General features: G+C 34.0%; 22 protein-coding genes and 1 pseudogene across 33 annotated transcripts; 15 read left to right on the forward strand and 8 right to left on the reverse strand.

Annotated features, from left to right (window-relative positions):
* The first annotated feature begins 2,747 nt into the window (after positions 1-2,747).
* On the forward strand, positions 2,748-7,170 carry LOC133291902 (glucan endo-1,3-beta-glucosidase 5-like). Its single transcript, XM_061490258.1, has 2 exons — positions 2,748-2,807; positions 6,065-7,170. The coding sequence occupies exon 2, from the start codon at positions 6,279-6,281 to the stop codon at positions 7,167-7,169; it is 891 nt and encodes a 296-aa protein (XP_061346242.1). The 5' UTR covers positions 2,748-2,807; positions 6,065-6,278; the 3' UTR covers position 7,170.
* On the forward strand, positions 3,294-4,140 carry LOC133291924 (glucan endo-1,3-beta-glucosidase 5-like). Its single transcript, XM_061490283.1, has 2 exons — positions 3,294-3,634; positions 4,098-4,140. Exons 1-2 carry the CDS (start codon positions 3,294-3,296, stop codon positions 4,138-4,140), a joined length of 384 nt encoding a protein of 127 aa, XP_061346267.1.
* A 1,062-nt stretch (positions 7,171-8,232) lies between the features above and the next one.
* LOC133291859 (DDB1- and CUL4-associated factor homolog 1-like) lies at positions 8,233-17,929 on the forward strand. 3 transcript variants are annotated; one of them, XM_061490185.1, is made up of 16 exons: positions 8,233-8,558; positions 8,873-8,954; positions 9,098-9,214; positions 10,161-10,339; positions 10,522-11,389; positions 11,515-11,612; positions 11,719-11,752; positions 11,783-12,142; positions 12,284-12,886; positions 12,961-13,143; positions 13,286-13,424; positions 13,539-13,852; positions 14,091-14,201; positions 14,611-14,729; positions 14,849-16,427; positions 16,946-17,929. In XM_061490185.1, the coding sequence occupies exons 1-16, from the start codon at positions 8,371-8,373 to the stop codon at positions 17,639-17,641; spliced, it is 5,670 nt and encodes a 1,889-aa protein (XP_061346169.1). In that variant the 5' UTR covers positions 8,233-8,370; the 3' UTR covers positions 17,642-17,929. The 3 variants fall into 3 exon arrangements, with proteins under 3 accessions (XP_061346169.1, XP_061346168.1, XP_061346170.1); XM_061490184.1 differs by having other exon boundaries at positions 11,719-12,142; positions 13,286-13,852; XM_061490186.1 differs by lacking the exons at positions 8,233-8,558; positions 8,873-8,954; positions 9,098-9,214; positions 10,161-10,339 and having other exon boundaries at positions 11,005-11,389; positions 11,493-11,612; positions 11,719-12,142; positions 13,286-13,852.
* Positions 17,930-21,555: 3,626 nt separating this feature from the next.
* LOC133291888 (acetylglutamate kinase, chloroplastic-like) lies at positions 21,556-22,999 on the forward strand. Its single transcript, XM_061490241.1, has one exon. It carries the CDS (start codon positions 21,759-21,761, stop codon positions 22,800-22,802), a length of 1,044 nt encoding a protein of 347 aa, XP_061346225.1. The 5' UTR covers positions 21,556-21,758; the 3' UTR covers positions 22,803-22,999.
* A 92-nt stretch (positions 23,000-23,091) lies between these two features.
* On the reverse strand, positions 23,092-27,755 carry LOC133291925 (DDT domain-containing protein DDR4). The gene is made up of 12 exons (XM_061490284.1): positions 27,627-27,755; positions 27,311-27,421; positions 26,906-26,983; positions 26,338-26,424; positions 26,201-26,238; positions 26,042-26,123; positions 25,726-25,832; positions 25,473-25,635; positions 25,294-25,386; positions 25,066-25,189; positions 24,125-24,167; positions 23,092-23,720 (listed from the first exon to the last, which is right to left on the reverse strand). Exons 1-12 carry the CDS (start codon positions 27,753-27,755, stop codon positions 23,297-23,299), a joined length of 1,479 nt encoding a protein of 492 aa, XP_061346268.1. The 3' UTR covers positions 23,092-23,296.
* A 10,210-nt stretch (positions 27,756-37,965) lies between these two features.
* LOC133291865 (cationic peroxidase 1-like) lies at positions 37,966-40,567 on the reverse strand. Its single transcript, XM_061490191.1, has 4 exons — positions 40,334-40,567; positions 38,948-39,139; positions 38,625-38,790; positions 37,966-38,360 (listed from the first exon to the last, which is right to left on the reverse strand). The coding sequence occupies exons 1-4, from the start codon at positions 40,565-40,567 to the stop codon at positions 37,966-37,968; spliced, it is 987 nt and encodes a 328-aa protein (XP_061346175.1).
* Positions 40,568-57,828: 17,261 nt separating this feature from the next.
* LOC133291864 (uncharacterized) lies at positions 57,829-113,198 on the forward strand. The gene is made up of 37 exons (XM_061490190.1): positions 57,829-58,710; positions 59,582-59,726; positions 60,716-60,994; positions 61,139-61,306; positions 61,399-61,614; positions 63,866-63,960; positions 67,513-67,687; positions 76,039-76,457; positions 76,908-77,031; positions 83,870-83,944; positions 84,053-84,124; positions 85,908-86,045; positions 88,489-88,642; positions 88,819-89,186; positions 89,835-90,298; positions 91,138-91,476; positions 92,537-92,761; positions 93,147-93,237; positions 94,024-94,101; positions 94,329-94,619; positions 94,745-94,942; positions 95,154-95,642; positions 100,966-101,127; positions 101,281-101,610; positions 101,703-101,785; positions 101,922-102,026; positions 102,581-102,809; positions 103,723-104,085; positions 106,308-106,409; positions 107,575-107,718; positions 108,872-108,960; positions 109,434-109,516; positions 109,633-109,748; positions 110,436-110,521; positions 110,874-110,973; positions 112,478-112,834; positions 112,915-113,198. The coding sequence occupies exons 1-36, from the start codon at positions 57,911-57,913 to the stop codon at positions 112,541-112,543; spliced, it is 7,461 nt and encodes a 2,486-aa protein (XP_061346174.1). The 5' UTR covers positions 57,829-57,910; the 3' UTR covers positions 112,544-112,834; positions 112,915-113,198.
* Positions 113,199-115,691: 2,493 nt separating this feature from the next.
* LOC133291860 (uncharacterized) lies at positions 115,692-116,434 on the reverse strand. Its single transcript, XM_061490187.1, has 3 exons — positions 116,316-116,434; positions 116,002-116,053; positions 115,692-115,858 (listed from the first exon to the last, which is right to left on the reverse strand). Exons 1-3 carry the CDS (start codon positions 116,386-116,388, stop codon positions 115,711-115,713), a joined length of 273 nt encoding a protein of 90 aa, XP_061346171.1. The 5' UTR covers positions 116,389-116,434; the 3' UTR covers positions 115,692-115,710.
* Positions 116,435-135,105: 18,671 nt separating this feature from the next.
* On the forward strand, positions 135,106-137,515 carry LOC133291879 (FCS-Like Zinc finger 10-like). Of its 2 annotated transcripts, none has more exons than XM_061490224.1 (3): positions 135,106-135,286; positions 135,783-136,895; positions 136,982-137,515. In XM_061490224.1, exons 2-3 carry the CDS (start codon positions 135,799-135,801, stop codon positions 137,130-137,132), a joined length of 1,248 nt encoding a protein of 415 aa, XP_061346208.1. In that variant the 5' UTR covers positions 135,106-135,286; positions 135,783-135,798; the 3' UTR covers positions 137,133-137,515. The 2 variants fall into 2 exon arrangements, with proteins under 2 accessions (XP_061346208.1, XP_061346207.1); XM_061490223.1 differs by having other exon boundaries at positions 135,786-136,895.
* Positions 137,516-138,681: 1,166 nt separating this feature from the next.
* On the reverse strand, positions 138,682-145,197 carry LOC133291880 (probable E3 ubiquitin-protein ligase RZFP34). The gene is made up of 11 exons (XM_061490225.1): positions 142,321-145,197; positions 142,149-142,236; positions 141,522-141,581; positions 141,375-141,407; positions 140,930-141,007; positions 140,636-140,679; positions 140,410-140,450; positions 140,231-140,313; positions 140,044-140,135; positions 139,827-139,938; positions 138,682-139,286 (listed from the first exon to the last, which is right to left on the reverse strand). Exons 1-11 carry the CDS (start codon positions 142,506-142,508, stop codon positions 139,176-139,178), a joined length of 930 nt encoding a protein of 309 aa, XP_061346209.1. The 5' UTR covers positions 142,509-145,197; the 3' UTR covers positions 138,682-139,175.
* A 900-nt stretch (positions 145,198-146,097) lies between these two features.
* Positions 146,098-151,780, reverse strand: LOC133291878 (uncharacterized). Of its 3 annotated transcripts, none has more exons than XM_061490220.1 (9): positions 151,651-151,780; positions 151,173-151,444; positions 149,687-150,347; positions 149,151-149,350; positions 148,804-149,048; positions 147,629-148,505; positions 147,329-147,526; positions 147,071-147,140; positions 146,098-146,786 (listed from the first exon to the last, which is right to left on the reverse strand). In XM_061490220.1, exons 2-6 carry the CDS (start codon positions 151,442-151,444, stop codon positions 147,814-147,816), a joined length of 2,070 nt encoding a protein of 689 aa, XP_061346204.1. In that variant the 5' UTR covers positions 151,651-151,780; the 3' UTR covers positions 146,098-146,786; positions 147,071-147,140; positions 147,329-147,526; positions 147,629-147,813. The 3 variants fall into 3 exon arrangements, with proteins under 3 accessions (XP_061346204.1, XP_061346205.1, XP_061346206.1); XM_061490221.1 differs by having other exon boundaries at positions 147,615-148,505; XM_061490222.1 differs by lacking the exons at positions 151,173-151,444; positions 151,651-151,780 and adding an exon at positions 150,871-151,119.
* A 6,362-nt stretch (positions 151,781-158,142) lies between these two features.
* Positions 158,143-159,843, forward strand: LOC133291910 (molybdate transporter 1-like). The gene has a single exon (XM_061490266.1). The coding sequence runs from the start codon at positions 158,156-158,158 to the stop codon at positions 159,590-159,592; it is 1,437 nt and encodes a 478-aa protein (XP_061346250.1). The 5' UTR covers positions 158,143-158,155; the 3' UTR covers positions 159,593-159,843.
* An 8,763-nt stretch (positions 159,844-168,606) lies between these two features.
* Positions 168,607-175,433, reverse strand: LOC133291873 (uncharacterized). 2 transcript variants are annotated; one of them, XM_061490207.1, is made up of 5 exons: positions 175,238-175,433; positions 172,562-175,087; positions 170,667-172,400; positions 169,738-169,993; positions 168,607-169,650 (listed from the first exon to the last, which is right to left on the reverse strand). In XM_061490207.1, the coding sequence occupies exons 2-5, from the start codon at positions 175,010-175,012 to the stop codon at positions 169,073-169,075; spliced, it is 5,019 nt and encodes a 1,672-aa protein (XP_061346191.1). In that variant the 5' UTR covers positions 175,013-175,087; positions 175,238-175,433; the 3' UTR covers positions 168,607-169,072. The 2 variants fall into 2 exon arrangements, with proteins under 2 accessions (XP_061346191.1, XP_061346192.1); XM_061490208.1 differs by having other exon boundaries at positions 169,504-169,646.
* A 4,418-nt stretch (positions 175,434-179,851) lies between these two features.
* Positions 179,852-191,431, forward strand: LOC133291926 (syntaxin-32-like). Its single transcript, XM_061490285.1, is given in 9 exon segments — positions 179,852-179,860; positions 183,687-183,759; positions 183,851-183,905; positions 184,255-184,257; positions 188,220-188,412; positions 188,500-188,631; positions 188,634-188,677; positions 190,184-190,372; positions 191,152-191,431. Coding segments are annotated over 9 exon segments (858 nt in total). The 3' UTR covers positions 191,312-191,431.
* An 11,884-nt stretch (positions 191,432-203,315) lies between these two features.
* LOC133291863 (syntaxin-32-like) lies at positions 203,316-209,282 on the forward strand. The gene is made up of 5 exons (XM_061490189.1): positions 203,316-203,852; positions 203,950-204,200; positions 204,301-204,479; positions 205,331-205,519; positions 208,926-209,282. The coding sequence occupies exons 1-5, from the start codon at positions 203,609-203,611 to the stop codon at positions 209,083-209,085; spliced, it is 1,023 nt and encodes a 340-aa protein (XP_061346173.1). The 5' UTR covers positions 203,316-203,608; the 3' UTR covers positions 209,086-209,282.
* An 8,516-nt stretch (positions 209,283-217,798) lies between these two features.
* Positions 217,799-220,741, forward strand: LOC133291928 (syntaxin-32-like). The gene is made up of 4 exons (XM_061490286.1): positions 217,799-217,873; positions 217,967-218,145; positions 218,954-219,142; positions 220,582-220,741. Exons 1-4 carry the CDS (start codon positions 217,799-217,801, stop codon positions 220,739-220,741), a joined length of 603 nt encoding a protein of 200 aa, XP_061346270.1.
* Positions 220,742-221,269: 528 nt separating this feature from the next.
* Positions 221,270-224,913, forward strand: LOC133291862 (syntaxin-32-like). Its single transcript, XM_061490188.1, has 5 exons — positions 221,270-221,714; positions 221,807-222,057; positions 222,152-222,330; positions 223,461-223,658; positions 224,443-224,913. The coding sequence occupies exons 1-5, from the start codon at positions 221,474-221,476 to the stop codon at positions 224,600-224,602; spliced, it is 1,029 nt and encodes a 342-aa protein (XP_061346172.1). The 5' UTR covers positions 221,270-221,473; the 3' UTR covers positions 224,603-224,913.
* A 1,548-nt stretch (positions 224,914-226,461) lies between these two features.
* Positions 226,462-228,481, reverse strand: LOC133291916 (F-box/kelch-repeat protein At3g23880-like). The gene is made up of 2 exons (XM_061490272.1): positions 227,198-228,481; positions 226,462-226,770 (listed from the first exon to the last, which is right to left on the reverse strand). The coding sequence occupies exon 1, from the start codon at positions 228,384-228,386 to the stop codon at positions 227,220-227,222; it is 1,167 nt and encodes a 388-aa protein (XP_061346256.1). The 5' UTR covers positions 228,387-228,481; the 3' UTR covers positions 226,462-226,770; positions 227,198-227,219.
* Positions 228,482-238,223: 9,742 nt separating this feature from the next.
* Positions 238,224-241,653, forward strand: LOC133291929 (syntaxin-32-like; annotated as a pseudogene).
* Positions 241,654-242,322: 669 nt separating this feature from the next.
* On the forward strand, positions 242,323-245,813 carry LOC133291889 (uncharacterized). 2 transcript variants are annotated; one of them, XM_061490243.1, is made up of 3 exons: positions 242,323-243,011; positions 244,367-244,630; positions 244,979-245,813. In XM_061490243.1, the coding sequence occupies exons 1-3, from the start codon at positions 242,700-242,702 to the stop codon at positions 245,324-245,326; spliced, it is 924 nt and encodes a 307-aa protein (XP_061346227.1). In that variant the 5' UTR covers positions 242,323-242,699; the 3' UTR covers positions 245,327-245,813. The 2 variants fall into 2 exon arrangements, with proteins under 2 accessions (XP_061346227.1, XP_061346226.1); XM_061490242.1 differs by having other exon boundaries at positions 244,367-244,622; positions 244,968-245,806.
* Positions 245,814-252,962: 7,149 nt separating this feature from the next.
* Positions 252,963-276,631, forward strand: LOC133291930 (protein TIC236, chloroplastic-like). The gene is made up of 23 exons (XM_061490287.1): positions 252,963-254,866; positions 255,496-255,694; positions 255,804-255,863; positions 256,867-256,971; positions 261,507-261,647; positions 262,507-262,569; positions 263,050-263,280; positions 263,386-263,469; positions 264,056-264,213; positions 264,939-265,461; positions 266,645-266,815; positions 266,923-266,982; positions 268,248-268,370; positions 268,897-269,172; positions 270,362-270,427; positions 270,607-270,738; positions 270,824-271,645; positions 271,728-272,008; positions 272,180-272,453; positions 273,991-274,224; positions 274,358-274,549; positions 275,417-275,686; positions 276,244-276,631. Exons 1-23 carry the CDS (start codon positions 252,963-252,965, stop codon positions 276,388-276,390), a joined length of 6,516 nt encoding a protein of 2,171 aa, XP_061346271.1. The 3' UTR covers positions 276,391-276,631.
* Positions 276,632-277,439: 808 nt separating this feature from the next.
* On the reverse strand, positions 277,440-282,059 carry LOC133291891 (psbP domain-containing protein 5, chloroplastic). Its single transcript, XM_061490245.1, has 11 exons — positions 281,919-282,059; positions 281,659-281,825; positions 281,301-281,409; positions 280,957-281,006; positions 280,635-280,702; positions 280,455-280,553; positions 279,589-279,648; positions 279,229-279,288; positions 279,088-279,142; positions 278,684-278,733; positions 277,440-277,814 (listed from the first exon to the last, which is right to left on the reverse strand). The coding sequence occupies exons 1-11, from the start codon at positions 281,978-281,980 to the stop codon at positions 277,716-277,718; spliced, it is 879 nt and encodes a 292-aa protein (XP_061346229.1). The 5' UTR covers positions 281,981-282,059; the 3' UTR covers positions 277,440-277,715.
* Positions 282,060-285,971: 3,912 nt separating this feature from the next.
* Positions 285,972-288,189, forward strand: LOC133291875 (uncharacterized). 5 transcript variants are annotated; one of them, XM_061490214.1, is made up of 4 exons: positions 285,972-286,329; positions 287,177-287,355; positions 287,725-287,808; positions 287,926-288,189. In XM_061490214.1, exons 1-4 carry the CDS (start codon positions 286,165-286,167, stop codon positions 288,161-288,163), a joined length of 666 nt encoding a protein of 221 aa, XP_061346198.1. In that variant the 5' UTR covers positions 285,972-286,164; the 3' UTR covers positions 288,164-288,189. The 5 variants fall into 5 exon arrangements, with proteins under 5 accessions (XP_061346198.1, XP_061346194.1, XP_061346193.1 ...); XM_061490210.1 differs by having other exon boundaries at positions 287,159-287,559; positions 287,725-288,189; XM_061490209.1 differs by having other exon boundaries at positions 287,177-287,559; positions 287,725-288,189.
* Positions 288,190-288,358: the final 169 nt, after the last annotated feature.

Genomic DNA, 288,358 nt, shown 5'->3' on the forward strand with positions numbered 1-288,358 from the left:
CAGTGTAATTGATTGCATTAGTTAAGTATAATATTTAAAAATAACATTGATTTGACAATTTCTTTTTAATCGCAATTATTAAAAATTTTCCCTCTCAAATCACTAAGGAAAGAAGTATGTAACAAAAATATATTAAGAAAATTTTAAGAAAACATTATAATTTATGATGCATTATATAAAAATATATGTGAACTGAAAATATAAATACATCACTAGTATTTATCTCATATACAGCTTATTTTTTTTTAAAATAAATATTATAGATTCCCCTTGAAAAATATAAAAAATTATTTTTTAATAAATTAATCTAAACGCATAATTATTTTCTTCCTCTCTACCACAATTGCATTGGTTTCACAAACTATAAATCTGTCTTCTGGCTTTAATTGTTAATTTGCACGGAAGGATAGTAATTTTGTTTCCAAGTCATTGAACCCAATTCATCATTGTGTCTCATTCTCGCTTACATTTTGAAATTTCTTTTGCATAGTTATTTAGAGAGTTAGGAGTGGAGGACCTAGCTCAAAAATTTAGATAGTGCCAAATTAAATTATTAAAATATCTACGGTAATTACACAAATTTATTAGAAAATTTTTTATTATGAATTCTAGCATAATTATCTAAATTATGTATTAAATAATATCACGTAATATTAAAAATTAAAATGAACAATTGTCAATAATTATATATCAAAGCAAATATATAAAAAAATACTAATATTTTCGATAATCATTTCAAACATAAGAATTTCACTTTCCTCCGATAACATAATAAGTTGATTATTTGTTTGCATTTAGATAGTCTGTTGTCACTTTGTATTGAGTATTTGATTTTCAGGTGATGCCAAATTATAATTTTAACCTTGATTAATTATAATAATTATATAATTATATATAATAAATAATTTTTTTGCAAGTGAATCTGTTGACGTGAACGTGGCTACGCTACCAAGAGTTAGTCGATCCAAGCCTAACTTAAAAGTAGAAAAAATAAAAAGGATTAACAATACGGAATTTTATGAACTACATCTCAATTAAAGTAAATCAGTTACATTAATTTTGATTAACTTTAATTGGCTCGATCAAATTTAATCAACTAAATCATTTTGGACAGCATTTTGTACATGATCATTTATTGACGAATCGTTTTAGAAAAAAGAATAGGAAAACAAATTTTGGAGAACTTATATGATTTGTTTTACGGTAAATGTTATACTTATTATTAATTTTTTATTATCTCTTATTATTAAATTTTAACAGTTGATTTTTGTCAATCTAACGGTTATAATTTAATAAAAATTAATTAACTAATAAAAATTAATTAACTAATAAGTATTATTCAATAAATCATAACCGTTAGATTAACGGAAATCAATGATTAAAATTTAATAATAAAAAATAGTAAAAAAAAAAATAATAAATATAATTTCCCTTATTTTACAATTACTCGAATATACGTGGGTCAAAACATAAATAACATAACCGACTATGCACAAAAATATCAAAAGTTATGATTTATAAAAAAAGAAGAAGAAAACATTAGTGCAATTTTGACCGCTAGGTGCACCTAAAAAAGGCTCAAGACGGAAGGTAATAAAGGCAACATTTATAGCACTCTGAGTCATCCATCACTGGTTTTGCTGGAAAGTGAAAAGCTAAAACCCCACCCTATCATCATGTTTGGATTAGAACAACAACACAGACATTTTGTTTTATATTTCTATTTTGGGTTTCAATTTTCTAGTGTAGTAGACTATGTTACATTATGGGACATTAGATATAACACGTTATGCTCACACATTATTTCTAAAAAATGACATATTATATAATCTATATTTAATACATATAACAGTCCATAATAAGTCGTATAAACAATCAAATATTCAATTTTCATAACATAAATATAAAGTAGAAGTAATTTTTGATATATTGTTAATTTTTTATATCAAATTCCATAACAAAAAAAAAATGACTTATAAATTAATTTTTCATTTTTAGTTAATAAAATAAAATTTAGACTTAAAAAAATAAAAATACATCAGATGCGTGTTGAAACGTTGATCGTGTGTCCCAAAATAATGACCGCGTATTAAACATATCGGACACCGACACACAATTTTTTAAAAAAATCATGTGTCGATGCTTTCTAGGTAGTAGAAGAATTTTTATTCACATTATAAATATATCTTATGTGGGTTCATATATATTATAAAAACAAAAAATATAAAAACATATATATTATAAAAACAAAAAATAAAAAAATATTATATGAGAATCGAAGTGCCACTAATAATAGAAAATAATTTTCCTACGATATAAAAAATATTCTTCATTTTATTTTTTATGAATAGAATTAGGACAATCAGAGTTAGGCAATAAAGAGCAAACAACTGCCTTAACATTAAGGTTAAGGTGACGGGTCACCTAGACTTAACTACCTTCTGGAAACTATCTAGCTTTCTATCTTCAAGACTCTTCTCTTATTCTCTGTTACTATACTCCATGCTCTAAGTTTTATCTTTTATTGCAAAAATATAATTTAATAAATAAATAAATAAAACGAAAAATATTTCTCTTTTCAGTAAGACACACATATTTATTGTGTATGTAAAATAATATATTCTTGTCACGTGACATGAATATATTCGTCAGGGGAGTTTGAACTCGTATATTCGTCAGGGGTTAGTGCAAATGTTATCTAGCAAATGGCATGATCACGTCACACAACTCACAAGGCTAGGGAATGAAGGAAGGTACATCTCTGGGACCGTCGACACGACAACAAGCACTGGTTACATCCTTTGTCGGTAATGTGAATTTTTGTTTCATGAGAATAAAAATATAAAACTCATTTATTATTTATATGTAACGTAACCATGTGATTATCGAGATTTTTTGGAAACAGTTTGGTTCCACTCTGCTGTGTATGCTAGCTACTTACTAATCTAGTTAAGTTCACCCCATCCCCACAAAAGAAAAAAAGAAAAAGATTCTCCCCCACACGACTTCTTTTTCATTCCCTCACTCATTCCTACAGTGTCTTCGTTTCTCTGTTGTTTTCACTCAGAAAGAAGCTTAACTAAAAAGCAGATTCAACAAGTTCAGCTATCCAAAGGGATCTGGTCTGTACATAAACCTATCTATCTATATTTTTCTTCAGCTTCTTGTTTTTTGGTTTCGAGGGCTATTTGCAGAATAGATAAAAAAAAAAACTTGAAGAAATGAAAAAGCAGCTTTGAGCTTCAGATTTAGCATTGTGGCTTTTTTTGTGTGTTTTGGTTCGGCGTTTTATAATGGGAGGTGAAAAGTTAAGTAGTTGGGTTGTTCTCTTGTTCTTTAACTTGCTGTTAGTGTGTTCAGTGAGTGGAATTGGTGTTAACTGGGGTACACAGTGTACACACCCTTTGTCACCGTCTACAGTGGTGAAAATGCTGAAAGACAATGGGATTCAGAAGGTTAAGCTTTTTGACGCTGATTCAAGTATCTTAGATGCTCTCAAGAAGTCTGGTTTGCAGGTTATGGTGGGTATTCCGAATGACATGCTTTATACGCTGGCTAACAGTGTGCAAGCAGCTGAAAAATGGGTTTCCAAGAATGTTTCAGCTCATGTCTCTTCTGGTGGAGTAGACATCAGGTACACCCTTTTTTTCTATGTAGAGAGATTCAACCAACCGTTGGTTTATGCAGGGTCATAGACTCATAGCTTTGGGTACTGTTTAGATTGCAGCTCCTTGTAATTACTGTATGCGGCGCTAAAGGTTGCTCTTTGTGACCTCATCACATGTTTGAGTCTGTAAAATAGTCTCTTTGCAAAAATACAAGAGTAAGACTACTTACAATCATCATCACCTTTATCCTCGCAAGTTTGGAGCTTTGTGCACCAGGATTTGTGTTTATCACTGACCTTGTTGCTTAACGGATGAAGTTTCTTTAGAGATATGAATGAAAAGCATTCTAGTAACCAACTCTACCAACTAGGAATTACGGTGTAGTTGAGAATGCTAAGTAATATTAGGCTTGATGGTACTTATTTTAATTGTGTAATGAAAATCCAAATTTCTGATTGTCTATTAAATTTGTACATTATTCCTAATTAGAAGAGATGCAAACTTGGAAATTCCAGATAGCTTGGGTTGTTGAAGTCCAAAAAAAGAATATACTGTTTACGAAGTTCTGGTACAATGAAAATGGCCATGATATCTTACTCAGCTTGCATTATGTTGCCACTACTGCATGATGTTCTGGTGCTTCTGCCGTTGCGTGATTCTCTAACTTAAACATTAGTTCTTTTCTTCTTCTTTGGTGTATTCTTGGTATCCCTAAGTTTTTGTGCCTTAACAATTGCAGTGTTCATCTATTATCATGGAAGATATACATGCCTAATTGTTATACAAGCCCACAACTCCACATATGATCATTGGCTCTTTATCTACTTTAAATTAGCTAAAGGGAAGAACAAAACATTGATATATAGGATGTGGAATTCGATATATTTGTATACTCTGCCTGAAGTAATTACATTTAATACTATCACTGCTTGTTTCTTATGCTATGAAAATACCTGGTTTCTCTTTGCTAAGCAATGTTTGGCTGATCTTAATTGTTTGTTACATAATTCTTTTGGTTTAGATATTTCTCCTGGACATTAAAGGACTCTGTTATCTGATACAATGCTTTTTATCAGTTGTGGTACTGTACAATGTTAGAAGAATAAATCGCAACCACAACGGAAGAGACCTACAATGAATGGAATTTATGTGTCTTTCCTAGATGTATTTGTAGTTGAATATGCAATGAAATGTATTAGTTTTAGGGGTTCTCCTTGTGACCTGTCATGGTCCAATGAATCTGCCTTCTTTTTACTCATTCTTTTAGAAGATTGTTTGAATGTCCTATCATCCACTACCTAATATCTCTTGATTCTCATATATGTTGATCTGGGAAAGCTCCAGTCATAGATAATGTACTCAAAATGAAATTATGTCCCTTGTTTGTGGTTTTTTTTAATTGCCCCATCTCCTTAAGTGATTAAGTGATTCTAAATTCATATATCAGAAAAATGTGCACTCTTAGCTGACAAAATGATCAGGCCATAAAGCTTCCAAAAGATGAAACGCCAATTATATTATATTTTGTTATTCTATGCAATCCTTGTTGTTCTCTTATGCAATTGATGTTACCCCAACATTGAAAGTTATGCTTCTCTTCTTTCATCCAATACTTTGGATTCGGAAAGTTATGTTTGGTGCATCTATCAAGCTTGCCAATAAAAGAAATGATATCCTTATAGCTCTCAAATTTCCTTTCCTTGTATTCTCATCACTCAATGCCAAAGCACATGTATGATTATTTTTCTTTAATGTGGTTACTGTTTCATCCTTAATTGAAGGAAAATTTGTTTTTACTGACTTTATCATGCTTGTTTTTTGTTGTCTGGCTTGCTGATGACATGCTAGAGTCAATCTCTGCAAAATGTTGAGCTTACGCTTGTTTCTTCATCATTTACCAAACAATTTTTCTGTAAATAGATCATGCAATTTAAAGATTTAGAGTGGGTGTTCAACTACTACTTGTTTGGTAACATATGATTCTCTGCAGTAGTCACAACTCTTTTGTCGTAAGAATAAGTGGTTTCCCTTCTAGATGATCAAAATTGTGTATGCTAGTGCCGAAGCCTTTCTTTCTTCTAAAAACTAAGTTTATTAATGCAGTTGTGGTCACTTTAGTAGAGTTCAATGGTGTCAATTGATCCATGTAGCAGGTCCCACATAGTGGCACGAGACTTAATCGTTATTTGTGTAAACTGCTGTTGATCACCTGCACTGAATTGAGTATAGCCACACATGGGTGGGATTCTGATAGCTAAATTCTTGTTCATTTGTATTAAGCTGTTTTATATTTCTCAAATACGCTCTCTCACACAAGAATTTATTGGGCTTGAAAACTCATATCTGTGCTAAGAAACTTCATAATATTCAATTTAACCCAAAAACTTAACTCTTAAATGAGTGACTTTTTAATGGTTTTTATATTTCTCTAACACATTATTTATGGATTTTGCAAGGTACGTAGCAGTGGGGAATGAACCATTCTTGTCAACATACAATGGTACCTTTGAAGCCACTACTCTTCCAGCTCTTCAAAATATCCAAGCAGCTCTGACAAAATCCGGTTTGAGCAATCGGGTTAAAGTTACTGTCCCTTTAAATGCAGATGTATATCAAAGCTCATCAGAGAAGCCATCAGATGGTAATTTCAGGCCAGACATCAATAATCTCATGCTACAGATTGTCAAGTTCTTAAACGACAATGGAGCTCCATTCACTGTGAACATCTATCCTTTTATCAGCCTCTATGCAGATCCCAATTTTCCTGTTGACTATGCTTTTTTTAATGGCTATCAGCCTGCTATAAACGACAACGGAAAGGCCTATGACAATGTCTTTGATGCTAACCACGATACTCTACTATGGGCACTGCAGAAGAATGGTTTTGGAAACTTGCCTATAATTGTGGGAGAAATTGGGTGGCCTACAGATGGAGACAGAAATGCAAATCTTCAATATGCACAACGTTTTAACCAAGGTTTTATGTCTCGCTATGTTGCTGGAAAGGGTACTCCAATGAGGCCTGGTCCTATAGATGCTTACTTGTTTAGCTTCATAGACGAAGATAATAAAAGCATTCAGCCAGGGAACTTTGAACGTCATTGGGGTTTGTTTTACTTTGATGGTCAACCCAAATACCAACTTAACCTTGGTTCAACCCGAGGCAATGGCTTGGTAGCAGCTAGTGGTGTTGATCATTTGGCCAAAAAGTGGTGTGTTTTGAAACCCTCAGCAAACCTTAATGATGACCAATTAGCACCAAGTGTGGCCTATGCTTGTCAAAATGCTGATTGCACTAGTCTTGGGTATGGGACTTCATGTGGCAATTTAGATGTTCATGGGAATATATCTTATGCATTTAATAGCTACTACCAGATAAATGACCAGATGGATAGTGCTTGCAAATTCCCTGGCCTCTCCATGATCACTGACAGAGACCCTTCCAGTGGAGATTGCAAATTCAAAATCATGATCCAAACAGATTCTGCAGTGCTAAATGGGAGAATTGGGTCTCTAAGAACAGTGCTTTGGGTTTTTGTTTTTTTACTGTTCTGTATGTAATCTTTCATTTTTATTTGCTTGCTTTTTAATTTATTTTTGGATGATGTAAACTTTGTACTTCAAAAGCAAGTTTAAGATCAAGAAGTTTGTAGTTAGTTATTGTCATCAACTTTTTTTAACGATGTAGTAAGTGTATCAAAGTTAGATTAGTACACTAGAGTAATGATTATTATTGGGTTTAATGTTCTCATGTTATAGAAAAGATAATTTTATTTTATTTTTTTGTAAAAAAAAAAGATAAATTTATCTTCTACATATACATAAAAATATGTGGGGTTTATATTTATTTTTCTTGTTCTTCTCTTCACATGGTCTCAAAATGTGTGTAAGAAATAAATTTATCTCCTACAATATAAGAAATATTAAACTTATTATTATTATACTATTAATAGGAATTTTACTAAATTAATCTATAAAATATTTTTGCTGAAATAAATTAAGAAAAAATATTTTTGTTTTTGTTGAAGAAAAATTTATTTTGTCACGCTCACTTAAAAATGAGTGGGTTGCGTTATAAAGAGAGAGAAAAAATGTAAATACCTCATAAAGATCAAACCCAATTAATTATTCTTTAAATTAATCTGTCCATGCCTTTTAATGTTTTTAAAATCGCTTCAAAAATGCTTCCAAAAAAATAATAAAAAAAGTCGCTTCAAAATAATATATCGGAAAATATTTTTTCATATTGTAGACTTGTAAGAGATTTATTTTCTCTTAACAGTGACCTTTAGATTTTTATTCAATATTTTTTTTTTTTTTTTTGTTTTTTTAGTAAATATAGACCCCATACAAAATGTGTGAGAAAATTAAAACTTATAATATAAATATAAGAGCATTCAAAAACGTGTATTATTGCGCTTTTTTTTTTTGTATTTTTGTAATTTTGGGTCAGCTACTGTTGGGCCCTTGTGGGATCACGGTTAAGAAAACGGGTCGGGTATCTCCGGAAGCTTCCGATCCATTCTCGCGTTGGTGTTGGTGTTGGTGTTGTTGTGCCCTTTCTCGCGTTCTTTTTCTTTCTTTCTTTTTTTGTTAATTTGTGCTTGCATCTCTTTCACTCTCACCTGTGCAACTTCATACGCTCATATCTCATATCTGTAATCTGTAGTAAATATATATATATAGATATTCAAATTAATCAAAATACATCTCATATATTATATTATACGATTGTTGTGTCTTTGTGTCGCTGAGATAATACATGGAGGATCAAGGGAATCAAAGCCAAGCTCCACCGCGACGCGATGAAGCGGAGGCTCCTAAGAACGAAGAAGAAGTGTTGATTGAAAATGTTAACAAGCTCATGGGATATATTACTTCGGCCCCTGATAACCCTAAACCCACCGTCCTCCATGCCCTTGCCTCTCTTCTCGAAACCCAAGAGTTACGGTAATGTTCTCTTTATTTCGCCACTCCAGTGAAATTCCTGCGGTTTCTCTCTTTCTAACGGTTATAGACGCTCTTTCTTTTTCTTTTCTTTTTTTAATTTATTTTGGAATAATTTCTTAGGTGTTGATATATGTTTGTATCTGTGAATTCAATTGTGTGTATGAATTTTAATTTTATTGTTTATATCATCTACATGCCCTGTTTTCGGTTTCAACTCTGAATACTGAACGTACTAGATTTTTTTTTTCTTTTTTAATTTAATATTGATCCTATTTCATTATTGTTTCCGTTAATGATTTATTTTTGCAATATAGATATATGGAAGAAAATGGTCATTATTCCTCCAGTAATGCCCGTGCTGCCCATAACATTGGCCGTCTTGGGGGTGTAATCCGGGTATTTTCATGTCATTATTATTATTATTATTATTACTACTGCTACTACTACTATTATTATTATTATGGTGTTGAGCTTTTCTTTAAGCTAATTTCTCAAATTAAATTATTGAGATGGTTATTTGGCTCTTCCATTCGCTACAGGAAAACGATGAGTTCTTTGAGTTAATATCTTCAAAGTTTCTGTCGGAAACTAGATACTCTACTTCTGTTCAAGCTGCTGCTTGCAGACTTCTCCTATGCTGTTCCCTGACTTGGATTGTAAGATTTCCTTTCCACTTATCCCAGCTTACTTTGTTATTATAATTGTTATTATACTTTGCAAAAAAAGGGTAGAGAGATTGATGAGGATGTAAATCATAGAATTAGAGCAGGGTGGATGAAATGATATAGTGCATTAGTGTTTTTGTGTGATTGCAAGATTATGTTGAGGCTAAAAGGAAAGTTCTATAGAATTGTAGTAAGGCCTATGTTATGTGGAGCCGAATGTTGGCCAGCATATAAGGAACACGAGCATAAAATGAGAGTAGCAAAAATGAGGATGTTAAGGTGGATTTATGGTTATACAATGATGAATAATATAAGAAATGAAGATATTCGATGAAAGTTCGGAGTAGTATCCGTGGTTAAAAAGATGGGAGAACATAAATAAGTGGTTTGAGCGCATAATGTGAAGACTCCTAGATGCTTCCGTAAGAACAAAAATTTGTTACCAAGAGTTTGAGACCAAGAGAGTAAGAGGTCAGCCGAAACTTACTTGGGTCTTGGGGTAAGATAGTAAAACAAGATTTAATGGAGTGAAATGTAGATTGGCAGACGGTTTATCTTAGACTGAATTGGAGGAAAGCTACGAGCTTCTTGGAGGGTTGTTTTTCTCATGTACAAGATGATTGTTTTTTAGTCCTTTTCCCCTATATCTCCCTTTCTTTCTTTCTTTATCTGTCCTTTTCCCCCTCTTTATTTCTATTCTCTTATTTATTTTTACTTTCTTTTTTTCTTTTCTTTTTCCTCTTATGTATTTTTCTCTCTTATTTATCTTTATTTTCACGTTATTTTATTTTTCTTTTTAATTGTTTATTGCTTCTTCTTTTTTTCAATTTCTACCTTTTTTTTCTTCAATTCAATCTCTTTGTGCTTTTCATTTAGGTTTATAAGATAAAGGTGTTGTTGATTATATTTTCACCATCCATGCTTTGTAAATGGACAGTATCCTCATGTTTTTGAAGAATCCGTCATGGAAAACTTCAAAGATTGGGCGATGGATGATAACGCGAAAATGTCTGCTGAAGAGCAAAATCTGAAGCATACTCCAGGCACAAGAGAGGCCACAGATTCCGAGATGTTGAAAACCTATTCTACTGGACTCCTTGCCGTGTGTTTGGTCGGGTATGCTATGCTGCTCAATTCATAGGCTTCTTTTTTTTTACATTCTTGATCAGAAGTTTAGCTTAGTTTACCGGTTTAATGTTTGCTTCTTGTTGATGCTGCTCATTATGTTGCTTATCAGTTATCATTATTTGTTTTGCTCTTATTTTGTCTATTTTCTTTTTCAATTGGAATGATCTCAGCGGAGGTAAACTAGTGGAAGATGTATTGACATCAGGCTTGTCAGCTAAGCTTATGCGTTATCTTCGTTTGCGTGTGCTGGGAGAGACAAGTAGCAACCAGAAAGATATTATTCATTTAACAGAGAGTAGGCATGCATCTGGGAATGCTTCAGTGAGGGGTAGAGATGATGGTCGTGGCAGATTTCGCCAGCTCCTTGAATCAAGTCATTTAGATGATACAAGGATGATTGATGAGAGGTCCTTAGATGACCTAACTCTTAACTGGGGTCCAGATAGAAGCATTACTGGACAAACTTGCCAAGAAGATTCTTGGATAGATGGTGAACCACCTGATGGGCTAGGTGAAGGTGTTGATATCTGTGATGTAGATTCTGACGGGGAGGATAGATGGCGCTCTAGAGATATTCGTGATGGAAGGATAAAATATGGTGAGCATGACGACAATGCTAGAGGTGACTCTCCAAGGCGGCGTTCGAACCGTGGATGGGGAAGATCCAGAGGGAAAGGAAGGGTCAATGAAGGGAATGTAGAAAGTGAACCCATTTTGTCATCTCCAGGTTCTGGTAGTCGATTAGGACAAGGGCGGAGTGTCAGAGATAGGAGCATATTAAGAAATGCTGATGTTAGGAGGGTGCCTGATTCTAAGAAGACTCTTGCCAGGACCACTTCTGAGGCTTATGCTTTCGAAAGAGAGGATAATGATGATTGTTTCCAAGAGTGCCGTATTGGAAGTAAAGATATTTCTGATCTTGTCTGGAAAGCAGTCCGAGCTGCTGAAGCAGAAGCTAGATCAGCCAATGCACCTGAAGAAGCTGTCAAAGCAGCTGGCGATGCTGCTGCTGACCTTGTTAAAACTGCAGCTTCGGAGGTATGCTAGGATTCATTTCTTTTTCCAAAACCAAAAGTTATATATTGTGCGTATGTGTGTATGTAGTTTATAATTTAATCTCAGTAATTAAATGGTAAAATAGTTTATTTTGCATATATATTCAGGAATATGAATCCACCAATGATGAAGCAGCAGCTGTTTTGGCTGCTTCAAGAGCTGCATCAACTGTTATTGATGCTGCATCTGCAGTTGAAGTTTCAAGGTATGTCAGAATATATATTTACAAGCATCATCTGAGTGCTAGACAAACAATTGACACAATAGTTCTTTTAGCCTTGCTAATAATGTTATTCTTGGGTTGGTGGCAGGAACTCTGCCTGCATCAATACTGAGGCAGAGAATGTGAGTGGCAGCGAAACAGAATCTGGTGAGGGTGTTGAATATTACTACATTCCAGACATTCAATCACTTGCACGGTTGAGGGAAAAATATTGCATTCAGTGTCTTGAGTTACTTGGAGAATATGTAGAAGTTCTTGGCCCTGTGTTGCATGAGAAGGGGGTAGATGTGTGTCTTTCACTTCTGCAGCAGAATTCTAAACATCGGGAGGCATCCGAGGTTGCTTTGCTGTTGCCTGATGTCATGAAGCTAATTTGTGCTTTGGCGGCACATAGGAAATTCGCTGCTTTATTTGTGGACCGTGGAGGAATGCAAAAGCTGCTCGCTGTCCCTAGAATGGCTCAAACTTTCTTTGGCCTTTCTTCTTGTCTATTTACTATTGGTTCTCTTCAGGTATTCATGTTTTTTAATAGTCATAATTGTGAAGTGACATGCCTAATAATGTTAATATTCCAAACCTCTATAAATTCCTTACTTGTTATTAATCTTTCTATAAGGCTATTACAGTTTCATGACTCTAGATGATTATCTCAGGGGATAATGGAACGGGTTTGTGCTCTTCCGTCAGATGTTGTTTATCATGTGGTTGAGCTGGCTCTCCAACTCCTTGAGTGCAACCAAGACCAAGCCCGGAAGAATGCAGCATTGTTTTTTGCTGCTGCATTTGTTTTTCGAGCAGTTCTTGATGCTTTTGATTCCCAGGATGGATTACAGAAATTGCTGGGCCTTCTAAATGATGCTGCTTCGGTAAGGTCTGGAGTAAATTCTGGTGCCTTGGGTTTATCTAACTCAGCATCACTTCGAAATGATAGATCATCAGCAGAAGTGCTGACATCATCTGAGAAGCAGATAGCCTACCACACTTGTGTTGCTTTGCGGCAATATTTCAGAGCACATCTCCTTTTATTAATGGATTCCATTCGTCCAAACAAAAGCAATCGTAGTGCTGCTAGAAATATTCCAAGTGTAAGGGCTGTGTACAAGCCGCTGGATATTAGTAATGAGGCAATGGATGCAGTATTCCTACAATTACAAAAAGATCGGAAGCTAGGTCCTGCATTTGTGAGAGCACGTTGGCCACCAGTTGAGAAGTTCTTGTCATCTAATGGGCATATTATTATGTTGGAGTTGTGTCAGGTATGGCATGTTTAGTTTGTGCACTCCCTATATCTTGCAATTTATTTATTTATTGTTCATTTGGTTGTTTGTAGGCCCCACCCGTGGAGCGATATCTGCATGATCTGCTTCAGTATGCATTGGGTGTTCTCCACATTGTTACATTGGTACCTAGCAGTCGTAAGATGATTGTAAATGCAACATTAAGCAATAATCGTGTTGGTATAGCGGTAATTCTGGATGCAGCAAATATTGCTAGTAATCATGTGGACCCTGAGGTAAGTGTCTTGTGGTAGCAATTGTAGTGTTTACTGTCCTAATTTCTGCAGGTGGTAAAACGAAGTCCTTTAGACTTTTGACATGCTGATTATCCCAATTTATGGTATCTTATTTTTGTAAGCATACACTTCTGCATTTCAGATAATTCAGCCGGCATTAAATGTTTTAGTCAACCTTGTCTGCCCTCCTCCTTCAATCAGCAATAAACCACCTGTAGTTACACAAGGTCAGCAGTTTGCTTCTTCCCAAACCTTAAATGGTCCTCCCTCAGAGACTAAAGATAGAACTGCCGAACGTAATATCTCAGATCGAGCTGCTCACATTACCAGCCAGATTGATCCTAGGGAGAGGAATGGGGAGTCCAGTGCTGTAGATCGAGGCAGTGCTGCAGTACTTAGTACACAATCTGTTAATAGCAATCTGCAAACTCCTGTTCCCGCTGCAACTTCAGGATTGGTTGGCGACCGAAGAATATCCCTGGGTGCAGGAGCTGGTTGTGCTGGACTCGCAGCACAACTGGAACAAGGATATCGTCAAGCAAGAGAGGCTGTCCGCTCTAATAATGGTATAAAGGTTCTTCTGCATCTCCTCCAACCGCGCATATATTCATCTCCTGCTGCTCTGGACTGTCTTCGTGCTCTAGCATGTCGAGTCCTGCTTGGATTGGCCAGAGATGATACTATTGCACACATATTGACAAAGCTTCAGGTGAACAACTATAACTGACTTTCATTGAAATTAGTCTTCCCCAAACTGTACTCTATCCATGATTTCCTGGTTAAATTGGATTGAACTAGTCAGTATCAAGCTTGGAAATTGAGATAACTCTGCTCCAACTTTTTACAATATAAGTTTGAATTCTGTTCTGATGATGGCTTTAGAAACAAATGACAAAATTATTGTCAAATATTGTTGAAATTTAATATCCTGATTTTGTGTGTTCTAGGTTGGGAAAAAGCTGTCAGAACTGATTCGGGATTCAGGCAGCCAGACACTTGGAACAGAGCAGGGTAGGTGGCAAGCTGAACTTTCCCAGGCTGCAATTGAGCTAATTGGGGTGAGCATCTCCACTTACTGGCGAAGCTGAATTTTATGTTTCAGCATATCGTGTGTTGGTTTGAGTAAACTTGTTCTGGAGCTAAGCGTTGTTTGCATCACTGTTTTTCATGTTGCATCGATTTTATTGAGATTATGTTGTTTAAAATCAAGTGTCAATTATGTTGTTTGGTATTCAATAGTCTTGCTTAAACTAAGATGCACAGATATAATATGTGTGCTTTATGAAGTTTGTTGCTTTGAAAGGCTGGTTTGAAATATAATGAAGTTTCTTTCTGAAAACCAAGAAAATCAGGTGTCAATTATGTTGCTCAGTATAAAATAGTCTTGCTTAAACTAAAATAGACATATATAATATTTGTGCTTTATGAAGGCTGGTATTGATACTTATGTTGAAATTGTATTTGTAGATTGTGACTAATTCAGGGCGTGCTAGTACATTAGCTGCTACTGATGCAGCTACTCCTACATTAAGGCGCATAGAAAGAGCAGCTATAGCTGCTGCCACTCCTATTACTTATCATTCAAGGTATTCAGTGTTTATTTTCAATATAAAATTGATGGTTCAGGATTTCATATACATGTTCGGCCCCCCTTTTTCTCTGGTGCCACTTCTGATGGCTCTTTATGTTATATTTTCTTATTCAGGGAACTCTTGCTCCTGATTCATGAACACCTACAGGCATCTGGGTTGACACAAACTGCTTCTGCGTTGCTTAAAGAGGCTCAGCTGACTCCTTTACCATCATTGGTTGCTCCGTCTTCTCTTGCACAACAGCCCACCACACAGGAAGCTTCAACACAAATTCAGTGGCCCTCTGGTCGTACTCCTTGTGGATTTCTCACTAACAAATTAAAGTTTAATGCAAAGGATGAGGATGCCGGCTTGAAAAGTGATGCTGTCTCTGCAAAGAAAAAATCACTGGCTTTCTCATCATCTTTTGGTTCACATTCAAGGCATCAAACTGTTGAGACTCAGCAGTCATCAGTCAGAAAATGGTTAAATTCTGGTAAAGAGTCTTCAGAAACAAGTATAGTAGAGTCTCTATCCGAGTCTTCAGTGAAACATAACATTGATGCTGGATCTGTGTGTAAGACTCCGATGCTATTGCCAACAAAACGAAAGTCATCTGATTTAAAGGATATAGTAATGTTTTCATCATCTGGAAAGCGACAAAATGTTGGGGATCAAGGACTTCGCACTCCTATTTGTTCAAGTGCAAGTCGTAAAAGCAGCCTGCAAACTGATGCTGTTGGGCTTTATTCACCAACCTGTAACCTGAGAAGTCAACAAGGCCGCTGTACAGCTGACTATGGGGATGACAATCAGTGTACTACCTCAAATCCAGGTCAGATATCCTCCCAAGTATTAAATGACCTTCAGTCCAACAATCCTGAGCGTGTATCATTAGATTCTCTAGTTGTTCAGTATTTGAAGCATCAGCATCGCCAATGCCCAGCTCCCATTACCACTCTTCCTCCGCTATCCCTTCTACACCCGCATGTTTGTCCTGAACCTAAGCGAAGCCTTGATGCCCCGTCAAATGTGACAGCTCGGCTTGGGACACGTGAATTTAAATTTATATATGGTGGAGTGCATGGGAATCGCAGGGATCGTCAATTTGTTTACAGCCGGTTTAGGCCATGGCGCACTTGTCGAGACGATGCTGGTGCCTTATTAACATGCATTACATTTGTTGGTGACTCTTCTCATATTGCTGTTGGGAGCCACAATGGAGAGCTTAAATTTTTTGACTCCAACAACAACAATGTGGTGGAGAGCTTCACAGGTCACCAGTATCCTTTGACACTTGTTCAGTCTTTTGTTTCTGGTGAGACCCAGCTGTTGCTTTCTTCAAGCTGCCAAGATGTTAGGCTCTGGGATGCAACATCGATTTTAGGTGGTCCTAGCCATTCATTTGAAGGGTGCAAGGCTGCCAGGTTTAGCAATTCTGGGAACATTTTTGCTGCCTTGTCATCAGAATCTGCACGACGGGAAATACTTTTGTATGATGTCCAAAAATGTCAGTTAGAGTCAAAGTTGTCAGATACATTTGCAACTTCTACAGGGCGGGGTCATGTTTATTCTTTAATCCACTTTAGCCCATCTGACTCGATGCTGCTTTGGAATGGTGTCTTATGGGATCGCCGGGGCTCTGGGCCTGTTCATCGCTTTGATCAGTTCACGGACTATGGGGGTGGAGGCTTTCATCCTGCTGGCAATGAGGTATGCAGAATCTTGCATCTGTCTGAATAATAGAACTTCAAATTGTAGGAAGATTATCTTAACTGGCTGCAGGATCAACTTGCATCTGAGTAAAAATAATGGGCAAGATCAACTTATATTGTCAATCTTAACCATTGATCTACTTACATGTAATAATGCCTTTAATTTATAATCGTTTGAGCCATTAGATGTTAGTGAGATTAATGATTAAGTTTGAGAATGTGAATTTATACCCTATAAAATATAGGTGTACTGCTTGTAAGTCTCTATGGAAATGGATGAAGAGATGTTTAAAGGGCTCAAATATCAAACCTCAATATCTATTATATCGTAGTGACTGGAGTTGGAAATTGTGGAGGAAGGGGTTTGTATTTCATATTCAAAATTCTAGGATTATTTTTTGACACCAGGACATCATTAGTGAGCGCAATTTTTCAAATTATTAATTAGTAATTATTTTGTCTGCGATGTGGTATTTCTGACCATTCTGTGTGTAAAAAAATTTGCTTTTGAACCAGGTTATTGTAAACTCTGAAGTCTGGGATCTGCGCAAGTTCAGACTGCTACGTAGTGTACCTTCATTAGATCAAACAGCCATAACATTCAATGCACGTGGTGATGTTATATATGCAATCTTAAGGAGAAATCTTGAGGATGTGATGTCAGCCGTCCACACACGTCGAGCCAAGCATCCTCTCTTTGCAGCTTTCCGCACAGTGGATGCAATCAATTATTCTGACATTGCTACTATCCCTGTGGATCGCTGTGTTCTTGATTTTGCAACTGAGCCAACAGATTCATTTGTTGGGTTGATTACTATGGATGATCAAGAAGAGATGTATGCATCAGCCAGAATTTATGAAATTGGTCGTCGGAGGCCAACTGATGATGATTCTGATCCTGATGATGCTGAAAGTGAGGAAGAAGACGAGGATGACGATGATGCTGATGTAGATCCTCTTTTAGGTCCTGGTCTTGGTGGCGAAAGTGGGAGTGATGCTGATGATATGAGCAATGATGACGACGATGATGATAGTGTAAGTGACCCCGATGATGATGAAGATGGAGATTTCATTTTAGATGATGCAGACTTTGATGGGGGAACTGGCTTATTGGAGATTGTGACAGGTGATGAGGATGATGATGACAGTCAACTACTTGAATCTTTAAGTAGTGACGAAGAGGGTTTTGTGGGTAATGGCTTTGGTTATTAACTGTTAATCGAAGAGCTGTAATTATTATTTCTTTCTTCATTATATTAATTTTTGGGCGAAAGGTGTATTTTTTGGCTCAAAATTTTGCTGTTGCCTTTTACATTTATGCCCCCTGCTAACTAATTATTATGGTAGAAGGTCCAGAAGCACAATTGTACATATTTCAAAACAACAGTTTTCCTGAGAGCTACCACGTGGCTTTATTTTTTTTCTGTGTCGGATGTTTGAAACAGAGATGTCCATGCTCGTGGTAATAACGTATTATTGAGAAAGACGAGAGTCCCAAAACAGGCTTATATTATATTTACGTTTATAATCCTTTTTTCCCCCTTCAAATGTATATGGAGCAAGCATTCTTCAAAATAATATTAAGTACAATATTTGACTTATGCGATAATTTGAGGTTACAACTCAATCAACCATTCCATTAGTTTATCATTCCAATAACGAACACAAGTCAAACAAGATTTTCAGCTGTGAATTGTGACTTACGAATAGAATACACATAATGTTCGTCAAGTAAACCACTTCCAGTAGTCATTCCCAAGTAACTAGATACAAAGCTGAAATCTTTACACACTCAAACAGGTTTATAAGAATATATTCAGGACTGGTGATTCAAATAATATATTCAGGATTCACAAAAATCTTACTCAACACTCGGCTCACTGTATAGTAAGATATAATAAAATCATGATGAAATCCCAAGTGTGACATCCGTAAAAAGTGTGTTTTGGGAATATAATTTTTTTTTTTTTTTTGTAAATTTTGGGAATATAATTTAGGCCACGCAAGAACATTACTACACGCTCTATAGCAGAAAAAGAATTTCACCATTTTTTCTCTCTTCATTTGCTCTCAGCAGAGACAAAGTCGGCATCGGGTTCTGTCAAGGCAGCAAGAGTTACACAACTGTATAGCCTTCATTGAGGGGCCGAATGACCTCAACATTGAAACTTATCAAAAAGTATTTCGATACCTTACGGTTAACTCTGTAAAGTTCATTAATTTTGGATTTCTATAACTATTTTACCCGTGCTAGGGAAGTCAAATGCACAATATTACTCTTATGTTATGCAGCATTAGCTCTAACCAAGAAAAGGGTGTCCAAATGGACTAATTTAAATATATAACTAATTTAACCAGCTCCATTGGCAGTTGGCACATCATTATGCCACCTATGTCGTCACCTAAGGAACAAGAAATGCAGCAGAAGTTCTAACAATCTGACAGTCACAAACCCCATTGGGAATACGAATATCTTGAGAAGCATTACTTACAGAGATAATGAGCTACTGTATGTTAGGCCTTGTATAAAAAATAGCTTATTTCTTACCTCGAATAAAGATATCGAACGAGTTACTGTATGCTGAATTGTCACATCCAAAGGAACCGATGAATAATGTAGAACCCAATGTCGCACCAGGGTACCTAAACAAATTACATTCAACTTAAATTATTCAAAAATAAAAATAATAAATAACATTAGAAGCATCATTTACAAACTACATAGCAAACAAACTAAACACAACTGTCAACATAACAATCAACAAATCAATTAAACAACATAATTAGGACAACTGTCACAATATTATGAATGATGACACAGTAAATGGTAAAAGTTTCAAATGGGTACTGCTATTACTTCTCACAATTCTGGTTCAAACTGCCAAATTTTGCGACAAATGATCTTCAACAATATCCATAACCTGCTCCAAACTCAAATCCAGCATATTTGGTTACCCCCTTCAATAATTTCAAAAGCAAATGCATAACACATACCAACGAGCAAAATATACCTCAAAGTAAGTGTCTCAGTATGTTTTTCATTCAATATATTTAGTAACATTGCAAAGGATCTTGAGTGCAGACGACTTCGATTCAAAAAATACATAAATAAAACTCAATTATGATGCTTCACATTTTGACTTGAGCCTAAATGCAGAAGATTCCTTGATTAGCACGTGTTCCCACTACAAGCATGAACTCTAAAATTTTAAACTAAGTAAAAGAAAAAAACCACTCTCCGTTAAACCCGACTAGCGAGTGTGGAGTGGAGAAAATCCTTGTACGCACTACGCAGCCTTACCCTTACATAATTGCAAAGAGACTGTTTTTTGAATTCGAACCCATAACCTTTCAGTCATGAAGGAACAGTTTTACCACTACTTCGGTTCGCTACCTTAAAATTTTAAACCAAGTATTGTGATTAATATGATCAAATTGTTCCCCAGCCTGCACCCATTTAAAAACACCATTAATATGCATTTTAATAGAGGGGAGATTAACATGATTTGCAAGTAAATAATCAATTAAAGGACATGAACGGAAATTGAAATAATACTCAAATAGCACCGCCAAATAAATTGCTTCAAACTAAGTTGTAACAAACAGGGATATTGAACGACCTCATGCACATATGAAAAGCCTGCTCAATTTCAGCTTCACTTCAAGCAAGATCCTCAAGATTAATAGGAAGATTTGGTACAGCCCTGCTTACGCAATGTATCTTTGTGAGGAACAGTTGGAAAAAAAAAACACTAAAATATCACGCCAACAACAGTAAATTTTGTCAAAATGTCACGTGGCATATTTTGCTACACTATGTAGCGAAAAATGTGTGCAAATAATTCGCTACACGGTGTAGCGAAATATGCCGCGTCAGAATGCACAGAATCAAAAATGTCATGTGTCAGACAGGGAGAATTTCGCTACATTGTGTAGCGAAATTCTCCCTGTTTGACACGTGGCATTTTTGGTTCTGACGTAGCATATTTCACTACACAGTGTAGCGAAATATGCCACGTGGTATTTTGACAAAATTTACTGTTGACGTAGCATTTTAGTGTGTTTTTTTTCCAACAGTGACACTTTGGCCAGTGTCCCTATTTGTGACGTGAACTTCTACCCAAATGAACATTGCATGATATAATCCTCAACAATATGTTCGAAAAGTAAAAACTTGATTTGCGTAAGGACATAAACAAAAACTATAGCCTTAGACTATGTTGAATGGAATGATATTAGTTGCCATTGTTTGTATTGCTAAAAACAGATGGAATGGAATAGAATTTGGATTTTACCAACAACATTTCGTTCAAGAGATAAAAGAATTTCTTCTGGTCTCGAATTTGAACCCTACAAATGAAGAAAATGATCTTAAGATAATCGCCTTAGTCGGATAATCGATGGAATGTGGAATGTATTTTATTCTATTAATCCAATACCTGCATTTTTGTTCCATCCCCCCAATTTGAAGGGTATAGAATGGAATCACTGTATATAACAATAATTGTCCACTTCCCAAATAAGGAAACATGTAAATAAGAAGAAGAAGAAAAAAGGATAAGAAATTATGGATCATGAAGCTTTTTAAATTCTAAAATTTTTGTTTTCAACCTCTCCTTCTGTCCTTCGTAGCAAAAGTAATGTCAAATATAATCGTGGAGCAATTAGAATAGCTGCGAACAGACCCTTTGTGCACATAGAATGGCTTTGGACATTTGATTAATCTGCTTGTTAATTCTTCCATCTCTGTTACAAAACGACACATGACTCTTTGATATAGATAGACAAAATTTAAATCTAACTAACAAGTTGGATCAATTAAATTTTACTAGTCCAATAATATATTTTAATAAAATTGATCTTATCTCCGAAAAATAAAAATTTGAACTTGTTGAGTAATTACCAAATTCTTTAATAAAATACTCTTACCAGTAACTCTCCATCGTTTTTGATTAAAAAAATGATTATAGATTACTTTCTGGCATGAATTCGAGCATGGATATAAGAAATTGAAAGAGAAAAAGTGGATCGTTTTTATTTTATATTTTTTTTCTTTTGAATATTTTCCTCTGGGGGCGTTTGCTACAAGAAAAATATTTTTTTAACTGAGAATCTCAATTTTTAAAAATATAATTTTTAAATTCAGTTTACGATAATGTCCGTAAATTTAAAATTTAAAAAAATTCAGTTTACAGGAATTTCACGTACCAAACGCCCCTCTAATAAAATAAATAAATAAATGGTTTCGCTGAAAGAAGAATCACAGTCTCAAACCTGAAATCTTCTGCAACTCTCACTTCACAGACACACACACACTGTACCTGAGACAATGTTGGGAGGGTCAGCCAAAAGCGTCACAAATTTCTGTTCATCTTTTCCATTCATCTCCAAAACCAAAACCCCAACTTCAACTCCTTCTAAATTGGCTTTCCCTTCCAATCGCTGTCGATGTACGAAATACCCCACAATTTCAGCAGTGGCTAACCCTGTTCAGATTCCACCCACCACCGAGTCTCTCTCACCGGGTCAGTTCCGAGTCGACATCCTCTCGGAATCCCTCCCCTTCATCCAGAAATTCCGAGGCAAGATCATCGTCGTCAAGTACGGAGGCGCCGCCATGAAATCCCCTGCGCTACAAGCCTCAGTCATCAACGACCTCGTCCTCCTCTCCTGCGTCGGTCTCCGCCCCGTTATGGTTCACGGCGGAGGCCCGGAGATCAACAACTGGCTCGGCCGCCTCAACATTCAGGCCGTCTTCCGCGACGGCCTCCGAGTCACCGACGCTGAGACCATGGAGATCGTTTCCATGGTCCTCGTCGGCAAGGTCAACAAGACCCTGGTGTCTCTCATCAACAAAGCAGGGGCCACCGCAGTCGGCCTCTCCGGCATGGACGGCCGCCTCCTGATGGCTCGACCTAGCCCTAAAGCCGCCGACCTAGGGTTCGTGGGCGAGGTGGCGCAGGTGGATCCGACTGTTCTTCGATCGCTGATCGATAACAGCCATATTCCGGTGGTGACGTCTGTGGCGGCGGATGAGTTCGGACAGCCGTACAACATAAATGCGGATACGGTGGCCGGAGAATTGGCAGCGGCGCTAGGGGCAGAGAAATTGATATTGTTGACTGATGTGGCGGGCGTATTGGAGGATCGGAATGACCCGAATAGCTTGGTGAAGAAGATTGATATAAAAGGGGTGAAGAGTATGATGGAGGATGGCAAGGTTGGTGGTGGCATGATTCCAAAGGTGAATTGTTGCGTGCGATCCCTTGCACAAGGTGTCAAAACGGCTAGTATTATTGATGGCAGGGTCCCACACTCTTTGTTGCTCGAGATTTTGACTGATGAAGGTGCTGGAACTATGATAACTGGATGATAACTTCATTATCTTCTTCTATTTATAGTTAAAGGCCATTCAAATGTATCAACAACAACAACAAAAAAGGTCATTCAAGATCTTTCTTGTTATTCTGTGTTTCTTGGCAATCCTGTACCTTCGAGTTGAAACACTTGTTTTTGTTAGATTCATGATTGGTTATCTTCATCATATATGAATGAAAACCTCAGACAAAAGCAATGGTAGAAAGAGTATATTTTTTTTATTTTTGCCATATTTATATCGAATATTTAGGAAATTTATCGAAATCATACCACATAGGAAAAGTATTGGTTCTTGGACTCCGAGACAAAATTTGGAGAAGCAATAAATATGTACAATCCTACAAGGAGGATTTTTTTTTTTTTTTTTTTCCCAATTCCCTCAAATTTAGATGGCGAAACACTATATATCACTACTAAACTTGCTTACTTCACCAAAATGTAAATTAATATCAGGCCTAAGTGTATTCCAAAAAAATATATATATCAGGACTAAATGGACTCCGATAAATCTGTCTTCCCTTCATGTGCTTCATCATCCTCTGAATCCGGTACAATAGATTCTATGGCAGAATTGCGTGTGGGTCTTTGTCTCAATCTTTGCTTTGTAGTCAAGCCTATGCTTTCTGGAACAGTATGCCTAGAGACTCCAGCTAACCGCTTACTACAGCGAATCCCCTTGGGATAAGAAACTGCACGGCTTGAGTGTGCTTCCGAATTGCCCGCCTCACTATCAATATCACCATCCTCCTCACTGTTACTGTGATTCTCAATTTCGTAACCAGTGTCATCACTATCAGATATCTGGAGCACATCCCCTTTGGAATCACTGTCTGTTGAAGCATCTTCTATGTTGGATTTATCTTCTGATCCTCTGTTTTTATCTTGATCAGTGTCCGGAGACCTTTTCCTTTTACTGAAATGAAAAAAGTGAAAAGAATAATAGCTGTGAGATACAGAAATGAACACACCTAATAGAGATTTGAAATTATAAAACGAAAATCTTAGCATGTTATACTTCTGCAGCACATAAATCGTTTAGTAACCAATGATAAAACAACCGAAGTTATTATTCTCAGGAACATCCCTTCATATTGGTGTCACAAAAAAATGGTACAAAAGCAGCAAAGTATTGGCTGAAAGAAAAATTTTACTTCACTTCTTTTTTTTTGGGAGGGGGGGTTTAATCTTGAGTCTTGACCCAACAAGACCTGAACATTTAATAATCAGAAAAATTATCAACCATTCTACAAGGACAATACAGCATGGGAAAGCAGAAAGAACATGAACTAATAAGATACAATATCACATAAAACATACTTTGTTAACTGTATTGCCTCCTTCATTGTTCGATCATAAGCTTCTGCAATATTTCCCAAAAAGAACTTGATTAATGTCTAGAAATCCAACTGATATCTTAAAGAGGCAGAAAGAAGAACTAATTGAAACAGCTTATACTCAACTCATAATTTACGACACATTTAAAGGAATGGGACGGGAAACCAATCCAACAATGAGAAGCATCAAGCAGTGTGTAATTATTTACCACATCAAATGTGTTTAGCCGCTAATAAAGCACTCAATCTAATTCACATTAGCATACTGAATCGACAGCTATTTGGAAAATAGGGGTGGGGATAGAACCTAGAAATGCAATTCCTAACATTGAAATAGCTTTAATGAGAATAGATTGACAATACCGACATGCATATGCACGGACATCCTCGCATGCTCAATTGACAAGACCCACCCACACTAACAATGCAAGTACAAATCACGAAAAAGTCAACAACTCTGTAAATATGCAGGATAACAATTGTCCAATGCCTCAGAATTTCATATAAACTTGGGGAGACCGAGTTCCTAAAGGTACAAGGAAGGTAAGATAGAGCGAAAGAGAAGAGTTCTCTGTTATATTGCAGTATCTTGTGTGAAGGAGCAGGGGTGAGCCCTTTTCCAACAGAGTAACGCACTCAGTTACACAGTATTTCCAAAAGATACCACACCCCCACCCACCCCAAAAAAAAAAAAAAATCTGCTATTTATTCACCTAATTGCTTAATGTCATCACTGCCAAACTGCCATCCTAACTAACTGTCTTCCTGACTTCTCTAACTAACCTGACAATTTTCTTTATTCTTTCAGCATACAGTCTCCATGCTCTTCTCCCAACACTTTTCAGTCCCTTCCCTAAAGAATTTGTAAGTGCTAAAATACAAAAGGCATATGCCACATAAATGAACATTTAATACACATCTTACCAAATGTGTAACTGATATGCCTTCGAGTGCGACAAGAACGTGCATTTCCAGAACAAAAAGAATTCTGAGAATCTTTTAAGAGCATGTCCTGCCTCTGCTTTTGTTTTACTGCTCTTTCTTTCTTCTGCATTGATATTGCTTTAAAGTTTATATCAATATCTCAAACAACGATAAGGGTGTTCCCTAGAATAGACACCTATCAAACACTTAACAAAAGGAGATTCATACCTTCCGCATCTTTTCAAGAATAGGAATAGCATCACTTTGAAGCTTCTTGCCAATAGCAACTTCAGCAGCAGACTGGCTGAATGAGAATTTCTCCTGCATTAACAGTCAAAGACAAAGTTAATTAAAGTTTCAAATCCAGGGAAGCAAAGGAAGACAAAAGGCAGTTAACTTGATCTTACAGCTACTTCTGAAAATTCTTCAAGATTGGAGGCAAGTGTTTCCCATTGAAAGTTGATGGTGGGAAGTGATAAACATCCTTTGACCTTAACCTTTGGATTTGAATCTGATGTGATTATTCCCTTGTACAATCTGTGACTTTGACCTTTTGCATTTGCATCATACCTACAATAGACATTGTAAAAAAAAAAAACAGTAATGAGGATTTTAAGGTTTTGAGGATCTTAAAAAGATTGGAACATGTACAAAAATTACCAATAGGATGTGCCAATTCCATCTCTTCCTAAGGCATCCTTGCGAAAAAAAGTAATTTGGGTTCCTTCTTTTAAAGCTTCATTAATGTATGACACTGCATCGTGTTGCTGAACATAAACAAACACCCAAACAAATTAATTACTTCTGAAAAAAATTAAATTGGCAAAAGGAATTAAATTTTTTCAAAAAGAAGAAGAGGAAACACCACCAATGAGCAGTAACAGACTAGGAGGATTATCTGATCTTGAGAATGCAAAAGTATCATATATATTAACAAAACAAAAACTTGAAGAAACAAAACAGAAGATAATAATACATCAGCTCTAACTTCACAAAGCGCTTTTAGCAGCAGTAATCGATCTGATGGATCAAGTTCCCTGTACTTGGATATCTCCTCTCTACACAAGCAATAATGAAATCAGTTATTTTATAAGTCATAGCAAAATAAAAGTACATGATTGGTGCAACTTAGTACCCTTTAGATGGTATTAGTGGAATTTTCCCCTCAGCAACCTGTAGCAAAGAACCAACCAGCACATATAAATAGTAAATCCAATCAGCAATGGGAAGGAAAAAGAACAAGCAAACTCAAGCAATCAGTCTGTGACTCACCCATGGCCACCACATAGTCAGTTTCTTACACAGTGCAGTCACCCATTTATCAGAATCATTCAGTGTTTTACTCACAGGTGGTGTTCCCTGGCAAGAATACAAATGAAATTTAAATCTACAAAGAAACTAAGGATGGACCAATATCTGAATAATAATAAGATAGTAATCCATCAACAGAAAATTACAAACCACGCGAAAAAGGAAGACTCGTTGGTTTTATTGGAGGAAGTTAGCCAATTTACAGAATAGTATATCCAACCTCCTTGCTAATGCATTAATCTTACATATTTTGGGATTTAGTCATAATTTCATGTGCAAAATATAAAATGCTTCTTTCCCTATGTCACCATTGAACTTGAGGTACTTTGGACCACAATCTACAGCATTTTGGGAATAGATATTAAAAATCCAATAATGCGGTTCATGAGAACTTTACTTCAGCTCATAACTGATATATGTTTCTGATAAATAAGATGTGAAAATGAAGTCATTGGACTAGAGTCACAAGTAAAAGCTTGTAACAATATAATTAGTTCAACTGAGTAATGTTCACCCTTCATTATCTTACCTCACCAGATATTGCATGCAACTTAATGGAAAAAAATATGACCACTTTCCATTCCCTTTTCACGTAGCAGAATTTAAACTACAAACATACAATACGGTCCAAAAGTGGTAAAATTTACATTTACACGAAGCATCTCTACCAATAGTCTCAAATAATATTACATAAATACATCGACATATAAGTCAAGAACTCCTCTAATTGTCCTAGCAAATAAAAAAATTTATAACACCCGAAATATCTCGATAGGAATGTACACATTACATTTGTTCAGTTTTAATATACAAACAATCCACAAAAAGTAAGTACTCGATTGATGGATAGCCAGCCAGAAGAATAGCAACAAACAAAAAAAGAGCAAAACAAAACAAAACACGCACACTTGCATAACTATGGAGAATAAGGTACCTTCAAAAGTTGAATATGAAGTCGAGCAAGTGAAGCGTCAGGCTTTATAAGCCCGATTTCTATTTCTTCAGCTGACAGCTTCATATCTTTACCAAGTATTGGACAAAACACCTAAATCACGCCATTACAATATAAATCACCAAAAATATTATGCAACTGTTGTGTTACTCGACTCTCAATGAAAATTTTATCTCAAAAAAAATAAATTCCGATAGACTCCGTAACCTAAAAATAGCGATAAACATAAATTCCTTTGCTCGCCAACAAACAAGGAAATTTCACGTCGAATTTCAACGAGAGAGTTGAGAGATCTTACATCCAAGAAATTCAAAACAGAAGCAAGTTCCCATTGTCTACGCAGCTTCAAAATCTCCGACTCCAAAGGATTTACCGCGACGCGTGCGTTTTGCTCCTCGCCGCCGCTACCTTCTTCTACGGTCTGCATTGTCCCTCCCTCGCGTAACAACCAGTGAACAAAGCGAAAGAGTGATTGAATTAAAGAAGAGGAGAAGTTATGTGTGGGAATACGAGGCACTTTTCCCGCCCAACTCCCTTTTTTTTTTTTTACTTTTTACCTGTTGAGATTGATAATAGCATTGTTCCGTTCAAGTTATATTTTTCTAGGGTTAATTTCAGGATCGCGCCTTTTCCATTTTCATTCCCTCGCGACCCTAAACGCACCGTCTAATGAACAATTTGCAGGGCTAATGGCTGCAGCAAAATGCGATCATTTTGGATCTTAAAAGGATGAGATGTCTTTTTCACAAATACTAAAATTGAATTGAAAGTTCTTTTATTTTTAGAAAAAATTTCAAAAATCCCCGTACATGTTTTCTCAAAATCTCTTAACCCTCTCTCCGAAATTTTTAATCATTTGCCCCCTGATTTAAATTTTTTTTATCACTTACCACCCTAATTTGATTTTTCATCCAAAATTTTGTTAACAGAGTTGATTTTTTTAAAAAATACCAAAATTACCCTTAATAGAAAAAAGAAAAACATAATTTCTTCACCAACACAATTTTAGACGAACTCACGGAATATTTTCTTTAAGGTAGCCTTGTTAAAATTAGTAATTATTAAAATTATTTCCTACAAATAAACCTGGTGGGATGATGCCTCTTTAATCATTTTATTTGAACAACGACATCAACAATTGTGAATACGGTGTTTAATAGAAATGGAATTTGTAGAAAATAATTTTAATAATTACTTAAAGAAAACATTCCGTGAGTTTGTCTAAAATTGTGTTGGTGAAGAAATTATGTTTTTCTTTTTTCTATTAAGGGTAATTTTGGTATTTTTTCAAAAATTTAACTCTAGCTGTTAATAAAATTTTGGATGAAAAATCAAATTAGGAGGGTAAGTGATAAAAAAAAAATTTTTTTTTTTGGTACATTGTCCGGAAGTATCCCCATTCAACCTTCTCCGGGCACCATGCCCTCGGGGTACGGCCCGTTTGGGCTAGCCCCTCATTGTAACAGTGGGTGCACTAAGCTTCGCAACCGGAGAAAGGACGAGACTAATCCCCCAACCGAAGATTTTTTGGCTTATCCTCTGGCCCCCAAAGATTTTCCAAGAAACTGCTTGAGGCAGGGTTTGATCCCTGCACCAAGCAATCCCTTGGGAGCTCAGCTGCCAACTGAGCTACCCTTGGGGGTTGTGATAAAAAAAAAAAATTAAGTACGGGGTAAATGATAAAAATTTCGAGGAGGGAGTTAAGTGATTTTGAGGAAAATTGTAGGGAGGTTTTTGAAGTTTTTCCTTATTTTTATAAAGAGTAAACACCCTTTTTGGTCCCTGGCAATATCTACGAAATCATTTTTAGTCCCTTGCAATAAAAAATGACCAAATTGGTCCCTAAAATTATGAAAAAATGGGTACATTAGTCCTTATGTCAACTCTTCCGTCACTAACGTGGCCCTTTTTTCATACTGTTAGGGACCAATTTGGTCATTTTTTATTGCCAGGGACTAAAATTTTTTTTGTATATATTGCCAGGGACCAAAAAGGGTGTTTACTCTTTTATAAATAAATCTTCTAGCATATTGTCTAAATATAGAGTATAATTTAATAATTTATTTACTTAGTAAAATATACAAAATTTGTTACTGTATAAAAAATAGGAATAAGTTATATTTACTATTTTTTTTTACTATATCTTGATGTCAGTTTATCAAAATCAAATCAACGTTTACAAAATAATATCAAGTAAGAGTCGTTGGTTTTATTTTGATACAACAATAATAAAATCGACAGTAAAAAATAATAAGAAAAATTATAATAAATATAATTTCTCTCTTACAAATATTTGTAGATATAAATCAACTTGGCACGGACCGACGTCATACGGTTTAGCCATAAACTTTGTAAGTCATTCAGGGCATGTTTGATGCATAGTATAGAATAAGGCCTGATAATATAAGACCTGATTAAATTTTAATACTATCCAGCATTTGATATAGTATTGTATAAGATAATATCCCCTAATGTTTGGTAATGCACTGTAAATACTAAATAGGATAAAAATAAATATTTTAAAGAAAAATACTCTTGAATAAAGAATTTATATAATTCTTCCAAATATGTCATATAATATTAATTTTTACAAAAATCTACTGATCAGTGTGTCCAAAAAATATATTAATTTTTATAAAAATAAAAAATTCAATATTTAAAATTTAATATATTAAAAAATTAATTTTTATTTTAATATATTAATATTGAAATGATATACTAATTCTTGAGAATTGTACTTGTGAGCAATATTAATACATCAACCCCTTATTAGGCCTAATCTCACCCACTTGGGACTGATTAAGTTATATATCATTTTGATGTATTAAGGAGTTCTGTTGTATTAGCTTATACTATACGAGGGTCACACCAAATAACTGAAAATGTCATAACGTATAGTATAAGCTTATACTATAAAGCCTTATATATCACACCAAACAAGCCTTTAGTTATACATTCTGACAATTATTAGAATTTAATATATGGGAAATGCTTTTCTCCTTTCACATGAGACAATATTTTATTCCTTAAGGAGAAAAGTACTCCCCTTAATATATTGAGTTTATTATTTATCGCATTGTTTATCTCCTATTTACACATAAAAATGTGTGAGGTCTATATTGTTTTTTCTTCTCACATGGCCCATATGGGCCGCCACACATTTTTATGTATATGTAGAAAATAAAATTATCTCTTATAACATAAAAAATATTAATTCTTTTAATATGTATTTGAGATAAGTTTTCTTATGATTGTGCAAACACACACACATATATGACATATATATATATATATATACATATATATATGTATATAGGGACAGGATATTGTGACAACCAAGTAAAGTTACTACCAATCAATCTCACCGTTAGATTGGTAGTAGCGATCCCACGGTCCTCATTGATCTCTTAAATGGCACCTCTTTATTCGTTTCTCTCTCCCCCTTCTCTCCTCCCTTCTCTCTCACTATACACTCTGCCGCCGCCGCCGCCCATAGCCTCTGTCCCAACGGCGCCGCCTGCCTCCCCGCCGCCAAGCCTCCGTCGCGCCACCGTCGCTGCATTTTGAACAAACAAAGCCTACCCTTCAACTCTAAAGCACTCCTTTTTAAATACGGAACCACTCTCCATATACATCGATGTATCTTTCTGCCTTTGCCTTTTGGAAATGGAGGGTTTTACTTCTCTTTTAACTTAACTCGCTTCATCACTCATTGACAGATCCATCTTAAAGATGTTGCAGACACCGTGAATGGAGAGATGAATTTTTAAATCATTGTGTATCAAATTTTTAAAAATTAGAGAGATGAGTAAAAAAAATTTAAAACTTGATACACAGTGAATAGATAGCTTCTTTATATTTTTCACAATTTTTAAATTTTTGGTAAAGAAGAGACAGACACACGCAAGAGCTCGAATTTGGTAAATCGAATCTCGAATCTTAAACCGCGATAATATTCAAGCTCTCCGCTGGATGCAGGTGGGGGCGCGACAGAGGCTCGGCGGCTGCGCGATGGAGGAAGGCGGCGGCGCGACGGAGGCAGGCGGTGCCGTCGGGACAGAGGCTATGGGCAGTGGCGGCGGCGACAAGAGTGTATAGTGAGAGAGAGAAGAGAAGAGAGAGAAGGGGGAGAGAGAAACAAATAGATAAGGGCTATTTAAGAGACGGACCGTGGGATCGCTACTACCAATCTAACGGTGAGATTGATTGGTAGTAACATTGATTGGTTGTAACTTTATTTGGTTGTCACAATATCCTATCCTATATATATATATATGGTTGATCCGTTTGTATCCAATTATTCACATATAAAGAAATTAGAATCCTATGTACCAAAAAAAAAATTAGAATCCTCACAATTTGTATGGTAATTATAGAGACAACAAGTATTTGTCCATAATTTATCACGGCGAGAATGCAGCAAGTATACAATAGCTTTTGCTGGTCTTTCGAACCTCTGTTACTGCCATTTGAAAATGGGGCGTACGTAGGGTGATTGGCATATGCAAACTATGTTAAGAGAATAATATAAATCATTAAAAAGACCCTTACTTAACACTCAAGAGTTCGATCCTCACCGCTCCTACTTTCTAGTGGAATTAAAATAAACACAAGATAAATAAAAAAAAATAAAAATTAGACCTGTATAATATCCACGTTCAAGCCCAAATAGCTCTTGTGTAAGAGGGTGTGTTAGAGAATAATATAAATCATTAAAAAATCCAGGTTATAATATTGAGATAAATATATGTTATAAAAAATGAATATAAATATGGTAAAAATTATTTGCCTTGCTGATTCGTGAGACAAAGAACGGTTCTTTTGATTGTACTAAACAAAAGGATAAAAAAGAGAGTATTAAAGATAATTATGATAGTGAAAACGTCAAGAAATATATTACCTTTAGTACCTATACTTGTTAGCAACGAACTTTGAAAATACCCTACAAGCTGATTTGTTCCTTCAAGATATTAGTCTGCAGGAAAGCTAAGAAAATCTCTTTTTCCCAAGAATAAAGCCCAGGAGGAACCTGAAGTAAAATAAACAGCCAAGAAACACCAAATTAATTCATGATGTTTGCATTGAACTTTGATATTAACCACCCTAATATATGGTTTTCCATAATAGTCCCTAGCATGCCAATTCAGTGAAGAAAAACAAAACTGTCTTCCACATTTTAAAATAATTGTAAGTGCTTATCACATGGTCAATATGAATCTTGATTAACAACACCATCTTCTAAATATTTTCTTTCATTATTTCTTTCGAGGTTTAAAGATTTGGAAGCTGAATCAAACTGCAGGCTTGATTAATTATTTCAAAAAATGTACTAGAGCTGAATAACTTTACTAACAGAAAACTTGCACCCAATAACAGATATATATAAACTTACCAGAGGGTCAAGCCCAAACAGGGATTCTCCCTCTAAAATCTAAATGACATAAAAAATGTTTGATCATAATGATCTGAGCTTGTTTATAACAACAATTTTCCGTAAAGAATGCAATAACAATTTGTTTAAAGCATCAAATATGCAAATTAAATCAGAATGCATATGAAGTTTCCAACCTACACCACCTTCTTCCTTACCATTTCGATCATCTCCTCTAATTAATATGTTCCTCTCAAGTCTCAAAATTTTGAAAATGGACATAATAATCACCACTGTTCTGCACCTTAATTTGTCTCTAGAAGCTAGGGTGTGGACAACCAGAAACCATAAATTAATCAAAAGTTCCAAACAAATGAATTTGAGATTTTAAGTATTGCAGGGCACAGCTACAAACAACTTGAGGTGAATGTGAAAAATGTTAGACCGAATACCAGTCCAACAAATTACCATAAGATGTAATAATTGAACTTTAAAGCCCTTGTCTACAATTAATGAACAAAAACTTAATAGAAGTGACTACGATGTAAAATTTAAAAGTCTTACTTTTTATTTTAATTATTGATTTTCGTTTATCTAATGATTATAATTTATTGAGTTATACTAATTGAGATGTATAACAATCGTTACGAAAATCAACAATTGAGATGAATAGTAATACTTTTTAAGTCTTAAATAAAAATAATAACTGAGGTCCATGGAATAAAAAAATCTAAAAATCTGTAAAATGTCAACATGTTGAAAAATGAAAGAAAAAACAGGACTATTCGTGTAGCACTAACGACATAGGGCCGACCCACTTCAAACTCACTGCGTGAGTGTTTGGGAAAGGGCAAATACGAGTCAAGCCTTACCCATGCTTTGCAAGGAGGCCGAGTCGAACCCAGGACTTTGGACACCACGGCAAACAAACTTACCGCTGAGTGAAGCCGGCCCTTCACTAACTACATAAGCATGAAGTACTAATTACCTATGCTCTGAGGATCAGCGGCACCTTGGCTACTTGAAATCGTATGCAAAGCATAAGTATCATCCACGGAACCTGATTTTTTCTAAGAGGAAATTGAGACTAGAAATCGTAGTTGCATTTAGCGATGGAGAATCTTACGCGCAGTGAACGGTGGTTGCCAGAGAATGAGCGACGGTGATGCTGGTGGTTACTGGACGAGTGAGGGCGGCAATGTGGTTTGGTGAAGTGCGAACCGCAAGACGACGGTGGAGCGAAGTCTCAACCCAGTTTTCCGGTGGTTAAGACCTTTACGGTGGAAGAGACGCTGAGGTGACCATGCAATGGGTGTGAGTCAAAAAAATTTATTTTTTGGAAACAGTCAAAAAATATTTAAGAAAGACTATGCGGGTAAAAAGTGTTCATAAAGCAATACTGACACATTAAATAAAGGAAAATACACATGTTATGTAACATAATATAAAATTAATTTTTTACCCAAACAAACTTTGGTGGGATCAATCATGAAAAAAAAATAAAAACAAAAGAAATGTTGACACAATATTTAATGTGTGAGTAAGAATGCTTTTCTATATCATGTTACATGATAGAAATATTATCCTTAAATAAAACAAGCATGTTTCTCGTCAATTTTATTTTATGGAACATATCACAAAGTAAGTGATTAACTATTAATATATGTGTAAGATAAAATTATCTCATATAATACGAGAGATATATTTCTCTTAAATAAAAGGCTTTTGAGTTCATACCATTGAAGGATTTTTTAAAAATAAAATAAAAGATTTTTAGGGTTATGGTTAAAAAATTTAAAATTTATATTAAATATAGTCAATTTTCTAAAAAAATTGTGGCCAATTTATTAATCATTTTATATAAAATTAAGAAAGACGTAACATTGAGCATGTCTGTCAAGTGGAATTCATTTATTATTTTATGTAGCGGAAAACGTTAACTTTAAACATGTTCGTAACGTGGTAGTCTTTAATATTTTGAAATAAATTGAATTTAAAAAAAAAAAGGTTTTGAATAATCTGGATGAATCGGTGAAGAATTTTTTTAAAAAAACAAAAAAGAAAATACTTTTGAGGATTATGGTTAAAAAATTCAAAATTTATATTAAATATGGCTAATTTATTTATCATTTTATATAAAAGAAATACGTTAACCTTGAGCATGTCTGTCAAGTGGAACTCATTTATCATTTTATGCAGCGAAAAGATGTTAACTTTAAGCATGTTTGTCACATAGTAGTCTTTAACATTTTGATATACATTGAATTTTAAAAATTAAAAAAGGGTTTTTGAATAATCTGGATGAAAAGGTGAAGAAATTTTAAAAAGAAAAGAACTTTGAGGGTTATGGTTAACTTTTTAAAAATTTATATTAAGTATGGCCAATTTATTTATCATTTTATATAAAAGAAATACGTTAACCTTGACCGCGCATATCTGCCAAGCGGTACTCATTAATCATTTTATGTAGCGAAAAGACGTTGACTTAGATCTGAATCCTCTCATGTGAAAATTCACATAATCATGTCATATGAGAAATCATAATCATACAAGGGTGGATCAATGATAAAAAAAGAGAAGAGAAAAAAAATGATAAAATAGGTAATTACGAAATCATAATCGTTGATTTACCTTTGTATGGTTGTGATCTTCCCACATTACCATATCATGTTTTTTTGGCACATTAAAGGATCCATTTCCAAGCATGTTTGTCACGTCGTATTCTTTAATATTTTGAAATACATTGAATTTTAAAAAATTGAAAAAATGTTTTTGAATAATATGGATGAAATGGCGAAGAAATTTTAAAAAGAAATTGATGGGGTGTTTGGTAGGAGAGTTTTTTTTTGGATGCCTATGAAAGTTGAGATGAGTTTTCTAGTTAACCATGTTTGGTAGGAGGTTTTAAAAAATTTGCGCTTCGTTCGAACTTGCATGACAATCTCAGTTTGTATGTAAAATTAAAATTTTTTGCCATGTGGTATTCTCATTACCCCATCAAACCAAAATGTAGGAAAAAAAGTAATAGACACAAATATCTCTTCTCAACAAAAAATGCCAAAAAAAAAGTTGGAGATAGAGGCTTCCTTGTATTTAGCCATGGATTAGTTTGGTAATTTCATCTCATTTTTCTATCAATATTTTATCTTCAACCAAACATAGACTCATAAAATTTACCCTAATTTTTCCGATAATATTTTTCGACCTAACAAATAACCAAACTCATTTTCCCACCATATTCATAGTAATTGTATTTCCCTGATAAAAAAAACTTATTGAGGGTTATGGTTAAAATTTATATTAAATATGGTCAATTAATTTAGGGGAAAATATGTGTCATTCTAAATGACACATCTTATGTCCTTTGTCCTTTTAAATGACACAACTTATATCATTTCACTCTTACAAAGAGGTGGGACCCACACCTTTATTTTTTCTGTTCACTCTCTCTCCCCCTCCTTTATCTATCTCTTTCTTTCTCTTAAAATGACATAATTTTTAGGGGTGCTAAACGAACCAGGGGCTTTTGGCTCGGTTCGTAAAGACTTGAACTTACATGTCTAAAATTGATTGTTGGCATCAGGTTTGAACTTATATAAAAGCTCATTTAATAAAAAGACCTTATGCTCTAATTCAAAATCTCAGCCTTGATATATTATTTTTTATTTATATTTTTTATTTTTTATACTACTTGTAATAGCTCTCTCTTTCTCTTCAATTCATTCACCCATTTTTATTGGTTAAACAAACTTTTTTAATGATTTTGTTCTATATTATGTTGTTTTGATATTAAATTTATAAATATTTATGAAATTACTAGTGTTGTTGATTGTATAGTCTGTTTGAACAAATTTTTGTAGTCTTATTTTTTTTTAAACAGGCTAAACCAGACTTTTATTTTTTGTAAATAAGTCTGGCCACAGACCGATAATTATATTTATAACAGGTAACAAGCTTGGTCAGGCTGACACATTTAAACACAGACTTAGCCTTTTAAAACCAAAACTAGACAGCTCGGCTCAATTCGTTAACACTTCTAATAATTTTATATCCTTTGAAATGATACATATTTTTCTCATTTGTCATACGAAAACACGTATAGTAACATATGTCTTATTATTTTATTAAAATTATATTTGCGATTAATCATTAATTGATTCCATATAGCTAAAAAAATCCTTGAATTTGATTTGTTTCCAATGCTAACGGAAATAACTTAATACTTTTTCATTTTATGTTTTACACCTAAAATTATAGGCACGTTTGTATAATTGATGAAATATTAATTACGGATCTTATAGTATAACATGATTATTTATTTTATGCCTTACCCCTGAAATCCGGTTTAAGAGTCAGGACCTTAATCCCCAAATCTTAGACCATCATATGAAAATTATTCATACTCTGGCATTAAATCACTTTATGTTAATAGCTATGTTTATCATCATTGAAACTCAATTGCATTAAATTACCTTTAAAATGAAGAGGCATGTTTTTATGATTCTAGCAATAAATTACTTTTAATTTCATTTCCACTAACATTAATGTCGAATCAAATTCAAATGATTTTTAATTATATGGAGTGAATTAATTATAAATCAAGTCTCGTAAGAAGTAATGGCGCATCCAATAAAAACGTTAGAGGTCTAGCGTTAAGTGTGTTCCCCCTGGACGTGACATCTGATAAACATGTTATGGGGCATTACAACTCAGTACATCACTTGCTACAATTGAATAAAAAATATAAGAAAAAAAACTATTTAACTTTATTTATTTCACCTATCTCGTTATTAGGGTTAATGTTACTGATATTATATTTTTTCTTTTTATTATTTTTTATTAATAAAAATTGTATTTTTTCTTAGTTTTAGTAAAGGAATACTTATTCTTGCAAAGATATGGAATCATTAACTCCTTCTCATTGATTGACAATGAAATTGATGAATATCGATTGATTATATTGAGTTTCGTCGAAAGCATTGACATCGACGGATATTTGATGAATATTGATTGACTTTGTCCGTCGATGATGCTTTTTTAATAATGAATATTATTGGAACTCTCATTGATTACACATGTAATGGTAATATAGTATTTCAATACAAATCAGACACATTTTTATAACAAGTATGGGATTAGATTACAATTGACAATTAATTCGACAACTAATTAAATAGATGAATGAAATTTCATAAACAAAGGCTTTATTTAAAGAATACCCCCTGTAAGTAGCCTACCCATTAATCATTAAACAGTAGTTGATGGATTAATTAACCACCCTGCAGTTTTTCCTGATCTCACCGCCTGAGCCAGTTAAAGGTCTAAGCATGCTCATTTTTATCATTGCGTCTGCAAAGTCTTTTTTGAAACGTCCCATGTTTCTGCTATATGTAACTACTTCAGAGTCTGTGGGTCCTCCTGACCCATTCACGAAGAGTTGTTGGTCCGAGTGTACGAGACCCTTTTTCTTCACCAAGTTCTTGTAGTAAGCATTGTCAAAAATGAATGGAGTGGTGGAATCGAAAGGAGATAAATTGTCATCACCACCTTCGAAGGGACACTTTGCTTGCATTGATGCTGCAAATGAGGGATCTATATTTGTCTCGTTATAAACCCTTGCTCTGAATAGACTGCACCTCACTAGGCCTATTGTGTGAGCTCCTGAACCATGGTTTTCATCAAAAAAATAACAAAAAGATGGTTAGTTTTATGTAATTTCAGTGCCCAAAAGCACTTTAATCCAACCTATATGTAATTTTCATGGCCTCAACTCTTTACGAGAGTACCAATTGTTACGGATCTTGATATCACAATTTCAAAAATTAGTTTAAAAAGTGGGAGTGCCTAAAACATTATAAATCTCACATTAGTTGTATAGAGAACCAATATGAAACTTGTATCACGTAGTAAAGTGCATTTAATTACCTGATAAAGTAACCATTTCTTTGGTTGTGAAATTTTTCTTGGCGAAAGCAGTGATAAGGCCACTAAGATCCAAAAAGGGAGCAGGTAAGTCTGAATTAGATTCATCTAAACTTGCTGTGGTTGAATCTTTTCTGCCTAATTGTACATCCCATCTTTGTCCACCAAGCTGAGAAAAATTAAAGAATTTGACTTACATTATTTACTTTCCATCATAATATATTAATATACACTCACTGTATGGGCAAATGAATCTTAATTTGACCAATTTAATTGGATTGTACATATATATATATGTGTGTGTGTTTTTGGATACTTGTACTTACAGCAGCAACAGAGTCTCTGGCAGCAACGGCTACGATGTCAGCACAAGAGACAACACCGGGGCACGAACTCTCCAATTGAGATTTGATGTTGTCTATGACCTCAAAACCCCTAAGGGAGTTACGGTTTGGAAAAGAACTTTTCTCCCCAGTGAAATTTGCTGTGTCATCTAACAACACTGATCCATCACATCCCTGTAAAAGACAAATTAACGTGAAAATGAACATCAATATTAATTCTTAGAAGAGACACATAAGTTACTTTTCATTATCAATGTCTTCTGAGAAATGCCATCTAGCTACCACATAATTTGAGTGATAAAACCATGATGTACTATTCTGTGAATAATATGATTATATCATCTGTATATACTAAGTATTATTCTGTAACAAAATTCATTTTTAGAATTAGACACATTTAATTGTATCTTTTAGTCAATAAAGAAATCCCCAAATACAATTGGTTCAAGTGGTAGAGTTTGTTCCCCTTAACTAGATAATAGAGAAAATGATCTTAGGAAAGTCGTCTCCTATAATAGATACTACAATGTTTAAATCGCATTAGTTGAGTAATCGATGAATATATATAGGCGTAGAATCCTTTGACACCAGTGTCAAACTAAAATATTTGACACTAAATCCTAATCGTCGATTTCACCAATATGACAATTATAATTTATTGGATCAAACTTAGTAATTAATTAGTAATTCTCAATACAAATTATAACCGTCGATTGCAAAAATCAACAGTTAGGATTTGGTGCCAAACTTCTAAATTTGACATCGGTATTAAAGGATCTTATCTCATATATATGTATTTTTTCATCCTATATAGAATAAAATTATCTCTTACACATGCATAAAAATGTGTGGGGCTTATTTTTTCTTTTTTTTTCTCTTCTCTTTACATGGTTTCACATAGACTCCACACCGTTTTATGTGTGTAGGAGATACTTTTATTTTTATGCAACTTGAAAATTTTTAAACCCATAAAAGAAATCCTCAAATACAAGGATTCTAACATTAAAATATTTATCTTTTCTGTCAAAGGCTGGCAGTGTATAAATCTTGCCTTTGTATATATGAGTATTATCATGAATAATAAAAAAATACATTTTGTTGTGCCCCAACAAAAATAAAATACATTTTGCAAGTTTGTGAGAGACTTTGTTTTACAGCATTAATGCTAGCATATTTTGGTGCATACAATTACTCGTGTGTGTGTGTGTGTATGTGTGTGTGTGAAAGAGCGAGGCTTATATTGTAAATATCTAACAACACAACATTCACATGCTGAATAATATTGAAGTTCATGCATGAATTAGTGAATGCATAAAGCAGGCAACGAAAGTTATGCAAATAAAAGATGGTGAGTGAAATGAGACTTGCTTGAACAAAGCAGTCATGGAAATGGAGTCGAAGCAAGGATGCCCCCATGCGACGCTCTTTGTTCACAGCATCTCCCACTGCTTTATTAATGATGCGAAGGGCTTTTGGGCACTTTTTATCATAGAATTTAGTGGATAACTGAGCTGAAGTTAAACCAATAAGACATGTAATAAAAGTCAACCAAAACTTGAGTTTGAAGCAGGGAAAGGACAGAGAGAGAGAACTTGAAGCCATGGCCAAAAGGTTCTAGCTACAAGTAACAGAAAATAGAGAGGTTTTTAGATTGTGGGGTGGTTATGGCCATGAAATGTTACACTTATATAGAAGGTTCAATTTGCACTATCTTTTTGGTTTATCTCTTGCCCATAATATGATAATACCCTCCGGGTCAACTATGCAAAGTCAAACATCTATGACAGAGTATTTGACTAAATCAATGTAGAATGTGGAGCGTGGATCTGCAAGGCATGCTTCATCGAGATCAAGAAACCGTGTATAATGTTAAGTACGTTAGCTGTATTATGCTTGACAATTTTGACTTTACCAAAATTCTTGAAGATTTGATTTGATTCCAGGACACTGCACTTAGCTTAGCTTAACCTGCAAGGGCGGATGAAGCCAAATGGAAGAAAAATAATAGTTTATGGTCGCTTAATTTCACAAAACTTGGCATGTTAGATTTTTATTTTCAAAAACCATTTTTTAGTTTTTAGAATAAAAAATAAAAACATTTGTTTTACAAACGTTGTTTTGTGAAAATGACTCTCAAAATAATAAGTTCTTTTTAGTTTTTGCAATTAAAATTAGAGAATACTCTAGAGATGTTTTCAAAATTTGTTTTATTTTTTTGGTGACAATTTTATGATTATGAGGATTTATTAATGATATTTTCATAAATAAATCTAATTTTTTTAATTTTACATTCTTTTATGGTAACAAATTTATAATTATGAATATTTATTAATGATATTTTTACAAATAATTTGATTTTTTTCAACTCTAAATATAATTATATTTAAATAATTTTTATTATTTTCTTATTTTTAAAATTAATTTATAAAATTTGTATTGAAGAATAATTTTGAAGAAAAGAAAAAAAATAAAATCAAAAGACCCCCTTGGTTCTCATCTTTATTGTCTTCTGAGCCTTTCTCTCTATCTTTTGGGGGACAAAAAGAAAACTAGAGACTTCTTTGTGTTTCAACGCTTCTGTTCTAATAAACTTTCAGAAACAAGATAGAAGGAAAAAGGTTTCCTTTGCAAACAAATTTAGAAGAGAATACTAGGTTGTCCAATTCTTGTGGATTGAATTCTTTCTTACAATGGTTTTCCATAATAAAAAGCTACTTTTATAATGCAACACATAGATCATCCGTGGGTTACAAATTTTTTTTTTTTTTGTATTCAACAAGAATATATATATATATATATATATATATATATATATATAATAGAAATCATTCTCTCATTTTACGTGAAATAACTATCTCATATTCTTTTCACATAAAATATTGTCTCACCACTATTTCTTTTTCTATTTTTGTAATGGGTGGTGGACTCCACCACATCATGTGTCCATAATATAAGATAGTTATCTCAAATAATATGAGAAAATAAAATTCCTATATATAAAGGAAAAAAAAGTTCTCATGTTTCAGGAAAAGTATCTTCTCCTATCACTCACACTTCATTTTCCGTGTCAATTTTTTTTTACGGGTGGGCCCCACCACAAGTTAATGTCCATAGGAACTTTCAAACTTCTCATGCAACAGGTAAGTTGAAAGCCCGTATATAAAAGGGGAGGTTATTCTTATACCGATGCAAGAATAATGAGTTTCGCATTTAATCTTGATCATTGATCAATTTGTATCCGATGTCTCACATAATTAAAAAATATATAATTGTTAGATATAAATAAGGGTTCAATTTTTCTGTAGTTATTACAGATAAGTTACCTGCAGTAAGCCCAATATGACGTCATTTTGGGACAGAAATCATTATATTTTTGTAATTTTAATTTATTTCAGAGTTATTATAGTCTTTATAATTATAATTTATTAATCTTTTAATCCCAAAACGACGTCGTTTTTTGAGTAAATGCAGATAACTTATCTGCATTAACTGCATAAATATTTTTCTGAAAAAATAATGGACAAGGTTAATAATGTAACTTAATTTGCGGGTCAATACCAATTTACACCGATATAAGTTACACTTTCAATTTTAATTATTGATTCCACTTATATCTACAGTTCTAATTTTTCAATTATATAAGTCATTGAATACAAGTAGATTAATAATTAAGATTGAGTGTATGATTGTTTATTCTTGTATCGATTTAAGAATAATATGCCATTACATCAAAATTTAGCTATTGATTTGTTTGCATGGCTCACATATATAATAAATCAGAGTCATTACATATAAATAGAATTAACGATTAAGATCGTAAGTGTAACTTATAAAGTTGTAAAATGGTTCTCACAATATATATATATATATATATATATATATATATATATATATATATATATAATGGTGATTAGGTTGATTGTAAAGGTGGTAAACATTTTTTGTGGTAAGTATATTCTGCCCATATATGTATATATGAATTTAATGTTTCTCATGGTGTATGAGATAATTTTATTTCCTACACACACATAAAAATGTGTGCGATTCATGTTTACTCTTTCACTTTCTTCTCCTCGGCCCCACACACTTTATGATGTGCATTAGATACCATAACATGAGAAACATTATTTCCTATATCTATATATATATAATAGGTAAAATATTATCTAAAGTTGTTGTACGTGCAGCAATGCAATAACAGGTGTATGGTTATGATTCTCCGCATTAAATACTTTAACATATATATATGGAAAATTTGTCACTGCTTCACGTAAAGCGACTGGAAAATATTAAAAATCATATATAAAATTGGGTTTATTTTTCTGCAGTTACTGCAAAAAAGTTATCTGTAGTAAGCTTAATACGACATCGTTTTGGGATGAAAATCATGATATTTTTGTAATTTTAATTTATTTCAGGGTTATTATAGTCTTTATAATTAGAGTTTTTAATTTTTCAATCCTAAAACGACGTCATTTTGGGAATAAATGCAAATAACTTATCAGCATTAACTGCAAAATATTTTTCTGTATAATATTATAGTTGTTGCGTGATGAAATGTAAGTAAAGCTAGTACTTTCAACACCAATTCACAAATCACAATTTTCTTTTAATTAAATAAATATTTTGGTGAAGTCAAATCTTAATTAATGATATTCCTATTATGCATTACATTTACTTAAAAAATATTTAAAAATTAATAACAAAGGCTGTTGATAAAAAATGTAAATAGTTGATTGAAAGTGCCAATAAACCCTCCTAAAATTGTAAACATACCTAACCAGATAGAGTTAGGGATTATTTTATAAAATAAATAACTTAAGGTTGAAATATTATATAGATCGTTAAGCATAAGCATAACCACTGGCTGGAAAAATTCTAGAGCAATACCTTGTTTACAAAAATTAATAAATCGAATGGGTATTTTACCAAAAAATAAATAAATAAAATAAATAAATCGGATGGGTAACGATATATTATTTTATCTTTTACCAAAATAGTATTTACAGTATACTGCCGTTGAAGGTTATTTTTATATATACTTTTGTTGTGAAAAACAAAGGCCTAGACCTGATTTTTAATAATATTTTGGTACACATTCTATGTAATTTCTTTTAAAAATTATATAGAAGTATTATTTTATTTTATTTTTATTGAAATATATAACTATTGTTTATTGATGCTAATCATCCATTTCGGCAAAAGCACCGTTGTACTAATATATAGAGAAAATATCTCCTGTTCAAAACACACGTGGAAAGTATGACCATACTAGAGCAGTCAGTCGCGTCAAAGTTGTTGCCATATTCAGTCCTGTCAACATACCTGCCAGGACACCTTTCCACGTCACCATTCTGGCAATTTATGTTGAGTCTTGGCAATAAATATGGCAGCACTAGTGTTGGCAACAATTGTGCCAGTACTTGTGCAACCCAATAAATCTCCCCTCGTTCATCCCTAACCCAACACCACGAGTCTCACTCTACCTCTTCGTCGTCTCGCCTCTCGCCATCGTCTCACCTCTCGCCATCGTCTCACCTCTCGTCGTCGCCGGCCTCCGCCGCTCCACCGTTTCTTCCTCCTCCTCTTCCCACTCACATTTCATAGATCGTCAGCCTCCTCCTCTTCCCTGATTTCATCATCTCTAAATTTTTTTATCTCTCTCTAAAATCCCCTCCCCCTCTCTCTAAAATCCCCTTCCCCTCTCTCTAAAAAGCCCGCCTCTTCTTCTCCTCACTGCAGCAGCCGCGCCCAGGTACGGGCACCCATGTTCGCTTTATTTTTTTTATTTTAATTACCAACCCATTTACTAACCACCCAGGTGCTGCTATTCTTCGGTTTAATTGCTCTTACTCGCCAAGTGCAACCTTGTTCATGGTTCAGACATTTCATAGACAACTTGGTCGTAGTACTCTCAACTACTATAGCTTCTTGATGTTCCTTCATACAGTAATGTTTTATGGCCTTGGACATCGCGTTTGGACCCGAACTCTTGTTTCACATACATCTCATCTCCTTTTGTCCATGGACCACGACCTAATCCTTCCACATCCAGTATGTCTTCGTTCGGATAATCACAATTAACAGCCTCATAATGTGGAATGACGTTCCAAAATGGTGTCACATCTGCATATACAGACATAATAGGTATATGCAATAATGTGGTAACTAATAAAAAATTAAAAATTAAAAACGCAACTCACTAACTAACCTGATGGTGGTGGCACAATTGCGATATTGGACATAAGGATACTAGACACGGGTACCACAGGATCAACGTGAACTTCATCACCTGCATCGCTATCATTCTGATCATGGTCATTTGCTAACAAAGTATCTTCATCTTCGTCTACTTCTTCCATATCAGGTTCAACATCTACCATATAGTCGTTTTCTTCTTCATGTGCAATAGTTGATTGTATGGGCTGCGGAACAGACGACAATACGTACTGTGACTGACTATTAAGATCCAGCCCACGAATCGGTATTGATAGATCCTTTGTTGTCTCAATATCGACGTATAACACAAGAAATTGCGACGTATTATTTTCGATGAATGTTGTAAGGAAAACATCTACATCCTCATCATCAGATATTTCAATACCTGCATATTTGCGGTTTCCACAGGGGACTCTACCCGTAACTGATGATATTACCTGATTTTGTTGCAGCATCAATTTCTGACGGATCTTTACATATAGATCCACAACTGACATGCCTCGGATAATATACATTGCTCTTTTTTCCCCTTCAAAGCTTAAACCACCTGCACCTATACTTTTACTACCATTATAGTATACGAATGCATGAAATTGATTCATTGCAATAGTATTTTTATGCAAACAAAAGAGAACTTAAGATGTAAACTCAGAATAAGAAAATAATGAAATGCACACAGAGTAAAAAAAATACAGATGAAACTGGTTGTGGGTTTCGTATATTGCACCAATCTGAAGAATGCAATGGAACTGCGAGGGTATATATATATTGCTAAATGTCGGTTTCCTATGTCTCAATTCAAAATTCACATGTATGTTTACTGTTTTAGCATCACGTTTGTCAGTATAATTATTCTCTTTTTCATTCACGGGTGAACTGGTTTGGATTCGATGTTACTTTTTTCTTCGCGTTTTTCAGACTCCGCGTTTTTCAGAGATTCATTTTTTGACAAGGCGGGGCGCGTCGAATGGCTTCCTGTTGGCACAACGTTTACGAAAACTAGTGCTGGCATATAAGTTGCCAAGACTAGTCCTGTCATATTTGTTGCCAAGACTCAACATAAATTGCCACGTGGCACCGCACCCCCACATTGGTGACGTGGAAAGGAGTCCTGGCAGGTATGTTGACAGGACTGAATATGGCAACAAAGTTGACGCGACTGACTGCTCTAGTATGGTCATACTTTCCACGTGTGCTTTGAACAAGAGATATTTTCTCTATATATTAGTACAACGGTGCTTTTGCCCATCCATTTCCCATGCATTATGGAAATGGCTCAAGCTAGTTCTCGGTAATTAAGTCGGTTTGACTTATATGATATAATTTAATAAAATATATATTAAAATAATGTAATATAATAAATTATTTTTATGGGCTTTTGAAAAAATAACTTTTTATAACTTGCCTTATGATTAAAAGTTAAAGTTATTTTGAATGAATATATAAAAAAAAGGATATGTGAATGATGGTAGTGGCCTAATGAGGAGGAGTATTTGAAGTGGAGTTCGGATAAAATTAAATTTTAAAAAAATTATTTGACTTTTGTCTTATTCAGAGTAGCGGGTAATCTGGAGCAGTGACTATTTTGTTATGCATGGTCAAATTATTTACCAGACTGCCTCGTCAATAGTAAAATTTTTCGAAATGCCACACAGCATAATTCTCTATACTGTGCAGCGAAATATGTTTGCAAATAATTCACTACACAGTGTAGCGAATTATTGCCTGCTTGACATGTGTCATTTTTGCTAACTGTGCAGCCTGACATGGCATAATTCGCTACACTGTGTAGCGAATTATTTGCAAACATATTTCGCTGCACAGTGGAGGGAATTATGCCGCGTGGTATTTCAGAAATTTTTACTGTTGACGTGACAGTCTGGTAAAAAATTTGCTGAAGTGTGACAAAATGGTCACTCGGTAATCCTAACTTCTAAAAAAAGGCACTATTTTTTTTTTTGATTCTACTTTTTTTAAAGTTCGTAGCTAAATGTATGAAATGACCTAAAAGAACTTTAAAAAAAGAAAAAGAAAAAAAGAACGACTTCTTGGAGGAAAAAAGCCCATCCAAATGTATGGACACGTGTGATCGCAATGCTAAATGTTAGTTATATAACATGTTGAGCGTTCTTGTGGATAAAAAGAGACAAAATTTTAGGGATTTGGTTAATTATGAGAGTAAAAATATTAAGTAACGATGACCCATAAATTAAAATGGTAGGAAAAAAGGTTTAATATTATTATAGCACTATGTGCATGACAATCATTCTTTTTTCTAATATTATTTTTTAAAATAAACAATTTTTTTTTTTCTTTGTCTTGGAATAATTTATAAGAAAAAAATTGTGTTTGATAACATGTTCTATTTTTATTCCAAGAATGAGAATTGCGTTTGATAACACAACAAATAATAGAATAGAAAATCATTCTTATTAAGCATAATTTTTTTCTGAATCATGACTTTTCTTTCATATGGTGTGGTAGTAGTGGTTGTGGCTAGAGGTGGCAAAGCGGGCTGCTCGTCCCGCCATAAGCCTGCCAAAAAGCGGGCTGGCCCGCCCCGCCCCGCCCCACCTTTGAAGGTGGGCTAGATATCTCAGCCCGCCCGTCCCGTTTAGGCGGGCTGCCCGCCAAGCCCGTGACATTTTACACACAAAAAAAACAGCCTGGGCGGGCAGCGGGTTTGAAAAACTCAGCCCACCCCGCTCCGTTTTGCGGGCGGGTTGGCGGGTTGGATCCATTTTGCCAGCTCTAGTTGTGGCATGGTGGTGGTGACGCGCGGTAATGGCAGTGGTGACGGACGATAGTGGCTGCGGCGATGTGGTGGTAATGGTAGCGATGGTTGTGGAGGCGGTGGCATGGTCATGGTAGTGGTGGTGGTGGTGGCGACAGTGGTTGCAGCGATGGTGATGGTAATAGTGGCGATGGTTGTGGTGGTGGCGGTGACGGTAATGGTGGTGGTGGAGGCGACGGTGGCAGTGGTAATAGTGATGATGATGGTAGTGGTGGCGAAGGCGTGGTGATGGTAACGACAGTGGGTGCAGCTATGGAGGTGGTGGTGATGATGATGGTAATGGTGAAGAGTGATTGAGATAAATAAGTATTTTTTTCGTACCTGGGAACAAAAAAGCAAAAAAAATTGATTATTTTTTTTGTTTCCCAGCATAAAAATTGAACCGGTACATTCTTGGGAATAAAAAAATTAACTAATTTTCTTAAACACTGTTTTTATCTATTTGTGCTTCCGAGAACAAAATTTTAAAAAAATAATTATGAAAAGGTTGTCATACGCACTCTAAGTGCTCAAGAATGCTCTCGTTTATTTTATAACACATGGAAAAAACAATTCACGTCATATTCTTATATGGTATTTAAATGTTTCTTTTTTAATTGCATTTTATTTCCATAAAATAATTGGTTTTCCATCTTACAACTCCTTTTGTTAAATTTCGGGGTTCATCTTTTAGGTTTTGTCTCGTTCCCGCCTTTTACCTCGCATATCCTCCGTCGGCTTCCTCCTCCACAACAAAACAAGAATTAAGAGACATTGTTTTGCTAGATATAATATGAAAATAATATTCATACTTTCACTTCTTTGTGTTAGATGCTAAGTGAAAAATAATTCTTACTAAATGTTAGGTGGACATCAATTTACTCATAACTCATAAAAAAATTTATACCATGAGCATTTTGAAATATAAATTTTTGAGAGTAAATATTTGCACACTTCTTGAAACTCTAGCTTAGAGATCCATAGTTATAGAGACACTTATTAAATAAAACCTTAAAGTGAATAATATAAAAGATGCTTAGCAATATTTTGGCTAATATGCCACAAGTAAAGTCGATGTTCAGTTTCAAAAATATATCTATTATTAGCATTAACCATTATTTGACACTGATAAAAAATATATATTTTATGTTGCAATCCACCCAATGCTTCAAAAAATGATTAAAATAGCCAAATTATTGATTTTTTTGTCTCACATAGCAAGAAAGAATGACCAAACAATACATTATTTTTATGACGATTTTTGTAACATCCCAAGGGCTGACGAAGACTGTGATCACCGATGCAAAAGAAACGAGGCACAGACAAATAGCAGCTCCTGATAATCTTCTTAGCTAGGGGTATATGAATGAATTGAATCAATACCTGAACGAAAAGAATCTAGAGGTTGCGTAGGTATGAGACTATATGGTTGAGGATGACTTAAAAAATTTAATATGTATTACCTACACTAACAAGATGCAACTACTTTTCGGTAGCCCATAACTTAAGAACTTCATAGTTAAGCATGCTTGACTTGGTGCAATTATGAGATGAGTGACCTCCTGAGAAGTTTATCAAGAAGTGTCTGAGTGATAACGAAGCACGCTGAAAAGTGTCATATTGGTTTGTGGGAACAATCATTGATCTTGTAAGTAGCCGAGAGTTACAATTTACCCCAATGATAGATGCACAATCCATTTTATACTTGTTTATTTGGTAGGTTTTGTAAAAAATGACTACAGATCGAAAAGTTTTGTCCTTGGTATGCCACCTCTTCCAAAAAAAAAACAAATAGTCATGTGATTTTCACAATCAACTTGCATTGCATAAAACAAAAGTAAATCATTTGCTTGAATTTTTTGAAATGAATAGTAGCATTTTGTGCATCTCCTACTTCACGAGAGTTGTTTCTTTTGCTTTTTAAAAAATTGTCATAATCATGTTTTAAAAATTAAACATTTTGGCTTCCTCTCTCAACTTCAACAAAATATCAATACATATTATATGGTTTTATACCAATATTATTCATATCTTCAATCATATTAGGATGTGGTTCATCAACATCTCTTTAGCATCTTAATATAGGCTACACTCATAATTTCATAAGATTGTGATTATGATCTGAAATGAATTTAAAAAAATCCAATTACCCTTCTGAATTTTAAAGCATATCATAGTCGTACAACTAGTTTTTGTTTCTCTTTTATTTACTTTGTTCACTTGTGAAGGATCCTTCAATCTTCATTATATAAATCTTCTCCAAACAAATGTTCTTTAGCTCATGATTCCACCTGCTAATCTTCTACATTGTGATTTTGTCACAATAAACCAACTAATTTGGCATATTCATTAGCTTTAAAAATATTATCTAATTTTTGGCTCATGCATCTTGCTCTCTATTTTCCGTCATTGGCATCTATGATTGTTCACCACCTTATTCACTTTCTAAAGTATTTATTTCACTGTGATGATGATTCAGAATAAAGAATATCCATACCTAACATGAATATTAATTATAAGTGGGAAAACCAAGCTAATATTTCGTGTACACTCAACAATAATAATTATATTCGCATATAGCAACGACATCAATTGTTTCTTGCGCGCCACTTAATAGAAACATCACAATGAATGGAATTATATAACGGTTACTTGATACTAAAAAGATGAAACACAAATAACAATGACAAATTAAGAAAAAAAATTACCAAATAAAAAAACGGGGGAGAGGGGTGGAGAAAAGCTAATCCATAAGACTATGATTGAACTTTTAGATTAAATTTGTTTTTAAAAATAATTATTGTTATTGCATCTTTGTTATCATGCAAGTTGCATTTTATTGTGTCATTTACCCATGTGTAGTTCTTTAATACATGTAGGCCGCTTTTCTTTCAAATAATTTATCTGCAATGTCTATAAGCTTTCATGCTTCTATTCCAGGTCAACTAATGTAAATGCTAAGAATAAAAAGATGCTTGATAAGTCAGAAACTAAAAAGATATTCATTTGCTATAAAAAAATAAGGGTTTTCGTTTTATCCTTTAACATAACACAACAAACTTTTCTACCCTCACAACATTTTGTGGGGCCCACACTTTTTAAAACAAAAAAATAAATAAAAAATTAAGGCACGCAAAACGAATCTCTATAACATTACACAGTCACTTTTCTTACAACATAACTCTTATAAAACCCAAAAAAGAATTATTCACTTTGATAGGTAATAATTTTTTTTGATAATATTCATTTCGAGTCTTGTGCGTGCAGTTGCGTTGAAAATTTGGTAAAGTGAAGAAAAATAAAAAATATTTTTTTTTTTTTAGAAATAGTACTAATGCAACTTATATAGCACGGACACGCTGCTTTTTAGAAATTTTGCGTGTCGGACATGCTCGGAACATGGTCAACATTTGGAGACACGCGATCAACTCTATGACACGTTCCGACATGTTTTTTCGACGCGCAGTTAACTTTTTTCGACACGCGGTCAACATTCGGACACGTTTTTTTTTTTTAAATCTTAATTTTATTTTGTTAACTAAATATAAAAGAAATAAATTATAAATTAATTTTTTTCTGTTATGAAATTTGACATGAAAAATTAATAAAGTACGAAAAATTATTTTTATTTATATTTATGTTATGAAATTTAAATATTTGATTGGTTATATGACTTATTATGGACTCTTATATGTATTAAATATAAATTATATTATATATTAAATTTTATATTTAATATTAAAACGTGTCCCAACGTGTCGAAATATGACATTTTTTAGAATTAACGTGTCAGCGTGTCGTGTCGTCTCCCGTGTCAATCTCCGCCATTAATAATTAAACAAAATTTTAAATAGATTCTTTGCACCTAATCAATGCTTATGCTAGCTTTAGTAATTTAGTTATCTTATATCAACACTTTGACAGGGCCTTGTTATCTGTTCTAGAAATCCAAGCAGACCCTAAACGATTTTCACATGAGGCCTTAAAATTCGTTTATGTAGTTTTAACGATATTAACCTCAAAGTAAGTAAGAAATCGTTAGATTCTTTAATAATTAAAAATGCATAAATTAAAAAAAAATGGCTGAATGACATTGACATATGTTTATAAATTAAAAATTTTGTTAGCAATTCGAAGGCTTTTATTTTAGTTATATTGCAAACATTCTAATAAAACTTTGTTGCACCATTATACGGATTCGTATTTCTAAAACAATGCTCTCAGTTGCGGAGTGTGTATTATGTAGTCAATTAAGAATTTTTTAGTTCGTAATTACATGAGATTCCTATGGTCTTGTAGAATAGAGAATGAAAGAGAGTAAGATAAAAAGTAAAAACAAAAGGAAGAAGATAGAAGGAATGAGAGCGAAATAGCATGGAAGATAAAAGGAGCGAGAGAAATGGCGGGAGTGAAATGTAGGATGTGAAACCAATTTTTTTTCTGACAATAAAAAATAATAAAAAGTTTCAATGCCAAATAAAAATATGACATGTATTATTTTTTTATATTTTGTAAAATGAAAGGGAGCTCGGTGCTATGGTAACATTAAATATTTGTTCAAAATATAGGTAAAATATTTTAAAAAAACTTGTAGGTAAAGTATAAGGGGAGGGTTATATTTACAAACTTTTTGTTTACAAATTCTTACAAATTACACTATGTTCTCCCGAAAGTACATAGTGTAATTTACAAAAATTTGTAAAAAAAAATTATAAACAAAATATTCCCCAAAGTATAATAGTGGATAAAAGTAAGTTATAGTGATAGAAAATATTTAACAAGCATAGAGCGTTGTATGTTATATTTTATATAATTTTTCAAAGTAATACAGTAATATATTTAAGGAAAAAAAATATCTAATGTAACTTTAGATAATTTTGTCTAATGTTCATTGAAACGACGTTGTTTTGAGATTGAAAAATAAAAAAATTAGAATGATAAAGACTATTATAACCCTGAAATAAATTAAAATTACAAAAATACCATGATTTCTGCCCCAAAATGACATTGTTTTGGTGAACATTAGATAAAGTTATCTAAAATAACTTTAGAAAAAACAAACCCTATATTTAATTCTAACAACCGACATAATTCATAATATAAAAATCTGCACTTGAAAATGTCTTTGAACATGATGTAATATTTAAAACAATATCATAAACCCCAAGAGTAGCTCAGTTGGTAACTGAGTTTTCAAGAGTTTTTTTGGATCAGGGTTCAAACTCTAATTTCAAGCAAAATTTTTAGAGTCCATAGGACATGCCTTTTTTTTTTTAAGGGAAAATTAATCTCATCCTTCGAAAAATTCTATTTCTCCTCACACACATATAACAAAATTCTTTAATACACATACATATTAGAGATGAGAGATTAAAATTATAGAGTAAATCAGGGAATTTTTTTCTCATATAGCAAGAAAGTCTATTTCTTCCTTTTTTTTATTTGGGGTAATGAATTTCATATATTATGTTATAATTGTTACCATGTTTTATATTTGTTTTAAAATTTGTCAAAAAATGTAAGATCATAACCGTGCCCGATATATATACATGTCTTACAGACTAACTATCTCTCGAAAGCCTTCATTGGTTCATGATTCGTTGTCTTCACTATTTCACATAATAATAAAAAAAATCGTATAAATAAAAAATTAGAGGTACCAATATGGGTTAAACCGATGGATCAACCCGCCAACCCGTCAAAACAGAGCGGGTTGAGTTACACATCTTAACGCACTAACTCGCCCCGTCGGGTTGTGGGTCAAAACGGGTTGGCGGCGGAAAGGGACGGGTTGGCTCGATGGGTCAATATATATATATATTTTACTATTAGATAGTATTTTATTTGTCTTTAAGCTTTTGCAATATTCATTTTTTTTATCTTAGCACTCCCTAGAAAAAAATAGAGAAGAAAATTTTTATTTATGACAAATGTTATTTATATATGGACAAAATTAAGTTTCTAAAAAATGTTTGATTGAATATTAACATACATTTAGACTTGAGATTGAAAAAAAATAAGAGAAATGTGAAATAAAAATTATTAATATTATAAAATTAATAAAATATTTTTTTTTAATTTTTAATTGTTTTTTATTTTTTAGACGGGTTGACCTGTCAATCTACCATAAAACGGGATGGGTTGAGATTTTCAACCAACATTCAAGCTGCGGGTCGGGGCGGACCAATCCATTTTGGACGAGTTGATGGCAGGCCGACCCGTTTTGTCACCATTATGAAAAATTATAATCATTAATAAAAAATTAACAACGAAGATTATGATAAAATACATGTACATCATATATAATGACATGTACAACCATTAAAATCTAATACATTAATTGTTTAATTAATAGTTTTAAGTTTATATTTTGTCCTGTAAACACAACTAGTGTAAAATTTTGAATCTATTCAGTTAGCGGACAAAAAAACGAATAATGGGTGAGTGAGTCCCAGTGTCCCACATCCCTTTCATACTGACTGTACTTGCAATACGGAAGGGGATCCAAATTGAAGTGCTTAACACGACACGTATCTACATTTATGATTTACATTCTATTTATTTAATTTATGATATATACTACCAATGTCAATAAATACACAGATCGCGCGCGCATATATATATATATATATATATATATAGGATATGATCGTTTGATATCAGTGTCAAATTTCAAATTTGACATCTCATCTGAGAGCTGTCAGATCAAAAAACATCAATGGTGTCACATGCTTGCAAACCAGAGTCGTTGATTTTTTTTTATCTAACGGCTCTCAGATAAGGTGTCAAATGATCCTACCTCTATATATCTATCTATATATATATATATATATATGAGGTAAGATCTTTTGATATTAGTGTCAAATTTAAAGTTTGATATCTCATCTGAGAGACGTTAGATCAAAAGAAGATCAATGGTATCACATGCTTACAAATCAGAGTCGTTAATCTCTTTTGATCTAATGACTCTCATACGAGGTGTCAAATTAAAATTTGATACTGATATCAAAGGATCCTCTATATATATATATATAATTGTGTTAAAAATTTAATAAAGATATATTAATCGATTTGTTACCCCACTCGATCGAATTAATCGATGGATAAACTAAAAACCCTTTTATCCTAGTTACTAATCTAACCATTCCCTTATCATTAAGGCTTGTTTGAAAGTTAATTTTTGGAGAAAAATAAAAGGGAGAAAAATATTTTATTATTCTCTTCTCTTATTTGTTGGAGATTTTCACAAAAATCCTCCAAAACTCTTATTATTTTTAAAATTAAAGTTTTCCCAATTTGGGAGATTTTAACTCCCAAATAAGAGAAGATAATAGCTTTCATTTTCCTTTCCTTCCTTTTCCTCCAAACTCCCTAAGGTAGTGTTTGGTTCGGAAGAAACTTTTTTTTACTAGAGAAATGTAATTGACAGGAAAATAGAAGGAAAGTAAGTTTGGTAGGAAAGTTTAAAAAAAGTTGTTTGGTACCGCAAAATATTGATGAGAAAATTGGGTTAAAAATCCTGATGTGTGTTTGGTTGAAAATAAAAAATAGATGGGAAAAAAAGTTAAAACTACAAAAGTAACCTTTTTTATAAAATTTTAAAATGTTAACATATATTTTTGAGTACACTTCCACATGTGTTAACAAAACTCCATAACCCAGCAACTTGTTTTCAGACGCCCTTTGTCCTCTCTCCACCCAGCAACCGTCAGCGTCACACGGTGAGTGAGCTTCTGGTGTGAATAAGATCGTTCTCAGTTGATTGTTGAGGGATTGGCAGAAGCTCTAAGCTGCTCAAAATAGAGAACCTGTACTACAACTCGAAGTGGAAGGCGTTCATTATGTGCAGCATGCATCGATGCATCCACTGTCAATTTCTTCACATCCATATCACTCCACATATCTTCTTCCTACTTTTAGCTTTTGTCAAACTTGGGTGCTCCTGAAAAATGAAAGACTATATTTAAGAGAAGGGGTAAATTTGTCACATTTTTCATCCCTTTTTCCATTTAGCCGGTTTTCACAACAATACCACCCTGGGAGAAGGCTTCCTAGACAGTGAAATTGATCATTGTTTACACACATATATCAATAGCTGGGGAACTAAGTTTGATGGATAAATTTCAGGTTCTCTTCAACCAAACGTGGAGAAATGGGAAACCCACTTTCACTTCCCTGGGATAATGACCAGAAGTCCCGAACCAAACACTGCCTAAGGAAGCATCAGGTGGTAAGCCACTTTCTTCTTCTTTCATGTGGTTTCATTTGTATATTTATATATCATGAGTGTTCGCTTTTTCTACAGTAAGTCCAATACGACGTCGTTTTGGGGGGAAATCATAGTATTTTTGTAATTTTAATTTATTTCAAGGTTTTGTAGTCTTTACAATTATAATTTTGTAATCTTTCAATCGCAAAATGATACCGTTTTTGGGAGTAAATGCAGATAACTTATATGCAGTAACTACAAAAATATTTTTCTGATATCACACTTACATAATATTATTACAAACAACAATTAATAATATCGTTAAATGCATAAAATAAAATTATTAATAATATATCTTTTGGATCCATATAATGGGTCCAAATATAAAATAGAAAATAATTTTAACTAATGGCCGTTCACCAAATAGTGAGTTAATATACCAAATTAAAGATTATTTCAAATATTGTATTCAAAAAAAAAAAAAAAGATTATTTCAAATATATTCCAAATCATGATGTCAAAGATAATTTATCCCAACTAAATTATAGTCACGTATCATTAAGGAAATATGGATCGTCCACAGTTTCGAACAATTGTAAAAGATCCCAACCACAAAATTGTCTTCTTTTATTTGTTAAATTGACCAAAATTAACGATTCAAATTTTATTATAAGAGTTGATAAGCGAAAATTTTTATAAATATAACTTTCTTCGTAAAACAATTATAAAAATTAAAAAGAAATAAAAACATTTAGATTCATAGACGACATCTGCTCCTTTTTCCAATTTTCTTATATTCTTATTTTTTATTTTTGCAGAAGTTTAAAACTTCAAAAAGAAAAAACAATGAAAATAATTATGAAAGATTATAACAATCACACGATTTATGATAATTTTGAAATTTCGTATAAATACGGAACAAACTAAGATTGTGGAGTGATTCAGAGGCTCGTTTATCACTAAGGCCTCTCGGCTCGTGAAGGCCTGAGCTTACATGTCTAAAATTGATTGTTGGATCCAGGCTTGGACTTGTATAAAAGCTTGTTTAATAAAAATGTCTCATACTCCAATTTAAAAGCTCGGCCTTAGAGCCTCTCAGTCTTGTCTAATATATTTTATTTTTATTTTTTTATATTTTTTATACTACTTGTGATAGTACTCTCTCTTCTTAATTCATTTCATCCCATTTTATTAATTAAATAGACTTTTTGAATGACTTTATTTTATATTATGCTATTTGGATAAAATTTAAATTTATGAATATTTATGAAATTACTAGTGCTGTTGATTGTAGATTTTGTTTGGATAAATTTTTATTGTCTTATTTTTTTAAAACAGGCTAAGAGACTAAACTAGGCTTTTATTTTTTGTAAATGAGTCAGGCCACAAGCTGATATTATATTCGTAACTGGTAACAGGCTAAGGCCAGTCTGACACGTTTGAATATAGACTCGGTCCATTAAGACCAAAGCTCGACTCGGCTCGTTAACACCCCTGTTCAGAAGTAGCCAGTTTTTTCATTATGTTTCCTTCACTTTCCGATTTTTTGTTTGTCAGATATAAAATAATAATTTTAGTGAAATAAAATATCCTTTATTGATTCCTGAACATCTATTAATTTTTCCTTTCTTGGACATTGATCATTTTCTCGCAAACCAAACAGAAAAATCACACTAATACTCCTAGTTCAATCAGGTTCGAATGCAGTGAAAGTGCAAGCACCATCGCCGTTTCTCGCAGCGCAATGGGCAAAGAAACGGAAATCCTCTGTCGCCTTGCCGCGAACCATCTCCACCTAGCTCAATTCGAACCCTTACGAGGCGTTCTCCTTGCCCTCCGAACCCGAAACCGTGACCTAGCTCGCGAAATTCTGCAAACAATCGTTGCTCGATCGGGTCGATTCCGAAACATCGCGTGGTCGCACTCTTGTTCATCTCCCGCTCTCCTCACCTACCTATCAACACTCGAATTGTTGCAATTGGATAACGCTTCCTCGGCATGGAATTTCGACCAAGACACGTTGCGGTTACGCGCCGAGTTCCTGCTACTGGTTCAAGATTTGATCGACCTGGTGTTACAAGGTTCGGAGGAGGAGCAACCGGGTTCGTTAGGAAAGTGTAAAAGAGTTTTGGATGGGGTTTTAGAGTTAGGTGTGAAGAGGCTGAGAGTGGATGAGGATGTGGATGGTGAAATCGAGAGGAGTGAGAATTGGACTACTGCAAGTGTGGCTTCGGTTGAAGAAGGAGAGTTGATGAGTTTGAGGAAGTTGATTTTGGATCATGCGGATATCTTTGATGCACTATGTGTGAATATTCATTTGCAAATTAGGCATTGGGAGGGTGACGATCCGGGTTTAGCAATTGCTGTGAAGGGAGGTGAGGAATTGGAGGAGGATATTAAGGTGCTGTGTGGGACTCAGAGGACTGTTCAGGTTGCTCATCTGGATGCTATGAGGGAGAGTCTCAAAGTGGATGATGCAGAAGGGGCAGTTTCTCATATCCGTTTTCTCCATTTTGATTATGGACTTGATCAATCTGAGTACCGGTATGTTCATTTTTATTCCCTTTTGCAAACTGAAGCAACTCGTGTGAGGGTTGCTTTAAGCATAGAAATTAAGTTTCCCTTTAAACATTTAGTCTTAAAAAAAAAAACATGGAGCTTTGAATGACCGGTTCACACTTAGGAACTTAACGTTTTATCACGAACTTCTCGAAGTCATAATCTATTATGGCAGGGCTATAAAGATTTTGTTTCTAGATTTTATTTGAGCTATGGAAATCTTTAACAGTAGGCAAATAATAATTTCTTAATTCATTCTTATTTAGTTGTATGCTTAGTGCTATGGTCGACCCTTTTCTCAAAATTATTATTGTTTAGATCAAAGAAGAATATGATAATAGAATGAAAGGAGTGAATGTGCATTTGGAGGAGAGGAGGATAAGAAATCTTACTAAAAAGATAAAAGAAAAAGAAAACACTGAGGCAACATGGCTCAATAAAACAGTTAGGAGACGATTCTCTGTGATTTATTGTAATTTATATTCTTGCAAAACTGTCATGAGTAAGCACCCTGGAAGAATCAATTATTCAAGCTTATTCTTCAAATTAGTGGATACATGGACAGATTTAATTGCTACATTATTGCCCGTGAGTTTACAAGGTTCCTGTGTTTTACCTCATTCTTTCACGGCTACCATCAGTATCTGTGCTACCTCTGGATTTGAATGAATAATATGTATCATTCTTTATATAATAATAGTCGAGGACCTGAGGTCGCTTCTTCTTCTTTGTTTATTAACTAATTAATTAAATTTCTTCTTCTTTCTTAATTAATTAATTTGTGTTTTTATGTTTTATTTCAACATTTTTCCTGTCCTAGATGTTCATATCTGCATGTTTCCTAATTCTTTTGTAGCATAGTTTTGAAAGATCTCCTGAAGATCGTTTTATCACGAAGTGAGAAGTTTGGGGACTCTTGGCGTATCATGCGTAATCAATTGCTAAAGATTTATAGCGAAGCTCTTTCATCAAATTGCAGAGATATTGTTCAAATCATTCAGGTATACACTCTCCTTCTTTCTCCAATTTGTTGCTTTCATATAATTATTTCTTGAAGATAATATCTTAACAAAGCCTTCAGTAAGTAGCATACTTTCATTTCTACATGCATCGCTGTAGGATTTCTTTGTCATGTTATATTCTTTTATTGCTCAAGAGTTTTATTTCCTTATCTTGTTCAGATGTAAAGTAATTAACATTCAGGAAGTGCTAAAGTGGCATAGTCACATAGAACATGTGCATGGCAAGACATCACTTCAAAAGGGATGCAAGAAAAAATAATAAGAATTTTAAGAGCTTATAATGTTATAGATATGTAATATAATACCATTCATGTGTCTTCGCCTAACAGTTTAAGCTTTTGGGAAAGTTGGTTTATGACATGATATTAGAGCCTTTATGACCACATGATCTAGTGTTTGATCTTTGCCATTCCCATTCTTTTAATAAAAATGTTGAATTTCACCACAAGGCAAGTGATATTGTGGATTGTCCATGCTTCAAGCCCAAAGGTCACTTGTGTGAGGGGGCAAGTTAGATATGTAATATAAAACAATTCATGTGTCTTCACCTAACAATTTAAGCTTTTAGGAGAGTTGGTTCATGACATTTTAAGACACCTCATTTTAAAGAAAGCAAGCAGGGATTTTTGGGAATGCTTATTTTGTCTTTTAAGAGACATTTTAGCGACCTGTTGAAACATTCTGACTTCTGATCAGTAAGGTCCTTTACAGAATACCATCAATACATTTTCTGTTGTCTCCCTCTTCCTTTCCCCATGAAACCAGCTTTGATAAATTGGCTCCACAATCACTCAACTCGTATCAATTTAGATTGGTCACTTTATCATGGGTTTATTCTCTTCCGCTATTTTGAATAGTGTCTAACAGTGATAAGATGAGCTAACAACATAGCATTTTTTTCCTTAGCCAAATTATGTAAGAATTTTTTGTTTTGCTTAACTATATTAAATATCAATGCCTTTCTTTAGAGCATTCACGATGAGCTATTGTCTGAAGAGATCGAAATGGATAGAGTTCAAACTGACAACTTCATTCCACGTCCTCTTGTACGTCTTCAAAGATATCTGGCAGAACTGAAGCCCGGTAAGAATTTAGATGATAAGGCATTCTTCCTGAATGAGGTAATCAGATCTTGTAAGACAGAGATGTATCAATATGCTCGAGTTTCTGGACTACATGTTCTTGAGTGTATTATGGATACTGCCCTGTCAGCTGTGAAGAGGGAGCAGCTGGAAGAAGCTAGTAATGTATGTGCATTTTTTTTGTTTTTATGTCAATATGCCTGTGTATAAAAATTGGTATTGGAACAATTATTACATGAACTGCCAATTTAACTCTCACCACAAGCTGTACTTTCAAATATAAACTTACGTACTTCTTGTTTGTGGCAGGTCCTCCAATTGTTTCCACAACTTCAGCCTTTGGTAGCTGCCATGGGTTGGGATTTATTGGCCGGTAAAATAGCAGCAAAGAGGAAATTAATGCAACTTCTCTGGGCAAGTAAGTCGCATGTAATTCGGATTGAAGAATCTTCTCTTTATGGTAATAAATTGGATCAGGTATTTTTCGTCTTTCATGTTTCAAAATGTGCTTTGTGGGTACTTAATGAATGAATAGGTAGAACTTTGCTAAAAACTTTATTTTCTGACAGATGTCCTGTGTGGAGCATCTATGCGATACTTTATGTTATCAGCTTGATGTTGCCTCTTTCGTTGCTTGTGTGAATTCTGGCCAGCCTTGGAATTCAAAATTCTCATTAATGCTTTCTGGAAAAGAACACGTGACATTTAGAGAGGAAGATACTTTTTCTGATCCTTTTGTTGAGAACTTCGTGTTAGAACGGCTTTCGGTCCAAAGTCCTCTCCGGGTAATACTTTATGTTAAATGTATTGCATTGTAATCAGTTTGCTTGGAATTCTTGGATCTTTGGAAGGGTTACTGTAATATCTCTGGAAAATAATAGTAATTTATAATACAATAAATTAATAATAGTAATAAATTTTAGTAGTAATAATAATAATGTGTGTGTGTGTATATATATATATATATTATTATGATTTGATGATAAATTGTGATTGTTTGAATTATTACTTGATTGGTCATTTATGCATTAATGTTTGATTGATAATTTTTGATTAGTAATTTGATTAGATATGATGAGTCAGCATTGAGTCAATAATGAGTTAGCGATATTCTGAGCCGTAAGAAATTAAGAATAAAAAGAAAATAGCGTATGAAGCCAATATCTGAGCCAGATACATCAATGAAGAATAAGGAAATAATTGCATGAAACCCATTCAGAGCCCAAAACTTCGACTATAAATAGAGACCTAGCCTAACCAAACCATTTCACTTTCAATCCTTAACATTTCTCCTCTACTCTTCTCCTCTACTTTCTCTCTCTCCTTACTTCAATTTTTTTTTTTACTTATTTATTTATTTTACTTAGGGATCTTTGATCCTCGAGTCAGTATCAAAAGCAAACCCCAAGCCGAACCACAGAGGCTTTGATACCATTTTGTAACACCTCCAAATTTCTAACAATTTTTAAAATAATAAAATATTTTTATAATAGAAAAATTGTCAAAAATAACATTTAATTATTTATTAAGATTACATAAATATTGCTGAAGCTAAATTAAAAATCAATTTGGGAAAATGTTACCGCCGCACCTGTACAGGGACAAGTGCAAGGCTAGCTTTATTACATTCAAATAAAATCAAAGACTATGTTTTTATACATAATATTTAGGATTAGCTAAAATTTCTGAGTTGTTATTCTCACTGCCCACTGCTAGCCCCATTCCTTGCAACCTGATTTACTAAAAATCTGCTCCCCCGAAGTATCATTGCAGTCAAACAAACACAAAAGTCAGCAAAACTGGTAATCCTAATCAAAGCACAATTATATAATTCAAATATAATAATCAAATCAAGAATGTAATCGCATAACAATTTTAATATTCATCATATATATATATATAATTAAATCTATTATTATAAATTATCTTTATTAAATTTCTTTAATGGGAAGAGAACCATGGTAGACCCGGGAAACCCTGCCAGTTACAAATAATCAAATTGGCCATAATCAAAATATCTTTTCCTAGTGTGCACACCTCAAATTTTTTTAATTTAAATACCTTAAGGATTACATATTTGAAATGAAACCATCTTAAAATTTTCTAGGGATTTGGATTACATATACAAAATTTCATATATATATATATATATATATTTATATATATATAAATAACCTAAGGGAACCTAGGAACTCCAAATTTCATATACAAAAATATTTTAAGAGAACATAGGGATTAAGATTACCTGGTCTCCATGTTTGCTATCTTCTAGAATTTGGGGAAGAGAAACGGTTGGTAACCAAACGACGTGGTATGGGTGGTGGAAGGGTGATAATGACAGGGGTAATGGTAGTGATGGCAGGGAGTGGTGGTGGCGACCCGACAGTGGCGCGGGAGGTGGTGGTGGCGGCAGTGATAAAGGTGCGATTGGTTGGGGTTGGGGTTGGTGGCGATGACATCGAGGTGGTGGTGATGATGATGAGGTGTGGTGGGGCGATAGCGGCAATGGTGGAGGAGGTGGTGGCAATGGCAGCGGCAGCGACGACGATGGTGGTGGTGAAAGTGGAGGTGAAATTGGTTTGGGTTGGGGCAAATTTGAATTTTGAAAAAATATTTGACTTTTAACTTCTGATCTTTTTAGAATCCAGAAATTTTAACTTTGATAAAAAAAAAGCAGGTTTTTAAATTTTTGTGTGCAGACATCCAAACACTCATGTGTAACAATAAGGACTTTTTCTTGAAAAATACATCTTTTGGAGGAGAAAAAGCCCAACCAAACGGGCTCAAGGACAATTACTCAGCCTTGAATAGCACATAGCCACTATAGAATTGCAGCCTTTATTTTAAAGGAAAATATATCATAAATTGATAATATATAATTTTCTAATGAAACATTTCAGAATTTATTTTAGATTTATTATGCTTGGTAATTTGAAATTAAATATAATACCATCATCCTCTGTTGTCCTGTCATGACTGGAGAATCTTCTGTTATCATCCTCTGTTGTCCTGTCATGACTGGAGAATCTTCTGTAGGTACTATTTGACGTTGTTCCAGGCATAAAATTCCAGGAAGCCATTGAATTGATCAGTATGCAGCCAATTGCTTCTACTCTGGAAGCCCGGAAGAGGTATGCTTATGATTTTCCTTACCCTCTCAGTGATGATCTTGAGAGTTGTCTTGGTATTAAGACAGATATTACCTGGGTGGCTGGTTGTGCTGAGTTTGTTTGTTAATTAATTAGGCTATAAGAAGACATACTTCGTTACGAGGGTCTATTTTCAGAGAAAATTACGAGAAAAGGAATTCCTGGTAAAAATGTTTCCATTTTAGGAACAATCAACCACTCAATTGGTTAATGGTGTTCAAAGACTGATTAATAAGTAACCTCTTATTTACTTAATTGAACATTTGATTGGTTAATTATTTCTAAACTAAAATATTTTAACAGAGTTCAATTTTTGGTAATCTTTTTTGCCTTGATCTGTACGTGCTTGCTTCCAGTTAATGAGCATCCATTGTGCTCCCTAGATGTTCCATTTATTTTTTTATTTGATAGGAAATGAAGATTTATTAAAGACGTTACGAGAAAAGTACGGACGACAAAATATCCTTCAAAGTCCAAAACATTAAAGGAAAATAAAATCCAGAAAATGAATGAATTTTGAATTCGGTAAGGTTGCCAATATTGTTGCATATATAATTTAACACTTTTATTTTTTCTGTAGAATTTTTTTTGCCACATTCATAAAAAAGTAAGTGGGTCCCATTACTCTCACTTTTATGTGACTGTGTCAGAGAAAAAATTTCTGCAGCAAAAGTAGAAATGTTTTTCTCTATATATATCGTTGAGATATATAAAACCATTACTGTAACATCACTCAACAACTTAAGCTTTTGGGTTGAATTGATTCTTTACATGGTATCAGAGACTCAGGGTGCGCATAACAACCTTCCCAGAATCAATTTTTTTTTTTTAATTTTTGTTCCCGGGAATAGAAATGGATAGAAAACTCGTTTGGTAAAATCGGTTTATTTTTTTGTTTCCGGGATAAACCAGTTTAATTTTTGTGTTGGGGAACAGAAAAAAGAATCAGAAATTTTTTGCTTTTTTGTTCCCAGGCACAAAATGAGAAATACTTATCTCTCTCAATCACTTTTCACCTCTACCATCATCACCACCACCACCACTACCATCATCCCGACACGACCATTGCCACCATCGCCGCCGCCGCCGTTGTACCTTTAGTGTCGTCGTCACCACCCCCACCACCACGATGCCACCGCCACTATCACCACCACCCCCACCCATCACTCCCGCCATGCCACCATCACCACCACCACCACAACTACCACCGCCGCCACCACCAACACCACTATCACCGTCACCGTCACCATCACCATCACCATCATCACTACCGCCATCAACCACCACTGCCATCATCGCAACCACTGCCATCATCGCAACCACTGTCGTCACCGCCACTGTCACCACCACCATCGCCACCGCTACCACCACCACGACGCCACCGCTACCATTACCACCACTGTCACCAACCACCACTACCATCGCAGCCACTACTGTTACCGCCGCCGCCACCAACCACCACCACCGCCGCAGCCACTGCCACCACCACCACCATGCCACCGCTACCATTGTTGCCACCACCAACCACCATCCCTAACACCATTGTCGTAGCCACTGTCGTCACCTCCACCGCCACCATCTCCACCACTACCACTGTCGCCGCCACCATTATCACCGTCATTGCCGCAGCCACTGCCGTCACAACCACCGCCACTATCATCACCACGTCACTGCCACCACCACTACCGTACTGCCGCCCCCGCCACCACCACCACAACCATACCATATGAAAATGAAAGTGATGATCCGAATTTTTTTTATATTTAATAAGAATTATTTTTTATTATATTACTTGTTATGTTATCAAACACAATTCTCATTCTCGGAATAAAAATAGAACATGTTATCAAACACAATTTTTTTCTCAGAAACTATTCCAAGGCACAGAAATAGAAAAGAATTGTTTCTTTTCAAAAACAGTGTTAGAGAATAGAATGGTTGTCATGCACACCCTCAGTGTTACGGGTTCAATTCTCACCGCCTCCACTTTCTCTTGTGAAATTTCTTAGCACAGGTAGGTGGGCCTGTGCATTATCTACCCTTCATGCCTAGTGGGCTCTTGTGTGAGGGGGCATGTTAGAGAAGTATATAAACCATTGATGGGCCTTCACTTAACAGCTTAAGCTTTTGGATGAATTGGTTCTTTACATGGTATCAGTGCCTCGGTATCCTGGGTTCGATTCTCGCCATCCCCCATTTTCTTTATGGAATTTCTTAGCACAGGTAGGCTGGGCCTGATGCATTATCCACCTTTCAAGCCCAATGGGCTTTCATGTGAAGGGGCGTGTTAGAGAATAGTATAAACCATTAAAAAATCTTCACCTATGAGCTTAAGCTTTTGGGTTGAATTGGTTCTTTATATGGTATCAGAGTCTAAGCGTCACGGGTTCGATCCTCATCGCCTCCCACTTTCTCTTGTGGAATTTCTTAGCACAGTTTGGTGGACCCGTGCATTATCCACTCTTTAAGCCCAGTGGGCTCTCGAGTGAGGGGGCGTGTTGAGATATATAAAATCATTTATGTAACATCACACAACAACTTAAGCTTTTGGGTTGAATTGGTTCTTTATATATATATATATATATATATATATATATATAGAATTTGAAAGTTTTTTTTTCCTTAATCAATTCTTTCACTTCTTAATCTATTCACGTCCTTTCATCATTGTAATTATTGGTTATTCCAGTTTGCAGCTACAATGTGTATTTATTTTTGGGTTATATTTATTTCATTTTACATGAGATAACTAAATTTCCTACACACACAAAAGATGGGTGAGTCCCACTTCTTTTTTTCTCTCTTTCCTTTTACCTATGGATCCTGTTGAGATATATAGTCCCACATTGGTTGTATGTGCAACTAATGTGGAGTTTATAAGGCCTTGGGCACTCCCACCCTCTAAGAGCTTTAGTGAAAACATCCGCTAGTTGATCAGAGGAGTTGACGAAAGCAGTCTTGATTTCCCAATCCTAATACAGTCAGAATACAGTCAGACTATTTACGGATAAGACAGAATCTAATCATATCTAATCATATCATATCTAATATTCTAACAGATCCCACTTGTAATCTTGTTTCTACATAAGATAACTATTTTCCTACAACATAAGAAAATTATTTTCCTTTATTTTTTGGGTACAAAATGAGCTGAAATGTGATATTTAATTGTTTGAAATGGGGATTAATAATAGATGAATGTTAATTTTGTGAACCATGTAGTGGATGGATATTCTGATTAAAAAACTTGCTTTTATTATATTCGTTTGTGGCATTTAAAGAGTAATGCCAGCCGCACATCTCTTTTCTTTTCTACACCATTTGATTTGCCTTTGGATTTGTCTCAGTTGCATCAACACTTTTTTGCATATGGACATTTAGTCTGACGGCCCTTGACTGGGTGTAAGCCACACTTGTGTGGCTGACTTTCTTGACATGAAATGTTCAAATACTTAATCTCTTATGATTAACCTGTGATGTCTGTTTTCTTCTTTCAGCCTTCTGTTTATGCCGGTTTTCCTTTTTTTGCCATAGGAAGCAAGATGTAGAACTAATGCATATGCGTTATGCTCTAGAATCAACTGTACTTGCTTTAGGAGCAATGGAAAGGAATATGTTTGATGAAATAGATACTCGTCGAGATGTGCCAATATTTCATTTGAAGGACTTGCAGAGCCATTTGGATGCAATTAGTAATCTTCCACGCAAGGTTATTCCCTTTTCAATGATTTTATCAAATTTATGTTCAATTGCTTCCTTCTTCTCAGGGTGTTAATCATTGTGATATAAGTCAAGTACCCTGAGAAACTGAGAGAAAGTAAGGGAAAGGGAAGGAAAAGCTTAGAGAGTAACTCGGAATTTTCTATTCTATAATTGTAACTGATTTTTATTTTTTATATATATATATATTATTATTATTTTTTCTTATTTGTTATTTATTTTGTTAATATGTTCTTGCTTTTATATGGGTTCATTGACTGCAGACCCAACTACTTTGAGATAAAGATGTTGTTGTTGTAATTGTAACTAGTTGAACTTAATAAGCGTCTAATAAGTTCTGATACATTTATAGCTAGAAATCTCACTCAGATTCCTAACTGAATCCTAACAATTCTAACTATCAGCCAGCTAGGCTGATAGCTGGGCAAACTACACTAAATTACCTGGAATAACAGTATAACAGATACTGCACTACTGAACTGAGTATTACTCTTAACATTCCCCCCTCAAACTCAAGGTGGGTGTAGCAATGAGAATTGATCAAACACCGAGTTTGTTACACAAGACAAGAAGACCTGGTTGGTGATACTTAAGATTGAATAATTGTGTGTCTAATATGAGCACACAGGGAATATATTTATATTAACAAGTACATAAATTAATCTATCATATACAAGATATGAGACTATTCTATTATATACATTATACTACTCCAACACTCCCCCTTAAGCTGGTGCGTATATATTGTGAGCACCCAGCTTAGTACAAATGTATTCAACTCGAGGACCTCTAAGAGCTTTAGTGAAGACATCCACAAGTTGATCCTTGGAGTTGACAAATGCTGTTTTGATTTCTTATGATTGAGTCTTTTCTCGAATGAAGTGACAATCGATCTCTATATGCTTGGTTCTCTTATGAAATACAAGATTAGATTATATATGTAGCACAACTTGATTGTCACAAATGAGTGTCATGGCTGTTTCTGTTCACAAAGATGGAGCTCCCGCATCAACTGCTTTAACCAGATTAGTTCGCAGGTGGCAGCTCCCATTGCACGATACTTGACCTCTGCACTGGATCAGGCAACAATAGTTTGTTTATTACTCTTTCAAGAAATCATGTTTCCTCCAAAGACGATACAATAACATGAAGTAGAACGTCTATCCGAGGGTGATCCTGCTTAATCGGCATCTGAATAACCACAAATTTCTGTATGTCCTTGATCTGAATATAATAAGCCTTTCCCTGGAGCTCTTTTGATGTAGCAGAGGATCCTCACAGCAGCATCCCAATGAGAATCACAAGGGGAGTTAAGGAACTGACTAGCCACACTAACAACAAAAGATATGTCTGACCTAGTCACAGTGAGATAATTGAGCTTTGCAATCAATCTCCAATAACGTTCAGGATCAGATAATGACAGAATGGCTCCCCCTGTCCGGGTAATAATTTGAGGATCCATGGGTGTATCAATTGGTTTACATCCTAACATACCAGTCTCCTCTAAGATATCTAAGGCATATTTCCTTTGGCAGATGGAAATGCCCTATCTATCAAAGCATCGGATTTCTAAATTTTCATATGGCTCGCCAGGAATTCCGGTCGAATCAGAAATCATTCTATTATTTCCGTAGTCGTAATTCAATATACACAGATATATACTACGTATATATCTATTTGATTTGCCCCCCCGCAGACTGTGCCACCTCAATCCCTAAGAAGTAACGAAACTTACCAAGATCCTTTGTCTGAAATTGACTGAACAAATATTGTTTTAATTTGTCAATCCCAGCTTGATCACTTCCAGTGAGAATAATGTCATCGACATAGACTAACAAATAGATGCACTTATTAGGTGATGTGCACTTATAAAACACAGAATGATCAGCCTCGCTATGGATTAAGCCAAAAGCCTGAATGACGGAACTGAAATGACTAAACCACGCCCGCTGAGACTGCTTGAGGTCATATAAAGACTTACGAAGTCTACACACCATCCCAGACTCCTCCTGAGCAACAAAGCCAGGCGGTTGCTCCATGTAAACCATTTCCTGTAAATCACCATGAAGAAAAGCATTTTTAATATCTAGTTGAAGGAGTGGCCAGTGACGAACAGCAGCGAGGTCAAGAAACATGCGGATAAACATCATCTTAGCAATAGGAGAGAACGTGTCACTATAGTCAAGGCCAAAATCTGAGTAAAACCCTTGGCCACTAAGCACTCCTTGAGACGATCAATATGGCCATCAGGTCCAATCTTGACAGTAAAGATCTATCGACTTCCCTGGAGGAGCAGGAACAAGATCCTAAGTGCCATTGGAATGAAGAACAATCATCTCATCAAGCATCGCTTGGCGCCACACTGGATGAGAAAGTGCTTCACCTGTGGTCTTAGGAATAAAAACAGAAGAAAGACTAGAAATACAGGTGAAATGAGGAATAGAAAGACGATCATAGCTCAAAAAGGTATAAAGAAGATAAGAGTTACGAGTAGTACGTATACCTTTTCTTTGGGCAATGGGAAAAGCCTCTGGTGAAGGAGCTAGAGGGGAAGAGTTGACAAGAGAAGGCGATGAATCAACCAAAGTCCGCAGGAGGCACGGTCTGATGATGCTGATAGGTGAGAAAAGGGCGGTCCTCAGGGATGGAGGCAAGATGTCGCTCTTCTGGGATAGAGTCACCTGCAGCTGGTAAAGACAAGTCAAGAAAAGGAGCAAGAATAACCTGATCAACTTGTGACAACTGAGATGGGATAGAATGAAAGTGTTGTTGATCAAGAAAAAATGACATCAGCGGAAAAAATATAACGCTTAAGATAAGGAGAATAACAACGATAACTATTTTGGAGACGAGAATAATCAAGAAAAATACATTTAAAGGCTTTGGATGTTAACTTGTCTTTACTAGGAGAGATCATGAACAAAAGAGGTACAACCAAAGACATGTGGGGATAGATGATAAAAAGGAGCATCTAGAAACAATAGGTTATAGGGAATGTCATTGTTAAGCACAGAGGAAGGCATGCGGTTGATGAGAAAATAAGAGGTTAGTACTGCATCTGCCCAGAAGTAAAGGGGAACATGCATGTGAATAAGAAGAGTTCGGGTAGTTTCAATGATATGTCTGTTTTTACGTTTGGCACCCCATTTTGTTGTGGAGTGTGAGGACAAGTAGTCTAGTCTAAAGTACCTTGTGTGGGCCAAGTAATTAGAAAAGTCAAAAGAAACGTACTCCTTAGCATTATCACTATGTAAAATACGTATAGAGGCACCAAATTAAGTATGAAGCTCAGCAAAATTTTTTTTAGAAATTGGGAATAACGCAAAACAATTTTTCATTAAATAAATCTAGGTACAACATGAATAATCATCAATAAAAGTAACAAAATACCGAAAATCTAAAACAGACAAAGTACGACTTGGACCCCAAATATCTGAATAAATAAGAGAAAAAGGAGCATCAGCTCGTTTTTTGTCTCGATTGGTAAAGGAGGAGCGTGTGTGCTTCCTTTGTTGACAAGACAGACAATCTAAAGACTGAAGACCAGATAAAAGAGGAACCATCTTCTGCATTTTTTAAAGACTTGGATGACCGAGGCGACTGTGTATAAGTTGTGGAGATTCTGTAAGAGAGCATGCCACTGAAGGACAAAGCACAACTAGATAGTAAAGACCCCGTGACTCACGACCCACTCCAATCGTCTTCCCCGTACCCGAATCCTGCACAGAAGTTAGAGAAGGTAATAATGCAAGTAAGGGAGTGGATCAATTTACTAACAGAAATTAAGATGTCATGGTCAAAGAAGAGGTCGAACGAGCTTGTCCAATCCCACGAACAGGGACTTTAGCGCCATTAGCAAGGGTAAAGGAAGGTAAATGATCAGAATAAGTAAGGGATGTAAAGAGTTCCTTTTGACCACAAAGGTGATCGGTAGTACTTGAGTCAAATAACCAAGGACCAAGTGATGTAGAATGAGAAACACAAGCAACAAGATTATTAGTAGCTGGAGTAGAAGGCTGAGACTGAGGAGAAGCTTTCCTGAGAAGTGTCTAGAGTGCTGCATAGTCTGCCGGAGAGAGAGAGAGAGATTGAACCAGATGAAGCAGTATCTGACTGAGCTATATTTGCAGCATGAAAGGGTCGCAGGTGAGGATACTTCGTGTAACAACGCTCCTCATAATGACCAAATTGATGACAATAACTACAACGAGGTCTTTGACCGTGTCTGTCCTGGCCCCGGCCACAACCGCGACCACATCCAGTGTTCTCGTGAGAGTCAGTACGAGAAACAAGAGTAGTGGAATCAACAACAGAAGATGAATCAGGCGTAGACACTAGTTTCTTGTTGAGATTCAAGAGGCACTGGTAAGTCAGTGATAAATTAGGATCCCTACTAGTCAAGATAGTGTCATGGACACTATCATACTCCTCGGGAAGACCAAAAAGAGTGCAACCATAAAGAGGCGCTCTATCTATTTCCTATATGCAGAAGCATCAGTAGGGTAAGGCAACATATCAAAGTACACATACATCAAAGATCGACTTTTGCCAACATATGTCTCCATCTGAATGTCAAATGATTTGCTCAAATCCATGAATTAAGAGATGATAATATAAAGCTGCTGAATATCATTAGTGTAGAGGTTTTTAGCTTCCTCCCACACTTTATAGCATGTCTGAAAAGAATAGAAAATGTCAAGAGTGATTGGATCAATAGACTGCCAAAGAATACTCAGAAGCTGGTTGTCAATACTTTCCCAATCAAATTTTTCTTTCTTAGGAATAGCAGTAGATTGAACTGTGAGATGTCGCCTATGCTTTTGTCCAAAGAACCGGACGCGAACAGAGGTGGACCAATTCTTGTAGTTAACAGAACCCAGCAGTAGATTGGAGGAGGTAACGAGTGCAACATTAGTGGAGATGATACCCGAAGAACTTTTGGCAGGAGGAGAATTGACCTCCGAGTGAACAAGAGACGATGCTGCCATTATGAATGAAATAAAAACTTGTAGAATAGAATCAAACCTATAGCCAAATAAGAAGAAACACACGCCAAACAAGAGTCCCACGAAGAACCAACAAAGAACCAAGAGCAGATTTGGAAGGAGGAGACAAAACCGAGCAGCTCTGTCCTAAAATGACCAAAAAAATGATGCTAGAACAGTATTCCTGGCGATGAATAGTAAATCCTTAAGCAGTGGGCTTGGGGTTTTGGCACTCCTAAGCAGTGGGCTTAGAGTTTTAGCAGAAGCGAAAGTTCCCAGAACAAAGAGCTCTGGTACCAACTTAAGATTGAATAATTGTGTGTCTAATACGAGCTCACAAGAAATATATTTATATTAACAAGTACAGAAACTAATCTATCATATACAAGATATGGGACTATTCTATTATATACATTGTACTACTCTAACAGTGATAAAGCCTTGGAGAGAAGATCGACACAGTGGTCTTGAGCTGGGATGTGACAAGTTGATAGACTCTTAGTGATGACCTTTTCTTGAACAAAAAAAAGGTCCAAGAATAAAGCATAGGGTTGTGAGAGAGAGAATGTGCTAAGTTTGTCGCAATAGATTGTAGACGTGAGAACAAGCACATGTAATTTTCCAAGCAGAGTTTGTATCCACAACAATTGTGTTGCTGTGTCTGCCAAGTTGCTATACTCAACTTTCGTGCTGGACCTGGCCACCAAAGACTGCTCCTTGGACCACTAAGAGACTACATTAGGACCAAAATACACACATGATCCTGAGGTTGATCTGTGGTCATAAGGGTCAGAAGCCTAATCTGCATCACAATAGGCCTGGAGAGTGAAAGGCTGATACAGATTGTCAGGTTGCATCACAATAGACTTGACAGACTTTATTTACTGTGTAACTGATTTTTGGGTGTGTTCAATGTGGCATATTGCAAGGCTCGTACCACTGACTTGTATAGCAATGGTCTTGAATCACTGCCATATTTAGCGAGTATGCATCCGCTAACCTTAGGTAGAGATCCCTTTTGTCTCTTTCATTAGAGCTTTAGGGAGGAGATCCCTAATGTTTTTGCTTTAAGGCAACAATATATGGAGCCGTTTGGAAGATGCTTGACCTCAGTTCCGAAGAAATAGTCAAGGGAACCCAATTGTTTAAGGGCAAAAACTGAGTTGAGCTTTGTGATAAGCTTCTGAATCAATTCTGTAGAGCTAACAGTCACAATTATATCATCTACATAGACTAGAATATAGATACAATGTTTGAGAAGCAGTAAGAACAAACAAGGAGGGATTACACTTGCTGGACTCTCAATAAAATGTTGGCAAAGTGCTCAAAGCAAGCCCTAGGATCTGGTTTCGGCGATAAAGAGCCTTGTGTAGTTCACAAATTGGAAATTTATCCTCCTCTATCTCAAAGCTAGGTGGTTGCTGCATATAGATCTTCTCTTCTAGGAAGCCATTTAGGAATTTTAGTCAGTTAGTATTTAAGCTTTGCTGAGCTGTCCTTAGCTCTAGCTTCCTAAAGAAGCGTTCCCCCCCCCCCCCCCCCCCAAAAAAAAAGAAAAAAGAAAAAAAAAGAAAACATAAATTCAGTAGTTGTAGTCTGCTTCTTTTGAGATAACAAACACAATTCTCCGATTTCTCTCGAGACCTGCCCCCCTTTTCTCTGTTCTCACCTTTCCCTCATTTTCTTGAGGAATGCATTGTTCACATCAAATTGCTAATTAGACCAGTTATGGATGAGTGCTAAGGTAAGGATGAGACGAACTGTGACTTGCTTTCCCGAGGGTGAAAATGTCTCTGTGGCTGTTGATGGAAACCTTTGGCAACTAGTCTTATTAATAGAGATATCTGAATTCTCCTTTATCCAGAAGACCCACTTGCAACCATTGGCCTGTTAATGTGGAGGTAAAAACATTGACGACCAAGTCTTGTTGGCAAGACGTGCCACTGCGGGTGGTCCAATGCTTGTTTGATGGAAGTAGGTGGCTAGTTGCCAAATGAGCTAAAGCCTAAAAGTAAGTTAGGAACTAGGTGGGGTTTATGAATTCATGACTTGGGCCATGGCTTGTTTGATTGAAGTAGTCTCCAAGTGAGCTACAAGTAACGTAGGTATTAGGCAGGTAGGGTTTATGAATTCCTTAGGTCTTGTTTGCATGGGATGGATAGAGGAAGAGGAAGGAACAGAAGAAGAAGGAATATAGTCTGAGGTTGAGGGAGATTTGACAAAGCAACAATTGGCATGAAATTCAAAGTATATGGCATTATCCCTTGCAAACTGACTCACACTAACAAGGTTCTTAGTGATGGAAGGCATACTAAGAAGATTAAGGACCAAAGAGATGTGTGGCTGGTGTGGAGAGTGAAATTTGGAGGGGCCAACTGAGGTGATGGACAAACCTTGGTCATATCCCTTTAGAATTGGATCTGAACCAGTAAGGCAGTAATAATTGGAGGTGGATACAAATTTTTGGAAAGGACTTCGAGGAGTGGAAGACATGGATTCAGGTTCAAATGGAAGCTCTTGATACCATGATAGGGCTAAAAAATCCGTGAGATACTGAGAGAAAGTAAGGGAAAGTGAAGGAAAAGATTAGAGAGAAATAGTGAGATTTTTATATTCTGTATTTGTAACTGAATGAAATTAAGCCTCTAAGAGGTTCTGTTACATTTATAGCTAGGAAGCTCACTCAGATTCCTAACTGAATCCTAAGGATTCTAACTGCCTGCCAGCTAGGCAAACTACACTTCATTACATGGCATAATAGTATAACAGATACTACAGTACTAAACTGAGTTTACTCTAACTCATTATAAGCAATTTTCTCCATATAGTTGTGTATAGCAAGTTCTTTTTCATATATCTTATCCTCCCCAGTCCACACAAGTTTTAATGTTCCTCTTTTCTCTCTGATCAAATTTTTTTTGGATCATTTTTTTCCTTCCTTACATGTAAGATCTGACCGGTAACAATTGCGATGTGTTGTATTTGGATGTATTGTTAATTGCCTTTCTTTATCTCCAATATTACTTCCATTTGTTTAAAATCGAAAAATGTTGTATTTGGATCCTTCTCTTAAATTGATTTTCACAAAATAAATGTAAGAGAAAAGTTTATGTAGGATGTAATATGCCATGTTTCAGTGATTATATGCTGTAAAAATTATCAAGTAGCATCTATGTGGGATGATACACATTATCAAAAAAGATCCATGTGGTATTGTTTTACATTTTTTGTGCTCTTTTGTATTTCTTGGAATTGTAATATTTTATGTGTTGGCCTCCATTGCTCGAAGACTAATGATTTCTTTTTCCAGTTGTTATTACTGTATTTATTTAATACCAATTTTTTGATGATGCAGGTTTTGATGGTCAATGTCATAATTTCGCTACTGCATATGGATAATATGTCTGTTAACTTGATGCATTGCGGATCACCAGGGAGCGATTCTAAATTATCCAATTCGTCGGAAGAAACTTGTCCAACTAGAAGTGAAGTGGGAAATAAAATGGTTATATCTTTCACTAGTTTGCTACTTGATATATTGCGTTGCAATATTCCATCATCTGTGATTGAATTAGAGAATGCACTAGACAATGCTGTAAGCACGGCGAGCAGACAGGCTCTTGAGTGGAGAATCTCAATCCCAAAGCGTTTCATTGAAGAGTGGGAATGGCGTTTGTCAATTTTGCAGCATCTTCTACCATTATCTGACCGCCAATGGAGATGGAAAGAGGCACTGACAGTGTTACGCGCAGCTCCTTCCAAGCTGCTTAACCTGTGAGTTTGATCCTCCTTCTAATGCATAAAACAGCAAATAAAGGTCAATTTCGGTAGATTTTCTCGTTATGATTTACATCTGAAAAGTGCATATGCTTACCATAAGTTGATTAACTTTTTTAGTGAATAAAATTATTTAATGGTAAGCAAACTTTATGGTTCGGTTTGTGATGGGGAGTTTTTGTCTTGCATTGCAGGAAGATTGGTTTACTCTTTGCAGTTGATATATTTCATTTTGTTTATTTCAATTCTGTTTTCTTTTCTTGGTCTTTGGTTCTTATGTAATGGATTTGCTAAGGATTAGATAGTTCTTTGGGCTAATGTTTTGTACAACGTTTTCTTTAATTTGTTGTTTTTGCTGTTCTGAGAAAATTATTGCCCTCCTTCTATTTAGTTATTTGTTTTAATTGATTTATTTTGTCCCAAAATATCTTGTTTCTTCTTCTGCAGTTGCATGCAGAGAGCGAAGTTTGATATTGGAGAAGAAGCGGTTCATCGATTTTCATTATCTGCTGAAGACAAAGCTACCCTTGAGTTGGCCGAATGGGTAGATAGTGCCTGCAAAATAGCATCTGTATGTTCTTTATACGTTGGAATTTCCTCAAACTGTTAATTTTTTTCTAACAGTTGGCGACATGTGTCCAGAACCTAGTTATAGATTTTGCAAATATTTATCTTTTATTTTCCTTAACGAGATGCTATTTCTGTTTCTGAAAAACTCAACAAAGCTTTTCAATATCTCTGCATAGAAGACAGGGAAGCATCCTTAAAAAAAACCCTGGTTCGAACAGCAATGAGATATCCTAAACACACTCCTACCCAATAATATTCGTAAGTGCAAAGAGACACTCTTGCAAATTTGGGCATTCAACATCAACTGCACCTTTAACCCAAGTTAATTGGGGTCGGTGGTAGATGAACCCAATGATAGATAAAAAAAATAAAATAAAAATAAAATAAAATAAATAAAAAATAACTAAATAAATAAAAATAAAAATAAAAATTGGGGAAGGGGGAAATAAGATAAAAGACAAGAAGGGGAAAAGAAAGTGTTAAGAGTGTTAGTGTTAATAGTGTAGAAGTCCCACATTGAGTGTGTCTCTTTGTATTCTTCAATTGGTTTGCTATATAATAGCACCAATGTTGTGTAGTTTAATACAACAAGGATTACTATCATTTCCTCTTGTATCTATAATATTTAACATGGTATCTAGAGCCTAACAAGAGGAATCTTAATCCGTTTAACTTGGTTCTATTTTCCATAATTTCAATATGGTTATAGAGAGATATCACCCTCCTTGAGGGATTCCCGTTGCTATTTCTTTTTCGGGTTTTTCTTAATATGCTCTGTGACTGCAGCTTAGACTGATCTGTCATATCAGAAAAGAATGATCCTTGGGAAGTTGTTGGGTTGACCACCGTTGTCGTTGACCGACCACCGTTGACCGCGTCGTCCACCGTTGACAGCCGTCTCCGGCGACTTTTCCGGTGACTTTTCCGATGACTTTCTGGCGACTTTTTCGACGATCCACCACCGTCTCCGACGACTTTTTCGACGACCCACCGCCGTCTCCGGCGACTTTTTCGATTCCGCGAAGCTTTGTTTTTCTTTAATCTTCTTTCTTCCCAAGATGGAGTATTTATACTATTCATCATCCATCTTGAGGGGGAGCACTGTCCATGTTGCTGATGGTCATTCCAGCACAATTGTCTTTGCCGATGATAATTCCGGCACTGTTTAGAAGTTCCTCTTGAGGGGGAGCACTGTCCATGTTGCTGATGGTCATTCCAGCACAATTGTCTTTGCCGATGATAATTCCGGCACTGTTTAGAAGTTCCTCTTGAGGGGGAGCACTGTCCATGTTGCTGATGGTCATTCCAGCACAAATTGTCTTTGCTGATGATAATTCCGGCACTGTTTAGAAGTTCCTCTTGAGGGGGAGCACCGTCCATGTTGCTGATGGTCATTCCAACAAAATCGTCTTTGCCGATGTTCCATGTTGATGTTCATTTCGACGCCATTTTTAGCACATTGTTGATTTTTGGTTTCTCATTTAGGAGATTTATTTTGATGTTATGTTACTTGGTCTTTCTTGTAATAAGCTTGTAGCATAGTCAAGGGGAAACCACGGCTGCTCACCAACTGTTAAATGAAATGTCTGAGAGGGATCTTGATGCTGATGTCCTGGTCAGCTCAGTTGTCTTTGCCGATGATAATTCCGGCACCATCCATGCTCCGATGTCCATTCCAGCACTGTCTCTTTATCAGCTCTTCAGACTGATGGTCATTCCAGTTGATTTGTTGTACTTAGTCATTTCATTTCGTTGATGTAGCATTGTTGTTTTTGGTTCCTAATGGGAGTATTATTTATGTATCAAGCTTGTAGCATATGATTTATATGCTACAGCTTGAGGGGGAGTGTTAAGAGTGTTAGTGTTAATAGTGTAGAAGTCCCACATTGAGTGTGTCTCTTTGTATTCTTCAATTGGTTTGCTATATAATAGCACCAATGTTGTGTAGTTTAATACAACAAGGATTACTATCATTTCCTCTTGTATCTATAATATTTAACAGAAAGAGAGGGGGGTTGAAGAGGAAAAGGATTAAAAAGGGACCATCTGGAACATAGGAATAACAAAACCTTCCATTCTGCTTATAGCTTTTCTCCATTCCGTCCTAAGACACATTGTCCGCTAATCTATATCCCACTCCATTAAGTCTTGTTTAACTACCTGTCCCCAGGTAAGTTTCGGTCCACCTTTACCTCTCTTTATGTTGAGCTCTTGATAACAAAGTTTTGTTCTTACAGGAGCATCCACGGGCCGTCTCATTACGTGTATGTTCCCTCATCTTTTCAGTTACCGGTACTACTTCTACCTTTCGTCGAATATCTTCATTTCTTATCTTATTCATCTTCATATATCCACACATCCACTTTAACATCCTTATTTCTGCTACTCCCATTTTATGCTCGTGTTGCCTATGTGCTGGCCAACATTCAGCTCCATATAACATTGCAGGTCTTACTGCTGTTCTATAGAATTTTTCTTTTAGCTTAAGGGAAATTTTACAGTCACACAAAAATCCAGATGCACTCCGCCATTTCATCCATCTTGCTCTGATTATATGATTTACATCTTCATCAATCTCACCACCTTTTTGCAAAATTGATCCCAGGTATCTAAAAGTATCTTTCTTGGGTACCTCTTGACCAAGTAGATGCACGGGGTCTTGATCTCCATCTCTTACCAGAGGAAACTCACACTTCATATACTCAGTCTTGCTTTGGCTTAATGTGAAACCTTTAGACTCCAAAGTGCTTCTCCCAATTCAAGTTTCCTATTAACACCGTCTTTGATCTCATCAATAAGCACAATATCATCTGCAAAAAGCATGCACTACGACACTTCCTCTTGAATGTCTTTTGTTAGTTCTTCCATCACTAAGGCAAAGAGATAAGGACTTAGAGCCGAACCTTGGTGTACACCTACTGTAATAGGAAAATAACTTGATGTTCCATTACAAGCTTTCACACATGTAGTAGTCCCATTATACATATCCTTGATTGCATTTACATACTTTGATGGTACTTTTTTCTTCTCAAGAACCGACCATAAAACTTTTCTTAGGACCCTATCGTATGCTTTCTCAAGATCTATGAACACTATATGTAAATCCTTTTTTTTTTCTCGATATCTTTCCATCAATTGACGCATCAAGAAAATAACTTCTGTAAAATTTGGGCATTCTTCCAACCAAATAATCCATGAACTGCATAAATTGCACAGTACTGCCGAGTTTAGGCCTTCTCATTCTTGCTGAATCCTTTGAAATGTATCATGAGAAATTGCTCCTAGGTCAAAGGATCACCTGGTATTTGGCTATTTTCCAAGAGGTCCAATAAGATCATTGCATAAGAAATAGCAGCCTGACATTGACAATATACATGGACAATTGTTTTCAAACTGAACCTGCATTCACTCACATAACTGGAGAAAGGGTGTATGAGGGCTCCGAATCTGCAGCATGACATTCATAGTAATTTCTAGATTTCTTCTGAGTGCTACTGTCCAATCAAAATCCTAACTTTGGTGTTTAGCTTATTGCAAGCGCACGCATCCATGTAATAAATGGGAGTATAATGTCCCAGATTATCGTTCCCAAGGAGAAAGTGATACAAAAATGGGTTAGAGAAGTTGTAAGCAAAATAAAATAACTAAAATAACGAGTAAAGTAAAGCTGTACAGAGAAACAAGGAACTAAATGACAAGGAACGAGCACAATAAACAAGGAACGATCAACAGGAAACAACGAACAAGGTGCAGTAAACGAGGAACGCTTGTGAGTCACAAGGAACAAATGCAATAAACGGGTTCTGCTACTAGATCGGAGTACAACCTCATGTCACTGATAACCTGAACCATATGCTAAATCTTAATCCTTTGGACAAAATGTGTTATTGGTGGCGTTCCTCACTTTTGCAAGGAGGAACGGTTGTATGAGGAACAATTCGAGTACTTGAAAGTTATCAAGTTTTGTGCAGAAAATGTAAAGTGAAAGGCTATAAATATTTTTGGTTTTTATTTTGAAGAACACAGGAACGAATCCAGGAATGCACCCAGGAACAGAACAATAGTAATCTTAATAAAACAGCGAAGATAAGGAACTGAAATAAAGAAAGTAGGAACAGGGTTATTGATTCATGAATGCTGCACCTAAATCTTGGCTTAGTGCCTTATCCAATGGAGTTTTCAGATCACTTATAATTGACAATGCTGATTCCTCAAGCTCTTGGGCTGTTTGGTTTATGGAACCCCGCGTTCCCTTGCGGTTCCGTTCCGAACTTTTATTGCGCTGAACCTATACAGGAACTTGGGTTTTTTTTATTCCTAAGGCAATTAGTGGAAGTGTTTACACGCTTTCACCTTCCAATTGATATTTTGAAGTCTGGAAAAGCTTCTTTTCGAAAGTCAGTTCCTCAAAAAACTTGATTTCCATCAAATTAGATTACTAAAAAATGTACAAAATAGAAGAACTTAATTAAAATTATAAACCAACATTTAGATTACGGCATTTGGGAACTACAACTTTCCCTTTCCTAAAAATAAGTCAGTTCATGCTAAAGGGCATGGCTGAACCACAAATGCAGAAAACAATAAAATTAAAAGGAACATTACAACTGAAACAAAACAAAAAATTACAAAATAAAAAAGAAGAAAAAGTGCAGAAGAAGATTGAAGAAGAAGATGGATGTAGAAAAAGAAAATGATTGGGGTAGCTCAAGGGCATCACCCCTTTCACCCTCCCCTCAAAGAGGGGTTGTAATATCAACATCAACAACACCTTTATCCCAAACTAATTGGGGTCCTTGGTAAATGAACCCAAATGAAAGGTACGAAGGGATAAAAATAAAAATAATATAAATATAAAAAAGGGGTGTAAAAAAAGAAGAAGAAGAAGAAGAAGATGGGGAAGGGGAAAAGAGATAAAGGAAAAGAAGGGGAAAAGAAGAAGAAGATTGGAGATAAAGAGGAAAAAGACTAAAAATAGACCATCTGGAATATAGGAATAACAATGGGTCTAACCCTCCACCATGCTAATAGCTTTTCTCCATTCCATCTTAAGGGACACCGTCCGCCAATCTATATCCCACTCCATTAAGTCTTGTTTTACTACCTTTCTCCAAGTAAGTTTCGGTCTATCTCTACCTTTCTTTGTGTCTAGCTCTTGGTAACAAACTTTTGTTCTTACAGGAGCATCTAGGGGCCTTCTCATAACGTGCCCTAACCACCTCAATCTATGCTCTCTCATTTTTTCAGCTACCGGTAGTACTCCTACCTTACGTCGAAGATGATAGAAGGAGGGTCTGTAACAAAAAGAAAAAAGAAAAATAGAAAGAAGTAGATGATGGTGGGTAGGAGAAAGAAAGAAAGATGAAGGTGATGGTGGTGGTCAAGTAGCTTAGAGGCATCACCCCCTCACCTTTCCCCCACCAAAATGGTGTGTAGCTCTTCGTCTTCTTTCTTTTTGCTTCCTTTTTACAGATCTGAAAAATGACAGCCCTGTCTTCATCAATGGCTCTCATCTTTGCATCTTCATCCAAGGGTGCTTAGTTGTCTAGTTTGTGATTGCCTTCAAGGATGGTGTGATTCCCATTTCTCCTTTGCACGTGGGAAGCTTTTCTCACTTTCTCTATCTTCTAACAGCCATGGTTGCACGATGACGTGATTTGGGTGCTGTAGATAGAGATATTTTCTTGCTAGGTTTCCACTTGTACCCAATCTTTTTGCTTGCTCTTGGGTTTAGCCTTGTTGGGCTTCACTTTTTGATACCTTTAGGTGGGTTTTTTCTTTTTTTCTGCACAAATTTTCTGCATAAAAAGAGAGGAAAGAAAAACTGAGACAAGAAAGAGAAAAGAAAAGTGAGATATAGGGCCATTAGGAAATGCTAGTCTTTTTCATCCATTAGGAATGAGCTTTGCAATATTTTTCTCTTTTCTTTCAAAACAGCCCAATACATTGGTAATTGAGTTTTTTCAAATCTTTTAAACCCAAAACAATGGTGCAAAGAGCTCATTTTTGCCAAGGAACAAGCACAATGGGGGTATAAAATATAGATCCATCACTTATTCTTGGGAAGGCCTATGATTGCAGGAAAGTTTTTGGAGTTTGGTAGGCCGCATACCAGAGATGGCTAAAGCCTTGAAACATTCATGGGCAGACAGAGAAGCTAAAAACTTAATCATATCCCAAAGCAGATTTAAAGGCAAGGAGACACCCTTATGCACACAAAATAAAACTTTTCATTGCCACAGAATTATGGCCTTGTTGTTTCTACCAAAACCATGATAATGATCTAACAAAAATTGCTCCAAGGTAGAAGGACATGCAGTGTTCATAAAAAACTGTAAAGTAGTTGTTCCAAAGAAAGGTGGCTGCAATGGATAAAGTAGTATTTTGTTGTTTCAAAACTGGATTGCACATAACAAAACTTGAGGTGAAAGAGAAGTGTGAGGCCTGATTTTATTCTTTCGGTGGTTGTTAAAATGGTCATAATAAGTTGTAACATTGATTGGCATGAAAACCCCTCTTAGATCCTTGGCTTGTATGGTTTGTCTTCCTGCCCCCACCCTTTTACTTTTTTTAATGATGTATGGAGCAGTTTAATGAATGTAATTCTTTTGGGTTGTATACTTTATCCTAGGATATGTAGATGCTGTTATCATTTTCAATTTACGCGTTCTTTATGTTTTATGTGACAAATATACTTTTTTTTTCAGTATATTACCTGTTGAGTTGGGTAGTCATGGATGCAATCTTTTGTATCTTTTGTATGGACTCCTTGTTTGCATGGCCTTATTGATTTCTGATTGCCTGGCATGAATGATAATATATTTTTTGCATGTATGCAGGTAGATGATGTGGTGTCCCGTGTACATGATCTAGATTTTTCCTCTTTACGCTCTCAGTTGGGTTCCTTGGCTACAGTAAGTGCCTAAAATGATAAGAGAGCAATTTAGACTTTGTCATTTCAACTAATGGGAAAAAGAATGCTTTGTGTATGGTTGGTTCTGAGAATTTGCATTTCTTGCCAGATTCTTCTTTGCATTGACGTTGCTGCAACTTCTGCGAAGTCTGCAAATATGTCTCAACAGCTATTGAGTCAGGTGCTGCTATCTTTTTTTCAATAGATTCCACTCAGCTGATTTTTTCCCCGACACATGAAATTAGATTACGGAGAAGGAAGGAAGAAAGATTAAAAAATTAGGATAGCTTTTTCCTTTGCAGTTGCATAAAAACATAGAGCAGCTGGAAAAGAAAAGGCTCATCAAAACATAAAAGTTTGGCGTGCATACATTTGACAGACAAAAAAAAAAAACATTCTTAGGCCTATACTTTAACAATTTTAGATTTGAAGAGAATTAGTCTTTAACTTGATTTTGGTTGATTGTTCCTGTTAATTGGGAGGGTGAACCCCCCCTTTTGTCTCTCCATTATATTTCAACTAAGATGGTGATAGAACTAGATCAAATAACAGTAAAACAGAGACAAACAACAATGTTTTTGCCCAGAAAAGAATCTGGAATTTTCTATATATTGAAGAAACAGAAAATTACAGAATTCAAATGCAGAAACAGCAAATTACATCAAAATGTAAATACTAAGGTTCAATACATTAGAGAGGTGTTGAGCTCTCCCAAGTCCCAATCCATTTCCATTCTATTCTCTTTCTACGCTAACTACCTGAAATATAACATACTCAACTAACTCCTTCAGTCCATCCCCCCTCTCTCTCCTCCAACTGAATTGCCCTCCACATTTTCATCTATATTCCTTTGCTAAGTCATCCGTGGTTAATCCTCTGAGGCGTTTCCTAGAATAAACCTTTGTAGGCATCTTATCAGATGGTCTTAAACAGATGGGGCTGAGCACTATAGGAAGGCCAGAAAAACAATCCTATCCGATAGCGGGGCCTCAAAGCTGTAATGTTAAAAGTGCGGCACCTTTGCGCTTCTGCCAAATACACCCAATAACAGTATAAGTAGCTCAATGCGATGAAGTTCTTTCCTCCTTAATCTTTTCAATAGCTTTAAAACTAGTTAACGAAAACTGTTCAAATTTAAAGGGAATGCCCAAACTTCATTAAAATTCCAAAAACCTATGTTAGATGTACTGCTGAGTTGTGTATAAACAAATGGGCAGCCATTTCTGAGCTAGAGCCACGAATAATGCATATAGAAGGAAAATAGTATTGTATGGTTTACAAATGTTCAATATATTCATTATAAGCCCTATGAGTACCACAGTCCAAATGCAAGACTTGTCCAGTGGAGGAGCTCTGGATTTCCAAACGGGGCAATCGGAAGCAATTTACTCAGTTTGAAGTGAGTTAGAAACAAAAAAAGAGAGGAAGGACGTATGTAATCAATAGTCCAAAGCCTCCTATCTGAATAAGAAAACAAAATAAAATCAAGCAGCAGCAAAAGAGATTGTCATGACACATCAAATTTAGGACTTGATTTTTTCATTGCTGAAGTTTACAAATTGCAGGTTGATTGAAACGTTTACAAGTTATAGAATGTGTGTTACTCTTCATGCTCACTTCATATTTGTCGTTAGCATATAATCAACATCAATAGGGTGAAATCAATTTTATCATTGGTTTTTCTCTTTCATTTTGTGGAAAATTGGAAGATGTAAACAGGGGAGAGATTGTTAGATTAAAGAAGTAAACTTTGTCATTTAAGATAGGAAGTAGAACTAACCTTTGTACACATTTTAGTTTTTCCAGTAGGTAATTTTTTGCCAAGAATGTTACCCAGTAGGCAAATTTTCTTCTCATAAATGCTATTGAATATGTTAACTTTGATCTGTAGTCCTTCTTTACTCGGACAAGCTTTTGTCCTGTTGACTAGATGTTGTATTCTTTATTATTTGTACCATTTGCAGGCCCAAACTATGTTATCTGAGATATATCCGGGAGGATCTCCTAAAGCTGGCTCCACTTATTGGGATCAGATCCTTGAAGTGGCGGTCATATCTGTGTTACGGCATCTTCTAAAGCACTTACAGGAGATCTTGGAGCAGGTGAGGAATATTACTTATTGGTGTAGGAATCATTTTCAAGAAAATCAGTATGTCCCTTGCAAGCAAGCATATGCTAGAATTGGATAAACATCCACGTCAGTTCAGATTTATCTTTCATTAGAAAAATCCAAATTACACAAGTATAATCATCAATTAACAAAACAAATCGTTTGGCCCTAGAGACATTAGAAATTTTTGTAGGACCCCTAGCATTAGAGTGTGAATAAGAGCAAAAAGTTCATATTTATTATTGAGCTTGAAGAAAAGATACATGGTGATATTTTGCAACTCAGTGAGGAAGCCACCTAATTTCAAGAACTTAAATATTGAGTATAGCATGGTTCGAAAGTTTATTCTACATCACTTCCAGTGCAACACATGCACGCGTATGCGCATTTACATAAATTTCCTCAATAACGTGTACAACATATACATGGTTTTCCATATAAGGAACGCTTAACTTAATACTTTCTATAAAGAAACAATTTTAGTAGGTTCATATTTTCCGATACAAATTTAATATCAATTGATGGCAACTTGGAGGTGGTAAGTCCGTCGCTCCGAAGGTTGTTATTCATGTACCGGAGATACCTTCCCCTCCGTTCGGAGAACATGTTTCCTAGGAGTGATTATCTAGAGTCCCCTGCTCTGGAGATTGTTATTTATACACTGGAGATTCCTTCTTCAGATTCATTCCCAAACCCATATTCATTCACGCACGCATCATAGATCAAATGCATTTATCACATCATGCACATTTCAAAACAAGCTCATCTTGTACCATATGCTATACAAATTATCAAATACAACATAGATTCATTACTTTTCTATACATACTAATTTGATTTTAGCAATGAGGACGGGTCTAAAGTTGTAGTAAAACTGATCCTTTTTGGCCGAAGTTCATGGGTTCAAATATCGGAAACAACCTATTTGCAAAAATGTAAAAGGTAAGGGGACATAAGGATTTCCTTATCCCTACCTTCGCAAACCTGGGTTTCATAGGAGTTGTTTTTTTGTTTACAGATTTGATATTTGCACAATTAATAAAATCTTAATAAAAAACCACCTTCTGGTACTTTACAATAAACATTCATAACACCTATCTCTATATTTTAGTCCAACATTTATCTAAGCAAGCCAACAGTGGATTTGTTCCCAATCTAGTTCATTTTCAAACTTGATTTATGACATACATAATCAATTATTCACGGCAATAATTGATTAGCAGCAAGTTCATTTTCAAACCTGATTTTCGGTATAAAATAATCGATTATTCACCATGATATAATTGATTATTTTTCCTACCAATGAGCAAGGTTGGCTGGCATAGCTCTTGAAAAATAATTGAATATTGGTTTTAATATTCGATTATATGTTTAAAGCACCAATTCAACCTAAGAGCTTAAGATATTAGGTGAAGGCATATTAGTGATTTTATATTATATTTCTCTAATATAATATAAGGGTAAAGGTAAGGCTGCGTACAAGGATTACCTTCACCTTACACTCGATAGTCGGGTTTAACGGGGAGTGATTTTTTTTATTTCTTTTTATATTTCTCTAATACATCCCTTGACATAAGAGCAATAGTGAGCCTTGGAGTAGTGGTAAGGTTGCTTCTTATGATCGGAAGGTCATGGATTCGAGTCTGGAAAATAACCTCTTTGCAAAAAATACAAGGGTAAGGTTGCTACAATCGACTCTCACCCTTACCCTTGCAATTCGGAGAGTCTTGTTCTTCGGTGGTTTGCCTTCTCACATAAGAGCCCATTGTGCTTGAAGGATGGACAATACAGAGACTCACCTACTTGTACTAAGAAATTCTGCAATATTTAATTTTTTATCAATAGAATGGGGAGGTAAGGATTGAACTCTTGGTCACTTGGTCATAGAGGCTCTGATACCATGTAAGGTGCCAATTAAACTCAAAAGGTTAAGTTGTTAGGTGAATGCACATTAATGGTTTCATATTTTATATTATATTTCTCTAACATTACAATTTGAACCAAAATGGGGAGTTCATGATCCAATTGGTTCTAGGATAATCAATTATCCTATTATCAACACGAAAATTGAGCCTCTAGAACCTATAATAATTAATTAAAGGGCATAATAATCTATTATCTCTGTTAAATAAACCTTCAAAATTCCACACCTTGAACCATGAACTAATTTCTGCAATGGCTACATCGATGTTCATCTTTATTGGGTTTGGAGGAGGTGGATGAAGGGGCTGTTTAGCGGGACTTTCTTGTTGTCATGATTGACCCATTAGTGGGTTTTTCATCAAGAATCACAACCGAAGACTCTGCACTCCTTTAACTCTGAAACAAATAGGAAACAATTCTGTCCTAATAACAAAAGAAAATCAATATACAATAATTACATAATTAATCTTTTTTTATTTACAATATGATGTTAATATGATTTTCTCCTCTAGGACAACCCTCCAGCACTTCAGGCAATCCTATCTGGGGAAATTGTCATCACATCATCAAAAGAGTCCCACCGGCAAGAGCAGAGGGAGCGTGCTTTTGCTCTGTTACATCAGATGATTGAAGATGCTCATATTGGCAAGCGACAGTTTTTGAGTGGTACCTCTTTTCTTTTTTCTTTAGGCATTTTAATAGTTTTGTCATTTGCAAAAAAGTGAACATCTTTCTATGGGCATTTTATTCCTTTATTTATTTTTAAAATTCAAACAATGGGGTAGAGTTTATGCCTGTCATGTGCTACTTCTATGATTATAACATTTTTTATACTTCATCAGGTAAGCTTCATAACTTTGCAAGAGCTGTCGCTGATGAAGAAACCGAACCAAGTACTACTAGAGGTGAAGGATTGTATGCTGATCGGGGTGTTAATTCTAACAGTGACAAGGACATTGTACTTGGGTTTGGGTTAAGAGTTGTTAAACAAACACCTTCAAGTTCAACTGGAGGAGAAACTGGTCTGCAGTCTTCTGGTTACAACATTAAAGATTCTGGGAAGATAATATTTGCTCCCTTGAGTGCCAAACCTATGACATACCTGTCACAATTCATTCTTCATGTTGCTGCGATTGGCGACATAGTTGATGGGACTGATACTACTCATGATTTTAACTTTTTCTCTGTCATTTATGAGTGGCCTAAGGATGTAAGGTTCTCAAAATATTTGAATTATTTGACAGTGTTTGATTATAGACAACAATTTCCATGATTATGAGTATCTTAAGCCAGTTTCTGTTGCACATGACAGCTGATCTATTTTCATAATATGAAGATATTGTTCATATATCTCTTTTACCCCTCTGCACTGCAATTGTGGAAACACATAAGAATTTTGCAAAATTTTGGGAAAAGTATATGTTCTTATTTTTTGATAAAGTAAAATCCATGTATTTATTATTGTATGTGTTCAATAGCAACAACATATTTGTATTTACCTCTATGCAACCATTGCATCACACTCACATTTGACAAAGTTTACCACCTATTTTGATAAAAAAATTACATGTTCATTTATTTTTTTTATAGATTTAGTTAGGGTTTTGGAAATGGAGGGCGAGGCATTGCTGCCTTGTGATCTGGTAGTTATGGGTTCTATTTGTGGAAATAGCCTTTCCACCCTCGGGGTAAGACTGCATATCTTTGACTCTTCCCGAACCTCACAATGATGGAGCCTCATGCACTGGATCTCCCTTTTTGCTGCCATTTAGAAATCTTCATGAAGATTGAATGTTTTATGTGATGAGCATATCTTGGTTTCTATTAACCAACTATGTTTTATTGTTCTATTTTGCAGCTTTTGACCCGTCTTGTTTTTGAAAGGGGCAGTACTGATGCAGCTGGGAAGGTAGCTGAAATTTTGTGTGCTGATTTTGTACATGAGGTGATTTCTGCATGTGTGCCTCCTGTTTATCCTCCGCGATCTGGACATGGATGGGCATGCATTCCAGTTGTTCCTACTTTCCCTAAGAGCAGCTCTGAAAATAAAATACTGTCTCCATCATCTAAAGATGCAAAGCCTAATTGCTATTGCCGTTCTTCAGCGACACCTGGAGTCGCTTTATACCCTCTCCAGTTGGATGTGGTGAAACATTTGGCAAAAATATCCCCAGTGAGGGCTGTCTTAGCATGTGTATTCGGGAGTAGTATACTGTACAGCAGCAGTAGCTCTTCAATTTCAAGCTCCTTAAGTGATGGATTACTGCAGGCTCCGGATGCAGATCGGTTGTTTTATGAGTTTGCTCTTGATCAATCTGAAAGGTAGCATACCCTATACATGTGTATTGGTTGGCAATGGCAGTCATAATGTCATATATATGTGTTTCTTTTGAACTGTTTTAAAGGAAACAATATTTAGTCTGTATCTTAATATTATCATAGATATATAAAAAATTTATTCATTTTGATATTATTGACATCTTTCTTTTTTCTATAGATTGGTCATCAATATGTATTTTCTTATGTATACCTTTGTTTTTGACAAATACATGTATAGGTTATTTATATGATGAAGAATGTATGAGTTAGAATATATCGATTAAGAATATTTTAGCAGGTTATCATATAAGCTTTTACTTTTAATGAAGTTTTTCTTTTTCAAGACAATTCTTTCATAAATTTTAAATAGATAAGATTAAAAGTATTTAATATTAAGCTGGAAGCAAGAAAGAAATTGGCATTTTGGAATTAGTTCATGAAGAATGGGTTTTTCCAGCCTCTGGCAAATTCTTCTTCCATTCGTTTTTGAGGCTTTGGTAGAAGGAAAGAATTTATGGTCCTTCACAAATGCCCCCTCTTTGTGAGGTTTTGGTGCTTATTGGTGGTGCATAATGCAAAAATTTTCACCAGACATTTCTTAGTTCAAATCTCATGTTAGCATATGGCTCTTTGCCCTTTATTCTTTTGTTTGGTGGTCGGGGGGAGAGGGTGGTTTCTCTTTGGAATTAGGAAGGGACTTTCATTTTAAGACGATTACTTTCTCTGTACTTCTCATCTTTTCCTTTATAAATTCTTTTACTAACAAAATTAAGCCACCGGGGTTGCATGACATCAGTTAGTATTATTAAATAATTACTTTAACCTTTTCTCCTGATGTACAGGTTCCCAACTTTGAACAGATGGATACAAATGCAAACTAACCTGCATCGAGTTTCAGAATTTGCTATAACTGCTAATCCAACAGCTGATGATGGTAACATTGAAGCAAGAACTTCTGTTAAGAGAGTTCGTGAACATGACACTGAGGCAGAGTCGGATGCTGATGACATTGCTAGTAGCAGTACAATCCCTGTAGCTCTGACAGACCTAAATAGCCAAGGGGTTGAAACCGTAGACTTCTGGCATGAATCCTCAAAATCTGAAGCTGCTCGACTTGACACCACAGTTTTCCTTTCTTTTGATTGGGATAACGAAGAACCATACGAGAAGGCAGTGGAACGGTATTATAGTTCAAATTGTTGTTAAAACTGTAGTTTTTTTTCTCTCATTAAGTTTCGTTGCACTTGCATTAGAATGTGGCCAACTTGGTGTGATCAAAGCAAATAAGATGTACGCATACATTGTTTCATCAATTTTACTTCATATTAGTGATTAATGATTATTTATTTTTGTAATTTAGCTTCACTCATGTTGATCTGAACTTTGAATGGTTTAAACATGGACTTTTTGTTGATTCAGTTACAATGTTATAGGAAGTTGAATGTTGGTAAGCATAGGCAACATGAATATAAAATGGGAGTAGCGAAAATGAGGATATTTAGGTGGATGTGTGGTCATACAGGGATGAACTACATAAGAAATGAATGTATTCGACGTAAGGTATGAGTAGTATTGGTGGCTGAAAAGATGAAAGAATATAGACTAAGATGGTTTGGACATATTGTTCATAAAGAAGTTGGTTACCAAGAGCATGACGTGAAGAGAGGAATAGATCGACCTACACTTACTTGGGGAGAAGTAGTAAAACAAGACATAATGGAGTGAGAAATAAATTGGCAAGTTGTGTGTCTTAGGATGAAGTGGAGGAAAACTATTAGCACTGTGGAAGGATAGACCTGTTTTTTCCTATGTTCCAGACAGTCTATTTTTAGTCATTTTTCCCTATATTTTTTAATTTATTTATCTTCCTATCTAATTTTTTCCCTCTTATTTTTTTTCTCTTTTATCTATTTTTTTTTTATATTATTTTTCTCCTCTTCTTTTCCCTTAATATTTTCTTGCTTTTTATTTGGATTCATCCACAGCCGATCCCAACTATTTTGGGATAAAGATGTTGAAGTTGCAATTGTTAGACCTCTTTTTTAATATGGTGTTGTTTGAGATAGATAACGAGAAGAGTAGCAAACACCCATACTTTTGAATCATGATCTTTGTCTGTACCAGATTTCTTAATATTCTTGTTTTTTCTTTGTTCAATAGTTTTGGAGCCGTAAATAATTGTGAATTGTCTTTCCTTAGCAATTTTCATGTTACAGAGTGTTCTTTCTTCTTCTACTATAGGCTAATTGATGAAGGAAAGCTAATGGATGCTCTTGCACTTTCTGACCGCTTTCTACGTAATGGGGCCTCCGATCAGCTTCTTCAGCTAATCATTGAACGTGCAGAAGAGATCCATCCAAATTCTGCACAACATCAAGGATTTGGAGGGCATAATAATTGGAGCAATAGTTGGCAGTATTGCCTAAGGTTGAAAGACAAAAAGCTGGCAGCTAGACTTGCACTGAGGTTTGCAAATCCTTTCATTTTCATGATTTTGGGGGAAATAAATTTATATAGCTGGTAAATGGTTTATTCTTGTGACTGTCAATTCCTTCTGTTAGAGACATGAAACCACCCCTTAACTTGCAACTAACAGCTTAAGTTTTTGGGAGAGTTAGATTCTTAACATTGTATCTAAGCCTCTATGACCAAATGGTCCGGAATTCAATTCTTGCCACCTCATTTTTCATAGTTAAATTAAATTTCAACACAAGGTGAAGTGGGTCTGTGCAATTTCCATGTTTTTTCTTCATTTGTAGCATGCTTATAATTAAGTTCATTATTATATCGAGATATCCAGCATTTGTCTCAGCCTGTGATGTCACTTTTAAATTTCAAAATTTTATCATAGGTATTTGCACACATGGGAATTAGATGCTGCTTTGGATGTTCTTACAATGTGCAGCTGCCATCTGCCTCAGAATGATTCTATAAGGAAAGAGGTGCTCAAGTTACCACTTTTTCTTCTTTTACTACTCTATTGCTATATCAATATTCCCAGTATGGTATGATGCATGGATACCCTTAAATGGTTGCTGTATCCATGAGTACTTATCCTATATAGGTACTTGTTGGTTAAGCAAGTATACATTTTTGTTCTTTAAATTTCTCTATTAAATACCTTTGGGTACATCTTGGTCATGCATTCCAATGAGTTTGATATCATTCTAGTATAATAATTAATAACAACTCCCAAGATTTGTGTTGCTTAGGAAATATAATAATTAATAACAACTCCCAAGAGTTATATTGCTTTGGAAATACAACAATTATATGTCCAGTTCTAATTAACTTAAGCATTAATGCTTATTCTTTTTACCATCTTTCATAATTGACCCTTAAGGGAGCCAACTAAGCATAATTTGTCCTAAAACAACTTGGAACCCAATTGAAATTGCGCATTGAAGCTGGTACACGAATTTGCATCACTTGGGCTTAACCGCTTAACATTTGATCTCTTCTAATCAAACTTAGTATATTTGCTCCCGCATCACTAAGTTTTCTTTCATTTTCTCTTGGTCTCTATCACTTTCCCGCTGGTTCTTGATTTCTATCACTTTTATCTTTGGTTTTTATATTTCTACATAATATACTATACCATACCTGTACCCTTGGTATATTGTTTTTTTTACTTCATGCCCCTATCTGTATTGGTATGATTACTTGTACCTTTATTGATGCAATGCATATTTTTGTTCTTAAATGACATTATTCATTGTAATGCTTAGGTTTTGCAAATGAAACAAGCTTTGCAGAGGTACAGCCACATATTAAGTGCAGATGATCATTATACGAGCTGGCGAGAGGTTGTATTCTCTTCTGTGAACTGTTACATGTCTAATGCACAAATGCTATGCCAGTTTTATCATTTTTCTCCAGAAGTTTATATTATCTGTGGATACGAGCTTCAATGAAAACGGCATGTAGATGATATATCAGTAATATACTAGCTTATAGAAATATATTTCTCTTTATCAATTTTCCTTTCCCTTTTGATAACTCATGTCTTCCTTAAAAAATCTTTGTATTTCAGGTTGAAGCTGATTGCAAGGAAGATCCAGAGGGGCTGGCACTTAGATTAGCTGGAAAAGGAGCTGTTTCTGCAGCACTAGAAGTGGCAGAAAGTGCAGCATTATCAATTGATTTACGGAGAGAGTTGCAGGGGCGGCAGCTTGTGAAGCTTCTGACAGCTGACCCACTTAGTGGTGGAGGACCGGCTGAAGCCTCACGCTTTCTTTCTTCATTACGGGACACAGATGATGCTTTGCCTGTTGTTATGGGTGCAATGCAGCTTTTGCCCAATTTGCGGTCAAAGCAACTTCTTGTAATCACTCATTTATCTTGCATATATTTTCCCTGTTTAATGATATAAATTGCTTTGAACTGTACTATATGGACTTTTGAAATTCCATCCTCATCTCAATGATGATTACTATGCATTATTTGAAGGTTCACTTCTTCCTGAAGCGGAGAGAAGGGAATCTGTCGGATATCGAGGTTTCTAGGCTTAATTCATGGGCTTTAGGGCTTCGTGTGCTCTCTGTCTTGCCAGTGCCATGGCAGCAAAAGTGTTCTTCCCTGCATGAGCATCCTCATCTGATTTTGGAAGTGCTACTCATGAGGAAACAATTGCAATCTGCTACACTGGTAGTGTAATTTTAACTTTAATTTGATGCTTTCATTAGCATGCATTATTTTCCATTTACTAATTATTTGGAAGTATTGATAGTGAAGCATTAGGGATGCCTTTGTCTCATATATGGCCAGTTTTTCCTATTATTTTTACACATCATTTTCCTTAATCCTCTAGGTTGCTTATTACTCATATACAATGTTATTTTTGCCTTTATTTCTGTAGATATTAAAGGAATTTCCTTCTTTACGAGACAACAATGTAATTACTACATATGCAGCTAAGGCTATTGCTCTCAGTATCAGCTCGCCTCCTAGGGAACATCGCATCTCTGTTTCCGGATCAAGACCAAAGCAGAAGGCACGACCAGGAGCCCCGCCAAGGTTGTCTTTTACGAGCAGTTTAAGTAACTTACAGAAAGAGGCTCGAAGAGCTTTTTCATGGGCTCCAAAAAATACTGTGGACAAAAATGCTCCAAAAGATGTTTATAGGAAAAGAAAAAGTTCTGGATTATCCCCCTCTGATAGAGTTGCTTGGGAAGCAATGGCTGGAATTCAAGAGGACCGTATTTCATCTTTTTCAACAGATGGGCAAGAGCGGCTTCCTTCCGTCTCAATTGCTGAGGAATGGATGCTTACAGGTGACCCACCAAAAGATGAAAGCATTCGTTCATCTCACAGATATGAAAGCGCCCCTGACATTACACTGTTCAAGGTATAGTAATGGGTTGATATTCATATTTAATAATTGTGGTAGGATATTTTATAGAAAATTTAGTGCTATTGCTTTGTTGCTTTAAGGAATATTTCTGCATTTCTAAGCTCTGACAAAATTGAAGCCATTGTAATTGGGACTTGGGAGTCACTGGCTACTGATAACCAAAGTCATTGTAGTTGCTTCGTATTGAAATATAAAAGAATTATTTTTTTCTGAATTGATACTAATGATTTACATTGATAGAGAGATTTATACAAGAGAGAATGAGAAAAAATAGATAAGGATGACTCAGCAATGAGTCATTAGTCTTATCCATTAATTAATAATAAAAAAAGTATCCACTAATTAATAGAAAATAAAAAGAAAATATTCTAATCCTAATTTCCTACATTCCCTCTCAAGTTGGGATGTAAATGTTGATCATTCTCAACTTGCCAATCAAGTCTTCAAAGGTTGGACGGTGTAAGCCCTTGGTGAAGATATCTGCATTCTGTTCTTTGGTAGGAACATACATCATACGCACACTTCCATCATCTAATTTTTCTTTGATGAAGTAGCGATTAATTTCCATGTTCTTTGTTTGATCATGGTGCACAGGATTTTGAGCAATGCTGACAGTTGCCTTGTTGTCACAATATAGTTTTATTGGTAGGGAATATAAGATTTTCAAGTCTTTAAGAAGACTTCTCAACCAGATTCCTTCACAAACTCCATGAGCTAAAGCTCGAAATTCTGCTTCAGCACTACTTCTTGCAACCACTGTTTGCTTTTTTCTTTTCCAAGTAACAAGATTTCCCCACACATAGGTGCAATAACTCGAGGTAGATCTCTTGTCCACTGATGAACCTGCCCAATCTGCATCAGTGTAGATTTCAATTGTCCTATTATACCATTTTCTAAAAAATATTCCTCTGCCTAGAGTGTTCTTGAGGTATCTAAGCACCCTATATAGTGCACTTAGATGTTTCTCCTTGGATGAGTGCATGAATTGACTAATCATATTCACCTCAAAGGCAATGTCTGGTCGCGTGTGGGATATTTAAATTAGTTTGCCAACCAATCTCTAATATTGCTCTTTATCCACCCCGTTCCCATCTTCAATACCTAACTTGGTATTAGGTTCCACAGGTGTCTCGACAGGCTTACACCCTAGCATTCCTGTTTCCAGCAAAAGATCTAGAACATTTTTTTTTTTAGAGTAATGCCCGTTTTGCTCCTAGCAACTTCCATGCCAAAGAAATATTTAATAGTTCCAAGGTCCTTTAGTTCAAACTAAGTTGCTGGATACTTCTTCAAGGAGTTCAATTCCTCACTATCGTCACCTGTAAGAACTATGTCATCCACGTACACAATAAGAATAACAATTTTACCATCCTTAGAGTGTTTGTGGAAGAGAGTATGATCAGACTGTGCTTGAGTGAAGCCTCTTCCTTTGACAGCTTGTGTGGATTTTTCAAACCATTCTCTAGGAGACTGTTTTAACCCTTAGAGAGACTTTTTTAGTTTACACACTGATCCATCTTCCTTTTTAAAGCCAGGTGGAGGATCCATATAGACCTAGCTCATTTTTCAAATCTAACTATCGCGGAGGCCAATCTAGGTTGGCAACAAGTGATAAGAGAACTCGGATGGTATTGACCTTAGCAACTAGAGCAAAAGTATCATGATAATCTATCCCATGAGTCAGGGTGAACCCCTTCGCAACCAATCTTGCCTTGTGTCTGTTGATGCTATTATTTGTATTGAATTTTATTGAAAACACTCATTCGCATTCTACTTTATGTTTTCCCTTTGGTAGGGTCACTATCTCCCAAGTTCCATTTCTTTATAAAGCATTGATTTTTTCAAAGACAGCATCCCTCCATTTTGGATCATTGAGAGCCTCATGTATATTTCTCGGTATCTTTGAACTGTCCAACATAGTATTAAAAGTACGAAACCCTGGGGACAACTTTTTATATGAAATATGATTAGAAATAGGATGAGTAGTACAAGATCGAGTACCTTTTCTGAGAGCAATGGGCAAGTATAGATCATTTTCGTCATGGCACTCAAGTGTCGGGGTGTTGGAACTAGAACTTGGTTCAGAATGCTGGCAGTGTAGAGGCTCTGAGTTATTCACACTTTGAGGAGGCTTTCGCCTGCTATAAACTTGTCTCCACTTTGAGGAGGATCTGATGGTGAGGATTTTGTAGCTCCCCCTGTTTCCAATAGTAGAGGTAATATTGTGGCATCAGTAGGTTCCCATGACTGATCTTCATCTGCTCCTATAGACTCCCCCTGAAGAGAAGTCATGGGAAAGAAAGGTTGAGTCTCAGAAAAGGTGACATCCATAGAGACAAAGACTTTACGAAGAAAGGGTGAATAATATTTATGACCACGTTGAGTAGGAGAATAACCAATGAAGACACACCGGAGAGACTTATTTATGTTCACTATGAGTGTTCCTAAAAACCTCTGATCAAGCTTGGACCATTGATCAGAGGGAATAAGACAAATACGACACAACCAAACAATTTGGGAGGTAGAGAGGAGATGCCTCGGAAGGAAGGGAAGGTGCGAAAAAGGCTAGAAAAAGGAGACTGAAAGTTGAGAGTTTGAGATGACATTCAATTGATAAGGTACGAGGCATTGACAACGACTTCCCCCAAAAGGTATTTAGGAACACTCATAGTGAACATAAGAGCCCAAGCAACTTCAAGGAGATATCAGTTTTTTCTTTCTACAACTCTGTTTTGTTGGAGTGTCAGGACATGAGTTTTGGGAAAGGATGTCATGTTGTGAGAGATATTCTCCAAGAATAGAGTTAAAATACTCTTTGCCTTTAGCTATACGAAGAATTGGTATAGCAACTTAGAATTGAGTTTGAACCATCGCATGGAATTTTTTAAAAAAGGATGCAGCATCTGACTTATCCTTTAGAAGGTATACCCAACAAACTCGGGAGTGGTCATCAATGAAGGTAATGAACTATCGAGCACTTGAAATATTCTTAAAACGGGCTGGACCCCATATGTCGCTATAAACTAAAGAAAATGGGGAAAAGTCATGGTGAACTTTAGAAGGATAATGAACACAAGTATACTTGGCAAGTTGACAAATATCACAAAAAAACAAATTAGGACTTTTATTAATAAATAAGTTTGGTAACAACTTCTGAAAATAGGTAAAATTGGGATGACCTAGCCTATGGTGCCACAGCATAACATCATTACATGAATCAACAGGAAACAGTCTCTTTTTCCACAAAAACAGCTTCATGAGTCACATCCTCCTCAAAGTAGTAAAGTCCACCATCCTCTCTAGCATTGCTAATCATCCTCTCCGAGTCTTGTTCCTGAAAAGCACAACCATGTGGAAAGAATTTAGCAAAACAATGCAACTTAGAAGTTAGTTTGCTAATGGAAATGAGATTGCAAGCCAGAGAAGGAACATGAAGAATTGATGTTAAATTAATCTGCTCAGAAAGTTTAACGGTTCTGTATCCTGCAATCTGGGAGAAATTGGTATCGGCGATCTTGACTCGAGAGGGTTCATAGTGTGGAGTGTCAGAATAAAACAAGGTCGGATTACCTGTCATATGGTCAGAGGCTCTAGAATCAAGGATCCAATGATTTTAACTATCAATATGGAAAGTTGTACCTTGTTAAGCCATATTAATAGTGGCCTTAGGAGGTTGAGTCAGAAGTCTCTGAAGTTGTTCAAATCGAGTCTTGCTGAGAAACACACCATCATAGTCAGAGGATGCACGAGGTTCTTCAACCTTGTCATCAGTAGAAACCTGATATGCACAACCTTTATTATGCCCTTTTGGCTTTCAATTTGCTGGTTTCCCGTGGATTTATTAACGTTTTTCACGGGCATGACCAATTTTATTCCAGTGGGTGCACCATGGACGACCATCCCGTTTTGATTCTCCAGAAGAACGGTCAATGGTATGTTTGGCAGCCAATGCAAACATATCATCAGACTTATCAATTGATTTCTTTTCTCCCAGCATAACTCTCTGTCTACTAGCTTCTCTCCGAACCTCAGCAAATGCATCAGCAAGTAAAGGTAACGGTCTCTGTCCCTATATTTGACCACGAACCTTATCAAGATCTCGGTTGAGGCCAACAAGAAAGTCATAAAGTCGTTCATTCTCCAAGTGTTTTTTAAACTGGTATTAGCTTCCAATCCTTTGAGGTCGGATGCATAATGAAGATCCAGTTCCTGCCATAAATTTATTAGTGCAGTAAAATATTCAGTTATGGTCATATCTCCTTGACGTAAGTCTTTCAACTTATTTTTCAGTTCAAAGACTTGAGAGGTATTTTCTAGATCGGAATAATTTTGTTGAACAACATCCCAAATCTCCTTGGCGGTATCGAGGAACAAATAGGTCCGGCTGATCTGGGGTTCCATGGAATTGGTCAGCTTTTGCCATTACCAAGGAGTTATTAATCTCCCACTTTTCATATTCAGAAGCATCCTCGGCAGATTTTTTAATTTTCCCGTCGAGATAACCCATCTTTCCCATCGCCCGGATGACCAACTTAACATATTGAAACTATTGTAGGAAATTCTTACCGTTCAACCGGTGATTAGTGATCTGCATGGCTAAGTTGTCTCCAGAGGACTGAATATTATGGGCAGATGAGCAAGCGGAAGAACGATCTTAGGATGCCATGAAAGAAGAGAGAGGATTTGACCGTTGACCCAAAAAATCAAGTTGTTCCTTTTGCAGATCTGACCTCTGAAACAGGTAGAGGAGAAGGTGGCGAGTGGTTCTGAGCAGGTCGCGGCAAAAAAGATGCGGGGAAGGTGGCGCATGAGCTACACACGCCGGTGAATGGTCGCGCGTGTGGAGGTGCGTGTGGTGGCTAATGGTGATGGGTGGCGTTCGACTTGTCGGAGCCTTCTGAGTTGAATGGTCGTTGAATGGTCACTCCACCTTCTCAATTGGAGGTATGTAGATATGGTTTCTGGGTTTGGGCAGAAGTTGGGCAATTTTGATGGTGTTTCAGCCTTAAAGATGGCTGATCTAAGGTACTAGGAACGAACCTGCTCTTGATACCATATTGAAATATAAAAGAATTGTGTTTTTCTGAATTGATACTAATGATTTTCACTGTAGGGAGATTTATACAAGAGAGAATGAGAAAAGATAGATAAGGATGACTCAGCAATGAGTCATTAATCCTATCCATTAACTAATAGAAAATAAAAACGGAAATATTTGATCGTAATTTTCTGCACTTAGTGGCTTCATAGGCGTATCTGTACTGTTTTTATAAATATCATTTTGTCTTTGCTGAATGCTTGGGTTTTCCCTTTGTAGGCACTGCTTGCTCTTTGTTCTGATGAATTAGTCTCTGCCAAAGTCGCCCTTGATTTGTGCATTAATCAAATGAAGAATGTCTTGAGCTCTCAGCAGTTGCCTGAGAATGCATCTATGGAGACAATTGGGCGAGCATATCATGCCACAGAAACATTTGTGCAGGTATTTAATGGAAACAGAGTAATTTATTGATTATAGTTATTGTCAGTGGTTAATAATGATGAGTCTTAAGCCATGTGTTTATTTGCTTTAAATTGCCATCATTAGCATTTTTCTTGCAATGAAAAATGTAATAATTCTATGTTGCATTTCCAGGGTCTACTATATGCCAAGTCCCTGCTAAGAAAGCTCACAGGTGGTAGTGAATTGCCAACTAATTCTGAGAGAAATAGAGATGCTGATGACACATCATCTGATGCTGGCAGTTCTAGTATGGGTAGTCAATCGATAGATGAACTATCTGAAATCCTATCACAGGCAGATGTTTGGCTGGGACGTGCAGAGCTTCTCCAAAGCCTTTTGGGATCAGGTATTGCTGCTTCTCTTGATGACATTGCTGATGGAGAGTCATCTGCCCATCTCCGTGATAGGTTGGTTGTGGAAGAACGCTACAGCATGGCTGTGTATACCTGCAAAAAGTGTAAGGTAGGCAAATTACCTGTCAGTCTTTTATTTACTAGAACTGCTACATTTCAGTTAATGTAGGTTTAAAAAAAAAAATATTTCCCTTCTTTTAGATTGATGTCTTCCCTGTGTGGAATGCATGGGGTCATGCATTAATTCGGATGGAGCGCTACGGACAAGCTCGTGTGAAGTTTAAGTATGTGAATTTTATTTTTTTCGGTGATAATTCTTGAGATCAGTTTTTTTAAAGCTTGAAATCATATTTTTTAGTGAAAGGCGGTGGGAGCATGGATTTGAGTCCAATTAAATAATTTATATCTATTTCATTTCAGGCAAGCTCTTCAGTTGCACAAGGGTGATCCTGGACCTGTGATTTTAGAGATTATTAATACTATTGAAGGTGGCCCACCGGTTGATGTTTCAGCTGTTCGTTCTATGTAAGATGTTTTCCATTTATGATAGTTGTCTTTTAGGTTTTTATTGTTATAACTTATAAGGCTATAAGCTAGACCAATTTTGTTCAAGTGTCATAATGTCTAATATTTGAATTAATTATTTGCATTGTTCTTCCTATTCAAATTTATATTGTTTTATCTTTTGGTTAGAGATCTTGCTTTGATATTTGGATAATCAACTTTCTTTGGTGAGACTCGTTAACATTTGTTGTCATGAACAAGATGGTTGAGTAACTGGATATTGCCGGGAGTTCTGCTTCTTTTGTACCTAATCGTGGCTGGCTAGGGTAGATATTTGAGCAGAAGGTTATCTGATGTCTAATCACAGGCTTTCCTGTACTCTACTAAAAACCTAAATATGTTTGTGCTTTGACTTCTGACTGATCAAGCTGGTTAATTTTTTGAAATTGTTGCTTGCAATTTTTTCTGGAATAGCCGGAAAAGGAAAGAAACCAAGGGGAAAAATTAGGAAGTGAAGACACCTTTAGATCTTGGTCATTGCACAGAAACAGCATCTAATTATATTTCTGCTTCAGGTATGAACATCTGGCTAAAAGTGCGCCCACAATCTTGGATGATTCTCTTTCTGCTGATTCATATCTCAACATCTTATACATGCCATCAACATTTCCTCGTTCGGAGAGATCAAGACGATCTCATGTATCTACAAATAATAATTCTGTATATAGTCAAGACTTTGAAGATGGTCCTCGGAGTAACCTGGATAATGTTAGATACACTGAATGTGTTAATTACTTACAAGAGGTGAACATAACTCTACCCTATCTGCAAATAATTGGCTCATGAAAACGTTCATAATTTAACATTTTGCTTAATCTTTTGTCAAATTAATTAGCTACGCATCAGTTTGAAGAGTGTATATCATACAATATTGGGTTTTTATAGCAAGTCTGTATATTTTCTGCATTGCATTTTTTGGTCTTAAAACAAAAAGAAGTTCTAATTCCATTTTAGGTTTTTGTTTTACATATGTTTTTGTAAAGAACCAATTCAACCCAAAAGCTTAAGCTATTGGGTGAGGTTACATTAATAATTTTATATATCTCAACACGCCCCCTCACACGAGAGCTCACTGGGCTCGAAGAGTGGACAATGCACAGGCCCACCTACCTATGCGAAGAAAGAAATTCCACTAGAAAGAAAGTGGGGGGTGGTGAGGATCGAACTTGGTTCACCGAGGCTCTGATACCATGTAAAGAACCAATTCAACCCAAAAGCTTAAGCTATTGGGTGAGGTTACATTAATAATTTTATATATCTCAACAGTTTTGTTATTATGATTTTGGTATATTTTTAGTATAAAGAAAGGAAGAGGTCGACCGAAACATATCAAGGGAAAAATAGTAAAACAAGACTTAATGGAGTGGAAAATAAATTGGCATACGGCTTGTCTTAAGATGGAGTGAAGAAAAACTATTAGCATTGTGGAGGGGTATATTCTTTGTATGTTTTATTTATTTATTTATTATTACTATTACTATATTTTTTCCTTATTATCCATCAATCTGTTGTTGCTTTTATTTGGATTTATCGACTGCTGACCCCAACTAGTTTTTGGATAAAGATGATATTGAAGTTTATGGTTTAAAATGCTTCCTATCTTTTGCAATTTGTTTGTAACCTTTGGATTTCCTAATTCTTGTTTAAAACTTTGCAGTATGCACGTCAGCATTTGCTTGGTTTTATGTTTAGGCATGGTCATTACCGTGATGGTTGCTTATTGTTCTTTCCTCCTGACGCTGTCCCACCACCACCACAGCCATCAACCATGAGTGGAGTGTCATCTTCATCTCCCCAAAGACTAGATTCTTTGGCGACTGATTATGGGACGATCGATGATCTGTGTGAATTGTGTATTTGTTATGGTGCTATTCCTATTTTGGAGGAAGTTATTTCAACTAGAATGTCTTCAGCTAAATCACAGGATGCAGTGGTGAATCACTATACAGCAACAGCCCTTGCCCGTATTTGCCTCTATTGCGAAACTCACAAGCTTTTCAATTATTTATACAGGTTTCAGGTAATTTTTTCTACTTAATGAGTTGTGATAAAATTAGAAGCAGGACTAAAAATTTCTAGGGAGTAACCTTTTTTCTATCTTTGGAGAGCACCGAGTTTGCCCATTTTTTGTTGGAACACAAATAACATTTTAGAGTACTATGCTTGGCTTCTTTGTGGGTCCTACAGCGTTTGTTTTTTCTTATTTTCTTAGTTTTGTATTTCCCTTGTCCCGTTTATTTTGGGTCCTGTAGCAACCTTATCATTTCACAAAGACTCATCCTCTAAGCTACTCCACAAAAATTTATCAAATAAGCAATGATATAGCCCTATGTTCTCCCAAAATGTCTCATTCTGGATGTTAGCGACTGCTGGGCAATGCAAAAACAAATGAATAAAAATTTCAATACTCATGTTATACATAATTAATATATTCCAAGGAAGTGTTTTTTTGTGGCTTTTATTATGCACCAAGCGTTAGTGTTAATCCCTATAGAGAATCATTTACTAGATAAAACTCAATTTTTTAGATGACTTTGGATTTCCAAATGGAGTTTGCAAAATGGAAATGTTATGACCTAGTAGTAAGGTATGGGATTTGGAGTCCCACATCAGAAACAAAAGGTTCTGGTGTGGGGTTTATATGGACTTTGGGCTCTCCTATCTTACAAGCTAGCTTTTAGGATGAGGCTCTCCCAAGGTTCGTATCAATTTGTATCAATGCTTCCACTATGTCTCCCAGTTGCAATTAAGCGAAGCGACTAGTGACTCAGTGTTCACCCAGAGCTAGTAAAAAAGCTAGCACCAAGCTATAGATCACGTGGGAGTTGTGGTTGCGGAGCGTGGTGGGATGTTACGATACAGTTGCGCAAGGTATGGGACTTGGAATCCTAGATCGGAAACATAAGGTTATAATGTGGGGTTTATATGGACTTTGGGCTCTCCTACCTTACAAGCTAGCTTTCGGGGTGAGACTCTCCCAAGTTTCATATCAAAATATCTCTACTGAGAGGGGAAATCTTAGAGAAAGGGAGGTTGCCTAACAAAGATGCATTGTTCAATTTAGCCGCATTTTCCAGTGATCTCGCTCAACCATAGTTGTTAGTATTGCACGATACACGATACTTATCGTGCATTACGATACAAAAGCTGAGCGATATGTATCGGTTGCCTGTATCGGAATTGGTCTTGTATTAAATCATGAATCACAATTTACGATTCTAAAATCAAATCAAGATTTTAAATTTTTAATTCAAAAAATCTGAAAAGTCACTATTAATTAGGGAAAGGAAACAAAGATATGATATGTGATTCAAATTCAAAAATGAATATGAAAGTCACAGTTATTTAGGGAAACAATCAAAAAAAATTTCAAATTAATACAAATCTCTTCGGTCTTGAAAAAAATGTGATATTGAAAAAACAGAGACTTGCGTACACGAAAACAGTCTCTCTTAGAGAAGTTTTCAAAGAGCTATAGTACAGACAAAAGGAGAGAAATTGGAGGCTTAAAATACTTCTTATTTGACATTATATATTTATATTATGTTTGTGAATCTTATGATTCGATACGATTCATGATAAAAAAATAGCCTAATGATACATGTAAATAACCAATTCAACCCAAAAACTTAAGCTATTAGGTGAGGGCTTCTTTAATGATTTATATTATACTCTAACACGACCCCTCACAAAAGAGCTCATTAGACTTGAAAGGTGGATGATGCATCAGGCCAAGCCTACCTGTGCTAAGAAATTCCACAAAGAAAATGGGTGGCGACGAGGATCGAACCCGGGACACCGAAGTTTTGATACCATGTAAAGAACCAATTCAACCCAAAAGCTTAAGCTATTAGGTGAAGGCCTCTTTGATGATTTATATTATACTCTAACAATGCACGATACGCATTGTGATTCAACAACCTTTTCTCAACTCATTCCTGGGAATTGAGTTTAAGGTCATTATTCAACCATTAGGCTTCCCAATATCACTAGTAGTCCTTCTCCTATCAACATCCATATAATTTTAAGTTTGTTATTGTTTTTCTATGTGATCACCACCATTACTTGTTATAATAGCATCAAAATTCTATGGTAAATGATTGTGTAACTTACATTTCCTGCATGGAACAAGATTTTTCATAACCGCAACTGATGGGGCTTGAATATAATGTGTTATGACATTTTCTCTTCAATTTTTCTGTGGCAGATGTTTATGCTTTTCTAATGATCTAAAATATGCAGGTAATTAAAAAGGACCATGTTGCTGCTGGACTCTGTTGTATTCAGTTGTTTGTGAATTCTTCATCGCAAGATGAAGCCGTTGGACATTTGGAACATGCTAAGGTATGCCGATAATTTGATATAGCATGGTAACTTTCGAGTGCCCACAAGACATCAATATGTTTTTTTTTTTAATGATATCACTTATTACTTTTCTGAAGTAACCTTTTTTTTTAATTTGCGTTCTTTTAACTCTAAGAACATTAAATTTGATGTCTGTTTTTCTTCTCTCTTTTGAGCACCTTGTTACAAGAAAGGATATTAAATTTAAAAGAGCAGAAGTGATCAAATATGAACTTAGTGAATTGCCCCGCTTTAGCGCGCTATAGCGGAGTTGCGTTGCGGTGCAACGGCCGGCTGCCACAGACCGCGCCGCTACGGTCAGGCGAAGTGTAGCGGATGTAGCGGCGATATTGCGCCGCTACAGTAGTTTCTGCAAAAATGTTCTCGTCGTAGAAGAAAGAGATTTACAACTTAGATACAAATGAAAGTAAAGATGAAGTTTTGGATGTTCATGATTTCAATTATGATTAGTTCCTTAAGTTCTTTGATTTTGACATTTCACTTAAGTGGCACTTTGAATTTTGACTAATTTTGTCACTTTATTTTGTTGTGTTACATTTAATTCCTTCAATTTGCTTATGATTTGAATTTTAATGTTTGAAATCATTTATGTTTTAGTTTGAGATCCTTCAAATTTGTTTTTTATGTCACATTTTCATATTTTAAGTTTTATATTTGTGGAGTACAATTTAGTGTATCACTTAGGTACACTTTGCACAGTAGCGTTGTAGCGCTACCCGCTATAGCACTATAGCAGTTTGGAGGGTCAGCCGCTACGCGCCGTTATCTGAGATTAATAAGTATGGTTCATATGGATTGAAGTATATTAAATTTATACAGGATCAGATGATGGAATTCTCCAATTTCCTTTACAATAGGGAGTTCTAATATATACAAGTGTTGGGTATCTTAACCTATGATCTTAGGACCCAAATCTGGTACCTGAATAGCATAATAGGATCTGTCAAATTACAGGAAAAAAAAAATAGCCTAGGTAAATAAAGAAAGAATTGCACTCCTAAACCTATCTGTTAAAATATCTTAAAATACAACAAATCATTAAAAGGCATATTTTATTTTTCTTTTCATATATCAATTGTCAAAAGCTTGTTTCACTTACTCTATCTTATGTTAATAATTCTGTGTTTTTTTCTTATTGGTATAGATGCATTTTGATGAAGGATTGTCCGCAAGGCACAAAGGCGGAGAATCTACCAAGCTTGTCACAAAAGGTCTTAAAGGAAAAAGTGCCTCTCAAAAGCTTACCGAAGAAGGTCTGGTCAAATTTTCTGCTCGGGTATCAATCCAGGTAATTGAAAGTACCCAAACCCAATACTGAGATTGTGGTGGTTTAATAATTATTTTATGAAAACAAGCTTGGCAATCCAATTTTGGAACTCAAAATTAATGTCATTAGAGATTTCCCTTGTTTATAAGGACATTATCATGCCTTTGAGAAAGCATGCAAATATGTGTTAGAGATATAATATAATTCATTCATGCATCTTCACCTAAGAGCTTTAGCTTTTGATAAAGTTGGTTCATGACATGATATTAAAGCTTCTATGACCAAGTGATTTAGTGTTCAGTCATTCTTGGCCCTATTCTTGTAATAATAAAAAAAAAAAAAAAACACTCCCCGTTAAACCCGACTAGCAAGTGTGGGGTGGAGGAAATCCTTGTACGCAGCTTTACCCTTGCATAATTGCAAAGAGGCTGTTTCCTGGATTCGAACCCATGACCTTTCAGTCATGAAGGAACAGTTTTACCACTGCTCCAGTTCGCCCCTTTGGCCCTATTCTTGTAATATGAAGTTGAATTTCAGCACATGGTATGTGAGCCTGTGCATTGTCTATGCTTCATACCCAAATGGCTATTGTATGAGGGGTATCTTAGAGATATAATATGAATTTATTCGCGTGTCTTCTCTTAACAACTTAAGTTTTGGGGAGGGTTGGTTTATGACTATATGTGATTTCTTAATTGTAGACATTTTTGTGTTGGGAAGTTTTTATTTGAAATGGCATTCTCTCTCATCATAGTAATTCCCATAGACTGTATGCTTCTTGTTTTTGACTGCTTATAAGTTTCTTTAAATTTTCTGCTGTGTTGAGATATATAAAACAATTAATTAAGGGTTAGGGCGAAAAAAGGGTTGCCGGTATGATGCACGGCGACATAGGGGTTTTATGCGGAAGCGAGGTTTCCCAGAATATTAGCTCTGGTACCAACTTAAAAGTAAGAAGGTATATTGTATTCAATTGTGTATTAATCTAATACAAAGAGTTAAAATATTAGCTCAGAATATTTACAGATAGGAAGTAATCTATTCAAATCTAATCATATCTAATATTTCCTATTCTAACATTTCTAACATGCTATTTTATACATCCTCATAAGAGTTGTTTGTGAAATCCTATGTTTATTCGTCAAGATTTCTGTGGAATTATTGTATTTTGTAGGTTGAAGTTGTTAAAACCTTTAATGACTCAGAAGGACCGCAATGGAAACATTCACTTTTTGGGAATCCAAATGATCCTGAAACTTTTAGGTTTGTTTAATTGTTAAGCTTAATTACTTAGTAATATTTACCATCCATTTCTCTTTCTTGGAGCCAGTTTGTTATCCCCTTGAAATTTTTGGTAAAAGATTTGGGGATGCATATTGTACAATTTTTTTAAAATATACTGAATTTTTCACCCCATTTTTTGGGGACACCAAACTGACCCATGGTGTACAAAAAAGTATTTAGATGGAGGCTTTTCAAACAACTTATAAGCTATATCTGTCGTCTTATTTTTTGATGTTGTACTTTCATATACAACTTTAAAGTATTTTTATTTTGATAATTTTAGGGTCAATTACCATTATAGTCCTCTTAACGACTGCTAAGATTAGCTGTAGTGTGTCATTTGGATTTCTCCACTGTCCTTATTGCGTGCAGTCAAATGTTTTTTCCATTGTGGCATGGCTTTATATTTTGACAATTTATTACAAATGCTCATGATGTTTTTTAAATTTCAGACGAAGGTGTAAAATTGCAGAGATTCTTGTTGAAAAGAATTTTGATTTGGCATTCCAAGTGATCTATGAATTCAATCTTCCTGGTACCATTGATAATTTCCTCTTTACAATCTGGTTTAGCTTTGTTGTTTTTTTAGCTTCACAAAGTGCTGTCAGCAACTCAACAGATTGACCCTGGTCTTTTAATTGTATCATGCAGCTGTTGATATATATGCTGGTGTTGCTGCATCTCTTGCTGACAGAAAAAGAGTCAGCCAATTGACAGAATTCTTTAGAAACATCAAGGGCACAATAGATGACGATGACTGGGACCAGGTAATCTAATTACATTCTCTTTTACTCTTCTACTTGGAATAGAGCTTGTTTTATTTCAGTTGAATGTTTTAATATGGCTCGAAAGTTAAATAACTAGCACTCTTTTAGAGTGTATTTAGTTGGTATAAGCTTATTGAATTGCTGGGAAGACCATGTTGGTTGTAAACTGAAATCCCCGTGCATGGAAAGTACCTTTAACTGCCAAGAACTTAATGCTAGAGACAGTTACTTAATGAAGTTGAGAATGAACTTGGAAGTTTGGGGAAAGAAATCTTGAAAGAGTGTTGCCCCTAGTTTGTAGTTTAATGAGATGCTTCTTAGGCCTGCTGGGAGGACATGCATTTGTGGACTATTACCACCAAACCATATAAGGATAGAAGGTGTTCTCACCACCAGCTTTTTTTTATTTCATTTAATATTGTTTTGTTAATGGTAAAACTTGACTCTGTGAACTAGCATCAAACTGAGGTTGTGGCAAGTATAGACATGGGCTATATAATGTCAAAACAAGTTAGGGAATTATGATGTGATGGGCTACATCATGTGCCTTTTCTAATCACTTGAGTTTGTGGTTTATTTTTAGTGATTCTTGGTCTTGTTACAGCTAAAAAAAAATGTCTTTATTTTATAACAAGTTAACTTATCTTTAAGAAATTTTAAGCAGCTTCTAACACGTGAATGGTGTAGGTCTTGGGCGCTGCAATAAATGTATATGCCAATAAGCATAAAGAACGTCCAGACCGTCTAATAGACATGTTAACTAGTAGCCACAGGTGAGGGCTTTATCTATTTGTCTTCATGCACTTTTTTTTTTTGTGGTATAACTCTTCATGCACTTTCAATTATGTTGTTATTTGGGTTTTTTTTAATATAGAAATTTGTTTTTTGATCATTATTATAAATTATTATTCATTCACCAAAAAGCTTTAGGCACAAATATTTGGATATCTGTTGTTATTTTTGTCATTGTTCAAAAGAGAATCAGATAATTAGACTATCTCTCGTTGTATCTATATATAGCTCAAATGCTCGATACGTGATGCCATGTGCCTTCCCTATAGCTTTTTCTTTGTAATTCAGTAACCACATTAACATGTTTATTTCATTTTTAATTTGGACATGCAGGAAGGTTCTTGCTTGTGTAGTTTGTGGTCGTTTAAAAAGCGCATTTCAAATTGCTTCACGGAGTGGAAGTGTGGCCGATGTTCAATATGTTGCTCATCAGGTTAACTTTCTATCAAATTTAGCCTCCACTTTTGGATTCATTTTATCATAACTTTCCAAATGGAATTAAATAGCCTACTCCATTCAATAAAACTTCCGATTGAGGTTTACACGGAGTCCTAACCTCCAAATGCATAGCAGCATATGATTGAAAGCCCTATATATTGTAAACCCACTTCTTCAAACTAGGGAAATCGTATAGCTTTCTAATGATAATAAATCTGGTATCCTGGCTTGGGTTAATTTTGTATCTGCTGGAAATTGAGTAGTCGGAGGTTATGGTAAACCTAATCTGTGTTGCCTCAAGGCAGGGAATAGCTTGATGCACGCTGCTAGTGTCACATGGATTATCTAACATCTGGCCTTGTTCCCCATCTGTGATTCCCGTGTGTGACAAGGCTCTTCAAATTTGGATTGGCATTGTATATTCAGAGTTAACTTTTGTCAAACTGTGATATACCATTGTGCCCGGATAATAAAAGAAAATTTTCATATCTCAAATTTTAAACTTATAAATCTTGATTGACAGGGCTAAAGATGTCATATCATGAATTTGTTTAGATAATTTCTTTTTCTTTCTTAAGTTAAAATCTTATTCGCGCACACGAAAAAGGCTGGAAATACCTTTTTTCTTTCAGCCAATTTTTAGACTTTAAGACAAGCTTCTCTGCTTAAAATGAATAAAATACCTTTTAGCTGAAAGAAAGAGATCCACATTTTACTTCAAAAAGAAATAACACGATGTGTCAGTGTGTTATCTTTTATGGGCTGGACCTTTATGAGTTGTACTACTCTTCTACTACACCCGATTGCTAGCCTAAGTGTCTAACTACACATGTATCAAGTTAGTGCATTCCATTATGCAGACTACAGTATTCCTCTCTCTCTCTCTCTCTCTACCTTTGCTCTGTATTTCTACAAAGAGGTTAACATTTTACTTTTAAAAAAATTAACAATTTATGGTCATTGCTCTGATTTTAGTTTCGTAAGTCTCAAATATCCAATCAGTAATCACCAGAGGAAAAGTCCTTTTCTCAGTGATAAAGGAGTCCGTGCCTCGAAACTCCTTGGAAAGAACCTAATGCCAGACTCATTCCGTTGTAAATGTCAGTACTTAAAACTCATTCTTTCCTTCCTCATCCCTTCTCCTGGTCTTCGGACCAAAAGATAAGAAATTTGAAAGTACTTAATCGCAGAATAGTTGGACATATGACGTACATATCCTTTAGTTGCTACAGTGCATCCAATGAGCTATAAATTAAATAAGCTGAGAAAAAACAATTTCTTAGTTTTGATGGATTCTACAGCTCCTGTTACTAGGGATGCTAGAACATGCCCTGGGGTTATCCACGTCACCTGCACCTCACATATCAAGAACTTACTTTTTCTCGTTCTCAAGCTTGACAGAGTGTTTCACTATTGCTACCACTTTCTTGGCCTGTAAACATGATTTTTTGCTTCTAAAATGTTCAATTCCTCTTGCCTTACTATCAATATTCTTGCAGGCACTGCATGCAAATGCACTTCCCGTGCTTGACATGTGTAAGCAATGGTTGGCTCAGTACATGTAATCTATTGCTGGCAGAATCTGTGGATTGTCCAATGTGCACCTTTTGGTCTATTGTTGATGCACTAGATGTGTAGGAAGAAGGAATCAGATCATAGCCATTTCTCAAGGGAAGCGGTTAGGACCAGAGCAATGGGAATCAAGCATTAATTGTAAAAATCGAGAGATCTTATGTTGTCTCTGTGATTTCAGAGTTTCTGGATTTGTTGAAGCAGCTATCTGAGTCTGTGTGATCTGAGGGTCTACGAACTTCCGAGTTGGTCCAACATATGTGTGGTAGTGCTACCGTTGCCAGGTTTTAGAAGATTAGTGGAAATAAATTATCATATAGTTTAAGCAGAAATTGATGGTTTCTTATTCCTGAATCTCATGCAGATACTGAATTTGGGACCATGTGAATGTCAACGACGATGGTGCCTGAAGTTCTTAAGCACTCGAGAATTGACTCTTTCACCCAACGAAAATTATTCTTTAGTATGGCAATGCAAAGGAGAACTCTACAATTGGTTGCATAATATTGAAGTTTTAGAGTAGAATATTTGTACATGAATTTTGAGCATGTATCAATGTATCAAAGAAAATTGTTGTAAAGATGTCATTCATTTCATTTGGTGTTTCACTCGGTTTTAAATCATTGGGCGGATCTATTTTGCTTTATCTTCCGGTTCAATCATACTTATTTTTTGTTGTATGGTTACTAAAATCGTGAACGAAATTACTTGGAAGAGCTGAACAATCAAATCAAATTGTGAATCTTGCATTTCACAATGCAAAATAAAAAAGATTATACTTATTATTATTTTTTCTTATTATCTTTTATTATTAAATTTTAACCGTTGATTTTTATTGAAAATTAATAATTAATTAATAAGTGTGATCTAATATATTATATTGTTAGATTGAAAGAAATTAACGGTTAAGATTTAATAGTAAGAGGTAGTAAGAAAAAAGATAGTAAGTATAATTTTTCTCATGCAAAATTAAATAAAGTTTACATTTATGTTGTTTTACATAATAAATCATAGAAAGCAAACGTTCTTAAGTATGTATTCTCTTTATATGTCTTAACTTATTTTCTTACGTAGCATCTTAATAAATATTATAAATTAATTAAAAACTAAACATTTTATCAAACAAATGAATTATTTATTATATGCAATAAATACGTTACTTTTATAAGCATGTAAAAATAGCCTTAACTTGGAAGTCTCAAACGCCGCGTGCATAGCATAACGTTATAATGTGCCCATTATTGCACTATTTTTCCAATATATGATAATCCAAGATGTGATTATTCAGATAATTGAATCTGACATACAATCGTGAAGAGTAAAGAGATGACAGCTTTTGGGCATTTCAAATTTAAACAATTTTAAATCATCTAACAGGTGGGATTAAATAATCTATAGAGATGAAAAATCGTTGCCAACTTGCCAAACGAGGGTTTTTGTTGTTCTCCATGTTGACAAATCCCTGGATCACTCACATCTCTACCTTCCATATACTAAGTTATCTTTTTGCGTAATTATATCATTGTTATATAGTCAGGGGCGGAGATACATTGGAGTTAGGATTGGCCACCGCCTCCCATAAAATCAAAAAAAATATGCCTACGCCCCCAAAAAAAAATCCATGTTGAAGGTTTTTTAGTTCCACAAACAAACAGATCAATCATATAAAAATCCGTCTATTACTTTCTAACCATACTTTGGCCATTATTTTAGTATCATTTCCAAAAATCAAAATAGTCAACATTATTGTATTCCCTCGCTCAACCAAGAACAGCAAAACCACAAACCACCAGAGTCACCATATCCCTGCAACATCACTGCCGATGACCCATGAACTTGACCCACAAAACATTTCAAATCCCATTACCTATAATTACCATCAAAATCCCAAAACTGATATTATTTCACATAAAGGTCTCTATCCACGAACCACCATTTCGTCTCTAATACATGTAAATCCAATTTTGTAATTTTATTAGGTTTTTCTTAGCAGATATTTTTGCATTTTTAGCATGATCATTTCAACCAAAACTGATATTACCTTCTCATAATATAAATGTTTTCCCCTATCATATAATATCCTGGGTTGCAACTGTATATAGTACATGTAATTAAGAGTCGAAAGCTCCTTTCCTCCTTTCCCATATTATTCTAATGCTCAGGAAGACTAATTGTTGCAAGTGAAGCAAGGTGCGTCACGCGGGAGACATACGCATGGTTGTCCCCTGGTAAAGGGTACAAAACCAGTCCCGAGTCATGCATGAAAGCAACATTCCTTGTGGCAGCATGCTAACCAGATCACACTGAATAAAATCAGCTTCATTGCAATCTTAGTTCAGTTTGACAAACAACTCGAACTCTACATGACAGGACTCCTTTGATATGAAAAGGTTACCTAGGTTCCTTTATTCCGTGTCTTTGCGTAACCAGTGTGTCCAAATTCCAAAATTGATAGGGCCACGGAATTCGTCAAAATTTTTCACTGAGATTTTGTGATAAATGACACTATTTACCTGCTTACCTACTACTAATTGCAGGAAGAACAGGAAATTCCAATCCAATGTCAAGCCCAGTCCCCATAAGAATTAAAATCCACGGACATCATCCCAATTAAAACAAAATCGGAAATGGAACAACACAAAAGCTCATACTTCTCCCATATTCAAGAGAAGATCTTTTCAGAGTAGCAAGTATACATTCCAAATGAATGCATACCTCCAAAAGATTCTGAGTGGTTTCATGAATGAATGATATTGAGAAAAGAAAAGGACCTAATTACAGGATACTCCACCTACAGGGATTAGTAAGAGTTATAAGACATTCTGCAAACAGTCACATTTGTCCAAGGGATCATTATTTAAGGCCATTGTGTATTGGATATAGTATTATGATTTTAATCTTCTATTCATTGAATTGAAAATATTGAGTTAATAACCAAATGCAATACTAAGCTGGTTTGTGTACTCAGAAGTAGAAGAACTAAGCGCCTTAAGAGAGAATGACGAGATGTATATCCTCTAATCGATCAAATCAGAGATTAACAAGAGGCTGGTCTTTATGGTATGTTGCCGTTTCAGGTGACAAGAACATGCATCGATCTTAAGGAGATAAATTTCTAGTATAAAAATGGAATACGTATAGCATGATACCCTAGAGCGTTTTAATCTCTGTTGAGCATGTCAAGAACAGCATAAGCAGCTTTTTGAAAGTGATCCTTCTCTTCATCTAAGACTCTTTTCTTCTCAAGAGCATAACCTTTACATTTCTCTATCTCTTTCTCAATCACTGCAGAATTTTGATTAATCTCACTGCAAATTAAGAACAAATAGCTGTTAGATCAGGGAGCACAAAATAATCACAAGTTTTGATCTGAAAGCAAAAGTAAAATAGATAATAATTGTCTTATAAAATATCTTGATAGTTAATAAATAATGATGATTAAGCAACTAACGCGATCATCTTAAGCATGTTCTCCATGATCGCTTGGGCTTCATTTGATATGTCTGCACGGTTTAACAGAATAATCATAATTCAAACCAAACAGAATAATCGGAAATTTCAGCAATCAATCAAATCATGCATTGCTTAGAATTAGGTTATATTACGCACACGCGATTATTCCATTAAGAATAAACGATTAGGTTCAATAATTACAGCAATTATAATATAAGCCAATTAAAACTCTCAAGTTAACGATTCAACGAACGCTGATGAATTAATTATTACAACGGAAGATGAAAATTGAAAGGAATGGTTATGGCTAACCGTAAACGAGAGAGGAAAACTGATTTTCGGGATCTACTTCTGGAGGAGGAGGTGCTGTCTCTGATGCCGCCATCGATGTGAACCTTGCTTTTGAGGGAAATAACAACAAACATGCGCGCTTTGTCTATTTTTTTGAATTTAAGAAGTAAAGTATTTATTAAGGGAAATAAAAAAAAAGGAAACTATTTAATTTGAATCTTTTTAATTTTTTAAACACGATTGGGTTGGGTTGGGTTTTTGTTTTGTTCAGGCCCCAGCTTGTTGTAGTTCCCTTTGTTTTCAACGTTCTTTTGGCCCATTACTTTTTATTATGATAACAGAAGCATAAAGCCTTCTAATTTTGTTTTTCTTTCTTGGAAAATAAAGCCTCCTAAATTTTATTTTATTTTAAAAATATTCCAATCAGTTGATCATTTCATGATGTGAAGAATCTTGGGATATACCACCCTAGAAGTTAACTCAAAAGTTGAAAGTGCCCAAGGTCTTATGGTTTACCTTTTGTGCTTTTTATTTTAATTTCACTTTAAAGTGGAGGCGATGAGGATTCGAACTTGTGACTTTGTAGTCACTTAAACTCTGATACCATATAAAGAACCTTGGGATACACCACCCCAAAAACTAGCTCAAAAGGTGAGGGTGCTACACAGATGCTTCTAACTGCCCCCATTACTTACATATTATATATAAGCTACCTTTGTCTAGATTATTTTAAAATATATATATATATATATATAAATATATATATATATATATATATATATATTTATAAAAGTTTAATTACAAATTATGTCAAACATGAAATAAGCTAATTATAAAACACATTTAAAATGTCGTTCGCAAATGGCAAGTAACTTTTAAGTAAGACGTGAAGCTAGGTGTGCACGTTACTTTATCAAAAAAATTGAGCTATTGTTTACCAAAAAAATAAAGGGTTTTATAATTCTCATTTAACATGAGAATTATAATTTTCCTACACACTCTTTGATTTTCGTGCTGACATGGATCCTACATATAATTTTTTCTAACACATGGATCTCACATGCTCTTTATCTCTACAACATGAGATTTCAATTCTCCTTCAACATGAGAATTATAAAACCCAAAAATAAAAGGGTAAATTACATAAAACCACCTCAAAGTTAAGTGCTTTTTTAAAAAACCACCTTTCACTTTCAATTGAATCAATTTAACCCTTAATACTTTCAAATAGTAACAATTAAGCATATTTATTAATTTTAAGACAAAAATATCTCTATTTCATCCCACCATCCCCGTTGATCATTGTCCCTGCCATCACTCATTGGTAATGTCTTCACCCACTAACAATCACCCTCAACCATCATCCATTACCGTCCACTATCCATTGTTGGCCGTCAGTCATCACTCACTGGAAAAAATTTAAAAAAAAAGTTAATTCGAATCTGCTATACTACCCACGTTTTGCCGTAAGGGATGATTTTTAATGGGGAATGGTTTGGAATGTTACCAAAAAAATGTTAATTTGAATATGCTATACTGAATGTTAATTCGAATCTTCTATGCATTTTTCTTCTTAATCTGAAACTTGAAATTGGATATCAAGTTCTGAATTTGTCAACTAGCATAGCTTATCATTGAATTATGATTTTAGTATAATTTCTGCACAATATAACAGCTAAAACAACACCTTTGTTTTGTCCTTAATGTTGTATATATTTCATTGCACAATTTAGATTTTGATCTAAATCATACTTTGATATATTGAGCTCACTATCATACTGTCACAACTGAATTTTTGGTTAGCGCAATCTAAAGTCTCCTATATCTTTAGTTGATTTAATATATATGTTGCTGTTATCAAAAAAAAATAATATATATATATATATATATATATATATATATATATATATATATATATATATATGTGTGTGTTGCTCTGTCATTTTAATGTTGTAGTTCATCCATATCAACACTTAGCAATATTGTAAAATTGATTTGAGATAAAATAATAATCTTGTTCAAAGTTTGTCTGTATTGTTGATTGTTGTTTAACTATACATATTTTGGTTTAATTTGTACTTTTTGTGCTGCATCTAACATAAACCATGTATTAACTTGAACCAATTTTAAATCTACTAATTGAAGTTGTTGCACCCAATCTTGTTTTCTCTACCTTGCTGATATAAATTCACTGTTCGGATATTTTGATATTTGACATATTGGTGAGTATTATTACATTTGCAAACTTGAAATTCCTCTCATTTGTCACTACCTCACCGCTATTATTGCAATCCTGTGAAGATATAGCACTTGCATATTAGTTGGTGATTTGGGATTATTATCAGGCAGCGGAAACAGGAACGACACCGACAAGAATAACACCAAGAGGGGTGGAGGTATGCAATAGCAATAGTGGATGATGAAATAAGAATTGGGGTATTTTTGTCTTAAAACCAATAAATATGCTTAATTGTAACTGTTTGGAAGTATAAGGGGGTTAATTGATTGAATTGGAAGTGGAGGGTGGTGTTTTGAAAGAGCACTTAATTATGAGGTGGTTTCATGTAATTTGCCCAAAATAAAAAAATAAAAATTGAGCTATTAATAATTAGGGGAAGGATATTGTGACAACCAAGTTGTGTTACTACCAAGTGACTACCAATCAATCTTACCGTTAGATCGATTATATGGATCTAACGGTTATATTTATTTCCATCTCTGTATGGTCATGATTCCCCAAATTTAATACTTTATATTTTTTTTCACTTTTGTATGGTGATGATTTCTCATATTTAATGCTTTCACTTTAAATATGGGGAATCATGACCATACAAAGATGGAAATAAATATAACCGTTGGATCAACATAATCAATCTAACAGCGAGATTGATTGGTAGTCATTTGGTAGTAACACAACTTGGTTGTCACAATATCCTTCCCCTAATAATTATATGAAAAAGGTATTTGTCGTTTTAAACGACATAAGTTTATATCATTTTAAGAAAGATAGACACAAAATAATATTTGTTTATTTAAAATTTAAACTAAAAAAAACATCTATTTTCTCTTCCATAATTTTCATTCCTTGTGTCTATCTCTTTTCTCAAATGACATAACTTATGTCATTTAAAATGACAAACACCAAACTCTTATTATATATATATATATATATATATATATATATATATATATATATATATATTCCGCAGGATTAATTTATATAGATATAAAAGTTTTCAGTCTTATATTTAATCTTAATTGCTATTTCTGTGTATTTATCTGACAATAATAATTTATTAAATTATATTTATTAAGTAATAATTCATAATAAATTATAATCATCAAGTATATATAAATTAAGTAAAAAATTATGTCTGTCATGTGTGATTCTTGTAACTACATTTTTTTATTTCCTTATTCCATATGTAGTTTTCACCTTTCTACAATGCAGAAGCCGTTTGGTCATAAACCACTTACGAGTTAAAGTTAGAAATTATGTTATCAAAAAAAAAAAAAAGTTAGAAATTAATCTTCTACTTTCCTCCCAATATTTAATTCAGATTCGAATACCAAAACAAAATTAATTACGTTTGTGCCACACTAATCAATCGCATTAGGAATAAACAATCGTTAAATACCTAGATTACTTGAGTGGCATATACCTTCATGTTCACGTGTATTCATCACTAAACCGACGGCAGTGCTCGCCAAACCAAACAAATTTGGCTTAAAATAATAATGCGTTTCATAATCCCCCTGCAAGAATTTTTTGGTACTTGGGAACATAGGAAGCCTCACACAGAGAGACGTTAGAGAAAACGATAGCATCAACAAAAGATTAATAAATTACAGAAGACGGTGACGGCAAAAAATCGTTTTTTCCTTTTTTTTATTGATGAAGTGGCTGTTAATAGATTATTATTTATTTGGTACCATTCACAATATGTGTCTGGTAGATGTCCAACACATTTTTGTTTGTTTATATAAGATCGATACAATGGATATTATTATGTTGGTCAGTACGAAACTGTAGCAGAGAGCAATAATTTATTAATTATTTCCTTCGGTTACAATGTTTTGTTGCTCAAACTATCGAAAATATTTTACTGGGAATTAATAGTATATTAATATATGCTATCATTTGATTCCATTTATAATTTTTTTTAGATACTAATGATTAAATAATTTGGAAGTAGTGCTACGGATTTAAAAATAATTAAGATAATCAAAACTAACTCGTTTGAATAATATTATAGTCTTGGTAAGTAAAAATTAAGTTATATAACTTTTAACTTACGAAAAAGTATTTTTCATTTTAAATGACATAAAATTATGTTATTTAAAGAGAGAGATAGACACATAATCATTTTTTTATTTATAAATTTAAATTTAAAAAAAACAACAACCACTTTCTCTCTCATGATTTTTATTTTTTGTGTTTATCTTTCTCTTAAAATGACATAACATGTGTCATTTAAAATGACGAACATCAAACCTTTTTACTTAATTTATTTATAATAAATGTTGGATTGGATTACTTTTGCTTTTGTTCAATATTCTTCCCTCAAATATAATTCTCAATATTAGTATACTCCTCGTTTAGTCGAAGTATTTTCTAGTGTTCGTATTGTTACTAAATCAAGAGTCAAGTCTTGATCAATGCCTCATAATATAAGTTGAGACTGAACCGGACAGTATCAATAATCGTATCTAAATATTAGAGTCGGCTAAATCATCGATAAATTAAATGCCAGATCATAACAATAGGTAACGGGATATAATCAATGACCAAAAATTAAACCTTAAGAAAATGAGTATCCAAGCCTTTTTAACTAATCCGATTCTTTAAATGTATGTGTTGTGCTAATTGTGAGACCAATTAATATATGAATAATGGATAGAATATATATGTCATATAATTTTGCATACGTTTTTATGTGAAAATTTAATTAAAATTATTTGAAAATTCAAAAAAATTAACCTTAATTAATAATCTCTCTGTCGTGCGTGCACGCACACGTATGTATATAATTACAATATTGTCGGCATTTTTTGTCAGAGATAATAAAAAAAAAAAATTATCTTGCAACGGGTGTCAAATTGGAGGATCTGATCCTCTGTGTGGATCCTCTAATGTGAAAAATCACATGACCATGTTATGTGAGAAATCATAACCATATAAAGTTAGATCAATGATAATAAAGAAGGAGAGAGAAAATATATTAAAATAGGTAGTTACAAAATCATAACCGTTGATTTACCTTTGTATGATTGTGATTTTCTCACGTAATTATGTCATGTTTTTTTTTCACATTAGAGGATCCATTTCCCAAATTGGAACAAGCATGAATATCTGGACAAAATGTATGAGTTCCGTAAAAAAATAGAGAAAAAAATTAGCCCGCAAATATTTTAATTAATTATTATAATTGTTAAGTTTCACTTTTTAAAATTGATTAAATGTCATTTTAAAACAAGTATTCATTTATTTTGACTAACCAATAATTTTTAAATATTTCAATATAAATTAATATAATTTTTTTAATAAAATTTAATAAGATAAATTATTAAAATTGATATTTTTAAAGTTTAATTATATATAAATAACGAAAATATAAACCAACTTGGACAGCTCACATACTGTCCCGACACAAATTAGACTAACAACATACTTAATTTTTGCTCGCTCTCTTTATTTGGCCTAACAAATGTATACATGAGATTAGTGTTTTAATATTCTATGAAATAATTTTATTTTCTATACACATATAAAAATATATGAGGTTTGTATTTTTTTCTCTCTTTTCTTCATATAATCTCACATGAGCCCCACGTATTTTGTATGTGTAGGAGATAATGATATTTCTTACAATATGAAAAATATTAATACTTACAATAGTTTGTAAACAAAAAATTTATAAATATAACCTACCTCGTAATCTCACATGGGCCCCACGTATATTTCCGAGAATACATTCCTAGCCGAATCTATCCCCGAGAATAAATAATTGAGTTTATAAAAAATAATTGTAACTATAATATTTTCTTTTATATATATATATAAGGAGGATTTTTTAACTAGACCAAAAAGTCTTATTCCAGGTGTTTGACCATTCAGGGATGCTCGAATGGTATTTTTGCCAATTTGGTATGCCCAAAATTATTTCTCAATAGGAATAAATTTTGCAGAACTATTTTTATTTTTACTGAGTTCCGCGAGGGAACTCATTAATGTTATTTTAATGGTTAAGAATTTCCGACGGCTGAGTTTGTGTCACATGGCACGACGAGTTCCTCACAAAGGGTCTACGGAACTCAATAAAACAATTAAAATATGAAATTTGTATTTGTAATTTAACATGACACAACAAACTTTTATACACACACAACATTTTGTGATGCCCACACTTTTTGAAGAAAAAAGAAAAAAAAATTACGACACGCAAAACGAATCTCTATAACATTACACAATCATTTTTCCTACAACATAACTTTTATAAAACCCTTAAAATATATATATAAAAACCGTTCCGCGCGGGGCAAATCCGCAGAACTAAGGGTGCGCATGACAACCTTCCCGGAATCAATTCTTTTTTATTTTCTGTTCTCGGGAACAGAAATGGATAAGAAACTCGTTTGGTAAAACCGGTTTATTTTTTTGTTCCTAAGATGAACCGGTTAATTTTTGTGCTGGGGAACATATAAAAGAATAAAAAAAAATCTGTTTTTTTATTCCCGTGCTCAAAATGAGAAACACTTATCTCCCTCAATCACTCTCCACCTCTACCATCATCACCTCCACCACCATCATCCCGACACGACTATCGCCGCCATCGTACCACTAGTGTCGCCGTCACCACCCCTCACCACCACGATGTCAGCGCCACCATTACCACCACCTCCACCCATCACTACCACCATGCCACCACCACCACTACTACCATCGCCGCCATCGCCACCACCACCACCATCACTATCACCGCCATCAACCACCACCACCATCATCGCAACCATCGCCATCACTACCACCACCACGACGCCGCCACTACCATCATCATCACTGTCACCAACCACCACTACTGTCTTCACCACCGTCACCGTCACCGCCGCCAACCACCACCACCATCGTCACAGTCATTACTGTCATCACCACCACCACTACCATCACCAAGCCATCGCCACCACCACCGCCACCATCACCACCACCACTGTCACCTACCAGAACCGCCGCAGCCACTGCCACCACGACCACCATGATGCCTTAAAAACCACCACTACCATGTCACTGCTACCATTGTTGCCGCCACCAACCACCATACCCACCACCATTGTCGTTGCCACTGCCGTCACCTCCACCACCACCACTACCACCGTCGCTGCCACCATTATCACCGCCATCATCGCAGCCACTGCCGTCACAACCACCACCACTATCTTCACCACGTCACTGTCACCACCACTACCGTACCGTCGTCGCCGCCACTACCACAACCACACCATATAAAAAGGAAAGATCCGAAAAAAATTTATATTATTTGTTGTGTTATCAAACACAATTCTCATTCTCGGAATAAAAATGAAACATGTTATCAAACACATTTTTTTCTCAGAAATTGTTCCAAGGCACAGAAATATAAAAGAATTGTTTCTTTTCAGAAAGAGTCCTCGAGAATAGAATGGTTGTCATGCACACCCTAAATGTCCCTAGCTGAAAAAATAACTTTAGGGATACCAAATTTGTAAAATATACATGATAACACTGCAAAATGGTCAAATAGTTTTATTCTTCATCTCAACCAACCGCTGATTTTTATCCCAATGATTGTAATATCTATCCATCTTAGGTATGGCATGTCATATGTACACAAAACCATTTCAGATGGTGTTTTAAAGATGCCATTGTGAAAGAGTATTTTTAATATAAAATTTTTATTCGCTATTCAAGGTTAAATGCGATGATTTTTAATATAACCGTTGACATTACACGAAAAAGTTGTGTTTGAATAGATCTGTTTCAAATTTGTGTCATGTTTATATTGATAAAAAATAATATAAAAAAATTCATGACATGTTACACATTAACAAGCAAATATAAAATTGCTCCGCATTAATTTTTTTATGGCGTGTTATTTTGTATCATGTGAACCCATATAATAAATGACCCGTATTTACACAAAGTGACCAGCATTTGTGGTATCCTGTTTTAATTTGTGTTGTGTGAATCCGGATTTCCACCCCTATAGGAGGCTATTACAATAAAATTGATCTTGCAGGTAATTGAAAATTCTTCATAAAAATTGCGAGATAATTATCAGAAACCTAGTGCGGTGAGATTTCGATCTCCTAGCTCATAAATGACATGACCTCCTAGACATTAGCCTTTGCCTTCGGTCAAATTAGACAATGGAGAAGGCACGCCTAAACGTTATATACCATTAATGCACCATTGATCGCCACTAATTCTCAAAGGGGGCGCCAGTGCAATCAACGCGATTTATCCTGTAAGCCAAGAGAATGACCGTCAACAAGTTTCTTTTACAATAAAGGTATTATTATTAGGGTTCGTTTTTTCTGAGAGATAAGTTATCTACAATAAGTTCAATACGACGTCGTTTTAAGATAAAAATCATGAATTTTTATAATTTTAATTTATTTCAGGGTTATAATAGTCTTATATTTATAATTTTTTAAGATTTTAATACCAAAATGACGTCGTTTTGGTAATAAATGCAAATAACTTATCTGCATTGCAGAAATATTTTTCCCTTATTATTATTATTATTATTTTCAAAACCTTTTTTTTGATATAAAAAAAATGTTATAACACGGAAAATTTCCAAGAGATTGCAATCCTAATACAAAAAGGTGCTATTTTGCGTAACACTTCATAAGGGGCCACGAAGAATAATGTGAATTTATATTTATATTTTGATATTTTTTAACCCTATATACTTGCAAGTATCCATGAAAAATAAGAGGAAATTCCATGATCGGTTCTCTACTTCTCTATAGCCTAGACTAACCAAACTCCAGCAAGACCTCTCTTTGCGGTTGCAGTCTCCATCTCCCCTCGTCATCCTTCCTTCTTTTGTGTTTTGCGCTGGTTGTGGCTAATCGAGTAAATAGGAACAAAACTGTCGTTTTGTTATACGGAATCAATTGTCATGAAATATCCATTATCCTCTAAATATTAGTACGTAGATAATTTACTGCATGAAACGCACAACATACATATATAGACCCTTTATTTATGGGTAGCCTACCTAGGCAATAGGCATACAGCTACCTGTTTCATTGGTCGATTGACCGTGCGCATGTGCAATGCATGGTCCTGAATGTTGAATCATGCACTGTTTGCATCGTTCTTGGATCATGTATTTTTAAGAATATATAATATTTGGATTGTAATATTTGCATAGTCATATTTGGATTATGTATTTTTAAGAATATATAATATATTATAAATATTAAAGTTTTTTTTCTTCTTTTCAGAAATTGTCGGTGGTTGATGTGAAGGAAAAAAAATAATTTTAATATTTATATTAGGAATAGATATTCTACTTATCTTTGATTTGCCTATCTTTGTCTATTTCTTTTAATATTGTTCGAGGATAGATATTGGTCGCAGTGGAAGAGAAAAAGGGTCTAAGAAGAAATGAGGAGAAAAAAAAAAAGAAAAAAAAGATTTTTTTTATAGTACAAATATCGACTGTTGGATAAGATTGTAATCTAACGGTATTAAAAAGATAAATAAAAGTAGACAAAATAAAAAGGGTTTGTTTTTTCTGATGATACTTTAGATAACTTTATCTTTTGGGACGAAAATCATGGTATTTTTGTAATTTCAATTTATTTCAGGGTTATAATAGTCTTTATCATTTTAATTTTTTAATTTTTCAACCTCAAAACGACGTCGTTTCAATGAACATTAGATAAAGTTATCTAAAGTAACATCAGAAACTTTTTTCCCAAATAAAAATACGTAGAATGTGCCACTGAAGACTCACTGCCACGTCGATACAAAAAATGCTTTCCCTTTCACTATACAACCTCCCTATTAAATTGCACTGCCACATTCAAAAAGTACTCGAGAGAATTAGTAGGTATTTAAAAGAATTTTTATTTTTACTTGGATCATGGATTTGAGAGGTTGAGGCGGAGGAGTGCATTAAAAAAAAAAAGAACTAAAGAAATACCCCCAAAGGGACAGCACAGTGGAATAGGAAGTTCAATCGGCTATGTTGTTGTCATGATCTTAGTGGTTTTGTTTGTGAGCAAAAACTAATGACATTTAATTACACGAGTGATTTATGTAATGTGGCAATAATTAGCAAAAAAAGGAAAAAAAAAATATATATAGTGAAGGACAGAAGGAGTGGCATATGCTGGGAATTGAAAAAGCTTGAGAACAGAAGTAATTGACTAATTGAGAACCGAACAGGAAAAAGAAGAAAAGAATTCACAAGTCTCAACTAACACGCCACTCATATTATAACACGTGCACACTGGGTACGGACTTCCATAAAAAAGCAACGAAATAAAAGAAGAAGAAAACTGAGAACCAAAGTGTTCCAAAAAAAAAAAAATGTCATCATTGTAAAAGAATCTTGTAACAAGGAGCGTTGGATCATATGGAGATTGGTGATGAAGCCACACGTGCCTGGCATATGTTCACCCTCTTTCCGAGTACTAAAATCATGAAAGGCTGAGTCACAGAAAACGACAACAATGACTCATAATCTTAAAGTTACAAAGGTCATAAAAAGTTCAAACCTGGTAATTGGAAAGGTGAACATTCTCTCACTACGCCAAGCTGCTACATGGTTCTGTATGTATGTGAATGAACTAATCCTGTTATTTATCAACTTGTACGTTATTTTGATATTTTTTAATTAACTATTATTTAAACAATTTATCATTGACATTTATTTTTCTATATTGTTTTGTAATCAATTGACTTCTAAATATGAGTTAAAATAAGTTATTAGTCATGGTAACTCAGTTGTCCCAGAAAACTAAGTAGGTAAATATGAGAATATGTGTTTAATTATTTTCAGTATCATTTTTTAAATAAATTTAAAGTTTTAATCTCGAGACTCGTCGCTTCAGCTCCCCACAGCGAGCAAAATGGAGAAGAGCTCGCTCCACTACTCCCCTCAGCGAGCAAGTGGGCGAGGAGGAGAAAAGAGCTCACTGAGCAGTTCGCTTCAGCGAGCAGCCCAAAAATAAAAAGCTCAGTTTTCGGCCTATAAATACAAAGCCACGAGGCCTTCAGAAACACATTCAGAAGATAGACGAAAGAAAGGCGAACTCGAAGGCAAAAGGTAGAGGCGGAGAAGAAAGTCTGGAGCGGGATTTCAGAGGAGGAGAAAGAGATCAAAGCTTCACCATTGATCGTCTTTAATCAAGTTTTATCATGAACTTCTTTTATCTTTCATTAATTATTTATTCTGAATTTATGAACATGTCTCGCTAGTTTATTTATGTAGTTAGGATTATCGATTCGATGTGAATCCTATTTGTGGTTTAATTTAGTTTCTTTAATAAATTATTTCAGTATTTGTATTTTACCTTGCATGAATTTTTATATCCTTGTATGAACTGATCACTTCTATAGAGATTTGAGGGTTAGGGCTCGCAATAGACATATTGGAGTTTTAGTCTTGATAGGGGTAAAATACCAATTCTTGTATGACCTAGACATAGGTTTGCTTGAGTTGTAGACTTCATAATTCATCGCGTTTAATGCTTATTCTAAGAGGGATTACTAAGATATTAGAATTATAATTAGAGTAAAGGATTAAAGTCACTAAGACATTAGGATTTAACCAACTATTTTTAGAAGATGAATTGTCTGAGATATCTGAGGTAAAATATTATTGAAACTAATTTAAATTATTTTAGGAGGATCTGAGGTGAAATAATTCCTAACTGCAACTTTTGTCTTTGATATTCTAAATTAAATTCTCAATTCTTGCGTTCTTGATATTCTTGTTATTTACTGCAATTAATTTTAGTTTTATTTTAAATTCAAAAATTATTATATTTCCCAAACCAATTCGAGTTTTCCAAATTAAGGGGACTAATTATAATAGTATTTGGCGCATTAATTCTCGTGGGACGATATTTTTATTTCACTACTTTATTACTTGAAATGATCGGTATACTTGCCGTAATCGCAACACCGGTCTTGAACAATTTCAACCTTAGTACGAAGGCAAGTCACGATCTATTTTTGTTGAGGTGTAAATATACAGAAAAATAATAAAACAGTTAATACAGATAAGTTATTTGTATTTACTTTTAAGATGATGTTGTTTTGAGATTGGAAGATTAGAAAATTATAATTATAAAGACTATAATAATTCTGAAATAAATTAAAATTATAAAAATACCATAATTTTCGTCCCAAAAAAATATTGTATTGGATTTACTCCAAAAAAAAAAAAAACGAATCCATAAATGTAAGTATTGCTTGATCACTTAGAATAATTAAGTCTTGAGAATTTTTTTACCGTATTGTTTTTCTTTTTGCTATTGTAATGGACTCGTCTGTCTGGGTGAATTATTACAGAAATGCTAATCATGTTGTCACATCCATGTGGAAAAAATGGATGGAGGAATAACTTAAAAAGAATACGAAGTAAAATAAATGCTTTATTGTGAGGAATGTAAGTTCTGAAGTTTTTTTAATAGAATTATATGACTTATTATTGTTAAGTTATATTTTTAAAAAAAATATTAATTATATTATTTTTATTAACATTGAATATTTTATTTGTACTTTATGTTTGCAGAATCAAAATTCACGAAGTTGTTGCTTCTTCACTATCATTTTAGACTTTAACATCTTCTTTGTAATTTAAGAATTCTGAAACGCTTGTAGTTTTGTAATGAATTAATTTTTAAGTATTTTGAATTTGAAAAAATTATTGAATATCTTGTTGTCCATGACTATGTAATGGATAATTTGATTTTTAAAAGTTATATTCGAATCAATTAAAGGTGTAAGTGTTATAATTTGTTTAAAAAGATAATAATTGTTTCCATTATTATTTACGCCTAAAACAAGTATTGCAATTAAAAAATTTAATATTAAGAATTATTAGTAACTATAAAAGATTTGTAATAGTTACGTGAAAATTAGTCATTATTTATAAAATAATAGTGACAATTTATTTGTCACCGTAGCTATCATAATGTGATGATTAAATGGTCACTGAGGTATATATATGGGACGATTTATTTTCGTAATTATTATTCACAAATATTTGTGACATTATTTTCATCACAATAAATATTTTTTTAGTGTCGTCTCAAAATATCGTCATTGATTTAATAGTGACATTTGTATTAGTGAGGAATGTTGACGAAAAAAAATTGTCACATAAATACCTTAGTGACGATTTTTATATCTTTTAATGATGATTTTGGTCATCACAAAAATTGTATTTTTTTGTAGTGACTAGTCGTGAAATGATTAAATGATTGAATTTTTTTCAAAAAAGAATAAATTATTAGTCTATTAGATCATTTATACATCTTATTAACAAATAATTAAATCATTATTGACCAACAAATATATTGATGTAAAATTTGTACATTAAATAATATGTATGAAGTATTTTGAAATTCTACAACTTTTTTATGCTTTATCATTTAATTTATCAGTTTAATTACAATAAAAAATTAAAATAAGGGGAAAATGTCTTTGCTTATGCAAAAAAAATTAAAAAAAAATTTGTAACACTCACATAAAAGTAAATGAGTCTCACTAATCTTTTTTTTTTTTTTTCTGAGAACAACAACTATGGAAAGGAACAAAGCTGGTATCGTACATGGATAAGGTTCTATGCCTCGATGGGGATGGCTATGCATCAGAGAGTGAAAAGGAAGATTGGATCTCCGAGCAGAGAAAAGAAGAAGAGGAAGAAGACTCTCCAGACGATGTGAGCATGGTAAGACCCTCTATGTCCTACATATGTTTACTCAAGGAAGCAGCATAAGGAAGATTACAATAAATGGAGGAACACTTTAATCATTAAACTGATGGGAAGAAAATTGCATCATGTTTTCTTATGGCTAAGCTTTATAGATTATGGAACCTAATGGGAGAATATAAGGTGATTGATATGGATAATGGTTACTCTCTAATCCAATTTCACAACAAAAGAAATTATCATCATGCTCTCCATGAAGGGCCATGGATAGTGGCTGACCACTATGTCATCATTCAAAGATGGAGACCCTTCTTTGACACTCAAAATAAGGAAGTCAAGAAGTTAGCAATATGGCTAAGGTTCTTGAGTCCCTACTGAGTTCTATACCATGCAACACCTATGGAGAGTAGGAAAAATCTTTGGGAAAACTCTTAAAGTTGACAAGGCATCATTTAGAAGAGAAGAAAACGGTGAAGGAGATATTGGTAAAGTAAGGTTTGCGAGAATATGCCTAGAGGTGGATTTGCGCAGAAGCTTCGTTTCTCCTTTCAAAAGTTGGGACTATGTTCACAACGTAGAAGTCATCCTCAATGTTGGCTATGGGGGGTTACATTTGATATGTTTCTCTTGTGGCCGCTGTGGACATCGCAAAGAAGCTTGTGATGGAGGCTTGAACTTCAGAAAAGAGAACTGTAAGTCTCCAACAAACTCGACTTCTCGAGGGAATGACGTCGAGACAAGTCAAGATAACAGTGACCCAAAAGTCATTCCGAGTGAAGATATCAACATGGCATAAAAGGAGAAACTCACGAAGAATGAATGGTTGTGAAGAGGAAAGCTAGAGGTCGAAAGGTGAAACCGGTAATGGAAACCATGGATGATGGGAGAAAGGAGCGTACACTGGTGCCGGTGACCAATCTCAAAGTGACAAAACTGAATGAGTGTAGAAGTCTCATGAGTAAAGACCTGATGGGCATTGCTAGCCCAAGACTATGTAATTTGATTCAATGTAATTTCCATTCTTTTCAAAAAAACAAAATAAATATATGTGATTGGTTATTGTATTTCCAAAAAAAAAAAAAGATTGGTTATTGTCGTCTAGACTGACTTAGAGGTTGCTCGTAAAAGAATGATTAGGTCACCATGAGGTAATCGAGGATCAATAATTTTTTTTTAGAATGAGAGTGAAAATAAAATATCAAAATTATGATTTTTTTAAATTAATATGAAGTATTAATTATTATTAGTATCTTTTTAGGAAGGGACCAATAATTAATATTAATAGTTAATATTATTATAAAATATTATTTTATTTGTATAATAAGAAGAAAGTTATACTTACAACCTTTTACAGTTACATCTCAACCGTTGATTTTCTTCAATCAATGGTTATTATTTTACAAATAAAATTCATTAATTAATTATTAATTTACAATAAATAATAATCGTTGATTGATAAAAATCAACAGTTAAGATATGATTGTAACATATTATAAGTATAATATTTTTCATGTAATAATAAAAAAAAAAAATTAGGCAGAAGTGATCGTGAATACTTGTTTCCCTTCAATCTATCCCTCGGTAGTCTCCCCTCCGATTTATGTGGATGTGCCTTGCTCAGATGCCCCGACACGCAACTTTTTGAAAAAAATACGTGTCGGATACGTGTCCGACACGGATACGTTTCGACACGCATCCGACACCTTTTTTTTTTACTCTTAATTTTATTTTACTAACTAAACATAAAAAAAATAATTTATAAATCAATTTTTTTCTGTTATGAAATTTTACATTAAAAATTAACAAGATACGAAATTTTTTTTGTTTATATGAAATTTGAATATTTGATTAGTTATATGACTTATTATGGATTGTTATATGTATTAAATATAAATTTTATTATATATATTAAAAATATTATTTAATATCAAAACATATCTCAACGTGTGAAAATATGATATTTTTTAAATTAACATATCGGCGTGTCATGTCATGTTGTATCCCGTATCAATATCTCTACATCATATGCCTTGTATAGATTGTTGGATTGCATATTTCAAAAAATGAAAGATGGAGAATGGGCACCAGGTGTATGACTATTGTGGGAGGTGGAGGAAAATATTGTGCCAAAAATAAATATTTATTGTAAATATTTTTTGAGATTATAACCTCTATATATCTAATGCGGATGGACATTGAGCCTAAAATAAGGTGCAATGAACCAGTTCAGAACAAAATAAAAAAATAAAAAATAATATATATATATATATATATTATTTTTTTAACCAGTTGATTGAATATTTTTTAAAATATTTATGTATAATTATTTTATTTTACTAATTAGTACTCTTAAAATAATTCACTCAGTCTTTTTTTTTTATACATAATTCACTCAGTTTTATCCCTTCTAATAAATTTTCTGATTTATATATTAAAATTGATATTTACTTTAAGAAAATATACTCGATATATCTCAACGACCTGTCGGATCGTTCTTATTTCGATTTATTTTTTTGTAAGAATGTATTTCATGTACTAATATGTTATTGTCACCCATTACAATGTGTACATTCATTAGTGAGATTATCACCATTTGGCATTAATCACTGATTTGACCAGTAAATGTATGGTTACATGTTATTGTTTCTGTTGATATATAAATACTCTAATAATAATAGGTTATCTGTCCATTCCAATGCTTTTTTAGGTCCAATCTGTTTTTTTAAGTAAAAACTCGTATTTTCTATCTTAAAATGTAATATCTTTCCCTATGGATCTGAAATAGCATTGTCTTCGACATCATAAATTAAACTTTAAAATGATGCCAAGTTGGTCTGCTGCACAAACTCTTGGTAGGGGTCCTTGTACGTCATAAATTATTACTATTTTCACTTATTAATGTTAATTTACACTGAAGCCTGAACCATTAATTTTTCTAAAAGAAAAAATATTTGTACACCAAAAAATATATGATTTTTATCCTTTACTAGTTTGAAAAAACAAATAAAAGAATAAGCTTTGAAGTATTTTTTTTTTTTATCATGTAGAAAGTTGTATAATTTTTCATGTGAAATATTAATTTTTTTTAGATTACAAAAATGATATGACAAGCATATCTTTAAAATTATTTAAATATTTAACCCCAATTACCGTACAAATTAATCTTAAAAAACTATTCAAAATAAGAAAAATGTATACCTCAATTTTTTTTTTTGGGTATGCAATGTATACCTCATTTTAATTCTACATTTATAGTAATCCACGTGTGAAATTTTGAATATTAATTACTAAAATTTTAAATCAATGCACGCTTGTTTCAGAATAATAATAATTTTATAATTTTTTTTTTATCATAAAGCTTAAAAATTTCCCCTCAAAATAAACCATGCACTTTATTTCCAACTTTTTGTTCAATTTAAATTCTCAAAACTCTTTCAATTATTTTAGAAACAAAAGATAAAGCCAAAGTGAAAAAGACTTTTTAACCAAAGAAGAAAAATATTGAATTCAATTTCAAGGTCCCCATTACTATAGTACAGAATTAAAAACTGTGCAGTACTGCTGCAGTTGTGAGTGTTTTTTGGAGCATCCTCTTCTATTCTGTGACCGAGTTGTGGGCCCAGTTAACTCAGTCAACTGACAAGGACCGTGACCCGTTGTCAGTTTTGATTCAATCATCACAGCTCTATTTTGTCGTTTTGTGATCACTCACTCTGCAAAAAAGCCTTTCACACTTTTTCCCTCATCTCTCTTCTCTTTCCGCGTTACTTTCCCTTCGATGCTCTGCCAAATGGGTATCGATTAACCTTGCCACGTAAAAAACAACGCCAAATCCCACACATATATTATATAGATATAATTTTCTTAGGAAAAGCCAAGTTCCAAAAAAAAAAAAAATTATACGAAAAGCCTAAAGGGTCTATATTCTTAATCATTTTCTCTATCCTTTATCATAGTTACCTAATTTTATAGGTGGGATGGTTTAATTTTTTTTTTTTGAAAAAAAAAAGAGACAGGTTATATTTACAAATTTTTTTATTTACAAATTACACTAAGTAGGACCGGTCCTACATTAATCACACAGTGTACGACCGGTTCTACTTAGTGTAATTGCAAAAAAAAATTGTAAACGGATCCTGTCCCAAAAAATAAAGTAACAAGTTTATTTTCAAATATTAAAATATTTAACAAAGTTTACATTAATATTTATAAATTATTTATTAAAAATTATAAGTTTCATAAATTGAATTTAAATCATACAGATAAAGTAACACTTGTGGATGCGTATACTTATCCTTTTTATAGTTAGTGTTTTAAATATTAATAATATTTTAATGTATAAAATTTACATTTTATTATTATTTTATCGTAGACATCATCAGATAGGATTTTTTTTTTACATATAACTCTAACAAATGATTTGATTTGGGACACAAAATTAATTACTAACATTGTAATAACACCCTAAAATTGAATTGCCAGCATTACAAACCGATGGTATTTAATGGTATGTATGTACATATTTGTATTGAAATGTATGGATGATTGATTCAGACACATTGAATAAATTCTGCAAATAAATTTTATTGTCCGTGCAAAACAGTTGTCTTAAACCATTAGTTAATTTAATTAAGAACATAACTCTTCACCTCATTCATGAATTACATTACTATTTCAGTCTCATTACCAAAAAGTGAAGAAAAAAAAAAGAAAAAAAAGAAGAAAGCACCGCATTGTAATGAACCATTGAGCAAAAATGGGGAAAGTACAAACACAAAACAATTCTGTGGGTAGATACAGTAATTGTGTAGTACATTTATTTATTTAGAGAAAGAGAAAGAGAAAGAGAAAGAGAAAGAGAGAGAGTGTGGAGTATTTCAGAAGCTCACTGCTTCGCTGATTTTGAGGTAATGTGTGTGTGTGAGAGAGAGAGAGAGAGAGAGAGAAGTCGTACTGCACAAGTTTCACACATTTGCCATTTTTTACTGCATTTGGGTCTCTTCTCTTCAACATCATCTCTGTGAAGTTTCCATAGCACACAGAGAAACCCAGGTGGGTTTCTCCTCAGATTCCTTCACATCTTTCTTTTTTATGGATTCTTTCACTCTCTGGTTTTCATGCGTCTTCACTGATTATGCCTTCTATATATTTTCATTTTGGTTTTGTTGGTGTTCGTGTTCTTTTGGGGGTTTCTCTGTCAGATGTCATCAACCATTTTCCTTGTGGTTGGTAACTCAGTTTGTATCATTAATCAATTTCATCTTTCAATGGTCTATTAGCATCAAAAAAGGTTTCTTCCCCTTTTTTTTTTTTGCATTTGGGGTTGAAGGGGTGAAATGAATGCTTCCATTTTTAGCTTTTTCATTTACTTATTTTCTTTTCTGGGTCTGTAGAGAATCTTGCAATTACAGTGGCCTTTGATTTTCACCAGTTTGATATGCATTCAAAGTTTTAATCTTTTTGTCAGATGTAGCTAGTTATGTAGCATTTTTTTTTTTTTGTTGATTATTGCTTCAATATGAAGTGAGCAAAGCTGAGTTGTATTTAGCAGGTGTTTTGAGATAATGCTGAGGAAGAGGAGCAGGTCACTCCAGAAGGATCAACACAACATGGGTCACCTGACAATCCCTGATGCTAATTCAGAAAACTATTCTCAGTCTCATGCTTTGGGGCACAACATCAAAAGCCACTCAATCTTCAATGTCCCTTGTCTCTTTGTGGGTCTGGATCCTAAAGGCTTGTTGGATTCTGATTCAGTTAGGAGCCCCACTTCTCCACTAGATGCTAGAGTTCTTTCAAATCTAGGCAACCCTGTTAGGAACCCAAGATCATCATCTCATGAGAGGCACCAAAGGAGCTGGGATTGTTGCAAAGTAGGTCTAAGCATTATAGAATCTTTGGAAGACTGTTCTAAGTTCTCTGGAAAAATTCTCAGGTCACCAAAGAGCAAGAAAATTAGTCTCAGTCCCCAAATGATGATCAAAACCCCAAATTGTCCAACCTGTATGGATTCTTTTGAGTCATCTAAGTCTTTACCCAAGGATTTTTGTAAGGTTCCTTATACCCAAAATGGATCTGTTATCCACAAGGGTGAATCCACTGTTCTTTTTGAGATTGGAGAAACTGGCCTAGAGCATCACCTATTTGGGAAAACCCGGTCCTGTTCATTGGACTCCTGCAGTCCATTGAAAACCCTCTCTGGTTTAACTACTTCCAACACTGATTCAGACACTGATAATTATTTTGCTTTGAAAGATATGACCATCCAATTGAGCTCTCCTCCTCATTTTATTGGAGGAAGCCAGAACTCAAATACCTTTCCACCAACAAAGTTGGATTCAAACACTGTTTCCATATGCTCTTCTAATGAAGTCATTAAGTCTCTATCAGCCACTGAGATTGAACTCTCTGAGGACTACACATGTGTGATTTCCCATGGCCCCAATCCCAAAACAACACATATTTTTGGTGATTGCATCTTGGAGACTCATTCTGATGTATTTAAAAACCATGTTAAGAATGAAGAGAAAGAGAAGGGAGTGGTGACCCTGGTGGGTAACAGGTTACAGACTCCAAACCAATATCCCTCAAGTGACTTCTTGAGTTTCTGCCACCATTGCTGCAAGAAACTGGAAGAGGGGAAAGATATTTATATTTATGGGTGGGTTAGCATTACTGAAACTTTTCTATTTTAATTTTAACAATTGAATTTGATTCCTAAGATTGGTTTCCTTTGATATCTTGCAGAGGTGAAAAAGCATTTTGCAGTTTAACTTGCCGTGCAATGGAGATAATGATTGATGAGGAACTAGAGGAATCCAACCCTCCTTCAGAAAACTCTCCAAAGCCAAAAATTGGTGAGCAACTTTTTGAAACAGGCATCATCACAGCTACATAAAAGCTTATCCACCATAGGCACTGAGGCCCATCAGAAGGGTATATGCGCTTGATCATCTGTTCACAATGAGCTGTTTCATGTGCATCTGTTAGCAGCCATGGATGATCGTTTTGTACATCATTGCGTTTGCCTGGAATTGGTGTTTCAGCTTTCATTGTCTTTGGTGGATTGTAGCTCTCATTAAAGCTAGTTTTGATTTCTACATAAATAGAGATATATGTTATCAAACTATTGATAGCCTGCAGATATTGAAGGGTTGAAGCCTATTTTTCTGGCTTCCCCTTTTGAATTTTTGTTGCATTATCTCTATATTATGTCAATGTATACAACCCAAACAAAGTTTTTGACTTCAAAGATATATTACTGTCCTAGTTTATACAACCTTTGCCATTTCCTATGAATTTTGGACTGAAATTCGGAAAACTTAAACGAGTGTTTTTGCCTTCTATTCTGTTTCCTTTTAAACTTTTGTACATCAAAGTTTTTTTGGTAATATATAATTTCCTAAAGTTTCGGTCAAAATGTTTTTCTTAATTTGCATCCCATAGTTGGGATGAAAGTGAGTGAATTAGTTTGCGAAATACTTAACAATCTTTTTTCCTTTTACTCCCTATACGTTTGCTATGCTTCTAAGAAAGTATTTGAGCTGTTATTAATTATAAACTAACTCTAAACAAGATGAAATAGAAAATAGCAATAATTTTCTTGTTTAGAATATGAAAGGTAAACAAGAATAACTACAGACAAACACACAGACGGAGACGTTACATAGCTTCCCTGACTTATCTTGTGTTCCGATGACGCATCAGCGTTCATTCTCTCTATTATTCCTTTTCCTTTTCGCACTTCTCTTTCTCTGCAAAGGTCATTTTTTACGTTATTTTCCTTTTTAATTTCATAGCTCAGCACTCCATTTACAGAATTTGGATGCTGTTTTCTATGCTTGATTTGCCGTCTCTAGGCAACTGAGTGAATGAGATTGCTAAGAAGAAAGTGTATAATCAATGGTTATTACTTTATTTAATTAAGCATTTGGTTATCAATTTAATTGATTGAAACGACCAAGCCATCACCTAAAGTTACCGAACAAACCAAAATCATACTCGAATGTTATTTTACTAGTACTTCAATTGCTTCCGACTTTTTATAAGCTCACCAATTTGGAAGGAAAAAAAAAAAAAAACTTACTATCACTTAATATGAAAGTTTGATCCTTTAACTCAAGGGAAACCGAGAATAAACACGGCATTCTTTCACAACTAAAGTTTCCCAAAATATCAAGCACATTGTGATCCCACACCAACCAATCATTATTTCTTACTTTCTCTTGTTGATTTTCCCGTTGTAAACTGCAATTCTCATTTAACACGTTGTAGCACTCAATCTCAGGTTATCATTATATCTGAGAACACAATCTATACGGGTATTTTTTATTTCAAAGCAATATCTCATGTTTTTTCTTAAAGGGAAAAGTGTTTATCCTTTTAAATGACACAACTTATATCATTTTACTCTCACAAAGAGGTAAGATCCACACCTTTATTTTTTTTGTCAACTCTCTCCTATTTTATCTCTCTCTTAAAATGAGATAACTTTACATCCTTTAAGATGATACACACTTTTTCCTTTCTTAAAATTGGGTTTATAAAGTGAATTGTGATCCAGACGGTATTAAGGTTTGTTAGCCCAACTTCAGATGCCACGAGAAGATGTTCATTAGTGTCCTATTACGGTTCTACAAACATATCATGCAACAAAGCTTAATTTAAAAGTTTACATTATCCCAAACATTACAAGGGTAATTGCATAATCACCCCAACCTTCAACAACCAACACGACAAGTTACGTCCGCAGACCCAGCGCTGCTACCCGACAACAAAATCAATAATGTTCTCTTCCTTGAATGTGGTTCAGCCTGCAGTCAAAATTCCCACACATGCATTTTCCTCATACTCAATGAAGGATACACTTGGGTTGGAATGAAGTGAAATCAAATGCAGGCTTAATGAAACCAATAAATAACCAATTGCCATTTCCACTTGCTCAGCCTCTTGTTTGTCGTGTGTTGTAGGATTTGCAGTTCAAGCACTTTTGAGCAACAAGATGGAACTGAACGTGAGAAGTTTTGCCACAATCATTGCAAAGGATCCAAACCTGTAGAAATGTTATATATTAAACCATTAATATAAATTCATACCAACAACTTAAGCTTTTGTGTTAATTTAGTTCTTCACATAGTATCAGAGCCTCGGTGTCCCAGGTCCAATCATCGCCGTCCACTATTTTCTTTGTGGAACTTCATAACACAGGTAGGTTAAGCCTGATGCATAATTCATCATAATTCACTTTTCAAGCCCAATGTGCTCTCTTGTGAAGGGACGTGTTACATATATAAAAACATTAATATAACCTCACTCGACAGTTTAAACTTTTGAGTTGAATCGGTTCTTTACGGAAATAGTTCCTTATAATCAATAGTTAGCTTTCTATTTACTTGCAAGAAGGGAAAAGGCAAACGCATAAAATTCCCAGGTCAACTACTAATTCATCATGCAACCTTCATTCTCTGCCATCCTCTCATTTGCATAACCACAAGGCATCAATAAAATCAAGGACTAGATATTACTGTTGCATTGTTAGCATGATGACATACAATACCCGTCATCATGAGAGAGGAAAAAAATGAATACTGACCATTTTATTCTGATAAGGTTCTGGCATGGGTGTAGCAGCAATCTCCAAGTCAAATTTCTCCCAAATTTTTGACATATCACAAACTGACTTCGAGCACAGAGGGCATGCATACCTGATGCAGAATCAAATACAAAGATCAGGAAAAATACTGCAATAGGATTTTAAGCAGATAAAAATGGACAAGAGCAGCTCTGCGATGATGGGGAAAAATACTCACTGGAAATGTTCCCTCATTTCCTTCAGGCAGCTCTCATGGATTGTATGTCCACAGGGCAAAACAATGACATCATTCATGGATTCAAACAAATACTGCAATCACCAATTTTGGTGTTACTTGTGTCAAACTCCAGCAATTGAACAAATTGGTAAAAGTCACAGTGCTAAAATAAATTGTAGAATGTTACCTCAAAACAAACGGGGCAATCATGATGCATTGCTCCTTCCACACAAGGGTGACTGTTTTTCAGCAGAGTTGAGTAGCAACAACCTATGGAAAGAAAATCAATGATCAAGTAGGTAAAGCATTTTAAAATAATAGTGTTTCTATTTACTAAAATGAATAGGAATGAAAAATATTACTTACCACACTTGTAGCAGTGGAAGAAATTTTCGCATCCTCCAGTTCTGTATTATAGCATATCAGAATCAATCAGTCTGAATTTTGAAATGAAATACATTCAATCTAACAAAGCAAAGTACCTAAATTGTCAAACTACATAATACTACATTGGAACCAAATGCAAAAACAGAGACAGGCTCTAGGATAGTTACTTTGACAATGGGATAGTTAACTTATTAGCAGTTCATACCTGCAGATTCCACAGCCACTGCAATGGTACTGCTGCTTAGATATCTGCAGCAGATAAAATAAATAAAATAGTATTATCATCCAACACATTCTATGTATCAATTTTCTGAAGAGAAAATGCTACATAATGGAAACCTGGATGGTTTAACAGTTCTTATGATCAATCCATCACTAAACTACATGCTAAAGTTTGAAAGAGAAAAGACACGGCTTGTGAACATGTCAGAGACAGAATAAAATAAAAATATAAAACATGAAAAGGAAAGAATCCTCAGTTCCAGGATTAAGAGCTTACATCATCATCAAAGAGCTTACATATCTCACAGAAATACTTGCCCATACAAACACCACAGTTGACACAGTTTTGCTGAACCTGGAAGCAAAGGAAATCAACACAAGAAAAAACTAAGTTCAAGGCGGATTCTAAATGATGCAAGTGGCATATTGCCCAGTTAATATCTTAGAAGCATGTCACGAAACTAGTAACTTTTTGTAGTTTTGCACAAAACATTTAGAAAAAGCCTTCATAGAGCAATACGCTTTAAATTTTCCTTTAACAATGCATCTTTTTTCTCTTCCTATGTCTAGTGATCTTGCACACTCGCAGAGGGCATTTCTCTCTCATTTGACAAATAAAAAAGATTTAACCCATCTTAAGCTAGTATTTAGATTTTTCCTTACAATTAACATAATACAATGGAGGACTAAACAAAAGAATAGTAAAGAAAATCTAAACTCACCTCTTGTTCGGTCCCACAAAGTGAACATATCACCTGAATAAATCAGAGTTATTCATTAGCATTGCCTCAATGGTGAGATAACCAAAGAGAAGAGGAGCAAAAAATTGTGGGTATTCTAATAGGTGGTATTAATATACATGAGCATACCTGTTTGACTTGATGGCGGGGAATGTCGTGTCTAAGCTTCTGATCAATGTTGATATTATTCTGCACAATAACATGATAGCAAAAGTAAGTTCCACCAAAAATAAATGGAATGCTACAACATAAGAATTTAAACATAGAATGTAGAATAAAATAAATACCTTTTTATTCTACATTCTAAGGCATAAAGTAATCTGAGTCTATTTGCACAGAGCTTATGGAGGCTCTATTAAACAGAAATTAGTCATTAAAACCTCAAAAAGCAGTAGATTGAATCGACTCATATTTGCCTTTCCAGTTTCCCCATCATTTTAAACTACTCAGTGACTCATACTTCTCAAATCAGTTCAGCGAAGAGTGCACAACCTTTTCTCGTAGGGAGGGCCACAAGATGACCCCAAAAATAAAAAGGCCAAGAAAAATAGAAATAAAAAGATCATACCATTCTGACAGTTCTATTGTCTACATTAAAAGAAATCCAAGAAAAAAGAGAAGGATTAACAAAGTTTGTCTTAAAATATGAAATAAGATAAAACCTTGTTATTTATGGCAACAAGCCAACCACCATAAATAAGTATTTGAAACAAAAAAACAACTATCGTGAAATACTAGACTGGGAAATGAACTTACTTTTGCCTCATTGTGACAATGGCGGCAATCAAAAATCTCATTGCAACAGGGGGCCCTAATGCGGCATCTTCTCCGGTAATGTTGACATCTGCAGGGAAAGCCTATGGTTTTAAAGGGAATGCAAAAATAAAACTTAAATAGCATAAATTAGTGTATGAACATGGAACTTTACCCATATTCCATATATCCTCTCTCTTGCAAGTCATTGATATTTTTGTGATCTGTTGATTGCCTTGACTCTTCTCCAAGCATGTGCTCTTCATTTGATGGTAGGTTATACACATCTTTCTCAGTCATATGCTTCATGTCATTGCACTCAAACTGCAGAGGCTCAGAGTGCATTACTACCACCTCTCCCATGATGCTAGCTATCTTCAGATAAGATTATAGGCTAACTAGAAGCAGGCAATAAGCCTAGGGACCTGCATGTATGAACATATTTAGAAATAATCCTAGAACTTCTAAAGGCATAGTTTGTCACCCTAACAAGCCAGGAAAACACCGAATGCACTGTTGTTTTCTTCTACACTGCCGCAGATCAGTTGAAAGCAGCAACAACAAAATCGAATTAACGTTGGCCAGCTGCAATCAGTAATACTCGAAGAGGGAACACACCAAAACAAGTGCATATACAATAATTCCACATAAAACTACAATGTAGCACTGGGGTACTTGACAGCCTCCAGCAGTAAATGGAAACCAGTAGCATTGAATGATCACTTGAATCCTTGAACTCCTGGAACCAAATCCAACTATTCTGGAGCCAACAAGATGCTCCAACCTATGTTAAAAGCAATAAACCACTCAATCAAATGCATTCCAAATAACGAAAATATTGTATATATGTCTTGATTTCATTGTCCATGAAGGACAAGCCTACCTCGGCAGTTCTGCATTGACTCCTCCAAGAACTGAAACTTACCAAAAGCAAATACTTAAAAAGAGGTTAATTAGCTGGTTGGTCTCTATAGTTTCACTAGATTTTCAAATAAACCCTAACGGTTTAAAAGTTTTTGACAGGGACCCTTTACTCAAAATCATCTGCAGGTCATTCCATGTTGTTGTTATAGGGGACTTGATTATTAGATTTTATATTTAGTAAGGATTTAATAGAAAACTTCGTCAAACTACAAGTACCTACTTAAAAGTTTTAGAAGTATAAAGACCTTGTTAATAACTTCCAAACTACTAAGAAACATTTAATCTTTAATAAATTGCATCCTCTCTGCAACTTGAGTATCCCTTTGGGTCAAATTAGACTGAAAGAAGATTTGGTATTGATAATTATGGACAGAAACAATATATATGTAATATCAAGCCAACGATTTCACTGTTCATAAAGGAAAAGAAATAAATGCATAATCTTCATGAACTTTGCAAAAGGAAATGGTTTCAAATTGTATATACTTTGTAGTTAAAAGATATTGTAGACGAAAGGTGCGGGTAAGGGTAATAAAAGATGTACATTTTGGTTCACTCTTCCCTTCATGAATACAGAGTGTCCTTGTAATGTTTACTTTCTGCACACTTTGCATGCAGATTGCATTTTTTTTTTTTTTTTATAACAAGATTGCATTTTATATGCACATTTGCACACGCGACCGGAACCAACAAAATTACATATCCACCTAGAACATTCTGAAATTTTCGCTCTAACAAATCGCACCTTACCCATCCGGTATAAATGGGAATGAAATGTCCACTTATTTTTATTCATTTTCAAGGTTTGATGTTTCTCAATCTCCTACTTTTTGGGATCCATATTTTCAAACGCATAAAGGGACTACTGAATAGGAAAAAAAAATAGTATTTAAAAGAGAATATAAAATAAAATACGGATGAAAAGGGCAAATTTTCTATTCAGTGAAAGAGACGACCGAATTTGGTGATTCCTGGGCATTGAAATTTGACTCAAAAGGAACCATCACCGGCTAACGTATTTTACTTTGCCAATATATACCAATAGTTAATCATTTTAAGTCTCCTTGTTCAAGAGTTAAATACTACCGCCTACCAACGGCGTTGGCTCAAGTGGTAAGGTAGTTGAGTTCGCTTGAGCAAGGACTCGAGACCTTGTGTATGCAGAAAATCCTCGCTGAGAGACTCAGCTGCCAATGCTAGGTAACCTAGCGGGTCGGACTGGACATAGTCAGGACAAAGCCCCGAAAACCAGTTGAGCAATAAAAAAAAAATACTACCGCATGTTAACTACACTCATTTGAGAATTGAGCTCCCAAAGATTTATTTGAATCTTTCGGATTCAAATCATGGCTCAAGCAAATTCTTAAACAATCTTTGGAGGCCATGCACTCGCTGTTTCAATGAGGGGCTAGGCTTCAGTACCACAAGATAACCGGAAGAGAAGGTTGAACCGGGATACTCAAAGTTATAAAAATAAAAATAAAAATCTAACTATGTCAGAGATTGAGATTGGTAGGTAAAATAAACACTATAACATGGCGTGTTATAAAACACTAAACAGTGAACTTCTACCAAAATGCAAGATCAACCGACAGAGTAATCGCAAGCTATAACGTTCAATAATTGACCATCCAGAAAGATCAACAGATACATATTCGGACGGGAAAACTTAAAAAAGTCCAATTCTTTTGCCGGATCCTTACAACTATGTAATAGCTAGCCAAGCAAGAAACTCAATTGCTAAGATTTAACAATTGATATCATCAATCAAACTATATTTTTGAAAGCATAAATGTAAGGCATGGAAATGATGCTGGATTTCTCATCTCTGTACAGGAACCAAAGAGAAGACAATAATCATTCAAACACAAACAAACATAAGCAAGAACGAAAGAAAGAAGAATGGCACAGAATTTGTCACAGAACAACGAACTTTCCAGTTGGAGAGAGAGAGAGAAGGGGGGGCTGGGCGATCCAATTCCAAACAAAAAATAAAAGACCAGTGCGGGTCTTATTTTCGGAGCTCCGATTCGAATCTCCCTAACCCGACCCAGCAGACACAAGATGAGGAGAAGGATCACGAGGGATTCGAAATCAGAATGAAATGGAATTTATAGTCCCCAACACAAACACAACCTCTGGCTTTCCAAAGCCTTCGAAAAAACAAAACAAAAGCTGTCATTGCTTTTTTTCTGTCACAGATATCTGCACGCTGTTTCAAAACGGCCACGTCGCTGATGAATGGATACGTGTCATCATCAGAGGGACATAAGGACAATAATATTATGCGTCAGGGTGCACAGTGCACCGTCCTACACCTTACCTTTCGCATGGTCGGTTTGTCTTTCGCACAAGATTCTTTCAAGTAATCATTTCAATGTCTCTACTATCTAAAATATTATAAGACATGGTCTGTCCTCACATTAATCTGCATATGCTTTTTCTTTTTTTCAAGTAAGTTCCTTTCTTTTCTTTTCTTTTCTTTTGCTTTCTAACCATTCAATTTCAAAGCTTATCTCTCGAGATGCAATTAATTAACCAAAGTAAAATGCATGAAATTATACCGTGAGATTCAGCTACTGATAATTATCTACTTCCGTGGATATTATTAGTTAGATGGAATCAAAGCTCAATCTAATTGGCGTTAAAGTATTAACTTAGTCAACGTAGTTGCTTGGCTTCGTTAGCCTCTAAAATCTAGCTTTACGAAACGAGACCGGAAGTGCTATCTGTATGCCAAGTGGAAGGCTTTCGTTTATGACATTCTCAATTATTCGTTTCGTGACAAAGATGGCTTTTATAAACCGAATTAATAATTAAAAAAATGTCAATCGTTGCAAGATTCATCGAACATTTTGGTGAGTAATAGTTTTGTCTACACACGAATTCTTGCATAATTTTACACTCCGCTTATTGGACAACAAGTCTATATACATTTGCCACGTTTAAGGACCGACTGATACACAAACGGTTTTATTACGGAAAATATATGAGAGCAAAATAAACATTCATTTATTATTAAAGGATAAATTTGACCACATATTGGCGACACAGGAAATGTCTCAGTTCTGGTATGCGTAAGAATTATTATTACTCTTTATGTTTAACCATTTTTTTTTATCTGAAGTTACAGTAACTGTAACTTCAGATGAACTATAAAACTTTGGATTTTGCTTGTGCATCAATCCTGCCTGTGGTATTTGTCTCTTACCTACAAACCAAAACAAATTACGTCAACAATTTTGTCAGGGTCTGATCTATTGAACTGGCCATATCTATGACTAGGGGGGGCTAGGGAATATTGAAAAATTATTGGTCTGCGTGATGTGCAATCATGTCATATTTTTTATCAAATGCAAGAAAAAAAAATTCAGGATATGTCATCAAGTAACATGCCTAACCCAAATGAGCGTACTCCCTTGGGTAGAAAGAAAGAAACATGGTGCCCTTTACTTGAATTTTTCAACCTATCTCAGCTAACCATGGAAGTCTTATCTAGTAATAGCTCTTCTTGTGATGCTCTTGTTGAACTACAGTTCAATTAGGGTGGATTGGCTCATTGCCTATGCACACGTCTTTATCAACATATCTTTGCACCTTTTATTACGTGGCATCCGACAATAACGATTTATCCTACACCAAGAGACGCCGTAACTGAAATTACGGGATTCCTGGGAACCACATGACATGAATATCTCCACCTTCAATAATAAAGACCTGCAAATCATCGAATAATAGGGACATGTAACAAATCCACAAATACTGTATGGTAGGAATAAAAAATGAAAATGCCAATTTAACTGTTAGTTTGCTTCGGTCTAGTGCAAAAGTTGAATGGCTCCATGCAAGTGCCATGCAACCACCACATAATTGATATTTTCAGTTGTGAATGATAGCTAAGAAGACAACTAAGTAGATTTCAAAGCAACTTCAAGCTTTAGAGGGAAATGCGTCAAGTCATAGAATATCTACAGAGCCCCGTCATCAAATTTGAATAATACCTCAAATTCTGGTAATCACCATCTGCAAGGCGCATGCTGACACAAAAACAGTGGATCAAACTTCCAATCACTGCAGCCAGAAGATCAAGATCATTTAGGTTAGTTGAAAGGAACACTAGCAAGGAAATATTTACTAAATGATATTAGGTACAGTGAATATAAAGCAAAGCACTGAGATGAAATGTAATATTGGATATAAAAAAAGCCTAGATGATTTGATCTGCAAAGCACCATGAAGTTTCAATGCATGTTATGTACCTCAACATGATCCTGAGCGTTTTGTTCCTTCCCTTCTCATTTCTTTTGGCACCCTGGATCTGCTCTTCCTCTAAGCGGGGAAAGCATATGATTGTATATAATGTCTGCCAGACAACAGCCTCAAATATGCCGCTATGCAGAAGCCACCTCAGACCTCCAATAGCCCCAGATACAACCCTAGGTCAAGCTCCACCTACACTGTAATTGGAAGGTCAAGATCTTTTTAGCTTGCTCGAAAAGAACCCATGCATGAGGAAAAAAGATAACACAAGGAAACAGGTAGTACTTGAAGAAAATTACTTCGGCAAGTAGAGGTTGTGGCTTCTGAACTGAATAGTTGCGGAACGTTCTTAAAAGCAAAATTTTATCATTTTTAATTCTTGCAAATTGATTGCTCTAGGATCATGAAGTAGTCTTAGCCGCATAAGCATAAAAATGAGCATTAACCAGAAGACAGTCATTCTCCTTTCGAAAGTAGCTAGTCACTAGAGGCGCCGAAGAAGCAGAGGATTTTCAGCCATTTGAGAACTTAAATCAGGGGCTAAAGGCTGGAGTAACCCACTATTGGACAAGTCTTCCAATGCTTTAATGTCTTGTTGCAAACGAGCCACATGTAGAATGGCATGATCAAGAACCAAAGGATCATCTGGAGAATTATGGAGAAGGGTGAGCAAAGCCTGATTATAAACTTGAGCAGACAATAATGGCCTTGCAACCTGTCGACTTCTACAGAAAGTTGCCACCTTGATGACATGTTTACAGAGGTTTCCCAGCCTAGACCAGGAACAATCACAGAGTGAAAATTCTGAACCAGGATTCCAAACTGTATATGCTAAACTTCTGTCAGTTTGAGATAAAATTTTTGCAAGATGAAGATTTTGCTCATCCAATATTACATCAACATCTGGAATATGAAGAGCATGATACCAAGCATTACTGGAGAAAGAATTGTCCCGTAGATTCTGTAAATAACCAGTCTCTAAACTGTATTGATCTAGCCAGTATATCGAGTGAAATTCTGTAGTTAAGGTGTGGATTAACCAGTCAACTCTTGGCCAGAAATTAGCATAAGTCTCCTTCAAAAGCGTGGACTTTAATTTTAGGTGATAGAATTCTATTGCAGCATGTGGCTCGGGAGTTGTCACGGGGAGTGACTTTATGCCATTAATCCACATATCTGCATTATAAAGCATATTAATACTAATATTCAAGAAAAAGTACTAATGCTCAGGATATTCAAACGATTGGATACTGCAGTAATTATAATGAAAAAAATTGGCCAATTGTAGAAATACTAGTGTGAATGTTGGCAGTAAAAATTAAGGCAATCATATAGAGATGCGACTGAGAATGAAATAAATTGAATATAAAATCTGAATAGTGTTGAAATAAAAAATGATTACGATGTAAGACTACTACAGCAAATGCAGATACTTCTTCAATGAATACAACAATAAAAATCATTGTAAAAATACCTATAGTTGCTAGCCAATGGCTCTTGAAATAGTCCATGAAAGCACACTGGTCAACAAAGATTTGCATAAGCTCTTCAACAGCATCCATAGCATTTGGCCCACATCTTGTACAGTACAGAATCCATCCCAAATGCCTAAACATCTCCCGTTGCACCTCGAAGTTGCAGCATTTCTTGAAAAGCTTTTTTATCCAAGTACGGCGAACATGCCAGGCACATAATAGGATGCGACACTGGAAAGCCTCTCTGCAATATGCAAGATCTCGCTCCATTTGCTGTTAAGGTGGGTTCTCCTAAAAATACAAAGAAGTCGAATGGAACTAAAAAGAACCACACCAATCTCTTTACCTTAAGATAGAATAGTCAAAAGATGGATCATCTAACAAAATAGCATTAGGCCTCCATCTGGGATCCTTGGTTCGTAATCTTTCACATAGCAAACCAATCCACTTATGAATATCTTTACCGACAAAAGATGAAGTGATGATCCAAGCAACTGGAATTGCATTTTGGGATGAATCGAAAACAAGTAAAGAACATACCAGATACTGTCAGGGACAAGAAAGAAAAAATATAAGACATTATAAAATCCTTCAACATTCTGCTGAGATAATTTCTTATCAGAAACAAAAAGAGGGAATATTTTATTCATGATTATGTTTATGAAACTGGTTAATTGCTAATGATCTAGACAGTTTCTAGATGTACATTGTACACCATATGTTTCATCTAAACATGTTTTTTCCCATCAATGTTTATCCTAATTAAGCTAAAAGTTATACCCTTTGTCCAGTCCTTCCATCAGGTGTAACTAACTCCATAGTAAAATGTGCATAAATATTTTCCTTTTTCAAAAAGGTAAATACAAAAACAATGTCCAATACCTTAAGCTTCTTCAAGCCAAATGTTGAATGAAAAGAAATGAAACTACTATTTCCATAACGAAGCATTTGTTGCAGCTGCCAATCTGTCTGTATACCCAAAACAAATGATTCTGATCCCAAGTTATCTTGGAAATAGAAAACATGCTTCTGATGTCGCTGGACCCATATCTTTACACTGCATTCATCATTTCCCTTTAGCTCATGTGAAGAATTACGAATTGTCCTTTCCATGTTACGCACATCATTTCGAGTGAGAAAATCATCACGGTTTTGTGGCCCACCTTGCTTCTGCATCACCTCTGCATGGTGCTGTATTATATTGTCCAAAGATATTCCAACATAAAGCATAGACATCACTTTCTGGCGTAACTCATCTGAAATTCGAGGAGCATACATAGCTCTTGTCCCTACTGCATCCCTGTCAAGTATTCCATGACACGGTGCCCCTGTTTTATCTACATGCCTTCTTTGGTTATATATGATTAGGGCAAGGAGGGGTCGTGTGTATAGTCTTTTAACAGTGAAATGACAAAGGCAGCCTCTCATCATGTGCCGCCTCCCTGGCCTGCTCCCCTTCCCTGAAGCAGGTTTGCTGCTTGTGCCATCCCCTACACCTGAATCGCTCTCTCGGTATTCTTCAGGACCATAAGAACACCAGTATCTAAATATCCATGTATAATTATACATAGTTAATTAGATGAATCTTTTCAGATTTCAAGACAACTTCTGGAAATAGTTGGGATGAAAAATAGTAATTTAGATAACATAACATTTCCCTCCCTGAATGTTCTCTTATCACAATTCAGCTTCAAATCACATAAATTCAACATCAAAATCGATTTCATCTTAAATATACTAAACTCATTGGGGTCGTCAGTTGATAAACCAAAATTAAAGCAAGAAAAGATTAAGGGAAAAGAAATAATAAATAAGAATACATGCATACACACACACACACACATATATATATATATTTATATACTTTGAGCAATGGTAAGGTTGCTCCTTGTGACCAGAAGGTCATGACTCATGGGTTCGAATCTGGAAATAGCCTCTTTACAAAAATGCAAGGATAAAGCTATATACAATCATTGCTCCTTGTGACCAGAAGGTCATGGGTTCGAGTCTAGAAATCGCTTCTTTACAAAAATGCAAGGATAAAGCTGTATACAATCAATCCTTACCTCTATCCTCGCAAGTCCGGGAGCCTTGTGCACTGGTTTTGCCCTATATATATATATAATAAATAAAACATAGAAAAAATATATCCCTCCAAATGCTAATATTTTTCCTTCACTTAGGTTCTAATACAATCAGCATGCCAATCTATTTCACACTTTATTAAATCTTATATTACTACTCACCGCAGTAAGTTATAACAAGAAAAGAGTCACTGAGTTAAAGATTAAAACAGCACAGTACAGAACCAAGTATATTTTTGTAACATAAGTTAATAAAAACAATTCAAATAAAAAAGATAACTTACAGTGTATATTCAAGATAGCCATCAACCCTTGGTTTAGCGATGCTGCCAACAGGTCTTTTCCTTCTTGATTCTATGCGGAAGCTAGCAGGGCATTCTGGATTGGAAGATTCACCTTTCACAAAATCATCAACTCTGGCAAAAGGAATCAAAGCAATATCATCACCGCCTTGCCGACCACCTTCTAATTTTACCCAATTTATATGAGCAGCAGAGAACTCCGTACAAGGAGGGTCTTGCACTGGAAGGTTTAAAATATCTTCCATTCTCGGCATCTACAATTCCAAACAATAAATAACATAAGAGCCATTTTATGAACTTACACTTCAAGGTTTTAAAGCTTCAACCCAAGATAAGACTCAGTACCTACGATTCTTACCTCACATTTAAAATCATATATACATTCTTGAAAATTAAAACGTGTAAACTCATGTAACACTAACAGAAGAGAAATCTTGATGAGAAATTTTTTGAAGTTTACCTTTGTTGCATTCGAATTGCCAAAAGGTTTGCACCGATTTTAGATTAACAAGAAGAACAACTCGCAGCGAGTGAGAAACAGTGAAATGGATCTCTTCGTGAGAGTGGATGATACCGAAAAGAAAACGAGACACAAACAAACAAGTGTAGCCGCGTCCTGTGCTCATTGCTATCAGTTCAGATGGGCTTGTCAAGCCCAACCATAAAATCCATGAAAGAGTTGGGCTTCAGTTTGTCAATTTTGTTTGCTAAATACAAAAAAATAAATAACTAAATACAATAGTAAATGGGAAATCATTTTTTATGTTGTAGGAAAAGAGTTATTTCATAGAATAAAAAAAATTATAAATGAAACCTATAGGTAAGAAGAGAGAGAAAAAAGAGAGGTCAAATCCACCTCTATTTTGTGTGCTAAAACTTTGTTTTTCTTATATAAAATGAGAAAAATAGAACCCATAGTAAATATTCAAACAATATAGTTTTTTTTATTTTTGAAAAACAATATAGTTCGATAGTGGCAGATTTGTAATGCACATATTTTAGGGTTTGTTTGAACGTGTTTTTATTTTTTGCTTTTCAGAAAACTGTTTTGAAAATTTTCAAAACTGATTTTGATACTAAAACAACAATAAAATTTGTTTGAGTATAGTTAAATTTAAAGTTACAAAAAAGTTATAATTATTTACAAAATTATTATTAATGAAGTTTCATAATTACAAGATTGCAACCCAAATTAATTTAAAATTAAAAAGAAATTAAATGTATTTATAAAAATACCATTAAAGAATCATCATATCTACATCATTGCAATCGCAAAACTAAAAAAAATCAAAAAATAACTTTTGAGAACATCCCTGGGTTATTATGCCTTTTTAGTTTTTAAAACAAAAAAATATTGTTTTTGGAATTATTTTTCAAAACAACCATTTTCAATTTGGTTTTTTATTTTTTTATTTTGAAAAATCAAAAATTGTTTTTCAAAAGGTTTAACTTTTCTGTAGTTGCTACAGAAAATTTGTGCCATTCTTATAAATAAAACAGAGGATCCCACAAAAAAAAAAATGATAGGTCCCATGTAATAGAGTTCGTTTAAAAAAATTTGTCTATGTAATCCCAAAAATATATTATATGTTCAGCGTAACAGATAAAAACCTCTGCATGCATAAATATTTTTCCTTTTTGAAAATAGAAATCAAAACCGGCCCTAAATTGCTGACAGATTCCCCTTTTCGTGGAAGCACGAATTGATTAAGATAATGAGAAATATATTAACATTTTAATCAACGGATTAGTGCATTATTAAAATCTAAATGATACGATTGGGTGGAAAGCTACACAAGCAAGTGAGCGATCAAATCTAAATAATAAATGAATTATCAAAAAGCAAGTGGAAAGTGACAAGAAGCGTCGTCACCTTGGCCAGACGCGGCGAAAATCACCGTTTAGGTTTTGGCCTCTGCAATAAGATCAGAGTATTGGTTTGTTTAATAAAAATAGTACTATTATAATTATGGGTTTGTTTTTTCTGATGTTACTTTAGGGAACTTTATCTGATGTTCATCAAAACGATGTCGTTTTGGGACGGAAATCATGATATTTTTGTAATTTTAATTTATTTCAGGGTTATAATAGTCTTTATCACTCTAATTTTTTAATTTTTCAACTCCAAAACGACATCGTTTCTATGAACATTAGATAAAGTTATCTAAAGTAACATCGGAAACTTTTTTTCCCTATAATTATAAGAGAGGGAGAATTGACCCACCTATAGAACAAGTTTAATGTTTTAAGTGAGTTAAAATTGAAGTGTTATTCAGTATAAAATCATTTTATAATATCGTTTAACATTATATTTATATCTCATTTAATAATTTTAGATGTATTAATAATTACATAAGTTGTTCAATTCATTAAGGATGTGATAACACATCATTAGATACTATTATATTTTTTTGTACACTAATAATGTATCAATAATATTGTATTCAAATTAAAATTAGTTTATATCTAAGTTATTTTTCTAGGATAAGTATTTTGTAAAATCTATTTTTAAAGTAAAATTTTATTCATGTATATCAATTCATAAAACTTTTAAATTTTATTAATATTAACTATCAATAATCAGTTTGTCTGAAATCTTTATATATACTTTTATAAATAAAATGATTTTATAAAAGTAATTGAATAATTAAAAGCATGAAATGAGTTTTTCAAAAACTACACCATATATTGCTTATATATATATATATATATATATATATATATATATATATATATAAGGATAGAATCCGTTTACAATTTTTTTTTGCAAATTACACTAAGTACGACCGGTCGTACACTGCATGATTAAAGTATGACCGGTCGTACTTAGTGTAGTTTGTAAACAAACAAATTTGTAAATATAACATGTCATATATATATATATATATATTTTCCTTTCTCATTTTATTTTATTTTAAATTTTCACTATCGTTCAAGGTGTGATTTTCTTTTTTTAGCATATCTTAAAAGTATCCTAAGGTGTACTTTTAAATTAAAAATATTATCTTTTTATTTAAACATTAAAAATAATATCTATTTAATCATATCTTTTAGTGTTTAAATTGTTTATATTATATACATAATTGGTGTGACGAAAATGGAAAATACAAATCTTCTAATACGAGCTTAATTTAATTGGACAGACCATAACTTAAGATCCATCATTACACCATACTTTTAGAACGAATGCATTCTCCTCTTGGTTACCACCAAATGGATTCTTTCTTTTTAATTTTACTGTATGTCTTTAATTTATCATATTTTTCGGACTTTTACTAAAATGAGCAATGCAATTCATCTACCTTTGAAAAAAAATATTAAATTGATATCTTCAAGTTGTATTTTATATAAACATATGGTAATTACGGTAACATATTTTTAGCTAATTTAAAACACTGAAAGCTCGTCAATAATTTTATAATCCAGTGGCACACCGTTTTTTTCCAATAAGCACTTGATTTCAAAGTCAATTCCTACCGAATCTCATCATTCACATTTAATTTAACATATCTTTCTTAATATTTTATTAGTATCTAGTTTGATACCCCAAATAAAAACCCAATAAAATATAAATAAAATAAAAGGATCGTTCCCAATTTATAATTTAGTATTTAAATGAAATAATTATCTTTTATGAGATAAACAAATTAAATAAGTTTAAATAAATTTATATAATAATTGAATTTAGTTTATTTTTATAACTTAATAAAAAATGTTAAATTTCATTATGGGGCATGAAATTATCAATCCTAACATAAAGTTATTATTTCGTACTTCTTGTTTTAGCAACAAAATGCTTATTTTGTGAAATAAAGCGTGCGCATAGAAAAGTATTTTAAATTCTCTAACAATTTGCTTACCAAAAAATAAATAAATTCTCTAACAATTTTAATACATATCAATTCTTCTTGAACCCATTTCATTTAATTCTTATTGCATACTATTTCTTCCTGATTTTGATTATCTCAATGTTAATTTATATTTAGTTTATAACAAACATTAATAAAAAGGCTTACAAAAAACATGAATGATGTGCACCGTGTCGTGAATTGCCATAATTATCATTTCGAAGCTTTAATATTTATAATGTCACGCTTTGCTATTTATGATAGTGTCTAGTGTCTACCAGCAATATGGTGGTGCTTTCGATAGATGTGACAAATAGGTCAATGAAGGAAATGATTATTCAATTTAATCATTGATGTAAATGAAATGGTCATGACATGAAATCCCTGGTGACAGTGGAAATAAGCAACGTTTTGTGCTTTGATTTAACACTAATGGCGTTGGGTGCATAGAATTGAGGGTGACGTTGCAAGTAATGGGGATGAACATTGAGTGGTTAGCTTAGTTGATTACATTAATATTGATGCGGGAATTTAGGGTATGAGCGAGAATAGTATTAATTATTTTCAACAGTTTACATCTAATTTAAATTTTTAAAATATTTTAAGTTCATTTAATGACATATATTCTCATCGTGTATTACATTTGAACGGGCTGATGTAATAATTTCAATGTAAATGCATTTTTCTTATGCTTTATACACTATTATGTTTTTTTTTAAATATTGCATGAATAATTAAATATATTAAAAACGGAAGTATTCAATATTTTAAGAATAAATCAAGTTTAATATTTTTATTAATTAAGATATTGATTTTGTCTTAACCGGTAATTAACAAAGCATATTTTAGTGTAACTAAGTTATAAAATATTTATGAATTGTTATCTTAATTAGTTGTCAACTATTTTGATGGTTGTTAATTAATAGCATTTTGTGAATTTTAAATATTTATTACAATAACTAACTATTAACATTGAGTACAATCTCGTTGTTATTTGGTTTTGATTTACTGTTTTGTTTCTCCATCATTGGGTTAACTGTCTGTAATCTTAAAATATACAAGTTATATTCTTTTAGTTTTTAACATTATGAAGTGTAAAATATAATTATAATATAAAAATTTCTTTTTTTTCTCTCTCTCCACGATCAATTGAGGGACCGAGAAAAAAAATAAATTTTCATATTATAAATATGTCTTACCGATAAGACATAATATTAAACATTAAAAAGACACAAAATTATATCCTTTAAAAACATAAAAAAAAATACTTATAATTTAGGGATAATCATTTCTCATGTTACATGAGAAAATATTAATCTCTTACACTCACAAAATAGAAGAAAGATGAGAGAGAATAGATGGAAGAAAAAAATATAAAATAAACTCCACCTTTAAATTATGTGTGTACAAATAACATGAAAACCCTATAATTTAACCACTTGAATCTTTTCTTAAAAAAAACCCACAGATGAATCTTGAATCTACAACCACGTCAACTCACCTAAACAGACCACGATAAACAGTACACCGACGCAACAATTCCCACAACTCTTACCTCATATTTTTCACGCAAGTATCATGCTATAGGCAAGCCACCATCAAACCCATGGCCATAGCCACAAGCATTAGAAATCCAAACATTCAACCCATGTTTTCCCTCACCTAAATGAAGCAGCCAACAACCATAAACTTAGCCATTATTAATCCTTCCATCATCACTGCAAACAAAACCACCCTCCCACTCTAAACAATCATCTCCTAAACGCCAGAGTCAGAAAATTTTATCAAAAAAACATAAAAGAGTTGTGACTATATTCTTCTTTTTTTGAGTTATAATTTCGTGCAACAAGAGATAAAGTCATCTCAATTAATTCCAAAAATACATCACACATATTAATAAAGGAGTTTGCATTCATTAATTAACATGACCACAAAAAGTTTCCTACACACACAGTATTTTGTGGGGGCCCGCATGTTTTGAAGAGAAAAAAAAATACGGCACGCAAAATGAATCTCTATAACATAACATAATCATTTTTTTTACAACATAACTTTTATAAAATCCATTAATAAAATACTTTGCATTTTATTTCAAATCTCAAAACAGCATCGATTTGAGTTGAAGAAGATAATTTTATCTCAAGAGAAACATGAATCCCTATAATTATTTATATAATGAAAAAACTGTAAAAAATAATTTTAACCCAAAAAATTTAAATTGTTAGAAGAAAGTCAATTAGTAACTTTTATATTATATTTTTCTAACGCATTTCCTGATATGGCTTGAAGGAACAATACATCATATTTCACCTACCTATAATAAAAATTCTCAAATATTTAATTATTATTTGTAATAAAAGAAGAGTGTTAATGATCAAATTTAAGGCACTTAGTCACAGAAATTTTAAACAGAGAAACCATTAGGTGAAAGCCAATTATAATTATATATTATATTTTTTTAACAAAAATATTAAAATAATACTCAAAACTAGAGGCTTATAACTTCGGGGGAAATAATCATTATTCATATGACTGTAAAATATTAAAAATAATACCCACAATTAAAAGACTGAGAGTTTTTGAGATCAGATCGATAGTCTACTTTAAATAATCTCTCCACCATTATCTTCAATAATTTTATTAAATATTACAAATCGAAACTTTTAATAAATGACATATATTAACATTTTTAACAATAATACAAGAAAAAAATGTTTGCCATTTTAAATGACACAACTTGTGTCATTCCACTCTCATAAAAAGGTGGGACCCACATCTTAATTTTTTTTGGTCCACTCTATCTACCCTTTTATGATTTATCTATCTTTTTTTCTCACTTAAAATAACATAACTTTACATCCTTTAAAATGATACATATTTTTTCCATAATATAAAATTAATTATTATAATTAAATCAAACACATTACTAATATCAATATTGCGTGGGAGAGGAGAATATGTGTGTGTGAATAAAGGATTATTAAATAAGGGAAATGTTAATTTAAAATGAAAAGCCACATTCGACTTTAGAACCGTCTCTATAAATAAGGAATTCCCCGATCTCTTTTCTCATGCCAAAACCAAAACCAAAACCAAAACGAAGAACTTGTCTCTTCCATGGCATCTCCGATCCCTCCTCCGATTTCAATCTCAAACCCCACCGAAGCTATCCAAAATAATGTTCCCCCTTCAACGACAAGTTTGAGTACCGTACAGAAAGTGAAAAGCAACTTGGTTTTTCGTTCAAAATGGTCCGAACTTAATGGAGCCATGGGGGACCTAGGCACATACATACCCATAGTACTTGCACTCACACTATCCAAAAACCTCAACCTTGGCACCACATTGATTTTCACTGGCATGTATAACATTGTCACTGGTGCCATTTATGGTGTCCCCATGCCTGTTCAGCCCATGAAATCCATCGCCGCCGTGGCCCTCTCCGACACCGGCTTCGGTGTGCCGGAGATCATGGCCTCCGGCATCTTGACCGGAGCTGTTTTGTTGGTATTGGGTGCTACTGGGTTGATGCAGCTTGTGTACAAGCTCATTCCTTTATGTGTTGTCAGGGGAATTCAGTTAGCACAAGGCTTGTCTTTTGCTTTAACTGCTGTTAAATATGTTAGGAAAGTGCAAGATTTACCAAAGTCTAAATCTTTAGAGGATAGGCATTGGTTTGGGTTTGATGGGTTGGTTTTAGCCATTGTATGTGTTTGTTTTATTGTCATTGTGAATGGTGCTGGTGATCAGGATCAAGAAGATAGTTCTAGTGCTGCTGATTTGGGTGACCCAGAGAGGGTTGAGTTAGGAGAAAGAAAAAGGATTAGTACTAGTAGAGTGAGGAAGATTATTTTCTCTCTTCCTTCTGCTTTTATAGTCTTTGTGTTGGGTGTGGTTTTGGCCTTTGTGAGAAGGCCTAAGGTGGTGCATGAAATAAAATTTGGACCCTCTTCTATAGAGGTAGTGAAAATGTCTAGTCATGCATGGAAGGAAGGTTTTATCAAAGGTACTATTCCTCAACTACCATTGTCTGTTTTGAACTCTGTGATAGCTGTTTGTAAGCTGTCATCAGATCTGTTTCCTGCTAAGGATTTTTCAGTTACTTCACTTTCAGTAACTGTGGGGTTGATGAACCTTGTGGGTGGGTGGTTTGGGGTTATGCCATGTTGCCATGGGGCTGGTGGATTAGCAGGACAGTACAAATTTGGGGGAAGGAGTGGAGGGTGTGTGGCACTTCTTGGTGCAGCAAAATTGGTGTTGGGGTTTGTGTTAGGAAGTTCTTTAGCTCATATTTTTAATCAGTTTCCCGTGGGAATCTTAGGTGTGCTGCTTTTGTTTGCTGGGATAGAACTTGCCATGGCTTGTAGGGACATGAATACCAAAGAGGATTCCTTTGTGATGCTTATTTGTACTGCAGTTTCCCTTGTGGGTTCAAGTGCTGCTCTTGGCTTTTTGTTTGGAATGATTATTTTTGTGCTTCTTAAGCTAAGGAATTGGACAAACATTAAGCCACTTTCTACAATTTGGAAGCTTCAAAGCCCCGAACAACCTTGAAGAAAAAAGGAGAATATGTACACGATGCTATTGCTTATCTAGTGTTTTCTGGCTTAAATAGTAGTAGTCAGTAACTCAGTATGCATATGTATGACTTATAAGAATGGTGTCACAAGTTTCTCTATCTGTTTTTTTCTTTTTTTGGGTCAATTTCTTTGTGGTATTTGATACTGAATATTGAACCTTTAATGGGGCTTCTAGGACTTCTGTGCTGTATTTGTAAGGTGTGTTGAACATAATTAATTGGCTTGTGTTCCCTGTGCCTGCGTACATGGCTACTTGGTAACGTTTACGTAGTGTCACTATCAATAAAAATATAAAAGAAGTTGCTTTGACTGGTCTTTTTTTAACCTTGACAAATTTCATTTCCTTTTTATCTTTGTGTAACTTCAAATTTATGTTTAGAATAATATAAATCGTAAAAAATTATGGGTCTCATATAACTGTGCAACAGAAATTTTTAAAAACTTTTTTATTCAAAATCTTAGACACCAAATACAATTTTAAGACGAATAGCGGTTCGTAGTCACAACTTTAAACAAGTAGAATTTATGTATGTAATTTCATTTTATTTTTTTAACCTAAGTCATGGTTTACCACCCTGATCATAATATATAAAATTAAAAAAAGAGGAACTGGTCTAAGTCATGGGTCGTGGCCAAGGCTTTAAGTGTATAATAAAAAAAGTAATTTCAAGAACAAGACGGTTGAAAGAGGTTACGTGGATATATCTCCAGATTATTTATATAAAAAAAAAAAAGTACTTGAATAATGTGTGAGATTACGCACGAATTAAAATAATTCTACAAATCCAATGGTGTAACTCAGTTATCAATATAGGCTAAGTAGAGTGGGGAAAAACCTGTTATGGATTATTAATTATTAATTATATTATTTGATATTTGTTTTCATCTTGTTATTGTTATAATTGGTTATTTGTTGTTTCTTTTTAGGTGGTAATTTGAATTAGTCCAGAAAGTAGAGTGTGGGATAGTTATAGCGTTATAGGTGGTTTACCTTGATCCTTAATGGAAGATAGTTATAGTCTTATAGGATCATGGTATCTTATGGTTATATATGTGTGTAATAATTTTATCTATTTAAACTTTCAATTGTGATGAATAAAAGATAGATTAAAAAATTTATCTCAAAAAACACTTGTGCAAGAGGTTGGGTTTTTTTAATAAAACCGTAATTCTATTTGAGGTCAGACTTCTTCAATAAAATCATTTTTTCATATTTTTTTATTTTGTACGTATCAGAAACTAAGTTCAAGCCCACTAAATACATCTTTGGAGAAGGGTAAAGAGCTTTAAATGTGACTATAAGTCCAAATTCAGGTTTAGTCCTATAACTGACTCAAAAAAGTTAAAGTTTATGAGTCCCAGAAGACCGACTTATTTCAAAGAGATAATTAAGATCAGTATATAAAAAACTCAGTCATAAAATTATGCGTGGAATTCATGATATTTTACAAAAATTTATTTTAAACAAAAATCTGCTGTGATGTTGTGGATGACATCTATAACATTTCGCAATTTACATTAGTTTATTAAAAAAACTACATTATACGAATTAAAAAACCGCTTTGGCTCTGTTAAGAGTATCAGAGTAATATAATATAAACTATTATGCATTTTCACTTAATATTTTAAGTTTTTGAATTAAATTGATTTTTTTACATAATATTAGAGTATAATCATGGATTCGCTCATTATTGTCTTTTAATTTTTACTGAAATTAAGTCAGCATACAATAAAATTCAAAAAAATGAATCCATGCAATACTTAAATTTTAAGTACAAAAATCTCTTATATAAGAGAATATATTAAAAAAATATAATATAAAATTATTGATGAATCTTCGCTAAATATTTTATTTTTTCGAGTTCAATTGATTATTTATATGTTATATTGACTTAGTTGTGTGACTTGTGTCGATGTTCATGATGTGTGGGTAGATTATTGCTTTTATGACAGCAAATAAAGAACAACAAAAAGAATGCCTTTCCATTTTAAGCAATTTAATGAGATCAGCTTGTCGAATAAAATATAAAGATTTGATGGTTGAATGATTATGGTTTTGACAAGGCCTAGCCCGCAACTTGGCTACAGTAATTTTTGTTCAAATAAGGGAGAAAATTGGATATAGGTGCATCTATATTAATAGAGGAAAAAATTGGAATTTAAAAGAATTATACAAAAAATTATGAATTAAATAAAATAAAAATTCCTTTTTAATAAAAAAAGGAGAGCACTGAAGAAATTTCCAAGTAAGGAGAACATGTACGGAATATTATTCGTTTTAATTGCTTATCTACTCTTTGAGCGGAGTTAGTGCGCACCCGGACCAAAAAATGTTGGGTGAGACTGAGGGGAGAGAAAGAGAAGAAAAATTGAGGAGAGAGAAGAGAAAAAAAAATTAATTCAAGTGTCAAATTTTAAATGGAAGGACTATGGTTGTCCTGGACAACAATAAAAAATTCTCTACTCTTTTCTGATTTAGTAACTTAGCACATACAAATATGACCTATAAGAATGATATCGTAAGAAAGTTGTGTGGTTATTTTTTGTCAATTTCATATTCTTTTGGTATTAGATCCTGAATGAGCTTTTATGAGGGTTGTAACTTCTAAGACTTTTGTGCCGTATTTGTTAAGTTTGAAGACTATAGTTTAGTATGAACTTCAGTTGTTGCTGGCTTTTGTTCTATGTACCTGCGTAACGTGTACGTAGTGCTTACTATCAATTTAAGAAATTGCTTCGGTTACATAAACATTTCCTAAAATGTTTGGATGTATTAACTTAGGGAAATATAACTTAATTGCGTCTTTGTTCAGTTATGTGAATGATTGATGTATTTAGATAAATTACTCCTTAAATGGTAGCAAACAATTTCAAGAAAAAGAAAATATACCTTTCCTTTCCGAGTTAATGAGATCAGCCATTCGAATAAATTTTGAAGATTTGATGCTTGAATGATTATGGTTTGACAAGTCCATAAGTTTTTATTGAAGAAATAATGGGCATGACGTCATTCCAACTTTCGGAATTCCCTAGCAAAAAGAACTTTTACCATTACAAACAGTGTTAATTCCTTTCTCCTTTTCAATTATTTGTTTTATTACTAAATTATAATGTACAGTCAAATATGATTAAAAATAATTTTGATATTATTGGATCAGTGGCCAAGAATAACCCTTTTTGCTTTCACCAAATTATGCCCTCTAGGACGGTGAACTGTTGATGGTGAAGAATAAGAATAAAGATTAAAACATTATCATATGCTTTGACAGATGTGGTCGGAATGAAAGATTAACCACTTAACATGCTCGTTCTCGTTTTAAAAAATTCGGATAATTTGTCTCCCACTCACCTAGATTTCCCTAGAGTTCTATTCATGCTCTTTTTACAAAGATAAAAAAATGAAGAGGATAGAACACAATATATTAAAAGAAGGATACATATATAAAGGTTAGTATTATTTAATATCGGTACAAATTATATTTTTAATTTTGACAGTTGATCTCAGTTATATTTAATGACTCTAAATTTTTAATTATGTGAGTCATTAAATACAAGTAAATCAATACTAAAAAATAAATATTTTATTTTTATTTTTACACCAATATAAAAATAACATATCTCATATATATAACTTATCTCTTGTCACGCGAAGTAAGTTATCTCGATTTTAAAGCAATGTTGTTTTGGATTATATAAATCTTTATCGTGATAATTCTTTTTCACATCATTTTGGAATCATAACTTTTACTCTCTATCGTTAGTTCGTGCCAGATTCATATCTGAGAAAAGTAATATGGGTTTTTTTTTTTTTTTGGAAATATTCCATCGGTTCATCGCTTCGCGATTAGTTCGATTCGGGGCGGGTCCAGTATTAAGACTTTAAATCCCTCCCAAAGGTGGTACTGGGGAGGTTCAAACACATACCCTCACCCTCACCTGCTCAACTCTCATGCGCCAACTGAGCTATCACCATTTGGTAGTATTATGGGTTTTTAATTCAAGAGTATTCCCTCTTTCTTTTACCCAAGAGGCGAGAGGTTGGAAATAGTTAAAATCCTTGGAGCACTTGAAGTATAAAGTGGCGTAACCAAGGCATATTCTCTTCACCATAGCCACCTAAATTATATGAGGGTGCCTTTAGTTTTTAAGACAACACTTCCTTGACTCCACTATACTGTCCTGAAATGTGGATTCCCATGACCCAAGTTGGAGCATGACTCATTTCTCAAATGATCAGGATGGATGGTCATGATTGCATGTAACAGTTTGGTCCTTCGCTTCATAATGTGTTGTTGAGTTTGGTCATGATTGCATATATGTAAATGTCTTTTAACAACAATTAAATGTTAATTGTAAAATTGAAATTAAGAATATAATTTTGTAAAATAATTTTAGAATGTTTTATCTGTATAACGGCATACACAATTCCTTACGACAGAATTATATTCGGAAATCAAATCTGCACTTTTTTTTTGCCATGATTTTAGCAAAGTAGATCAGCTTGTTAACATTTCCTGCTAGTTAGTTCGAAGCAAACAGAACATTTGAATTATATAATTTCTTTTCATGTAAAAAAAAAGTGTTTATATATTCAAAGTTCCAATAAATACAGTTGAATTCCACAGGGACACTGACCAAAATGTCGCTGTTTACCAACTTTTTTACTTAAATGCTACGCGAACAGTGTTATTTTCTAATCTGCCACAGAGGCAAGTTCGCTACCCGTGTAGCGAACTTGGTTTGCTGACGTGTCACATTTCTAATGATTAACAAGTACCAAGTAAAAATAAAAAAATAAAAAAAAGATATGAAGTTCGCTACCCCGTGTAGTGAACTTAGTGTCCACTAAAAACGTGACACGTCAGCAAACCGAGTTCGCTACACCGGGTAGCGAACTTGCCCTCGTGGCAGATTGAGAAATAACATTGTTCGCGTGGCATTTAGGTAAAAAAGTTGATGAACAGTGACATTTTGGTCACTGTTCCAATTCCACACAGGCTTTCATATTATGTGGAAATCAGTTCAATAGCAATCTCGTGATTTTTTCTTATGTGTGAGATTTGTTGTAGACCATACGCGGAGAAAATAATGTGTTTATTTGTATTTCTCGAGAAAAATTTCAATGCACCGAAATATTGAATTTGGTGGCCCTTTCTATTAAAAAAGAAGAAAAAATTAAGACTTAACAAATATATATATATATACACACACACACATGGGGCAGGATCGTCTTACACCGGTGTAAGAATAATAAGTCTTACACCAAATCTTAATCATTGATTTTCTGCATCTAATGGTTAAGATTTATTAGTATTCTTAATTCTCAATAAATCTCAACCGTTAGATGCACGAAAATCAAAAGTTAAGATTTAGTGTAAGATTTATTATTCTTACACTGGTGTAAGTTGATCTTATCCATATATATATATATATATATATATATATATATATATATATATGTAAAAGCATAAGTAAAAAGGAAAAAAAAATCACTTTTTAGTAGAAGGAAACACCAAGTTCGGTGGTCTCGATACATTGAAGTTTTTCTCCTATGGAATGACAGTGGTTTTAACGTTTGCCCGAACTTTAACCCAATCCCAACTTAACATAAAAAATAGTAATCAAGAGTCAACTAAGCTATTACAATAGAACGATTACAAAAATATTATTTGATTCTTCATTCCTTGAAAATATTGCATTATATCTTCATCATCAATCTTATCAAATATATCACGTTCAACATAAGTTAGCATGCATGCGTTAAACTAATCATCATTTATCCAATTGTTCAACTTATCCTTAACAAAAGTCAACTCTTACATCAGCAATAAAATTACCGAGACTTGAAGAAAGAAAAGGAATATCTGCAAGATCATTAAACTCCAAAGGATAAAATCAAGCAAACTCAATCAAATTTTCTCTGTTAAAAGTAGCAAATGAATCACGAGGATCAAGACAACTCAAACACTTAGGCAACTTGATATTGACATTATCAAATTGATCGCCTAACTCTTGAACCTGAGTATCTATCACTCTATTAAATAACTTCACCTTAAAGTAGTGCAAGAATGTGAATGATTCCAATCTCCGTCTTGATCTCCATTTAGGACAATAAACATCCTCCATATTTGGAATGTCTATCATATTTATTGGCCAAAATGTTCATTTCTTAAAGCAATTCATCAAAACCATTATCTCTTACCTTTTGTAAACAAGACTTCACTACCTTCACTAAATCAATTGCACTTAAAAGGTTTTGATCTTTTCTTTATAATGCTTGTGACAATCCATAAGAAATCCCTAAGATAAGTTGCATAAGATGCAACAAGAATGCAAACTCAAAATCCTCTATGGCATACAAAATGCAACCTGCATTAGTTCTTGCAGCATCATTCTTAGGCTCGTCTTCAATAATTTTCATCAAGGAAATTATTGGAAAAAATTGTAAAGAACCATCTCAACCCAAAAGCTTAAGTTGTTAAGTGAAGGCCCATCAATTGTTTCTATACTTCTCTAACATGCCCCCTCACATGAGAGCATATTCAGCATGAAGGGTGGATAATGCACAGGCACACATACTTATGCTAAGAAATTTCACAATAAAAAGTAGGGGACGGTGAGGATCAAACCAGTGACACCGAGGCTCTGATACCATGTAAAAAACCAATTCAACTAAAAAGTTTAAACTATTATGTGAGGTTACATTAATGATTTTATATATCTCTAACAAACATAATGAGATAACACTTGTAACTATACAAAAATGGTAACCCCAATGACTGTCTCCAGGTTGCTTTAAGATTGTCTCTTGATTTAGACCTTTTTCAGTTGGTATTTCACCACGAGAAATTTTCCACAATTGAAACATTTTGTCTCTGAGGTTGATAGGATTCTTGGACAATTGGAACTGAAATACTATTTGAAACTTGTTCACTTTGAGATTCGGGTTCTGTATTTGTGGATTTTAGATGTTTGAAATAAGATTGTATTCCTGACAAATCATAATGCATACTTGATATCAAGCTACTAGCGTCCACCTCTGTAGTTTGCCACCAATCATCCAATCCTTCTGAGTTCTGAGAAGAGGAAGAAGAGGTTCGAAAGCCCTAATTTTATAAATTAAAACTAAATAAAGAAAAAAAATTAGGAGAGATGGAGAGAGAGAGAGAAATCTCACCTTCGAATTGAAGGGACGACCGAGGGAGAAGGCGATGGGAGAGTCAGAGAAAAAGGGGAAGAGCTTCGCCAATCGATGATGTGAGGAGAAGGAAGAGCTTCGTTGGGCGGTCGAAGTTGAGAGCTTCGGAGGCTAGGGTTATCAGAGAGGAGAGATCAAAGGAGGCAAGGATTTTTTTCAAAGAGGACAGATGAGGATGGGAGAAGAGAGCATGTTCATGTAAAAGGGTGGGGTTCGAGTGTAAATGTAAATAATTATTTTTTCATCCACCGAAAAAAAAAAGTTTTTGTCTGCACTTGTGGTCATTTGCGCAACAATAGGTCTGCCACTGCCCCGGAGTATATAGTTATAATCAATGTTATAAAAATCGAATCGACCCGACCGGGTTGACTGGGAAACTAGTGAACTGATCATGTAACTGGTCCAGTTTTTATATTGGACCAGCCATGTTATAGACTCGATGCGATCCGGCCGATTTTTGTAAAAACTAGTAACCCGGTCGGTTCAACGGTGACCCGACCCGGTTTATAAAAAAAAAAAAAAAACTGGTTTGTTCTCATCAATTGATGCCTTTCTTTTTTCACTCACACACAAATGGTTTTTTTTTGTTGAAATATTTAAGTGATCTGTAGCTTATTAACTTACATAGATTATGTACTTACAACACTAATATTATCTTGTTTATGCAATATGCAGGAAATTTTAATTTAATTTATAGTTAGAGATGTCGTCCGCTAAACCTGAAACATCAGTAACACAAGTATTATATGTTTGATTGATCTTTTGTTGGACAATGATACGTAATTTATTATTTTTTATATTAAAACATTTGAAATCTGTATCATTTTTTACCGGTATTAAGTATATTTATAGTTTTTTTAATATAAATTATAGATTTACATATACTTACCGGGTCATGCGGTTGAACAAGTGACCTATTACCTCGATCGGGTTAATAACGGGCCGAGTTTAATAACATTGGTTATAATATGAAAGTTTTTTTTTTCTCTCTCCATGTCAGCAGACAAGTGTCTAAAAAATTTATGAAGAGAAAAAAAATAATTTTAATAATATATTTTCCATAATATATAGTTATAAGAGGGTGAAAGAAAATAAGCTTATAACGATAAATAGTTTTCCCTTAAACCGAATGATAATTTTGTATAGTTTACTATTTAATGACACATTATTGAAAATTTTAAAATACCCGTAGATAGAAGAATAATATAACTTCTATTGTAAAAATGTTGTGTAATGAAATTGAAATAACGAAGGGATAAAGTGATTTGTGCTAATTTAATAAATAAGAAATATGTCTCTTATGGTGCTGGGATAAATTTATTTTATATACACACAAAAAGTGACTGAAATTCTTTTTTTTTTCTCTTCTCTTTAATAAATCTCACTTACTTTCTTGTTTATTGGATAAAACAAAATTATCTATCTGACATGAAAAATATATTTTCCTTAATAAATATAAAATTTTATTTCAATCCAAAATTTAAACTATTACGAGAAAATCAAAATAATAATTTTACATTTCTTTAATAATAAATAACAAATTTAAAAAATTTGTTCTACCTTTTGATATTTTTTCTAACATTTACACTATTTTAACAATTAAACAAATTATAATTTTTTAATATTGTATTGTCCATTTTTAACAAATTAAACGGATAATAATTTTTTAAATATATACCTTCCACATCCCAACAAGGTAAATTTGTTCAAAGATCCCCTAAGTGGTCACTCAGCCGCGAATCGTGCGTAAATCTGACACAAAAAGGACTGTAAATCCATTCAAGGTGGTGTTGTATTATTTGGCCGATTTCTATTTTCATATTTAACATTTGAAACTGAGGTTAAGGGGGCAAGAAGGAAGAAGGGCAAAAAAAAAAGAAGGGGGGGGGGGGGGGGGGGGGGGGGGGGGGACTGTACAAATATAGGAAGCCAAAATTCCATAGACCCATACCACGCAGATCAGTGCAACAGTAACGCTGAACTAAGCAGATCTCAAGCTGGAAAGGGTGCTGGTGAACAGTGCAAAAGAGTTGCACTTTGAAGCTGATAAATCTCCTCTCCGTCTCACTGATTTCAGCTCTCATGACTTTTTAATATCTGGATGATAATGACAGAAGACCACAGCCCTTGACAAAGTCAAAACAGAAGCCATGTCCAGCAAAATCACTGCTGAGCCTACTTGCGTGCCGCTAAGCAGCTCGTTACAAACTGAAAGGATCCATTAAGCTATCACAGGGTCAAATATTCATGTCTTACCTACCCATCACCATTTGAATCCTCAGAAGCTTTCATTGCTTCAGCATTCATGAGGGCAACGACAGCCTTGTGAATTGCTAGATCTGCTCTATAAAGCAATCTCTGAGCCCTCTCTCTCTTTAATTTGGCTATGTTAAGTGCATGCTGGGCAGCACCAGAGGCATCACGCAATCTAAACTCATCAAGGTCAGAACCATCCAATTGTTCAATCCCATGTCTCGGAGGGCCATCCAACAGGTACTGCCTGTGACCTGCCAAGTCATAATAGCCCATATTCCACCTACTAACCCCATTTCTCTTCCCTGACCCTGAAACTCTCGGACTATAGGAAGTCATCCGTACATCATTTTGAAACATATATGAGCCAAATTTACTTGACTTGCTTCGGTGATATTTGGGGATATGATTTCTATCATACCCGTCGTTGCTCACAGAATAATATCCCATCCTGCCAGGATCCCGTGGTGAGAATACCCTCGGTGATGTCTGAGGCAATGAGGAATCATCCACAGAATCATAATTATGTCCTGGGTATGCAAACTTCTCATCACCAAATGCCAAACCATTCAGTCTTCTTCCTGAGTTCACAACAATCTGCTGTAAGGAAAAGTTACATAATTTGACATTCAACATGTAATAAATCAACTATTAAACCATATACTCACCAAAAGGGTGGAAAACATCATGTTCGTATAGAATACCATTTGTATGCCCTGAGACTGAAATTTTCTTTTGTGATCGATGTTTTGATCCCTTGTTCAGTACTTCCAAACCCCTAGGTTTCAAACAGAAAGCAAACATGGGCGGCTTCTCCAAAGTTGCAACCTTTTGCAGGCACCCATTAGAAACGGGAATGTTATTCTTGGTCATGGCTACTTCCCACTCTCTCACTTCTTGCTGATATCTTTCCCATAGAGGTGGCTGAACAGAGCATAAAAATATAGAGGTAAAATTTCAATCAATTAATAACCAATCCTAAATATCATGCGCCTAAAAGAAAACAGACAATCTTGGGAAGAAACAGAAGGTAAATCACACAACGTCACCACACTTTGAGCCAATGAATTGCAAAATCACACCCACAATTGTTCTATTCAAACAGGATCTCTAAACAAATTGACAATATTACTAATTGGAACCATAAAATCTAGTAATAGTACTAAATTGGAAATGCTTTGCCAGAATAAAAAACAGAGCTACTTTCATGAATTGAATACATCTCAATCAGTAAGCAGAAATGTAGACGAGGCATGCATGGTTTTCACCTAAGTCATCCAAAACATAAAAACCAATCACATCCATCATCTTTAGTAGACCAAGAAATAACAGGCACGACTTTCTAATTACTCAAACACTTGGCATTATATTTGTCAGGGCTCCAAAGCTTGCTGATTGTTAGGTGTAACAAGTAAATCTCAATCCACTGCCACAATATTAACCTCTCTTCCCTCTCCCTGCTTTAACCCCCTTCCCAATTATCTGTAGAAAGCTACTCTTATCATTTTATATGAAGTCATTAGCCAGAACCAAGAGTCATATTCCTAAACTTGAATGACAATATCATCATGAATAAGATGAGTAATTTAGACAGTACCTGAAAATGGCGTATTAAAGACATTCTCTCCTTCTGCCTTTTCTGCTGCCAATGTTGATAAATGATATTGGCTACACTGAAGGGCACAACATCAACCATGAGTTCCTCTATCTCAGTAGGTGTAAACTGATCACACTGCTGGGCATATGCAGCCTTCTCAAACAAGTCCATTGCCTTCTCAAACATCTCATCCGAGATCCCATCCAAGCCAATGCTGTCTTTTTCAGAATTTTGAATAGTCATAATCCACTGCTCATCCTCACTATCCATGTCATACAGGACATGCAATGGATTCAGAGCCATCTCTACATCTGTTTCAACTTGTCGGAAATATTTAGAGCTCCGAACAAAAGTAACTTCAGATTCATTCTCATCATTTTCTTCTATCAAGACAACACCAGGTATAGGTATATTTTTAACTGAAGCGGCACGGATGTTCTGGTTGTAGCATTCCTCATGCATCTCCTTGAAAAGAGCCCACTGGCTCCTATCAGGAAACTCTAAGATCCAATCCTTCCCTCCTTTCCACATCATAGCATGTGTGTAACGATTTGTTGATCCGGTCTGCAGAAACTGATGTGCTTTGTATGAATACCTTGTAATTCCAGCAAGTTTTACAGAAAGTTTCCACTCATTATGGTCAAACAGCTCTAGTACAACTTGTGCACCAGATTCTCTCCACCCTTTATCACCAAGGGTAATCAACACGTTTGCATCACAAGATAAGGACTCCAAATTCTTTTGAGGACCCCTAGCAACATCCAATGACTTCTTCTCGTTAGCCTTTCTAATTCGCTTGTGAGGCAACCCTCTATGATAATGGCTTCTATGCCTTGAATTAAAATCATACCCGGCTAAAGGAACTGAATAAGATACTTGTGTTCGTGGCTTCTTAGGTCCATTGCTAAAACCATTGTGAAGAGAATCAGCCTTCACATCAGACCACCCATGCGACTGGAATCCTAATGATGAAGAACTAATTCGGTTCCGATGCCAAGAACTTCTGGGAGCTGTTGGATTGGGGCTTGGAATGACACCTCCATTTATATTCCAAGAAAAATCAGAAGAGCGTTGAGTATCATCCAAATCGCCATCAACAGGTTTCTCAAACTGATCAACTGAAGGAATTTGGATGCTGAGATCACACAGAAAAGAATGGGAACCATCATCAGCTTTAACCTTATTGGTCAAAGAACTTGGAGGCAAAGAGCATAGGTCAGAATGATGATATTGCCACTCTGGTAACTGAACAGTACCAAGCCTATCAGGAACATGAGAAGCAGAACTTCCATCAGCACTACGATCAATATTCTGGTAATTTTGAGAGAGAATTCGACCACTGCAATTAGACGGACCAATTAACGGATCTGACTCGGCACAAGTCAATCCATCACACACAGCATCCTTTGGAAAAGTGATTATATCTTTCTTCATATTAATTTCTGCAATCCTGTTAGAGCAATCATCAATGCTATAGCAATCATCGGTCATCAGACCAGAGTCTTCCTGATCATCTACTAGCGCATGATCACAAAAGCTTATATGAGCTACTGACTTTTCCATCAGCAACTTAAGATGCAAACTGAGAAAAAATGTAGGTGCAGCAGCAAAAGAAAGTGAAAATGGAGGAATCTTCCTCTTGACAGCATCAGAAGACTGATGAGTATCAACCTGAGTGAACTCTCTGGAAACACCCATAATATTAATCCCTGGCTTAGTCCTCTTCCACATGACCTGTTCAAGCAAAGTCAGACAATTAGACAGGATAAATCACCTTGCAGTGACTGGAAGCTTTGACAGGATTCAATATTTAAATATAGCAATTGGATTCTTGAAATAAGGAAAAGGATATGGAATTACCAATGAGGAAACGTAAAAAAAAAGGGAGAAAGTACCTTGACTGAGGGCTTGCCACTGATGGAAGTAATAGGACACTCACTTGATCCATTTTGAAGTGCCTGGACGTTCTCATATGTGCATTCAGAGAGACAGAGCTGCTTACTGAGTAGACAATGTCTCTTAAGCTTCGAATCTAAGTACATCCACTTTGAATTCTTCACTCTGGAGAAGTTGTAAAATGCAAACACAAGAGGCTTCTTGATGACATGAACGCTTGCAAACCTAAATCTGATAGATGTAACTGGCAACTGCAAGTCAATATACTTCCCTTGGTCAGCAGGTTGATGAAATACCCTAAGGACCCAAAATAAAAAGGCTGCAGCCATCTTCAAGCAGCCTTCAAATAATAGGAACCTCAGCCCAACCACATTATCAACAAAAAGCATCTCCAAATGAACTCTTGGCCACATAGTCATAACTGTACCATACTGAAGTAGCAGAATAGCATTGAGCAACCACAAATTCTCTGATCTAAATGAGTCATTCAGCACCAAATGTATTGGATAGTTTAAGTCAAATTTGAATGCTGCTGACCCAATGTCCAAGAAAAATGTAGATACTCCTGCATTGTATGTGAAGCGCAATGGCCCTTCAGTCTCAACACTTCTATTATTTGGTTCTTTCACTTGCATAACCCCACCAACCACAGGAACAGAGGAAATGGAACACAATGCACTTATGTTAACATGTTTATCTTCAGAGATATGAAGAGATAATGGAGTCGGCCTGCGAAACCGCTTTCTAAAATAGACAATAGGCTGTTTATCATCTTTATGGGAATTGATGCTTTGCAATGAGGACCTCTTCCCAAAATTATCACCTAATATATCTTGTGATACAGAATCCCTGGACAAATTACTTTTACCATCCTTCAGGGAACTCTCAGCTAGGTATCCCTGTTCTTTTACAGGTTCATCATATAACAATGATGAAAATGATGAGGCTGTACTCGGAAGTGTATCAGAAGTTTTATGTTTCTTAATGCCATGAGAAGCAGAGGATTTAAACCGATGTGAAGAATGAGCCAACCAAGAGATTATAGGCTGTGTGTCCATAAAGCTTTCACCACAGCTATCATCCTCTGTAATCACATCTGTTTTTTGCCTTTCTTTTCTGGACATGCTCCCTTTATGCCGATCAGAACTTCTACTTTTCCTTACTGCTCTTTTCACCCCTCCTTTTCTGGGAACTTCACTAGGAAGCAACAGCAGTTTGAACCTCTCAGTTTGGAGATCAATCCATTCTTCTTCTCGATCGTCATATTTGATATGGTGAAGCTTTGTTTCTTTGTTATAGCCATCGACAAGACCACGATACCAACTTTGGTCCAAAGGCCAAAAGACCTTAATTCTCTGATTCAGTACCTGATGTTCATCCATATCACCTAACAATATTTCATAAAAATGGCGCCTCTTCCTGGAATTACCCTTTTCTTTGAATTGTTTCCTAGGCCTCAAGGCTCTACCAGCAGTATCGACCGATGCCGATCCTGAACCCAACCGAGACTTTGACCCATGACTAACAATATTTCGACTAGAAGAAAGCAAAAAGGACAAACCATTTGATGATGGAAGTGTAGAAGGCTTGCTACTGGAACAAAACCCAGTACAGTTCGGATCAAACCGTGAAGACAGCATCCTTGCTGCATTCTCCTCAAGATTCTCCTCATCATCTTCCTGCAAATAATCAGATACTTTACTATCATCAATTAGAGGACCATCCTCCTTAGCAACTCTAATTCTATCCGGAGCCAATGCCTTTTGCTTCCTATCCTTCCTCCGTGACTTCTTTAAAGTGGAAACACCATTATTTACAACAGAATGAGAGGAGCGCTCCTCATTACCCTTGAAATGCTGAAATGAATTTGAATCACTACTCCTACTTTCCTTAAATTCATTAAAATTTGTCTTCTGCTTAATCTTTGAAGACTCGATCTCCCTGTCCAAATCGCCATAAATTAACTTAGGCATCTGATCACCATGGCCACTTTTACAACTAGGCTGCCCGGCCAAATTTGGTGCTTGACCAACTTCAAATTTCTTCCGACCCACAAAATCCCTCTTTCGCTTTGGAATATGAACAACATCATCATCAAGACTTAGTGAAACTCTATTAGGCCCACTACTGCTACTCAGTCTCTGCCTCGCCTCCACCTTCCGTTCACACAATTCCTGCCCACCAGGATCAGGCCCTTTATGATATTCTTCATCAACAATTTTCTTGGTGCCACCATCACCATTCTCCAAGTTACTTAGAGACACTTCCTTTCTGGTCTTTTTTTTCTTGTTCCTCTTCTCATCACCATCCGTTGGACCACTAACTTTCCTCTTTAAGTTCTTCTTTGGAGTCTCTAGCGTCACTTTTGATTTATATAAACTCTTCAGATCCAAAGATCTCGATTTTTTGGGAATTGCAGTGCCATAGGAGTTCTCTTCTCTATCTTCCATGAACAATCCGCGGCACAGAATGAAATTCTCCAATGTTCACATTCCATCATACATACCTGTGCGCCTTTTTCAGATCTGTAACACCAACCAGATGAAAAATCACAAAAAATTCCTCGACCAACCCAAAAACTAAGATCACACCCATTTTCCCCATGCATTGGGCTAATCGCATTAAACAACACCGAACATATCAATCACAAAATCATAACAAATTCGGAAACATACCTCAACCGAGACAGCACGAAATAAACGATTCCTCGCCCAAATCACGACGATCACGACCACGAATCATGGATTAGGGTTTGAATATCACCTCTGCGATTTGAAACCCTAATCGAATACTCAATTTAGAAATTTAATTCACCGATAATTTAGATTTTTTGTTTTTTCAAAAACCGCGAGAGACGCACGAGAGCTAGGGTTTCTTTTAGTTTGCCGAGTAAGGGGTTTTAGATGAAAATACCAAAAAAATTGAACGAATCGAAATGGAAAATAGCTCCAAAACACGAAGATTCATTTGATTCGACACGTGGGCTTGTACAGTCCGTTAGATTGGAAACTTATGTGCGGGTTATGATCTCCTGCGTCTTCGTCTACAATAAGCAAGCCCTTATAATATTTTGGGAACACGTGATGGATATACAAACGGCTAGGATTGAACGTTTTCACGAGACGAGCATGAAGATTCCGTAAATTGTTCCAGCGGTTCACGAGGCTTGGGCGATAAGATTTATTCGCGCTATGACACTATGCTTAATGCTTAATGCTTAATGCTTAATGCTTATTGAAGAGAAAATAGAAGGTGAAATTAATTTCCATTTTGTGGTTTGGTAGTTAGCCCTCAATTTAAATGAAACATCGGAAATGCCATCGAGTTTTTTGAGTTCTCAGGTCAGGCGCCATCGAAGATCAGCGTTGGATGCTTAAAACAAAAATAAAGGGGTGTTTTGGTATGTAAGAAAAAAAATTTGTCGAGGAGAGTGGGGCAAGGAAAATAATTTAGTCATATACTCATATTTGATAGGAGTAAAGTAAAAAGTTGGGCGGCAAAATTTTTTTGACGGGAAATATTTTTTGCACGTGGTATCATTACGAAACATTGTCATCTAGGGTCGTTTGGTACACGAATTTTTTTCGGATTCTCAGGAAACTAAATTTTTTAAATTTTAAATTTTCAGATATTATTGTAAACTAAATGTAAAAATTATATTTTTAAAAATCGAGATTTTCAGACAAATAAAAATTTCTCCTGTACCAAACACCCCCTATAAAGTAAATCTTTTTTTATCTTACCTGACAATAAATTTTAGTCTATCAAACATTTTTTTTTATCTTAATCAGCAATAACTTTTTCCCACCATATTCCTGGCAAATTTTTTTTCTTGATAAATAAAATATATCCTCTACCAAAGTCACTCTAAAATTAAATCTTATAATAACTCATAAAACTAGTTGTACAGAGGTGTAAATGGGTCAATGGATCTATTAAGAAAAAAAAAATCAATCCATCCAACCGAACTCGATGCTTCTTCTTATTATTATTTTTTTCCTTTTTATCTATTTTTTTATATTTTTCTTTAAATCTTTAAAATTTCTTTTTAATAAAGAAAAATACCAAGTTCAATGATTCCGATATATTGAAGTTTTTCTCATCTATTAAGAGCTTACAGTTTAGGCAAGTTAGGTCAGACTTAATACATTTGATAAAATAGAACATACATAGGCTTTAAAAATAATATTGTTCAAAAAATAATACGAGTCATTTTTTACAAAGCTTGACTTACAAGGTTATGGAATAATGTATATCATATTATTTTATTTTAATTAAACTAAAATAATTATTTATATAATTTTAATTAATAACAAATTATTTTATAATTTTTATAATTATTAAAGACTTGATAGACTTAAACAAACTAATAAATTTATGCTAGACCTTTAAATTTTTAAATGTAAGTCAGATCAAGTCTATAACATAACTTATAATAGGTTAATAGGTCAGATAAAGTTTAATATTTTGGATAAGACGAACCTATTTAGATGAAGTATAGCTCAATTCAGGAATTTTTTAATATGGTTCATGACCACTATAGTCTTTTTACTAAAAAATTAACACTTGAACTCTTATTTTTCTCTCTCCTCCCTCATCAATCTTTTCTCTCTTTCTCTCACTTTAGTACTATCAAAAAAAAAAATTGCTACGGGAGCACACAAACTTCGCTCCCAATTCACCCCATGTTTGCCCCTACATGCATGGCTCCTCGGGTCCACTTTGTTATAGGTTTGGTTGAAGTTGAGTATTCTAAATTTCATTCTAGATAGTGAATTATTAGTTTAAAATTTTCTTACGAATTCTTAAAGAAAAAATGGGTATCATTTTAAATAATAAAAGTTATGTTATTTCATAGACATAATGAGATAAAATTCACACATTTATTTAGTTTTTTATTTATTTTAGTGAGACTCATACATCTTTATATTTACAAAATGAGACAACTTGTATCATTTAAAATCACATAAAGTTCAAACTAGTTTTACATTTCAAGGCATGTAACGGCTCACCCTGGTCAACTCTGTTCAAATTTTCATTTTCAGGTCAATTAATATTTTTAAAGTTTGAACCATAAATTAAAAGGTGAGAACACTAAGTCATGATTTAATTAGATAGTTAATTAAATTATTTTTAACCATGATTAAAATAAATAATATAATAAAAAGGATCAGATAAAAAATATGACTGTTTGATGTTTTAACTGATTAAAGTCACTAATTTAATTAATGTTTAAAAATATATCGGTCAACTTGTTTTATATTGACATAAGTTATGATGCTAGGATTAAATAAAAGATAATATAATATACAACAAATAATTCTGAGATTGAAATTGAACAAAATAACTTATTCGATTAAAATATTCAAAACTGATTTCGGATACGTCCTTTGCTGTGTTCTATATATGAGATTTAACTTTAATACATTGTCAGTATATAAAAATGATACTTATCCATAATGTGTAAAAATAAAAAAAATAAAAAAAATACTTATATCCAGTATGTGTTATCACGCTATTTAATACATTTGATTATTTTTACCAAAAAAAAAAAAAAACATTTGATTATGTTATCGATTACAGTATTATAAGATTCAGTTATTATGCAATGACTTTTTATGACTATTTTTTTTGGTAATGCACTTTTTATGACTATTTAAAGGATTCATTAATTGTATTAATTTTATTTTTCTGTCGAACAGGACCACATCGTATCATCTAACTACAACAATAGAAACATATCTTATTAATCAATAACGATAAATAATTTAAATCTTATATGTTAAATTCACTAAATAATATGTCGACACATTATGTGTAATTTTTTTATACCAACAATGTATCAAAATCAAATTATATAAATAGGAATAAAAAATTATTTTAGTTCATGTAATCATAAATAACCATATTCCGTTATATTTAGAGGGTCAATTTGAATTGCACTTGTGAATGTCGCAAATATATAAAGCCAGCATTTTATTTTATTTTTGGTAAAAAAAAGCTAGCATTTTATTTATAATTAGTTTTGAAAATGATGTATGTTATTATTCATTTAATAACAAGTGATGTAAATTGCACTAAATGTTAGAGATATTTAGACGTAAGTGGTGAAATTTTATATTAATTAAATATTGACCAAATAAAAACCATATAAGATTCTTGATTGAGATGTGATCACAATTTACTTATCCTGAATTGATGTTTGAACAAAGTATTTCTTGCAAACAGGGGTGTTAACAGGCCGAGCCGAGCCGAGCTTTGATCTTAACCGGTCAAGCCTGTATTTAAACGTGTCCGACTGACCTTAGCATGTTACCTGTTACGAATATATAATATTGGCCTGTGGCCTGATTTATTTACAAAAAAAAAAAAAAGCCTATGTGAAGCCTGTCTTAGCCTGTTAGCATGTTAAAGAATAAAAATAAGAGAGCATAGTTCCACAAAAAATCAATTTCCAGATAGAAACCTTAGCTTCCAATTTGAAGCAATAATTTACAAAGTCTACAATAAATAAAAAAATTAAAGTGAGAGAAGGTAGATAATAGGTTATATTATCTTAGCCCATTATAAAAAAAGTGCCAACAAAAATAAAAATAAAATAAAAATAAATTGACACAAACGAACAGTTGCACATTCAAACGAATGAGTTTTTGTGGGTTTGTTTCTGTGAAGGAGGATGAAAGATAACATAGAACAGCACTAGTAATTTCATAAATATACATAAATTCAATATATATCCAAATATCATAATATAGAATAAAATCATTCAAAAAGTCTGTTAAACCAATAAAATGGGGTGAAATAAATTGATGAGAGAGAGTTATTACAAGTAGTGTAAAAAGTATAAATAAATATTTATATACTAGACTAGCCTGGGAGGCTCTAAGGCCGAGCTTCTAAATTAGAGCCTGAGGCCTTTTTATTAAATGAACTTTTATACAAGTTCAAGCCTGGTTCCAACACGAACTTTTATTAAATGAGCTCAGGTCTTTATGAGCTGAGCCAAAGGTCCCTGGCTCGTTTACCACCCCGACTTGCAAATAATTTTCAGCTGCCCGTACCATTCTAACTTGAAATCATTGTCTGTGTATCGCATTTTTATTTTATTGAATAATTACATTATTTATTTTTTTACTAACAACTTTTGTTCAACATTAATTCACGGTTGCGAAGCTTCTTCACTCTTTTAAATATTCCTCGAGGCTTACTTAACATGAACTGTGTGGGATATACGCTATATTATATTTAAGATTCATTTTTTGTAATGAATAATTATCAACTTGTTTACGATGGCTAAAGTATATACTAACCTCTATAATTTTTTTAGAGAAATAAAAAGCATGATTGTTAGATCTACATCCTTTGATTTTCACATCAGAGGAAAGCCAACAAAATGGTGCAAACATGATCTCTCATGTTGATGCTATCATAGATTAAGCATAATGTGTCTTTGCGGCATTTGCATCATTGTTTCACACTGAGAAACTTTATTTATTTTTTAAAAAAACTATCGATTAAATGAGACCAATTAAATAAATAAATGATGCAATATTTCTAAAAAGTGATGAGGCATATTGTAATGCTAAAGCGGATCCTTAATGACCAAGAGCTTAGGAATTCAAATTCATTACCAACTATATTCTTAGTCTATTTTTATCTTTTTCGTTATTATTTTTAGAGGTAGGTTATATTTACAACTTTTTTTTATAACCTCTTACAACCATATCTTAACACCGTTGATTTTCCTCAATCAACGGTTATGATTTTCGCAAATTAAACTCATTAATTAATTATTAATTCACAATAAATGATAACCGTTAATTGGCGAAAATCAACGGGGTTAAGATATGGTTATAAGAGGTTGAAAAAAAAAGGTTATAAGTATAACTTTCCTCTTATTTTTATAAGAGAAAAATTTAAAAATTCCGCTATAGTTTTCTTATAATCACTTATCTTTTATGGTTATTTTTTATTTTTTATTTTCTTATAGTTTTTTACATTCATTTCACCTTCTAACTCTGTTAAAAATTAAATTAGACGATCCATTTTACTCTTATAAAAAGAATCATTGTAAATATTAGAATTTTGTACCGTAATATTATATTTTTTCATTCCACTGTGATTATTTTCTAAAATTTATATCAAAATATCAAAAAAAAAAATCACCCAGCAATGTTGAGAGAGAAATTACAATAAAAACTACAAGTTAGCAATTAATTTCAATCTTGCAACAAGATAATATTCATAACATTGTTAGCAAGAATGAATGCTTAACTTAGAACAATTATTTTTCTTATTACAAATTTATATATCTTTAGTAAAATTGGCTTGACTTGAGTTTGATGAATGTATTAGTATCTTAAATTTAATAAATAAAATTATAGATTATTTAAGTAATCAATTCATATGAAAATATATTTTTATTAAGGGTTCAGAAATTAAAAAAAAAAAATATAAGCTAGAGATAGGTAATAGAGAAAATAAAAAAAATGTTGAAAAACATATTAATATATTAAAGAGTAGATTGGTCTACTAATATAAGCTATATTTTTATTAAAGTTATGAGCAAATACGCAAATGATAAATGGATTGAGTGTGAATAAAACAAGAAAATCTAAAAAAATTCAAATAAGGAAGAGCTAATTCAGTTTAAATGAAAAAGGTTCAATTTAAGTTAAATTTGACATATTATAATGGAGTTAAAAGTTTGAATATGTAATAAATGTTTGATTATTTGCCTTAGTATTATAATAAAAGTTGGATTAAAAAAAAGAAGCATTACATTATCTTTTTACAGAGATAAAATGAAGGTGGATTGGACGGAAAAAATAATAAAAGATAAAAAAAAAGTAATTATAATAAAAAACTTAGGGAAATATTTTAACTTTTCCCTTTTCATAATTACATTTTAGGCGCTTATAACGTGATCATGATTTCTTTAGCTAACTACGTACCCGACATGGTTATTCAAGTTACTTAAAAGAACCATATGGAATCTCTCGTGTTTTTATAGTGTTGATTCTAACTAAAATTTTTTTTAATCAAAATAATTAACCCAACAAAAACTATTTGTTTGTGCAAGGTTTTTAAAATGACTGTCGGACACATATTTTTTCCAATAATTATTTTAAAAATCTCTTTTAAGAATTTTTTTTATTTATAAATTATTTTAAATATGAAACAATCTAAATTCTAAACACACTACATATAGATACAAAAGAAAATTACTATTTATTTATTTATTATTATACGGTATTAATTATAACTCCAAATAGTAGAAACTAGAAACCCATAAACCTAAAGTAAATATACAGACAATATATTATTTTTTATAACACTTTTTATTATTAAACAAAATCTCATGTTACTTTTGTTGAATTTTTTTTTATACTTATTTTTATTGAATTTAAGTTATTTAACAAAAGTCATGTGAAATTTTATTTAATAATATAAGAATTAAAAAGAATATGTTATACTAATCTTATTATATAGAATCTTAAACTCACCATTAGGAACTTTGCTGACGTGTCGCTCGGTCATTTATTCTCAGCTTTGTGTTCACACTTGAAAGAATTTGATATGTTTTTTCTTTTAGAAATTTTTAAAATTCGAAATTTCAAATTGGTGGATGGGAAGAATAATTCAAAATATATAGTAGAAGACACATGTATTAATGATCCACTACTTTCTGCATGAGTAGGTGGAAAAATATTAATATTTCATTACTTTTTGCATTAGTAGGTAAAAAAATATTCAAATTCAAAATTTAAACTTAAAGGTGAAAAAAGAGTTCATCATAAATATCGCACTACTTTATTATATTTTTTATTTAGTTATTGTTCGTATATTATTGTAAGGGATCCTCACAAGGAAAAGAAATGATATCACTTCATATTCATTGTCATGTCACGTCACATCACATACCAGTAAGGTTAAAACAATAACTAATCTCATATACAATCAGTACTTTTATATCTATGTATAAAATAATATTATCTCAAAAAAATTATATACCTTATAAGAAAAATAAAAACTAAATTAATAAGAGACGTATAATTAAAGAATTGTCTATATATATATATATTAGTTATTAATGTATTTTTTGTGATTTCAATATGTATTTAAGGTAATTGATATAAAATGTTGTATTATTTACTAATTAGTTTAAAATGGTACTCAATCTTATTTAAAATTTGAAAATATTTTTATAAAAAATAAAATAACTAAAAATAAGTAAAAAATGAAAAATTTAAAGAAAATAAATAGAAGTAAATAATTGATAAAAAATAATAAAAATAAAATATATTATTTTAAATGTGAAAATACTTGTGGTAAATAGATATAAATAAAGTATATTCAAATATTATTTCACTTTCAAATATGAGATAAGACTTTATAAGCATTCTAATAAGATAATATTAGTTTTTATTTAAGATAAACTAATTTTTTTAAAAAATTTATAATCAAACCAGAATGCGTTCTCTTCCATATGATTTAAATGTTATTATATACATGTAACATTTTTAAAAAATAACCTGATTGAGTGAGCATGTTACATTTAAAAGCACTTAAAAAAAGCATTTTAACTTATATTTACTACTCTTTTTTTCTTATTATCAAATCTTAACCATTAATTTCTGTTAATATAATTGTTATAATTTATTGAGAATTAATAATTAATTAACAAGCGTGACCTGATAAATTATAATCGTTATATTGAGAAAAATCAACGATTAAGATTTGATAACAAAGGGTAGCAAGAAAAAAAATGTTACAAAATCTATTAGAGTTTGTTTACAGAGCAAATATTTGAAATTTGTTATAAAATTAGGAGAAGAGATGATCGGGTAGAAAATGTTATTCTCATTCAGCTCATACATAAATAGGGATTTCTTTTTACGAAATAGACAAGCTAATTTCTTTTTTTACCATGCATCGCACGAGTCATACACTAATATATATATATATATAGGAAAATAGTGACACGTTCTTTCTTTTAGAGATTAATCAACGACGATCGAAGACAAATTTTTTAATCTTTTTCTTTCGTGCATCGCACGGATAATGCACTAGTAGTCTAATAGTATTCGTGAAACTATAAATTATGTTGTTAAAAGTTAAAAGTTCAATAAGAGGGCTTCCAAGATTGGCTATGGGATTCACCAAACGTCTCAGAAGCTCGCTAAGCTCGCGAAGTGTAAGCAATTCAATTCAATTCTATTCATATAATACGCTATTCATTATGTCGGTGATTGTGTCTTATTAATTCATTTTGTTTTGATTCGCAGTGGCTAAAAGGACTTCGGTTTTTGACGACCCCACCATGAAAATCCAAGAGCTTACGTGTGTTTGTTGGAATAGAAGATTCTATATGTTGTTATGATTTGCTGTGATATGTTGCAACCTGTAGTTTGTTAGGATATGTATAACTGAGTCCTATTGTAATTAGGTGTAGTTACTTATCTTTAGGAAGTTGTTTTACTATTTGGTAACAGACTGTTTGGTAACAGCCTATTCTATTTAAGATACATTGATGTACAGTTTTAAATCAATGGAAATACTATCAATTGATACCATTTATCATGGTATCAGAGCGATCCCTTGTTAAAAAAAAAAACTTCCGCAACGTGTAGACTCTGAAAACAGTGAGCAGGAGATAGCTTTTGTTGAAGATGGCCAATGAAAACAGCAGCAGGTTGAAGCCATCAGACCCTGGATCACCATTCTATATGACTGGATCAGATAGCCCAGGGATTCTTTTAACAACCGTTATGCTGAGAGGAGAAGCCAACTACGAGAATTGGGAAAAGTCTGTTGAACGTCCTCCATGCATTCACTGCGGGAAAACTAATCATGAAGCCTCTCGATGCTGGCAAGCATTTGGCTATCCTGGACGTGGTGGTAGCAGAGGACGAGGACCTGGACGAGGACGTGGACGTTTCGGTGGTGATAGGAGCAGTAACCCACAAGGAGGATTCCATGCAAAGCCATTTGGTGCACACGCAGCTCAAACGGAGGAACCACTAGAGCAAGCAAATGCATTCGCCGTTCTGACACCTGACGTGGTGACACAATTGTTATCATTGGTTGACAACCCGCAACGCTCAAAGGACAAATTAAATCGTAAAGATTCCCATTGTCACTGGCTTATAGATAGTGGTGCATCACGCCACATGACAGGGGTATTGGAATTGCTGGAGAATGTTACAGATGTTGAACCTTTGGCAATCGGTTTACCCAATGGAGCTATTACTTATGTTGTGCAACAAGGATCTGTTTCGTTTACTCCTTCTTTTTCATTATCCAATGTCTTATTTGTGCCAAATTTAAAGTGTAACTTGATATCTGCATCTCAGTTGGTACGACAACATAATGTTGATGTGGTATTCACTAATAATAGTTGTGTTTTGCAGGACCGCAAGCTGAGGACGGAGATTGGATTGGGTGATCACAGGGATGGTGTGTATGTGTTTCGACCAAGCCAAGCAGCAGCTTTAACAGTTCGCTCCAGTGATACGCAAGAACTTTGGCACAAGCGGTTGGGCCATGCATCATCCGAAGCACTTTCTCTGATTCCTTTTTCTAGTAGCATTCGATTTGGCAATGTAAACAATAAGGCATGCGATATTTGTTATCGTGCCAAACAAAATCGATCCTCGTTTCCCATTAGTGATCGAAAGAGTAATAAAATTTTTGATCTTCTTCATTGTGATACATGGGGTCCTTACCGCACTTCCTCTTTCTCTGGTGCTTATTATTTTTTAACGATAGTCGATGACTTCAGTCGTGCTGTTTGGGCTTGTTTGATGGGTGACAAAAGTGAAACTTTTGGTGTGTTACGAAAATTTCTTTTAATGGTGCAAAATCAGTTTAATACAACAGTTAAGAGTATTAGATCAGATAATGGAACTGAATTTACTTCCAACAAGATGATTGAATTATTCACTGCCAATGGTATATTTCATCAGAAATCCTGTGTTCATACGCCGCAACAGAACGGTCGGGTAGAACGGAAGCATAGGCATATTCTAAATGTGTCTCGTGCTCTTTTGTTTCAAGCAAACTTGCCAATCAAATTCTGGGGAGAGAGTGTGATGACAGCAGCTCATATTATTAATAGAACTCCCACAAAGCTTCTCAATGGCAAAACTCCTTATGAGCTTTTGCATGGATCTGTTGCTGATTACAATCACTTAAGGATATTTGGCTGCCTATGTTATGCGGTGACACAACCAAAACCTACAAACAAATTTAGTCCACGGTCTAGGCGGTGTATGTTTGTTGGTTATCCTCATGGGCAGAAAGGTTGGAGAGTGTATGATCTTAATACTAAGGAATTCTTTGTGTCACGAGATGTCAGTTTCCACGAAGATGAGTTTCCTTTTGTTGTTATAAGTGTGCCTACACCTAGCCCATCATTACCTACATTTATACCAATAGATTCTAATGATTCTGCCAATCCAGTATCTCAATCAACTTCAAATGATTGTGAGGCAGAAGTGCAGTTGGAAGATAGGGGGAGTGTCCATCAGTCTGAAAGGGAGCCGAATGAAGATTCTACATCAAATGCTGATCAAGTGCAAAGGAGTGAGGATCCAGCTCCTGCTCTCGTACAAAGGAATGAAGATTCAGCTCACGAACTTGTGCAAAGAAGTGCAGAATCAGCTCAAAACGATTTTCTTCGTCCAGCACGCACACGAAGGCCTCCGTCCTATTTGAGTAACTACAAATGTAATCTGATTGAGGCACATACATACACTCCCAGTCTCACCTCTTCTAGCTCCACCTCAGGTATACGGTATCCAATTGCCAACTATGTGAATACTAACAATTTTTCTTCAAAACATCGAGTTTTTGTTGCTGCTATTGATGCAGGTAGTGAACCTCGGTCATTTAAAGAAGCAATGACCAATGATGTTTGGCGTAAGGCTATGGCTCAGGAGATACATGCACTAGAAGAAAATAATATGTGGACTATCACTGATTTACCTGCAGGCAAACATGCCCTTCCATGTAAATGGGTATATAAAATTAAATATCATTCCAATGGTAGCATCGAGCGCTACAAAGCAAGGTTGGTAATTGCAGGTAATCATCAAGTTCCAGGAGAAGATTTCCATGAAACTTACGCTCCTGTAGCAAAAATGGTGAGTGTTAGAACTCTACTCTCGGTTGCAGCTGCAAAAGGTTGGTACTTGCACCAAATGGATGTTCATAATGCGTTTCTTAATGGAGAACTGGACGAAGAAGTGTATATGCGCATACCGGCAGGCTTTAATCAAGGATAAGGAAGAAAAATGTGTCGTTTGCAAAGGTCGTTATATGGCTTACGACAATCTCCCAGGAATTGGTTTGCAAAGTTGAGTTCCTCACTTATTAAATACGGTTTTGTTCAATCCGAAGCAGATCACACTTTGTTCACTTTGAAGCGTGGTTCTACCTTCTTGACCATACTAGTCTATGTTGATGATTTGGTGTTGGCAGGCAATGATTCCCAAACATGTCAAGAGGTTAAGATTTATCTTAACAAGTGTTTTAAAATTAAAGATTTGGGTCACTTGAAATATTTTTTGGGCATCGAGGTTGCCCGTAGCAATGAGGGTATCTTCTTGTGCCAACGAAAATATGCATTAGATATCCTCAAAGAAACAGGTTTGTTGGATTGTAAACCGGTTCAGTTTCCAATTGAACAGAATCATCGCTTAGCTCTGGCAGATGGACCTGACTATGATGATCCAGGTCGCTATAGAAGAATTGTCGGCAAGCTAGTGTACCTTACGATCACTCGTCCTGATTTGAGTTATGTAGTGCACACTCTTTCACAGTTCATGCAAGCTCCAAAGGAAGCACATTATGAGGCTGCCATTCGGGTACTAAGATACATCAAAATGAATCCTGGCCAAGGTATCCTCCTTTCTTCCAAAAGTGATCTCAAAATTCATGCTTTCTGTGATTCAGATTGGGCCAGCTGCCCTTTAACTCGCCGGTCAGTTTCTGGGTTCTTCATTATGCTTGGAACCTCACCTGTTTCTTGGAAAACAAAGAAGCAACTCACTGTCTCACGCTCCTCAGCAGAGGCTGAGTACCGCTCCATGGCTGCCGCGACAGCAGAATTGATATGGTTGAAGTCTTTTCTTGCTTCACTTGATGTTATCCATGATGATCCTATGAAATTATGTTGTGATAATCAAGCCGCTATACATATCGCGGCAAATCCTGTGTTCCATGAGCGAACTAAACACATTGAAATTGATTGCCATTTTGTCCGGGAAAGGTTGGTTTCTAAGACGATTCGAACTACTTTTGTTCGTTCTCATTTGCAACTCGCAGACATTTTCACCAAAGCACTTGGTCGTGTTCCATTTCTTGCCGTTCTTTCCAAGTTAGGCATTTCATGTCTTCATGCTCCAACTTGAGGGGGAGTGTTGGAATAGAAGATTCTATATGTTGTTATGATTTGCTGTGATATGTTGTAACCTGTAGTTTGTTAGGATATGTATAACTGAGTCCTATTGTAATTAGGTGTAGTTACTTATCTTTAGGAAGTTGTTTTACTATTTGGTAACAGACTGTTTGGTAACAGCCTATTCTATTTAAGATACATTGATGTACAGTTTTAAATCAATGGAAATACTATCAATTGATACCATTTATCAGTGTTATTAAGCAAGATATTACTGCTCTAAACTCTACTGTTGTGGATCTTCAGTTACTTTGCAACTCTACAAATGAGAGTGGGAACGCTTCTACAGACACAACTAGCCATTCAACCACGGATGTGGATGACCTAAAGACCCGATTAATGAACACCACCAAAGAGTTTAAAGATGTTCTCACCATGCGAACCGAGGTATTGTATTGTATTTTATTGGTGTGCTTTGCATATTTTCTGCAGTCATTGCCGACATTGATGTTATACTTCCGTTTTTTTATGAAGAACTTGAAGGTACACGACAATAGAAGACAATTGTTTTCGTCCTCTGCCTCTAAGGAATCTGCAAATCCCTTCGTCCGTCAACATCCTTTGGCAACAAAGTCGGCTGCTGCTACATCTAATGCCCCTGCACCACCCCATGGGCTAGTGGGTCTCCATCTTCATCTCAGTTGTTTCCTAAGTACGTTATTTTTTTTGTTTTTCTTTCTTTCTTTCTTTTTTTGTTAGTTGTAGGCTTGTATTTAAGCATGTGTTTGTTGTTTTCTTGCTAATTTTTCTGTAATGCTGGTAAACTATGGTACAAGGCATGATTTGTGGATCTTTTCCTATTTAATAATGAAATTATGCTCCAATATTTTGAGGTTATTTCAATTTGGGTTGAATTATATACCTTAAACTATGATTTCATACAATTTTATTTTTTCTTGGCTTTAAATCTGTAGGAAGGATGCGGATGGAGAGAGTCAACAGTTGCTGCAACAACAGGTAGTTCCATTGCAAGACAGTTACATGCAAAGCAGAGCTGAGGCTCTTCAGAATGTTGAGTCCACTATTCATATATTAGTTATTAATGTATTTTTTGTAATTTTAATATGTATTTAAGGTAATTGATATAAAATGTTGTAATTATTTACTAATTAGTTTAAAATGGTACTCAATCTTATTTAAAAAATGAAAATATTTTTATAAAAAATCAAATAACTAAAAAATAAGTAAAAAAATGAAAAATTTAAAGAAAATAAATAGAAGTGAATAATTGATAAAAAATAATAAAAATAAAATATATTATTTTAAATGTGAAAATACTTGTGGTAAATGGATATAAATAAAGTATATTCAAATATTATTTCACTTTCAAATATGAGATAAGACTTGATAAGCATTCTAATAAGATAATATTAGTTTTTATTTAAGATAAACGAATTTTTTTAAAAAATTTATAATCAAACCAGAATGCATTCTCTTCCATATGATTTAAATGTTATTATATACACGTAACATTTTAAAAAAAATAACCTGATTTAAATCCAAACTAAAAATTCAATTCTACAAATGAGAGTGAGAACGCTTCTACGGACACAACTAGCCATTCAACCACGGTTGTGGATGACCTAAAGACCCGACCACGAAAGAGTTTAAAGATGTTCTCACCATGCGAACCGAGGTATTGTATTGTATTTTATTGGTGTGCTTTACATATTTTGTGCAGTCATTGCCGACACTGATGTTATACTTCCATTTTTTTATGAAGAACTTGAAAGTACACGACAATAAAAGACAATTGTTTTCGTCCTCTACCTCTAAGGAATCTGCAAATCCCTTGCTCCGTCAACGTCCTTTGGCAACAAAGTCGGCTGCTGCTACTTCTAATGCCCCTGCACCACCCCCGTGGGCTAGTCGGTATCCATCTTCATCTCAGTTGTTTCCTAAGTACGTTATTTTTATTTCTTTCTTTCTTTCTTCTTTTGTTAGTTGTAGGCTTGTATTTAAGCATGTGTTTGTTGTTTTTTTGCTAATTTTTCTGTAATGCTGGTAAACTATGGTACAAGGCATGATTTGTGTATCCTTTCCTATTTAATAATGAAATTATGCTCCAATATTTTAAGGTTATTTCAATTTGGGTTGAATTATACCTCAAACTATGATTTCATACAATTTTATTTTTTCTTGGCCTTTAAATCCGTAGGAAGGATCTGGATGGAGAGAGTCAACCGTTGCTGCAACAACAGCAACAGCAGGTAGTTCCATTGCAAGACAGTTACATGCAAAGCAGAGCTGAGGCTCTTAGGAATGTTGAGTCCACTATTCATGAGCTAAGCAACATCTTTAATCAGCTAGCAACACTTGTTTCCCAACAAGGAGAGATTGCCATCAGGTTTTTATATGTCTCACTTTTGTGCCATATAGATCATCCATATATATGACTCAGCTCAGCAACAATACGAATGGGATGTATGTTACTAATTGACACAAGCTTACTTGATTCATTAGTAATTCTGATGCCAAATGAGCCTATGCCAGTTATATTGACTGTGAGATAAATTAGGGCCTTGACTTTAATAAGCTTGTAGCAAAAAATCACTTTGGTTTTTGGTTGTCTGTGGGAAATGATTTGTTTGTTTACTGTATATTGACTATGATTTAGTGGTGCTTGTGGATGCCATAATGTTTGAATTGCTTGTTTTGCTGCTTAGTAAGCTTAGAGATTGGCTTGCATAAGAACTTAGCTCCTATAAAGGACTGGCCAAACTCTATGAAGTACATTGTATATGGATAAGATTGCTCATATCATATGTTGGAGAAGATTGGGTTTTTTTTCTGTTTGTTGCGACTGTAAGGTTGTGGACGCCATGCTGTTAACTTGCTTTTTTTGCTGTTTACTGAGTGGAGAAATGAATTGCGCAAGAATTTAGCCTCCTCTAAAGTGTACGGTGAACTTAGAGATTAAGGTGTAAGTGGGTAGCCTTTGATGAAAAAATGAATAGTTTGTCATGGTAACCTTATGAACAGTTACTGCAATAGTTTAAAACTACGTGAATGATTGCATACGCATACTTTGATTGCTGATAAGGCGAATTGATTTTTGCTTGAATTTTTTTTCCATATTGGCCAATTGAGACATTGGTGGATTTGATACAGGTCCTTAATTTGCAGGATTGATGAAAACATGGGTGATACATTGGCAAAGGTAGAGGGGGCACAAGGGGCTTTGTTGAAGTATCTGAACAGCATATCTTCTAATAGGTGGCTGATGATCAAGATTTTCTTTGTATTAATATTTTTCCTTATGGTTTTCTTATTTTTTGTGGCTTAGTCATTCGAGTAACAGAGATCGAGGACACAAATGACGGCCTTGTTACCGGTGATAAGCCCTCTGTAGTTCATTAATATTTATTTCTCCAAGTATATATTCGTCCCAGTAGAGTTTAGCTTAGCACCAAGTTTGTCAAATTGTATACTTATGTATTGATCCATATAACGAGGTTAAGAACTGTGCATTGCGTGTCCATTTATCTTTTCGTGATTATTATACAGTGGAGGCTTTCTGTAATATGTATTATGCATGGATTTGGATCGTCAGAAAATATCATATTATTGGTTCACAATCACTCATTTAAAAATTATACACTTTTTTTTTTCTTATCTTAAAAATGATTAAATAATATGATCATATAACCACTTTTTCACGTAAGAGGATCCATTCCAATTATGCACATAGACAATGTTGGAAACTTGGAATTTAGAAGCAAAGAAAATGAGCTGATTACGGGAAAAATATAGTAAAGGAAAATAATATCTTATCGTTTTGCAATATTACTCGTGTTAGAAATTTATTTTATGGGCAATATTAATTAATTAGTTTTGTATTTAAAATTAATCGGGTTAATGAATATTTCAATATTATTATTGTAACTAGCTCATTGTGATCATATTGAATTGGGCTTCTGGCATCTGTTGTTATTGGGCCTAGTTGGGCAGCAGTGTAGGCTTTAGTGTGACCCTGGTTTTCCATGATGGGTGGACTCAGTGGACACAGACTCTTCTCTGGGTTATTAGCTAGGTCCCCTCTTTAGCCTATATATATTGGAGTTAAGCTCCATAAGCCATCATGCTCCCATCGCTGAGGCTGCCTTTATCGAAATAGGTGATAGAGAGGAAGATCTGGCATTTAGTCCCTTCAATCTTTCGGCTTTGTGACGATCCAATAAGGTACACATAATCCCAACTTTGATATCATATTGTTTAGGTATTTTATAATTATATACATGATTCAGGGTTAAAATGTATCTAACAACTCGTTGTAATGTTTGCCGGAGCCAGGCTGTAAATTTAGCCCGGACCAAAAAAAATTACATATTAAATTCTCAAAATGTTTATCGTAATTACATATATTTATTAGAAAAAAAATTTACTATGAATTCTAGCATACAGATCTAAATGATTTACTAAATAATCTCACATAACATTAAAAATTCAAATGAACAATTGCCAATGATTATATATCAAAGCAAACATAAAAGCACTAACCTTTCCGGTAAGAATTTCAAAAATAAGAATTGCATTTTCCTCCCACATCATAATAAGTAATGAACCAAGTATTGTCCTAAGGATATGAAAACACACAAATATAATAATTATAGGTATAATAACATTTAATAAATAATTTAAAATATAATAAAAAATTGCATACCTAAAAGTGTAAGCGGCGCTCTTTTAAATTAACGAAATCTTCCAGGATCGAATCTGTAGTAAAAGTTTCAGCAATATCTCTTTCAACATACACAACCAAATTTTAACTCTTTGAGCAATTATAAGGAGGAGCACCATTATGTACGTAAAAAAGAATTTTGGCTATCCGAAATTCCTTCTTAGCATATTAAGTACCCTAAACACTTCAGTAACATCAATAAAATGCTTCCTTTTCACATACCTGAATCATTAAAATTAAACAATAATTAACTCACTAGAAAACATAACAAGTTCATATTAAAAAGTACAAATAAGCTAAACCAAGAGTTTATATAATTCCATCTCCATGTAACTTGGGTGATGAATTGCAAATAAAAATATCTGCCATGTGCCCATTGTCCACTAATAGATGATTTAATTGTCCCAAAAAAAAAAAAAGAGAAAATTTTATTACATTTATATTCACATAATATTCTATTCAAGTGTCTTGGTGGTAGATCTAACTTTAAATCTGAATAAAAAGAACTAAATAGTACTCTTTAAAAAACCCACACATAAAAAAATAGAGTTAGCATCATCAATCAATTATATATACTTTGTTACTGCTTAATAGGACCAATATGTTGTTCAAAATGTCCACGGGTCGCACGCAAAAAGAACAAACACTAACAGAGCAAAGATGATAAAGACCGATGCCATAAAATGATAAAATAATAAATGGTCACCTAAGGTTTTTGCTCCCACTTTGAGGAAAGTGGTGCCTTTATCGGTGCTAAATTTGCAGAGAAAGAACAAAAATTGAAAGAGAGGCATCAGCGTTAAAGTGGTGCCTTTCCACTATGAACTTTTTGTTGGGGAAAAAAATTGAAAGAACAAAAATTCCTAAAAACTAGTTGGGTTAAAGGTAAGCGCCTTAGCTTAGCTCCATTGGCAAAGAAAAAAGCTGAAAACGGAAAAAAAAGAAGCCAAATACCTGGTGAGAGAGAGAGCCTGACCTTAGAAGTTAGAACAGGAGCGGGAAGATGAAACATAAATTAAGAGAGTCAAAGAGTGACAACTTTATTAAATATTTTTTAATTTTATTAAATACTTTTAATTTTTTTTGGTTACAAGTTGAAATGGAACACATAACTTGATACAACCTACTCAAATCCTTCATCAAATATATTTTAATTTTAGCCCGGGCTAAATTATTATTAATTATATAATTATATATAATAAGTAAAATTTGTTAAAATTTAGCCCGAGCCCAGACACCCTCCAGCCAATACGTGGCTCCGCCACTCGCCACATTTGTAATTTATTAATCTGATTTACAATACTTAGGAAGAGAAAGTAATATATCTTGAAAAACTTTTACATTTATGAGTAGTAAATAGAATAGGTACAAATATAAAACTACTTAAATTGAGATTTTTTTTAAGAAAAAATGTTTGTCCTTTTAAATGACACAACTTATGTTATTTCACTTTTACAAAAAGTTAGGACTCACATTTTTATATTTTTTTATCTACTCTCTTTCCTCCTTTATCTATCTCTTTCTCTCACTTAAAATGATACAACTTTACATCCTTTAAAATGATACACATTTTACCTTTTCTTTATAGGATATTTTACTTATTTTTTTTATAGTATATTTTACTTATTTTTTTTAAGTCTATTTTATCTATTCTTTTCTAATAGCGTTAGATCATAATGTAAATTAATCTTTATTTTTTTTCTCTTTTCATGATGAGATTTTAATTCAATGATATTGGAATGAGTAGGTAGAGTAAGACATAAAAATAAAGAAGATATAATATTTTATTTTATTTTTTTACCAAAAAGTTTGCCCAGTCGGCAATTTACATAACCAGCATGTGTTACGAGGCAAGCGAAGCCAAAGAAAAAGTTTTTTCCTTCGGCCAAAGCCAAACTGCCATTTTAACAGCATTAACACAAATGATAGTAGAAAAAGAATATGGCAAAGGCAACAACCGCATGCTCGACAATGTCACATTTCTCACTGTGAATATCAAAAAAGCAAAAAGCAAAATGTTAATCCTTTAACTTTTACTCGGTGAAAAATCTAACCTTTTAAATTTTGTCCTCTTAAATTTTAAGTAAATGCTGAACTGAACATAGCTCCAAAACACGAAGATTGATTTGATTCGACACGTGGCCTTGTACAGTCCGTTAGATTGGAAACTTATGTGCGGGTTATGATCTCCTGCGTCTTGGTCTACAATAAGCAAGCCCTTATAATATTCTCTGAACACGAGATGGACATACGAACGGCTAGGATTGAACGTTTTCACGAGACGAGCATGAAGATTCCGTAATAGTTCCAGCGGTTCACGAGGCTTGGGCGATAAGATTTATTCGCGCTATGACACTATGCTTAATGCTTATTGAAAAGAAAATAGAAAGTGAAATTAATTTCCATTTTGTGGTTTGATAGTTAGCCCTCAATTTAAATGAAATATCGGAAATGAAACATCGAGTTTTTTGAGTTCTCAGGCGCCATCAAAGATCAGCGTTGGATGATTGAAACAAAAATAAAATTAAATCTTATAATAACTCATAAAACTAGTTGTACAGAGGTGTAAATGGGTCAATTCATCTACTAAGAAAAAATATTCAATCCATCGGAATATTTAACTCGATATTTCCTTTTATCAAAAAGAAAAAATAATCCATTTTATCTATTTTTTATATTTTTCTTTAAATTTAATTTTTTTTCTTTTTTAGTAAAAAAAATACCGAATTCGGTGATCCCGATATATTAAAGTTTTTCAATTTTTCTCATCTATTAAGAGCTTACGGGTTAGGCAAATTAGGTCAGACTTAATATATTTGATGAAATAGAACATATTTAGACTTTAAAAAAAATATTGTTCAAAAATTAATTCGAGCCATTTTTTACAAAGCTTGACTTACAGGTTATGGAATAGTCTATATCATATTATTTTCTTTTAATTAAACTAAAATAATAATTTATATAATTTTAATTAATAACAAATTATTTTATATATTTTATGATTTTTATAATTATTAAAGACTTTATAGACTTAAACATACTAATAAATCTATGCTAGACCTTTAAATTTTTAAATGTAAGTCAAACCAAGTTTATAAGATAACTTATAAGAGGTTAATAGGTTTCATTAAGCTTAACATTTTGTATAAGACTAACCTATTTAGATAAAGTATAGCCCGATTCACCCTGTGTTTGCCCCCTACATGCATGGCTGCTCAGGTCCACTTTGTTATAGGTTTGGCCGAAGTTGGGTATTCTAAATTTCATTCTAGTTAGTTAATTATTAGTTTAAAAATTTATTATGAATTCTAAAGAAAAAAATGTGTATCATTTTAAATGATAGAAGTTGTATCATTTCATAGACATATGAGAAAAGATTCACATCTTTATTTTTTTTAGTGGGACTCATACTTTTTTGTATCTATGAAATGACATAACTTATATTATTTAAAATGATATAATTTATATCATTTAATATGATACACACTTTTCGCATTCCTAGTTTTACATTTTAAGGCGTGTAAAGTTGGGTGGCTCACCTTGGTCAACTCTGTTCAAATTTTCATTTTCAGGTCAATTAATATTTTTAAAGTTTGAATCATAAATTAAAAAGTGAGAACACTAAGTCATGGTTTAATTAGATAGTTAATTAAATTATTTTTTAACCATGATTAAAATAAATAATATAATAAAAAGGATCAGATAAAAAATATGACTGTTTCATGATTTAACTGATTAAAGTCGCTAGTTTAATTAATGTTTAAAAATATTTCGGTCAACTTGTTTTATATTGACATAAGTTATGATGCTAGGATTAAATAAAAGATAATATAATATACAACAAATAATTTTGAGATTGAAATTGAACAAAATAACTTATTAGATTAAAATATTCAAAACTGATTTCGGATACATCCTTTGCTGTGTTATATATATGAGATTTAACTTTAATACATTGTCAGTATATAGAAATGATACTTATCCATAATACGTAAAATAAAATAAAAAATACTTATATCCAGTATGTGTTATCACGCTATTTAATACATTTCATTATTTTTACCAAAAAAAAAAAAATACATTTGATTATGTTATCGATTACAATATAAGATTCAGTTATTATGCAATGACTTTTTATGAATATTTTTTTTGGTAATGCACTTTTTATGACTATTTAAAGGATTCATTAATTGTATTAATTTTATTTTTTCTGTCGAACAGGACCATATCGTATCATCTAACTACAACAATAGAAACATATCTTATTAATCAATAACGATAAATAATTTAAATCTTATATGTTAAACTCATTAAATAATATGTCGACACATTATGTGTAATTTTTTTATACCAATAATGTATCAAAATCAAATTATATAAATAGGAAAAAAATTTATTTTAATTTATGTAATTATAAATAACCATATTCCAATTATATTTAGAGGGTCAATTTGAATTGCACTTGTGAATGTCGCAAATATATAAAAGCCAGCATTTTATTTTATTTTTGGTAAAAAAAAAACAGCATTTTTTTTATAATTAGTTTTGAAAATGATGTATGTTATTATTCATTTAATCACAAGTTACGTAAAGGCATGTTTGTCACATAGTATAGAATAAGGCCTTAGTATAAGACTTGATTGTATAATATCTAATTAAATTTTAATATCATTCAGTTTTTTGCATGATATTGTATAAAATAATATATTGTATAAGATAATATCATCCAATATTTAGTAATACAATGTATAGTACTAAATAGGTTAAAAATAAATACTTTTTGTCAAAAATATCTTTTAATAATGAATTTACATAATTCTTCCAAATATATAAGATGATATTATTTTTTATTGAAATATGTTGATCAGTGTGTCCAAAAAATATATTAATTTTTTTAAAAATAAAAATCTCCAATATTTTAAAAAATTATATATTGAAAATTTATTTTTTATTTTAATATACTAATATTAAATAATATATTAATTCTTGAGAATTGCATTGGTTAATACATTAACCCCTCATCACGCCTAATCCTACCCTCCTAGATCTGATTAAGTTATACATCATTTTGATGTATAAAAGGATCCTGCTGTATAAGCTTATATACTATACGATAGTCTCACCAAACAACTACAAATGTCATAACGTATAGTATAAATTTATACTATCAGGTCTCATGCCAAACAGACCCTAAATTGCACTAAATGTTAGAGATATTTAGAGCATGTTTGGTGCATAGTATAGGATAAAGTCTGATAGTATAAGATCTGATTGTATAAGACATGATTGAATTTTAATACTATCAAGCGTTTGACACGGTATTGTATAAAATAATATATTGTATAAGATAATATCATCTAGTATTTGGTAATGCACTGTATAATGCTATATAGGATAAAAATAAATATTTTTAATAAAAATATCATTTAATAAAGAATTTATATAATTCTTCAAAAAATGTCATATGATATTAATTTTTATAAAAATTTATTGATTAGTGTGTCCAAAACATAAATTGATTTTTATAAAAATAAAATATTCAATATTTTAAAAATTAATATATTGAAAAATTAATTTTTATTTTAATATATTAATATTAAAATAATATATTAATTTTTGAGAATTGCATTGGTTAACGATATTAATACACTAATATCTTATCAGTCCTTATCCCTCCCCCTCAGGCCGGATTAAGTTATACATAATTTTGATGTATTAAGGGCCTGTTTGGTGTGATGTATAAGACCTGATAGTATAAACTTATACTATACGTTATGACATTTTCAGTTGTTTGGGGTGACCATCGTATAGTATAAGTTTATACAGCAAGATCAGTTAATACATCAAAATGATGTATAAGATAATCAGGTCTAAGGAGGTGGGATTAGACCTGATAAGGGACGATGTGTTAGGTCTCATTTGTCTCTTCCCCTTCTACCCCTTTCTTTCCCAATCACCTTCGCCACTCACTTCTCTTCTCCCTCTGCCACCATCTGTCACCGGAGCAACCTGATGTCAATAATAATGGAATATTTCTCGTTCTCCACCTCACACTTCTCCATACCACCAACACCACCGTTCCTCCTCCTCCTCCTCCACAAACAACCATATCCTTCTCTCTAAAACCACCGCCGGACTCCAACAACTCCACCATGCCTGGCAACTTCCGCCCCCTCCAAACCCCTCAAAACCACCACACCCAACAACTCCCCTAAAACCGCCCCTTTAATTCCTCCCAAAATCCTTTACAAACATGCTATGGCTCACTAGCAAACCTTTTTAAGTATGGTTTCGACTCTGATGTCTACATTGATAACAATCTGATAAACTTTTACGGCTGTTTGCAAGAAAATTCTGGATGCATGAAAGGTGTTTGATGAAATTCCTAACAAAGAGCGGTGGTGAGAGAGCGGTGAAGTTACGGTTCTGAATGTGAATGTAAACATTTGTTTACTTTTCTTCAATTATCTTTCGTAGAAATGTAGCTGTTTATTAGTGTGAACTTTGAAGTTGAAAACAACTTGAGTTTGTGTTCTTCATTTTTTTCCTGCAATTATTGCTTACTTTGTTATGGTTAAGCGCTTTTAGTTTGCTTTGTAATCATGATAGGATTTGATGAAATCATGCGGAATGGCTAAATTTGGAGGCTTAAAAATTGCTACTTGTTTTGTTGTTGCAAAGTTAAGATCAATGTGTTATGTTCTTTATGTTCGGCTTAATGATCAATGTTCTTCCATTTTTCAAATTTTCCAATGTAATTTTACATCAGTGCATTTTGGAAAAGCTGGGTTATTTTCTTACTGTTATTTACTGGATTCAATGATATCAATCTACTTCAAGTTAAGCAAGAATATATAAGCCATCATTTTGGAAAAGCTGGTTTATTTTCTTACTATTATTTTCTTTATTAAAGGATATTTTTGTCAAAAATATTTATTTTTATCCTATCTAGTATTATATAGTGCTCTACCAAACATTGGATAGTATTATCTTATACAATACATTATTTTATACAATATCATGCCAAACGCTGGATAGTATTAAAATTTAATAAGGTCTTATACAATCAAGTCTTATACTATCAGGTCTTATACTATCAGGCCTTATCCAATACTATGCACCAAACATACCCTAAGAGATTCTGCTGTATAAGCTTATACTATACGATGGTCACACCAAATAAGTGAAAATATCATAACGTATAGTATAAGCTTATACTATCAGACCTTATACGTCACACCAAACATGCCCTAATACATAAGTGGTGAGATTTTATATTAATTAAATATTGACCAAATAAAAACCATATAAGATTCTTAATTGAGATGTGATCACAATTTACTTATCCTGAATATTGATGTTTGAACAAAGTATTTCTAGCAATGAATTTCCAGCTGCCCGTGCCATTCCAACTTGAAATCATTGTCATGTGTATTTACTAACAACATTTGTTCAACATTCACGGTTGCGAAGCTTCTTCACTCTTTTAAATATTCCTCGAGACTTACTTAACATGAACTGTGTGGAATATATGCTATATTATATTTAAGATTCATTTTTTTTTTAATGAATAATTATCAACTTGTAATGTTTACGATGGCTAAAGTATATACTAACCTCTCTAAATTTTTTAGAGAAATAAAAAGCATGGTTGTTAGATCTACATCCTTTGATTTTCACATCAGAGGAAGGCCAACAAAATGGTGCAAACATAATCTCTCATGTTGATGCTATCATAGATCAAGCATAATGTGACTTTGCGGCATTTGCATCATAGTTGATTTGTTTCACACTGAGAGACTTTATTTTTTTTAAAAAAAATTTATCAATTAAATAGAAAAATGATGCAATATTTCTTAAAAGTGATGAGGCATATTGTAATGCTAAAGCGGATCCTTAATGACCAAGAGCTTGGGAATTCAAATTTATTACCTACTATATTCTTAGTCTATTTTTATCTTTTTCATTATTATTTTTATAAGGGAAAAGTTTAAAAATCCGGTATAATTTTTCTTAGAATCACTTATTTTTATGGTTATTTTTTTATCGCTTATCCTCTTATAGTTTTTTACATTCATTCTAACTTCTAACTTTGTTAAAAATTAAATTAGACGGTCCATTTTATTCTTGTAAAAAGAATCATTGTAAAGATTAGAATTTTAGACTGCAATATTATATTTTATTCAACTCTGATTATTTACTAAAATTTATATCAAAGTGTCAAAAAAAAAAAAAAAAATCACCCAACAATGTTGAGACAGAAATTACAATAAAAGCTACAAGTTAGCAATTAATTTCAATCATGCAACAAGATGGAACCGTGACCATTTTGCCACACCTGGCAAAAAAATTTACCAGACTGCCATACCAACAGTAAATTTTACCAAAATGCCACGCGGCATATTTCGCAACACTGCGTAGCGAAATATGTTTGCAAATAATTCGCTACAGAGTGTAGCGAAATATGCTATGTCAGGATGCATAGTCAGCAAAAGTGACACGTGTCAAGCAGGCAGAAATTCGCTACACTGTGTAGCGAATTATGCTTGAATTCTGTCTGCTTGACACATGTCATTTTTTGCTGACTGTGCATCCTGACATGGCATATTTCGCTACAATGTGTAGCGAATCACTTGCAAACATATTTCGCTACACAATGTAGCGAAATATGCCGCGTGACATTTTGGCAAAATTTACTGTTGGCGTGGCAGTCTGATAATATTTTTTGCCAGGTGTGGCAAAATGGTCACTCTTCCCAACAAGATAACATTCATAACATTGTTAGCAAGAATGAATGCTTAACTTAGAATTATTATTTTTCTTATTAGAAATTTATATATCTTTAATAAAATTGACGTGACTTAAGTTTGATGAATGTATTAGTATCTTAAATTTAATAAACAAAATTATAGATTATTTAAGTAATCAATTTATATGAAAATATATTTTTATTCAAGGTTCAAAAATTAAAATAATAAAATATAAGCTAGAGATAGGTAACAAAGAAAATAAAAAAATGTTGGAAAAAATATTAATATATTAAGAAGTAAATTGGTCTACTAATGTAGAGTACTCAATAATATTACACTTAAAGCTATGAGTAAATACGCACAAATGATAAATGAATTGACCATGAATAAAACAAGAAAATCTAAAAAAATTCAAATAAATGAAGAGCTAATTTAGTTTAAATGAAAAGGGTTCAATTTAAGTGAAATTTGACATATTCTAATGGAGTTAAGAGTTTGAATATGTAATAAATGTTTGATTATTTTCTTAGTACTATAATAAAAGTTGGATTAAAAAAAAGAAGCATTACATTATCTTTTTACAGGGACAAAATGAATAGTCTAATTTAATTTTAACAGTGTTAGAACTTAGAAGATGGACCGGACAGAAAAAATAATAAAGATAAATAATAATAAAAAGTAATTCTAAGAAAAACCTGAGGGAAATATTTTAACTTTTCCCTTTTCATAATAACTTGCTACACGCTTATAATGTGATCATGATTTCTTTAACTAACTACGTACCCGACATGGTTATACAAGTTATTTAGAAGAACCATATAGAATCTCTCGTGTTTTTATAGTGTTGATTCTAACTAAAGTTTTTTTTAATCAAAATAATTAACCCAAGAAAAACTATTTGTTTGTGCAAGGTTTTTAAAATGACTGTCGGACACATATTTTTCCCAATAATTATTTTAAAAATCTCTTTTAAGAAATTTTTATTTATAATTTATTTTAAATATGAAACAATCTAAATTCAAAACACACTCCATATAGATACAAAATAAAATTACTATTTATTTATTATAATACGGTATTAATTATAACTCCAAATAGTAGAAACTAGAAACCCACAAACCTAAAGTAAATATACAGACAATATATTATTTTTTATAACACTTTTTATTACTAAACAAAATCTCGTGTTACTTTTGTTGAATTTTTATACTTACTTTTGTTGAGTTTAAGTTATTTAATACTGATCTTATGGTGTTAAGACTAGAAGGTCTCATGAATTTATTTCTGTTTGTTGGACTCTCTCGAAGTTTGGATGGATAAAAATTAATACTGATGGGGCAGCTAGGGGTGCTGATCGAGGGGCTGCTTGTGATGCAGTCATCAGGGATGAAATAGGCCGTTGGCTCCGGGGATTGGCTTATGACATAGGTCATTGTTCAGCTTTTGTTGCTGAATTATGGGGTGTCCTTAAAGGTCTTGAAGCAGCTTGGGCTGGTGGTTGGAGGCGTTGTTTATTAGAAAGTGATTCTAGCTCAATTATCACTCTACTCACCAAGAATGGTAGAGTAGCTCGAGAGTCTCGTTTGGTGACTCGCATTCGAGCGTGGTTGCAAAAGAATTGGGAGGTTCATTTGGTACATGCTTACCGCGACTTTGTATTTGACAGACTTTTCTTTAATTTGTAATTCTCGTAGTGCTGTTTTGACTTGATTGTTTTTCGGGATTTTTCCCCTTTATGTTACCCAAAAAAAAAAAAGTTATTTAACAAAAGTCATCTGAAATTTTATTTAATAATATAAGAATTAAAAAGAATATGTTATACTAATAGGATTAGTGAAACTGCAAATTATGTTGTTAGAAGTTAGAAAGAGAAGCCCTCTCTAAAATGTCCAATAGAACAAGACGATACTGCAATGTCACCGTCTTCATTTCCAAAATTGGTTTCAATTGGTTCCAGAGGTAGCTCGTCCTTCGTGATCGTGTCCATGTCTTCCTAGCTCCTAACCACTAAATAACGATTCCGATTATCCGATTGACCAATACACAGCCACAGCAAATGCAATCCAATTTCCAATTCGAATTGGATCTAGGGTTTCTACACCCCCTTCACGGATCTCGCATTTTTTGGAGGTAATTGACAATTTCTGTGAAAATGAACTTCAAATCGACGCAGTCATCATTTCGGGATCGGACGCAGGAATTCCAGAGCATTGCGGAGAGGTTGAAGAAATCAGGGTCAGGGCCCAATGGGCCTAGCAGCAGGAGTAATAGTAGTTCTTCCAGATTTGAGGAACAGCGATTTGCTGTTGCAATTCAATCAGAGTTCAATAAGAGGGCTTCCAAGATTGGCTATGGGATTCACCAAACGTCTCAGAAGCTCGCCAAGCTCGCCAAGTGTAAGCAATTCAATTCAATTGAATTCTATTCATATAATACTCTATTCATGATGTCGGTGATTGTGTCTTGTCAATTCATTTTTGTTTTGATTCGCAGTGGCTAAAAGGACTTCGGTTTTTGACGATCCCACCATGGAAATCCAAGAGCTTACGGGTGTTATTAAGCAAGATATTACTGCTCTGAACTCTGCTGTTGTGGATCTTCAGTTACTTTGCAACTCTACAAATGAGAGTGGGAACGCTTCTACTGACACAACTAGCCATTCAACCACGGTTGTGGATGACCTAAAGACCCGATTGATGAGCACCACGAAAGAGTTTAAAGATGTTCTCACCATGCGAACTGAGGTATTGTATTGTATTTTTATTTTATTGGTGTGTTTTAACTTTTACGTATTTTCTGCTGTCATTGCCGACACTTATGTTATGCTATCGTTTTTCTATGAAGAACTTGAAAGTACATGACAATAGAAGACAATTGTTTTCGTCTTCTGCCTCTAAGGAATCTGCAAATCCCTTCGTACGTCAACGTCCTTTGGCAATAAAGTCGGCTGCTGCTACTTCTAATGCCCCTGCACCACCCCCATGGGCTAGTGGGTCTCCATCTTCATCTCAGTTGTTTCCTAAGTACGTAATTTTTATTTCTTTTTTTCTTGTATTTAAGTATGTGTTTGTTGTTTTCTTGCTAATTTTTCTGTAATGCTGGTAAACTATGGTATTATGCTTGATTAGATTATTAAATGCATAGTTTTTTCTTTTGTTCGAAGGAACTGGTGAGGTGGTTCTAAGCAAGACTGGTTTATTAAAATAGGGTAAAATTGTGGTCACATACCCTTCTTTTATTTGTTTTCCTTTAACTGTTATTGAAATATAACTCAATTTTGCAGCATTTTTTCACAACCATTGTACCAATATTAATTTCAAATCACTTACTTTGTCTTTATCCCTCTCTTGTTTTCGCTTTAAAGTTTAAATAAGCACAAGTTCACAGCTTCACTGAATTAATTATTTCATCCGTTTAGTTTAATTTGTGGACTTCAATTACTTGTTTGGTTACACAAGTAATTTGTGAATTAATTATTTCATCAGTTCAGAGCTTGTTTTGTCAGCCTAACCTGGCCCAACAAAACTGTAGGACTAGTTAAACTTGGCTTGGCTAGGAGAAATTGGCAGGTCAAACAAGCCGGCCAAAAATACATGTAGAAATGTAGGCTGACTCATTCAAACTATTTTCCTTTGTTGGGCTGGCTTGGCCCGACAAAAGGGATGAGAGTTGAAATGTTAGCTCCACCCCGCAAAAATTTGCTAGTTTGGGACTAAAATGAGAGCTTTAGGTACAAGGCATGATTTGTGGATCCTTTCCTATTTAATAATGAAATTATGCTCCAATATTTTAAGGTTGTTTCAGGTTGGGTTGAATTATACCTCAAACTATGATTTCATACAATTTTATTTTTTCTTGGCCTTTAAATATGTAGGAAGGATGTGGATGGAGAGAGTCAACAGTTGCTGCAACAACAGCAACAACAGGTAGTTCCATTGCAAGACAGTTACATGCAAAGCAGAGCTGAGGCTCTTCAGAATGTTGAGTCCACTATTCATGAGCTCAGCAACATTTTTAATCAACTAGCAACACTTGTTTCACAACAAGGAGAGATTGCCATCAGGTTTTTATATTTCTCACTTGTGTGCTATATGGGTACAGTCTTATTGTCCTTTATTTCTGTATTCCAATACAATATAGGATGTATGTTACTATTAGATCCAACCTTACTTGATTAGTCAGTAATTCTGATATCAAATGAGCCTATGCTGGTTAGATTGACTGTGAGATGAGTTTGGGACTTGACTTCAATAACCTTGTATTCTACCTAGCAATCTGTTGCTTTGGTTTCTGGTTGTCCGTGGGAGATGATTGGGTTGTTTACTGCATGTTGACTATAAGGTTGTGATGTCGTACTATTTGCATTGCTTTTTTTTTTTTTTTCTACTTACTAAGCAGACAAATAACTTGCATAAGGTATGGGCAAATTATAGAGTAAAGCGTGTGTGGATCAGGTTGCTTGTCTGTAGGAGATGATTAAGTTGTTTACTGCATGTTGACTGTAGAGTTATGGATGTCGTGCCATTTAAATTGCTGGTTTGGCTGTTTACTGAGTGGATAAGAATTTAGACTCTTTACAAGGTAAACTTTTAGAGCGTAAAGTTTAAGTGGATACTTGACTGTTGATGACAAAGTGAACAGATTGTGTCATGGTAACTTAATGGACAAGTACTATGGTGCTTGTACTTGAAAAGGTTCTGAACCTTTGATACCTTCTAATGAGTGGTTGTTCACGTGCACTTTGCTCTTGAAAGTGCATTCTATGCTTTGAGGAGTTAAATCTCACGCATGAAACCGGCCTTCCTTGTATCGCTTTAATTAATTCCTTGATCCTCTTTGTTCCTTTGGATATGTACTGGTCTTGCCATAGAAACACTTCCTACTGGTTCCAATGTACTTGGTGACAGCTAAAATTAATCTCACATCTTTGGTTGGGAGACTAAGTTGGACAATACAAATGAATGTTTTGGTGTTTATTAGAAGGTAAAATAGAGAAAATGGAAAATATCATTTTCATTGATTAGGTAATTAATTTGTACAATATGTGGGCTCTTATATAGAAGAGCATAACAGAAAAGAGAAAGATCTAGAATATCTCAACTAAAAATAAAATAAAATAGTTATATCTCTAATACTCCCCCTCAAGATGGAGGGTGAATAATATGAACACTCCATCTTGGGAAGAAAGAAAATAAAAGTTTCACGGAACATCATCCGGAGAAATCAGTAGCACAGCAAATCAACTGGAATGATCATCAGTCTGAAGAGTTGGTAAAGGAAGGAAGGGCTGGGATGGACATCAGCCACCTAATATAAACTGTGCCGGGATGGACATCGGCAAAATTCTGAAATGAGCATCAACAACATGAACAATGCTCCCCTTGAATAGGAAGCCAACATGAACAATGCTCCCCGTGAATAGGAAGCCAAAATAAAGCCGAAACAATGGCAAAAATAAACCAAATACAAGTCAAATCAGACTTGAAGAACACCACAAACATATGTGGGAATAAAATCAAATTGGCCAAATACAAGCCTCACATCAACATAACGTCCAAAATAGGAATGGCAGCATAAGAAAATTCAGAAAACAAATACATAACCCAAAAATGAATTCTGAACAAAATTGCAGAAACTAAAGTGTAATGGCTTAGTGACACAAAGCAGCAAACAGTTAGTGTGCAACAAAAAACTCAACATCCCAGCCATGGAATCAAGGCCAAATAGAAGCCACACAGTAGCAAAGAAATATATCTCCGGAAAAGGCCATTAATCGGAGAGTCTATAATAGGAGAGACATAAGAAAAACACATAAAAAATGGAAAGAAAAAAAAAATAGATGAGAAAAAAAATTATAGATCTGATGAAAATCCAACACCAACAAGGACGCGAATGGTGAACCATGCGAGCAAGAGAAATATCAGAGAAGGAGAAGGAAAAAAAATGAGATGGATGATATCTGAAACTATCTGAAAAACGATCTGAAATGTGAATGATCTGAAACAACTCTGAAACGATCTAAGAACAGGGATGATGGAAAACGAAAAATGCAAAAATTTAAAATCAAATGAAATAGATCTGAAAGGAAGAAAAAAAATGCAGCAAACGGTTTGAAGATCCACCATTGTTTTGATGTTCACAGACTCACAGAGTTAAGAGAGAAACCCAATATAGAAAGAGAAAAGAAAAGAGATACGGATCTGGATGAAAACCCATTAGATCTGGAAAATTCAAAAAATCTATGGGAGAGAGAACGATGCTAGATGGACGGTGCTTGTAGGGATCCATGTTAACGGTAGAGAGTGTGAGAGATGAAAGAAGACGATGATACCATTTGCCATATTAGAAGGCGATGAGATATGAATGAGACAGAGCGGGGCAAAGCTATTTTCGGGAAAGTCATTGAAGAAGACGACCCGAAACCAAGATTAAAAATAAAATAAAATGGACATAGAAAAATAAAGGAGAAAGAGTAGCTCTGATGATAAAAAAAAAAAAAAATTCACAGATGGGGATCAGATCCGAAAGAAAGGAAACAAAGAGAAAAAAAAATAGTGATTGCAGCGGAATCTCCATTCATGGAGGATAAAAATGCTCTGATACCATATTAGAAGGTAAAAGAGAGAAAATGGAAAATATCATTTTCATTGATTAGGTAATTAATTTGTACAATATGTGGGCTCTTATATAGAAGAGCATAACAGAAAAGAGAAAGATCTAGAATATCTCAACTAAAAATAAAATAAAATAGTTATATCTCTAATAGTGTTCAGTGTAAGTATATCTTCTTGTTTATGACCTTTTTTTAATAATTTTTGTTGGTTTCTTGTTTGGTCATTGATTTCTTTTAGTATGTTTCGAGATATCTTGGACTTGGGTGTACATAGGAGTAGGACATTGTAAAGTTATTTGTGCTTTTCCTTATTTAATCCCAAATGAGGTTGGTATTATTATATTATTAGCTGGTGGAAGTGCCAGAGGAAGTGAAAGCTTGGTTTTTTGTGCCAGCAAATGCTGGGATTTGTATTGGCTGTATTCTTTTGAATTTTGATTTTAAATGCAGCTGTTTTATCAATTTCTGGATATGTGCGGTTGCTTTTACAAAAAATTGATGAACTGAAAGTAGAAGGGGAGAAAGTCATGCAACCATGTTGTCGAACTTGTTAGATAACTGGTTAACTTGTGAATTTACCTGTAAAACATTTCTTAACTTATTTGCAAAAAGGTTATGGTCAAACTTTAGGTAAACTTGGTAAAATGGTGAGAATGACATTTTTTTCATCTCGCTCAACTTTTTCACTTTCAATGTTGGAATTTGCTTACTTATGTATGATTATGAAAATATTTATTGCTGTTGTGTAATTATGTATTTATGACGATTAGATATTATTTATTATTATGGCCTTATTCATATTGGCCAATTGAGACATTGGAGCCTGGAGGGGTTAATAAAGGTACTTAATTTGCAGGATCGATGAAAACATGGATGATACATTGGCAAACGTAGAGGGGGCACAAGGGGCTTTGTTGAAGTATCTGAACAGCATATCTTCTAATAGGTGGCTGATGATCAAGATTTTCTTTGTATTAATATTTTTCCTTATGGTTTTCTTATTTTTTGTGGCTTAGTCATTCGAGTAACAGAGATCGAGGACACAAGTGACGGCCTTGTTACCGGTGATAAGCCTTCTGTAGTTCATTAATATTTCTTTCTCCAAATATATATTCGTCCCCGTACAGTTTAGCTTAGCACCAAGTTTGTCAAATTGTATACTTGTACGTATTGATACATATGACGAGGTTAAGAACTGTGCATTGCGTGTCCATTTATCTTTTCGTGATTTGTGATGATTATTATACAGTGGAGGCTTTCTGTAATATTTATTAGGGAAATCAGTTGGTTATGTTGCAGCAGAAAATCGACTGTTCTTTTTTACAGACAGATCCCAATTAGTTGAAAAGAATCCGCAACTCCTTGAGGTTATTCTGCACTTAGAAAAAAAAGTAGAAAAAGGAATAAATATAGTGATAATTTGATTTTAAAATTTGTTTCATGATTATTGTGCAAATAATGTTTTTTATATATTTGTATAAATAAAATTAAATACAAAAGAATAAGTAAATGATAATATAGTTTTTTTTTTTGAGAATGAGATATGAAGTTCTACACAAATGAAATTTTGTTGATGAGATATGACTAGATTTTTTTTTGGGTTTAGTTGATGGGTTAATATGTGTTGGGTTTAGAAATTTTTGGGATATAATTTGGAAAAGACCCAAATAGGTAGAGAGAAATTAATATATTGGATCGGTTTTCATCAATCAATCCGAAATCCGATCCAATTCTATTAAAATTTGCAGTTTTTTTTTCGGTTTTTTAGTTTTTTGGTTTTCGATTTTTCGGTTCAGTCACCGTGATTTGAATCAGTTTGGATCGGTTGATGAACACCCTAGTAAATAGTAGAGTAGATAAAATTGAATTTGTTTCTCCGTCTTTACAAAAAAGGAAATAACTAACTGTGACATGTTCACTAACAAAAAAATCCTTTTGTAGCGAATCACTTATTAATAAAAGTAAATAAGTTTAACCTTAAAGCAGAAAAAGAAATAATTTTAACTTGGTCCAAAACATCTACCATTATACTCACAATGATGGGACATATCATTACTATCCATAATATATGTGCATTACTTTTTTATTTTTTGTTCTTTTACAAAAATTGGTGGGGCTCACTTACATTGTGAATGTAGCATGATGCAAGTTTCATTCTGTGACACAGTATTCATAAATCCCTATTTATTATGCATATAGACAATGTTGGGATTTAGGAGCAAAGAAAAGCAATTCATGAGCTGATTACAGGAAAAATATAGTAAAGGAAAATAAGATCTTATCGTTTTGCAATATTACTCGTTGTATTGTTTTCCACAGTTGTAATTTATTAATCTGATTTACAATACTTAGGAAGGGAAAGTAATATATCTTGAAAAACTTTTACATGTTATGAGTAGTAAATAGAATAGGTACAAATATAAAACTACTTAAATTGCGAAAGTTTTTTTTTTACATAGTATATTTTACTTATTTTTTTATGTTTATTTTATCTATTCTTTTCCAACATTGTTAGAGAGAATGTCAATTATTTTTTATTTTTTTCTCTTCTCGTGAGATTTTGATTTAATGATATTGGAATGAATAGGTAGAGCAAGACATAAAAAAGATAGATATAATATTTTATTTAACTTTTTTACCAAAAAGTTTGCCCAGTTGGCAATTTAAATAACCAGCATGTGTTACGAGGCAAGCGAAGCCGAAGAAAAAGTTTTTTTCCTTCGGCCAAAACCAAACTGCCATTTTAACAGCATTAACACAAATGATAGTAGAGGAAGAATATGTCAAAGGCAACAACCGCATGCTCGACAATGTCACATTTCTCAACGTGAATATCAAAAAGGGTTTTATAATTATGATGTTGAATAAGAATTAAAATCTTATATTGTAGAGATAAAAAAGCACGCGGAACTCATGTGTTAAAAAAAATTATACGTAGAATCCATATCAGCACGAAAATCGAAAGGTGTGTAGGAAAATTTTAATTCTCATGTTGAATGAGAATTATAAAACCCTATAAAAAAGCTAAAAAGAAAATGTTAATCCTTTAACTTTTGCTCGATGAAAAATCTAACCTTTCAAATTTGGTCCTCTTAAATTTTAAGTAAATGCTGAACATATCCTTTAAGTTAAAACTCAACCAAATATAAAGAATGAGATTTTTTTTTGGTAAAAAGAATGAGAATCTTTTTATCCATGTCTGCATATGAAATGAGAGTAAATTTATAATTCAATTTTAATAATATTTAAATCTCCCTGTCTTAGTATATTCTATCTTATAAAATGAAACACGCTATTTTTAATATTTATTTTAAATTTTAAACTTAAAATTAATCATATATATATATTATGATTTAAAATACTTTTAAATATACTTTTTAAATTTTATTCAAATGATATATATTTTTATAATTTAATTTTTGATTATATTTTATTTAAATTTTTAAATTCTTCGCATAATGCATGAAATATTTGCTACTTTATTAATACGTCAGAGTTGTGATCGTTATTAATGTAAAATCAAATACCTTTTTGTTTACCAAAAAAGAAAAAGAAAGAAATCAAATACTTTTTTATCCGAAAAATAAATAAATATCACTAAATGTTATTAAAATCGGTCCGGTCATTGACCCGGTCGAGGTACTGGGTCATTGGGTCACTGGTTCAACTAGTGAGTCACTGGTTCAATCGCATGACTCGGTAATTATATGCAATTTTATAATTTATATTAAAAAATTACAAACATACTCAAATATCTAAAAAAAATGATACAAATTTCAAATATTTTAATGTAAAAAATAATAAATCACATATTATTATCCAATAAAAAATCAAACAAAAATATAATGATCGTGATACGGGGCTTTAGGTTCATAAAATGACATCTCTAACTATAAATTAATTCAAAAATTTTTGTATAGTACATAATTGAGATAATATTAATGTTGTAGGTACATAACTTATGTAAGCCAATAAACAAAAAAAAATTCAAATATATCCATTATGATTTTTTCTTATTACAAATTTATATATCTTTAGTAAAATTGACTTGAGTTGAGTTTGATGAATGTATTAGTATCTCAAGTTTAATAAATAAAATTATAGATTATTTAAGTAATCAATTTATATGAAAATATATATTTATTCAAGGTTCAAAAATTAAAATAAAGAAATATAAGCTAGAGATAGGTAACAGAGAAAATAAAAAAATATTAATATATTAAGAAATAGATTGGTCTATTAATGTAGAGTACTCAATAACGTTACGCTTAAAGCTATGAGCAAATACACAAATGATAAAGGGATTGACCGTGAATAAAATAAGAAAATATAAAAAAATTCAAATAAATGAAGATTTAATTTAATTTAAACAAAAAAGGTTCAATTTAAGTTAAATTTGACATATTCTAATGGAGTAAAGAGTTTGAATATGTAATAAATGTTTGATTATTTGCCTTAGTATTATAATAAAAGTTGGATTAAAAAGAAGAAGCATTACATTATCTTTTTACAGGGATAAGATGAATAGTCTAATTTAATTTTTAACAATGTTAGAAGGTGGACTGGACTGAAACAATAATAAAAGATAAATAACAAAAAAGAAAGTAATTCTAAGAAAAACCTTAGGGAAATTTTTTAACTTTTCCCTTTTCATAATTACACTAGTGAATTACCCGTGCCGATGGACGGGAAAAAAAATTGGTTTGTTTGGCATGGTGGGTCGGCCCTCCGGGCCGAACTCATTTTGTCAGTATTTCAAAGGTCCCAAACAGTCATTTTTTTAAATAACAAAACAGTCATTCATTGTTACATTAAAAATAGGAAAGAAAATAGGATAATAAAGGTCATATCTTTGAAGATAGATAAGGAAAAGAGACGCGAATAAACAGTCATTTTTTTTGTCTTTACCTGTATCATACAACGAAGTTATATCTCTGAAGAAAGAACCCAATATACTATAGCAGTCTTTGAAATACTTTCTTGTAAACTATATTAAGGGTACTATTCGTAACGCAGCCATTTTCATCAAGTATCAATATCTTCAATCCATGCTTACTCTTTACTCTAGACAGTGCCACATATAATTGTCCATGAGTGAAGACAGGCTTAGGGAGATAAATTGCAACATGTGAAAGTGATTGTCCTTGACTGTTGTTGATAGTCATGACAAACGATACAATCAGGGGGAATTGTCTTCTTTGGAAATTTACAGGAAATGTATGACTCGATGGGCTCATCGTCATTCTAGGGATTAACACAGTTTCCCCTATATTGCTTCCTGTAAGTACAATTGGTAATAAGCAATCTCGTGCCATTGCATAAACCTCTCGACTGATCAATATTTCTTAATAGCATTACTGGAACTTTAACTTTCAAGATTAATTTATTATCAGGAATCCCTGAGCATGATAATGTATTTAAGATCTCTATTTAAAAAAATAAAGAAAAAATAAATTATCACTGTTTTCACTTCGCGTAAGAAAAAACACATATAAACACAAATGAATTTTAAATAAAAATATAAGAACCACAGTACGTAACTCCTTTTCAAGCTTTATTTTCTTTGTCGGCCGAACAGCTTAAAATTTAAATTCTCCAGCAATGGAATCATGAGAAGTGAGCACAGGTGTCAACATTGTCAGAGAGACATCACTAACGTCAGCACTGTCACAGGTCTGACTTTCAACATCTTGTGTTTTTTTTTTTTTTTTCATATAAAAAAGGTATGTCAAATATGTATTTATATATTTTTAATAACATGAATCTAAATCGAATTCATAGCTCACCGCAGCCTTTTCCAGTTCCGACGAAACAACTTCATTTTCGCGTGCATTATCTAAATTTGCTTCATCCTGTGATAGACAACAACCAACAACAATAAATATAATGTATAAGAAAAATAGTTATCTAAAAGAAATATATAAGCAGCATACATTTGGATCTATAAGAGACTTAATGAACGCTGAGATTATGTCTTCGCTGATACAAATTTTGGAAACTTGATATTTGGGCTCACTATTTGTGTTCAAATCTTTTTGCTTAACATTTATCTTGGACAACATTGACTTTTCATTCAGAACATTTAACTCATTTGGAAATTGATCTAAACCGGCACCCTAAAAAAAATGAAAAGGGAAAAAAAATTATTCTAAAAAAAAAAGAACAGAACATAGACAGCGCAAAGAGAGAGCACAAAACGACAAAAAATACATTTTAACCATAACACAGCAATTAAAAAACAAACCCTCTTGAAATGCAGCTCGCGCAATTTAGCAGCACTCATTCAGCAGCTCGCATCCATTAATCAATAACCGAATAAATGAGCTGAAGAAAGAAGGTACACACCATTTTTTGAACTCAACAATCTCATTCAGTTTTGAATCCATTACAATCCTTGTTGTATATTTTGTATTTGTTATCCCGACCTTACCTATTGAGTTAAAAGGTTCAGATAAACATTGAATACAGAAGCAAAATTAATTAAAATAACGAGCATAAAAACTGATTATAAAAGCAAAAATTAAAACAACGTTGTTTGGAAAAAACATATCTCTAAAACACTTAATCCTTCCCAATTGGACTATCAGGACGTTATGAGGATCGTCGTTGTCTGCCAAAAAAGATTGGACCCCATCCACATAATGCTCCCACAAAGTGCACTCCAACTTATGACCCCTACACGTGAGTTGCAGCAAGCACAACGTTAATACGCGTAAAATATAAGCTAACAGAGCTGGACAAAAATAATTCATTTAACTAAACATTTGTAAGTACCTCAGGTCGTCAAGCTCCAACACCACCATTTTTGTCTTCCTACCAGAAACCACATGATCACAAACTTTCCCAATTCCTGAGATTAAACCAATGACGTCTACAAAAAAAAATGCAGCAAAGAGTTTGTGAAAAAAATTATGCAATAATAAAAAACGAATACAGAAACATAAAAAACACAGTTAATGAAAAAAATAATGATACAGAATAAGATTACTCGTGACAAAACATTAAAAACACAAAACTATAACCGCAAAGAGTTTAAAAATAAGGAAATAGTCATGATACAGAATAAACTAATGACGTTTAAAAATTAAAAAAAGGCAGCAAAGAGTATGGGAAAAAAATAAGACCCGCAATAATTAAAAAAAGGATAACAGTGAGGAAGAATCTATTACCGACTAAATAAGGGGAGTCAGACGTTTCTTTCTCAATGATGTTATAATCAACAAAATCAAAATCACTCGTACAAATATCAGAAACAACAATCGATTTAACATCAGTCCTCAAGTTGAAAGACAAATGATACTGATGCTTGGTTGGCCTAAACACATCGCTATTGAATCCAACTCCAAATTTTTTTATAAAATAGCACTCTCCTTTGTTGATTTTATTCCGCACCTGCAAGGTACCTTTGACAGTGGTGTGAATCCTACCACCCTACAAAAGAATGGAGCCAACTTATGTCAACAACGTTAACTAAAATGATCAAAACAAAGATGGAAGATTTTTAAAACATAGAACACAACCTGTTCATCCAATAAAACCATTTCAAGATTGTCCTCCAAATTTTTACGCTGAAAGTTAGGAACTTTCCAAGTCCGAACCACCTTCACCTTAATCCTCCAGTCCTCCTTGGCAGGATTAACATCCTTCAGAAAATCATATTTTGAACTCATATTTTGTGTAAGAAGAAAAAACAGAGAAGCAATCACCGACGTTGAAGAATAATGCGTATCAGGAATTGTATAAATGAGAGTGATTTATAGTTTTTGAATTGTCTTCTTTAAAAAATGTGAAGTTTTTGAATTAAACTGAATAAAGATTTAAAAAACAAAGATAACGACAAAAGAGTGATTCAGTAGTTATAAATGAGATTTTCATGGAATAAAACAGTCATTTGTTTTAATAACAATGAATATCCCATTTTTTTTTTCAAAAAACGTAAAGATTTGAATTAAACTCAATAAAGGTTAAAAAAAAACGATTAGATTACATGATAACCATCAATTATTTAAAAAACAAAGATGACGACAAAAGAGTGATTTAGTAGTTGTAAATGAGATTTTCATGGAATAAAACATAAGTTTTTTCTAATAACAAAACACACATACCTGATTCCACTGAATCAAAAGGTTAATAAAAGATTCAAATTTAAAAATCTGAAAATAAGGAACAAAGGTCGGGATATGTATAATTTTTTTTTTTACTAATTAATTTTTTTTCGAGTAAATAGAATTGTATTCTTTAAAAAATGTGAAGTTTTTGAATTAAACTGAATAAAAATTTAAAAAACAAAGATAACGACAAAGAGTGATTTAGTAGTTATAAATCAATGAATATCCAGTTTTTTAACAGTCATTTCATGGAATAAAACAGTTATTTGTTTTAATAACAATGAATATCCTGTATTTTTTTTTCAAAAAACGTAAAGATTTGATTTAAACTGAATAAAGGTTAAAAAAAACGATTGGATTACATGATCAACATCAATTATTTAAAAAACAAAGATGACGACAAAAGAGTGATTCAGTAGTTATTAATGAGATTTTCATGGAATAAAGCAGTCATTTGTTTTAAAAAACAATGAATATCCCTTTTTTTTTTTCAAAAAACGTAAAGATTTGAATTAAACTGAATAAAAGGTTAAAAAAACGATTAGATTACATGATCAACATCAATTATTTAAAAAACAAAGATGACGACAAAGAGTGATTTAGTAGTTATAAATCAATGAATAAGCAATCTTGACCATTGATTTAAAGTAACAAATCCTGTCAATTGAAAATATAATTCTTTTTTGTATTTATTATATTCACCGATTTACCATTAAAGGAAACTTTTTTATATGTTGTAGTGTGAACACATTGGTGAAATTGAACCACAGTGCGACACATCAGCAAGGTTTCCACATAATGGAATTCCTTTATAATATAAGATTCTACACGCTTATAATGTGATCATGATTTCCTTAACTAACTACGGACCCGACATGGTTATACAAGTTATTTAGAAGAACCATATGGAATCTCTCGTGTTTTGTTTTGTTTTTTTGTTTTTTTTTTTGTGGGAAATGAATCTCTCGTGTTTTTATACTGTTGTTTCTAACTAAAGTTTGTTTTAATCAGAATAATTAACCCAACAAAAACTATTTGTTTGTGCAAGGTTTTAAAAATGACCGTCGGGCACATATTTTTCCCAATAATTATTTTAAAAATCTCTTTTAAGAATTATTTATTTATAAATTATTTTAAATATGAAACAATCTAAATTCTAAACACACTACATATAGATACAAAATAAAATTACTATTTATTTATTATTATACGGTATCAATTATAACTCCAAATAGTAGAAACTAGAAACCCATAAACCTAAATTAAATATACAGACAATATATTATTTTTTATAACACTTTTTATTATTAAACAAAATCTCATGTTACTTTTGTTGATTTTTTTTTTATACTTATTTTTGTTGAATTTAAGTTATTTAACAAAAGTCATGTGAAATTTTATTTAATAATATAAGAATTAAAAAGAATATGTTATACTAATAGGATTCGTGAAACTGTAAATTATGTTGTTAGAAGTTAGAAAGAGAAGCCCTCTGTGTAAAATGTCCAATAGAATAAGACGCTACTGCAATGCCACCATCTTCATTTCCAAAATTAGTTTTGTTATGTACCGGCCCGTGATAGGTCGAAGAAGGATCAATTTAAAATCTGAATCAATAATAATGATAAATATTCATATACTAATCCTAATACTACAACTCAGTGAGTTTAAAGATGTTCTCACCATGCGAATTGAAGTATTGTATTGTATTTTATTGGTGCGTTTTAACTTTTACGTATTTTCTGCTGTCATTGCCGACACTGATGTTATGCTATCGTTTCTTATGAAGAACTTGAAAGTACGTGATAATAGAAGACAATTGTTTTCGTCTTCTGCCTCTAAGGAATCTGTAAATCCCTTCGTACGTCAACGTCCTCTGGCAACAAAATTCGCTGCTGCTACTTCTAATGCCCCTGCACCACCCCCAGGGGCTAGTGGGTCTCCATCTTCATCTCAGTTGTTTCCTAAGTACGTGTTTGTTGTTTTCTTGCTAATTTTTTTGTAATGCCGTTAAACTATCGTATTATGCTTGGATTATTAAGTGCATAGTTTTTTTTTTTTTGTTCGAAGGAACTGTTGACTGGTGAGGTGGTTCTAAGCAAGCCTGGTTTATTAAAATAGAGTAAAAGTGTGGTCACATACCCTTCTTTTATTTGTTTTCCTTTAACTGTTATTGAAATATAACTCAATTTTGCAGCATTTTTTCCATTGTACATATTAATTTCAAATCACTTACTTTGTCTTTATCCCTCTCTTGTTTTCGCTTTAAACAAGCACAAGTTCACACCCACTGCTTCACTGAATTAATTATTTCATCCGTTTAATTTAATTTGTGGTCTTCAATTACTTGTTTGGGTACATATAGAACTGTCAAACAAGCTGGTCCATTCAGATCTTGTTTTGTCAGCCTAGCCTGGCCTAACAAAACTGTAGGACTAGTCAAACTTGGCTTGGCTAGGAGAAATTGGCAGGTCAAACAAGCCGGCTAAAAACACATGTAGAAATGTAGGCTGACTCATTCAAACTATTTTCTTTTGCTGGGCTGGCTTGGCCCAACAAAAGGGATGAGAGTTGAAATGTTAGCTCCACCCATCAAAAATTTGCTATTTTCGGACTAAAACGACAGCTCTAGGTACAAGGCATGGTTTGTGGATCCTTTCCTATTTAATAATGAAATTATGCTCCTATATTTTAAGGTTGTTTCAGGTTGGTTTGAATTATACCTCAAACTATGATTTCATACAATTTTATTTTTTCTTGGCCTTTATATCTGTAGGAAGGGTGTGGATGGAGAGAGTCAACCATTGCTGCAACAACAGCAACAACAGGTAGTTCCATTGCAAGACAGTTACATGCAAAGCAGAGCTGAAGCTCTTCAGAATATTGAGTCCACTGTTCATGAGTTCAGCAACATTTTTAATCAAGTAGCAACACTTGTTTCGCAACAAGGAGAGATTGCCATCAGGTTTTTATATTTCTCACTTGTGTGCTATATGGGTACAGTCTTATTGTCCTTTATTTCTGTATTCCAATACAATATAGGATGTGTGTTACTATTAGATCCAACCTTACTTGATTAGTCAGTAATTCTGATATCAAATGAGCCTATGCTGGTTAGATTGACTGTGAGATGAGTTTGGGCCTTGACTTCAATAACCCTGTATTCTACCTAGCAATCTGTTGCTTTGGTTTCTGGTTGTCCGTGGGAGATGATTGGGTTGTTTACTGCATGTTGACTGTAGAGTTATGGATGTCGTGCCATTTAAATTGCTGGTTTGGCTGTTTACCTAGTGGATAAGAATTTAGACTCTTTACAAGGTAAACTTTTAGAGCGTAAAGTTTAAGTGGATACTTTACTGTTGATGACAAAGTGACTAGATTGTGTCATGGTAACTTAATGGACAAGTACTATGGCGCTTGTACTTGAAAAGGTTCTGAACCTTTGATACCTTCTAGTGAGTGGTTGTTCACGATGCACTTTGCTCTTGAAAGTGCATTCTATGCTTTGAGGAGTTAAATCTCACGCATGAAACCCATGCTTTGGCCTTCCTTGTATCGCTTTAAGTAATTCCTTGATCCTATTTGTTCCTTTGGATATGTACTGGTCTTGCCATAGAAACACTTCCTACTGGTTCTAATGTACTTGGTGACAGCTAAAATTAATCTCACATCTTTGGTTGGGAGACTAAGTTGGACAATACAAATGAATGTTTTGGTGTTCAGTTTAAGTATATCTTCTTGTTTATGACCTTTTTTTATTTGGTCATTGATTTCTTTTAGTATGTTTCGGGATATTTTGGACTTGGGGTGTACATAGGAGTAGGACATTGTAAACTTATTAGTGCTTTTCCTTATTTAATCCCAAATGAGGTTGGTATTATTATATTATTAGCTGGTGGAAGTGTCAGAGGGAGTGAAAGCTTGGTTTTTTGTGCCAGAAAATGCTGGGATTTGTATTGGCTGTATTCTTTTGAATTTTGATTTTAAATGGAGCTGTTCTATCAGTTTCTGGATATGTGCGGTTGCTATTACAAAAAATTGATGAACTGAAAGTAGAAGGGGAGAAAGTCATGCAACCATGTTGTCGAACTTGTTAGATAACTGGTTAACTTGTGAATTTACCTGTAAAACATTTCTTAACTTATTTGCAAAAAGGTGATGGTCAAACTTGAGGTAAACTTGGTAAAATGGTGAGGATGACATTTTTTTTTGAAGATCTTGCTCAACTTTTTCACTTTCAATGTTGGAATTTGCTTACTTATGTATGATTATGAAAATATTTATTGCTGTTGTGTAATTATGTATTTATGACGATTAGATATTATTTATTATTATGGTCTTATTCATATTGGCCAATTGAGACATTGGAGCCTGGAGGGGTTAATAAAGGTACTTAATTTGCAGGATCGATGAAAACATGGATGATACATTGGCAAACGTAGAGGGGGCACAAGGGGCTTTGTTGAAGTATCTGAACAGCATATCTTCTAATAGGTGGCTGATGATAAAGATTTTCTTTGTATTAATATTTTTCCTTATGGTTTTCTTATTTTTTGTGGCTTAAGTCATTCGAGTAACACAGATCGAGGAAACAAGTGACGGCCTTGTTACCGGTGATAAGCCTTCTGTAGTTCATTAATATTTCTTTCTCCAAATATATATTTGTCCCGGTAGTGTTTAGCTTAGCACCAAGTTTGTCAAATTGTATAGTTCACGTAGCGATTTTCTTCAATTTTGACACCTCGTATTTTTTGATTCTTACGTAGCATATTTTGCTGCACTGTATAGTGAATTATTTGGACACATATTTCGTTACACAGTGTAGCGAAATATGTCATGTGACATTTTGGGTAAACAAAATATTTGCTACTTTATTCATACGTCAGAGTTATGATCGTTATTAATGTAAAATCAAATACCATTTTGTTTAGCAAAAAAAAAAAAAAAATCAAATACTTTTTTATCCAAATAAATAAATAAATATCAATTACTTTTGTTTTTGTTTTTTTAATTTATTTCGGATAGAGTAGTTATCAAATCAATTAACTCGTGTTATAATAAAAGCAAGCAAAATCTTGATCTAAAATTCGTTAGATGTTACATGTCCAAATAGAGCAACAGGCTACTGCAAAGCAAATGCAATCTGCCATTTTCATTTCCAAAATTCGTTTCACTGTATCCATTGATCTATACACCACAGCAAAACGCAATCCGATTCCGATTCCGATTCCAATTCTGACTAGATCTAGGGTTTCCACATTTCGTTGTTATTCGCCGGAGCAACACCGATTGAAAGATGCACATCAAATCGGCGCAGTCATCATTTCGGGATCGGTCGCAGGAATTCCAGAGCATTGCGGAGAGGTTGAAGAAGTCAGGATCTGGGCCCAATGGGCCTAGCAGTAGTGGTGCTAGTTCTTCCAGATCGGAGGAACAACGATCTGCTGTTGCAATTCAATCAGAATTCAATAGGAGGGCTTCCAAGATTGGCTACGGGATTCACCAAACGTCTCAGAAGCTCGCTAAGCTCGCCAAGTGTAAGCAATTCAATTCAATTCGATTCATTTAATACACTATTCATGATGTGGGTGATTGTTTCTTGTCAATTCATTTTTGTTTTGATTCGCAGTGGCTAAAAGAACTTCGGTTTTTGACGATCCCACCATGGAAATCCAAGAGCTTACGGGTGTTATTAAGCAAGATATTACTGCTCTGAACTCTGCTGTTGTGGATCTTCAGTTACTCTGCAACTCTACAAATGAGAGTGGAAACGCTTCTACCGACACAACTAGCCATTCAACCACGGTTGTGGATGACCTAAAGACCCGATTGATGAGCACCACAAAAGAGTTTAAAGATGTTCTCACCATGCGAACTGAGGTATTGTATTGTATTGTATTGGTGTGTTCTTACTTTTACGTATTTTCTGCAAGTCATTGCTGACCCTGATGTTATACTATCTTTTTTAATGAAGAACTTGAAAGTACATGACAATAGAAGACAATTGTTTTCGTCCTCTGCCTCTAAGGAATCTGCAAATCCCTTCGTCCGTCAACGTCCTTTGGCTACAAGGTCGGCTGCTACTGCTTCTAATGCCCCCGCACCACCCCCATGGGCTAGTGGGTCACCATCTTCATCTCAGTTGCTTCCTAAGTACGTTATGGTTTTTTTCTTCTTTTGTTGCTTGTATTGTTATAGGCTGTAGTTAAGCATGTGTAATAACTTCAATTACTGTGTATTTTCATCACATTAACTTGTAGTATTATGCTTGATTAGATTTTTAAGTGCATAGATTTTTTCGCAAGAAACTGATGATTCTAAGTATGTCTGATTTATTGAGGAGAATAGAGTAAAAGTGTGGTCGTATTCCCTTCTTTTATTCATTTTCCTTGAATTGTTATTGTAGTATAATTCGATTTTCTAGAAATGTATCACAAACATTGTACCAATATTAATTTCATATCATGAGTTTTGGTTTTTCCCCTCTGTTGTGATAGTATTTTGACATCACCTTGCACGAGCACTAGCTCACAAACTTTACTGAATTAATTCATTCGTTTAATTTAGTTTTGGGACTTCAATTGCTTGCATTTACAAGTAGACCTGTCAAACATGGCCTGTTCAGACTTGGGAAAACTGTGCCGCCAATTAACTGTTGAAATTATAAGGGTTTAGGTTGGGAAAGAAGGAAAAAAGAGAAAATAAAAGATATTAGATTATTTTCTATTTTGTATAATGTGATGTGATATGTTACAGAATATAAAGCAGAAACTCTTATTTATACTAATGCTAGAATCAAACCAAAGAAGGAAACAAATCAACAATTATAATAAAGTATAGAAACCATTCCTTAGAGATCATCAAAGAAACATTAAGATGTTCCAAAATTAATAATGATAATATGAGATATTATCTAGATATTCTAGCAGAAACTTCAACCGGCTAGGAGAAATGGTGGTTAAAATAGGCTGGCTCAAAATACTTGTAAAAATTGCTGTGGTCCATTCTATCTTTTTTCCTTTGTTGGACTAACCTGGCCTGGCCCAACAAAGGGATGGGAGATTAGGATTTGAAATATTGGGTGTGGCCCACAAAATTTTCCTGTCTGCCCTAATTCAGAACTGTAGTTATATGTCGTGATTTGGATCCTTTTCTAAGTAATAATAAAAACTTTTGTTGTGCTCCCAATATTTTAAGGTTGTTTCCTGGTTAAGTCGGATTATATTTGAAACTATGGTTTCATACAATTTTATTTTATTTTTTCGTGACCTTTAAATCCACAGGAAGCAGGTGGACGGGGAGAGTCAACCATTGCTGCAACAACAGCAGCTGCAGCAGCAGCAGATGGTTCCATTGCAAGATAATTACATGCAAAGCAGAGCTGAAGCTCTTCAGAATGTTGAGTCCACTATTCATGAGCTCAGCAACATCTTTAATCAGCTAGCAACACTTGTTTCCCAACAAGGAGAGATTGCCATCAGGTTTTTATATGTCTCACTTTTGTGCCATATAGATCATCCATGTTGTCCTTTATTTCTGCATTCCAATACGAATGGGATGTATGTTACTAATTGATACAAGCTTACTTGATTCATTAGTAATTCTGTTGCCAAATGAGCTTATGCCAGTTATATTGACTGTGAGATAAATTTGGGCCTTGACTTTAATAAGCTTGTAGTATGTGTAGCAAAAAATCGCTTTGGTTTTTGGTTGTCTGTGGGAAATGATTTGGTTGTTTACTCATTTACTGTATATTGACTATGATTTAGTGGTCCTTGTGGATGCCATAATGTTTGAATTGCTTGTTTTGCTGCTTAGTAAGCTGAGAGATTGGCTTGCATAAGAACTTAGCTCCTATAAAGGACTGGGCAAATTTTATGAAGTACATTGTATATGGATAAGATTGCTCATATGTTGGAGAAGATTGGGTTTTTTCTGTTTGTTGACTATAAGGTTGTGGATGCCATGCTGTTAAATTGCTTTTTTTGCTGTTTACTGAGTGGAGAAATGAATTGCGGAAGAATTTAGCCTCCTCTAAAGTATACGGTGAACTCAGAGATTAAGGTGTAAGTGGCTTTGATGAAAAAATGAATAGTTTGTGTCATGGTAACCTTATGAACAGTTACTGCATTAGTTTAAAACTACGTGAATGATTGCATTTGCATATTTGATTGCTGATAAGGCGAATTGATTTTTGCTTGACTTTTGTTTTCATATTGGCCAATTGAGACATTGGTGGATTTGATAGAGGTCCTTAATTTGCAGGATTGATGAAAACATGGATGATTCATTGGCAAATGTAGAGGGGGCACAAGGGGCTCTGTTGAAGTATCTGAACAGCATATCTTCTAATAGGTGGCTAATGATCAAGATTTTCTTTGTATTAATATTTTTCCTTATGGTTTTCTTATTTTTTGTGGCATAGTCATGCCAATGACAGAGAAATGAAAACGTGGACACCAGTGACGGCCTTCTTACCGGTGATGAGTCTTCTGCGTTTCATTAATATTTCTTTCTCCAAATATATATTCATTCCTCCAGAGTTTTGCGTAGTACCATGTTTGTCAAATTTTATATTTGTACTTATTGGTACATATAACGAGGTTAAGAACTGTGTATTACATTCGGTCCATTTATCCTTTCGTAATTTATGTTGATTATTTTACAGTGGAGGCTTTTTTTAAAATATTTGTTATGCATATCGATGTTGGGATTTGGGAGCAAAGAAAAGCAATGGCTTGGTAATGTGTTCTCGAGCTGATCATCGGAAAATCAGAATAAAGTAGAATCAGATTATATATAGTATTGCAATATTACTCGTTAAATATTTTCTGCATTCGTAATTTATTAACATGATTTACTATATTTAGAATGGATGATAATATATCTTGAAATGTTTTTTATATGACGTGAATGTACAAATATAAAACAACTTGAATATCTGAATGTATAATTTTTATTTTTTTTGTTCCGAGTGGGCTGAATATTGTTTGTTTGACAACTACCGCAATCTTATTCTTGTAAGGAATTTCAATACTCCAAACAAACTCCTAGGAACAACTAACGGCATGACCAATGGACTCCAAAATTAAATGGTAACTCAGCTTAACATGACTCGCAGGATTGTAAATGTTTCAATTGATTATTCTTAACGGAATCAAATGTTACTAGCTATTAAACCAAAATAATATAATTCGCATAACATGATCCACACAACACTAAATGTTTCGATTATTACCCTTAACAAGATTAAATGCTACTAACTACCAAACTCAAAAAAGTTTCCTTGCTCACAAACTCTGGAAACCATGGGGATCTTTTATTTTTTACCCTAAGGTCTGTTATAGTGTCCAAGATGACTGCATTTTATATTTTTCATCATCCACACCTGAGTTTTACTTAATCCCCAATAATAAACTTACACTGAAACATCCTCCCATCATTCTCAAATTACAAAATGTAAAGTCATTGAAAACCCCATATTGCAGAGGTATCTCACATAAATTCCTTTCTACCAAATCAAAGGCAATAATTCTTTTATGTAATTCATAATGACAGGTAAGCCAACAAATGTTAAAGAGCAATTCAGGGAATACGGGATCCCAGAGTTTCCTTCCATGAATTGCACTTCCAATCACATTTATTTCGTATGAAGAAATCCAAATGTAAAAAACAAGTTTGCAGACTGTGAAACGTGCTCGCAAAAGATTATGGATCTAACTGAATCTATCTTATGATCATAGATTACGCAGCTAAATATGATCTTGACAAAGGAATAGAAAATATGAAGGGAAATATTAGACTAGTTCTGCTGAAGCTCTAATTTGTACGTCCGTAGCACCATCCTTGCCATAGGCAATCAAAGTATCTTTAGGGGTATCATGAAAATATGACCGAAACATTATGACACTAGATCAGTATATGACACTAGATTAGTATGATGAACAATTTAAACCAATGACATGCAAGAAGAACTCATATCACAACTTGATTAGTTTCAACCCTTTCACCCCATCCCTCCTATTAGCTCCTAGATGATTGAGATCAACAATTTTTCTAGATGAATATCACGTCTCCATAACTTCATGTCAAAACGAGCAACAACATAACTAACAAAAATCAGGAATTGTTTTTGAAGAAAAGGCATCTAAAATACGGAAAAATAAGGGGCCTGAACCTAAAAACCTTGTAAAAGAGGGTAAGACAAACAAACGGCAAACATATAAATAACAACATTGAGAGAGAAAAAACATTAAGATGTTAAATAGCATGTACTAACTCCAACTTTGAAACATAATTAAATTCTAAAGTATGTTTACACTCCAACCTTACTGAAAACACCACAAAAACATACGCTAATTCTGCACTGACACGAGAGTATTTAATATTAAATATATGACATTCTCTTCCAAATGCTACGCTTTCTGCCAGCAGTATCATCATTTGAAGGAAAACTAGGATATCAAGGTAAAAAAAAAACCACTCCCTATTAAATCCCAACCACTGAGGGTGGAGTAAGGACAATACTTTATGCAGCAGCCAACCCTTGTATATTTGCAAAACCGTATCAAATATTCTTGCATACTTCGTGGCCTGCAGGAAACATGAGCCAAACGTAAATGGCATCATATACGTTGTATAAGATTTTAGCTTTAAAACTGCTATTGTAAAATCTCACTCGAAATCCTAGTTGTTTTACTACAAACATTAGCTGTTTCTCTTATAAAATTTTCCACTCAATTTGCCTTTAATTATTCTAAATAAGCAACGCGGTAAATATTTTCCCCAACCACGGGTGAATTCAATCCACAACCATACCTTATCTTTTTTGTTGTGATTTCATGTCTCATTATTTTATTTTTTTTGACAAAAACGAAATATTATTAGCTAGGAAGGGGAGAGCACAAGATATAATAAGGTATCATTTTCATGCATATCATGCATTTTGTATATAACTTTTCATTTTTCATAATGCAAGATAAATAGGAATAAAAAGTTCTAAAGGAATGGAGAACATTACCTGCCCTAATTCTTCTTGTCTGTCAGTGTTCGTCGTCTTCACTTGCTTTCCCAAAGTCACTGGGAAGTGATAATAGACTTTCTCTATACATAGCAAACTGTAGTAGACTCTCTATGTAAAAGCTATTTTTGGAATGCACAACTAGCTCTCTGTTGTCATTAAGTTTCATTAGGTTTCCAACGGCATCTGATCCAATAATTACACCACCTTCGTAGTTGCAATCATTGTAATAAGTGGCCTTAGTCCAAGATGAGTTCACTTTATATTCTTTCATCACCCAGCAAACCTTTGTAGCTGGGTAACACAGACTGAGACATCCTCCTATTACCATCAAATGACAACCAATTTCAAGAAACGATTCTCCGGTAAGACATGGTAAAGGAATCACAGATAAACTCCTTTCTGTCAAATCAAAGGCAATAATCATAGCAACCTCGGTATCATCATTGGTATCATCATCATCATCATCAGCAGCAGCAGAGAAAGCCAACCAATGAAGAGCTCCATTCAAGAGTAACCCAGCACTGTAGTTCTCCCCGCCAGTCAGATATGGAAAATCAATACCCTCAACTTTGTTCCAAGAATTGGTTTTCATGGAGAAAAACATGAAATGAGTTTCTGAACTATATTGACCGAGAGGTACCATAATAATAATTACCAAGTAGTCATCCGTTGATGCATCATACCCAAGACCATATAGAATTTTGATCAATGAGTGATAATGAGAACATGATATTGGTTTCTGTGCACCGGTAGATGGATTCCATACAGTAAGATAATCAGCATTGACATACCTTAATAGTACAAACCCACGACAAGAACCCAAAATTTGAAAATTATTATAAGAATAACAATTATTATGGGAAGGGGATGATGGATGTGAATAACAGAAGTATATTAGAGCACAATCTTCGTAAACTGATGGCTCTATATCTATAGATCCAAATAAAGAACCATGCTGTGATTCAACAAGATAACAGTGGATGGGTGCGGCAGCTAGGTCAAAATGGGTTTTTGCAAATTGGGGATCCGAGATAAGAGTGAGCCATGACTTACACACACATTTGAAAAGCAACAGAGATCTCACCGGCAACCTCAACAGAATTTCTTCTATTAACTCGTGAGGGAGTGTGGGAGTGAGGCCTAACATTTGCTTATTCTTCATGCTCCTTGTTGACAAAGAAAGCATTAAGAATTTAATCAGATTTTCATGTGGAGATCTCTAAGCCTAATATGGGATTACATAGAATGAGATACACAAAACCTAGCACTTCCAGTTTTTTATTCCCTTCTTGAAAATTTTGAAAATTAGGGTTAAAAGTGAGTGAGTGTCAGTCTTTTTTTTTATTTTTCTTCTATTTATAATGGGAGGGTGACCCGAAAAATATTTCAAGGTATCGGTTTGGTTTATTTCATAAATAATGAAATTGGTAATTTTCTTAATAAGAAAATAATAATAAATTACAAAATAAAATATAAATCCCTATAAATTACAAGAATGTTATGCAATGTGTCGATATTATTCTACTGTTCATTTTCAATGCAGATTAATTTTATGAATATTTCTTTTTGTAACTATGTTTTGTACGCTGTCATACTAAGTCATGAAACACATTTAAACAAAATTATTTCTGACTGTTTCAGGTAATATGGATAATTATCGGTGCCATGATTAACCAACAACAGCCAACAACACCTTCCGCCAACATTTTTTTTTGGTCTAACAAAAACTTCTGGTGTTGCTGATATTTGAATTTACTGTTGTGATAAATGAAAATAAACAAGCATATAAACTAATCTTATTGGAATTAAATATGATGTATTAAATATATGTATCTCAGATATGTAGGCAATTAAACTAATAAACGTTTGTTGTCGCATTAAATGTGGTATCTCAAATCTTTTTAAAATTGTCATCTAATATATGTCACACACACATAAAAAAAAGTAATCTAAAATGAAGTATAAAAACCCTTTTTGTGTGTATAAATACTAAAATTTAATACACATACATCATTGGTTTTTGATTGTGAAAGGATTAATGGCTTGTGCGTCCTCTTATAAACATATCTTTTAGAATATAATGATATACAATCGCTTCTTGATTTTATTTTATTTTTTAATAAATCGATCGTTTTTATTTTCTCCGTGTATCGCACGGATCATGCACTAATAATAATAACAAATTACAAAATAAAACATAAGATTTTTTACGATCCCACCATGGAAATCCAAGAGCTTACGGGTGTTATTAAGCAAGATATTACTGCTCTGAACTCTGCTGTTGTGGATCTTCAGTTATTTTGCAACTCTACAAATGAGAGTGGGAACGCTTCTACCGACACAACTAGCCATTCAACCATGGTTGTGATCGCCACTCTCCGGCAAAGAATGGGAGAGTGAGGGAGCGTCCGGCCACCATTTTGGGTGGTTCCGGCAGCGGTGCACTCATCTCTATGTGGCGGTCCTTCCCCTGGAGTTTCGGCCTGAGTTGAGTTCGGGTGACGGCGCGGCAGACCTGACGGCTAGGGTTCCTCTTTCGCGTCCTAGGGTTTCTCGCCAAAGGATTGGGTCTTTGGGCTTTTGGGTCCATGGAAACCCTAAAGGGGCTTGAGACAGATACTATGGGCTAGACGAAAGTCGAATTCCAAAGTTGTATTATTTAATTTAATTTTATTTTATTTTCTTTAAAATAGGAAGGCCATGGATTAAAGTAATTATGATTTATTATTTAATGCTTTTATTGATTGGTATAAATTATATGATTGATAACATGCTTTATTGCGATAACATGCCATATAGAATAGGTGGTGCCATATTTTTGCATAAATTGTATGATTGCGTGAGCATAATAGCTATTATGTCTTCAGCGACTAGTATGATAGTTATTATGAGATTATTTTGATTTTAAATCATCCTAAGAAATTAATTAATAATTATTATGATTTTTATTAAAAATCTAGATTAATAATTGAATTAATTAATTTTGGATAATTAACATCAAGAAAAATAATCGTTATGGAAATTATTTTGATTTCAAATTATCCTCATAAATGATAATTATTATGATTGTTGCAATCTAGATTAATAATTAAGTCAGCTATTTGGATGATTTAAATCTAGAAAAATAATTAGAGAAAATTTCCTAAGAGAATTCTTTTATTTTGCGAGTAATTTGTGGGTTTTCTGAAATGGTCATAGAATAACACATGCTGCATACAACATTCATGTATCATGATTGTTTGGTGCACACGCTGACGTAAAGTGACCGGATTTCAGGACCTTAATGCTTTCAAAATTATGTTAAGCTTAGTGCACGTTTATCGGCGCTCTTACTTATATAGTTTTTAAAATCAAACAAAGGATACTCTCAATTAAATAATTCTTGAAAATTAGAAAATGTTGCTTATGTTGAATGGAAGGAGATTTAAATTAAGAGATTAATTTAACCTTCAAGCGATAGGACCATTAATAAAATAATCATGTGAAGTCCCATCGAATAAGCATGATTGAATTTTATTAGATTGGACTTAAATATCTATGGGAGGAGATTTAAATTAAGAAATTAATTTAACCTCCAGGTGCATTGTGGGCCTATCAATAAAATAATCATGTGAGGCCCCGACGGATAAGCATGATTGGATTTTATTGGGCCTTAATAATTTCAAAATTTTAATAAAGTATTGTACGACTCATCGTCGATAATACTAAGTTATTAAAGATAATTTTGAAATTAAACAATGAATTCGATAGGGCTTATGAAAATTCTCAAACAAAAATGTTGAATGAGTGAAGGTTTTAAAAATTAATTAATTTTAAAACCTGCGGGCTCCATTTGTGGGTTTATTAGTGAAATGGTTATCGTTGAAGCCCCATCGGATAAGGATAATCAGATTTCACTAGATTAAATCTTAATAATTTCAAAATTTTAGTAAAGTATTGTACGACCCATCGTCGGCAATGCTTAGACACTGAGGATAATTTTGAAATTAAACAATGGTTAATTGCATTCAACTTTGGTAAAATTGTTAACCCTCCCATCGAGGCTCTGGCAATGACACTGAAGGCCCAAATAACAATTTTGATTTTTACAAGTGACTTGCCCATCGTAAGCCTTGTAAAGATAAACTGAAAGATTGTTAACAATAAACAAGAGTAGTTATGAGAATCTACTTGCACTTCGTTTGTTTATTGCATTATTTGTTTGTAATTGTGTGCTTTATATGTTTTTCAGAAAATATCTTAGAAATGATTGAGTCGAAAACCTCTAGATGGTACCAACTATGAATAAGTGAAAAGCAAATCTTTGATATTGTTCTAAAACATGGAAGCTAAAATTTGTCCTGACAATGCGAGGGCCATAACAACCTGCAGAGAATGCGTCTAAGGAAACTAAGATGCATTTCTCATATTGGGAAAGGGCAGATATGGTAGTTCGCTGCTATATTATTGTCAGAATGCAGCTCTTCTAGACAGAATGCAGTCGGTGCAGGTTTTGCTAAGAGTCTTGTTAAATTCAAAGGGAAACCCAAGGGTGGTAACAAGAACAAAATGACTTGGTTATCAGTTGTCAAACCAGTTGCTATGAAGAAGCCGCAAGGCAAGCTCTTCAAGTGCAGACTGAAGGGATACTGAAAGAAAAATTACCCAGAGGTGATGAAAAGAACCTGACATGGGCATATCAAGGCCTGATCAGTGATGAATTATTGATTCAGGAATCACTGATTATGTTTGTTACTCTTTGTAGTAGTTCAAACATGGCATACCTGTCAGCAATGGACATAGATATTTTAAGCTTGAAGATGGGAACTTGTGTCTGCATTTGCAGTAAGACAAGTTATTTAATGACTATGGTTTTGGGTGACTGTTTATTTGTTCCGGATTTCAAGAGGAATTCAATTTTTGTTAGTTGTTTTGGTTAAAACATGGTTGACAATGCAATTGATTCCTCAGTTACATTTCGAAGTTCATCTTCGTCTTGTTTTTTTCTGGTACATTGTTTAAATAGTCTTTATTACCTTTGTCTTATACCCCCTAAATTTTTGTGTTGAATGGAAAGGATGATGAACAAGGATTTTCACCAAAGAAATAAAAGTTTCAAATGAAACATAACTTTGGCCTTTGTGATTGAGTCACATTATCTCAAGTAGAAAATATGTTTTGGTTAAAAGAGAGACTGAAAGTTCAAGAATCTTTTAACTAACAGCTACATGTTAGTCCTATTTGGAAGGTAAAATGGCCAAGCAATCCTACAAGGGCCAAAAAGGTTTGTGCAACTATTCAACTGGAACTGGTACATACTAATGTATGTGGACCAATTAGTGTTCAGACCAGAAGAGGTGATGAGTACTTCATTATATGAATGTTTACTCTGGATTTGGACAGATGAACCAAATGCGCCATAAGTCTAAAGCTTTTGGAAACTCTAAGAGGTTTAGTCTGAGGCAGAAAAGCATGTAGGTGTTCAAATCAAAAACACTTTGGTCTGACTAAAGTGTTGGCTACCTGTCTGGTAAGTTCAAGTCTTACCTGATTTAAGAGGGGATAGTTTTTGTAACTGTCAACTCTAAGAATGCGTTAGTTGAATGAAGTTGCAGTATGTGAAAATCAAACATTTCTAGACTTGGTGAATATCATGTTCAGTTATTCATCTTTGTCAACGTTGTTCAAGGGAGATGCCTAAGAGAAAGAAATCTACCTTCTTAACTTGGTTCCGTCAAAGTTTCTTGTAAAGACACCTAAAGAATTATGGAAGGGGTGCAAGCCCAAATCAAACCATATTCGGATTTAGGGTGCTACGGCACACGTCCTACAACAGCAGTCAAATGAGATGGAATCTTGTATGGAAGAGTGCATATCTTTTGGCTACCCTAAGAGAACTAGGGATGATTTCTTTTTCAGTCTTAAGGACAAGATAATCTAAGTGAGCACTCATATGATTTTCTTAAAGGAGGACTAGATAAGAAATTATAAGCTCTTAAGTTAGGTTATTCTTGATGAGATTTATCTCAGATCAAGAATTTCCAGAATCTCTAGAAGCTTCATCCACCGTTCCCTTGATTGTTCAAGAGGGGATAGATATATCTCTAAGTGAACAAACAAGAGAACCATGATTGGAAATTCAACATGATAATATATAAGTGAAACTAGTAGAAATATTAGTATCACATGTAAAGGAACAATATCAAGGATAAGCGGATCCTCAAGAAATTGAAGATCCATCATTTGACCCACTCTTTGTTTTACCTATAAATACACAAGGTCTAGTGCAGTACATTCATAGTGGGAGAGAACCTTGTTAACTCTCAATTTGTCTCTTGTTGAGTGACATTGATCCTACTAGTTACGATAATGCACTAGAAGATGTTGTTGATCAAGTGTTGCTCAAGCTATGAACAATGAGATGAAATACTTGTATTTCAACTCCGTTCGGTCCTAGTGAAAACACCAAGAGGGGTAAAACCCACAAGGTGCATGTGGACATAAAAGGCAAAGAGAGGATGGACAGGAAGGTGAAAACCTTCAAAGCTAGCTTGGAGGCATTTTTTGCCAGACACCATGCTTGAGTCTATCCAGATTCTCTTGGTTGCTATAAGTCTCAGTTATGAGATTTCATTTTGGGAGTTGGATGTCAGTATATCTACATACAACAACCAAAATGGTTTATAGCAAATGAGTAGGAACACACGGTATGCAAGTTGTGAAAGTCTATTTCATAGTCTTAAGCAAGCATCCAAGTCTTGAAACATCAGTTTTGATCAGGTTATCAAAGTTTTGATTTTGAGAGAACCTTGATGAATGATGTGTATTTGTATGTAAAGGATACAACGGATGACAGTAGCTTTTCTGGGATTTTATGTAGATGATATGCTCCTTATTAGAAACAATGTGGAGGTAATATCAAGCATAAAAAGTTGGCTAAGTTAGTGTTTTGGTATGGAAGTACTGGGGAAACCAATTATATTCTTGGTATAAAACTCTTATGAGGCCGGAAGAAGAAGTTGTTGGCATCACCTCAGGCTACTTACATTGACAAAACTCTTGCCAAAATTCAACATGAGAATTCTAAGAAAAGAATTATAATTCTCAGATGTGGAATTCATCTTCCTAAGGAGTGAACAAAGACTTCTAAGAAGGAAGAATGCATGAGCAAGATATCTTATACTTTGGCAAAGGTAGACTCACGCATATCATGTTGGGCGTTAAACCAGACATCTGTCACGTAGTGGGAGTAGTGAGATAGTACCATTTTGAACTAGAGGAATACTAGATTATTATTAAGCATGTACTCAAGTATCTTTGGAGAACGAGAGATTATATGCTGGTATATTCTAGTGGGAGTCTTGAAAAGCTGAGTTTTCAAAAATTCAGTTATTTCAAGTGGATATTGACTCAAGAAAATCAACCTCGAGCTATGAGTTTTTCACTAAACTCATATAGCATTAGAGGTGGATCTTGCAGACCCAGTTACTAAGAGTTTGCCTGAACTTGTGTTCGAGAGGCATGTTACTTCTTTGGGTCTTAGGAGGATCCCAGACTTGCATTAAGCAAGTGGGAGTTATTGATTTCATTGTGCTCTTGGAGTAGAACGATGAAACAATAAAATCATTTTCTGAATTTCATAAATAAGGTTTTATTTATTTATTTTGCACACTATTTACAAACATCAAGGTCCGGATCAAATTGTGGAGTATATGATCATATGGATACGTTCATGGAGGACATGATCATAGGTTCTCACAATTGATGAATGAAGTCACAGCCGTTAAATAAAGTTGGGCACTTTATTCAGGCTGCAATATTTTATGAAATGATTTTGTCTGAATCATTGTAAAATATTGGTGTGAATTAACATTCACATTGAAAGGATCAATGAGAGATTTGATTAAGGTTATTTTTCTGTCATAAGGTATCAAATCTCCAGTTAACTATAGTTATGAGATTGCTCTTAATCCTGAGTTTATTATAAATAGGTAATCAAATGGTTTTCATTCTTTGATTTACCAACGGGTGAGGTTCGATCTATTGACGGCCAATAACTCGGTATTTTGGGAGTGAGATTATTTGATTATCGGTATTTATGAGATAAACAACATGGAATTTGTAGGATATGTCCCCTTGATAGGTTTCGGTACTTGGATATTAAAGACACTGGCCAGTGCATGTAATCCATTAGAGAAACTATCATAGTCAAGGGAATAAATAATTGATTGAGTTACAGAAAACTTGTCAATCAATTATAGACATTCTACAAAGGGGCGATGCATATTCATGTTATAAGTGTTTTTAATCTTGGAGTTCAAGTTCGGGCTTTTAGTGGAGTAGCATCGAATTAGATAATCATTCGTTGATTATCAGGAGCCTTGATTAATAACAGATGGTAGATCCCCAAGCTAGCTTGAGACAAGGGATGGGGTATTTTTCAGATAGATGATGACTTATGGGTTACATGATCTTGGGTTTTACGACTCAAGTTTGTATCCAAAAGAGCAAGTGGGAGATTGTTGGGTTTGCTCTTTTACTAAAGCCCAAATGGGTTATTAGTATGAGAAGAGCCCAAGGAACCTAGAGCCCAATGAGCTAGGGTTTCTTGGAACCCATATAAATAGTACCTCTTAAGTCATCAGCCTCAGAGGTCTTTTGTGTGAGAAAGAGGCAAGCTCAGAATCTAATCAGTGCCCACACACTTCCCCTTCCTCCTCGAGAGATAGTTTGGAAGATCTGCCATAGTCCAGCTTCAAGGAGGTTGTTCGTGCTGCGGCGCTGAGGTGAGCTGTTCGTGAAGAGGAATCCTACAAGGGAAGATTCTACACGAGACCTGCGCACCGAGAGGTAATTGTGAAACAAGGATGATTCGGTAAGCATACCAATGTACTAGGTCCTAAACCGCTTCCGCATAAATCTAAGATTTCCTACAGAATGGCCCAATAAAGCTGATAACAAGGGCTATAAAAAAAAAAGCTGATAACAAGGGCTATAAAAAAAAAAGCTGATAACAGGAAAAAAATGCAATTTCAAATTACAATATAAAGGGAGCTTAAACTTACTTCATCCCACGTTTTCCCTTGTGACAATGGAGGATATACTGGAGCATTTGGTTTGATGAATGATACTTTATTTGACACTGCAACGAGCTTTGGCTGTGAAAAATAAGGAAGTTTTACAATTAAAAACCAGAGACGTTGAACCTTTCAAATATTATGGAAGATGGTGCAGTCTATGAGGTACCAATAGAAATAGAAGATGAATAATAGGACCATAGGAGTACTGAGACATTATACTTGAATGACTTTTAAAGAAAAACATGTTTCATAAGGAGCTATATGATGAAAAAGTACCAAATAGTTGACTTTTAATCTTTTTCGTGAACGAATATTGTTTATCACTGCAAGCTTTCATGATGAAGTTCCCATGTAGCTATTAGTCAATAATATATTGTAACAAAATCAATAGGAAAAAAGAAGAGTTTGGAAAACCAAAATGCATAGAGGTAATGGTTTACAGAAATGATAAATCTTTACAATCAAAATATAACAATTAATTTGATAAACAAGAAAGTTATAGGGTAAACTTTATGAGAATACATTTGTTAGGCCACTAGTGAAAAGAGCAAATGAGAAGTCAGATCTCAGATCAATCAACTGAAGCTTTAAGGAACCTTTTCCCGCGTTCTTGGAGAAATTCGCATACTAATACTGAAATTAGAAAAGAAAAAAGGGGCAGTTTAATATTAAACTGTTTCATCCTTAATTTTTGAACATATAATCGTGGAATGTTTTTGCTGCTAACCTGATTCCCCAGAAATACAGCCATCAGCATCAACCTTCACCACCTTTGAGATATCAATATCTACACTTCCTGTGCTGAAGACAAAAAAAAAGGTATCACATATTTACTGGTAAGCCAGTAAAACAAATCAGATAAAACTCCAACATCAAGTAGCTTCTATTTACCAATCAAGGATATCAAGAATTTTTTGTTTCTCATATAAGGTAACATGTAATCCTGCAGCACAAATCATATGATTTAAGACTCCCACTTTCTGTGTATCTGTATTGACAAATTTCTTATTCTGTCATGCTAGTTCCTTATTCTGTCAGAAAAAAGTTTTTATTATAAACTTAAGAATTTTCCAAAATAAGTGTTCCCATAATTCAAGAACATAATTGAGCAGACTGCATATAAATGTGTTAATTTCACCAATGCATGCTTTCTTTACATAATATTATGTCTCTACCATCGTGAACCACTTACCAAGAAAATTTACCTCCACATCAACCAACCCAAGAAGTATATAATAACACCATTTTGCCTGTGTTAGAACCGTATATAGTTAATAAACTGTCTTTAAATGTTTGACAATGAGAGCAAAAACAGTAAAAATTCAGAAAAGTTGATCCTTTTGAAAGGCATCACTCCCACAAGCTCTCCTTAAAGAAGAATTAAAAGAATATAATCTGTTATGCTCGAAAACAAAAAAAAAATATTATAAAATACATGACCCATGTTTTTATGGTTTGCTACCTACTTCCCAAAAAAATTGAAAAAAATTGCAGAGTAGTGGAATAGATAGAGCATCTAAACATTGGCATCTTGGCAAATGGCAGCCATGATATAAATATTATATAATTTTCACAATGAAAACAGAGAAACGTGAGCTATAAGTTTCCGGAAAATAAACACTGATGTCTGTTTGTTTGAGTGAATGACAATAACTTATCAGAAAAATACATTATCAGAAAAAGATAGCTAAACTATTTCAGTAAACAGTTAGCATTCATCATCATATCTCATTGCAATCAACAAATATTAGCATTGCAAGGAGAAAAAATCATACCATGAAAGTAACATTCTTTCAAAAGGAATAGAAATACCACTGGAGAGACATGTGATAAATCATAATAAGCATGCGTGCATAAGGTCCACATTTGGCAAACGTCTTCCTTTCCATTGCACACCTCTGCTTCATTCTCATCCAAACCCATCCCTGTTAGAAACAATAATCAGAACAGCTATGTGTTGGAAAATGGAAATCTATTTGAGGATGGCAAGTTTATAAGTTCAACTCAGCTCTAAAGCTCACTTTTAAATGAAATAGGTAAAACTTTACCCCCTTGGAAATTCAAGTAGAAATACAAAATTAAGGAGTACATATTCTCATTCTGCTAACATTTATGACTCAAGTTTCGAAGGTTATGATAAAAGAGAGAAAGGGGGAAAAAACATAAGAATGGAAGAAAAAAAATGGGAGAAACTTACCTACTGCAGTTAGAACCAAATTTGATAGAAAAATTTGCAGATTGAAGGGTTATCTAGCTCTCTAGACTTAATTCAATTGTTTGTGACTCTTAGCCAACACATTCAAATGTTTACATGTGTCATTATATAATATTTATATCATTGTTGCTTGAAGATGAAGATTATTATCAAAAGCAAAAAAAAAAAGAAAAAAACAGTGCACTCAAAAGAGAAAAGAAGACGATACTTGCAAGCTTTGAGGAGAAAGCAAATGAATCTCGATTCGGGTGTGGATGAAAATCGAATTATTCACAATTAGATAGAGGAATAAATGGAATTGAAATAAACGAGTCCTAAGAAAGACGAAACAGTAAATGGAATGGAATGGAATAGGGAATAAGCAGTAAAACATGGCCCATAACTATCTCCAATCCCTAATCCCCAATTTCTCCCCTATTGAAGTTGCTATACATTCTTCTTCAAATGCTTCCATCACAAGCCATAATCGTTGCGCTACTCGCCCCATACATTGCGAAGTCCACAATGAAAAATGCTTCTATCGAAGAAAATGAATGCTGAAATGCTACTCGAAGCATTAAGTCCTCAATGAATGTTGGATTGTTTGATGAGCACGTGAAATGAACAGCTCGGTGAGAAGAGAGGGAGGGTGAGAGAGAAATGAGAGAAAAGCATAAAGGTTGAATAGTGTGTGATGTAAGTTACTTACCCGTTCATTAACTAATTGATTAAGGGCGGTTTTTCCAAACGACGTGAAGACATCGCCGTTATCTGCCCGTTTTCTTGTAGTGAAGTATGAGTTTTATAATTCTCATTTAACATGAGAATTCAAATAGTGATACGTTCTTTCTTTTAGAGATTAATCAACGATCGTAGACAAATTTTTTAATCTTTTTCTTCCGTGCATCGCACGGATAATGCACTAGTAGTCTAATAGTATTCGTGAAACTATAAATTATGTTGTTAAAAGTTAAAAGTTCAATAAGAGGGCTTCCAAGATTGGCTATGGGATTCACCAAACGTCTCAGAAGCTCGCTAAGCTCGCCAAGTGTAAGCAATTCAATTCTATTCTATTCATATAATACGCTATTCATTATGTCGGTGATTGTGTCTTATTAATTCATTTTGTTTTGATTCGCAGTGGCTAAAAGGACTTCGGTTTTTGACGACCCCACCATGGAAATCCAAGAGCTTACGTGTGTTATTAAGCAAGATATTACTGCTCTAAACTCTGCTGTTGTGGATCTTCAGTTACTTTGCAACTCTACAAATGAGAGTGAGAACACTTCTACCGACACAACTAGCCATTCAACCACGGTTGTGGATGACCTAAAAACCCGATTGATGAGCACCACGAAAGAGTTTAAAGATGTTCTCATCATGCGAAGTGAGGTATTGTATTGTATTTTATTGGTGTGCTTTACATATTGTTTGCAGTCATTGCCGACACTGATGTTATACTTCTGTTTTTTTATGAAGAACTTGAAAGTACGCTGAAAGTACACAACAATAAAAGATAATTGTTTTCGTCCTCTACCTCTAAGGAATCTGCAAATCCCTTGGTCCGTCAACGTCCTTTGGCAACAAAGTCGGCTGCTGCTACTTCTAATGCCCCTGCACCACCCCCATGGGCTAGTGGGTCTCCATCTTCATCTCAGTTGTTTCCTAAGTACGTTATTTTTATTTATTTTTTTCTTTCTTTCTTCTTTTGTTAGTTGTAGGCTTGTATTTAAGCATGTGTTTGTTGTTTTCTTGCTAATTTTTCTGTAATGCTGGTAAACTATGGTATTATGCTTGATTAGATTATTAAGTGCATATTTTTTTTTGATCGAAGGAACTGGTGACTGGTGAGTTGGTTCTAAGCAAGCCTGATTTATTAAAAAGAGTAAAAGTGTGGTCACATATCCTTCTTTTATTTCTTTTCCTTTAACTGTTATTGAAATATAACTCAATTTTGCGGCTTTTTCACCCTTTTGCCCATTATTAATTATTTAATAACTATTTTGCCCCTTATTCAGAACTATCTACCAATCTGTCCCTCTTTAATCGATTAAGCCAAAAATTTAATCAATTAAATGGTCAAAATAGGAAAAAATCGTTGACTTGAAGATTTAGTCGATTAAATCTCCCATGCATAAGGTTGTTCTTCTGGTAAAGAGGAAGATTTAATCGATTAAGTTGAAGATTTAATCGATTAAATCTTCATTTGACCATTTAATCGATTAAATTTTTGGCTTAATCGATTAAAGAGGGGCATATTGGTAGATAGTTTGCAATAAGGGGCAAAATGATTATTAAATAATTAATGAGGGGCAAAATAGTGAAAAAGCCCAATTTTGCAGCATTTTTTCACAACCATTGTACCAATATTAATTTCAAGTCACTTACTTTGTCTTTATCTCTCTCTTGTTTTCATTTTAAACAAGCACAAGTTCACATCCTCTACTTCACTGAATTAATTATTTTATTTGTTTAGTTTAATTTGTGGACTTCAATTACTTGTTTGGGTACACAAGTAATTTGTGAATTAATTATTTCATCAGTTCATAGCTTGTTTTGTCAGCCTAACCTGGCCCAACAAAACTGTAGGACTAGTGAAACTTGGCTTGGCTAGGAGAAATTGGCAGGTCAAACAAGCCAGCCAAAAATACTTGTAGAAATGTAGGCTTTTGTTGGGCTAGCTTGGCCCGACAAAAGGGATGAGAGTTGAAATGTTAGTTCCACCCTGCAAAAATTTGCTAGTTTGGGACTAAAATAAGAGCTTTAGGTACAAGACATGATTTGTGGATCCTTTCCTATTTAATAATGAAATTATGCTCCAATATTTTAAGGTTGTTTCAGGTTGGGTTGAATTATACCTCAAACTATGATTTCATACAATTTTATTTTTTCTTGGCCTTTAAATCTGTAGGAAGGATGTGGATGGAGAGAGTCAACCGTTGCTGCAACAACAGCAACAGCAGGTAGTTCCATTGCAAGACACTTACATGCAAAATAGAGCTGAGGCTCTTCAGAATGTTGAGTCCACTATTCATGAGCTCAGCAACATTTTTAATCAACTAGCAACACTTGTTTCGCAATAAGGAGAGATTGTCACCAAGTTTTTATATTTCTCACTTGTGTGCTATATGGGTACAGTCTTATTGTCCTTTATTTCTGTATTCCAATATAATATGGGTTTAACTTTTCTTATGTTGTAGGATTATAGGAGATAAAAAAAGTAGAGAGAAGTTAAATGTGGGTCCCATATTTTATATTAAAAAAGAAAAGAAAAATTAATTGGCACGAAAAACGAATTTGTGTAGGAAAATGGGAGTATCTCATGTGACATGAGAGTATTATTTCTCATATAATATAGGATGTATGTTACTATTAGATCCAACCTTACTTGATTAGTCAGTAATTCTGATATCAAATGAGCCTATGCTGGTTAGATTGACTGTGAGATGAGTTTGAGCCTTGAATTCAATAACCTTGTATTCTACATTAAATGTGGTATCTCAAATCTTCTTAAAATTGTCATCTAATATATGTCACACACCAAAAAAAAAAAGTAATCTAAAATGAAGTATAAGAACTCTTTTTGTATGTATAAATACAAATTTTTATTACACATACATCATTGGTTTTTGATTGTGAAAGGATTAATGGCTTGGGTGTCCTCTTATAAACATATCTTTTAGAATATAATACTATACAATCACTTTTCGATTTTATTTTATTTTTCAATAAACTTGATCGATTTTTTTTTCTCCGTGCATCGCACGGATCATCCACTAATAATAATAATAAATTACAAAATAAAATATAAATCCCTATAAAAACTCTGTTATTGGCTTACTCCTGTACTTGCGTTATCTTATGCATTTTGTTAATAACCCTAGCTCGGAAGAACTCGCTTCTCTCCTGTGTTATCCGCATCTCTCTCATATTCAGCCCTTAAATTGTTCTCTATTTTCCTCCAAATACTAATCTAGATTTGTCTCTCTCGCTGATTTTAAGTTTTATAGTCTTCGCCCAATACCAGATCTCAAAGCGCCGCTTTTGTTTTCACTGATTAATTAATAAATTTGGTTATAGTATTTTGATTGCCAAAGAACCGTTTTAGGTATTCACCTGTTTTTGTGCATCTGAGATAAGTTCATATCTTTTGATTGAAGTTACTATTTTTTTATTTGGAAAAATTGACAAACCGCGAGCGAGTTTTAAGCGTTAAGAATTTGGGCGTGGAAATTTTCGCGAGGAAATGGTTGGTGGTGGAAGCAGGAGAGAGGAAGGTTCATTGATGATGAACAACACGAATGTGTTTGCGGCGCTTGATACTCTGAAGAAGAAGAAGAAAACCGATAAGGAGCGGAAGAGCAAGGAGTCCTCCAAATCGCAGGGTCAGTCCACGAAATCGGAATCTCAGGTGTTTTGGGCTCCGGCCCCATTGAATGTTAAATCTTGGGCCGATGTTGATGACGATGATGACTATTACGCCACCACTGCACCGCCTCAATCCGTGTGGAGCGTTTCCGAGCCTAATCACAGTAAGGAGAATCAAGGAGATTTTGAGGTGCGGGGATTTAATTATTTGTTTTTTATTTGTTTTTTCGTCGTTGTTCTTGTCGATTTTGCGTGCTTATGTAAGGATAATATGATTCTGTTGAATTCAAGTGCTTCGTTAGATGTGTAATATATTATTACAGGATATCCGGGTATATAGTTGTGGATGCTGTGTGGGTAACATGGTGAATCAGGAATGGTTAAGACTTAAGATAATGTTAGAACATTCCTTATTTATTTATTTATTTTTGATTGATTCCTTATGAATCCACTTTATTCATACTGAAATATTTCTAGTGCAAATCCGACGTTGGATTTTCTGCTTCTTGCATACTTCTAAGATTCGAGTACTCTCACTAGTCACTATAATTAGGTACACGGAACAATCAGACCTATTGTGTTGGTCTATAGTAAGCAGCCTTATCCTGAGGCTGATTAGATGATTTGAACGTGTGAATTCCTTGTCCCATGGAGACAATGCTCCCCTTCTTAGAAATGTCAATATCTATTAAAAGTTATTTTTTGTACTTTTCATTTGGGTTCATCTGCGACCCCAATTAATTTGGTGATGTTGATGTCCATTATGTTGGGATAAAGGGAAGGGTCAGACCTCTAGTGTGAATCTTATAGTAGGCACTAGGCAGTCTTGTACCGAGGTTGATTACATGATTTGAAGGTGTGACTTCCTTGTCACATGGTGACAAGGCTCCCCTTTTTAGTACTGTCAATATCTTTTATTTTTTAATTTATTTTTATGTTTTATGTCCGTTGCATGCGCGTGGTATAGGGAAGGGTCAAATTCATTGTGTGGGTCTATAATAGGCAACCTTATCTTGAGACTGATTACACGCTTCAAAGTTGTGACTTTTTGGTCACGTGGCGACAACACCAACCTTTTGCCAAGGCTCCCTTTATGGTAGTGCCACTATGTATTAAAATTCATTTTATGTGATATGGCCATTATATGCACTAGAAAGGAGTGAAAAGGTGCTTGATTATCCCTTTGATTACGCCTATTCGTGGGTAACCGGGAGCTTGATGTGTTTCCCGGAGTTAATGTTTTGATATAGTTGTGCTTTATCTTTGGAAAGAATAGATAGCATTCTATGTGCCATTTGGTTTTATTATAGTTTTATATATTGGCAAATTAGATATCCTTTGAATAATAACAATAATAATAGTAGTAGTTATAATAAACTTTAGAATGTAATCACTCGATCTTTTTTATGAGCTCAATGTCAGCAACGCAAGTATATAATGATTTATCTATACGTTTGCTTGGTCTCATTATTGCTCAAATGGCGATAAAAATCTTATGCTGTTCCAGATTTGATGCTTTATAATTGATAGGGTCTCTGATTACAGGATAGTGAAAGTGAAGAAGATATTTTAGATGAAGGGGATGATGATGTTGAGGAAGAGCATGATCATGAACCAGAGTACTCTGTGAAACCTGAACCTGAGGTTGAGAAGCATACTGAAGTTTCTGCGGCACCAAAGGAGGCAGAACGGCAGCTGTCCAAAAAAGAAAGGAAGAAGAAGGAACTTGCAGAGCTTGAAGCTCTTCTAGCTGATTTTGGAGTTCCACAGAAAGAAAGTAATGGTCAAGATGAGCCACAAGGTAACTATGCAGAACTGTATGCAACATTATTTTCAAGATTATAGTTTATTATGTGTTTTTCGATCTTAGGTTATTGATTGGCCGTGGCATGCCTCTCTTCTTCATTAGCCTTTCTTGATTTGCAAATGTTTCAGCTTTTGCTCGAGATTTACCCTCATTTTGTTCTTTTTGCACTAATTAGTTTTTCTATTTAACTACAAATTGTTTTATTCAAGCTTTTTTTTAAAAAAAAATCATATCAGAGAGAAGTAAAATTTCTCTGCATGTCAAGCTGCAATCACTACAGGACAGCTTGTTGTTATTGAAACTTTGCTCAATCAAGTTATTGTGAAATTGCATTTGCAGGTGCACCTCAGGATAAGAAACATGTTGATGCTGATGGAGATGGAGAAAAGAAAGAAGCTATCGCTGCAGAGTCCAAGAATGCTAAGAAGAAGAAAAAGAAGGATAAAGCTTCCAAAGAGGTGAAAGAATCTCAGGATCAACCCAACAGTTCGGGAACAGAAAATGTGGAGGAGGATACCTCTACTGTTGATGTGAAAGAGCGTCTTAAGAAAGTTGCTTCTACAAAGAAGAAGAAATCTAGTAAAGAAATGGATGCTGCTGCAAGAGCAGCTGCTCAAGAGGCTGCTGCAAGGAGCGCAAGGCTTGCTGCAGCAAAGAAAAAAGAGAAGAACCATTATAACCAGCAACCTGTGCGGTAAAGGAATCCTGCTTCTTAACATCAATACGGGAATTTGTATTTCTTGTTCATATGATTATGCCGAATAAACAGAGTGGGCTTAAAGGCTCTGGTGACTCTAGTCGTTTTGCCAGTGGACCTGAGAAATTTTCATCTAGCTTTTTGGGAAATTAGTGTTTTTCAATTGTTCTGGACTCGCCATTTTGTCAGAGAAAATTTTAGCCTTAAAAATTACCTGAACTACATAGTTGTGTATTGTAGTTCTTATGTCCTTGTGGCTGATCAATTAGTTCTGGCTGAGAAGTTGAAGTTTATTCTAGGGAGTGTTATGTTGCTTTGAAGGGGGTAATGTAAACCTTGTGAAATGGATCCCATTTTTTTGGCCGTTGTTGTTTTGGGTTCAACGCAGACCGCTGTAATCTAAAGTATACAGATACTCTCAGTTGTGACCATCAATGTAAACGAACCTATCACTTCGCATCCAAGGTGTCAAAAATAGAAAACAAGTTGAGATTAGTTTTAATTAAATAGTAAAAACAATGTGAGGTGTTATGTACGTGGATAACATTATTCATCGAAACTAAACTCGAGTGATTTCTTTGATTTTCGGAGTATCTTTCATGAGGCTTTTAACAGCATGTTTGGACTCTCTCCCTCTCTCTCGAAAGCTCTTATTATAAGCTTTTGATTGTAAATTAAAAAACAATAAAATTGAAACCCGCACTTAACAGTGAAGCTTGTTTTCAAGGAAAAATTTTACGTCCTAATTCAGAACGTGTGGATTATGAATAAATTTCCGTAAAAGGTAAATTTCAACCTTCAACTTTGTGTGTGGATCATGTAAAAAAGTTATTGTGAATGGGGAATGGGAATGAAAGATCTTCGCCTTTATCATGAAAGTTCGTAATGGCCTTTTTTGACAAAGAAAAATGATTTATGGGCAGTTATTTCGAGGAACAAGTATGGCACTAAAAAAATGTATTGCTTGATCTATGTAATATACTTTGGGTTTTATGTTTATAATTTAACATAATATAACTTCACTTTTCTACACACACATTAAAGAGGTGGGGTCTACATGTTTTTCTTTCTCTTTTATCATTCCACTTTCTCTCTCCTTTTTGATGTGAGAGTTGGAAACAACACTTATATTATGTTACATAACACTAATAAAATCCATATACTTTCTCTTTCATTTTTAAAAAGATAATTTTTAAAAATACAATGTTTTTGTTAAGTTTCCAAAAAAACTAGTAAATTACCCGTGCGATGCCCGGAGAAAAAAAAATAAAATCGTTGCCACCGTCGTTGGTTAATCATCGCACCGAAAAATCTAACACTTTCATCTTGCTATCAATGGTAGAGGTATAAACAAAAGGAACAAAAAATAAAAAAATAAAAAAAACTTATGAATTGAGAATTATCTGAAATAAAAAAGAATTGTCTTGCTATTTTTGAACTTTAAAAGGCTACAACATCCACACAAAACTTTGTAAATATCAACCACAAACAAAATTTGGCAATTCAGAGGGATTGATTATTATGCAAATCAAATATAGTTATTTACTCAATAATTCAGTTTTCAAATATCAATGAACCTTCTACTTATTATTATTATTATTCAGATTTAAGAATTTTATTATAAAAGAAGAAGGATGGAATTTTAATTTAATTATAAAAAGGTGTTGGTGGGCCGGCCCTCCGGGCCGAGCCCAATTTGCCACCTCTAACTATCAGCATGCAATAGATTTTTATATTTATTCACAAAAAAAGGTTCTTATAGTCACATTTAAGTTTTTAAATTTTATCTCAGAGATGGACTTTCATTTATTACAATCAGATTAATAAAAATAATAATAAATAATTATTTTTTGCAAGAATTTGTGTCGTTTGTATTTGTATTTACAAAAATCAAAATCAAATTTAGGAATTTAATTATAAAAGAAGAAGGATGAAATTTTAATTTAATTATAAAAATGTGTTGGTGGGCTCAGACCGGAGTTTGCCACCTCTAACTATTAACATGGAATAGATTTTTTATATTTATCCACAAAAAAGGCTCTTATAGTTGCGTCTAAGTTTTTAAATTTTATCTCAGAGATGAACTTTTACTTATTACAATTAGATTTACAAAATAATAATAAATAATTTTTTTGCAAAGATTTGTGTCGTTATTATTTGAAATTTTCTAAATTTGTATTTACAAAAATTGAAATTTGAATTAGCAATTTAGTTATAAAAAAAAGAATAGTGGAATTTTAATTTAATTATAAAAATGTGTTAGCGGACGGGGCGGGCAGGCCCTTTGGGCCAAGCCCAGTTTACAACCTTTAACTATCAACATTTTATGTAAATAATTATTTTTTTCAAGGATTTGTGTCATTAGTATTTTGAATTTTACAAAAATTGAAATTAGATTTAGGAATTTATTTATAAAAGAAGAATGATGAAATTATAAAAATTAGTTGGTGGGCTCGCCCTCCGGGCCGAGCATAGTTTGTCACCTTTAAATGTCAGCATTTTATATCAGCATGTAATATATTTTTATACTTATCCACACAAAATTGTTCTTATAGTTACATCTAGATTACTATATATCTATAATTTTTACAGTTGTCTTTCAATCGACTCTTTGTGGTCTGTGTATTTGTGACATATATAAGAGATAAAGAGTTGGAAAATATTTGAGTTCATACGTTTAATATTCTATCAAACACTTCACAGTTGAAGTTGAATAAGGTAATATCAAAAGATCATTCATTAGTTTAATTATATAATAATAAATATCATTAATAGGCTTAAAAAATATTATTCATAGGCTTAACAATTTTCGATGCAGAAAGTAGTGAGATATTAATATAGTTGTTTAACATCCAATTTTAAACTTTTTTTTCCCACCTATGAAGTTTAAATTTTAAATTTAAATTATTTTTTATCAACTATAAATATATTTTTATAATTTTAAATAGATTTTTTGTTTAATCTATAATTTTATATTAAATTTAATTTTATTATATATATTTTTTTCCAATACAGAAACATTAATGCAGAATTCGTTTCCCACCTATCGAGTTAAAAATTCAAATTTAAAAAATTCAAATTTTGAAATATTAAATATTTTCCAACCCAATAGACATAATAACAAATATTATTAATATATTTAACAATTTCTCATACTAAAAGTAGTGGGAAACACGCATAGAAAGTTGTGTATATTCTCCATGAAATGATGAGTTTTTCATTTTCAAGTAACATTGGTAATGCACCTTCCATCTTTCAATAGAATATTAAAAACCTTACAATTCCAATATAGAAATGATAGTGGGTCATTAATTTGATGTCTGCCACTAACACTTTAATTTTGAAATTTAATTTACTTAAAACTTAATTTTTAGTTATTTATTTATTTTTAAAATTGGCAAGCAAGTGAGAACACACAGGAGGTAGAACATTAAGCGTATGAATGGTTTGAGGTTATAAGAAAATATCAAATGATGAGTTTTCTATTTTCAAGTAACATTAGTAAAGAACCTTCTATCTTCCATTACAACAATTAAAAACCTTACAGGTTCCAATGTAAAAATGATAGTGGATCATTAATTAGATGTCTCCCACTAATTTCTTAATTTCGATTTTTGATTTAATTAAAAACTTATTATGTAATTTTTTTTTTAAATTGACATTCAAGTGTGAATACGAAGCTGGAACTACATGAGAGCTTGACACATCAGTTTTTTGGTTCTCTTTTTAAGTATATAATAGATGAAAATTTAATACAGTTATCTCATGCTAAAAGATGTTAAACCCTTTTTCCTACCTATATCAATTTCAAATTTTGAATTTCAAAAAAGAAGTAGGATAATAATACATTTGTTTGCCACTACAAAATGATGTAATCAGCAAGATGTGATCAAAAAGATGTCATCAGAAAATTAATAACAACACGCAAACTCAATAACGTAACACACAAACCCTATTGAATTGTTGCAAGCATAAATAAATCGAACCATTAACAGCAGCCAACAAAATCTCCCTCGAACAGCATGAAAGACGCTGAGTACGTAAATAACCATTCACAGTAGCATCAAACCTTCCACCCTAGAAAACGAAAAAAAGAGAATCAGTATACAAAAAATGAAAACGAATTCACAACATTTGTTTATAAAGTAACAAAAAATAATAACAATACAACAACCCCTACACACACGAATGAAGAAAAAAAATGTAGGCAAGCCAAAAAAGAAGAAACAACACTTTCCTATTTATACAAAAACTCAATGTGCTATTTAAGAAGCACCACTCAATGGATTAAAGATATTTCTTGAAAACAACCAACTCTAGTTGGCCTGAAATTATCACTATTCAACCCAACTCCAAAATTTATTATAAAATAGACATCCCCTTCGCAAATTTTTTTACGGACATTCAAAGATCCTTTAACAGTAGTATGTATCCTTCCACCCTACAAAAGAGATACATGTCCAGAACGCAAAGTATTACCTTCTCGTCTAATAGAACCATGTCCAGATTGTCGTCAAAATCTTTTCGCTGAAAATTAGGAACATTTCAAGTCCTAACCACCCTCACCTTAATCCTCCGCTCCTTCTTCGACGGATTAAGATCCTTAATGGAATCATACCTCGAGTACATACTTGGTACCAAAAAAGATTGAGTAGATGAAGATGCAACAAAAAACAAAAGAGAACAGGACAAGGAGGGGAAGAATTACAAAAGGCGAAAAACCAAAGGAAAGAACCAAGTAACACATGATATATATACACAACTTCCAAAATGGACTTGAAAAGTCTCTGAACTTCTTTAAAGAAACATTTTAATATTAAATGCGCATAACAATTACCCAGGTATAAAATAGTGGAACTTTAATCCAGCTTGACCTCACAAAGATAAGGATTCCCTTTTTTCTCCACTAATTAATATTAATTTTTGATTAAAAAAAATTCCAAAAGAAGAAACTTTTCAAACTTTCTCAAGTGTGAACACATTGGTGAAATTGAAGGAGGGAGTGACACATCATCAAACTTTCTAATGATGTTTATTCCCTTAGTATATATAATGAAGAGGGAAAAAAGAGCTCATTCCGAAAAATCAGTTTTTATAGTTTCTCCAAACAACTTTAAAAAATAATTATTTTATAAATAAAAAACTGTTATAAAACATGCACTGTCATGTTTTATATAATCAATTAATCACAAATATTTCTTTAATTTATTTTTGAATGGGTCCTACAATTTTTTTTCTCTTATCTTTATAAAGGGACCGATTCACTTCCATGTGAGTGTATCAAAAAAAAATTTAATAAAAGAAAAAATGTTAAACCCTTTATTTTCATATGATTAAAATAACTATTTATTTAATTTTTCACATGTCCTTTATAAAATGAAATATTAAGCCATTTGAATTTGACTAATAACCAATGTTATTAAAATCGAGATCTTAAGTAAAATCGGAAGTGGATTAAAAAATCTTAAAACATAAAATTGTAATGTAAAAAAAACGTAAAAGCGTTTGGAATATTAGTAAAATCGTCTTGATGAAAAAAAAATCGCAAAAACGTAAAATCATAATGATAAATTGAGATTTTAACAACAATGCTAATAACATGAAATTGAGTACTTTAGTTTACATGACGTCTTAAACTCAAGTTATTGTTGAACTTTTTATTTTCTATTAAATATATGAGGTAACAAACAATTAATGTTACTATTAATTATGGGTGAAAGTGGGCTGGGCTGGGCCAAGCTTTGTCCCGAAAAGCCCAAGCCTACGCCAAAAAATTTCAGTTTGGCCTGACCCAAGTCTATTACGAGTCTAATTGTTAGCCTGACTTGGGCCGTTTATAAAAAAACAAATGGCCTGGCTTAGCCCGTTAGCCTGTTAATTTTTAACTTCCAAGCAGAATCATGAATCAACTTTACAAAATACTCAAATTCTATTGCTAAACCAAAAATCATAATTTCAACGTACAAACAAAATCATGAATCACAACAAAACTCATACAATCTGCATTTAAGTCATTTTCAAAAATAAAATGCTAAAACTAAATAACATATATTTCATCAGATCCAACAAACAAATCCATATTATGTAAATTAAAATAACTACATGAATCCAACAAACGCATCATGATGTTTGTAGTAAGTATAACCTCTCCCAAAAACCTTTTAACATATTCATATACACAATCTAACATCTTGAGATGTTGGTTCCTCCTATATAAGAAATAAAGTCAGATTTCTATTAAAATATAATCGAATATAATTAAGTTATAAATAATTGCAATTGATTAAATTTATATCTTTTGTTTTTTTTCTTCAAGGCATACTTATTCTATTTTATTTTATTTAAAATAAATAGTACAATATAGGCCGACTTGTAGGCTTATAAGCTTATAGGCCAGACCTTGTGAAAGTTGGCCTACAGCCTTTTTATTAAATAGGCTTTTTCAAGGTCAAAACCCGGCCTATTTTACGAAATATACTAGGTCAGGTCTGGTCTGACGTAGGTCGAGCCGTAGGCCCCTGTAGGCCGGCCCGACCTAGTTTCGCCCCTACTATTAATGTTATTACCAATCAATTTCACTGTTAGATCGATTATGTTGATCCAACGGTTATATTTATTTTCACCTTTGTATGGTTATGATTCCCCATATTTAATGTAAAACTGAAAACATTAAATATGGAGAATCATAAGCATACAAAGATAGAAATAAATATAAAGTATTAAATATGGAGAATCGTAACCATATAAAATTAAAAATAAATATAATCGTTAGATCAACATAATTAATCTAATGGTGAAATTGATTGGTAGTAATTGATTGTTGGAATATTCTCCCCTAAATATATAGCTTAGCCTATGCAGATATACTTTTCCTTTTAATTTTAAAAAGGAAAAAATTGAGATAAGTTTATGTTATTTTTCTCTCTTCTTTCCGATATTCGGTCTCTCATTTTCTCTTTTATCCCAATTTTGTGAAAATATATAAAACAAACTATTAAATATGCATTAAAACAAAGGGGTTTTAGTTTGTCCTTTAACATGATCAGAAAAATTTTCTTACACACACAACATTTTGCGGGGCTCATACTTTTTAAAGCAAAAAAAGAAAAAAAAACTATGGCACGCAAAACGAATCTCTATAACATTACAGAATCACTTTTCTTACAACATAACTCTTATAAAACTCTAAAAGAAATTAATTTCACTTAAAAGACACAAACTTAAATTGTTGGAAAGGACAAATGGCTATAAACGACAGCGTTTATACGCAGCCCGTCGTTTCGTTTCGTTTCGTTTCGTTTCATTTCATTTCATTTCCGTGAAGGCAAGCAACGAAATATTCCTCTTTGTTTGTTTCTTCTTCCCACGTCTTGTCTTGTTGGACTTGGAGCCCTTAAAATTAAAACTCATTATTCCTCTCTTTGCACTTTCCACTTTCTCGCTTGCTCCAAACAAGTCACACAGACAGACACAAATACAATGTCAATTTGACTGTTTTCTTTGTACACTCATTCGATGCGCGAAACGAAACAGCATTGGTTCTTGTCTACTTCCATTCCCAAATTCCTGGGTTCTGAATGCACGAGCACTTGTGAATTGTTCGGGACTAAGAAGAGCCACAACTTCTTGGTCCCTCAATGAACTCCTCTTTCTTCGGGATTAAGCTTCATGCCTCTTTGCAAGGTGGCAGCAATATCAATCATTTCGAGAGAAGACTTAGACAATTACCCAGAAGCAAAAGATGTACCGTATCTGCTAAACACTGTGACCCGGTAAGCCAGGTTTTTAGGTTTTGTGGTCAAAATGTAAACTTGTGGAGGAGACACCTTGTTTCCACAAGTGGGTCGAGGTTGAAATGCAAATGCACTAAGGACCCACCCTTTTCTCCAATCATGAGTTTTTTGACCCCATTGTGGAAAGAGGGGCTTCTTTTGATTAGGGCCTCTGTTTACACTGCTGTTATCTCTGGCCTATGCTTATTAGTCTGGTTTGGAAGGAACAAAGCCAAGGATTTTGTTGAAACAAACCTCTTGCCTTGTGTTTGTTCAACGATCAGTGAGTACATTCAGCGTGACCTTCACTTTGGCAAGGTTAGGAGAATCTCGCCTTTGAGTGTAACATTGGAATCAAGTTCATTTGGGCCGCATAAAGAGGAGTTTTCTTGTGCTGAGGCTCCCACTGTTCAGCTGAGACTTCATCCTCTTGCAAGTCTGAGGAGCGGAAAGTTTGTGGTTGATGCAGTTTTGACACATCCGAGTGTGTTGGTTGTGCAGAAGAAGGACTATAGTTGGTTAGGGATACCGTCGTCTGACGGTGGCATGCAGAGGCACTTGTCAACTGAAGAAGGGATTGATGATCGTACTAGAACAAGGAGGCTTGCGCGAGAGGATGCGGCGGCTCGGTGGACAATAGAAAGAGATGATGCAGCTAGGGAAGCTGCAGAGATTGGTTACTTTGTTTCTGAGCCGAATTATGGTCTGTCTGAAGGTGATGATTTAAAGGACATTGCAACTCATTCAATAGGGGAAACAAAAACCAACTCCTTTTTCTGCATGAATGAGGGGAAGCACGAACATTATTGTGTGGACACAGGTGTTGATTATGATATGAAACATGCAGATTTGGAGAAATCATTTGGAGTGGAGTTTCCTGGTTCAGGACTTAAATTTTGGTCCAGAGTCATAAAAGGGCATAGGGAACACAAATTTAAGAGGAAGGCTAAAACGAGTGATATCTGTGCATCTGTTATTGTTGTCAAAAAGAGAATTCTCGAACGTAGTGCATTAGCAGCACGTACATACTTTCGCGATCAATCACATGGGAAATTTGGGGAGCCTTCATCGCCTTCTGGATGTTTTCGTTCTATGAATCATGATATGCATTTGGTGAAAAGTGATGTTGACAAAATTGCAGAATCTGTTGTTGGTGGTGATGATAGTAGAACCGATGATAACCAAAATGGAACACAATTCAGAGATCTGGGAATATGGTCTCCTTCAGCAAATGAAATTGTTAATGGTCATTCAGATTATTTGAAGTTTGTCCGTGATATGACTTTACAGACAAGAGAGAGTAAACATGAAAATTTGCAATCTAGTGAGGATGTTGCGGAACCTGCTAATGCTTATATTAGTACAGAGAAAAATGAGGAGTTGGGACCTCATGTTGCACAAAGTCAAATTGATGATAATGCAACTGGGGGCCAGAAAGGTTTGGTACCTGAAGATTTGGTTTCTGTGAAGCCCAGACCTCAGTTGGCAACATATTTTCAATTTCCATTTGAGCACTTGATAATGAAATTTGGCTTAGCCTCGGTATTTAGAAATATTGAGGAGTTGATATCTTGCTTCCTTTCTGGTCCCATTGAAAAGTTGAAGTCTGACATAGGTCTGAAAGTTGAAGATATTGTTGCAGAGCATGTAGATGGGGTAGATGTTCAGCAGTCTGAAGTCCTGACTAAGATTCTTCCTGTAACATTGGATTCTGTTCATTTCAGAGGTGCAACCATGATGCTACTTGCATATGGCGACAGGGAAGTTAGGTAAGAGCTATTCTTATCATTTATTAATCACTCTGATGGTGAAATGATGAACACATCTGTCAACCAGCTCATGATTTTAATATTATGTAGGTGCTTAGATATAGGTTCTGTTACGTCCACTTCTAAAAGTGCATGACAGTTAACTAGCTAATGCTAATTGCACTGTTCTTTACTAGTATGACAATTAATTGGTTTTCTAAAAAGTGTGGATTTACAGTGGACAAATTTGATGAGCCACACTTATAAGAAGTTAACCCAGTTACTAGAAGATAGCTAGAAGTATGAAAAATCCCATACTCAGAGGGTTTTTAGATAGAAAGAAATTGATGAAAGGACTTGATTGAAGCAATTAAAAAAAATTAGGTGGTTAAATTCGAGCGAAAATCACTAGTGATCAAAATCATGCATAAGCAATAGTTGAGGGACCAAAAGTGCTATTAAGCCCAAGATAAAATGTTGATATATGAATTGTTTTAACTAGAATCTTCTTAATTATTGAGTATAAGCTTGAGGCTGGGATATGAAGTCATAGTGGTTGTAAATATTCAAGAGTTGCTTTTATCTTGGAAACTGAAGTCCTATTTTGAAAAATGACGATCTGCATAGTTTTCTTTTTGTTTTACTTTCAGGGAGATGGACAATGTCAATGGCCATGTGAAGTTTCGTAACCACTACAGCCAAACAAATGTACACCTGAGTGGAAATTGTAAGACTTGGAGGTCTGATGTTATATCCAAAGATGGTGGCTGGTTGTCTGCCAATGTTTTTGTTGACACTGTTGAGCAAAAATGGCATGCTAATTTGAAAATTGACAACCTTTGTGTCCCGGTAAGGTATATAGTAATTTGAATTTCCAATGTTTTTTCATCTTCCTATTTTGTCATTCAAGTTGTATGGAATGCTTATGAATTTTATGTCTGGGTTGAGTTCTATGCAGCTGTTTGAAAGGATCCTAGAAATTCCAATTACATGGTCTAAAGGGAGGGCCAGCGGTGAGGTGTTTCTCTAACCTAAGTTCAGTTACTTTCGAATTCAATGTGGAAGCATTGTAAGATTGTTTAGTTTGAGTTATGAGAAATATTATTTTGGAATTCCAGTTTATTTGGTAAATAGTACCTGTCACTAATTTTCTGTGGTGCTATAAACCTTCTGAACTGGAAGAATTAGTTTTGAGTTAAAGAACCAAAGTGACCTGAACAATGGCACTAATTGGCTGTTTTTTTTTTCCTTCAGCAATAGATTTCTTCTTTGTCTGTCACAACAAAAATAAAGTAAAAATTGCTGGTTTTAGAGATGAATTTCTGAATTGCATGAGGAAATCTTCAGCATGACTGATATATATACCTGATTCACAATCTTTAATATTAGGAAACTAGGAAATTAAGGAAAATAATACAAATCAAATCCTAATTATTTACGGAATTTACAGCCCCTGAAAAGGAGATATTTTCCATATATAGGAGATACTTTGCAACAGTTGCATTGACATATTTTGGTTTACTTAGGTCCTAGAAGATATGTTCCTTGACATTAGATTGAAATTGTGATTGTTGATTTGGCATCAATGAGACCAACTAAAGCTTTAGTGTCTCTGATCTCTACTCTGGTTGTTTGGTTATTTAAAATAACTTTCTTTGTGTTATAATGTCTTTCAAGTTTTTTAATCTTTATAACTTAAAAGTTTCTTGTGTGTTATGTCCACTTTCAACCTTCTTTGACTTGACATATGCCCATATGTTTTCGGATATGTCAAATCGAAGCTTGTTCCCAAATGTTTCATAGATTCAACTACATTGTGGATTATTCGATATTATTCTCATATTTTGTTTCATAGACACAAGTGCTATGTTTTTTGGCTTAGGTTTTGGAACTTTATAGATCTGATGTTACATCATGTCTTTCAGACTGTTATAATTATATTGGGAATGCTGATACTTGCTAGTTATTCTTGAGAATTAATATAACTTCACCTCTTTAATATATTGTTTCCCTATGTTTAGGTTCACTTGTGCATGTCAAAGGGTGAAACATTTCCAAACCTTCATGGACAACTTGACGTGAAGGGGTTGAACTTCCAACTATTAGATGCTCCATCTAGTTTTTCTGTATGTCTTCCTTTCATCTGTATTACAATGCCTTGTGCAATCCCTTTTTAACACTTGAAGTTTCATTTTCAATATATTTGTTATTCTTTTGAAAGGAAACCGAACCATTGTATATGCATTGTATTCAATATTGTTCACCAAAAATATACTTAATATTCAAAGAGTATACCCTTTTGCCACTAGACGAGCCTTAAGATGATGAACTTGACCATTGGGGCCAACCTTAATTTTGAAGATTCATTGACAGCTTACAACTGTCTTTTCATGTGGAAGAGGAATTAGGTCCTAAGTTCCACTGCTCTAAAGTGCACACATAACCATAGCTTGATGCCACCGAGGATAGGATAAAGCCTATGCAAAGGAGATAGGCAATGACAAGTCCAAGTAGCATAGTGAGGGGAGGGATTATAAGTAGAAAAAAACACCTTTTTGAGTGAAATGGGAAGGTCACATCAGGAGCAAATGCTGGAGTAGGAGAACTAAGTGTTGGAGTTGAGTCTGTGTTGATCTCATCAACCTCAGAAGCAATAACCAGTTTAGATGGATGCATCCCATGATGATATACCTTGTTAGAGAAATATAATATTAAACCATTAATGTGGCCTTCATTTGACAGTTTAAACTTTTGGGTTGAATTGTTGCTTTATATGGTATCAAAGCCTTTATGACCAAGTGGACATGAGTTTGATCCTCACCCATTCTATTAATAAATAATTAAATATTATGGAGTTCATTGCACAAGTAGGCAAGCTTGTGCATTGTCCACCCTACAAGCCCAATGGACTCTTGTATGAGGGGGCGTGTTAGAGAAATATAATATAAAGCCATTAACGTGACCTTCACCTAACATCTTAAACTTTTGGGTTGAAATGGTTCTTTACATACCTGTAAGTGCGAACAAGAGCCAAGTCATCATTAACAGTAGTTAACTCTAGTAGTGGGGTGAACATAACTAACATTGGAAGATGAGATAAAGCTGTTAACCCAAGAATGGAGGAATGGGACCCAAGGAATGGAACAAACTAACGGACTCAAAAGCTAACATAAGCTGAGACAAAATATCGGTGAAGTTGGGAGAGTAGCATCGATAACCCTTTTAGGACGGAGTGTAATCAAGAAAGACACTTATTGGATTGAGCTTATAGCTTATCTAGATCAGGACTGAGATTATGAACAAAACATGTAGAACCAAAGACATGGGTGCTAGGGAGTGCATAGACTAATAGGGAATTAACATAGGATAGGACAAACAAGGGCATCTAATTAATAAGGTAGTAAGTAGTGAGAATAACATCACTCGAAAATCGGAAAGGGACATGCCTATGAAGTAAGAGGGTTTGGGCTATTTTAATTTGGTGTTATTAGTTTTTGCATTAACAAACCCATTTTGCTGAGGGGTATGAGCATAAGACGTTTGGTGTAGAATTGCACGAGTGGCCATAAACGTGTGAAACTAATAGAATATGTATTCACATATATTATCGCTGTACAAGGTACATATTGGGACACTACATTGAGTTAGAATTTCATTATAAAACCTTTGAAAGTTAGAAAACAACTTAGATTGATTTTCCATTGAAAACAATCAAGAATGAATTAAAGCAAATAGAGACATAGCTCGATGACTAACTTGATCGGAAACAAACTATGAGTATGTTTCCCTAACACATATGACTCACACTTTAAAGCAGACAGTTTGGATAGATGTGGCACCAATCTTTTGAGCTTAGCAAGACTAAGATGACCTAGCTAAGCATGGACAATGAGGGGAGAATCCACGACAGAACAAACATAGAAAGAGCTCGAATGTTGGTAAAGGCCCTTGAACTCACGTCTGATGCTAATTGTCCTCCCCAAACTCAGGTTATGCAAAATGATAGAATCTTTAGTAAAGGAAATGAGATAGTCAAGAGAACAAGTCAAGCATCTAATGAAAAGTAAATTAAATGGAGAATTATGAACATAAAACACATTATCAACAAAGGGAGAGGCAATGGGATGGGTAGTACCAACTGTTAGAGAATAGTATAAACTATTAAAAAGCCTTCACCCACTAGCTTAAGCTTTTGGGTTGAATTGGTTCTTTACATGGTATCAGAGCCTTGTGTCCTTGGTTCGATCCTTACCGCCCCCCACTTTCTTTTGTGAAATTTTCTTAGTATAAGTAGGTGAGCTTGTGCATTGTCCACCCTTCAAGCCCAGTGGACTTTCGTGTGAGTGGGCATGTTAGACAATAGTATAAACTATTAAAAAGCCCTCACCCACCAGCTTAAGCTTTTAGGTTGAATTGATTCTTTACACCAACTCTATGGGAATATGTTTTGGAACTATTTGCTGTTGGAAAATAACTACATGTAGAAAGGGAGGAGAAAAATGACTTATTACCTGAGATATGATTAGTGGCACTAGAATAAAGAATCCAAGGACCATGGGGTGGTGATTCAAAGAGACCAATGAAAGATTTCCCGTGTGAGCAATAAAGGTACTAGATATTGAGGCCGAACGTTTCTCAAGCCACTTAAATCGGCATAGGCAGCAGGTGTGGTGACGGGACCTATGGATGGTTCAATGATGTTAGGTGTGTTAGATGGATCTGGTTGGGCAACATTGGCTATGCATGGAGGACGTTCATGTAGAGTCCAACACTTGTCAAATAGTGTACCCTAACCAGCGACAGTGATCACACTAGGGGCGAGATTGACTAGATTTATGTGAATGCCCACGATTGTCGCTCTAAGAAGGCAGATGAATGGACTAAAGTAAGGGTAGAGGGTATATCTAAATTGAGCAGTGGTTTGGCTAGAACACATAGCAAAGTAAACCACGATGTGTTCAAAGTTGGGAGATTAGGGGATCCCAAATTTGATTACGAGTGGTAGAGTACCCTAAGGGTAAACCTTAAAAGGCCGAGAACATGAAGAATCCAAGGACCATGGGGTGGTGATTCAAAGAGACCAATGAAAGATTTCCCGTGTGAGCAATAAAGGTACTAGATATTGAGGCCGAACGTTTCTCAAGCCACTTAAATCGGCATAGGCAGCAGGTGTGGTGACGGGACCTATGGATGGTTCAATGATGTTAGGTGTGTTAGATGGATCTGGTTGGGCAACATTGGCTATGCATGGAGGACGTTCATGTAGAGTCCAACACTTGTCAAATAGTGTACCCTAACCAGCGACAGTGATCACACTAGGGGCGAGATTGACTAGATTTATGTGAATGCCCACGATTGTCGCTCTAAGAAGGCAGATGAATGGACTAAAGTAAGGGTAGAGGGTATATCTAAATTGAGCAGTGGTTTGGCTAGAACACATAGCAAAGTAAACCACGATGTGTTCAAAGTTGGGAGATTAGGGGATCCCAAATTTGATTACGAGTGGTAGAGTACCCTAAGGGTAAACCTTAAAAGGCCGAGAACATGAAGAATGTATTGCGCTGCTCAAGCTCTTGGGCTGGAGTTACAATTGGGGGCAAAAGCATTGAAATCATGTAACGCTCCATGAACCTTGCCCAAACATGGCATTGGGGATCGAAAACCAAAGTTGAAACACTGTTTCTGGAAAAAGAATATGGTCACAGATGAGCACTGGATCCCCCAAGTAGGCACGGACTAGGTTGTCTCTTGTTATGTTCTAATACCGTGTTGAGAGAGAGAGAGAGAGAAAAAAAAGAAAAGCAGGTATTGATATCTGTTTGTCTAACTATGGATCGGAATCTAGATTATATAGCCAAAAGGATAATAAATACAGATATCATGGTTACCTTAATTACCATAATTACATGATTCTAGTTAGTCTATGGCTCTATGTAATATGCTTAGACACTATTTACATGGTTTCCAACAAAGACCTATTGACTTAAGGACTAACTTGTTAATACTTATAGAAATTTGGGGATTTTTTTGTATATAACCTAACTTAAAGGGACTAAAAGTACTAGATATATCTCTCATGAACCAGATTGTGTTTACTCTTATTTAAAAATGATTTTCAGGATGTAGAGGGGCTTTCTGCAATGAGTTCGTATAGTGGGGAGTCCTCTTGGGCTAGGCTTTAGTTCTTCAACCTAAGTTCTCAATTGTTTGGTTTATATGAACTTAGAGATTTCTTGTTTTCTTTTCCTTCCTCTAAGATGTTCTAAATTTTGTACTCAGTTGTTGTACTTAGTTCACACTTCCTTGGTACTTTGTTGGTGTATATCTTTGTTGAGTTGTTGGTTGTGTTATCCAATGCTTATACATGGTACTTGTTTTGGTATCAATTTTCTGTTTCAAGTTTACATTGATTGTATTTTTCAGACCTGTGAGTGCTAGGTACAACTCCCCGATGTCTAATCTGTTTTTCTAATTATTGTTTCTGGTAATGGGTTACAACTGTAAAATAATAATGTTGATGACTACTGTATCTTTGATTGCATATCAAGTAAGCATATTGATATGCTAACATACTAAATATTGCTCTTGTTGGTGCTCTAGAAATTAAAGTTGCGATGTTTTCCCCTGCTGTATTCTGTACTTTGTGTGCTTGTTGTTGCAGAACATATCAGCAAGTTTGTGTTTTCGTGGTCAAAGAATATTTTTACACAATGCAAGTGGCTGGTTTGGCAGCATTCCTCTAGAAGCATCAGGAGATTTTGGCATTCATCCTGACAAAGGAGAATTTCATCTTATGTGTCAGGTACTTATATATGTATACGTGTGTGTGTGCGCGTATTCCTAATTATTTATTTATTTACTTGTATGAGTGCTCTAGGCTTGGTCAAATATAATTTTTGCTTTTCTAAGTGTTGTTTCAAATTATTAGGTCTGTCTAACTAAGCAATTATTTCAAGAAGTCTTCTTTGAATGTTGGAAAGAATATTTCATGAATGATTGGAAAATCTTACTGTAATTTGGAGTCACTATAGACTTATTTGCAAGTGTGATTTCCATCAAGAATCAAGTCAACCAACTACCTTGGTTAGTTGGGCTTAAGCTATTCCTTGATGCCCATCATAGAAAAGCCTTTGGGCTTGAATCATGGATAAGCATGGGCCCACCTTAGTATGCACTGAAAATAAATTATGAAGACAAGTGGCAGAAAGTATTTAACTTTTGATTACATGGTGGAAGCTTTGATGCTATGTCAAGGAACCAACTATCATAAGACCTTAAGCATTGTCTTAACAATTTTAATTTAGAAAATCTGAATTTCCTATAGAATCAAAAGTGAAGTTCTTCATATTGCATACCTGATACAAGTTCATGTCAGATAGTTGGAACCATTCACACATCCCAATATATGTCGCTGTTGAAAGCTGAATTTGAATGAGCCATGTGATGTAAAGTGAACATTGTCCACCCTTATCTGATGTTCAAAAACTGCAGTTGATATTGCTTGTATAGCTATTCAATGAGAGAATGTGGTAAATTCTCAGTCCAATAGAAAGATTATTTACAGTTCATTTCACATATTCCATATCTCATTGAGTTTCATGAAAAGACAGTTGGAATTTTTTCAGTCTGCCCTCTAATACTTTGTATGATCAAATTTCCAGGTTCCTGGTGTTGAAGTGAATGCCTTGATGAGAACTTTCAGGATGAGACCTCTCTTGTTCCCTGTATGTTTTCTTGAGTTCAGTGCAATAATTAATATTTTAAAGTTGAGTGAAGTGACCATTTTCATCTTCCTTTATCATTTTCTTTTTTGTATCGTGTAATTTTTTAAATTTGATAATAGGAACATATTAGTTTTAATCAAGTTTTCATTTTACACATTCATAAAATTCTTTCATTTTGCTTCTTTGTTTCTTTCTGATTTGAAAATGCAGTTCCATCTTTTCTTCATACCCGTTATACCTGATATGATAGCTATTGAGCCAGCTTTTGATAAAATTTAGTTTAGATTTTTAAAAAATACTAATAATCTATCTATGACTTACTATAAGGGTGGCACTGTAGATTTTTGAAATTTGTAAGACATGACACAAGCCCGAGGTCAATGTCATGTTTCTTTCCTCAAAAATGTGATATTAGCTTATCCAATATCAGTACTTGTATTTCTCGTTTCTTTTTTCATAATTAAGGTTTATTGATTGCAGATAGCAGGATCAGTAACTGCTCTGTTTAATTGTCAAGGCCCACTGGATAATCCTATATTTGTGGGCACTGGAATGGTTTCTAGGACATTCTCTTCTATACATGTTGACTCTCCTGCGTCTGTAGCATCTGAAGCACTTGCTAAAAGTAAAGAGTCTGGTGCACTGGCAGCATTTGATCGTGTACCATTTTCATATGTATCTGCCAATTTCACTTTCAACACTGATAACTGTGTAAGTTGAAAGTGGTAATAATTTTGCATAGGGTGGTTCAGAGTAGTGACTCATTGTTTTAAGTGTTATGTTATATTCTAGTAACACTCACACTGCATAGCACAGGTTGCCGATTTATATGGAATTAGGGCAAGCCTTGTGGATGGTGGTGAAATTCGAGGGGCTGGGACTGCATGGATATGCCCAGAGGTATATAGCTACCTTTAAACTATTAGAAAGCGTGATATTTTTTTCTTGGCCTTGAGATAGCTTGCTTATATTGAGGAAATAGTTATTATTTTTGTTTTCTTTTTTTTATTTCTTTCTTTATTGGTTTTGTGGAAAACATAGAAACATTATCATAGTCAATGTAATGTTGGATTGCCAATGTTTATGCTCACTCTATGACCCTTTATTTTTTTATTTTATTTTTCTTGTGTGTGTTTGGGGGGTGGAGTGGGGAGAAACTACTTGGAAGAATTAGCAAAATTATGTTATTTTCGGACAAGGGGAAGGGGTATTATCACTGAATATTTGCATTTCTGTAAGCTGTTTGCTAAGGATGCTAATTTGTTCCTCCTCATGAGCTTTATATGTCTTCCATAATCCATATGACACAGAGAAGTGATAATCACACCAATAGATAGGAATTTGCACCCTCACAATTCACGATATAGTAGGTTTTATCCGTTTGGCTAAAAGGAACTTCAGAATGCGAATATCTTTTCCCATTTGTATGCCTTCCCGCCATTTCTCTATAAAGTCTCCCTGCTAATATATATTATTTTGTTCTCAGGGTGAGGAGGATGAAGCAGCAATAGATGTGAACTTCTCTGGAAGCTTGCCCTTTGAAAAAATGGTGCTTTGTTATATTCCAAATTATCATCATCAGATGCCACTCAAATTTGGGGTTTTAAATGGAGAGACAAAACTTTCAGGATCTCTTTTAAGACCGTAAGATTATCCTTTTTTTGGTTTCAATAATTAGTTCCTATTTATTAAAATTCAGCAATATTATTGCTTATTATAATCTATATTTATATTATTAGCTTTTGCATTTCTCCCCTACCTGGTTATGAATATATCTCTTATACTTCAAGTTGGCTCGTATGTTAAGCGACAAATTATAGTAGTGGGTTTGACACCACATCTTGACCCAAAACCATAAGACAATGGGTATATATGTGTTTTCACTTGGTCCTCCTTTAACACATTCTTAACCAATGTGAGACTTTATCATTTGCATTTGAATTTTCAACATTCATCAGTTCAAGTGTAAGTTTCAATATTAGTATGCTCCCCCCAAGCAAAAGTCATCAACTAAGAGTATAGTCTTGGCCAATGCTCCACAACATGGGTTAGGATCGAATCCAACCACTAATTACTATCTCCAAATGCTCGGCTCAGTCTAACCATTGTTTTTTATACCAGTTTAGGTGGTCAGAAGGAGCCTGTAAGTAAGGGAAGTGGCAAACGACAATAGTGCGCTTTACACCACATCTTGAATTAAAACCTTAAGTCAACTAGTATATTTTCACTTCTATGGTTCTTGCTCTTTACATTCGTAACCAATGTAGTACTTCATCACTCATAATTGAATTTCCAACAAATAATTCTTTCCCATCTTTAATATGATTTCTTTTATCAAAATTGTTTTCTTATTATCTTTTTTTATTCAGGAGGTTTGATATAAAATGGAATGCACCTACAGCAGAAGGGTCTTTTAGTGATGCTAGAGGAGATATCGTAATCTCACATGATTTCATTACTGTTAATTCTGCTTCAGCTGCATTTGATTTGTATATGAAAGTTCAAACATCTTATTCTGATGATTTGCCTCTTAAAAGCGAGGAGTTTTATGCACCAAGAGCCATTCCATTTACTGTTGACGGTGTTGAGTTTGATTTGCAAATGCGTGGGTTTGAATTCTTCAGTTTGGTTACTACTTATATGTTGGATTTTCCAAGGCCTTTGCTTTTTAAAGCAACTGGAAGAATCAAGTTTCAGGGAAAGGTTTTAGAACCTAGTAGCCCTATTATTGAACAAAATTTTGACAAGAACGGGCAGCATGTGCAATTGTTGGAGAAAGGAAGTGCAGATAGTCTTGTCGGTGAGGTTTCAATCTCTGGTCTCAAACTGAATCAATTGATGCTCGCACCTCAGCTGTCTGGGTTGTTGAGTGTTTCTCCTGAGTGCGTCAAGGTGATGAATAAAACTCTTCCTAAAAAATGTCTCATTTTGAGATATTATGAATTTCTTTAACAGACTGCTTGCAATATCATATTGTAGTATAATCATGGACAAGGATTCTTTGTTTTTTTTTTTTTTTTTTGCGGTACAGTATCCTGGACAAGGATTCTATAAAATTGTTGAATTTAATATGGGTCCTATTAATCTTATGTTACATAAGATAAAATATCTTATGTTGTAGAGACAAATATGTGGGACCCACTATTTTTAAAAAAGAAATAAAAAAGAAAAAGGGGATGGCACATTTATCTATGGCACAGGAGAAGAAAAAATTGTCCAGCAACATGAGAGTCTAAAAGCCGATTTAATGTATGGGAAAAAATAAAGAAATTCTTTGTGAAACTATTTCTAATTCATGAGCAGTTAGATTCTGAATTGGCTCATAATGTTCAAAGAGCGGTTAATAAGTAACTACTTATTGACTGAGCTGGTTAAATATTTAATGGTTTCTATGCTAGAAATATTTTTACCAAGACTTCCTTTTTGTATTTCCCTTCAACATTATCCAATATCTATAAATTCTGACACTGTTTGATATTTTATCGGCAACATCTCTGGTTCTATTCCCACGGGGTGAATCTGTGATTTAAGGTTCAGGATTCTATTCTCGAGTATGAATGGGTTCTTCAGCAGTAGAACCTTGTGAACTGGGTACTGCTTCCAATTATGTGGACTTTGCTTTGCATATGATTTTTGTTACTTTACTCAGCTTGGAAAAGTGATTTTTAATAGAGAGTTGTAGTCTAGGTCAACTCATCCACTTTTCAATTATCTTCTTATGCGTTCATATTTCTTCTTTGAGGGCGATGCTTGGAGCAGCGGTAATGGTAAGACTGTGTATAATTGACCCTCACCCCTACCCTCGCAAAGCCGAGAAGACTTGTGTACGGGGGGAAGGGGGTTTCCTTCTTATTTCTCCTTTGTATAATATATATAACTTATTCCTAAAGGAGTGGGATTATTTTCCTTTAGTCTCCATATTTCAATCAAATGGTTATTTAACGGGTGTTATTTTGTGAAAGGTAGACATTTTATGTCTTCAAGTTTTAGCCACCTTATGGGGGACAGTTTCAGATTGGGTGGCTTTTTTTAATATATGTAGTTTTTCTAACTTCCAGTTTTTATTGGAACACAGTTGGATGCATCTGGTAGGCCTGATGAAAGTCTTGCGTTGGAGTTTGTTGGGCCACTACAGCACAGTGGTGAAGATGGTCTGAAACGTGAACGATTGTTGTCCATTTCCCTTCAGAAGGGGCAATTGAGGGCTAACATAGGTTTTCAACCATATCATTCAGCTAGCTTGGAGGTAGCTATCTTTATATTTTTGGGTCACTTTATATAGACCAAAATTTAATGTTAAAAATCATTCTTTTTCCTTTTCTTTTTCTTTCTTGTTGTGTGGCGTACTTGTAGGTACGGCATTTTCCACTTGATGAACTGGAGCTTGCTTCTCTCAGGGGAACTATACAGAGGGTAAGCCATTATATTTACCTATTTGACTTCGTTGTTACTTATCATCCTTGTCCTTTGCTGTACCCTCCTATTCACATTTAGATTGTGATTGAGTTGACTTGATTATGTCTGAGAGATAAGACAAGGTTTTAGCTATTTTGTTCCGCTTGCGAAATTCATCTCAAGGTTTGAGTCTCGATTGTTTATAGGGAATGAATGTAAAAGATGGGGTTTGTGGACAAGCAATGGTTCTTATTGGTTAATAACCATCTCAGAATCTTAAAGCTGCTAGGAAAAGGCCAAGCAATGGTTAATATTAGTTAATATCTGACATGCCCCCTTGCTTAAAGGATGGACACAAAACAATAGGCTCTAATCCATGTTAAGGGCCAGATAGAAAGTGAAGGAAAGTAATAAATACTCTAAAAGGCCAACATCCTGGAAAAGATGTTAGAAAAAGGCCCAGAATATTTTTATTAATACGAGAACAGATACTCGTGTTGTGGATGTAGGAGATGGACTTTGTGGTTATTTTAAGATGATGATTTTGTCCGTTGTTTCCAATTACAATAAAAGTCAAACTCTAGCATTGCATTTGATGCATATTTAGAGACAAAACAAACAGAACAGTACAACTTAAGTAGTTGATTGATTGAGTCACAGGATGATTTTTTTGTGTCGTTAGCTGTTTGATGACAAATGCACAAGATTAAATGTTTTGTTATATTCGTGGATGGAATATCACAAAATTTATTGTAATACCCTTTGTGTTGTATATTGTTTTATGCACAATAGAGTTGGGATAATGAAGAATAAGTCTTTTTCTTTTTGTGCCGCGGACAAGATTTTCTGACTTGTTTTAGTGAGTAGCAAAAATTTAGAGATTTGTGCTGTCGCTTGAATTACTTTTTGACTACTACTTATACTATTTTAATAATCAAAGTACATTTTTTTGGGTACTATGCTGTCCTTTATTTTTAAGCAACTCAAATGAACCCTGGGTTTTTTTGGAAAAAGAAAGTGAACAGCAAATGGTGGAATTCCCTTATTTCTAGCATAAAAAGCAATGTAAGATGCACATAGAGGAGAGATGGACGGGTAGCATAAAATATCGAGAAGGGTAATTCTGATGTGCAAATTTTTACTTTTCTATTTCCACCTCTCCCTTTTTCTGTTCAGTCCTGACTGAATGATGACTTGATCTAGGCATTATTTAATGGTCATGTAATGAAAAGAATATATGGTGTTTTCTAGCTGTTAGTAAGTTTTTTTTTTTTTTTTTTCAGGCAGAAATCCAGCTTAATCTTCAAAAAAGAAGAGGACATGGAATCCTATCTGTACTTCGGCCAAAATTCAGTGGTGTGCTTGGTGAAGCCCTAGATGTTGCCGCTAGGTGGAGTGGAGATGTTGTGAGTGCCTAAGATAATCTTATTTTTTGCATCTGAATTGGAGTTCCCACTTATTGCTATCCTGGGAATCAAATAAAGAAGTCTTTTTACCATGATCAGAGTTAACCTTGAACATATGGTGGCTGGGTGTGTTTGCCACTTGTGATGGTCAATATGATTTTAGAAACTGTCTAGTTGTTTACCATTTTTTTTAAGTTTCCAGGTTGTAATCATTTCAGGAATCTCATTGTTTAATAATTGAATCATTGTAATAGCCCTTTAATCTTTCAAAAAATATAGGTGCTCATCTAATTATCTCCACTGTTCAATGACTTCCACGGTGATGAACCTTAAGCTTGTTAACATTAGGTTGTCAAAAATCCTTTTTGGTTATATTGCAAGTCAAATAATACCATTTTATGAAACCAATGTTTTGTCATAGTAAAGAATGATATGTTTTGGGTTATATTGCACTGGTGAAAATGTTTTGGAACTGTGTACAAAGTTATGTTTGATACTGATTATCAGTTGATGCCCTATTGTTCAGATCACTATTGAAAAAACTGTTTTGGAACAAAGCTACAGTCATTATGAACTTCAAGGTGAATATGTGTTGCCTGGCACCCGAGATCGTAACCCTGTTGACAGAAAAGGGGCTGGTTTTTTAAAAAGGCTATTGTCTGGCCATCTTGGCAGTGTTATATCCTCAATGGGCAGGTGGAGAATGAAACTTGAAGTTCGCAGAGCAGAGGTTGCTGAGATGCTTCCTCTTGCTAGATTTCTTTCTCGAAGTACAGATCCTGCTGTTCTTTCAAGATCAAAGGTTGTATTATGCTTTGTATGTCTTGGATGGTTACATGTAGTCATAATTAACTCTCAGAGTATAAGCAGTCAAGATATGTTGCTAATGACTCTATCTTTATAACATGCGAGTTGATTAATTCACGAGTCTAGCCACAATGTTTATCTGGTGCTCTTGAAAGCCATAGAATCTATCTAATCTGTTTTAAGGTTTCAAGTTTATTTGAATGTACTTAAAATTCCTTGCTCCAGCTGGGGGAAATTTTTCTCAAAAGAAAGGTAAGATATAAGTGAAGTTAAGCCAAATTCAAATTTAGGTACTTCATGCCTTGAAGCGGTTGTTCCATTGTGACTGGAAGGTCATGGGTTCAAGTATGGAAGGCAACTTCTTTGCATAAATGTAAGAGTAAAACTACATACAATCGACCCTCATTTTTATCTTCACAAAGTTGGAAAGCTTGTGTATCAGGATTTGCCCTAATGCTTGTTTTTTTTTTTCTTCCTCTGGATCAAGTACAAGTTAGGTTTGAGAGAGATATCTAATGTTGCCAGTTCTTTCTTTTTAGTTATTGTGTTGTCTGCAATTACCTGACCCCATCTACTGGGATAAAGCTTGATTGTTGTTGCATTGTATCATCTGCAAGCCTGCGTATATGTGATATTGGTTTTCTTGGAGGTTTACTGGTGCTATACTGTTCCTTGAATTTGAGAGGGGAAATCTGATTGGATGAATTTGTGTGTCTGTAACGGACCACACATAGTCTCTCCATATATTACTGTGGGAATTAATTACAATGATACATTTCCTGATATACATAATCCTAACTTATTCTATAGTATGTACATGATATCAGTAACTGATATCAGAATACAGTCAGACTATTTACGGATAAGACAGAATCCAATCATATCTAATCAAATCTAATCATATCATATCTAATATTCTAACAATATCCTACCATAATCATCTATGATACTCACCTTACATACTCGTTACAATTATTGTTACTGGAACAAGTATCTTTCTCCTACCGAGATTATTCTTTTTAATGCCTGTCAGTTGATTATTACATATATAGACATTGAGTAAAAGATAATAGTCTAATGTCTATTATTGTATCCTTCATCGAAAAACCTGTAGTTCATGCTGAGTACTGATTTTTTTAAGAAAAAATACTGATTGTGCATGTTGCCATGTCATATGTATGTAGGACTTTTTTATTCAAAGTTTGCAGTCGGTGGGATTATATTCTGCAAGCCTTCAACAGCTGCTTGAGGTATTATCAAGGAATCACTATTTTTTATTTTCCTTTCAAAAGCCACAATACTTAATGCTGATAACATGAAGTGTGCATGTAATGTTTATTTCTTTGTTCATAATATAATGATCCTAATGATATTACTGCAAAAATTGAAGTTCCTTTGTCTGTCATTAATGGTGGTATACAACTTGCAGTTAATAAAGGGTCATCATGCTCCATCACATGATGTTGTTCTTGAAGATTTAAGTCTACCTGGTTTATCTGAATTCAAAGGTCGCTGGTATGGTTCTCTTGATGCAAGTGGTGGAGGGAATGGAGACACCTTGGTAAAAATTTATCATTGTATTACTAGGAGTTAGTATAAATCATCTACTTTTTTAAGATTTCTTTTCTTATTCGATTTCATTTCAGGCAGAATTTGACTTTCATGGGGAGGATTGGGAGTGGGGAGACTACAAAACTCAGCGTGTCTTGGCAGTTGGAGCTTACAGTAATGATGATGGTCTGCACCTGGAGAAAATTTTTGTCCAGAAGGATAATGCCACCATTCATGCTGATGGAACTTTGTTAGGGCCTAAAACCAACCTTCATTTTGCTGTCCTAAATTTTCCTGTTAGTTTGGTCCCAACTGTAGTTCAGATCATTGAATCTACAGCAACAGATTTTGTTCATTCTCTGTGTCAATTGTTAGCACCCATTAAGGGTATATTGCATATGGAAGGAGATCTTAGAGGAAGTTTAGCAAAACCAGAATGTGATGTACAAGTAAGGCTCCTGGATGGTTCCATTGGTGGAATTGATCTTGGACGAGCAGAAGTTGTTGCTTCTCTAACCTCAACCAGTCGTTTTCTATTCAATGCAAAATTTGAACCTGTAATCCAAAATGGTCATGTACTAATTCAAGGAAGTATTCCTGTTACTTTTGTTCAAAATAACATGTCACAACAAGATGTTGAATTGGATAAGAATGGGGCTACCTGGGTTCCTGATTGGGTGAAGGAGAAGAATAGAGGGACCACCGATGATGCCAGCGACAAAATAGTTTCTAGAGACAGAAATGAAGAAGGTTGGAATACTCAATTGACAGAAAGCCTTAAAGGTTTAAATTGGCAAATTTTAGATGTTGGAGAAGTCAGGGTTGATGCTGATATAAAAGATGGGGGAATGATGCTAGTAACAGCTTTATCTCCTTATGCCAATTGGCTTCATGGCAATGCTGATGTCATGCTTGAGGTGGGTGAGGTCAATAGAATTTTGTCAAATAATTTTTTATTTTACATTCTTCTGAGTGTTGTCAATCTGATTGATTTAATAGGTCAGAGGTACAGTTGATCAACCAGTGCTTAATGGATGTGCATCGTTCCACAGGGCATCTATATCGTCACCAGTATTCCGAAAGCCATTAACCAACTTTGGGGGAACTGTTCATGTGAAATCAAACAGGTTATCTGTCACCTCACTGGAGAGTAGACTAAGCAGGAAAGGAAAGCTGCTTGTGAAAGGGAACCTTCCTCTCAGAACTAGTGAAGCAGCCCTTGACGACAAGATTGAGTTGAAGTGTGAAGCTCTGGAAGTATGGGCGAAAAATATTTTAAGGTTGCTTTCTTAATTTAATTATATAGGTTATGTCTTTACTTATTCATGGGTGGATGTAGCTGATGTGACCATTAAATCATAAATATTTTTGACTTTTGGCAATGTAACTTTTTCTTTTTTGTCTATACATTATTCTTATTCTTATTAAAACCAACATTTTACTTTTCTCAGTGGCCAGGTCGACTCCCAACTGCAAATAACTGGTTCCATATTACAACCAAACATTTTTGGGAATATTAAACTTAGTCATGGAGAAGCATATTTGCCACATGATAGGGGTGGTGGTGGTGCTTCTAATAGATTCCCGTCAAATCAGTCTGAGCTTCCTACTGGTGGTGCTGGGCAAGCATTTGCTTCGAGATATATTTCGCGGTATTTCGGCTCAGAACCTGCTTCTTCGACGACTAAAATTTCTCAATCCTCTGGCTCTGGTAATACTTTACATGTTGATCGGTTTAGCATGTGGTCTTCTGCCATTTCCTAATAATAATGCTCTAAAATTAAAATTGACTTCTTTATTATTGTAAAACAAGTTCTCGTGCCCGTTTCTACAACACTAGAGTTGCCTCTGGATTTCTGCATTGACACACATATTCAATCTAAATCATGCACGTACAATGCTGTCCGTTTTATTCTTGTTTAACTAACTAACTATGAACTTGGTAAGTGTTATATGTCATAAATTATAATGATGTCAAAGGTAACTACCATGATCATAGCTCTTAGATAGTAATCTTCAGTCTTCACAGTCATAATACTTTAGGATGATAGCGTGCAATTAACATGTTTAAATTTAATATTAGTTTGCATTTACCAATTAAAATATCAATTTGATACAACATTATAGACATGCTTTTACTTGTTCTTAATAAGAAATAAAAGGGCTATGATGGAAATTTATGAAGGCTGAGGAAAGAAACAGAGGATCAATTAAAAAAAAAAACAGGAACTCTAGAGGATAAAGTTACATCTATTTATTTACACACGCCATATTGTGTTTTGATAAAAGAAGATTGTACTTCAGATGAAAGAAATACAGCACCGGAAGATCCCTGATACTCCTCAAGAAAAGAAAAAGAACCAAACAAGTGGAAAGAAAGGAATAATCAACTCATGAGAGGGATCCCAATCCTTTGCGTGTCCGATAAATAAAACCATCTAAAACACCAATGAACCAAAACTGACAAAGAAACTAGGAAATCAAGCATATCCCAAAGACAGGCAGATAAAGATCTCTGGTTGAAGATCACAATGTACAAATCTAGATAAAAGAGGACAACTCAACAACATTTAGCACTCCTAATTGCTGTTAAAACTTAAAACCTCTAAACCTAATAGATGAAAATTTCTAAGTTGGAGAATTGTTTTGGGATAGAATAAGGCTATTTGGCTTCTCTTTGGTGGTCAGCTCATGGTCTTATTTTGAGGGTGTTGCCTTTTCTAGTTTAAGTAGAGACTGAGCTGCCATTGTCCATTGTTATTCTTTAGTTCTGTTTTGTTGGTTCAATGTAATTTTCTTTTCTTTTCTTTTCTTTTTTGTAATTTTCTGGTGGAGGTTATCTTATCCTCCTGTCTTTGTATTTCTCTGCTTTCTTAATTATTTTTTTTTTCTATTGAACCGAAAAAGAAGAAGAAGCAGAATTGGGAAGAAACTATCCTTGCAAATTATGACATTGCTCTCCAACCAAAGGCACCAAATTGCTGCATAAGTAAATAAAAAAAAAAAAGTAATAGTTCTACCAAGTATTGCAGTCTAGACCCAAAAAAAAAGTACTGTCGACTTTTTTTTTTGCTGTGGCATTTATTTCATTATACACTTTAGGAGATGCCAGGATCAATCTTTTGATTGCTTGATCTTATACATGTGCTTATGTTGTTGATTGATTAGTTGAGTTCATTATGTTATATTTTCCGAATGGCTTTTATTGGTTATATTATGATATTTTTCTTCCAAAAAAAAAAACCACATGGCAGTCAATGAGTCAACTCAAGTTGAAAAGGACACAGAGCAAGTGCAGATAAAACCAAGTATAGAAATCCGCCTTTGTGATTTGAAGCTTGTGCTTGGACCAGAGTTGAAGATAGTTTATCCTTTGATTCTTAATTTTGCTGTTAGTGGAGAGCTTGAGTTGAATGGTCTCGCCCATCCCAAGTGTATAAAACCTAGGGGCATACTGGCATTCGAGAATGGTGAAGTTGATCTAGTTGCAACACAGGTTTGTGTAATGTTTATTTTGCAACTCTTGTAAACTATAACCAGCAGTTTCTTCTAGGCTAGTGGTATTTTTGGTTTGGCTTGTAACTTTCTTAACCCATTGTTTATGTTGATAAAATCCATTTCAAATACAGGTGAGGTTAAAACGGGAGCATCCAAATATTGCAAAGTTTGAGCCTGAGTACGGATTAGATCCAATGCTTGATTTAGCATTGGTTGGATCTGAGTGGCAATTTAGAATTCAAAGTCGAGCTAGCAATTGGCAGGACAAACTTGTGGTGACCTCAACACATTCTGTAGAACAGGATGCGCTATCACCTACTGAGGTAAAAGATATTGCTCTCTGTTATCTTGCTTCATCAATTTGGAGCTCAAAACTTCAGTCCGGTGTTCAACTGTAATATGTGTTGCCATTGTCAAACACAACACAAATAAAGCACACATGTATGCTAATCTTTTTGATGAGCTACACTTGCCCTGTAAGTTTGGCTGTCATTTCGATCTACCAAAAAAATGCAAGGGGGAAATATAAACTTACATGAATTAGCCTTCCAATATCTTCATTTGCACTTCAATGTTTTTTGATGTCAGGCTTCTTTCTCTTTCTGTTCTAGGAGACTCCTGTTTCCTTCTGGTCTGACTGCTAAGCTTTGATTTTTTTTTTTATTTTGGGCTTTGTAAATTTTGGTCTGCCTGGACACATAAAATAAATCAAACACAAGCATTCTCAATGACAAGATAACAATTTAACTCATCTCACAACCATTAATAAAAGAATGAACTATCATGATTGTATGATTATTTTTGTGATATATGAACTAACTTGAGCATATAATTATTGTCACATAATAGTTGTGGTCATTTTTGGAACTGTTGGTCCAATAACCTCCATTTTGTGTTTAGGGTTTAGTATTAATTGGTCCGGTCTTGTTAGTGTTGGATTAGGTCCTCAAGCTGATTAAGCTCTAAAAATCCCCCCTTAAAACAAAGGTAACTTTTGGACCATTGTGTCCAATATTAACAGATTCACTGTGTTATGGTCACATAAAATCTCCTTGTGCTGCTGGATCTAAAAGTTCTATAACTAATTTTACTTTGTGAAGTAAGTTAATAGTTTCATTTGTGAAAGATCAATGCTCTCATGATCTGATCTTCAGGAAGCATGGTCATATTAATTGTTTCTACCTATGCAGACTGCCAGAAAATTTGAGAGTCAGTTAGCAAAATCCATTTTTGGAGGCAATGGTCAACTTGCATTTGAAAAGCTTGCAACTGCTACTCTTGAAAAGTTAATGCCACGAATTGAAGGGAAGGGAGAGTTTGGCCAAGCTAGGTTTAGGGTAGTGTACGCTCCTCATATTCCCAGTTCGGTTTCTGCTGATCCTGTAGATCCTTTCAGGTTATTTGCTAGTAATATATCATTTGTCACTGAAGTTGAAGTCCAGCTTGGGAAACGTCTTCAGGTAATCATAATCAAATTAGTGTATCTTTCAATATTTTGCTTCTCAAGATCTTGGTTACTATTAATTTCAGTCGACTTCTTTTGACAACAAACAAATCTGTACCAATAGATGGAAAATATTGTTTATAAAATTTCTTTAGGAAGTTTCTTGATAAAAATATTGTTTAGTTACAATAAGTGGTTACTCATTAACCGCAATTTGGAGTTTAAACATCATTAACTTAATGAGTAATTAACCATTCCTAAACTAGAAACATTTTTTTTTTCACAAATTTTTTGGTAATATTCCCTGAATATTATCTTGTTGGATATCGGCTGTATCGTTCTTCATCTTTTTTTCTGACAAGTGGATTGTCATTCATTCATGAGGACATGTTTGGTTTTCATTTTTCAATAACCAAACATCCTGAAGTAGTTAGCATATCATCTAGTTGCTGCCACGTCACATGTAGAAGCATCCATTAGTTACCAGATCCTTTCATTGTTGAGTCCGTAGGTTCTACTGTTACTCACTGGTAAGCTTATTATTATCTAAAGAAGCAACTGTTTTTCTTCCAGGCAACAATCGTTAGGGAAATGAAGGATTCAGAGATGGCAATGCAGTGGACCTTGAGCTATCAACTTACTAGTCGCCTGCATCTGAGCCTACAGTACGTGCCTTCCAAAGGCAGTCTTTCCGCATATTTTGCCACATCTCAGGATTGATTAACTTCCATCCAAATTACATCTGCAGCTTCTTTTTACTATATTGTTCTCAGCAATTAATTGTCTTGAAAATTGATCTTTATCTTTGGTAAAATCAGCTCAAATACATTCCCATCATATTTTGTTTAAAGGAAAAGGGAATTTTTGTGGGTACACTTTGTATGTGTAAAAGTAGTGTAGATGCATATTATTCTTTCGCTCAGATTGAGCTTGTTAATAGGGTATATGCTAAATTCATGAATAGTCCAGCTTTTGTTTTGTATAGAAATTCAATATTAATGAATGAAAGTATAGCACGATTAAGTAGGATGACAGATGGATGAAGTTTAGCTGTGTGAGAGTGGTGGTGTTTCTTTCAGCCCCAGAAGTCAGAACCATCGAATCCTATTGTTAGAGATCAATGCTAAATGAAATAAAGATGGAAAGCTGTGTTTTGTAACGAAATAAATGTCTTTTTGTTTCCACTGCCATTACTGTTTAGTTGCAACTCCATTTAACCTTATTTTGTTTATAAAATATGAGAAACATTATTCGATGGCAAAACGGGCTCGACTCAGCGAGCCAACTCGCCCCACCAGCTAAACGGGGCGGGGCGAGTTCAGTTTTTCAACCTGTCTCAAAAGTGGGGCGGGGCGGGGCAGGGTGGGGTGGGCTCATTTTTTGACGGGTTGATGACGGGCATAGGCGGGTCAGTGTAAAATAAGCTCGAGCTGGCGGGCCAACACGCCAAACGGACGGGGCGGGCAGAGCTTTTCAGCCCACTTTCAAAAGCGGGACGGGACGGGCTGACTCATTTTTTGGCGGGTTGATGGCGGAGCGGGCCGCCCACTTTGCCATTCCTAATTCTTACCATCCAAAAGTTTTACAACTTTTTACAGTTTATTTTTTAATTGTTGATTTTCGTCAATTCAACCGTTATAATTTATTAAAAATTATAATTAATTAATAAATATGAATAAATCATAATCGTTGAATTAATGAAAATCAACATTGAAAAAAATATATTGTAAGAGGTTGTACAATTTTTAAGTTGTAACAATAACCTCTTCATAAAATATTAATACGACATACAGACATGAAATTAAAGCTCAAATAGAATTTTAAAAAAGCTTAAAATACTCATCCACCTCATTTAAGTGACCTGCCACTTCACTCTGCCAAATTAAAAGGGCAGATCATTATTCCCTTTCAATTTTACAATTACGAGATAACCCAAAGATGAGATACCATTTCAATTTTCTTTCCTCAAAGAATATTAAATGATTACATAAATTTTACCCCACAAAACTTATAACATGAATACCATAAAAACAAAATTTGAGGTTTCACCAAAATCTCCAGGGATCTTTGTATGGAGGAACATAATTTTCTGTTGGGCTGGCAAGACGGAACGAACTCACTGTTTTTTGAAGGAAAGGCCCAATCTGCATCAAATATATTGTGACATTTACTCAGAGCGAGATAAAAAAAAATCTAATTAGAATTTCATTCTTAGTACTAAGTTTAATTACTGCTAGAAAATGACAGCATGCCTTAAAAACCATAAAGTGAAAATTGAATATTTCATATACATCTGTAAATCTTCAACTGATTCATGAATTTCGGCAAAAATCAAACCATTTACTTTTGATACCTCATTTAAACATATCATACTGTTTTTTCGAAAAAGAAAAAAAGAAAAAAAAATTCACTTTGCCATTAATTTTCAGGTTCTACAATCCCTTTGATGGATGAATAATTATCTTCTTTTGTTCTTTTCTAAAAACAAAAAAACAAATAACTATGTTACGGACCTACATAAGGCCCATATATCTAAAGGCCCAACAAAGGGAAATTACATGATAGCTGTGCAAGAGAACAATTGGGCTTATGAATAGAAGACCCAGAACTCATATATCCACAGGTACAACTCTATAAATAGGAGGTAAAACCTACAAGTATGACCTAATCTCTTTCTATTACTGTTATGCTGTCATTGTGTATACATACCACCCCATTGGCTTATGCCGTTATTAGTTGTGTATTCCATCTCTAGGTATTTGCTTCATAGATACCTTAGAGAGAGAGTTCGGTCCCATATTGACCTACTAACCTTAGGCTAGACATCTCTGTCACACATACAAAACAAACTACTCGAGTTGTTGGTGAAGTGGCATATAAAGGAAGTACAAGATATTTTGAATTTCCATTGCTAATTATGTTTTAATGCTGGTTCTCCTGGTTCATATATAATCATTTAGATGAGTGTGTATGAGCACAAACGCAAACAACATGAGAGAGAGAGAGAGAGTACTTTTTTCCACTGTGGGCTAAGGGTCGAAGCACTGACAGAGTACAAATAACCTGCAATCAAGCGCATAGCAATAGCAGATGAGATATAACTTGAAAGAAAATATAACTTTGTATGAAATGAAAATCTCTGAAGTAGCATGAAAAGAAACAATGGCATGTGAATTAGCTCATTAACGATCTCATAAAAATATAAAGGGGCAGATACAAATATTATTATTTTTTTCTTTGGATCAAGCATGGCTCTCATTGAATGGGAGAAGTGGAAAAGAGAACAAAATCATTTCCAACAAGTTCAAGCACTTTGTATGAATATGCAGAGGACAGTCTCGTATTAGAATTGCAAGTTAGAAATAATCTACATATTCATGTTTGGAATACAAAAGTAGTAAAAGAGAGACGATATACCATCTCTTTCAGCTGTTGAAGCAAGATAGTGCCGGAAAATGTTTGAATCTTGGGCCTGTACAATATGATTTACAAATCAAAAGTAACCATCACATATACCACATCTTTCCATGAAAAAATGTACCAAAAGGAAATACTTACAGTTTTCGTGGGCGATTTGCGAACAAGGTATTCATAATACCAGTAAGGCTCACCATCAATCTGTGGAGAGACCGACAGATAAGCTCCACTATGCATAAACATCAACTTAAATATGTAAAATGTAAATGTAGTCACAATTTTTAATTCCTGGAGTATCCAATATCATTAACAAATAGATACGTGTTTGGATATTTTCCTCTTCTTATTTGAAGATATCTGTTTACATTTAATACATTTAATCATCAGATATATATTTGATGCCACATGTTCATATACATGTTTTTTTTTTCCCCCGACTCCTTATAACAACATCCATCAAATATTGGCAACCAAGAAATAAAGATTATTCATGAAGCTTACTTCACCAGAGTGTGTATCGAGAACTGAACTCTCAGCTAAGCGCTGACTTGAGGTAACTCGCTGCAAAATGTTGAAATATCAGAAATAAATTTTGAAGGATTTTCAACACAGATCACAGGCAAAGCAACTTTGTGATGCACATAGTTGGATGATATTCCTGTCTAAACAATAATCTCAAAAAGGTCTGATAACCTTGCACAGATAAGTGCTCAAATAATCCATTAGAATTCATATTGATCTCTAGCAGTACGAGACATTTTAAATATGACAATCAAAAAGCTATTGGCTTAGAAAGGTTACTAATTTTTAAATAGTTATAGGATGTCAATCTGCACATGGTGAAACTATCATCTCACTTCCTCCAGCCTACATACCCAACTATATAAATGGTAACCACTGAGATCTAACAACAATAAAGTATGTTTGCACGTGGATTTCGCAAGCAAAAACGAAAAACCCCCGATGTTATGTTAAAACTTCTAACTACAAAGCTTAAGCTATAAAGCAGAGTCAACTATATTTTAACCATGTGGAGCACCGTTGTCGACTCTGGCCTGTGAAAATCCTCGAAACAGAGAAGATTAATATGACATGCTATATACCTTCTATCTTAAAAAGTTTTACCCGTCATCCAGCATTTATGTGACCATATTACCATGGCTTATCTGGTTCTCCTAGGTTTCCAGATAGAGATAACCTCTAGTGAGTGATGAGTGATGACTAAATATCTGAATTTTAAATAATACTTGGAGCAACAGTAGCTGTTGCTTGTGGTTAGAATTAATTCCAATAAGCATGAATTTTGTTTCCAATAAGAATAGCATGAGCACAAAAAATCCATGAGTAATGAAGGAGTGATGAGTTACCAGTGCAGATTTGTCAGATAAAACTGAATCAGCAACATCTTTTGCAGTCCATTCGCTCTTATCCTTTGATTTTATAAAGGTTGTATTTGGTGGACCTATCTGAATTTAATATAAAATACTGGTAAAGCTTTGAATAGATAACTAAAACTCCATGCAACAAGTATGAGGTTGAGAAAATACCATGACAGAAATGATGAGATTATCAATGATATCAACACGCTCAGACACAATACGCAGGCGTGCATCAGCTGTATGGAATTTACAGCTCAATTTTCATCCAGAAAAGGAAAATTACAAAGCAATCATCCAATGTCATTATGCACAAGATCAGTATTGACTAGTGACAACCTACTGTATTTCAGATATTTTGATGCACAACGAAAGAGCTGATATTATAAAATTTCAATGGCAGTGATAACAAGTTCGCGATGAAACAACCTGAATTCTGAAATTTTTTGATAAGATAAACTTTTGCCTTGCAAAAGAAAACAACAAATCTTACGAGAAAGTGGTGCAGCTGATGAATATCGCTCCGGCCTTCGGGACTCTACCCTTTAAAGATATGAAAAGAGTTAGCTTCCTACAATCTAAGGATCTCTTTCAAACAAAGAAAGAAAATAATCAAGGAAAAATTCCGGGAAACAAGTGAAGTTGTAAACCAATTATAGTCTGATAAATGCACTAGCACTAAATGTTAATCCATTGAGTCAAGATGTTCACTGAACATAATACTGACTCTGTTAAATAGGTAAAAAAACATTTGGTAAGGTTGAAAGTTGAAACTGTCCCTTATCATGTTAATTACTATGAATAAATGAATACATAAAATGTATGTACTTGGCATACCATTTGAAGACAAATTTCTTAGACGGAAACTCAACAGGGTACAGATAAGAATAGGCATTTATTTCATCTACAAATGAAGCCATTTTCAGCTCTTCTTCAGCAAGAGTCACTGCAAGACAGAATAAGAGTTGAGAGGCACAAGGGAAAGAATAATAATAAAGCAAACATGTCTCAATTCTACCACATGTTAAAACGCATAGAAAATGAAAGAAAGTGGGGGGTGGGGTGCATATATTAGAAGCATTTTCACTTGCTCCAAGAAAATCCAACATCAACATGCGTTCTTATCTTTTTTCAACAAACACCAAAATTACTCAGAGAATGCAAGAGAGCGAGAGAGAGAGAAAGAAAGAGATACCAGAAAATGGCCATGTTAGAGAGACCGAAGTAAGGCCTAACAGCAGCCCCAAATCCCTTCTCAAAATCCTATTTTGGGAAGTGGGTTTTAGAGCAGAACATGAAAAGTGTGGTCTTTCCTCGGATAATGGACATTTCTTTTGGTTAAGGATTACCCTGCTATTGTTTCTGATGAACATATATAGTTGTATTGTAAAGTTTTAGAAACAAATGATATATAGAAGAAAAAGTAAATAATATTGAAAAGGGTAGTAGACATACCTGAAGATAAGCTTATTAGGAAGCAAAGTAGGAGTGGGGAAGAAGAAAGAGTGTAAAACCATTGGTACTTCAAAGAAGAAGCTCTCAGTTCTATCATCCACACCGCTCACCACTGTAACATTATCTCACTTTCAACACTTTGTTTTATTACTCTAATAACATGATACGATGCATTAAATTTTAATATATTAAGATATCCTTTTTTTTTGGTAATATATATTAAGATATACTTTAATATTAAATAATATGTTTAATTTATATATTATATTTAATTTTTTTGTTAAATTTATAATACTTATTAATTTTGTAAACAAAATATCTTAAATATTTATATTAAACTCAACAAAATAGTAATTATAATTTAACGAATCTAATGAAACTAAAGATGCAATACAATGCAACTTTTAAGCCTTTTTTTGAGTCTTTATAACACATGTTGAAGTGTTGAAAAATATCAAACACAATACTTCCAATTTTTTGAAATTTCGGTCCATCTTGAATCTCATTACATCAATTTGCTAATTATTTCACTTACTAGATTGATAGTAAAGACATCTTCAAACATGGTAAAATGCAAAGGAATTTGATAAAATTGGTAAATTTGTTTTATCTTCTGTCATTTAATATTGTAATTTTACCTTATTAAATACAATCAACTTATTATTTATTAATTTCATTTCCATTCTTTTCCCTTATCAACTAAAGGAATATACTTCATCATTTTATCATAAAAATTTAAGCGTAATGTTTATACTTACTATCTCTTACTATTAAATCTTAACCGTTGATTTCCGTCAATCTAATGATTATAATTTATTGTGTCACACTTATTAATTGATTTATTGGTAGTAAGGAGTAATAAGAAAAAAAGATAATAAATATAACCTCCCCCAATATTTAAACTTTAATATTATATTTTATTGTTATTCCGTTCATCATTTAATGTTTAAAAATAAAATTATATTTGAAGTTATCATAAGGTATTTATATAACTTATCATATTAATTTAATATATTTTTAAAAAAAAAAAAAAAAAAAAAGTGATGTCACTCTCTTATTTAAGCGAGAAAATCAATTTTCTATTTACTTATTTATCTAAAATAATAATTCAATTTTAAGGGCGTCAAAAAGAACCGAACACAAATAATTAAATAAAGATTGTGAGTTAAATTTATAAAACTAAAATAAAAATAAATTTAATCGACATTGATCATTCCAATATGATGTAAGTTTAAAAGTGTCATTATAATTATCATAATATTTTTTAAAAAATTGTCTATATAATTTGAAAATAAATTATCATCTATTTTAAATCATTAATATAAATTATTTTGAATAAATTATTTACAATTAATATTCTTAGCCTTTAAATATATTAAGTAAGTAAAACAAATAAAGACTAACTTAGTCAACAATAATTTAACAATTTTACTAAGCAGTTTGTTAGCTAAGGTGTCCTAGGAAGAACTAAACTCAACGCAATAATATATATTTGCAAAGGAAGAATAATTAAAAAAGAGAGGAAATAAATCCTTTCATATTAAAATTTTACATAACTTAGTCATTTGAAAATATTGTATCTATTTTTTTCTTTATGAAATTTTAATTGGACCATATTTAATTATTTATTTAATGTTAATGAAGAGAAATAAATATAAAATTTTCAGCAACATGTCATATAAAATTTAACATAAGAGCATCCACTCCAAAAAAAAAAAAAAAAAAGTGTTGAGTCAATAGGAGTTGGTTGATCCAAACCAACCATTTTACATTACCTTTAAAGACGAGAGTCTGTAGGAAAAGTGCTAAGTGAAAATTTTGTTTCTCTTGCAACATAAGTTTTCTCAAAACAAACTTAAAAATGATATCATTTTAAGATTTTAGGAGATGATTTATCTCGTAGGAACACTAAATTTATATATATTATGTATGTGTGGGGCATATTATTCTTACATTGATTTAAGAATAAGACTTATTCTTGACTATTAATTCATTTGTATCGAAGGTTTATGTAATTAAAAAATTAAAGTCGATAAGACATAAGTGATGCTCAATAAACTCCTGAAGTTTTTTTCGATTAGTCTCAATGCACTTAATGATTTATTTGGACCATATATAGTCCACCTTATTCTTGAGGTGCTCATTATTTCCTAACTATTGTGGACAACTACTACAGAGGAGTGTAGCAATTCTGTATCATGGAAAGAAACATACTTTCATAAACGAGAGTAGGAAGTACGGGGCAATAATGGCACAAAATTTACTTGTTTAAATTGAAGATGTATTTTCTTGATAATGACATTGATTTTCAGACTTTTATCACTAATAATCCGTAACAGAATGGTCGGTGGAAAAAAAAGAAGCACCAAACATAGACGAGCATTGCGATTTCATGCTCATTTATATCATTTGTTTTTGGGGTGAGTGTATTTTTATAGCGGCATATATAATAAATCTTATGGCAACTAATTTGTTGTGGAAAAAACACCACATGAATTATTACATGGAAAATAACCTCTGTATGCTCAATTTCGAACAAAATTATCAAACTAGTCATGGACACAGGGTGTCTATGTATAATCATACCCTTGTTAATTTATTTGACTATCATGTATGTACCTAGGGTTGTGTTATGTAGTGCATGTTCTTTCCTAATAATATATGCAAAGTCCTCATGAAGCTCAGTGAGAAACTGCTACACGAGCTTTATGTTATCTCAAAAGATTACCAAAAAATCAATATAGGAAGAATCGTGTGTTTAGTATATGTTTTCATTTTTATTTTTTACGGTATATAGTTCTTTAATTTTTCTTAAATATTTATTTATTCACAAATATCACATGCAATAGATAATCGTGAAAACCATGAAACTATTTTTTTGAGCTACTTTGTAGGGTGTATGATGTAAAAAAGCATGCAATCAGCAAGAGGAAAACAGAATTTATATACCATCCGACAACCAACTGAAATATATATATATATATATATATATATATATATATACACGAGGTAGGATCCTTTGACACCGGTGTCAAATTTGAAATTTGACACCTCATTTGATAGCCGTTAGATAAAAAAAGATCAACGATTATCATTTGTAAGCATGTGACACCATTGATCTTTTTTTATCTAACGGCTATCAGATAAGATGTCAAATTTCAAATTTGACACCGGTGTCAAAGGATCCTATATATATATATATATATATATATATATATATATATATATATATATATATATATATATGGGGCAGATATTCTTACACCGGTAAGAGTTAGAAGTCTTACACTCAATCTTGACTATTGATCCACTTGTATCCAATGGCTCACATTATTAAAAAAATTGAACCCTTAGATATAAGTGAAATCAGCGGACAAGATTAGTGTAAAATGATTCTGACCCTATATATATGTGGAAAAAATATTTCTACAGCCACCTTAGATAAGCTTATCTACACCTACCCATTTATAACTATGTTCTCCCGGGAGAACATAGTTATAATATTAAAGTTGCTTTTTTCTCTCTCTCCGTTAGCAGACAGGTTCTGAAAAGTAAATGAGGAGAGAGAAAAAAAGCAACTTTAATGTTATATAATAGTTATAAATAGGTAGGTGCAGATAAGCTTATCTAAAGTGGCTGGAGAAATATTTACCCTATATATATATATATATATATAGGGACAGTTAGAAGTTTTACACTCAATCTACCATTGATCCACTTCTATCAAATGATGGCTCACATTACTAAAAAATTTGAACCAATTTGAACCTTTAGATATAAGTGAGATTAACGGAGAATGATCCTGACCCATATATATATATATATATATATATATATATATATATATATATTTCCCGTTTCTCTCGGTTATTATTATTTTCAATGATCCAAAATTTTCCGTTTAAATTCATCAAGTTCTTGTTTTCTTGAAAAGATAAGAATCCACGCACTTACCAGCGTGGCGCTGAATTCAAAGTCTTTTCTCAATTTCCAGAATTTCTGAATTGTTGTCATTTGATTTGAGCAATTCTTGTTTGCCCTGTTGATCGCTTTTCTTTTCAACTTTCATGGCACTTCATCTTCAATGTACCTTCCGAAGGAAGTTTTTAACTTTTCAGGAAGAATGAATGATTTCATGATCTGGGTGTCCATGAAACGAGTCTAAATTTGAAGATTTGGTATTTTGGAATCCGATTGTAACATTTGCAAGATTCAGATTTTTTTTCTGAAAAATTAAAAAAGAAAAATGGGTGTGGATTACTACAATATATTGAAGGTTGACAGAAATGCTACGGAGGATGATTTGAAGAAAGCATATAGAAAGTTGGCCATGAAATGGCATCCTGACAAGAACCCCACCAACAAAAAAGAAGCTGAAGCCAAGTTCAAGCAGATCTCTGAGGCCTATGAGGTAACAAATTATTCTCTTTTTTCTTTCTTTTTAAATATTTTTCTTTGTCTTGCGTTTTCTTTATTGGTGTCTGTTTAGTGACTGGAATTATAATAACACATGAAATGATTTGATTGGTGGGAATAGGGAAGATAAAAGAAAGAAGGAAAGAAAGGACAAACAACTTTTCAGCTCTCTGTTTCTTTTTACACGTAATTTATTCTTTAAAGGTTAGGAATACCTTGGTGACATGATATTCCCCCCGTAACAGTAGTATCAAAATTGAGTTATTTTCCGGGTAATCAGGTGTTTGGCTAGGAGACAGGTTGAGTACCTTGGATTCATGGGTTCTCCCACTTACATGAACTTCACTTGTGCATTACCAATCAATGTGGGAATCATCACACTTAAATAACCCCTGGACTATAGATAGGCAAATCAATGATTTTATATTCGTGGTAGAAAAATGAAATGGCAATAAATAACAGTAGTATGATGATAAAATGAATGATGGAAAAGAACTTCAGTAGGTGTTTTATTGGGCAAAACTGCTCTAATATATGTGAACTTCTTCTAAAGAAATGGAAAGTTCATGACACTCAGTAATTAGTACTTCCATCAACATTACTTGAGATTGAGTTCCCATATCCCACATCCATGCTGAAAGAAAAAAGAAAAAAAAAGTAACCCTATTATTTCTTGTCTTGTATAATGCTAGAACATAATCCAGAAGTACCATTTTCAGTTTGATGCAAGTTTTCCCTCTAATTATAGGCGTCTACAATTTTAATAGTGCATTGTTAACTGGCAAGTTTGAGATTTATGGGGTTGGCCTTGGAGAAATTTTGAGAAAATATTGTCAATTCAGGTATTGAGCGATCCTCAGAAAAAGGTGATTTATGATCAGGATGGAGAGGAAGGGTTGAAAGATAGGCCACCACCTGGTAATGAACCATCAAGTGGGTTTAATCCCAGAAATGCAGAGGACATTTTTGCAGAATTCTTTGCAAGTAGCCCTTTTGGATTTGGATTATCTGGACCAGGGAAGTCCAAGAGATTCCAATCTGATGGAGGGGGAACATTTGGTGGATTTAGTGGAAGTGACAATAATTTTAGAACATACAGTGAAAGGGGGAACATGCCAAAGAAGCCAACACCTGTGGAAAGCAAATTGCCTTGCAGTTTGGAAGAGTTATACTCTGGATCTACAAGGAAAATGAAGATCTCAAGAACTGTGATGGATGCCAATGGGTTAGTATGTTCTATCTTAACCTCACATGGAGGGTTTTCTTCCTTTGCTTCACATTTTTATCTTTAACCAATGTCATTGTGACAAATTGCTTCATGGAGAATATCAATAAAACATTGTCGATTATTCTAACGTGCATTTTTTTTTTATGATGGCAAAAAATGCAGACGGCCAATTCCAGAAACAGAGATATTAACCATTGATATAAAGCCCGGATGGAAGAAAGGGACAAAGATTACTTTCCCAGATAAAGGGAATCAGCAACCAAATCAACTGCCAGCAGACCTTGTATTTGTGATTGATGAGAAGCCTCATGATTTCTTCAAGAGAGATGGCAACGACCTCATTATGAACCAAAGGGTGTCACTAGCTGAAGCTATTGGAGGAACTTCAATAAATCTCACAACACTTGATAGACGTAGTTTATGTATCTCAGTGACTGACATTGTGAGCCCTGGTTATGAGTTTGTTGTTGCAAATGAAGGAATGCCAAAAACAAAGGAACCTGGTCATAGGGGGGATTTGAGGATCAAATTTGAGGTTAAGTTCCCTACAAAACTGACCACAGAGCAACGAGCAGGACTCAAGCGAGCATTGGGAGGTTGAGGATCATATTTCTTCGTGTTCATAGCTTTCACAACACATTTCTCAGTCTACGAATTGTCAATGATTTATATTTCTTCCGTGCATATTTTTTGGCTGTAATATGGGGCCTTTTCTCGTTGATGTGTTCTTTTGCTAAATAACGTAAATAATACTATACAATATATTCTAAATTGCAAATAGCAGTTGGAAGAAAAT

Source organism: Gastrolobium bilobum, unplaced genomic scaffold, assembly GCF_033153095.1.
Source record: "Gastrolobium bilobum isolate Gb01-03AN ecotype WA unplaced genomic scaffold, APGP_CSIRO_Gbil_v1 utg8480, whole genome shotgun sequence".
Classification (NCBI taxonomy): domain Eukaryota; kingdom Viridiplantae; phylum Streptophyta; class Magnoliopsida; order Fabales; family Fabaceae; genus Gastrolobium; species Gastrolobium bilobum.

Excerpts from the sequence above, each read along its gene's own strand:
- LOC133291916 (XM_061490272.1), bottom strand. The coding sequence starts at position 228,386 with ATGCTTTCTTTGTCAACAAGGAGCATGAAGAATAAGCAAATGTTAGGC.
- LOC133291888 (XM_061490241.1), top strand. The coding sequence starts at position 21,759 with ATGTTGGGAGGGTCAGCCAAAAGCGTCACAAATTTCTGTTCATCTTTT.
- LOC133291864 (XM_061490190.1), top strand. The coding sequence starts at position 57,911 with ATGGGCAAAGAAACGGAAATCCTCTGTCGCCTTGCCGCGAACCATCTC. Across the intron at positions 84,125-85,907 it reads CTCAACAGCTATTGAGTCAG|GCCCAAACTATGTTATCTGA; the intron begins GTGCTGCTATCT and ends TACCATTTGCAG. Across the intron at positions 107,719-108,871 it reads CTGCTCGGGTATCAATCCAG|GTTGAAGTTGTTAAAACCTT; the intron begins GTAATTGAAAGT and ends TGTATTTTGTAG.
- LOC133291880 (XM_061490225.1), bottom strand. The coding sequence starts at position 142,508 with ATGGGAGAGGTGGTAGTAATGCACTCTGAGCCTCTGCAGTTTGAGTGC. Across the intron at positions 142,237-142,320 it reads AGAGGATATATGGAATATGG|ATGTCAACATTACCGGAGAA; the intron begins GTAAAGTTCCAT and ends CTTTCCCTGCAG. Across the intron at positions 140,451-140,635 it reads AGTGGCTGTGGAATCTGCAG|AACTGGAGGATGCGAAAATT; the intron begins GTATGAACTGCT and ends GCTATAATACAG.
- LOC133291891 (XM_061490245.1), bottom strand. The coding sequence starts at position 281,980 with ATGGTTTTACACTCTTTCTTCTTCCCCACTCCTACTTTGCTTCCTAAT. Across the intron at positions 281,007-281,300 it reads AAGAAATTTGTCTTCAAATG|GGTAGAGTCCCGAAGGCCGG; the intron begins GTATGCCAAGTA and ends ATATCTTTAAAG. Across the intron at positions 277,815-278,683 it reads TTAGCCCACAGTGGAAAAAA|ATTGGGCCTTTCCTTCAAAA; the intron begins GTACTCTCTCTC and ends TATTTGATGCAG.
- LOC133291873 (XM_061490207.1), bottom strand. The coding sequence starts at position 175,012 with ATGGAAGATAGAGAAGAGAACTCCTATGGCACTGCAATTCCCAAAAAA. Across the intron at positions 172,401-172,561 it reads GTGGCAAGCCCTCAGTCAAG|GTCATGTGGAAGAGGACTAA; the intron begins GTACTTTCTCCC and ends TTGCTTGAACAG. Across the intron at positions 169,651-169,737 it reads TGATGTTTTCCACCCTTTTG|GAAGAAGACTGAATGGTTTG; the intron begins GTGAGTATATGG and ends TTGTGAACTCAG.
- LOC133291865 (XM_061490191.1), bottom strand. The coding sequence starts at position 40,567 with ATGGCTTCAAGTTCTCTCTCTCTGTCCTTTCCCTGCTTCAAACTCAAG. Across the intron at positions 39,140-40,333 it reads TCCATGACTGCTTTGTTCAA|GGATGTGATGGATCAGTGTT; the intron begins GCAAGTCTCATT and ends TGTCTTTTACAG. Across the intron at positions 38,361-38,624 it reads AGAAATGGTTACTTTATCAG|GAGCTCACACAATAGGCCTA; the intron begins GTAATTAAATGC and ends ACCATGGTTCAG.
- LOC133291859 (XM_061490184.1), top strand. The coding sequence starts at position 8,371 with ATGGAGGATCAAGGGAATCAAAGCCAAGCTCCACCGCGACGCGATGAA. Across the intron at positions 13,853-14,090 it reads ACATATTGACAAAGCTTCAG|GTTGGGAAAAAGCTGTCAGA; the intron begins GTGAACAACTAT and ends TGTGTGTTCTAG. Across the intron at positions 14,730-14,848 it reads CCTATTACTTATCATTCAAG|GGAACTCTTGCTCCTGATTC; the intron begins GTATTCAGTGTT and ends TTTCTTATTCAG.
- LOC133291889 (XM_061490242.1), top strand. The coding sequence starts at position 242,700 with ATGGTTGGTGGTGGAAGCAGGAGAGAGGAAGGTTCATTGATGATGAAC. Across the intron at positions 243,012-244,366 it reads AGAATCAAGGAGATTTTGAG|GATAGTGAAAGTGAAGAAGA; the intron begins GTGCGGGGATTT and ends CTCTGATTACAG. Across the intron at positions 244,623-244,967 it reads TGGTCAAGATGAGCCACAAG|GTGCACCTCAGGATAAGAAA; the intron begins GTAACTATGCAG and ends TTGCATTTGCAG.
- LOC133291925 (XM_061490284.1), bottom strand. The coding sequence starts at position 27,755 with ATGCAGACCGTAGAAGAAGGTAGCGGCGGCGAGGAGCAAAACGCACGC. Across the intron at positions 26,425-26,905 it reads TGCATGCAATATCTGGTGAG|GGAACACCACCTGTGAGTAA; the intron begins GTAAGATAATGA and ends TATTCTTGCCAG. Across the intron at positions 24,168-25,065 it reads GCATATCAGTTACACATTTG|AAGCTTATGATCGAACAATG; the intron begins GTAAGATGTGTA and ends GAAATATTGCAG.
- LOC133291878 (XM_061490220.1), bottom strand. The coding sequence starts at position 151,444 with ATGCCGAGAATGGAAGATATTTTAAACCTTCCAGTGCAAGACCCTCCT. Across the intron at positions 150,348-151,172 it reads GGCTATCTTGAATATACACT|ATACTGGTGTTCTTATGGTC; the intron begins GTAAGTTATCTT and ends ATGGATATTTAG. Across the intron at positions 148,506-148,803 it reads CCATTGGCTAGCAACTATAG|ATATGTGGATTAATGGCATA; the intron begins GTATTTTTACAA and ends TTTATAATGCAG.
- LOC133291930 (XM_061490287.1), top strand. The coding sequence starts at position 252,963 with ATGAACTCCTCTTTCTTCGGGATTAAGCTTCATGCCTCTTTGCAAGGT. Across the intron at positions 262,570-263,049 it reads TGAGACCTCTCTTGTTCCCT|ATAGCAGGATCAGTAACTGC; the intron begins GTATGTTTTCTT and ends TATTGATTGCAG. Across the intron at positions 263,470-264,055 it reads CTGCATGGATATGCCCAGAG|GGTGAGGAGGATGAAGCAGC; the intron begins GTATATAGCTAC and ends TTTTGTTCTCAG.
- LOC133291928 (XM_061490286.1), top strand. The coding sequence starts at position 217,799 with ATGATAAATATTCATATACTAATCCTAATACTACAACTCAGTGAGTTT. Across the intron at positions 218,146-218,953 it reads TCATCTCAGTTGTTTCCTAA|GAAGGGTGTGGATGGAGAGA; the intron begins GTACGTGTTTGT and ends TTATATCTGTAG. Across the intron at positions 219,143-220,581 it reads CAAGGAGAGATTGCCATCAG|GATCGATGAAAACATGGATG; the intron begins GTTTTTATATTT and ends CTTAATTTGCAG.
- LOC133291862 (XM_061490188.1), top strand. The coding sequence starts at position 221,474 with ATGCACATCAAATCGGCGCAGTCATCATTTCGGGATCGGTCGCAGGAA. Across the intron at positions 221,715-221,806 it reads GCTCGCTAAGCTCGCCAAGT|TGGCTAAAAGAACTTCGGTT; the intron begins GTAAGCAATTCA and ends TTTGATTCGCAG. Across the intron at positions 223,659-224,442 it reads CAAGGAGAGATTGCCATCAG|GATTGATGAAAACATGGATG; the intron begins GTTTTTATATGT and ends CTTAATTTGCAG.
- LOC133291863 (XM_061490189.1), top strand. The coding sequence starts at position 203,609 with ATGAACTTCAAATCGACGCAGTCATCATTTCGGGATCGGACGCAGGAA. Across the intron at positions 203,853-203,949 it reads GCTCGCCAAGCTCGCCAAGT|TGGCTAAAAGGACTTCGGTT; the intron begins GTAAGCAATTCA and ends TTTGATTCGCAG. Across the intron at positions 204,480-205,330 it reads TCATCTCAGTTGTTTCCTAA|GAAGGATGTGGATGGAGAGA; the intron begins GTACGTAATTTT and ends TTAAATATGTAG.
- LOC133291910 (XM_061490266.1), top strand. The coding sequence starts at position 158,156 with ATGGCATCTCCGATCCCTCCTCCGATTTCAATCTCAAACCCCACCGAA.
- LOC133291924 (XM_061490283.1), top strand. The coding sequence starts at position 3,294 with ATGGGAGGTGAAAAGTTAAGTAGTTGGGTTGTTCTCTTGTTCTTTAAC. Across the intron at positions 3,635-4,097 it reads TCTGGTGGAGTAGACATCAG|AAGAGATGCAAACTTGGAAA; the intron begins GTACACCCTTTT and ends ATTCCTAATTAG.
- LOC133291902 (XM_061490258.1), top strand. The coding sequence starts at position 6,279 with ATGCTACAGATTGTCAAGTTCTTAAACGACAATGGAGCTCCATTCACT.
- LOC133291879 (XM_061490224.1), top strand. The coding sequence starts at position 135,799 with ATGCTGAGGAAGAGGAGCAGGTCACTCCAGAAGGATCAACACAACATG. Across the intron at positions 136,896-136,981 it reads AAAGATATTTATATTTATGG|AGGTGAAAAAGCATTTTGCA; the intron begins GTGGGTTAGCAT and ends GATATCTTGCAG.
- LOC133291875 (XM_061490210.1), top strand. The coding sequence starts at position 286,165 with ATGGGTGTGGATTACTACAATATATTGAAGGTTGACAGAAATGCTACG. Across the intron at positions 286,330-287,158 it reads AGATCTCTGAGGCCTATGAG|AAAATATTGTCAATTCAGGT; the intron begins GTAACAAATTAT and ends AGAAATTTTGAG. Across the intron at positions 287,560-287,724 it reads ACTGTGATGGATGCCAATGG|ACGGCCAATTCCAGAAACAG; the intron begins GTTAGTATGTTC and ends CAAAAAATGCAG.
- LOC133291860 (XM_061490187.1), bottom strand. The coding sequence starts at position 116,388 with ATGGCGGCATCAGAGACAGCACCTCCTCCTCCAGAAGTAGATCCCGAA. Across the intron at positions 116,054-116,315 it reads GTTTTCCTCTCTCGTTTACG|ACATATCAAATGAAGCCCAA; the intron begins GTTAGCCATAAC and ends TAAACCGTGCAG. Across the intron at positions 115,859-116,001 it reads AACATGCTTAAGATGATCGC|TGAGATTAATCAAAATTCTG; the intron begins GTTAGTTGCTTA and ends CTTAATTTGCAG.